Here is a 284,871-nt window from a genome sequence, read left to right as displayed (position 1 = left end):
ATTTGACATCTGTTCCAGTTGACTGCCACTGTCTTTTGGGGCCTCTTGTTTGGGAGGCATTAATATGTATCAACTTTAGTCTTTTTTTTTCTTTTTCTTTTTCTTTTTCTTTTTTTTTTTTTTTGGTTTTTCGAGACAGGGTTTCTCTGTAGCTTTAGAGCCTGTCCTGGAGCTAGCTCTTGTAGACCAGGCTGGCCTCGAACTCACAGAGATCCACCTGCCTCTGCCTCCCGAGTGCTGGGATTAAAGGCGTGTTTTTTTTTCTTTTTCAAGACAGGGTTTCTCTGCAGCTTTGGAGCCTGTCCTGGCACTCACTCTGTAGACCAGGCTGGCCCCGAACTCACAGAGATCGACCTGTCTCTGCCTCCCAAGTGCTGGTCAACCTTTGTCTTTTGGACAATTCAGGACCATGGAAAAATTAAGATACCCCCCCCCACCCACACACACACACTTTCCCAGGTTTCTCCCCTGGAAATCATTTAAACTGTTTTTAGTTTTGTGAGCCTGTGTTGACTGCTACCCTTAGACAGACATCTTTTATTTAGGTTAGATGAGGAATAAGATACTCACTAGTAATGTCGGTTACTTTCTTGTCCTAAAGCGCATGCCGTAGACTGGTAGACGGTTCTGATGTTTGTCGCCAGTCTATTTGGCTGCACAGGTCTTGTTTGATACCTGGCCTGTCAGATCAAATTATAATTTAAAGGCTTTAGCTATGTTTAGCCCCTTGGCTGTGGGTCAGTTGACAATCCAGAATTCAGAAGCAGATGTTTCCAGAGCACAGTAACTAGAGAGGAGCATTTTTTTTTCTGTGTATCTCTGGCATGAGTCTGAGCTCCGCTGACCATGATCGGTCCCGCGCGCGAGGTTTTAGTGACCTGACTCACTTGTTTCATAAACGGCTCCCCATGTTCCAGAAACTCATCACTCTGGGCACTAATGGGCATTCTTGTTGTCAGCCCCAGGAACGACGCCAAGGCCTGAATCAGTCTGGAAACCCGAACTGCGGCAGGGCCTGAGTCATGGGTCTAGGAGGCCCATTCAGCCTTTGGCCTTCCTTTAGGTTTATGGCTCCGCGCAGCTGTGCGAACTTCACTACCTGTGACTTTACAAAGCAGGCCGTCAGACAGGTGTCCCAGAACTGTCTTTCTGTTGTCATAGCAACTTAATTCTTTCCCCTTACTGTCTGCTTTTAATTTTCTGTTTTCATTTAGTCTATTGCTTGAGAAAAGGTCTTAAGATATAACTCAAGCTGGCCTGGAACCCACTGTGTAGCCCAGGATAGCCTTAAAACCTTAAACTCTCTGCCTAGGTCTTCATGTGAGCCACCATGACTGGTCTCCAAAATTAACAAGCTGGACAAGGCTAGTCTGCATAGTGAGTTCCAAACAAGCAAAGGCTACATAGCAAGATCCTGTCCCAAGAAAATAAGAAAAGGGGGGAAAAAAAGGAAATAAATAGATTTTAAAAATAAGTAAACAAATCTAATTCTCTATTTAGAGATGGGGCTTTCCCATAGTAGCTAAGAAATATATTTTTGATGGGATAAATGGTCTTTCAAGTACAGTTCATGAAGCAGTTTGGTTTATTTCAATGGATAAAATAAACCAGTCTAATTCTCACCATTTTCGTAGCTCGGTAAAATAATGTATATAGCAATTCCTATCTATAGATGTGACATAATCTTTCAATGTTTCTTTCAGTTGCTTGTTCTTGTCAGTGTTGCTCCAGATCTCTCTGGCTTTCGTTTATCACTCGGTTCTGGTCTAGATCAGATCTAGGGTGTTCACCCTAGTCAGGTGAGCAGTGACCATGGGACTCGGCGTTTCACTGCTGGCGTGTCCTCACACACGGCCCGTGGTCGTCACAATGTTCCTAGTAATCACGTGAAGACCAGCTTCAAGGACAGTGCACTTCGGCTACTTGTATTTGTATTCCTTTGTTTATAGGATGAACCTGACCGTATTGTCCAAGCTGCTTTCTAACCCTGGCCCCAAGTGTTCCTCCTGCCTCAGCCTCCCAAATAATTAGGGCTCCTAAAGTTTGAGCACAGCACCAGCTCCTTGTTATAATGGCGTTAGGTTGGAAGTAACTTAGAAGGGTAAAATGCTACAGCTGTGTCTACTTGAAAGACTGGTGGGGGAGTAACAGCCTCCTGTGCTTGCGTGTCCTGTGCCTCCTAATCTACAGACAGATACGGAGAGGTGTTGATTGTTGTTGTTGCTTCAATTCATTTATGTTGTTTCTTTGATGGGCAGGAGTGACTGAAGCATCTGGATTTCAAAGGAGTCGGGAGAACTTTGGAGGGAGCTGGTAGCTGTCATGATCCAACATCACCGGATGCTTTCCTTGTTATTCTACTCTGCCAAGGCTCCCCCAAGCCCAAACTGACTCCTGAATGTATTCCTAACCAGTGTGGATGCCTCTGAAAGTGGCTTGCTGTCGTAGAGAAGAGCTTGGGCTTTGGCGTCGAACAGACTTGGGTGTGAGTCACAGTCCTGCGTGGCTTTGTACAGAGTTCTTCTCTGATCTTTTGCTTCTTCCTCTATAAAAAGAAAATAATGGCATAGTACATCTTAAGTGATCTTTTTCAGACCCTTGAATCTGCAAAAAATATAGAGGCATGTAATTGGTTTCTCAGGTTCCTCTTCTATAAAATAGGGATAATGGCCTGCACTTCCCGAGTTGTATTAAACCTTTATATTAACTAGAGCAACAAAAATAAAGCTTGGCTGTTGCGCTGGGATCACAGCATCACTCACGGAGCTAAGAAACACATTTTCTCTGCATTTTAGAGAGCAAATACAATCGGGAGTCAGAAACTAACATTGAGATCTTGATATAAATTAGTGTATATTATATGTTTTAAATATATTCTTTTGATTTGGTTTGGCTTTGATTTTTTGAGATAGGGTTTCTCTGTGTAGCCCTGGCTGTCCCGGGACTCACTCTGTAGACCAGGCTGGCCTTGAACACACAGAGATCTGCCTGCTTCTGCCTCCTGAGTGCTGGGATTAAAGGTGTGCACCACCACTGCCGAGAGTTTTAAATATATTCTTTACTTCTGGACAAATAGAAAGCATGGCTGAAACCCAGAGCTGGGCTCCCCAAAATTGAGGCATGGGAAAGGACAGAGTTGCTCTCTTAGGATCAGGAAGTGCAAAAACCCAAGAGAAGCAGGCTGTGGAAGAGAAAATCAAACAGGAAACCAACAGAAAGCCAGGCTTCTCTCTGTGGGGTAGAATAAAGTCAAGGGCAGATATAAAGCAAAGGTTGTGGGCAGGTTCAGGAAAACTGATAGCCACTGGGGGAGACTGCGAACGTGGGAAGGACCTCCTAGGAGGCATCTTTTGCATGGATCCTTGGGCATGATGTATATCTAACAGCGCCAAACCTTTCCCAAAAGCAAGGGTTCTCTCCTCGAGTTACGTTGGAAACTGGGCAATCACTGGGGCAAGGGCACATATGGCTCCCAACTTTGTGGCCTGTGTACAGCAAATATCCAGTCATCTCTAGTTCTCTACTTCATTTGACTTCATTCTTTCTAGCGTTTATAGAATTTCTAGCATATTGAAACTATGAATGATAACTTAGCCACGATTGAGGAGATTTCAGGCCATTTGATCTCTTGTAACAGAGGAAATGGTAAGCAAATATGTACTGAAGTAAGAGAATAATTTAGGACAACTTCCTAATAATTAGGACAACTTAATAATGTAGACTTCATTTTCATGATATGCCACAGGCAAATATTTGTCACCCGGCTCCTTTGTGCTATGCCTTGACAATTTAATGATTGTTAAAAATTTTTATGGGGAAGCCAGGTGTAGCGGCACATACCTTTGTTCCCAGTGTTTGGGAAGCAGAGCCAGACAGATCTCTGGATTCGAGGCCAGCCGAGTTTTACATAGTGAGTTCCAGGACAGCTAGGGCTACATAGTAAGACCATGCCTCCAAAGGAAAAAAAATTTAATAGGTGTGGGGAGGGAGCTGGAAACATGGCTCAGTCGTTAAGAGGATTTACTGCTCTTCCAGAGAACCAGAGGACTGTCCCCAGCATCCACAGTGGATGGTTTAAAGTCACATGGAACTCCAGCTTCAGGGGAATCCAATGCCCTCTTCCGGCCTCATATGTGCACACACACACGAACACACACAAATCTTTTTTAAAAACATTTTTATATGTCTGATTCTCAAGGAATTTACCTGGGTATATAAATGCAAGTGTAACTCAGCTACACACGAAGAGCAGGGCATGGCAACACATGCCTGTATGGTGCTTAGGAGCTGGAGGCAGGGAGATGAGGGGTTCAGAGCAACGGGCAGCCGCTGCTTGTTTCGTCGCATCCTAAGTAAAAGAAACAGTGAGAAAGGAACAGGGAGAGGAGGCAGGGAAAAGCTGGTGGAGGTACTGGTTGAAGACAGGATTTGTGCAGAAGAGCGCTTGGTGAGAGCCATTGACACAGGGCCAGGAGGATCACGTTTCTAATTATACCAAGGCCTTTCAGTGCATAACAATTGCCCGTGCACGTGGGACACAGTGTGGCTATCTCAATATGTGTTTTCTTCTTACTCTTGACCAGAAATCTACAATATTGTCGGGCAGCTGACAAAGAGATTCGCCTCTAGTTCACTGAACACTGCCCTCAGTTTTTGTGTTTAAAGATCTCTGCGACATCATCTGTTTGCATGTCCCTGTTGGTGACACTAGTGATGCTGTCAGTGGCCACATCTTGACTTGAGGTTTACTGCCTAGGCTAGAAGATGAAGGCAGGGAGCTCCAAATGACAGAACGCACGTGGTGATTACTGTGGCCCCGGAGACTGTTTTGACTGGGTTTTAAATAACCCAGCCTTGAATCAGAATGCATGAAGAGCAATTTGGAGATGAGCAGGGTGGGTGTAAAAGCAGAACCAAGTGATTTTCTTTTTAGGTCCTTCTCCATTCGGGTATGCTCTCCTTACTTGACGGAGAGTTTATTACGTCCGGAAAACACCAACCAAATGGAGTCGGGCAGAGGGTGGTGGCGTACGCCTTTAACCCCAGCATTTGGGAGGCAGAGGCACGTAGATCTCAATGAGTTTGATGCCAGCCTTGTCTACAAAAAGAGTTCCAGAATAATCAGGGCAGTTGCACAGAGAAACCCTGTCTCAAAAAACAAAACAAAACAAAGAAAGAGAAAAGACGGAAAGGAAGGGAGGGAAGGAGGAAGGGAGGGATGGAGGGAGGAAGGGAGGGTGGGAGGGAGGGAGGGAGGGAGAAAGGATAAAGAAAACGCCAGATGGATAGAACCAGATGCAGATAAAATGTGTGTGTGTGTGTGTGTGTGTGTGTGTGTGTGTATGTGTGTTAAACTATCTTCCTGTTCTCTTCCTACTTCTGTAAAATAGACACCAAATCCCTAAGAGTAACGGTTTTCACAACTTCTTTGCCTATCAAAACATAGAAATCAAGATGAGCAACCTCTCTTGGCTTTCATGAGTAGACAGTGGGAACCAATGAGAAGAAGATACATTCTAAACTAGTAGACCAGTGTTTGAACGCTCCCAGCCGTGCACGCCACTGTCGGGTTACTTTGGGAAAGGCACACTTCTTAATTGCCCTTAATTGCCCCAGTGTACAGGTACAACGTTAAGCCTTGGGACTGGTGGAAACTGAAGGAGAGTAACTCTTGGAGTTAGAAATACTGATTCCCATTTCTCCCCTCCTGCTGCTGTCGGTGTTAATGTGTTACTCATATATCTTGAAGAAGAGCACTAAACTTTGATTCCGAGACGACCTTAGCCCAAAAATAGCCTCTGAGTGGGATCACCCAGAGCCTGACATACCAGCACATTCCACGCTAACATTCTACAGGGGGAACTCAAACCTACCTCTTGCGTGCAAAAATAGAAAATTATTGACTTGTGTGAATGTGTTCAGAAATAACATTTAAAGCATTTAAATGGCGTTTCAAATGAACAGTGCTTTTAAATTATTTCGGCAAGTTGCTGTAATGAATAGAAACCTGAAAAAGTCCTGGAAGGTCCCCGGCCTGCCTGTCAGTGCCCTTCCTCTGAGCATCGTTCTGGGCTTGTCTGCAAAGTAAATCACAGCGCAGGCTAAAATCTGGCAGTAGTTAATATTCGAAAGCATCTCTATTCTCTGCCCCCTAGTTTTTTTCCTTCTTCTCCTTGGTCTAATCATACCAAAGGATTCCAGAGTACATGTCAATCAGAAACAAACAAGTTCACATAGACTCTCTTTAGGGTATACACTAGAAGAAAAGGCGTGTTTCATATCCCGTTAACCTAACTTAGTCTTTTAGCAAAAAATGTTGGAAGTGGGGGCATTTAATCGTTTGCAATGGTCATGAGCATATAGTTATTTTTGCTCACAAATGATAAATTTCAAACACGTAGAACATGCTTTTAGCCTCTTTTGAGGTCCCAGGTTCTCCCATGCTGAAAGAACACATAAAGGGAAGCGCAGCCTACACTAAGCTCTCGGCGAAGTTTCTAGTGCACGGCACAGGAACACCAACGCATTTTTACCAAAATGACAAGTTCATATCTTTGAGATTACATATCTGACATTAATTACTTTGAAGTTTTGTAACTCAGTGTTACAGATTATTTTAAAAATATGTTTATTCCTTGAGAGTTTCATACAACATAGTATGATCGTTCACTTCCCCTTGCCTAGCTCCTCCTAGATCTACCCACCCCCTTTCCTACCCATCCGACTTTGAGTTTTCATCTGTTTCCCACTATGGGGTTTCAGTTTGTGTTGCTCAACCGTTCTTAGGTTTGCCCTAGAGAGCAGTTTCCCTACCAGGGGTCCCACCTCCTTATAGAAAACTGTCTCTTCTCTCCCCACAGCTATCAAATTCCAGTCACACCTCAGCTAGTGGTGGGATGTCGTGCCCACGTCCCCACCTCCAGGGTGAGATTTTTTTTTTTTTTCCGGCTCAAGCTTACACAGACTCCGTGGCGCGCTGTCGCGGTTGCCGTGAGTTCCAGCGTGCAACTGCGCTGCTGCGTCCAAAACAAAAAACAAAACAAGACAGACGCGGCTCCTTTGATGCTGTCTATCTCCCTGTTCTGACAACCTCTCCGGCTCCTCTTTCACAAAGATTCCGAAGGCTCGCGGGGAGGGGTGTGATATACATGTTTCCTTTAGGCCTGGCATCCCACTGTCTCTTACTCTCTGTACGTTGGCCAGCTGAGAGTCTCTGTGTCGACTGGCATCAACTACAAGGAAAAGCTTCTCTCGTGAGGGATGAGAGATGCCCTAACCTGGAGTCCTGAGTTGACCTCCACCACTCTTTGTTTGGTTGTGGTTTTAATCTTATTTTACATGTGTGAGTGTTTTGCCTGCATGTACGTCTATGCGGCATTTACATGTCTGATGCTTGTGGAAGCCAGAAGAGGACAGCAGATTCCCCCAGAACTGGAGTTACAGATGGTTGTGAACCAAGATGTGGGTGCTGGGAGTTGAACCTAGGTCCTCTGCAAGAGCAGCGGGTGCTCCTAACTGCTGACACATCTCTCCAGCACCTCCTCTTTGTTTTTTGTTCTTTCTTTTTTTTTTTTTTTTAAACCAGAAAGTTTGGCAAGTTGTGGAAATAAGAATACACACACATCCTAGAACCAATCAGCTGATTTTGTACTTTATTCCCATCTCATATCAACTGTGAACAACTGAGGTCATCCCCCAAATAGATAGTTAAGTTTTTTCATTATGTGTATCCATTGTACATGGTCCTGTGTTTCGTGAACAGGAAGCTTACCTAATCACTTACCCTTGTGTGTATTTGTGTGTGTTTATGTGTGTGTGTGTGTGTGTGTGTGTGCGCGCGCACACACACACACACACACACACACACGTTCTGCAGATTGAACCTAGGGGCTCATGCATTCTACACACACACTTTGCCACTGAGCTGCTCACCCGGTCTCAGGACATACCTTCACAAAGGTCTGGGAATAGGGACTACAGAGATGGCACTTAACAATGCTGACTGCTCTGGCAGAGGACCTGGGTTCAATTCCCAGAATCCATATGGTTTTGGTTTCCAGCACCCTTGTTGCATGGCTCATACTTACTGCCTGTAACTCTAGCTCTAGGGCTTCTAGCGCCCTCTTTTGGCTCCCACACACGTGACATACACTCTCACAGACACACACATACACATAATTAAAAATAAAAATTAAAAGTTCTGGGAACAGATTTTGTTTCTCGGAAGTAATACTGTCTATATGATATAAGCTTTGATATGTTTGGAAATAGACTATATTTCCAATGTTCATACCAACAGCACAATAAAGTAAGCATTGCTGTGTGTTAACTATAAAGCACACTGTAGCCTCTAACTACCCTAAAACTGGGGGCACAAACAGGAAGCATTTAGTAACAGTAATTGATTGTACCCTACATTTACTTAACTAAATGCCTTACCCATAGTCTCTATTTTGTACAAATTAAAGCCTCTCTGTGTCCTATGTCTTACAAAGGCCTTCAATTTTGTTTTTCAGAATTTCTTGGCTTATTTTAAGTGTATTTTATGTTTTAGTTAGCATATAAGACAACGAGATTCCGTAGGGAGTTGTCGCAAACACTCAGTGTGGTTGATGTGCTTTGGAACCTCTTCCCAGTCCTCTCATCTGGTCTGAGAGGTGGAGCGTGTCTGTGCCCATCGTCGTCTCCGTTCTTATCCACCCCCACCACTGCTGCAGGCTAAAAACATCATTACAGACTGGGTTATTAAAGTCGATCTGAAAGAGCAATGTGTTCTAAGCGACTGTCCCTGGATCTGCAACGGAACCCCGTGAATACCCTTCATTACTCAGGCTGGGCTGTATCACATTTCCTCCATGCTACTCCTGTGCCTGGTACAAGCTAGGCAGTGAGAGCCGGGCTTTAGGTGATCCTCGTTGGATCTAGGGATGGCGCCTCTCCTGATACAGGTAATGGCAACTTTCCTTTAGAGGATCATGCTTGTAAACAGGTCTGTTTAGCGTGGAAAAAGAATTGTTAGAAGGTCTTATAACCAATGAGTTTTGAATTGATAGTTTTTAGGTTTTTTTTTCAGTTTTCACAGGTTAATGCTTTTAGGGTGAAAAAGAAACTTCTTAAGAATTTCATCGTATTTCTCAATTGTATAAGAGGGTTGTACAATGACGTATGCTCTACCACTTCCTTTTATTTGAAATGGTTAAGAACTTGTCTCTGGGGTGAAAATGATTTTCATTACAAAAGCCTGGAAGATGAATTTATATTGTTGGTCTTTAAATATGATACCAGAGGGGGAACCTCAATATAAAATAGCAACTTTAAGCCAAATTGCTTAAAACTTTGCTGTGTGGGAGCAGTTTCTTTTAAACATCAGAGTTTACGGCGATATAGAAAATAGTAAACCAAAATGTTATGCGAATCTCCTAGCACGGCGATTCATGTCTCTCCTCCAAGTGAAGACAGCTCTGTCGTAGATTCCCAGACTCCTTGGTATCCCCATGGCTCATCCCAGTGTGACTAAGCTGTGTTAAAGGAACAGCTGAAAGCAAGCAGAGAATCTGGCTCAAAACTTAACAACATATGTAGCAGGGCTGCGCTGTGTTATGGGGGAGGCTGAAGACATGTAACCTTGTATTTGCTTGTCGCGAGTAAGTTAATCTATGACTATATCAGGTTTTTACAAGCTTTAAATTTTTTTCTCCATATTAATAAACTCTGGTTAAAAAAAAAAACCTAAGAGGTTTGTGGTACAATATTTGCTTAATTGTTACTAAAAAGCAAGGGAAGGACTAAGACAAAATCTAGAATAAGAGTTTGAGATATATAATAAACAAAACACCTCGTAATTGCTGAGTAGTACTTAGATACCTAATACTTAGCTTTTTAAAAGAGCCAGACATGTGTACAGTATTTGTTTTTGAAAATGTCAAAGGGCGGAAATTCTTGGCTTCTTCTGTAGTTCTTTTATATTTTAAGCAAATTCTGACATCTGGTACGTATTCCCAGTTTCATTGTCCTACCGACTCTGGTCAGTCTTTGAGTGTGGAAGCTCTGGGGATGTGAGGACATAGGCAGAGATGGGGACAGCTGAGAAACAGCGGCAAGGAGCAGGGGGAGGGAGAAGATCGACCAAATCAAGAAGGTATTAAAATGCCATGCAGAAATCTGTTACTTTATATGCCAATTTAAAAATTCAATTAGAAATGTCTTTTTTTTCCCTTTTTCTCTTTTTCTCTTTTTCTCTCTCTCTCTTTTTTTTTTCCGAGACAGGGTTTCTCTGTAACTTTGGAGCCTGTTCTGGACCTAGCTCTTGTAGACCATGTTGGCCTCGGACTCACAGACAGAGAGAGATCCGCCTGCCTCTGCCTCCCAAGTGCTGGGATTAAAGGTGTGCGCCACCACCGTCCAGCTTCAGTTGGAAATTTCTAAAAAGCAATCTAACCAGATAACTCAGCTCTTCCTGTGTTCCTGTCGGAAGTAGGCGGATCTCTGAGTTTAAGGCCAGCCTGGTCTGTAGAGTGAGTTCCAGGACAGCCAGGGCTACACATAGGAAAAAAGAAAAAGAAAAAAAAAGGAAGGAAGGAAGGAAGGAAGGAAGGAAGGAAGGAAGGAAGGAAGGAAGAAAATTCCTGGCATTTAAGACTGAATTTTGGAATGTAATCTTCTGACCAGACAGCAGTGTTAAACCAACCTTTAATCTGTACTAACGGAGCTAATGTTTTTCAAAACTCATATTCTAAAAATACATGAAATTATCATCAAAGAACCTACACTTTTACAAGACTACTATCTGAGTAGATGTAGTCAGGTTAAGGATTTTTTTTTTTCCTTTTTCTTACTGATTATGTTTATTAAAGAAGACAACTAGCATTGATTTTTTTTTTCCTGAAAATAAAATACAAGAAGTTATCTCTGGGTTCTGATCAGAGTTGTATTGTACTGTTTCAGTAGTCATTTTAACTTGACCAATTTTGTGTGTGTGTGTGTGTGATGTGTGCGTGATATGTGTGTCCACACACGTGTGTGCGTGTGTGCATGTGTATGTATATGTGTGTGTGGTATGTATGTGTGTCTCTGTGTGTGTGTGTGCGTGTGTGCACGTGCGTGTGAGTGCAGTGCTGGAGGAAGCTAGAAACATCGTCTTGGAGCTGGAGTTACAGGTGGTTGTGAGCTTCCTGACATGGGTTCTGGTAACCAAATTCAGGTCTTCGGTAAGAGCAGTCAGGGCTCTCAACTGTGAACCGTCCTTCTAGTTCCCTTTATAAAAGAACGTTTTTAAATTTTAAAGTTACATTTATTTGTGTGTGTGTGTGTGTGTGTGTGTGTGTACACGCAAAATTTTTTTTTTTTTTCACCACTGGGTACCAGGCATTGAATTCAGGTCACCAGCTTGGTGGTGAAAGCCTTTACCCACTGAGCCATCTTGCTAGCCCTCATTTTAACTTTTAAGCTTATCCAATTGTGGGATTTTAATTTAATTTAATTTAATTTGTTTATTTTTATAGGGTCTCCTTATGTAGCCCTGGCTGGCCTGGAACTTGCTAGGTAGATCAGATTATCCTGGAACTCACAGAGATCCACTTGCATCTGTCTCCTGAGTGCTGGGACTAAAGGCATGTGCCACCACATCTAACCTAATTTTTGTTTTGTTTTTGTTTTTGTTGTTTTGTTTGTTTTTCGAGACAGGGTTTCTCTGTAGCTTTGGAGCCTGTCCTGGAACTAGCTCTTATAGACCAGGCTGGCCTTGAACTCACAGAGGTCCACCTGTCTCTGCCTCCTGAGTGCTGAGATTAAAGGCATGAGCCAGCCCTTCTTGAGGTTGTGAAGACAGTCGTTTAAATGTGTTGTTCCTGTATTGATTCTCAAGCCAATGGAGTTTTCCTATTTTTTTTTTTTTTTTTTTTTGTCTGTGCTTTGGAATTAGCTCCCTGTGGACAGTTTTAAAAAGCTCTTGGCTTCAAGTTGTCAATTTCTGCTTTGTATTTCCTTCCCATAGACAGGTTTTCTCAGTGTCTTAGCAGTTAAATGGTGGTCAGGTTTCCATTGACTAAAATTAAAGATACTGGACCAATGGCTTAGAGGACGAAGGTGCTTCTGACAAGCTTGATAATCTCCATTTGACCCCCACATCTCACAAGGTGGAAGAAGCCAGCCCTTCGTCTCCACAGGTACACGGTGGCGCCCCGTGCACTCCCCACATGCACCACACGCACAAACTCACCAAGATAAACATACCTGTTTTTTAAAATTAATAACAGCAAAAATGAGAAATTCTGATGCGCCTTTAAAGTAATGCCATTTTCTTTGACAGGTGGAGTGTGATATAGCTCATTTACTATTAATTCAAAATGCCAATCAATAAACACGTCGGGCTTCCAGCTGTAAATGAAATTCTGTAGGTAGAAAAATACCACTGACCCGGGCTCCCGTAGGTGCTGTCCCGCAATGGAATCCCTTTGCTCAGTTTTCTCCTGTCCAATCAGGTGGAATGTTTCACAGGCACATGGTTTATACGGCTCAAAATAACTTGGGACCCGTGAGCTGACAAATGCTCTTGGCCGCGGTGGTGACAGGTTGCCCAGCTTCTAACAGCCATCTTCACCAACACTAAGGTTAACTCGGGAGTGCTCTATGGACGGCTGCTCTCTCTTTCCAAGGGCGTGAAGAATCTCCCCTTTCTCCCGTGTTTTCACCCAAAACTTCTCCTTGGATAATTGTCATCTCGGAAGAAGCGAGCCTGGGTTGGACATCGTCATCTGGGTCACCTAAAAAAAAAAGCAAGGTAATATCCAGATTTAAGTTCAGAAACTGTGTTCCGGCAGTGGGTTGCTGACAATGGGGCAATGGGGAAAGGGACATTTCAGAGAAGTAATTACTGCTCCTTAGAGCGAAACCTAGGAGAACTTTCTAATTATGTCTGATGAGATACACAGTTAAATGGAAAATAAAGCTTTCTATTCCAAAGCTTTTGGACCGGGATGAGACTCCCAGAGATGGTATCCCATTTGAGTCCCTGTTTGGGTTCTAAGGAAAAGTCCTTCAAGAGAGGAAGTGGTGGCAAATATTACTGACATTTTCTGCATACGCACCGAATATACTAATGTGGTCTACGTGGAGAATATGTGTGCAATGCCTGTTTCCCTCTTAAAGGAACGAAATCTGAAATAGTATGACTCCATGGGTGAAGACTTTCATTTAAAACTTTTTTTTTTTTATCCTGTAAAAGGATCTGCTTGCTATATTTAGTGTTGGGAGATCTGCTCTCTGGATTAATGTACACAACAGCTGCAGAAAGCCCTGCTCAAGAGACACCGCGCGCTCTCTCTCCTTTCTCTCTCTCCTCTCTTTTTACCCCCCTCTCTCCCTTCCTTCCTCCCCCTCTCTCTCTCCAGCTGCATCAGATACTTGATGGTCACTGGCAAGTGTTTGGCCTGGTACACTGTACTCTTAGCTCTTAGCGGTAATTAGAGGCATAGCTTGAATATTTTTAAAACCATCCAAGCATAGAGAAAAGGCAGATGACTCGGTGTCTCCAGTCAGAAGGGGTGCATGACGTGAAGAGATGGCATCACCTTATCCACAGATCTTCGCGTGCGCATTAGAGTCGCTCCCATCATGCCGTTTGTGAGAGACAAAACTGCTAGTCTAGATTTTTCTCTCTCCCAAATCATTAAGGTAATTTGGTCATTTTCACATTAGTAATAATTTAGTAATGAGAAAATGAATTGTAAAAGCTATGAATTAACTTTTGTCATAACTTTACAGTTTCTCCTTAAGTGACTCTCAGAGTCACTTAAAATCTAAAGTATTTTTCTAGGAAGTCAAGAATGTCTACGCATATAGATACTATCTCTGACATTCTGTTTGACAACAAGCAAAATTTTTAAAATCAAGGCCACCGCAGGAATTCTGGGGTACAGGGAGAAGTTGAGCAAGTGAGTGGACTCTGCAACAACTGGACACTAGGCAATTCTGGAATGTCGTCTGTGTCCCCACTGATACTGCGTGATTAACGAGACTTACACTTCTGTGAGGGAGGCACCAACTCCTTCACACGTCTATAATTTGCTGCAGAGGCTCTCACATGCTCCTGTTAACGCAAGCAGCCTCCATACACACCCACGGGGATGGAGAGAGGGTGCGACGGGTAAGGCACGCGCTGCCGAGTGTCTGACCTGAGGTCCCTCCGCAAGACCCGCATCACGGAAGGAGAGAACAGACCCTCGAAGGTTCTCTACTGACCTCCACACCATGCGGTGGCACACACGCACAATATGGCAACAATAGTGTTGTTAAAAGGGATCCACTCAGAAATACAGTTTATGAACGCAATAGGGGGTTATCATGCAGGTCAGTTTTGGAATTGACGGAGACAGTTTTTACAAAAGAAGTTTTGAAAAGAAACGGCCTAGAATGGTTGGGTTTTTCTTTTTTTGTTTTTTGTTTTTTAAATAAAAAACAGCTTTTTCCCCTTGATTGGAGATGAAAAATTAATGAAGCACTACAGGCATGCTTTCTTGAGTTTCTACCATTGTTTACAGAACATTTTTAAACATTTCTAGAGTGTCATACATGCCCTCCAAGGGAACAACCTGCCTGTATGTGTGTGTGTGTGTGTCACATGCATGCCCGGGACCCTCAGAGGTCAGAAGACAGCAATGGATCCCCTGGAAATGGAGCGCTAGTGGTTGAACCTCTCTGGGTCCACTGCAAGAGCAACAAATGCTGTTCTCTCTCTCTCTCTCTCTCTCTCTCTCTCTCTCTCTCTCTCTCTCTCTCTCTCTCTCTTTCGTGCGCGTGCTGTATATGCTAAGTAGATGCTGTTCCGTGGAACTACTCCAGCCTGCAAACACCTTTCCAGCCCTAGATCCCATCCATTAGCCTTTCAACAGGCCCTGGGATTTTCTGGTCATCAACTGTCTGCGCGTCTCAGCCTCAGTAGTGACTGGGCTCTGGCGTCAGTGTCTCCTACACTGATCTCTGACAGGCTCTCTCACATTGCTCCCCTCCTGTGTACAAAGCTGCTATGCTGCATAGCCAGTCTCCCTTTCTTGAGCATCAGTGAAATCTTTCTTTCCTACTCCCTGGCCTCTATCAGTTTATGAGAACAGTGAGGGAATGGCCTGCTCGCCTTTGCCGTACTTTCTCAAAGTGCTTTCACCGGCAGATTCTGGCCTTCGGGAGGGGTCTAATTAAGAGACCCTCCCTCACTAATTCTCCTTGTGTGGGCTCAGCTTTGCCTCCATCCCAACACATGCTTTTTCATCTTTAAACAAACAAAACAGACAACTTTTTAAAACCCAGGATCTTGCTGTGTAGGCCAGGCTGGTCTCAAACCCACAACCCTGCTCCCTCAGCCTTCTAGGTGCTGGGATTACACGTGTGTGCCGCTGGCTTCACCCCCAACATACTCTCTTCCTGGGTCTGTTGTCTGGATTTGTCTGTGTCTACTGTTTTTCTTCCTCCAGACCAGAAGCTCTTCAGGAGAATGAGCCATATTATTTCTGGACTTTGGCACGTTCCCGTATCTCGCCCCCACGTCTATCTCCACTAATGCCTTAAATTACCAATGCCATTCGCGTTACAGATAGACTAGAAGGAAGACAAAGGGCAGGATGATCAACGTACTATCGAGGGATAGGCATTGAAATGGTGTACAAAGTGTAGCTCACTGGCAGTCCAGTGTTTCACAAAGGTATTCCATACATAGTTCCCTAAGCAAGGGTACCTCCCAAAGGACTCGCTTCTGCTGGGGAATTCTGGGAAACTCTACCTGTAATCTCAGCACTCAGAAAGCTGAGGCAGGAGGATTGAGGGAGGCTAGTCTGAGCTACATAGAGAAATTCTGTCTTAAGGAGGGCCAGTGAGATGGTTTCTGTAGGTAAAGGTGTCTCTACTGCCAAGCCCCGTGACCTAGGTTCAGTCCCTGAGACCTCCATGGTAGAAGGAGAGTGACAGCTCCCACAGGTTGCTCTCCGATGTTCACATGTAAACAATGGCACACAAGAGTATGCAGGCATGTTTCTCTCTCCCCGTCTCTGTCTCTGTCTCTGTCTCTGTCTCTGTCTCTCTCTCTCTCTCTCTCTCTCACACACACACACACACACACACACACATTCTCTCTCTAAACGACCAAAATGTAGTGTTTTTTTTTTTTTAAAAAGCAGTACTCCAGGAGGTAGAGGCAGGAGGATCAGAATCTCAAGGTCATTCTCAACTACAAATTGGGTTTGAGAATAGCATTGTCTACAAGAGAACCTGTCAGAAAGACACAAACAAAGCCCCAAAGAGAACATTGTCTCATCGTTCCCCTAATGAAAATTCTAGGCCTAGTAATTACGTATCGGCAGAAAATAGTTAGCGTAAATGTGCACATTGCTCTATTTTTAAAGCGCTTTTGAGACAAACCTAGGAAGTAAGCAGGGGATGTTTTGTGTGTTTTGTGTGTGTGTGTGTGTGACTGCAGTTTGAAGGTAAGTAGCTTAAACTTTTCCTGTCCTAGCATTCTTCATCAATAGCTATTAAATATTAGACTGTTTTTGTGTCAACCTAGAAACTAGGTTTGGATTTTATAGGTTTGTTTTTTTTTCTGTGGTGGTTTTATGGCTGTGTCCCCCACACTGCACTGAATGTACAGCCATGTTTAAAGAGCTGTGTGTAAAAGATATTTCCTGTTTTATAGTTTTATTAAGGTTAATTGGCAAAAGTGCTTGTTGATGGTAGTAACATAGTGTTTTATTATATATATATATATTTTTACAGTGATTAAGTCAAGTTAATTAATATACCTTTACATACTTAAATTTTGGCATACACTGTTGTATTGGCTATAGTTACCATGCTGCACGGAGAATCTCCAGAACATATTTCTTCTGTCTAATTGAGATTCTGGCCTCTTGCGCAGCCTCTCCTCACCTCCAACCTCTGTGGTTGTTTTTTTTTTTTCAATTAAATATATAATGACACTTGACATGTTTAGCAAGTGCAAGGCTCTAAGTTCAGTCCCTAACACCAAAAAATAAACAATTATTAATATTTAATAACCAGAAAATTCTAGCACTTATATTTAAATTTGAGTTATTTGATATTGAGCTTTGCCAATTCTCCAGGTGATACCACAGCTTGTTTGTTTTTGTAGCACTAGAGAGCCAACCCTGGACCTCCTGCATAGGAGACAAATGCTCTGCCACTGGACTAAATCCCCAAAGCGCCAATTTAAATGTAAATGAAAGATGACTTTATAGTGTATGATCTTTCCAACAACAGGGACATTTTAGAGTCTGAAGAAGGATAGCACTGAGTTATAATGAGTCAAGAAATATGCCCCATGGGCTGGGGATAGAGCTTATAGATGCTTGCCCGGTGTGTGCTGGAGGTCCTGGGTTCAAGCCCAAGCAGAGGGAGGAAGCAAGCAGAGTAGCACAAACCTTTAATCCCAGCACTTAAGAGGCAGATGGGTCTTTATGAGTTTGAGTCCATCCTGGTCTACATAGTGAATTCTAGGTCAGCTAGGACTACATAGTGAGACCCTGTGCCAAGACAGAGAGAGGAGAGAGAGAGAGAGAGAGAGAGAGAGAGAGCACTAGAGCACTAAAGGTATTAGCATCAAGTTCCCAGGGCAGATTCTCATCAGGAAAAGTCATAGGGAAAAGAAAGCAGAAAGAAATTCCGCTAAGTTCTCTGTGTGGCCACTGACTTAGGACTATAGCCAGGTCTATCCAGACAACTAATGGGGCTGCTTCATTTCTGCCTGGTCCAGTTCACAGACATCATAATGTCTTCTCAGGAGCAACTATTCATCTTATTTTGAAAGTGACACCAAACTACATTTCAATTTACAAGAGACAAAAATGAGACTATATCGGGAGGCAGAGGCAGGCGGATCTCTGTGAGTTCGAGGCCAGCCTGGTCTACAAGAGCTAGTTCCAGGACAGGCTCCAAAGCTACAGAGAAACCCTGTCTCGAAAAACCAAAAAAAAAAAAAAAATGAGAATATAGCCAAATGTCCCAGAACACCCCAGATGAAATGTCTAAGAGAGCCCTTGGTTTCCATTCCCCGGATCTGATTCTGCTATCCACCCAGTTGCTCAGGTCATAAATACTCTGGCCTTTCTCTCATCTCTCATTCTCAACCTATGAGCAAATCGTTGGCCTCCGCTTTCAAAAGAGATCTCAAGTCCAACCGTTCCTCACCACCTCCTGCTGCTATTGCTCACTGGCCCACACCCCCACTTTCATCGCCTGTCACAACTGATTCCTATTCGTCTTCTCCCTTCATAGGGTAAAAAAATTTGAAGCCCTTTCAAGGTCTGCAAGGCCTAATATGATCTTACCTTTTACCCTTTCCTTCCTTCCTTCCTTCTTTCCTTCCTTCCTTCCTTCCTTCCTTCCCTTCCCTTCCCTTCCCTTCTCTCCTCCTCCTCCTCCTCTTCCTCTTCCTCCTCCTCTTCTTCCTCCTCCTCCTCCTCATTATTATTATTATTATTATTAGAGACAAGGTCTTACTCTATAGTTCAGGCTGCCTGGAACTCACTGTGTAGTCCAGGCTGACCTGGAACCCATGGCGCTGTGCCTGTCTCAGCCTTCCAAGTGCTGGGATCACATGTACTCTGTGGCCTTGTACTTTCCCAACCTCGTGTCTTCCATTCTTCTTTTTTGCTCCCTGGGTACATAGGGCTTCGATGCCAGAAACATATTTTCTTTCTGACGTTGACATTCCTTCCTTGGTAAAGGATATTCTCCCCAGGTGGTCAGATTACTGATGTCTCCATCTTAGGTTATCTTGGCCTTCCCAGTAACTTACCCTTCTCACCTACCCTCCCCACTTTAAAGTTGGCCACCACACCCTATATTATTTTTGTTCATAACATTGGTATCAATCACCCCCAGGAACTCAGCTCCATAAAAACAGAAGCTCTGTCCTTTATTGGCCACTGAATCCTCAATCCCTAGAATGGCATCTAGCATATAGGAGATGCTCAACTAATACTTATTAGAGGACGTGGCAGGGTTGTAGCCAGTGGCAGAACGTTTGCTCAAAGTGTATGAAGCCTTTTTTTCATTTTTGCAGTATCAGGTTAGTTTTTCTTTTGACTATATGTCTTCTTTTGTCATTTTATCTCTTCAACCTACCCTGCAATTAAAAAAAAATAATGAATAGAGCTGATGGGAAGTTCTGGTGAACGCAGCAGGTATTTGTCGACGACCTTCTGCTCTCTGTCTGTGGAGAGAATGCAGAACAGTGTAGAACAGACGATTAAAAAAAAGACAAACTCAGTATATTTCATTAAGAGCTGTGTTGGGTGATAAGAACATGAGGTTTTCAGGCATATTGGAGAGAGGGTGGTGATGTCTTGGCTGAGAGCTGCAAACTATGCAGAATTTAGTCTAAAGAGAGTAAGGGGAGGTGGGAACAATGAGCAGGCCAATCAAAAAGAAAATATACCCTGTCTCGAAAAAAACTAAAATTAAAAAAATAATAAATAAATACAATGATATCAGTTGCATCCTCACAAGCACAGGCTGTGTGTGAAGGGCTTTGCCTTCTTGACGTTGTTCTTCTTGACTCTGAGAGAGAGAGAGAGAGAGAGAGAGAGGTGGAGATAAGATATGGGAAGTGAACAGTGAACTCGAGAAATCATGTTGATGTCTCAGTCACATTCCTGCTAAGAGACAAAGCCATATTTTGAACTCAGATCTCCCTAATTCAAAAGCCAATGCTCATTTCTTTGTTGACTTCAGATCTAAGCCAATGCAAACACACAGAGCTAACGACAAAGTCACATTACAACGTCACAAATAATAGCATCCCTCAAACAGAAAGGCATCTGCTTTCTAAGCTGTGATAGTTTTCACCCTGGAACTTCAACATATTCAGAAACTCAAACAGAGCGAAAGAAGCCATTGATAACAAATGGGTAATCACAATAACTGGTTTATGAATTATTGGTGATAATCAGGATATTAAGTAAGCTTTCAAATAGCATTTTGAGCCTTATTTCACGCATCTGTTCTTCCACAGTGTTCATGCACAAATGAAAATTTTCAACTAACATATTAGTTTGGTTTTCATGGGCTGTCTTGCATATTATCATTCTGCAAAATTTAAAACTATTCTAGGGAGTGAACATATCATAATTTGCTTAACTAAATCTTACTGAAAATAGCTTCAGTTTTCATATTAGCATCCGTATCATAATGACCGTCTTCCTAGCCTAAGGTGATGGTTTCATCCAACACCCACGAATTTTAAATTCATCACCTTTGAAGGCACAACAGACTTCACTGAAGTAACTCTAGTGGAAACCATGCCAGGCTCTGGCAAGAGCCGCAAAACCATCTCACTGCATGCGACCTTTCCAGCCCTCCCTAACTGCCCTCTCAAGGTGACTGCCTACTTTGCCAGTTGAGAGGTTAGTCTGGGGATGGCACTGTGAAAGTTTGGGAGCCAGGGAAGTTCCTAGGAAGCCTTCAGTGTGATGTAAGCGAGGGACTACTGAGCCAGGCAGAAGAGACGGACGGACTGAAATAGGCTTTGTCGTGAATCTTAGGGTATTATTTCCACCCCCATCTCTCCAGGACAAGGCCAGTACCTAGTAGCAAAGAGTGGCAAGTAGTCTTCGTTCAGTCGCTACATCTGAGGGTGGGTGGAGCTAAAGGGTGGGTGGAGCTAAAGGGTGGGTGGAGCTAAAGGGTGGGATGCTGAGCGAGTCAAGGTCAATGGGAAGGTTGTAGCATCTGTTCAGGATGGGAGAGAATTAAGTGACAAGTTTGCTATCCCTCTAGGCAGTGGCTGAATCAATACATGGGTGACATCACCAGTACAAATCACACTGTACTATTTTCTTTTCTTTCTTCCTTTCCTTCCTTCCTTCTTTCTTTCTTTCTCTTTTTTATTTTATTTTTTCTAGGTTTTTAAAAATTTTATTCATGTGAATGCTTTGCCTGCATGTATGTCTGTACCCACACGTATGTTTGGTACCTCCATGTGAGTATTGGGGTTCAAACCCATGTCCTTTGAAAGAACAAGTACTCTCTTAACGGATGAGCCTCATGTATTTCATAAAGGTTTTAAAAGTATTCGTTTTCAAAAGGTGATATATTAATAATTTACAAACTAAGACTGGCACTAAGGTATGCTACGTCCCCCGCCAAGGATTACATTCTGCTGTCTCTCGTGTCTTCTCTTAACCAGTGCTAATTTAAGACACTCTTAAAAACCTAGACTTGGGGCTGGAGAGATGGCTCAGCCATTAAGAGCACACTGCTCTTGCAGAGGGCTCAGTTTTATTCTCAGTGCCCACGCTGGGAGCTGATGCCTCTGGCCTCCCTGAGCACTGGCACTTGTGGACAGACTCTACACAGACATACAAATAATTCTTTTTAATTCTAAATCTAAAACAAAAAAAAATAAATACAAATCCCCACAGCTTAGACTCGACATGAAGGCCAGATTATCCTAGCTTTCAAGAACAGACTGAGCAAAGCAGCAACACTAGATTTAAACAGCTCGTCTCTAGTCAAACAACATAAACATCGTTTCTTGTCATGAGCCGTAGATACCAAGACTACATTTTCAGCAATTAAATGGGACAATGTTGTCAACGTCTTTTATTTTTCTGTAATCCTGTTAGCCTCAAGTTAACAAAATTGGCAAGAATGAGGAAAAGGATGCAGAACAGATCTGCACATCCTCACCACAGAGACCACTGCAACTGTTAGCAAAATCAGGCTCCGACAGGTCGATGAGATAGCTCGGTGGGGAAAGGTGCTCGCAGTCAAGCCCACGTGTGCTTCCTCGGCCTACACGGTGGAAGAAAGACCCTCCATGGCACACGTAGGCCTTGCACAAACAATATATAAGCGAATAAATAAACAAATAAACTAGGCTTAGACTTTTTTTTTTCACATTTTAGGCAAGCGTTCTGCCTCTGAGTTCCATCCCCAGCCCTGACACTGTATAAAATTGCTATGGCTATCTCATAGCTCGTACAATAGAATTTAATGTAAAGAAAGTACTGAAATAGAAATCCCCAGGCATTTTTTTGTTTGTTTCTTTCTTTCTTTGTTTGTTTTGGCTTTATGAGACACGGTCTCTCTATATAGCCCTGGTTGTCCTGGAACTGACTACATAAACAAGGCTAGCCCAGAACTCATAGAAATCCACCTGCCTCTTCCTCCCAAGTGCTGGGATTAAATAAAGCATGCGCTACCACCACCCAGCAGGATTTTACTTTTAATTTCAGGGAGACTTCATTGAGTTGCATATCCTTTTACAATGAGGCAGCATTGTTAAGTCTTTCACTTTTGTGGAAGTGTCAACATTAGGTGATTTAAACATTTCTTACGTAATTAAAGTCTGTGCTATAGTAAATACAGGCTTGTTATTCCGTGGCAGTGGTCTGAATTTTTTTTTTTCTATGCCCATCACTTTGTTACAGCATGCAAGACGACAGCATAGAAGCATCTACTTCCATCTCTCAGCTTCTCAGAGAAAGCTATCTGGCTGAAACCAGACATCGCGGGGACAACGAGCGGAGTCGAGCGGAACCTTCCTCCAACCCTTTCCACTTCGGCAGTCCTTCCGGGGCTGCCGAAGGAGGAGGGCAAGAGGACCTTCCGGATCTGTCGGCCTTCCTAAGCCAAGAAGAACTGGATGAGAGTGTCAATCTGGCGAGGCTGGCCATCAACCACGACCCTCTGGAGAGAGTGGATGAAGCTCAAGCTAGGAAACGTCTGTCTTCGGACAAGACGAAGCTTTCGCCCAAACCAAGCTTCGAACCTACCTTCTGCCAGGACAGCCCTCGAGGTCCTGGCATCTCAAAGGACAGTTCCCCGGAGACAAAGAGGCCACAGTACAGTTCTGAAAGCCAGTCCAAGAAAGTCTTCCTAAACAAGGCCGCCGACTTCATCGAAGAGCTGTCCTCCCTTTTCAAGGCTCACAGCTCCAAGAGGATCAGACCGCGGGCCTGCAAAAACCACAAGAGCAAACCGGAATCTCAAAACAAAGTCCTGCAGGAAAACAGCACCGCTTTCTCAGATCTGACAGAGAGGCGGGAAAGAGCATCGGTACCCATCCCTATCCCTGCAGACAGCAGGGACAACGAGCTGAACCACGCGATAGAACAGCGGGAAGCTAAGAGGCGGGAGGCTGAGTTGGCTGCGGGTGAGGCTGCTGCTGGAGACAGCACCCCGGGGTCTTCACCTTCGTCCCTGTACTACGAAGAACCTCTGGGGCAGCCTCCCCGCTTCACACAAAAGTTACGGAGCCGAGAAGTTCCCGAAGGAAGCCGAGTCCAGTTGGATTGCATAGTGGTAGGAATTCCACCGCCCCAAGTAAGGTAAAATCAGCCAGAGAGTGGTGTTTGGCAATGCTATCCGTCTACCATTATTGTTGTTCCAGAAAACCCCATACTTCCTTTGAGACACGGAGCTAGGATGAAAGGCAGAAGCCTAAAATTAGCTCCGTAAGTAACTCAAATGGTTCTAGGGTTAAGGCTGTAGCTTGGTGTTGGTAGAGTATTTGCCCAGGATGTGCGAGGGCCTGAGTTCAACCCCTCACCCCAGCGTTGCAAGAAAATAAAATCCTTGGGCTGGTAGAGTGCCTACCTAGCTATCATGCTGGAAGCCCTGGATTCCCTCAGCACTATAGAGAACCAAATATGCAGGCACAAGCTTGAACTCCGGCACTCAGGAGGGAAAGGCGAGAGAATTAGTCATCCCAGGCAATCTTTGACTACTAGAGAGTTCAAGACCATCTGGTCTACATAAGACCCTCTCTTAATTTTTTCTTCTAAAAGCCATATATTTTTAAGATTTTTTTAAAAAAAAATATGTATATATGTGTGGATGCTGATGGAAGCCAGGTTGGAGTTCTAAGCCAATCTCAGTTATATAGTGGGTTCAGGGCCAGCTTGGAGCACTTGTGCCTTGTCTCAAAAAATTAAAAACAAACGGGGAGGCATGTAATAATATAATGGCTGATAGCTTTTGAGATAGAATAACACGGCGGGTAAGGTCAGTTTTTAAAAATTCACTCTCTGTATATAAAACACTGTTCTCCATAATTCCTGAGTCTTTCCCTAATATAGCTAATGAATATAGGGGATGTTTATCATGTGTGTGCGTGTGTGTGTGTGTGTGTGTGTGTGTGTGTGTGTGCGTGTGCATTAGCTGGTCCTTGAGTTTCTGGGAGCTCTCTGCCTTCACCTCCCATCTCTCCAATGGGACACTGGAAGAGCAGACAGATACTACCACACCTGGCTTTCACATGGGTTCTGGGGATCCCAGATTTGATTCTGATGCTTGCAAGCCAAGCACTTTACCCACTGCGCTGTCTTCCCAGCCCTAAAGACACCTTTGCGGTGTCTACCACAGTTAGTTGTTCTGGGAGACCCCCAAGCAGAAGCCTCAGGGACTACAGATGCTGTATCTAACTTGATGTCCTAATGCTATTCTATACTTTTAAGTTTTCCCTTCTATGTTTGTGGTCCCATGGAACCTGGAATCAACCTTAGCTTCCCAGGTGACATTAGCTACCTCTCTTATTACCATATGGTAATATGTGAATGGTGCAGCTAAAATACATTGTTTTGTGGAGCTTTGCTAGTGTTCAGAGTCCTTGAAGAGTTACTATACTTCCCTAATCACCTAATCACTGCTAGAATATGATATCATTACATGACCTTTGTTTTCTGTAAGTCAACGGTATTTCATCTTTTTCCTTCATAATAGTCATACTATAAAGCAATCATATTAATATGAACAATTGTATTTTATATGTGCATACTAATGGAAAGTATTCTGACCTAAAGACGTATTCATATATCAAATTTTGCTTTCAAGGGTAACCGAAAGCATATCCAATATTATCTTCACAGTGATGTAGACCGTTTACTATCAGGTTACCCAACTGACCTTCAAACAGGGTTTGGATGGTTTTGAGTCTGGAGCATCAAGCGTTGCTTCTGACCCCTGCTAGTCACTCAGGAATGTTGAGTGAATCCCTGAATAAAGAGTGGGCGGGGAAGACTTCACTTTCAGGGACCTTCTCATAGCTAATTACCGGAGAAGTCCCTTGGAGTGTGCAGGGCATTGAGAACCCTGAGGAGAAGGTGCAGAGTGAAGCTGGCTCCTGGTGTTGTTCCCTGCACTTGGCGTGAGCAGTTGATGATGGTTCTCACTATCTGGGAGGGTATAAGGCAGAGGACACCATGAAAACAAACAGACAAATGAGCAAAACCAGAAATGCAAGAGATTCACCTTACATTTAAATCAAGAGTTAGACAACTGGCCAAAGATACCAGAAAGAGTGGGAATGGTGGTGTCCGATCTTCTCCTTTAAATGTGACTGATGGCACGGCCTGGGACTCTGGTCAGTAAACTTGGGAGCTGTCATTCCAGTGGCATGACACATGCCGCTCCACGGCTTCTGGTCGGCCTAAGTGAGCTGATGAGCCATGAGAGCACAGCACACACACAGTTTTGGGTGGTCCAGTCCAACTCACTAGTTTCTGGGCACAGACTGATTATTAAAAAAAAAAAAAAGGCCAAATCAAAACAAAAAACAAACAAATAAACAAAAACGAAAAAAAAAAAGGAAAAAAAAAGAAAAAGGCCAAATCTCTCAGGGAGTCGTTCTTTCTGTTCCTCAATGGTGACAGTCTCGGCTACAAGAACCAATTCAATACACCATCCCAAAAACTCAACCAGGATTATAAAGTACCCCTTCCCAATAATCCAATAGCTACCCAAAACTGGCAGCCAGGCAAAAATTTACAGTTCTATACATTTCCAAGCCAGAGAGGTGGCTCAGTTTATTAGAATGAAAACATGAGGACTGGAGTTCAGATCTCCAGAACCCACATAAGTGCAAGGTTCCCAAGTGATAGCCAGACCAGACGGAACGGCTGAGCTCCAGGTTCAGAAGAAACCTTGCCTCGGTAAATAATGTGGAGAGCAATGGAGGGAGACATCTGATGTGGCTTCAACCTCTGCCTGACCCCGTGCATGAATAGGAACTCACACGTATGTGAACACCCATACACACATGCTCACACACAAAACATGTAAAGTCACATATGTGGCTTCTATGAAGCAATACTAATTTTACCTGGAAAGAATTTCTCTAATTGATAGAGTTCTTGTCTATACCAACAATTGTTCTGAGGTCAGGGAACCTAATAGGAATTCATAATACTTGTTTCTGAATGAACTTGTACTGAATTCCCAGACTAAAATTGTACAAAGAAAACTGCAGTTTTCCTGGCTGGCTATTAGCCGCCACAGTTTTCCTTAGAAAGCAATATGTGTTCAGTTCTTAATTTGCTCGGCATCATTGTCAGTGCCCACATACAAATGATATAAATGTGTACCTATGCCTTCCAGGAGGTTGCGATCCAATTAAAGAAGTCATCCTAATTTCTGTAGTAATAACCCGTATGTTCTCAGGCTGCGAAATAGGACAGTCGAAGGCTGTGGAGACGTAGAGGCATTCTACTGGAACTTTGAAGACCAAACAGCAGCTAGTTAGAAATGGACTCATTTGTTACTCAACAAACACCTGTTGAGTCACTCAAGTTGTTCCCCAAGAGTTCAAAGCAGGGAGCTGTTGCAGGTTAGTGACCTTGTTTTAAAACCACATCTAAACCGTTCTGAGAGGGGCAACTCATAATCTAGCACAGAAATCAGACGTGTAATCAGAACGCGGCAGCATCGTATAATAAGGGGTATACAAAGAGTAGGGCTGGGGACGCCTGAGTTTGGTCCCCAGCCCCACATAAAACCAGATGTGGTGACACAGGCCTGTAATTACACTTGGAAGGTAGAGGCAGGAGGGTCAGAAGTTCAAGGTCATCCTAGGCTACATAGCAAACTTGAGGCTAGGCTAGGCTCCGTGAGACCCTGCCTTCAAAAAAAAAAAAAAATTAGAAAAAGGAGTATAGGATGCAATCACGGCTCAGAGGAGACATTGCTATTCCCGGAGTACAGGATAAAGCAAGCACTGGACCCAGGAGTAGGAGCAGGGGTAGAAAAATCAAGTGCTTTCAAGGAATCACAAGCCCTTGTCTGGTGGAACACAGAGGGCAGAGGCTCCACAGAAGAGGTGGGTGGATGAATCCTGTCCCACCAAGGAGGACTGTGTACAGAAGCAGGCACTGTACATGGACAGGGAGGAAACCGACCTAACCAGAAAGGAGAACAGAGTCAGGTGATCTTGAAGTGTCTGGAAAGCAAAGTCCAGAACAAACTGTAAACTGTCAAAGGTTGTGTGAGCCAGGTGAAAGGGGGCGTTTCCGGAGGAAGCTTCTGGAAGGCTGGGTTAGATCAGGAAAGGGTGGAGTGCTGAGGCCTCTGGGAAAGTCGTGGATGGTGTCCCAGGCCTCAGATACTCCGGCAGGGCAGGATGCATGCCAGGAGAAGGAGAAAGGATAACAGAGACCAGTGTTTGGAGGAGGCTGTATTCCATGACTGACTAGACGGGAGGGAGGATTTCAGAAACTATTCCATTTGAAAAGGCTGGGCGATGTTGTGCTGGGGAGGCGGCGAGTGATCCTCCCCCCCCACCCCCACACACACATTTTTAAGATAACATCAGTATGGTTAGTCTTAAAGAGCGGAACAGGGAGCACCTGAAGCCTGCTGACCCATAGGGTTCTCCTTGCAACACATCATCACAGTTGAGCTAGGGATGTACTTCAGCTGGTAGAGTGCTCATCTAACGTGTGTGAGGCCCCGGGTTCAATCCAGAACCTAGCATAAACCAGGCATGGGCGATGCAGACCTGTAATCCTAGAATTTAGGGGGTAGAGACGAGAAGGATCCAATGCTCAGCATTCTGGTCAAAACAATGAGTTCCAGGGCAGCCTAAGATTTTGTCTCAAAAAAAAAAAAAAAAAAAAAAAAAACAAAAAAAAACAAAAAACCAAAAACCATGAGTCACTTCATCTTGTAAAATAGGAGTATCGTGGTCAGGAAGCAATGAGTGATCTGGGCAGCTGTCCCCGGGCTCCTCTGTGTAACTGGTATTTTACCCACATTCATGCAACTTCAGTTTAGTGAGCTGAAAACACATTTGTGCTTGTATTCTGGGTTTCCAAGTTAATTATGTTGAGATCTCTGAGTAGAAGTGAGATCCTATCTTGCTGAACTTAGCATTTCTGGACAGCCTGTTAAAGCTTCATTTTGGGACTTAGCAAATGAAATCTACAGGTATGGTAGCTACAGACGAGTCTGCAGGAATTCACAGCAAATGGCCCTGTTGACCTCTGTGTCCCAACTTCATACTCTGCTCGGGAATGTACGGCTGGGTCACTCTGGGTTTGCTCATACACAAACTGTCCTCCAGCCTCCACATGCACAGTATGGCACACACACACGCATAATGTATAAATATTAACTTTTTAAAAATTAAGCATCTAGTAAGTCTGCTGTGTAAACATTTTAGATGAATGGAACGAGAACGTCCATATTCTTCTGTTGCGTGACTTTGCTTCCTTAAGTATACACGGCTCTATGAGCTCACTTTCATTGCTGTGTAGGGTATTACCACGTGCCTAGATTGCTGTATTGCCTGAGTACATCCGATTTGCTTCAGTGCTTTTACCCATATGAGTAACGGTATACACGTTCACTCTATCCTGGTGAGTGAGTCTTACCTGTTACGTTAACGTGGGCAGGGATGGAATTGTAGGCAGTGCGCACGTAACTTCAGCTTCATAATAGTGGCACGTCGTTTTCCTGAGAAATCGTTCTGATTTATGATCTCACCAACATAATAAGGATTTTGGCTATTCTGCATGGCCGCCAATATCGGCATTACCAGTTTAACATAACAGGCATGAAGTGGGGCCTCGTGCTAGTCATTCATAGTTTATTTGGTGTATACGTGTGCCACGTGTGAATATGGAGTTTGGAGGGTAACTTGCAGGAGCCAGTTCTCTCCTTCCACCACGTGGGTTCCCGGGATAAAACTCAGGCCACCAGACACGGCAGCAAGTATTTTTACCCAGTAGCTAACTTGCGGGCCCTAGATGTTCTTATTTTTCTATTGATTTGCTTAGTCTTCTCTTTCTTTCCTTTTCTTTTTCTTTCTTTTTTTTAAAGACAGGGTTCCTCTGAGTAACAGTCCTGGTTGGCCTGGAACTCATTTTTGTAGACCAGGCTGGCCTTGAACTCACTAAGACCCAACTACCTCTGCCTCCCAGGTGCTAGGATTAAAGGCGTGCGCCACCACCGCCTGGTCAGTCCTTTCTTTTTGTAAGATTTTTAAAATAGTCTGGACATTAGTTGAACTTGGGGGAGCAGGATTGTCATCCCAACTACTTGGGAGGGTGAAGCCGAAGGATCCTGAGTTCAAGATCTGCCTGAGCTACACGGTCATTCCAGGTAAGGCTGGGCTATTTAGTTAAAGCCTGTCTCAGAAAAGAGGGCCTTAATGTCAAAAACATGGAATGTCAAAAGCATGGTGTATTTTTCCATTCTCTTAGGTATCCTTTAATCTGTTTGGTTTGATTTGGGTTTTAGATTTTTTGGGAAACAGACTTTTGCAGTTCCCTCTGGCCGGGAGCTCCCAGTCTGGCCACCTCTTGTGCTCCTCCCCCAGGGTTGGCCTTCTCCTATCTGGAGTCCTAGGATTACAGGACAGAGTGTGTTACTGCGAACGGAATCTAAGCCGCATGTAATGCACTCACTCCACGGAGCTGCCTCTCCGGCCCGTGTAGTTATCTCGGCGAAGATTTAAAATCATTTCTGTAGGTCTTACCAGACCTTAGGTTACCCTTATTCAGGAGTATTTCTTTTAATGAAACTATAAATGGTATCATTTTTTTTTTAAATGGCATACTGTGTTTGTCAAGCATAGAAATACCGTTGACTTTCACAACCTTGCTGAATTCACAAAACGTTCTCACTGGGGAAACTCCCCTTGTTCCACAACTGCTGAGTGGATGAAAGCTTGGCTACGGTTTTGTTCACATCGTCTTTCTTTCTGCCTCCATCCTGTCGTTCCTTGCTTTCCTGTTGACCAGCACGGTGACTTTATGTAGAAATCCCATTTAGAAGACAGATGTCAGTTTTGTGAGTCTTGGCATGTATATATACAAACTGAGGATAGCATTTCCTCCTTGAGATAATAGTGCCACCTCCTGAATATGCAGTAATGAGGCCTTGGAAGAGTCCCGTGGAAACCTAAAGTTCACTGACGTATTAGACAAAATGGAATTTGGATATGGAAACATCATATCCAAATCATATAAAAGATGGCCTAGGGACTAGGGTCTCTTCTGGGCATTCTGCAGACACAGAGGGGAAAGACCCAAAAACTAGGAGAGGACCCTGGCAGTCAGCACGATTAACCTGGGAATGACATTCAGAGTATCCGTGTGGGTCAGGGCTTCCCACTCTCTCTGCCTGGGCTGAGCACCAAGCACAGCCCTGAATACAGGAGCCAAAGCAGCAAGTGTGCTCTGGAGGGGCCGGGCAGTGGCCCAGATAGCTAACAATAGCCAGGAGGATTGAGGCACTTCTGGTACACAGTGTCTGCCTATCTCAAATCTCAACTGCCTCTCCCCAGCGATCACCAGAAACTATTGTCTCCTGTAATCAGACCCGAGTCCTGAGCAGGCCAGGGTTTCAAACAGCTCAGGCGAATCAAGTTAGAGGCAGCACCCCGCCCCCCTACATACACACACACACACACACACACACACACACACACTGGGGAGGAAACAGAAGAGTTCATTTTAGAAAATGTAACCTAGCAGGGTCCAGGGATGGCTCATTTGGTGACATGGTTGTGGCATAAACCTGAGGGCTTGAGTTTGGCTCCTCAGCATAACAACCTCGGCGTGGCAGTGCACTGTGGTCCCAGGGCTGGGAAGGTGAGACAAGGTGACCTTTGTCATCTGTGCACAGCACAGCGTGCAGGCTAGACAGCCAGACCACCAAATCAAACCTGTGAGCTTCAGGCCAATGGGAAACCCTATCCTGAATAAATAAATTAACATGTAGGTAATCCCAAAGTTACAGAGAAACCCTGACGTGTAGGTAGAGAGTAACTGAGGAATACACTCAGTATTTGACCTTCGTCTTCCACCTGTGCAAACATATACGCACACATACACTCTCTCCTCAGCCCCCCTCCCCCAACATAGCAGACAAAACAAAGGACTAAATGACATTTTAAAACATGTAACACAGAGGCTGGGCAGTGGTGGCGTATGCCTTTAATCCCAGCACTTGGGAGGCAGAGGCAGACTGACCTCTGTGAGTTCAAGGTCAGCCTGGTCTACAAAGTGACTTCCAGGACAACCAGGACACAGAGAAACCCTGTCTCGAAATTGATAACAACAAAGCCTGAAAAAATCCATCTGTTCACTCACTAACAACTCAAGGCACTCACTATGTATCAGGAAAAGTTTCAGGGACACAGGAGGCCTTTAAGGAAAGGACTGAAATACTGCATTCAGTGAAGGAGAAATGCTAATAAGCGATAAGTCTAAGAAATAAACAAATTGTGTAGTAATTTAGACATAAAGGCAATGGGTTGCAGGAAAGAAAGTTTCTAGAAAGAAGCAATTAAAGTTTTGGGCAAGTGAGCCCTGACCAAAGTAACTTACTCTTTAAAACATACTATTTTTCATAAAACATGAAATTCAGCTCGTAAAGTGTTTCCTTGGCTTGGGTCCCCAGCAGTAGATAAACTCAAGAGGTGGAGGCAGGAGGGTCAAGAAGCTCAATGTCACCCTCAGCTCCGTAAGGAGTTAGAGGCCAACCTGAGATATAGAAACTCTGTCTCAATAAAAAAACAAAAAATTCTGGGACCAGCTGTGGTGAGGTGGGAGAAGACGGAGAACTGAGAATAGCGAATCCAAGGTCATCCCAGGCTCGGGAATTACTTTTCTCGTCTTTATTCTCCTTTATGCTATGTAAATTTAGCTAAGTGGGAAGGGCCAGGTTCAATGTCTTCATACGAGACACCTGCTTATTTGGGCTTCTCTTCAATTACCAACTAGCTCCCACCTGGGAGAATTCGCTCAGAAGAATTCACACTTTTTTTTTTGAGACAGTATTTCTCTGATTTCTCTGTGTAGCTCTGGCTGTCCTGGAACTCGGAGCTCAGGGCTGACTGTCTCTGCCCCTTGAGCACTAGGATTAAAGATGCACACACACACACACACACACACACCCAGCTAAACTCACACATTTTAAATAACTTTTAAGCTTGGTCTATCCTCCCACAGACACGCCGCTTACTGTGAGTGGAAGCCCCATAGTCAATGGACAAGGGAGATTTAACTTGTAAATTTAGGAGTAAACAGTAAACATTAAAATCACCAAGTTATGTCACAAAATCGAGCACAAGGCTGGGAAGATGGCATAGTAAGCAGGTGCTTGCAGTGCCAACATGAGAACCCAGGTTCGTCCTCTAGAACATACATAAAAATGCCAAGCTTGGCGGGGCACCCTTGTAATCCCGGTGCTGAGACAGTGGGGAGACACGGTATCCCCAAGACTCACTGACCAGCTAGTCTGGCCTATTTGGTGAACTCCAGGCCGACGTGAAAGCCTGTCTCAAAGGAGGTGGATGACATTCCCATGGGTGATGCCCAAGGGCTTGTCCTCGGACTTTCACACATGTGCATGCATGCACACTCATATGCACTTATACGGGTTTTTGGTTTTGGTTTTTTTTTCGAGACAGGATTTCTCTGTAGTTTTGAAACCTGTCCTGGAACTCGCTCTATAGACCAGGCTCACCTAGAACTCACAGAGATCTGCCTGCCTCTGCCTCCTGAGTGCTGGCCTTACAGGTGTGCATCACCACCGCCCGGCTACACACATACAGTTTCAAAGGGAGAACATAAACTGTTTTAAGATAAACATAGCTTCTAGTCCTTGATAGCTCTTGTGGTTTTCACATCCCATTAAGGAAAGAGATGTTAAGCACATAAACCTCCAAATAAATATGTAATTATGGATCCTCTGTAGGTTCTAGGGAGGAAAAGGAACAGGCTAACAAAATAATAGAAGGTGAGATGGGGACTTTGGAAGGACTGGGGCAAGGTTAAAAGAGGACTCTGAGCAATCGCTCCTTAACAAGTGCTGTTACTGGTGAGTCAGAACGGCACACTCAAATTATACTTAGAACTTGTTAACGTGCTAAAATGGCAAGTCACAATATTTACCCAAGCCATGCTTTAGCTGCACTAGTAATCTAGTAGATGGTACTCGGTAATGATAAACAGGAGAGAGAGAGAGAGAGAGAGAGAGAGAGAGAGAGAGAGAGAGAGAGAGAGAGAGAGAGAGAGAGAGAGAGAGAGAGAGAGAGAGGACTAGTTAAATGTGGAAAGCATATTTAAGTGTCTTCCTTCCCTGGCTTGATAGCTGGCCAAATCAGCAGGCTTGGCAGGTGACTCCATTATGTAGAGGGAGGTTTGGATCTGCCCTGTTTCCCCAACCCAGTGACTCATTTCTTCTGAGTCATGAATCACGCTGGGCCACCTCCTGCCATTCTGTGAGTGCCCTAAGGATTGGCCTTCTGGAAACGCAGAGTAAGAGCGTCTCTAGGAAAGCATTCGCTGACCTAGGTAGCTCCGAGTCTCTCCCGAGTCTCAGGGTGGCTGCGGAGGTATCAGCCTTTCAGAAGGCAGCCCGAGCACTCTGGTCTCTGAGTGGATCTCAGTGTTCAAGTCGGACATAGAGGGACTGGTCTTTGACCCTGGTGGAGGCCACCCTGGTTGAGTAAGGGTGACAAATACTTCTGACAAAGGGCTCAGGCATTCGAATCCACCCCTGTTAGCTCCCTCTGGCTATTGAATTAGACATGACTCCACTCTCCTTTGGTAAGGAGGAGAAATCTTACCTAAAGGATTGGACAATCCTATATTGTTTATATAAAGGAAGGCATTTATTTATTTTAAAACAACTACTTATACTTGTTTTAGAAATAAAAAAAAAACCCTCATGCATTGCTTACAAATTCAAATGCAGACACTAGAGAGACAGCTAAGCAGCTCAGAGTACTATAACTCTCCTAGAAGACCTGGGCTAAATTCCCAGCACTCACTTAGCAGCTCACAACCCTCTGTAACTCCCGTTTCAGAGGATCCATCACCCTCTATAAGTACCAGGCACCCACATGGTACACACACACACATGCAACCAAAACACCAATGCACATAAAATTTAAACATGAAAATTGAAATACTGGTCAGGCTGTGGTGGCAAACCCCTTGATGCCAGGGCTCCAGAGGCAGAGGCAGATGGTTGTCTTTGAGTCTGAGGTCAGCTTTGTTTACAAATTGAGTTCCACGCTAACCAGGGTCATACATTGACAAATTACCTCCAACGCAGATATGCAAATATTCTAGCACAGACTGCTTTCAATTCTCCTTCCCCTTTCCTGTTTATTTCTCTCTAAGTTTCTCACAGGGGACCAATGTTTCTCAGTCTGATTGTTCTTAGTTGCCCTTTGTAATCTTAAAGATCACTGAGATCCAAAAGAAGGGGTTGTCTCCTCCCCCTCCTTCCTCCTCTTTTTCTCCTCTCCTTCTCCTCCCCCTCCCTCTCCCCTTCCTGTGCAGGAATTGAGCGTGGGTTAACAAACATGCTAAACAAGCACCCTGTCACCGAGCTATGGTCTCCAGCCTGGAAATTTTGTTTGCATGAGTTATAATTACATCTCATGTTAGAAATTAAAACTACAAGCCGGCGGTGGTGGCGCACGCCTTTAATCCCAGCACTCGGGAAGCAGAGGCAGGCGGATCTCTGAGTTCGAGCCCAGCCTGTTCTACAAGAGCTAGTTCCAGGACAGGCTCTAGAAACTACAGGGAAACCCTGTCTCGAAAAACCAAAAAAAAAAAAAAAGAAAAGAAAAGAAAAGAAAAAAAAGAAATTAAAACTACAGAATGTTTCAAATATTCATTTTAAAATAACGATAATAAATACGTCCCTCCAAATAATTTTATGAAGAATAACTATCTTCCAAATCAAAAATGTTAGGCTAGTAGAGTGGCATGACTTTAGTTTGTGTTTGTATGCTACGTATGCATAACACATATGTATGTATGTGGTGTGTGCAGGTACACACGTGTGTGAAAGCATACGTGCGGAAGCCAAAAGTTGACACTTGGTGTTTTCCTCACCCGATTCTCCACCTTATTTTCTGAGACAGAATCTCTTAGTGGACCTGGAGCTCACAGAGTTAGCTAGGCTGGCTGGCTAGTGAGCTCCAGGGACTGACCTGTCTCTCCTTCCCCAGTACCAGGATTGTGGACGCTGGTGTTGGGGATCTAAACTCAGGTCCTCGTGTTTGCACAACAGACTCTTTAACAACCAAGCCTGTTGTACACGCTTTCACGACTGTCTTTGCTATCTAGCGTAAAGGAAGACAGCTGACTCTCGGCTGAAGTCACTGAATCTCCTACTGATAGAGAGCTGGAAGCAAGGGTTTTGCAGACTTTTCAGGCAAAGGTTAGTCACAGTGGGAAACCTGAACCCTGCCAAAGAACTTTTGCACTCTATTGTGTTAAAACCCAGTGAGCCATTTTGAACTCCTCAGGGACAATATGTTCCATCTGTCTTTTGGAAAATGAATACAGATCTCCGAAAAGTAACATATTTCACATCTGGTATTAAAAAGAGCAGAAATTCACTTGTTAAATCATTGATTTCATTAAAGATTTAAAAAAAAACCCTTTAAGATAGTAAGAAAGCTAAACTCACTGTGGGAGACACAAAAGTTTTCTAATTTCTCCTGGAAGACACATTTTTTTTTAATCCATTAACAACAAATGCTGTTGTTTTACTTGAGATGACAAGCTTGCTTCCTTTCATTTGTGAGAAAATGCTCATGGATGGTGGTGGCGCAAGCCTTTAATCCCAGCACTCGGGCGGCAGAGGCAGGCAGATCTCTGTGAGTTCAAGGCCAGCCTGGTCTACAAGAGCTAGTTCTAGGACAGGCTCCAAAAGCTACAGAGAAACCCTGTCTCGAAAAACCAAAAAGAAAAAAAAAAAGAAAATGCCTGTGGAATGCCCACATCTGAGTATCCATAACCTGTCTATCAGTCATCCTTCCAAGCTAAAATACCACTCCATGCATGAAACAGTTTAACCTTCAATTCAAGCACAGCACAAGGACCTTCCGACGTGCAGCAGAAATGCCCTAGACCACATCCCACTCCACCCCTCAGGATGTTAAAAAAAACATGGGCTCAAGGTTAAGACTTAATAAAAAGTTGCTGGATACAGTGGCACACACCTTTCGTTCCAGCACCTGGGAGGCAGAGGGTAACCTGGTCTACATAGTGAGTTCTAGGCCAGCCCAGACTATATATAGTGAGACCCTGCCTCCAAAGAGGTGGTGGTGGGGAGAGGTGATAAAAAGCAATGACTTTTGTTTCTTGTCAAAGTCTGCTCTTTGTGGGTATGGTGGGCCCAGCACCACAGTCGGCTCTGACATGCTTCAATTCATGTGGCCTAAGCACTCTGAGCTCCCTTTACTTACTATGGCTTTTGCCCAATCAGTGTAAACGTGGAAACAAAGGGCGAATGATCTCACTTTTGTTCTCACCGAAAGTGAGAGACGTTGGTTCAGCGATGTGCTTACGATGGCATTGCTCAGTATGCTAGAGTAAGCTGTTTTCTGCTGGCTTCTTTGTCTGTTGGCAGCAGCATAGCATCCCTACCGTAAGCCAGCGCCCTTCCTTTTCTTTTAATGTTGCCTTGATATAGCGTCACATTGTTATATCAGAAAGTATTTAGTGTTTATTTTCTTATTCCTGGGAAATTGTTCTTCACTGCAGCCTTATGGGGTAGAAGAGTTTTCCTTTGTTTACATAGCACCCCACTGTTATCAGGGAATTGGCTCCAGAAGCACCCTGTGGATATCAATATCTATGATGCTCAAGTCCTTTATATAAAACTGTGTATTTTATTTATTGGTTGCCTATGATGAATGTGTATTGTCTTAGATCTTTTTCTCTTTGAGGTCGTGGTGTTTAGGGCTAACCTCAAGGTCTCGCGTGTGGTAGGCAGTCACCTGGCTACTGAGCTATCACCCCAGACCTTCCCACAGACTTCAGATTGCATCTAGATGACATGAGCAGGGAGGGTTACATCTTTAGGGTTGCGGGGGGGACAGAAGCTAACAGAACAGATGTGGCGTGAAAGCAGGGAAAAGAAAGGGAGCTACAGAGGGAGATGAGGTTATGGTGCACACACAAAAATAAATACATGTAATAAGAAGGTAAATACATAAGGAAGAGAAGACCTAATATAATAAATGCCATGTTAGTAGTTGTTGTATATCACTGGGAAAACCCTAACCCACAAAGTCTGTGCATCTCAAAGCAAATATGGTTCCCACCCCTGCGTTCACTGCATCCTCGGTTCCACCTTCTTGTCCTTCACAAGTCGACTCTTCATTTTCTCCTAATTCACTGTTGACCCGGCTCTCAGTGGTGGTGATTTTGTCCCTTCTTGCTTGAATGTGAAATAAATTTGTCTCGATTCAGTCTGGGAAATTTCATAACAGCCTGGTCTATTTGGCTAAGTCCTTCCCTTCATTTTCCCCTAGAGAAATCCCTCCTGAAGCCCCACTGGGTCGGCTACTTGCTTACCCTGCAGCGAGGGCTGGCTGCTCAGCTGAGGGGCAGTGACCTGGGGCGGAGGCTCATTTTCCACGTGTGTAACCTTTCACCCCACTCCTCTCCCATGTTGTCAGCAATCTCCTGTCTGCAGGGCCCAGGTTTCTGGGGTCTGGCTGTATCGACATGTCTTTCACAGACATCCCCAAGGAAGTGCTTGGTTTGCAACACTGGACTGGCCTGCTCCTATAGGTGCTGTCTATCTTCCCACGGCGCCTGAAGGCTGCTGTCTGCTCCCCTGTTCCTTCTCATTCTTTTATTTATTTATTTATTTGTTTGTTTGTTTGGTAGCTTTGTGCCTTTAAAAGCTGTTTTATCCTGTGACCTCAGCATTCAGGAGGATGGGGAACTCAAGGTCATTCTTATCCATGCATCAAATTTTGAAGCCGGCCTTGCCTACAAGAGACTGTTCCAACACTCCCGAACTGGCAAAAAAAAAAAAAAAAAAAATCCTTTTTGTTTCATTTTATGGGTAATACACGACAAATGTGCTCAATGTGCAGTGTTTAATTGAAAGCCAGTATTTCTACCTCTTTCAGGTTCGTTCGCAGCCACTCCCTGTAGTCTGGGTTAGCTCTGGAGCTCTGGGTGCTTTGCAAACCTGTCTGGGCAGCTGCAGGTCCCGTGTCTGCTGCTTAGAGACAGGCGGGGAGTCTGCCGAGGCCAACAAATACTCACAAACCATTAACTAGGAAGGTTTCCCATCATCTGGTGGCTCAAGAAGTCTATCAACACTTAATTTAATTTCCAACAGTTAATTAGTTTTCCGAGTACCTACCGTGCACCAGGGCGCTGCTGGAGGTGATGGGATCGTGGTGGTAAATCGGACTGATGAAGTCTGCTTGTGGGCTTTAAAATGTGCGGAGGGAGGACAAACAGTGGCAGTGTAAGTTTATAAAATCTCAAATGGTAGGGAATGCAGAGAGGAAGACAAATGAAGGTATGTGGTTTGGATATAAATGTCCCCCATGAACAGTCATCCAGCTCCCCATGCTGAAAGTTGGAAACTTTCAGAAGTAGGCCCAGTTGGAGGGAGTAGGTTGTTTTGGGGTGGGGGCTTAGAAGGTGACTCCTGATGCTAACTCCTGGCCTCGCTCTTTCTGCTTCCTGTCTGCCATGAAATGAAAGGCCTCTTCTGCTGCCAGAATGTTCGGCCCAAGTGCATGGGTCCAAGTAACCAAGGACTAAGCCCCCTGAAACCATGAGCCAAGATAAACCCTTCCTCCTTTATGCTGTTATCTAACATATTCTGGTCACTGCTACACAGAAGTGACAAATGCCCGGGTTAGCACCATGCAGTGAGTATAGAGGCCACACTGGGAAAGGGTCTGGGACGCTTCTCCCAGAAGGTGACATCCGTGCAGTCCTCTTACTTAGCGAGACTTATTTTTGTGAAGATCTGGGGCAGATATTAGGGATCACAAAAGTCCCATAGTGGAACTGGTTGTGGGAGTGCATATCTCTAATCCCAGCACTTGGGAGGCTGAGGTAGGACCAAAAGCCTAAAGTCAGCGTGGGCTACAGAACAAGTTTTAGGCCAACCTGGGGTACCTAGTAAGATCTTATCTCAGGGGCCTACAAGAAGATGGCTCAGCAGGTGAGGGCACCTGCCATCAAACCTGCCACCCTGAGTTTGTTTGTTTGTTTGTTTGTTTCACATACTAATCCCAGTTCATGATCTGATCTTAATCCCCCTGAACCTACCTAGTGTCAGAGAGAACTGACTCCCGCAAGTTGTCCTCTGCCACACGCATGCTGTGGCAGGTATGCGCCCCCGTGTAATAATGTTTACTAATATAATAAGACCGCCTTATCAATTAAAAAATAAACAAAAAGAATCCATGGTAGAGAAGGGCTCAGTGTGCTCACAGAATAGAAAGGCCAATGCCTGGCACTGAGGGGTGAGATGAGAGAGAGAGAGAGAGAGAGAGAGAGAGAGAGAGAGAGCAGACAGCTGTGCTGATCTCTGCAGCTGCTTCAAGTGTGTAAGGTACTGCCCTTGATGAGGCCGACCTCTCCTGGTGGAGACAGAATTGTACGAAATTAGCAAGACAAACAGAATTTCAAAGCAGAGACCCAGAGAAGATCCTATATTACCAAAACTGTCATGACATAAGATAGCTCGTTTCTTAAAAGTGTAGTTAGAAGCAGGCTGACCATAGGTATAAGTGTAGTCTCGTGTGGGAGGTGATATCTGAACCCAATGGCGATGGGTGAGTTATATTTATAGGTGCAGAAAAAACAGAGGAAGAGGGTAAGAACCTGGACAGAGGTTTGGATACCGGGGTGACCGTGACATGTTTATGCAGAAGCGGAGAACAGTTTGGTTGTGAAAAGTAGATAAACAGATGTGGTTTCTAGAGTGAGCCTTCGAATCCTGCTTCGTCAAGTGGTGGGAGGGAGGGGTTAAACATGTCTCAGAATCCCGTCTACACTGACACCTGGTGCTTCTTCTCATCCTCATTTTGGAGCTGCCACCTTCTGTTGTGTGGCTGCATCTTGGAGGACAGCGACCTGATGACGGACAGTTAGCTTGTTTCCGATCGCTTACTGTCTCAACAAGTAGCCTGCATGTTTATCATTTCGTATGACTTCAAGTCTCTCTGTACATTGATTTCAATAAGATGGTTTCAAGAATAAAATGTATCTGTAATTTTAGCATCACTTCCGGAGTCCTTTGGTAAGAATGATACTATCTTTCATTGTCACTAATATATATGAGAGGGACCAATAGATTTTTCCCAAAACTGTTATGTGAGAAATTCTATTTCTGTTTAATTTCAATGTTCATTTTTCTTATCATGCATTTTAAGTATTTTTTTTCTTTTTAAAGATACATTTTTTTTTTAAAGCTGGGCGGTGGTGGCTGAGTGCTTTAATCCCAGCACTCAGGAGGCAGAGGCAGAAGGATCTCTGTGAATTCGAGGCCAACCTGGTCTACAAGAGCTAGTTCCAGGACAGGCTCCAAAGCTACAGAGAAAGCCTGTCTCAAAAAACCAAAAAAAAAAAAAAAAAGATATGTGTATTTTAAAATTATATGTATGTGTCTGTGCACGTGAATGCAGGTACTCGTGGAGGCCAAAAGAGGGTATTGGATACCCTGGGGCTGGGGTAGTTACATACAGTTATGAGCCACTTGATGTGGATGCTGGGATCGAACTGCAGTCCACTGCAAGAGCAATATGTACTCTTAACCATTGGACCATCTTTCTACCCCCTAAATAGTCCATATCTTATTTTGTATAAACTTTTTGTCCCCCCCCCCACAACAACAACAACAAAACCATATGCTATATGTAGTAAAAGGTTCTAACTTTTAGATGGTGGTGGCACACACCCTTAACCCCAGCACTCCGGAGACAGAGGCAGATGGATCTCTGTGAGTTCGAGGCCAGCCTGGTCTACAAGAGCTAGTTCCAGAACAGGCTCCAAAACTACAGAGAAACCCTGTCTCAACCCCCCCAAAGGTTCTAAATTTAAGTATATAGAATTAAAATAAGAGATCAGTCAGGCGTGTGACCCATACTTTTAACCCAGCACTCAGGAGGCAGAGGTGGGTAGATCTCTGAGTTTGAGGCCAACCTGGTCTTGAGTTCCAGGACAGCCAGGGCTATACAGAGAAACTCTGTCTCAAACAAACAAACAAACAAACCATGCATCATTCATTGAAACACTTAACTTGGGCTATTGGCTATGGCTAGGGCTGTCCTGGGAGAAGTAGTGATAAAGGAGTTAATTTTCTTACAATGTCAGACACAACGACAGTGCATCTGACATCGCAAACACTTAGTACCTTTTTGGTGCTCTCTAGAGAAGATGAGGTAGCCTTTGGTGCATGCTCAAAAATGTGGGAATAAAAGAACATCCGCATCACGGTCCTAGCATTGTGATCGATAGCGTCTGGTTTGTCAACATCTCTCAGTTGTATAATTCTTTTTTTTTTTAAAGATTTATTTATTTATTATATGTACAATATTCTCAGTATTCTGTCTGCAGGCCAGAAGAGGGCACCAGATCTCATTACAGATGGTTGTGAGCCACCATGTGGTTGCTGGGAATTGAACTCAGGACCTTTAGAAGAGCAGGCAGTGCTCTTAACCACTGAGCCATCTCTCCAGCCCATCAGTTGTATAATTCTTTAAAAAAAATTGTGTATATGCTGAGCAGTGGTGGTGCACATCTTTAATCCCAGCACTTGGGAGGCAGAGACAGGCAGATCTCTGTGAGTTCAAGGCCAGCCTGGTCTACCAAGTGAGTTTCAGGACAGGCTTTAAAACTACAGAGAAACCCCATGTCGGAAAACCAAAACCAAAACAAAACGTGTATATCTGTGTCGTTTGCATGAAAGAGTGCAGTGCCCGTGGAGGATAGAAGGCATCAGATCCCCTGGAGCCAGGATCCCCAGGGGCTGTGAGCTCTCTGACCTGAATGCTTGGAACCAAACTCGGCTACTCTGCCAGAAACTATCTGGAGCCATCTCTGCTATTGAGTCTTTGATATTATTTAGTTTAGTTTGTTTGTTTGGTGTGGCATTTGTCCTTGTTTTGAGGCAGGGTCTTCCATAACTCAGGCTGACTCCTGACTCCAAGTCGCTAAGTAGCCTAGGATGGCCTTGAACTTGTGATTCTGCTACCTCTGCGCCCCTCCCACACACACAACCCAGGATTGGGACTACAGGTAAATTCCACCATGCCTGGCGACTTTCCTCTTCTGCTTGTGTCGGATGGCCATGTTCTCCTCCTTGCAGGTGGTATTGTGAAGGCAAAGAGCTCGAAAATTCCCCAGACATCCACATCGTGCAGGCCGGAAACCTGCACTCGCTGACCATCGCCGAAGCCTTTGAGGAGGACACAGGACGATACTCGTGCTTTGCTTCCAACATCTACGGGACAGACTCAACTTCTGCTGAGATTTACATAGAAGGTACGGCTGCATGCTTCCGAGGCCTGACACACAGTATCAAAGTATAAGTATGTGTAACTAGATACACATTTGTTGAGGGTCTAGTCTATCCATCTAGACACTGGAGATAATAGACATGAACCAAGTAGGCGAAGATCTTTAGATGGATGATATGTTGATTTGCATTATAATGGGAGAAACTGCAGACGAATGAGATAAATGATGGTATGGCACAGCATAACAAAGGAAATAGAAAATTGTGTGTGTGTGTGTGTGTGTGTGTGTGTGTGTGTTGTAAGTTTTGATTAGGTGACCTAATGTCGCTAACTAGGTGACATCTGAAGGGAGACCTGGAGGGAGTGGTGATCACAGGAAAGTCAAGGAACTCTACTCCAGGCAGAGAAATCAGCAAATGCAGCAGCCCAGAGGTGAGAGAGCCCCAGTCTAGAGATGAGCCAGTGTGTTGGGCCAGCGAGATGCCTCATACTAAATATAAAAGCCTGGAACCTGAGTTTGATCACTGGTATCCATGGTGGAAGACAGAACCAATTACCAAGTTGTCGTCTGACCTCCATGCATGCCTACAGACACACACTAATAATAGTAAGAATAATAAACAAAAACAACTTCAATAAAATGGGAAGCATTGAGCTCGTGTGGCCAGAGTAGAGCAAACAAGGATAAAGTAATAGGAAATGAAGCCTGAAGTTCAAGATGATGGGGAGGTGGAGGAAGGCAGATGAGTCGATTCTAAGTCTTCATCAGTCATTGCAAGGGCTTTACTTCAGAGTAACAAAGGAAACTCTGGAAGGTTCTGAGCAGAGACATGGTACAACCTGACTTACCCTCGCTGCTGGTTGAGGATATACACTCTGGAGAGTCAGGGATAGAAGTCTGGCGACTGCTTGAAATGTTTGGGGTGGCGTTTGCAACAGTACCAAGCATGAAAGCACGAATAATTTTTGAGGAGAAATCAGTTTTGTAGTTCTCAGCTATCTGTTAAGCTTTCGCTCCTATTTGCTTCGTCCTCTGAGTTTTATCTGGAGGATCTTTCTCTAGTACTTTTTCTTGCCTATACAATACCTTAGGTAAGCCTTGCCTCCAGTGCTTACATAGTGTGTGATCATGGACTAAACACTCATTTGCCAAGAAGACCGCAAGGTCCAAATGGTCTCATTCCTCCCTATCTCTGGCCATTTCCACAGAACCAAGCACATAGTGAACATTCGACAGACATTTAGTGAAGAATATGTTCATAGAAATGTGTCCCATGTTTTTAGCCTCAAGTCTTCGGAGTACAATAAATACCTCCAGGTTTAGCTCTACTGTATATGCCTGGAATTTCCGATCTGGAGAAATAAATCTAGTACCTGGTAGGAGAACTGAGATTGGATCGCTATTGGCTTGCTTTTTCACTCTGGCATCTGGACATCGAACACTCCCACTCCCAAGATGGAGGATGACTTGTTAATATTAGGGCAGGACGGAAGAGCACCCACCTACACTTGCAGTGTTTGGAATCCGGAATAATCCCCCCCCCCCCTTTCACCCACTCTGTGTGGGTTTATGAGCACCAGGGAATGCCTGCAAAAACTGTCCTGTTAGTCCAAAGATCTTAGCAGGTGTTCACACCCTGGAATTTAGAACTTGGCCCTGTGTGTTTGAATTATATCACACATTGGGCACACGTCCTTAATCGACTCCTTTCGATTCTTAGGGTCTACTTCCTCCTATGACAGATTAGATGTTCGCGGGAGGAGCCACTGGGTTCCTTCCTGAACCTAAGATTCCTTTTCAGAGCTTCAGATGCCTAGGAATTTGTTTACTGGATGATTATCTTTAAAATCCCGTCTTTTGTTTTCATTTCTCTAGGAGTTTCTTCCTCTGACTCAGAAGGGGACCCTAACAAAGAAGAGATGAATCGGTAATTCTATAGCCTAAACATCCTCAGGCCCCAAGAGAACCCCTAATTAATGTTGAGAACTTGAAGGAAGTGGTTCTGTGGTCGATCCTAACATCATGAAAAAAAAATATATATATATATATGTACATACACATGGGCAGATTTGGGGAAGACTCAATTTGTTTTTGCTTAAATCCTGCCCAGCAGATTAATTTGAATCTTCCTGATACTTAAAAAATGAAGTGACACTTATGAAATATTATCATGGTTTTGTCTACAGGATTAAAAACTGTAACCCAATAACTTTTTAAAATACATTTAAAAATAGTACTTATAAAGCTAGGTATGGTGCAATATACCTCTAATTGCAACACTTGGGAGTCTGAGACAGGAGGATTGCCATGAGTTTCAGACAATATAAATGTCTTGGCAAGTCACTGCTCTTTTGCTAACCAGTGGTACCGAGTAAAGTTTTATCTGTGTAGTTATTACAACCTTGATGGAGCCCCCTGTACTGCACTAGATCCAGTGGGCACGGAGGAAAAATCACAGGCTTCCTGCCTGTTCAAGATTTAAGGTCTAGTGGAGGGACAAGTGGAGGCAAGAAATGGGCAAGGGTAATGAGATTCTGTGGGATATGGCCATGGGTAGGCTGTGCAGGACTTTGAGGAATACCCCATTGGTCAAGGAAGGAGAGAGAGAGAGAGCAAGAAAGACTTCACAGAGCTGTGGGATTATCCTACCCTCCCCACAGAGGGGAAGCTCCGGAAGGGGAGAAATCACATCTTAGTCCTCAAACGTTCTGTGCATCTACCCCTGCAGTAACTCGCAGTTCGCTTTTGTAGGCATGTGAACATTATAAGTAAAGGATTTATTTCTCTTTCCCCTTTTACCCCTTTCTACTGTCATTCTCAAGACCTTTGTCCCATTCCTCCTCCTTGGGTCTGCGTGCTATCACTTCCTTTAAGGCCCTTCCTTCTGCCTCTCTTTTATAGACTTGGAAGTGCTACCAATTATTCTCAAACACATTCTGGTCTCATCATGCTCCTGGCTTAGAAAAGATTGTCTGAAGCCAGGTGATGATGGCGCATGCCTTTAATCCCAGCACTCACTCGAGAGGCAGAGGCAGGTGAATCTCTGTGAGTTCAAGGCCAGCCTGGCCTACAGAGCGAGTTTCAGGGCAGCCAAGGGCACACAGAGAAACCTGTCTCAAACAAAACAAAACAAAAACAAAAAACAAAAAATGAAAAAAAAGGCGAAGCAAACAAAAACTAAAAAAGATTATCTGTAGAAAACTAAAATCAAACATGAAACAAATAACATTTTTTAAAAAAATCTTCACGTGGCCTCCCTACAAAGCTGTCTTCAGGAGAATTTCAACCAGGCTGCCCTCTGTCCCCTCTACAGCAGGCTCTCCAAGTGGCCGGCACCTCATTCAAACAACACAGCAATTCACTTTCAGCTTTTCCTTCAAATTGTGCACCCTGTGGGATTTCCTGTTGCGAAATTCCTACTCATGGTCCACACCCAGTCCGAATGATCCCTCTCCGGATTCCATAATAAACTCCTGCTCAGCCACGCGATCATTGCACCTCTTTTGGGGGCCCCCGGGTCCTGTTACAAAGGCTGATGGGTATGAGTGTTGATCTACAGGTTTCAATAAGTAGAAGAGATCTCATGTATTCATTTGCTTTACTTGTTACTGCGAAGATTTTAGCTTCAGTTGCACATGACAGCCACCAGATTAACTGTGACTTAAGCCACACTGCTATTCATTTCTCATTTACATCCAGATCAGGATTTGTCTGGCAAACAGGCTTCTCAGTCTACCGGGTACCAGCATGGGACATCATAGGTCTCCTGTGGCCAGATTCGTGACCACTTCACCTCGTGCTAACACACGGTCCCATCTCCTTAGTAAGAAAGGAAGGCGTGAAGGACACGCCTGCCCACTCTCCTTTTGAGTCATCTCTCTTAAGCCGCACACATCACTCTCGTTCATGGCCCATTCCGGGAAGTCATCCTAGGGACACACCTAGCCACAACGAAGGTTAAGAAATTCTCTTTATATGGAGTAGCTGTGTGAGAAACTAAGTGGCGCTCCTGTCGTAGAGGGGAACATGCTGTGGAGACGATAGCTCATGGGATTTTGCTCTTTAGAGCACATGCTGCCTGTTTGGGGGGAAATCCATTCTGTGTCTTCACGACCTTCTCGGCTGTGTAGGGAATCCCACAGGCATCCATACTGAGCGTGGTAAAACAAGGACATGCTGATCTTCTGATGGGAGTTAGCCCTTTAACCCTCCTAAAAGACTGACAGGCTGTGAGTGGCTGTTTACCCATTGTAGAGATGAAGAAACAGAGAGGCAACATCCAGACCAAAGAAAGGGTAGCCTCCCGTCAGGGACCACAGGTCTCCACAGCCATAGGTGAAAGGCCTGTGGTCAAGATCTTGAGGGCCCTTTAAACCCAAAGCTTACTGTTTCCCAGTGCTCTTTGGGACGACCAGAGTCTTCCACTGAGAGGACTGCCTTTCCCTCTGCCGTAGGCTATCTCTCTTGCCAGGTTCTCTGGCTAGATCCTCAGACCTCTATCTTCCTCACAAAACTAATTTTCCTTCTGCCTCCCTCTCCAGAGTACTTCCTGGTTCAACACTCTTAAGTTAAATTGTATAAATCTGAAGAGCTTGTCAACTTTGGGATATTTCTGCTTTATGGCAGGGCAAAATCCCAAAAATAACAATTTATAAAGCCTAGACTCTTTTTTTCTTCCTTGCCCAAAATGGAAAGGGGAGGAGCTAGGGACGTAGCTCAGTTGATGGAGCACTTGCCCAGTGAGCACAAAGCCCTGAATCTGATCCCCAGTACCACATAAAACAGGCATAGTGGCTCACGCCTATAATTGGAGCCCTCAGAAGGTAAAGATAAAAGCGTCAGAAGTTCAAAGTCCCCCTCAGCTACATAGCCAGTTTGAGGCCAGCAGAAACAGAAGAAGAAGAAGAAAAAGAAGAAGGAGGAAGAGGAGGAAGAGGAAGATGAGGAAGAGAGAGAGAGAGAGAGAGAGAGAGAGAGAGAGAGAGAGAGAGAGAGAAATTTAGTGGGGCAGACATTTAATCTTAGCACTTGGGAAGCAGGAGCAAGTGGATCATTGTGGCTTCAAGGCCAGCCTGGCCTACAAAGTGAAACCCTGTCTCAAAAAAGAAAGGAAAAAAAATAAAGGAAAGGGGCAGGAAGGGAAAGAAGAAAGGAAAAAAAGAAAGGTGAAGTACAATAAAGTAGCAGCAAAATAGATCTTCAAAAATTATCTCCAGCCGGGCGGTGGTGGCGCACGCCTTTAATCCCAGCACTCGGGAGGCAGAGGCAGGCGGATCTCTGAGTTCGAGGCCAGCCTGGTCTACAAGAGCTAGTTCCAGGACAGGCTCTAGAAACTACAGGGAAACCCTGTCTCGAAAAACCAAAAAAAAATAAATAAATAAATAAATTATCTCCAGCCTCTGCTGTGTCTGTCACTGGTGAATCTCAGGTCACTGTAGATATGTCTGAATCGCCAGTCATACCCCAAAGAATCCAAGGCTAAGAATGTCATCTTCATGTGTATTGCCCAACAGAATGTGTAGAACGAAATGTTGGTGAATACTTGAAGAATACCGTCAAAGACTTGCTATAGCCAACAGCAAGCAATGCTGACATTACTGGCTTTGCTGACTTTCACAAGCAGTTATAGTTCTGTGTTATAATCTATATTTTAATGATTTCTCAGAATCCAGAAGCCAAATGAGTTGTCATCTCCTCCCACTACCTCTGCAGCCATTCCTCCAGTAGCCCAAAGCCAGCCCAGAGTGTCCACTGTCCAGCAGGTACGAATCTAGGTTGAGCGCAAGTGACCATGACCGCCTTGCATGGCAAGGTCATGCCCACTGCTGTAATTGATCATTAAGTAATCGCTTTGTCCTTCGGCTGCATAAGCTCATTGCTTCCCATGGCTTTGGGAATTTAGTCTCCTCCTTGGGAAAACAACATAGGAAAAGAGACGTTTGACAAGTTGGTATCTGGCACCCCCATTTTATAAAAAGTGCTGATCATATGTGAACCAGTGGGTGTACATCTTAACTTTATTTCATGGAAAATGAAATAATTCTACTTCCTAAGACAAAAAGGAAGTAGTTTTCTTTTTTCAAAAAAGAGTAAAGACTAATATCTTTCCAGTTAATGATAGTGTTTATTATAAAGCATTCTGTATAGAAGCATATTAAATAAAAACTTTAATGTGGTTGACAGTTGCATGGCTTGGGCAGACTGAGGGGCCACTAGCAGTGGCACCAGGATTTATCCCTACTGCATGTACTGGCTTTTGGGGATCCTATTCTCTTTGGATGGACAGCTTGCTCAGTCTAGACATTGTAGGAAGGGCCTTGGACCTTCCCCAAAGCAATGTGCCTTACCCTCTCTGAGAAGTGGATGGGGGTGGGATGGGAGGGTATGTGAAGAGAATGGGAGGAGGAGAGGGAGTGGGAACTTAGATTGGTATTTTTTTAATAAATTAAAACAAAAACAAACAAACAAAAAACTTTAATCAGAGCTAGAGAGATGGCTCAGTGGTTAAGATGGAGTGGGCAACTCGCAATTAACCCTAATTCTGGTTCCTGGGGATCCAGCTGCCCCTTCTGGCATCCATGGGCACCTGCAGGCATATGCACAAACAGAGATACATACCTACACATATAATTAAAATTAAAATTAAATCTTAAAAAAACCCACCAACTTTAGTCAAGCTTGTATCTCTACACCCTATCCTCAGATGAATCTCCTGTCAATAGTAATAATTGCTAGGAGAGACTTCCAGGCATTTCCTATTCACGTATAAAAATATTCATATACACGTGTACTTTAAACATGAAATTATTCTTTTTAAATGTACTTGCTGCATGTCAATAATAATCTAAATAAATATATTTTGATGTATTGATCTTTAGCTTAACAATAATGAGAATTACTTATCTAACTTTGAGCCCAAGTCCCTTGGGTTTTTTTTTTAAAGATTTATTTATTTATTATATATACAACATTCTGCCTCCATGTATGCCCACATGCCAGAAGAGGGCACCAGATCTCATTACAGATGGCTGTGAGCCACCATGTGGTTGCTGGGAACTGAACTCAGGACCTCTGGAAGAGCAGTCAGTGCTCTTAACCGCCAAGCCATCTCTCCAGCCCCGTCCCTTGGTTTTTAAATAACGATTTGTATAGCTCCAGAGACTTGAGCCCTCTTCAGAGTAGGGCTAGTTACCCGGACCATGGGGGTGGGAGGAGTGTAATTTTATAGCCAGCCTGACCTAGGAAGAAATACAATCGGTTCAGACTGCAAGCTCAAGTCTACGATTCGTGAATTTAGAAAACACTGGTCTTTTGATTTGAGATTAATTTTATATAACGAAGTCTATAGATTCGTTATCTCAGTCTATCCATGCAGCAACCCTGGTGACAATGAACATATTGTTGGTTCTCTTCTTACAGTGTCAGAGTCCCACCAACTATTTGCAAGGACTGGATGGAAAGCCTATCATTGCGGCTCCAGTGTTTACAAAGGTAATCAAATAAGACTTCTTTCTTTCTGCCAGGGTTTAAAACACCAGGGAATCCAGACAAAGGGCCTAAAATCCTCTGATTTTATCTCAGGATTTGTCTTTTGGAAGTGCAGTGTAGGATTTAAGGATTTCTGTGTTTTGGTCGTTTCTATGGCATCATGTCTAGCCTCAGGCTTATTTATTTTATTTTACTTTTTGAGATGGGATCTCATGTATCCCAGGCTGGCCTTGAACTTGCTATGTAATTTAAGATAACCTTGAACTCCTGATGCTCTTTCCCTCAACCTCTTGAGTGCTGGGATTACAGGTGTATACAGCTACACCCATTTTATTTGTTGCTGGGAATTGAACTCAGGTCAGAGCCTTGTGTGTACTAGGCAAGCACTCTACCAATTAAGCTAGCAACATCCCCAGCCCCTTTTCTGCTTCTTCCTCCTTCCTTCCTTCCTTCCTTCCTTCCTTCCTTCCTTCCTTCCTCCCTCCCTCCCTCCCTCCCTCCCTCCCTCCCTCCCTCCCTCCCTCTTTTCCTTCCTTCTTTGTTTCCTTTCTTTTTTTTTCTTTTTTCTTTTTCTTTTTCTTTTTTGAGACAAGGTTTCTCTATATAGCCCTAGCTGTTCTAGAACCCACTCTGCAGACCTGGTTGGCCTCGAACTCATGCAGACCCACCTGCCTCTGCCTCCCGAGTGCTGGGATCAAAGGTGTGCACCACCACCACCCGGCTGCAAACTACCCTTGTCATACCACTTCTCTCCTCCAGAACTCTCCTCTTTGTTAGGAAGGGGAAAGCCATTCCTTGTCATGTAGCTAGAAGACATCAGGCTCAGCACCGAGATCACCTGGTGAAACAGAACAAGAAATCCAAAACTGACAAAGAGCTTTTCTGCTCTAATCTGGCTGAGTCATGTCAGGCAGAGTGGGTACCATCATCAGGCGAGCAGGAGGTCTCATTATCGGTGGCCCAGGCATCACGGGCGCATGGCCTCCCATGGGTGGCCTCATTCCAGGAACAGGAGGGCCGCTCATTGGCATCCAGGGAAGGCCTCCCATGTGGGGTGCAGGCCTCATGCCAGGGCAAGGAGAGCCCAGGAGACCCGGGAGGGGGGGTAGGGAGAAGGTGGGATCATGGCCCCTGCAGGAGGAGGAGGAGGAGCAGAGAGTGGACCTGGGGATATCTTTCCTTGTCAGTCAGGCTCCAGGTCTGCTCCTCCCCCCCGTTTCCGGTATTAGTCTGCAATGCTCGCTTTGTGCTTCCTACCGCTGCCGTGTCTTCCTCACAGATCACATGTAAGAGACACCTCACAGCCCTCACAATAAAACTTAGGCATGTTGCTCCTCGGGCCATTGGCTACCCGGTTCCTCATTGTCCCAAGTCTCGGAATTCTAATGGCAGTTCTTGTCGCGAGGGAAGTGTACTCCCCGCTAACCACTCTGACCTTTATGCCATTCTAGAGGCTGTTAAACAGTCACTCTGGACTCAGGTGACAAGGTGCCAGCTACTTGTTCTTCTAGATGTATCCTGACTTTCAGGAGGATCTGGTTTTGGGGCTGGTCTTTGGTGCTCAAGGAAACAGAGCCAAATCATTTTAGAAGATTTAACATAAAGCCTGGATTAGGACAAAGAGCTCGTTCTTCTTGGTATTAGCAGCTATAGAGTCACCAACTTTTGAATCACACGGTCTTTGTATTTTGAACTTGAAAATTCAGTTAGAGATTTTCATTTACAAAGGAAAAATCCAAGGAAGGGTCAGAGAGATTAAAATTCAGCCAACCTCACCGGGTGGTGGTGGCGCACGCCTTTAATCCCAGCACTCGGGAGGCAGAGGCAGAGGCAGACGGATCTCTGTGAGTTCGAGGCCAGCCTGGTCTACAAGAGCTAGTTCCAGGACAGGCTCCAAAGCCACAGAGAAACTCTGTCTCGAAAAAAAAAAAAAAAAAATTCAGCCAACCTCACAGGACTAGTTAATGGTAGAATCTGGAGAGAAGCAAGTTTTCCTGCTTCTAAGAAGATGATTCTTCTATGTGCAGCACACACGGTTGCTCAAGACAATGAGTTCAAAGGTTAAAAAAAAAAATAAGTCACACTGGATTTTTTCATGTTATGAAGATCAAATGTAACATCTTCATGATGTTCTTCTTAGTATGAACAGCACATGTAAGCCCGAAGAGATTTTTATTCTATAAAAAAAAATAATTACTTGAGTCATGGATATTAGTTGTGGCTGATTTTCTTCTCCAAGGGTCATTGATAATGTCTGGGAACAGTTTTGGCTGCCACATGAGAGGGCTGTGCTAACAGCATTTGGAGATGTTGTTGAGCACAGTACAGCACCCAGGGTGCCAGCCCCCCTACAGCAAAGAATCATCTAACCCTAAATCTCTAGACTGCCCAAGATGGGGAGCCCTGATTTAAAGAAAAAACAGAAAATCTGGGCTTTTCTAGCGGCACTGATACTCTCGATGGATCCACAACTGTCCTGGGGGGGAGGGGGGTCTGGTCATATTGAATGAGATCATCCAAGTTGGCTTCCCCAAATCCATCACAGTCTAGAGTAATCCCTGTTTACTCGTTTCCATGTTGATTAGGCGCATTTCCTGATGTGAATAAGGTATCTCTTTATTTTTTTAGGTTTGTTTAATAGTCTGCCTCTGGTGTTTTAGCCTCTCTACTGTAAAAGACTGGAAGTAGGAAAATACCATGTTATGATTTAATGGATACAAGATTCTGAAGAGGAATTGTGGGTGGACTCTGTGTGTGTGTGTGTGTGTGTGTGTGTGTGTGTATCTCAGTGTGCCTGTGTGTGTTTATTGGTGTGCTCATGTGTGTGTACCTGTGTATGTGTGTCTGTTGTGTGTGTTACAGTTAGTAGAAATAGTTTTGTCGTCTCTTATTGACACTGCTAAGCCATCTAGCCTTAAGAGACAGCATAAAGGTGACACTGAAATATAACATTTGTCACATCCGCTTGTCACGGGTTACAGACAGTGCCAACTCTTCAAAAGTAGCTGAACTACCAAATACTCTCCAATAGTCTCCTTTCTCCCCATTCTCAGCACCTACCACCGTTCCATCTCAAATCTTAGGTGTGCTAAGATCCCCGTCTCCCAGAGTGCATGCCTTGTATGATCATCACAGGTAAAGCTCTTTATAGTTTAGGATTTTCCCAATCACCCTGAAAGCTACGTGTGATGTGCAGATAGAAGGTGAAGTCTGGCACACTGACACAGGCCTCTAGTGCTAACAACCGGCAGGCTGGGACAGAAAGAGGCTGTTCGAGACCAGCCTGGGCTGCGTAGAAAGATCCTTTCTCAAAAACTAAGTTCGAAAGGTTTTCTTTAAAAGTCTGGGTTCAGAGTATAGTTCAGAGTATAGTATAGGTGCTTACCTAGCAAGCACAATGCCCTGGGTTTAACCCTCAGCACAAGAGGAGGAGCAGAGAGAGGGAAAGAGAAAGAAAGAGTCAGATAGGACCCTTTAATAGTCTTTAATTTCCGAGATCAATCCAAGCATTCGTTTGAACTGCTTTACTGGGGTGACTCTGAACGCCTCTCTCTGATTAGATGTTCTGATTGGCAGATGAAAATGCCTTTGACAAATGAAAGTGGGAAAATGAATTGATCATTAGATTCTGTGAAGTCTATAAAAACTATCAGCCTGCTGGTGGGAACCCAGCTCAAAAGCACACTGCGAGGAGGCTGTGAGCTCTCGCCTCCATAAATGGGCTTGTCCGGGGACACGGGGCAGCAGGGTAGGCTGGGGTTCAGATTCCAGAGAGACTTATCAGCTGCAGCGTGCTTGCGTTAGTCTCCGTCAGTGAGGGCAGGATTGAGGTCACAGCCGCTGCCCGTGTCATTAGCGAATTTCTGAGTCACAGTTACCAAGGATGGTATTTCGCCACCAGGTGATGATAGCAGGTGATTTGCATGCATCCGTCCAGGTTATTCCATCTCTCTCTCTTCAGGGACTTCTGGCACCATGGCTCCTGTGACTCACTTTCTATACGGTCCAACACTGCATTTCTTTGCCAATGATGGGAAGCTGTCGTTTTTTCAAAGGCACTGATTAGAGTTTTATTTAACTCCTTTTCCCTTCTTTGATGATCTTCCTTTTGTAGAAGGTTTAAATGAAAAGGAGAATTGCCCGGCCAAATGGTGACAGAGTTAAGAGCAGACTATGGGGTTCTGAGTTTACTCAGAGAGCGGGTGCCTGTGCCTCTCGTTTGTTTGTTGTGCACTGAGTGTGCGCTTATGAATGCTAGGCCCGTGCTCTGCCTGGGAGCCACATCCATAGCCCTCCTGTTGTTTTAAACTGAGCCTCATTGTAGCCCAGACTGACCTTGAACTCTCTAAGTAGCAGTGGCTGACTTTGAACCCTTGGTCCTCCCACTTCCACCTCCTGAATGCCAGGGTTACGAGGTATTTGTGCCCACACCCGGTTTATGCAGTGCTGGGAGCCAAGCCCAGGGCTTTGTGCCGGCTAGGCAGCCTCTGTACCAACTGAGTTACCCCCTGAGCCCACTGTCTATGCTTGGTTTCTTTTAATTTTTTATAGATTTATTCACTTATGGGGGGGTTGGGGTGGGTACAATACATGCGTGACTTTAGAGGCAACTTACAGGAGTCAGTTCTGTCCCCCAACCATGTATGTTCCACGGATGGAATTTAGGTTGTTGGTCTTGGTGACAAACGCCCTTCCACGCCGAGCCATCTCCGTCTCACCATCTTTCCTGTGTTTTAAAACAGTCTGTGTACAGCGCTAGACCACCCTTCCTCCCCTGGGCATCACCAGAAACACTTCGCTCTGCTTATGAAGAGAACAGCATTCACACTTCTGGGGTGTGGAGGGAGGGAGGCGACCAAATTAGAATCTTGCTCCTGTCGCCTCCCACTCAATGGCAGCTGCCCTGGCGGGCGTTCAAGGCTGCGGCAGCCCTGGCTCTGGCTGCTTCAGCAGTAATTTGAAGAGTGTAAGGGGGCAGGGGAAGTGAGAGTTTCAAGAGCACTACATTATATAACAGCAGAGGCAGGAAACCGGGAAATAACTGGGCCAGTGGCCAGATCTGAGGACTTCAGGGTCCCTCCAAAATCACCGAATCCAGAGACTTACCTCTGCCTGGAGCACCTGTGACAACCGAGTACCAAAGGGTCTTCTGTCTGATTTTTTGTTACGTGTGTGTGTGTGTGTGTGTGTGTGTGTGTGTGTGTGTTGCTCACAACACGGACCAAGTGTGAAGGTCATAGGACAACTTGTGGGAGTCAGTTTTTTCCTTCCACCATGTAGGTCCTGGGATTGAACTCAGATCCTCAGGCTTGGTGGTGAGCCCCTTTACCTGCTGAGCCATCTATATCACTACATCTTTCTGGGCCAACTCCAGCCTAAGGCTCTGTACACAGTCACCTGCATCATGCCCAAAGATGCAGAAACATCTGGATTTTCAAATGATAAATAAAAAATGAACCTTGGAGCTATTCTTACAAATATGTATATATTTTGTTTTATGTGTATGAGTGTTTTTGTTTGCATATATGTATGGTACCCCATGCATGCCTGGTGTCCAGGGAGGCCAGAAGAGGGCGCTAGATCCCCTAGAACTGGAGTTACAGACAGTTGTGAACCACCATGTGGATGCTGGGAATCAAACCCAGGTTTTCTGCAAGAACAAGTGCTCCTAAGTGATAATGCATTTTAGCCAACAAGGGAGCTGCTGTTTCCGAAAGTATCCTTGCACTGTGTCTGCCAGCCGAGATCCTCTAAGCAAGAGCCCAGGTTTGTAACACCTGACACAGGGCAGGAACAAAGCAGGCATGGTTGAATTTACCCTGTGGCAAATGCTTCTATTTCTGGAAGCTTCGGGAAGAACAGAACAATGGACTCCATGCTGACTGGTCATGAATGAGCTCAAAGATGATCTGGATGTTGACAAATACGGCAGAGTTGTACTTTGGACAATGTTTTACCTTGGGCGGCTGTGGACTTTTGACTATAGTGACTTCAGTTCAGATCCATAATTTCTAGTAAAGATTAACTCAGCCCTCCTCAGTTGAGGACCGATTGATTTATCCTTTAGTGAAGTGAGATGAATTTAGTCAAGATTGAGCACCTTCCGTGTGTCTGTGTTTTGTTATTGTAACAAACCACCGAAGGCTGGGTCCTTTATTCAGAGGAGAGGTTTCTTTATCTTAGGTTTTGTTTGGTTGGTTGGTTTGGTTGGTTTTCAAGACAGGTTTTCTGTGTGTAATAGCCCTGGCTGTTCCGGAACTCACTTTGTAGAACAGGCTGGCCTCAAACTCACAGAGATCCACCTGCCTCTGGTTCCAAAGCGCTGGGATTAAAGGTGTGCGGCCCACCACCCAGTCCTATCTTACAGTTTTGGAGTTTCAGGGATATGTCAATGGTATGGGGCTTAGCTCTGGCGAAGATGTGGAAGAGGATGGTAACAGTTGGTAACACAATGGGGGAAGAGAGGGAGAAGGAGAATCATGCATTGAGACAGGAGACGGGATTTTAAAAGAGAAAAGAGAAGCTGGAGAGATGGCTCAGTGGTTAAGAGCACTGGCTGCCCTCCCAGACGAATGAAATTGAATTGAAATTTATGCCCTGGCAATGCTGAAGCATGCATGGGTAGCCCGTATATGGGGTGTTATGATAAAAATAAAATGGCGCCATTCCCCGAGTGGCTGCAACGGGCAGCGGGCCATGAGGAGCTGCGGTGGTAAAATGCTGCTGTTCCCCAAGTGGCCCATGAGGACCAGCCGGTCCCAGGCAGGGAGTCGCGCTGCGGGTGAGAGACAGAGACAGAGACAGATAGGCACACCTGCAAGTGGTCCTCTGCTATCCCAATGTGTGCCGCCATGACACAAGCCTCTAGACACGCAGTACATAAACATGCAATAGACTCTAAGAAAAAGAAAACACCCCATAACTTGCAGGATAATGACTGACTTTCAAAAACTTTTTCTAAGTGGCTCATAAGATAGCCCTTATCTTCCTGCTGACTGCAATGAATTTCTACCTCTTACCCTAGAAGTTAGCAGGCCTGCTCCCTACTCTGTGGCCTCGCAGGTGTCTTGGCTGACCTCTCAAATAGAGCACAGGTCTCCACTCTCCTTATCAAATGAGAAATTACAATAGCGAGATAGGGGCTTCTCTCAGCTCTGGGTAACACAGCCTCTCTAGAGGGTCCTTCTGCAAAAGGGCCCTGCAGACCCTCTGCAAATGAGCTGAGCCACAAGCCATGTGGCTTGTAGATTCTCCTCATGTCCATATACCCATTTTATAAACCTGCCATGTGTCATCCACACAATTCCTTCTGCCACAACCATTCCCATTGTTGTTGTTTGCTTGTTTGTTTGTTTTTCTAGAGACAGGGTCTCTCTGTGTAACAGACCTGGCTCTCCTGGAACTCACTCTGTAGACCAGGCTGGCCTCGAACCCACAGAGATCCGCCTGCCTCTGCCTCCTGAGTGCTGGGATTAAAGGAATGTGCTACCATGAATGTCTTTTTTTTTTTCCACCACCATTTTTTTTTTGACTTGATTTCCTAACCTGTTTACCTCAGCAGTAATGAAAACTCCACTACATATTAATTCCAGAGAGATGTTGGACTGCCAATACAGGTTTCGACAGGCTCTGAAGTTGACATTTTAGCCAGGGAGAGGACGGAGCACACAACACATGAAGCTGTCTGTCCTCCACCTTGTCGTTATAAGATGTGTGGGGGAATGAGGAATAGCTGGAATTTTCAATCCAATAGCACGTTTATGAATTCATAAACCGCTCTGTGTTAGTCAGGTCATGAATGGTTTCCGCAAACCAATTTGGCACTATATAAACAACAAAATCCTGATGTTGACTACAGTGCCCCCTGGCAGTCATAAAGCCACTTCACAGACATCTCTGAATTATTGCCAGCTGCTGTGTTCAGGCAGGCCAGAGTTTTACCTTTTGACCCTGGGACAAGAGCTTGTCACCTACAAAACTCATGCTGCAAAACTGGGCAGTTGAACCAAACCACCCCACTTTGTAGTATTTTTAAGTGGGTTTATTGTTTTTGTGTTAGGCGTTACTCATGGCTGTTGAGGAGGGGGGTGGTGTCTATGCAGCCCACATCACTAGACAAGGGTTACAAATGTGTCAGGGCAATGCACGAAATATCATAAGCTTTGTTTAGACAAGAATTATAAAAAACAAAAAACATCCAAATAATAAGAGTGAATACAAAAGAAAAAGAAAGAAAACTAACAAATGGAAACAAAAATTACTAAAAAAAATTATCTCCTTTATTCAAAATGTTTGACCTAGTACTTAATAAATTTGATTAGCACTTAAATGGAGGCAAAGGCAAGAAATAATGAAGAAGGAGTCCCGGAAGGGTTGGATGGCTCTGTCTTCTAGACTAGACTCAGCATACACTCCCTGGCTTGAAGCTGCCGGAGATGTAGATTTGCAAAGAATCCAGAGGTGGAGACAGCGTCCCTAAAATCCTGCCATGGGATGCGGTCCCCAAGCACTTAGGTGATAACATACTCCTCTCGTCCCAGATGCTACAGAATCTGTCAGCCTCTGAGGGACAGCTGGTTGTCTTTGAGTGCCGGGTAAAAGGAGCCCCGTCCCCGAAAGTCGAATGGTACCGAGAAGGAACCTTAATAGAAGACTCTCCGGACTTCAGGATCTTACAGAAGAGTAAGTGGATGCTTTTCTGAGGCTTGCCTTTCTTGACAAGTGTTTCATATAGGTTTGGTTTTGTGTTTTTTAACAACAATTAAATAGATAGTAGGAAGCTAACATAAAGGGGCTACAGAAAGGACTCAGTAGGTAAGAGCACTGGGTGTTCCTCCGGAGGACCCAGGTTCAATTCCCAGCTCCCACAGGCAAGTTTACAACTATCTGTAACTCCAGTTCCAGGGGCTCCTACACCCTCTTCTGGCCCCTGCACTGCAAGCTCGATGTTCATAGACATGCCTACGGGCAGAAACACCCATAGGCATAAAAGAACTTTTTAAAAATTTTAACTACCATAAAAATCACTTTAAGAATTATCTCCTAAGAATAAATTGTATTATTGCGTTGGTATATATTCTCCAAGATTTCTCCATGCATATTTTTAATTAAAAAAGTCACATGTATATAATTGATTTTGCTTTTTGAGATAGGATCTCAGTGTGTAGCTCTGACTTGAGTTATGAATCACAGAGATTCATCCTCCTGCCTCTGCCTCCCAAGTGTTGGGACTAAACGCATGTTCCACCACGCCCAACTATAACTGATTTTTTTTCCACTCAAAAGTTCATAGACCTCTTTCCATATTAATACAGTTTTCTTACTTTTATTTATTATTTTAAAGTTCAGTTACACGTACGTATTGTATGTGTGTCTGTATGTGTGGACACATGTCGTACAGCAACCTCTGAGGGCGAGGACAACTTGCGGGCAGAGTGTCCCACTTCTACCGTGTGTGTCCTGAGGATTGAGCGCAGGTGACTGGCCTTGGTGACAAGTGCTTTTACCCACTGAGCCATTTTGACAGCCGTAATTATAATGGTTTTCTTTCTTGCAGTAGCAAGGATTGAACCCAGGACCTTCTGCATGCCAGGCAAGAGTTCTGCCTCTAATCTAGTCTAAGCCATGGGCTGGTGGGATGGCTCTGTGGGTAAAGGTGCCAGCCTTCAAGGCTGACAACTTGGCTTTAATCCCCAGACCCGTACAATGGAGGAAGTGAACTGACTTGGGAAGACTTTGCCTCTGACTTCCACGTGCGTGGGGGCAGCAACGGTGATAATTTGGCACACTGGTTAGCTGAGAAAAGACAAACGCTTTTGTACTTCTGCGTATTGTGTAGAAGCAGATGTGCCGCAGATGCGCAGAACTTGCTGAATGCCTACAATCGGATAGATGTCTGTGGAACACCTGTACTTAGTGGTAGGCACTTGGAGGAAAACCAAACAATTGTAAGGTGATGAACTGGCCTTCCAGGGATCTTTTACATGTCCTGAGGCTCTTAAGCTTACAAGCTTATTGAAGGAAGAAAATACATTTTGGAGACCCTGGAGAGCCCAGAGCCGAAGTATTTCTCAAACATCACAAACTTTCTCCCAGGTGAAGCAAATCATGGGCCAGTGAGATAGCTCAGCAGGTAGAAGCTCCTGCCTTCAAGCCTTAAGACCTGAGTTTGATCCCGGGTTCCACAGGATGGAAGGGAAGAGCTGAGTCCTGAAAATTGTCCTCTGACCGCCACATGATTGCTGTGGCTTACACAAGATAGATAGATAGATAGATAGATAGATAGATAGATAGATAGATAGATAGATAGATGATGGATGGATGGATGGATGGATAGATAGATGATAGATGGATAGATAGATAGATAGATGATGGATGGATGGATAGATAGATAGATAAATAGATAGATAGATAGACAGACACTAGTCCTTCTGAATATCTTTGGCATTCTTCCCTTCCCGGGGGTCTGAAGCTCGTGTTCACTGAAGCATCACTTAGCAGCCTCCAGCTGTCCCTCTGTGACCTTACTGAGGTCACCTGTACTTGGGTTATTACTTAACCTTGACAGATTGTCCTTATCCCTTCACCCCCAACTAAGCCATACACCGAGACTCTACCGGAAGCTTCTGAAGGAAGCGCAGCTTCTCAGTAAAGTAGACGCTAATGACCTTTTGTTTTTTTTTTCTCCCTTTAGAACCTCGGTCCATGGCAGAGCCAGGTAAAGCTCATCTCAATGCTAACGTATTAACGTGTGATGAGTGGTTTGAGATACACATGCGTGGAAACGTAATCATTCTGAAAGTGTGAAAGCAATCAAGAAAAGGTGAAAATGAAAAGTTCTAGAAAGATCCAAATTAACTCTAGCTGTTAATGTAGAAGGGGGGGAAGAGGGGGTATGTTCAAATTTGCATATCAATTTTATATGTGATATTAGTATAGCAATTTTTCCTGTGTTCCCGGGGCTGTTTTCCTTGTGACCGCCACTCCCACTCATTTTATGCTCTCTTCAAAACGGGGCTTGGAATTTCTTTGATGCCAGTTCCAATTCCTCGGCTTTCATGTCTCTCAAACTTAATAGACGAGACGCTGGAAATATTGATTATTGAGAACACTTACCTAGCTTACTCAAAGCTGTGGGTCTGAGCCCCAGAACCAGTCAAAACCAAATAAAGAAATACTTTATGGATCAGATTCAGGAATGTGCTGAGATTAAATACAGCATGTGTGCTGCTTCTCGAGCTGGTTTTAGAGAACGCTGAAGCAGAAGCGAGAGCTGTGAAGCTTTTGCCTGTAGACAGTGCGAGCCATTTACAAACCAGAGCCCTCAGGCTGTCTCTGTGGCTCTGGGTGGGGACATGGTTGGCCATTCCATTGCAATTCCCTCCTAACAGCACAGGCATTCCGGTATGAAGCACAGAACATCTGTATTGCATGCCTACGCTAGACCATAGGGCATAGAATAAAGACCTAAGGACTAACCAGCATTGCCTGCCATGGCCTCCTGGGAAGTTTCTTCTAGAGCAGTGTTCCCAACCTTCCTGATGCTATGATCTTTTAATACAGTTCCTCATTTTGTGGTGACCCCCAACCATACAATTATTTTCATTGCTACTTCATAACTGTAATTTTGCTATTGTTCTGAATCATAACATAAATATATGTGTTTTCCGATGGTCGTAGGTGACCCCTGTGAAAGGGCCATTGGACCCCCAAAGGGGTTGCAACCCAGAGGTTGAGAACTGCTGCCCTGGAGGGTTCCAGTTGACTTAAATCGGTCAGCATGAAGTCCCTAGATGCCAAGCTTCCCCTAACATAGCTGCTTTAGTAATTTTGTTTTAATGACCCTGTTCATCTCTAGTTTCCAAAAACACCTATCTGCATTAATTTCAGGATCTAGTCATATCTGAGAATTACCTGTATCCTCATTCTCAATACTCCATGCTGTGTATCAGGCTGATCCATGGGTGTGACTGCCATTCCAAAGGGAGATGGCTCTTCCATCTCCTCTCCCCCAGAATCTCTCTCTCTCCCTCCCTCCCTCCCTCTCTCTCTCTCTCTCTCTCTCTCTCTCTCTCTCTCTCTCTCTCTCTCTCTCTCTCTCTCTCTCTCTCTCTCTCTCTGCGAATTGCTACTACTTAAACAAAGCAGCCTTTGCCTGTCCATGTTTTTGTGCTGCTGGGGATCAAACTAGGATCTCATGCACCTGCTCTCTCACCGAGATGCACCCCCCCACCCCAGCCCCTTTGCCCAATTTTAAACTGTGGATCTCACTGTGAAATTTCCCCATGAAACTAACGAGAGGCTGGGGTTCATAAAACTGTTTCATTAATTTTTCTGTTACACACACACTTCTTTTCCCTTCAACCCCCGCCCAATGTGTTTTTGTGACTTCTTACTAGTTAATTGTTAGTTAATCTGGATTGATGACATAGAAACAGAATGTGTATTATGGGTAACCACTGGTCTTGGTTCATCCTCGTTGGCAAATGCTGAAGAGAATAAGGAATCAGGAGTTTGAGGCCAGCCTGCGCTGCACCTTTGGGGGAATGTAGCTCAATCATTAGAGGGTTCCCCTAGCGTTGTATGCAACGCATTATCACCACACCCTCTTGTCAGTACCCAGCCTGTCAGCATGAGCCATTGGTTTATGTATTTGAACTCTTTCAGCCTCCTAACCGGTCACCAATACAAATACACAGCATGGAGTATTTGCACCAATAGTTATCTGGTACAGCTGTTTTCAAAGACCTAATGAAGTCAGCTCCTTACGTCAACGTTTATAGAACCGCCATTTGATATCATTTAGTCTCACAGCTCCGTCTCCACGATTAGGTTGTTAACTTTTCTGTCTTACTGGCATACAGAGGAGATCTGCACTTTAGTCATTGCTGAGGTGTTTTCGGAAGATTCCGGATGCTTCACCTGCACCGCAAGCAACAAATATGGCACCGTGTCCAGCATCGCACAGTTGGACGTGAGAGGTGAGCGCTCCCTAGCGGTTAGACTGGGAGTGGCAACTTCAAAGTCTTCGGAGTTTTTTGCTTTTGTTTTTTGAGACAGGGTTTCTCTGTGTAGCGTTGGCTGTCCTGAAACTCACTCTGTAGACCAGCCTGGTTCCAAACTCACAGAGATCTACCTGCCTCTACCTCCTGAGTACTGAGACTAAGGGTGTGTGCCACCAATGCCCAGTTCAGAGTATCTTTCTTTCTGATTCACATATGGATCATAAAGATTTAGATTACCTGCTGTGTAAGTGTGTGGTCAAAGCCTGTTGTGGAAAGGCAATAAAGTGCAAGACTGACTGAAAACAAAAATTTAAATTGGGGCTTGGAGAAATGACTCAGCAGTTAAGAAGAGCCCTGGCTAGTCTTCCCGAGGACCAAGGTCCAACATCCAACATTCATGGGGCAGCCTCACAGCCGTCTGTTAACTCCCGAACCAGGCTATCCAGCACCTTCTTCTGGCCTCCAAGGGCACTGCATATGTGTGGGGCATGCACATACATACAGGCAAAGCACTCACACCTAAAATAAAGTATCTCTGAAAAATTTTTGATTATTAAGGAAGTTGTTCCTGGGGGCTGGTGAGAAGATGGCTCAGCAGGTAAGGGTCCCTCCCACAAAGCCTGACGGACTGAATTCAGTCCCTGAGACCTATGCAGTGCAAGAGGAACACTGATTCCAGCAAGTCGTCCTTTGGCCTCCCCCCTCCTGCCTTGGCATGACTGCATGACTGTATACACACATGCACAAAAATAAACTAATAACAGTATGAAGAAAAATGTTCTTGTGACTGCAGATTATAGGTCAGCTGGTGGAGTGCTTGCCTAGCAAGCCTGAAGCCCTGGGTTCTTCTCCAGCACTGAGTAAACCAGACCATAAGGTACTTACCTGTAATCCCAGTACTGGGACTGCGAAGGCAGGAGAGGTCATTGGCAAGAGAGTGAGTTCAAGGTCAGCCTAGGATACGTGAGACCCTGTCTCCAAGAAACATTTATGGACAATGTCCATGTTCCCAGTTCTCATTCTCCTTGCAGCCACAGCCTCCTCTGTGGCCCTGATGTCTCTTCATAGTTCCCGAGAAAGCAGCTCTGTGGCTTTATATAAACCTCTCAGATTCTTAAGAGTACTTCAAGGGCCTGGAAGTTAATTATTCAGCAGGTGAAGTGCTTGATTCACGAGCTCGAGCACCTGAGTTCAGTGCCCTGAATCTACGTGCAAAAGTTAGACATGGTAGCCTACGCTTGTAATCGCTGCCCTGGGGAGAAAGAGATCTCTGGAACTCAATGGCCATGAATACCTGAAGTTGTCCTTTGGCCGCCACATGTGTACACACACACACACACACACACACACACACACACACACACGTAAAACACACAGAACGTAGCCAGGTGTGGTGGCACAGACCTTTAATCCCAGCACTCGGGAGGCAGAGGCAGAGAAATCTCTGTGAGTTCGAGGCCAGCCTGGTCTACAGATTGAGTTCCAGGACAGGCAGGGCTGTTACACACAGAAACCCTGTCTTGAAACAAAACAAAGCAAAATAAAACACAGAATGCCCAGATTCTACTGGTGGGGACTCAGGGAATCAAGCCCACCCCACACACTCGAATAAACCAAGCCTGTATTCCGCAGCGCCACACATGTGTACTCGGGTGTTCTATTCAGTTTTCCTAACATCTTCACCATCCTTGGAAAGCTCCTGGGCAAACATCTTCCTGGTGTGTGTTTCCATGGACTGATATTTTCCTACTTTGTAGGTATGCCTTAGCTCAAGGTGACACTTCCAGCTCAGTCCTGTTGGTGGCCTCCAGGTCAAGTTAATCTAATTGTCCTTCCAGGAAATGAAGATGTCAGTGATAACGGAGCTCTTCACTCCACCAACTCAACTACCACCCTGGCTGTGGCTCAGCAGCAGCCCTCCCCTCCCAACCCAGAGCCTCGTTCTGAGGAGCAGCCCCCAAAGCCCAAGCTTGAAGGCGTCCTGGTGAACCATAACGAGCCCCGCTCCAGCTCCAGGATTGGGCTACGGGTGCACTTCAACCTGCCCGAGGATGACAAAGAAGACAGCGAGACCTCCTCTGGAAGTGGGGCAGCCAACGCCAGCCACACTAGGCCCGACTCCTTCCCTGAGAGGTTCAATGGACAGGAAGCCAGGACCCCAGAGCCTTCCTCACCTGTCAAAGAGCCCCCTCCGGTCCTGGCCAAACCCAAACTGTAAGTAAAAATAGAAAGAATAACCGTGAATGCCCTTGTGCCTTCCGTGTTCGAAGGAGACTGACTGTTGATTCGTTCCCAGCAGCCCAGACCTGAATAATCACACAGAAACGATATTAATTACAACGCTGTTTGGCCAATGTCTCAGGCATATTTCTAGCTAGCTCTTACATCTTAAATTAACCCATTTCTATTAATCTGTGTATCGCCACAAGGCTGTAGCCTATGGGTAAGGTGTTGGCATGTGGTGTCTTTCTCCTTTGGCAGCTACATGGCGTCTGCGTGACTCTGCCTACTCCTGTGAGTATGACCTAAAAATTATAGAGATAGGGGTTGGCAGGATGGCTCAGTTGAATAAAGGTGCTTGCCATTCAAGCCTAAAGACCCAGGTTCAATCCCTGGGACCCATGTGGCAGAGAAGAAGCCACTCTCATGAGCATCCTCTGGCCTCCACACACACACGTGATACATACATAGGTGTGTGTACGCATGCACACCCACACAAACACACTAAAAATTAAATTTAAAAATGTTAATAGTAGAGCTGGGCTGGGGATGTAGCTCAGTTACTAGAGTGCTTGTCTAGGGTTCAGGAGGTCCAGGGTTTGGTCCCTGGCACTGCAGTAGGGGAAGTCGGGCACACCTGCAAACATTTAGCAGGTAGAGGCAAGAGGATCTAATATTCAAGGTCAACTTCAATTTCACACAGAGTTTGAGGCCAGCCTGGGCTTCTTGAGATCTTGCCTCAGACCAAAGCAAACAAAAGACAGAGTTGAAAAACATAATTCCAAGAGAGGAAACAGACACCGAGTGCCATGCAGAGCAGACGTCTTTGCGTCCCCATAAATGGGCTCTCCTACTCATCCTCGTTACTAACATTCCACCCACACTGAGTGGCTCCTAAATTCGGGAAATGCCTGTCTAATGTTAGAATTCTCCAGATAAAGCATTTCTGGACTCTTCCCAGAATAGTATACTCTTTCTTGTACCTAATAATCTTTTTTTTTTTTTTTTTCCTCAGAGAAGGGGAATTTGGGGATGGATAAACCAAACAACTCCCTTAGGCCCTGCCTTCTTTTTGTAGTGTTTTCTCATCCAGGGACTGTGTCAGGGTGGGTCATTTAAGATTGTGTGCAGCCTATTGAAATAGTGCTGAAAAACCTAAAGTAACAGAGGTTAAACACAAAAGCATTTGTTTATTTAGTCTCACACAAAGGAAAGCATAGGGGGCTGTTCCGACATTAGGACCTAGTCTCCCCTACTCTGCCTTCGCCAGCATTTGCTTCCTGGCTGGGACCCCCTCATGGCCAAGATGTCTCATGGTGTAGGCCATTGCATGGTCCTCACAGGAGCAGGAACTGCACACAAGCGGGAGTCACAGACTTGGAGACAGACACCTCTTTTAAGGCCTTCCTAGAGGTCTCACCCAAATTCTTCTGATTTTAGTCTCTTTGACAGGAATTGAGTCACCTGACACGCTAGCTACAAAGGACACTGGGAAGTGTATAGTCTTTAGTTATATACATGGCAACCATGGAAAAAAAACCAAACCAAAACACAAAGCATGTTCCTAGCCAGATACAGCAGCAGACATCTGTGATCCTAGCACATGGGAGGTAGAGGCAGGAAGATCAAGAAGTCAAGGTGTCCTCAGCTACATAGCAAGTTCAGGGCCAGGCTGGTCTGTCTCAAAAAACTGGGCCAAATGACAAAAAAATAAAAAATCAGCTCCCTCACTAAGCAAAGAATTAAGTAGACAGGGATGTCCGTCATATGAGATTTCCAATTAATAAAAATGTTTTTGCAACGAGTGACACCCTTTAAAAAGCCAGTCCTCCTCACTCTGTATTTCTTTAGTATTCCTTGCCTTTTTAAGTTTCCTCTTAATTGTATTTACATGTTTATATTAGTCTAGGTATTAAAATACGTGTATATGCACACACATACGTGCTCTCTGTGAACCCTCAAGCCTATAACCTTTCCTTACTAGCTTACAGAAGATTTTATTTAATGTGTGTGGGTATTTTGCATCCATGTATGTATGTGAACTATGTATGTGCCATGCCCACAGAGACTAGAAGAGAGTGTCAAATACCCTGGAACTGGAGTTACAGACGGTTGTGAGCCGCCATGTGGGTGCTGGTAATGGAGCCGCCAGATGAACACCCAGTGCTCTTAACTGCTGAGCCAACTCTCCAGTCCCCGTGTGTTTCTTTTTTTTTTTAATTGACACGTAATAATTGTAAAGTTATCGAGTGTTGTTTGGCATTTCGATACAGTATATACACTGCATAATTGTCAGTCAGTATAATCCAAAGGCCAGGACCTCGTTACCATTTCTCTGTTGGGATTTCTCGTGATACTTTTGACCGGCATAGACTGTACATTAAAATGCGGGCTCATTCTGATGGATGCAGGTGTTTTTGTTTGTTTCTTATTCCTTCAGATAGCCATTCATGTGGAAAATAGAGATAATATTGTTCTTTATTTATTCACTTTTTTCTTTCTTTCTTTTGTTATTGGTTTTTTTTTTAAGACAGGGTTTCTCTGTGTAGCCCTGGTTGTGCTGGAACTCACTCTGTAGACCAGGCTGGCCTTGAACTCACAGAGATCCGCCTGCCTCTGCCTCCCAAGTGCTGGGATTAAAGGCGGGCGCCACCATCCCGGCAATGTTGATCTTGAAACTGCTGCAGCAAGGAAGTCTGTCATTTTTCCAGCACTGTCTCCTTGGAGTCAAGATAATTCTTCCTTTGGAATTTGCAGCTGGACTATCAAGCGGTCCGAAGCAGTGCTTCTGAAAACCTATCCGTGCCCCCAACTTTATTGAATCAGAGGCTCCACAGATTACTTTAGTACACAGCCTGTTTGGGAAGCCACTGATCCAGAATTAGAGACATAACCTGAGTTGCTGCCCCTCCTCCTCTTCACCCCTCATGTCCAGGATAAAAACAAAAACAAAAAAGTCAACTGTCAGACAAAAGTTAGAAACCAGAAAACCCATGCTTTGGGGAAAAATGTGTCTTTTTGTTGATATTATTTTGAGACAGGTTCACATGTAGCCAAGGCTGGCTTTGAAGGCTTTTTCTGTGTAGCCCAAGATGACCTTCTGATTCTTCTACCACTGTTTCCTTCTGACTGGGATCACAGGCGTGCACAATGACACCCAGTTTTTGAGGGGGATTGAACCTAGGATTTCTGAATGTTAAGTAAGCATTTTATATCCCTAGATAAGTTCATTTTTCACACAATGGTATGCATAGGGGAGTCACCCAGCATTGCTCCCTGACCCATGGAATCAGAAACCCTGGGTAATTTGGAAGTCTGTATTTTAACCAGGTTATGAGGCTGGCTAACATTGAAGAACAACTGACCTATATTTACAAAGCACCATGTTTAGAGTCCTTCCTAGTTCAGTTAGCCCTCTCTGAGCATCGGTGCCTCAGTCAGCCGGGTTTGTTCTGCAGTCTCCAGGTGACAGAAATGATCAGCCTCCAACAGGACCGGTACAGCAGTGTGCACCTGCTCAGAATCAGTTGTCCTGATCAGCTGGGAAAACATTTAACAACTGAAGGGCGAGAGAGCCCGAATAGTTAGCGTCTGCCAACTTCTCCCACGTGACTGTAGGTCACCGAGAGAAGGCCACTGAGCGGGTCCTTGGAACTGGGTTCATCCTAGCTGTCCTTCAGAATAGGGAGAGCTATCCAAAACCGTTGCTAAAGCCACCTTCAAACTTGATACCCAGGCTTGTATTTTGACTAATACTTTAATCTCAAAAATTCAAAATCCACAGGCTATGATGCCAGCACGCTTGTCATCTCAGCACTCAGGGGACTGGGGCAGGGGGATTGAGGGCTCCAGGTTAGCTGGGGCACATAGGAGACCCTGTCTCAAAAAAACTAAAAAGTTAAGATTGTGCATTTTCCTATCATGGGAAAGCGAACACCAGTAGAAGCTGCTTAATTTATATTCTTTTGCTGAGGAAAATGTAGCAGGGATATTTCTCCTTAATTTTAATACAATTATTTATTGGTTTTGTTTGGTTGGTTGGTTTTTCGATACAGGGTTTCTCTGTAGCTTTGGAGCCTGTCCTGGAACTACTAGCTCTTGTAAACCAGGCTGGCCTCGAACTCACAGAGATCTGCCTGCCTCTGCCTCCCGAGTGCTGGGATAAAAGGCGTGCGCCACCACCGCCTGGCTTATTGTTTATATATGTGGATTTGTGTACATAAGCGTGAGCACGCATGTGCCATGGCATGCCTGTGGAAATCAGGGGAGAGCTTCTGGGAGTCTGGTTTCTCCTTCAGACACATGGATCCCAGGTATCAAACACAGGTCATCAGATCTGGCAGCATGTGCCTTTAACCACTGAGCCATCTTTCCAGCCCTATTTCTGGCTTCCTAATTGTGTAATCTTTCAATGATACACAAATGAAAAAAATCCAAGCACAGTGTTTAGGGGACAGAGGAGTGCATCTCCACACGTTTGGGGTTAGCTTGGTCTACATAAATGAGTTCCAGGCCCGCCGGGGCTATAAAGGGACAGTCTGTCCTCAAAAGAACAAAAACAAACAAAAGAGAAGTGAAAATGTTTAGTTACTTTTTTCTTTGTTTTTCAAGACAGGGTTTCTCTGTGAATCCCCAGATTTCTTGGAACTTGCTCTGTAGACCAGGTTGGCCTCCAACTTGGAGATCCGCCTGCCTCTGCCTCCCCAGTGCTGGGATAAAAGGCCTGTGCCACCACCATCCGACTAAAGATTCTGTTTTAAAAGAAAATAAGACTAATCAAAGGCCTGGGGGTGCAGCTTAGTGGTGGATGCTTAACACTTGTGAAACCCTGGGTTTGACCCCCAACACTCCAAAAAATGTAAGTTTTTTGGTTTTTGGTGTTTTTTGAAACAGGGTTTCTCTGTGTAGCTCTGACTGTCCTGGAACTCATTCTGTAGACCAGGCTGGCCTCAAACTCACAGAGCTCCACCTACCTCTGCTTAACAAGTGCTGAGATTAAAGGTGTGCACCACCACCATCCAGCTAAGGTGCAGTATTTTAAAGAAGCTTCTGGTTCAACATGGTGACTGTTGACTTCTTTTTCAAAATGTTTCTTTTTGAAAAAGTGTGTGTGTGAGAGAGAGTGATTATGTGCAGCACATGTGTACAGGTGCTCTTGGAGGCCAGAAGAGGGTGTCAGATCTCCCGGAACTGGAATTACAGGCAGGTGTGAGCCACTATGTGGGTGCTGGGATCTGAACCTGGGTCCGCTGCAAGATCACTCATGTCTCCAGAGTTCGTTCTTTCTCATGTTGTGCTTTCACGTGATAATATATGTCATGTGTGAGTGTGTGTGTGTGTGTTTGTGTATGGTGTGTGCATGTGTATGTGGATTCCTATGCCCAAAGGAAGACATTGCTACCTGCAGTCTCTCTCTGCTTATTCCCTTAAGACACAGTCTCTCACTCAGCTTGGAACTTGACTGGCAGCCAGAAAGCCCCAGTGGTCCTGCCACCTTCCTTCCCCCGTGCTAGCTACATGCTGCCACACCATCTTTTTCACATGGGTGCTAAGGATTTGAACCCATGTTTTCAAACCCAGCACAATAAGTTCTCTCATGCACTGAACTGTCTCTCCAGCCCCCTTTCTCTTTTTAAGAACAAGAAAAGTCAAAGGTGATGTTTATAAGCAAGAGAAGCCTAAAGTTTATCAGGACATTTCTTTTGTTGTTGGTGGTGGTTGTTTTTAAAACAATGGGACTTGGCAGGAAAGGAGGAGTTTAGCTGAGGCTGGCCTTGAACTCCTGACCCTCTTTCACCAAACACTCAAGTGCTAGGATTTAGGCATGCCCCACCATACACAGTGTCACAGGAGGATACTTTCAAGAGTAAAAGTTAATCTATCTCCCTCCCTCCCTCCCTCCCTCCCTCCCTCCCTCCCTCCCTCCCTCCCTCCCTCCCTCCCTCTCTCTCTCTCTCTCTCTCTCTCTCTCTCTCTCTCTCTCTCTCTCTGCTGTTTTTCGTGCAGTGACTCCACCCAGTTACAGCAGCTTCATCACCAAGTGTTACTGGAACAGCAACAGCTGCAAAATGCATCTCCTTCATCACCCAAGGAATCCACTTTCAACTTCAGCGCCTTGACCTCGGCTCCCCCGGCTCCCCCTGCAGTGACCATTTCCAGCAAGCAGGTGAAGGGTCCTGCACCACAGACGTTCAACTTGGCCCGGCCGAAGCATTTCTTCCCCTCTGCAAGCACTTCCACGGCAGCTGTGTCCCCATCCAGCTCCCCAGTCTTCACCCTGAGTAACACTCCTCAGACAATCCAGAGGACGGTCAGCAAAGAAAGCCTCTTACTGCCTCACCCCTCTACGCAAGGCAGATCTCCAGGAGGGCTCTCCATCCAAACTGAGCCCGCTCCTCCTGGTCCAGCAGAGCCGGCAGCGCCGCCGCCACCACCACCGCTCGCGTATCCTATCCCCAGCGGAAACCAGTTTCAGCCTCACTGTGTGTCCCCAACTCCTGTCTCTCCTACCGGTCGGATTCAGAACCCAGTGGCTTTCCTCAGCTCTGTCCTTCCTTCTCTCCCATCCATTCCACCTACCAACGCCATGGGGCTGCCTAAAAGCGCACCATCCGTGTAAGTGTCTTGAAGGTTTGGAGACGCCAGTTAAGAGAAACACATGCACAGGATAGCTTGGCCTGAGCCAGGACTCTCAGCGAAGAGATTCTGATATAATCTTATTAAATAGATATAAAATGGATATTGAATGCCTCGGGGCAAGGGGCATGATTTTTTTTCTTTTTCTTTTTTCTCTTTCTTTCTTTCTTTTCTTCTTCTTCTTCTTCTTCTTCTTCTTCTTCTTCTTCTTCTTCTTCTTCTTCTTCTTCTTCTTCTTCTTCTTTTTTAGACAGGGTTTCTTTGTGTAACCCTGGCTATCCTGGATCTCACTATGTAGACCGGGCTAGCCTGGAACTCAAAAATACACCTGCCCCTGGGATGCCAGGATTAAAAGTGTGTGCCACAATGCTTGGCAATTAAAAATAGGCAGTTCAGCCAGGTGGTGGTGGCACATGCCTTTAATCCCAGCATTCAGGAGGCAGAGACAGGTAGATCTCTATGAATTAGAGACCAGCCTGGTCTACAGAGCGAGTTCCAGGACAGACCTCAAAGCTATAGAGAAACCTTGTCTTGAAAAACAAAACAAAACAGGTAGTTTATTTGGTAGAGCACTTGCCTAGCTTGAATGAAGCCCTAGGTTGGGTGCCCAGCATCTGATAAACCGTGTGTGGTTTGCACACCTGTAATTCTAATGCTGAGAGTCAAAGGTGGGAGGATCAGAAGTTCAGGATCATCCTTGACCACATAGCTAGTTCAAGGCCAGCCTGGGCTACATATAATCTTGTCTCAAAATAATAAAATAAAATGCCTCTACCTACAGTGATGAGGTCAGGTGGTCATCTTACCCACTCCGCCTCTACACTGACTAGTCATTTCATAGGAGTGGGGATTTCTTTTACAGACCGCCCCAGGGTCTGATGAAGAAAACCCCAAAGGCTTCCCCGGCAATGAGTGACGACTACATCCTGGAGATTAAGAACTCAGGGATTCTAGACTTGGGGAAGAAAGTGAATTTCGGTGATCTCAGATCACACCAGCAGGTAAGAGTGTTGAATGCAAATGGTTGGGTGAAATCTGTTTTAAGGGTGTTTGATGCAGTCTTTGGGTGCTGAGGTCGGCTGTCCTTAAGAGGATGATCACAGCTTCGACGGCAGAGCACACGCTGAGCCAGCTGGGGGACTTGTTGATGGAGAAGGCAGCTCTGAACCACTTCCATTAGGTTTGCCTGTTTATGGGTATTTGCCTGAGATAGACTATTGGGTGATCCCCTGTTACCCATGGGGAACATCTTCCAAGACTCTCAATATATGCCTAGTTTCACAGACAGTATCTCTATACAGATATATTAATATATTAAAAACTAAAAAAGACATGATAAGGACTGAGGCTGTAGCTCAGTGGTAGAGTGCAGGGTTAGTCATGTGATCAGGTTGGGAAGCAGACAAGCATGGCGTTGGAACAGTAGCTGAGAGCTTTAAATCCTGACCCACAGGCAGCAGGGAGAGGGAGAGACACTGGGCCTGGATTGAGCATTTGAAACCCCAAAGCCCACCCCTAGTGCCACATTTCCTCCAACAAGGCCACACCTCCTAATCCTTCCCAGACAGTTCCATTAACTGAGGCCAAGCATTTAAATCTATGAGCCTGTGGGGGCATTCTTGGGCGAGGCACCACATCTCCCTTCAGGGGGTTACACTTAAAACAAGAAGTTATAGTTTCAAGTAGCAGCTTCTCCTGAACATTGTGTTTTTAGATTTTCAATTTTTTGTGTGTGCACAGCAGCTGTAATTCTAGAAATCTCGAAACCAGAAATCTAGAAAGGACAGGTCATTTATCACTGATTTGAGTTCTATACTGCCCATATTACACAGAAGGTGTGTGTGTGTGTGTGTGTGTGTGTGTGTGTGTTTACCACTCTAGCAGGCAGTAAACTTGGGAGAATAGAGCCTAAAAATGAGGCAGGCTAAAATCTCATGCAATAGTCAACTTTTTTTCCAGAGCATCGAACATGTGTGTGTGTGTGTGTGTGTCTGTGTGTCTGTGTGTGTCTCTGTATGTGTGTGTGTGGTTTTTTGAGACAGGCTTTCTCTGTGTAGCTCTGGCTGTTCTGAAACTCACTCTGTAGACCAGGCTGGCCTCGAACTCACAGAGAGCCACCTGCCTCTGCCCCCCAAGTGCTGAGATTAAAGGCGTGTGCCTCCACTGCTCCACAGAGCATCAGACAATTTATACTCTGAAGGTTAAACAGAATCACATGAGTAAAGTGAGCAATCACAAGGACAAACTGCACATGGCAAAGCCATATTTTTCCAGAGACATATAAACAAATAACAACAGCCAGCTGTAATAATAATCTAAAGCAAACTCACTCCTATCTGCCTGGGAGGGGCACAGAAACACATCCCAAGAACAATTCCGTGGTTTTGAAGAAACCAATGTCACAAGACTCTCATTTTCTTCAAGTCCTTTTCACAGGCTCTCAGAATTCTCTTCACACACTCTTAAACTGTGTTCAGGTGTGTGTGTGTGTGTGTGTGTGTGTGTGTGTTCTTTCCTTTGATTACAGAGCTCACAGAAGGCAGCTAATAAAGAAACTTTCCATTTTTATTCTGAAAGTGAGTAAGGCAGAAGAAAGTGAGAAGTGGCCTAAACCCAGTATGGGAAGTCGGACTTGGACGTCCATTGGTGGTGGAGCTGTAGTGCCATTTTCAGGAGTGACGGTGCAGAAAGAACCTGTGGGTGTAACGTAAACACACTGCTTGCATTTCACGTGGTTCATTAGGAACTCTGACGCTGCTTGGAACTTTACACTTGGAACTGAGTGTGGCAGAGACAGTCGACCTTGAGAGCAGGCAAAGTGCTGCCCAAACTGCCCAGAGCTCAGGGATTTAGTAACAGGCTAGGCGGCATTCTCTGCCACAGTGTCCTTGTTCCTGAAGCTCAACCTGCCCAATGTTTAATCTGTCGCGGAAGCAACTTGGCCTTTATATTCTTATTTTCATGTTCATCAGTTCATACACTGTACTACATGGTTGGTACATTGGTCAGGTGTATCTGGTTTTTTATATTTTTAAATTTTATAAACTTCACTATAAAGAGCTTGCAGATAAACTAATCACGCTAAAAATCTTATTTTAGTGCTCATCTTCAGTTCATGCATTGTATTACATGGTTGGTACACTGATCAGGTAAATCTGTGTATTTTATATTTTAATTTTATAAACTTTACTGTAAAAAAGCTTGCAGAAAGACTAACCACACACCAAAGGAAACCAGACATATGTGTAAGCAAAACATCCAGACACATAAAGTAAAAGTAATGTAATATATATAATATATATAATATATATATATATTAATTACTAACCAAGAATGAACTCCAGGAAGCTGTCTGGGACGTTGGCATGCTGTCCTGGCACGCATGCAAGGCCCACTACACACTAATAATAATAAAGTTTTTTACATAGAAATTTCAACGTCCCCTTCTGATTGGCAGGAGTATAAAATTTCGAGCTTTGAGCAGAGGCTGATGAATGAGATAGAGTTCCGATTGGAGCGCACGCCCGTGGACGAATCAGATGACGAGATCCAGCACGACGAAATCCCCACTGGCAAGTGTATCGCACCCGTCTTCGACAAAAGACTCAAGCACTTCCGGGTGATGGAAGGCTCTCCGGTCACCTTCACCTGCAAAATTGTTGGGATCCCGGTTCCAAAGGTAGGGAAGATGGCCTGCCAGGTGACCGTCAGCAGCATGGGACTATCTACAGGGTCTTGAGGAAAGTCTCACGGGGGTGGGATGTAGCTCAGCGGCAGAGGCCTTGCCTCTAATGGCTCTAACATGTGTCCTCTAGACCAGGAAAAAAATCTTGGGGAGTAAGAGAGATGGATTCTCAATTAAGAGCAATTGCTGGAATGGGCGTTGGGTTCCCAACACTGTCAACCACCTGTAACTCTAGCTCCAGGGCATCTGATGCCCTTGTCTGGCCTCTTCCTGAACCCCCACCCCCACCCGCCCACTAGAAACATATTGAAAAGAAAAGTTTCAGGCTTGGAATGTAGTATGCATGAAACCCTGGACCCAGTCCTCAAAAACATATTTAAAAAAATTTTTTTGACTGGGTGGTGGTGGCATCACATGACTTGAATCCCAAAAATCAGGAGCCAGAGAGGCAGACAGAACTCTGTGTCCAAGCCCAGTCTAGATTACAAAGCCAATTCCAGGACAACCTAGGCTACACAGAGAAACCATGACTGGAAAAGAAAAAAATCAAACCCCAAACCAAACCAAACCAATAAACAAAAACAAAAAACAACAAAACCTAGACAGGATGATTGCATGTCTATAATCTCCACACTCAGGAGAATCGTGAATTCAAGACCATCCTTGGCTATAGAGTATGTTTGAGGTCAGCCTAGGCTGCATGAAACAAAACACACACACACACAACAACAACAACAACTTATACTGTAGTGAAACATCTACGGAATAAAAATGAAAAATAATACTCAAAAATTAGCAAAGCCCAGGTGATTTTGGAAAAAAAAAAAAAAAGGATCAGGAACAGGATTATTAGGCCAAAAAGAAATCAGACTCATTAGGGTTTTTTATTTGTTTAATGTTTGGGCGGGGTCCTGACTGGCCTGGGCCTCTCTATATAGACCAGGCTGGCTTCAAAGTCACAGAGATCCAACCTGCCTCTGTCTCTGGAGGGCGGGGATTAAAGGCGTGCGCCACCACATCAGACCTTGATAGAATTTTAATAAAAGTGTAGAACAAATTTCTTAGTCGTACTGCCTTGTTTTGCATGATTGGCTCCCTTAGTCATCAAACTCACGCGATTACTATTCTTTATTGGGTTTAGTTTCTACTCAACACCCACAGGGTGCCCTTTGCTGTACAGAGAGGGATATCTTAGTGTCCTTGCTGTTAGGTTAGCAAACGCCAGCAATGCCCGGTGCTTGGTGTTGGCTGCTGAGCGATCCTCTGAGTCACCGCATTCCTTGGCAATCAAGGAAGGATTTGCACCGGTGTGGCTGCGGCAGGGGATCCGCTTTCACAAACACAAGAGCGGTACTGCCACACACAGTTTGGTAACCAAGGAAGAAGCGAAGTGGGCACCTACAACCAGTACTTTATCCCTCTGCCCCCCACCCCCGTCACCGCCCTCCTCCCGCCCACCTCTCTGCCCCACTTTGAGGAACTCATTCTGTCACGTGTGCGGTGCTGACCACCAAAATATTTGCACAGCTAATCTGTACTGATTTCAGTCTTAGAGTTTGGTTTTGGGCCAGGGCGTAAATTTAGCAACTTGATCCTAGCCTTATTCCTTTTGATCCAATAAACCATCCTAGCCTTTCAGCTTCGTGGCTGGGGTTTACATGGGATAATAGGGGATGATCCAAGTTCCTGTGTTCATTATTTTACCTGTGAAGACATACTTGGTCCATAAAACATCCATAAGCTAATTATGAGGTACAATAAAGATAGTCAAAAGCTTTACTGCCATGCTAAACTACATCATATTTCTTACTGGAGTTCTGCATAGGTACAGAAGGAGATGCATCTATTCTGTCCTTTTGAATATGTTTTATGATTTTTCTGAGTGTTTGCAGAAGATGAGTGTTTTGACCCAGGGATGGCATTCAACCTCCGTCTCGGGTTTCTGAAGCTCCGGAACGGTGAGTCCTCCCCAACAGCTCCTTCTCCCTCCAGGTTTATTGGTTCAAAGATGGGAAACAGATCTCTAAGAGAAGCGAGCACTGCAGAATGAGGCGAGAAGGAGACGGGACCTGCTCTCTGCACATCGAATCCACCAATGGTGATGATGATGGCAACTACACCATCATGGCGGCCAACCCCCAGGTGGGTGGCCGGGCTCCTGGGCATCAGAAGGATGGGATCTGGACAAGTGCTGAGGGGAGTGAATGGGGAGTGCACGGCATTGAGTTTGAAGACAGGAAACAAATCAAAAGGAAAACAAGGGGCTGGAGAATTGGCTCAATAGTTTAGAGCACTTGCTGCTCTTCCAGAAGATCCATGTTCAGTTCCCAGCACCTGCATCAGACAGCTCACAACCACCTGTAATTCCAGCTCTGTGGGCTCCGATGCCCTCTTCTGGCCTTTGAAGGCACCTACACACCTGGCAAACACAGATGCAAACACATTGATACCAATTAAATAAATAGATGGGGGCTAGAGAGGTGGATCAGCGGTTGAGTGCACTGGATGGTCTTGCAGAGGACTAAGGCTCAATTCCCAGCACCCACAGCAGCTCACACCATCCACCTGGGAGTTCTGACGGCCTCTTCTCAAGTCCAGTGGAACCAGACAACACACATGCTGCACAGATATATATTCCAGTAAACTACTCATGCACATAAATATTTTAAAAATTAAAATAAGTAAATCTCTTTTCTTCTTTATGGACAAAAGTTACAGAGCTATGATCCTTGCACTTTTCTGAATGAGAACGACTTTCAAAATTCCCATAAAGATGGGACAGAATATTTCCAATTACCATTCCAATTGATTTTTTTGTTTGTTTGTTTTTTCGAGACAGGGTTTCTCTGTGGCTTATGGAGCCTGTCCTGGAACTAGCTCTTGTAGACCAGGCTGGCCTCGAACTCACAGAGATCCGTCTGCCTCTGCCTCCCGAGTGCTGGGATTAAAGGTGTGCGCCACCACCGCCCGGCTACCATTCCAATTGAAAATATAAAGCCATAATTTCTATTTCCATCCATTTTCCCACTGAAATGTCAATTTTGATGGATCTCTATTGAGAAAACCGTAAGAATAACTGACTATGCTCTTTGCACTGTTTTGCAAATGATGTTAAATTTGGGGGTTGTTATTTTGTTTTTTGTTTTGTTTTGTTTTAAGACAGGGTTTCTCTGTGTAGCTTAGGAACCTGTCCTGGAACTCACTCTGTAGTCTAGGCTGGCCTCGAACTCACAGAGATCTGGGATTAAAGGTGTGTGCCACCACAACCTGACACAAAAATTGTAATTTTAAAAATATCTGTGCTCTTCTTATTTCTTGGGTTAAAGTGGAAACTATTATAATACTCCTAAGATCTCTCCCCCTAACATATTAACATATTAACAAGTCATGTGGGACTGGAAAGATGGGTCACTAGGTAGGTAAAGGCATTTGTCACATGAACCCAGTGACCTGAGTATGATTCTCAGAAACTATGTAAAAGCAGGAGAGAACTGACTCCACAAAGTTGAACTCTGACATTCATCAAGAATGTTACATGGCAAAAAAAAAAGTTACATGGCATATGTACCCCACAACCTGATAATAATAAATACTAGAAGTCATACATATATACATACACACACATATATATGTATATGTGTATATATACATATATGTGTGTATATATATAATTAAAGATTGTGGGTGTGTGTGTGTGATGCAGATGCCCTCAGGGACCAGAGGAAGGTGTCAGATCCCCTAGAACTGGAGTTACAGGTGATGGTGTGGATGCTGGGAACGTCATCTAAAGTGCAACAAGCTCTCTTAACTTCTGAGCCATCTCTCCAAGCCCCAGACGCCAGATTTTTTAAACGCTCACTGTGCAAGTGTGGGGACCAGAGCACCTGTGAATCCTGGATGGGTGTGATGGCCCACATGGAATTCAAGCCCCTAAAGGCAGAGATAGAGGACCCCCAGTGAAAGCTACTAGCCATATTGGTCATGTCTGCAAGCTCTGGGTTCAACTAAGAGAACCTACCTCAGTGACTAAGGTGGAGACTCCCAACCATCTAGGAAGACTTCCAACCAACATCAAGGCTTCAGCACACACAGAAAAATGCACCGAAACACACAGATACACACACACACACACACACACACACACACACACACGCACGCACGCACGCACGCACGCACGCACGCACACACACTAAAATTTGCACTGCTTTTAACTGGGAGGTGCTATCACATGCCTTTGATCCCAGCACTCAGGAAGTAGAGACAGGCAGATCTCTGGGCTCAAGTTCGGCCTGGTCTACAGAGTGATTTCCAGAATGGCCAGGGCTACACAGAGAAACCCTGTCTCGAAAAACAAAACAAAACAAAACTAAAATTGTATTGCTTTCATCTCTCTTGGGCAAAGATAATCTTTCATTGTTAGAAAAAAATGTATAATGTTTTGGTGAAGAAAACATTTATATAAATGTGTGTTTCTCCTTATTTTAATTTTGCTTGTTTTCTGTTTCTCAGGGGAGAATCAGCTGCTCTGGCCACTTGATGGTACAGAGTTTGCCCATTCGAAACAGACTCAGCCCTGCCGGTCAGTCTCACAGGTAATGCAGACCCCCCTTTTCTGGACCTCTCCCATATCCCCACTCACCACAGTGACTCACTGCCTAAATGTACGGCACACCTTGTGCCACCACTGGAGGCTCCTTTGAATACAGGCATCAAGCCTGGTCCAGAGCCGGAGCATCCAAGACAGAATTCGCACTTCGAACAGAATCCCCAAGAGATGCACGGGCACATTTACATTTGAGAAGCTCCAGGCTTTGGCATTTTCTTTTATTTTTTTATTTTTTTATTTTTTTTATTTTTTTTGTTTTTTGTTTTTTGTTTTTTCGAGACAGGGTTTCTCTGTAGCTTTGGAGCCTGTCCTGGAACTAGCTCTTGTAGACCAGGCTGGTCTCGAACTCACAGAGATCCGCCTGCCTCTGCCTCCCGAGTGCTGGGATTAAAGGCGTGCGACACCACCGCCCGGCTGGCATTTTCTTTTAAAAAAGGCAGTCTTCCATGTAGCAGAGGATGACCTTAAACTGATACTTCTGCCTTCACCTCCTAAGTGTTGGGATTATAGGCTTGCACCACTACACCCAGTCTTTGTGGTACTGGGGAAGGAACCTGGCTTCATGCATGCTAAGCAGGCACCAGCCCAATTGAGCAACATTCCCAGCCTCTTTGATATAATTGCAATGGTTCAAAACATTGTAGCTATCAGCAACACCTATGCAAGCAATGCCTGACAGACCCTTTGAAACCACGGGCTTTTCTATTGCCAGACAGAAACTTGAATATTTCCGCTGTCATCTCCATGATAACTGATTTTCTTCTCAGATTTTATGAAGGTACTAATGAGAAAGAGCCTGGCTTTCCCCTTGAGTCTTACGGTGCCACAAAGTCTTAGCAGATTGCTGCTGAGGCTGATGAGTTAAATGACTTACTAAAGGACCAAAAATAGAAACCCATGTTTCACACCAGTGTTACACTGCCCTGGGGAAGACACTTCTCCGCCCCCTCTTTATCTTTGCTATTTTGTTTTGTTTTGTTACTGTTGGTCACTCTGACTGAGCTCAGGTTCATGGTCATCTTTAATTATCAGCCACAATTTATTGCTGGGCTGAATTTTATTGCAGTCACGGCCATCTTGTTCTGGGTGATTTTGGGGGGCCTTTCTTTGGGCTCTCAGATGGAGTACTGATTTATGTGTTTATTTCATGACTTTTCAACAAGTTCCAAAGCCCACAGAGAGGGGAGCCAAGCCAATTAGTGTTGAATAACTTCAGAGAGGAAGAAGCTAAGTCTGGCTTATTTTATTTCCATTGTTTTTAATTATGTGTATGGTCGGGATGTGTGCACAGAGGATAGCAGATCCTCTCGAGCTGTAGTTACAGGTGCTTGTGAGCCACCCGGAGTGGGCGTTGGGGACTGAACTTGGGTCCTCTGGGGGCATCCAGGCCTGAGCCTATTTCCTGGATTTCAGAGTTTGGAGATAATTCTACAATATACAATGCCGCAAGGAGTTTTGGTTTGGTTTGAGTTTGGTTTGGCGTGTGTGTGTGTGTGTGTGTGTGTGTGTGTGTGTGTGTGTGTATTTATATCAATTCTAAGCTGTGATTGATTGACTATCCAGTGAAGCCTTTCTACTCTAGGGTGTGGTTCATTTGGTAGAGTACTTACCTAGCATGCTCCAGGTCCTGGGTTCCATCTCCAGTAGGTACTACATAAATTGGGTATAACGATGCTTGCCTATAATGTCAGAACTCAGGAGGTAGAGACAGGAGAACCAGTTCAAGGTCATCCTGGATTTACTTATTGAGCTCAGTCTACAGGAGACCCTGCCTCATTATAGCCTTATAGCCATTTCTAAATGCATGTGGTTATTGTTATACATTTGCAAATGCTTCTTGTAGGGGAAGGGCCAGAATGCAAGAGAGAGACAAGGAGCCTCTACAGGAGCGCTTTTTCCGACCACATTTCCTGCAGGCCCCAGGGGACATGGTGGCTCATGAGGGCCGTCTCTGCCGGCTGGACTGTAAGGTATTTCCAAACACCTGTCCTTAGCTCCAGGCCTGTCCTGAGTTTTCATCTAGTTACTTGTTTGCACTCGCTTTTGTCTGTGTTTTTTTTTTTTTTTTTTTTGTGGGTTTTCTCCCAGACAGAAGGGTCTTAGGGAAGGGAGGGAAATCGTTCTCACCATAGGCTCCTTTAGAGCATTTCATCTTTTGAATACCACACAGAAATAAGTCATTAAAATCTTAAACTATCTTAATAAAAATTATGTAAGCATAAAATTTTTTAAAGAAAAAACTGTTTTATGTGGGCCTTTTCTAAGTCAATTCTTCACTCTGAAAGGACTAACGTGTACTCTTCCGTATGATCCCTGGAATCCTTTATTGCTATGAAGCCAGAAGCTTAGATTTTTTTGCATCTTTGTTTGTAGGGAGGGGAGAACCTTTGAAAAGTCATAGGTGTGAGAAGACAGAGCCCAAACACTCTGAGCGAACAGGGGTCATTTTCTCACACTAAGCCACCTCTGTCACCTTCTGTGATTCTACCTTCTGATTTCTCAATGAGACTTCATAGGTTCAGGTCAGTGAAGGCTGGAGGTTAAGCATGCTCAGGAGAACCCCTTTCTGTGTGTGGCTCTTATCCCCATCAGCTGCTGTCTAAATAACATTCAGGTTCTATGCTCTCCTGTCTCTAAACCCCAAACACTACCGGTGTCTGGCTCCCGTCCCGAGAGATTCTGGTTTAATATTATAATTAGGCATCAAGATATTTTTATACATAGTCTATGAGCAAAATCTGAGAACTTTGATTTAATATCTGACTCTTCTCTAATTCTGGTATCTAAGCTGAAGTCAGCCGTCTTATTGATGCCACGGGCCTGTTTTATCCACTCAGCTCCACCATTATTCCTCTCTAGGATATAATCACACGGGTTAATCGTGGCTGAAGGGAGGCCAGGATTCCACACAGTTCAAACTCACAGCGCCGTTCATTTAGATCCCTCTTCCCTGGGTTTCCCTTCACTATCTATCTGGTGCCAACAAGGATAAAGCATTCACTCACCCGATAAACCTGCCTGTCATCAGCGTGCCACCTGAATCAGCTGTTCCGTTGGTTCTTAGGTGAGTGGCTTACCGCCCCCAGAGCTGACGTGGCTGCTCAATGGGCGACCCGTGCTACCAGATGCCTCCCACAAGATGCTGGTCAGAGAGACGGGGGTCCACTCTCTACTCATCGACCCGCTCACGCAACGCGACGCAGGGACCTATACGTGCGTGGCTACCAACAAAACCGGGCAGAATTCCTTTAGTTTGGAGCTCACCGTAGTAGGTAAGTCTCGCTGAGGGACCTCTAAGCAGAACTCCCTTCACGCCGACTGTCCGGATACTCAGGCGCTGTGGTAGAATTCCAGAATCCCTCGCCCCAGCAATCTGTTTCCCCTTCACCACAGCAGACCCTATTTTCCACACTGTTTTCTGGGATACATAGTGATCTAGACATGTAAGATGGTTGCTTTTCATTTTAACCACACAATCAATGGGAGCAACCACAGCGCTTGACCAAACAATCAATGGGTTATTTAATCGGCTGTCACTAAACTCTAGTCTTTTGCCCTTCAGTCTGTGATTCCTGGAACACACTAGGGTCTTCTGTTCCCTGAGTTACGAACCTTTGCGTTACACCAGTGATACTGCTAACTGAATGGTCCTTAACCAGCACTCTACTCATTCAGGACCAAGGGTTTATCAGCTCAGTTGGTTGAGTGTCCAAGAGCACACAGAGTTCACTTAGTCAGGGTATGGTGGCATATACCAGACACTCAGCACTGGGGAGGTGGGGACAGGAGGTCATCCTTCAGAGATGAAACCAGCCCGGTTACCTGAAGCCTCCTTTCAAAAATAAAAATAGGAATGAATAAAATGTAAAGACTGAAGGCTAGGGTCACCACCCGGGCACAGTGGGTTCACCAGGCAGCCCTTGGCCACCTCCTCTGGGTTTCCACGGCGCAAGAATAGGCAAGCTTTGCAGAGCGCTTGCAGACTGCCGTGTTCATTGTTCACAGCCTCTGCCTCCCTGCAGGCTCTGAGCTTCCACGGACAGAGGCGCTGGTTGGCTGTGTTGTGTTCTTACTTGCAGAGGAGATGTGCCATAGCCTGCGTGTGGTCAGAGTGCAGCTAGCAGAAGTAGTCTGGCTCCTTCCACCATGCTGGCCTGGGAATCAAACTCAGGTCTTCAGGCTTAGCGGCAATCGCCTTTACCCACTGAGCCGTGTCCTGAGACCTCGGTTTGCGTTTCTCTGATGTTTGCCTCAGTGGAAGGTGAATCCCAAATGTCGAATCCCAAAGCAAAAGAGCCTTCACCTAATAAGACGGTGTGAACAGAACACAGCCATGCCTCAGAAAGGGAAGGAAGACATCATCAGCTGCAGGGCAGTGGTCCAGTGAGGATCTTAGTGCAAGGCTTCCTCCCACTGTGGGCAGCCTGTTCCAAGTAAACCAACCCAAACTAGGCAGTCCCAGCACGAGAGAGGCAGGCGGATCTCTGAGTTTGAGGCCAGCCTGGTCTACAGAGTGAGTTCCAGGACAGCCAGGGCTACAGAGAAAGCCTGCCTTAGGACAGAAAGAGAGAGAGAGAGAGAGAGAGAGAGAGAGAGAGAGAGAGAGAGAGAGAGAGAGAGAGAGAGAGGAAAGAAGGAAGGAAGGAAGGAAGGAAGGAAGGAAGGAAGGAAGGAAGGAAGGAAGGAAACCAACAGCCAGCACTTCTGTTCCTCCTCCTCAGGCAGTGGCTGCTCTCCTGTGAACCCTTTCCTTTGCTCTTAATTTAATCTCACCAGCAAAATAGGAAACTGTAATTTTGCTGTAGGCTTTTACCTTTTTTCCATATTTCTAGAACAGTGACTTTGATAGATGAGGCTACCTTCTGGGGATGCATAATTTTGTAAAGGTTTTTACTCCAAATACATTTATGGGAGGGAACATGCAAAAGAGAAAAATGACAATGTGACCAAATCTAAAGAGTTGGTTGGGGGGCTGGAGAGATGGTTCAGTGTTAGAACACTCATTGCTGATGCAATGGACCTGGGTTTGGTCCCCAGAACCCACATGGCACCTCACAGCATCCTATAACTCCTGTTCCAGGGGATCTGAAGTCCTGCCAAGCCCTCAAGGCCCCTGAATGCACACGGTGCACAAAACTCACCCAGACCCCCATTCATGCGCATGCGTAATAAACAAAAAAAGTTTAAGATGGGTGAAAATTTAGTTTCTATAAAATAAAGTCCTCAAAAAAATCAGTTTTAGTACGTGGAATGTGTTCTCAAAAGTTATTGTTTGACTATCGAGATGACTTAGAGGATAAAGGCGTCTACTACCAAGCATTCTTTGATTTGAACCTGAGTTCAAATCCCTGGGCTCCACGTGACAGAACAGGAGAAATAACTCCTGATGAAAGCTGTCACACAAACATCCAAACAAATGCACGCAGGCACGCGCACACACACACAAACAGGAACACATATACACACATACAAACACACACAAATCAGATGAATTAATTAAATGTAACTTTGAAAAAACTTTTTTTTCTTTTCAATACAAGGTTTCTCTGTGTAGCCCTGAGTGTCCTAGAACTAGCTCTGTAGAGACCATGCTGGCCTCAAGCTTATGGATATTTGCCTACTTTTGCTTCCTGAGTGCTGGGATTTAAAAAAAAAAAAAAAACTTTTTTTAAAAAAGTGACTATTTCTGAGTGTGTATGGTGATGCATGTATTCCCAGTACAAGCAAAGTTCAAAGCCTGGTCTACAAAGCAAGTTCCAGAACACCCAATACAGTGGGACCCTGTCTCAAAATAAAATAAACTTGATGTGTCTGAGGCAGAAACCTCAAAGGACTTGCTACTATTCAAACAGAAAAGTAACTTCTCTTCTTTAGCCAAAGAGGTGAAGAAAGCACCTATGATCCTGGAGAAACTCCAAAACAGTGGTGTTCCTGAGGGCCACCCGGTGAGACTGGAGTGTCGCGTCGTAGGCATGCCCCCACCCGTGTTCTACTGGAAGAAAGACAACGAGACCATCCCTTTCAGTAGAGAGAGGATCAGGTACAGCAAGCACCCTCTCCGTGGAGACATCCGCCCTCAGAGGGGTCTGGTGGGCCATCCAGATAAGCCTGCAGCCTTTACAGCAGGCTTCTTTCATTGAATACGGCGCTACCGAGTTTCAGCCAGGCTGTTGAATGTGTTCCAAGCCTGCCTGGGCTGCAGAGTGAATTCCGAGTCAGTCTAGACGAGAGTGAGACTCGGTCTTAAAAGCGGGTGTGTGTGTGTGTGTGTGGAGCCCCTCTCTGTCAGAAGTCTATTTTCCTTCTCGCTTTGCCTTAATAAAAGTCTGCTTACCAGAGAGAGAAAGCAATACTAACTACACGTGTCCGAGGTGTGGTAGCATTCCCTCCCTCCCCAGACTCAGGAGGAATCTGGAGGTAGAATCAGGAGTCCAAAGTTATCAACTTGGCTACAGAGCAAATTAGAAGCTCTTCTCGGCTCTATGAGACACTGTCTCCAAAATGAGAAGACGTTTTTAAAAATATACACGGAGGAGCTGGAAAGATGTCTCAGCAATGAAGAGGACCCGAGTTCAATTCCCAGCATCCTCACTGGGTGAATCCCAGCTGCCTGTAACTCTAGTCCTAAAGACCCAGCACCTGGTTAAGGCCTCCACAAGCTCCTGCATATATGGAGAACACAGACTTACAGAGGCACACCTTCACATAAATGAAAACAATAAATCTTAAAAATTATACAAGGAACATATAAGATCTGGCATTTTTTTCTCATATTCTCAATCGTTTTAGGACCTGGAAAAGGTTTTGTTTTGTTTTTTTTAATAAACAAAAAGCTGCATTAGAGGCCAGGGACGATAGCGTATCCCAGCATATGCAGAGGTAGAGGCAGGAGGGTCAGGAGTTCAAGTTCTTCAATACCTGGTATCAAAGGAGCTCAAGGTCACTCTGGGCTACAGGAGACCGTCTCATAAAGGAGGGGTAGTGGAGAGATGGCTCAACAATTACGAGTAGTTGTTGCTCTTGCAGAGGACCCAGGTTTGATTCCCAGCGCCCACATGGTGGTTCATCTGCACCTCTAGTTCCAGAGAATCTGATGCCTCTTCGGGCTATCACTATATATGTGGTGTGCATTCATGCATACATACTCGAATAAATACATTTTTAAGAAGGGAAGGATTAGAGGACTGGATTTGTTAGCAAGAAGAGGCAGGAGGATCTCTAAGTTGAGGCTAGTTCGATCAATCTAATGAGTTTCAGGCCAGCCAGGAGGCTCTGTCTCAAAGAGAAGGAGGAAGGGAGGGAGGGAGGGAAGAGGATAAGAAAGTAAGGGGACAAGAGGAAGGCTTTTCTAGGCTTTGGCCAAGAAGTTAACTGTACCCTGTCCCTTCTCTAAGAGTATCCCCAAGCCTAAGATTGACCATTATGCTTCTGACCATCATCCAAGTTAAAGGTGAACATGTTCTTTCTCTTCCCCAGCATGCACCAGGACACAACGGGCTATGTCTGCCTCCTCATCCAGCCAGCCAAGAAATCTGACGCCGGCTGGTATACCCTGTCAGCCAAGAATGAAGCTGGCATTGTTTCCTGCACAGCTAGGTTGGATATATATGGTAAGGATGATGTCATTTGAGGAACATCTGTGCATGGAGGACAGTTTAAATACCATCTTTATTGTACAGTGCTCCACAAGTAAATGAGATGGATAACACTCTCTGTTGTGCTTTGACGATGGGTTCTCCCTGCCATCTGTTTTTTGTTTTGTCTTGTTTTTTGAAAATCAAGTGGTCAAACATGGCATCAAATGCCTTTACCAGCTCAACCATCTTGCTGCTCCTTCTTTTTCTGGGAATTCCAGCAGGAACTCCATTTACAAGAAAGGGATGTGTACCAGGCAGTAGTAACACACACCTTTAACCCCAGCACTCGGGAAGCAGAGTGGACCTCTGAGTTTGAGGCTACAAAGTGAGTTCCAGGATAGCCAGAGCTATGCAGAGAAACTCTATCTTGAAAAACCAAAATCAAAAGAAAAAAAATAACATGTATGAAATTCTTTGCTTAACCTTAGAAGCTCATAAATTTACTTTATCAGATTCTAATTCTGAAGTCATCTGCAGAGCGGTTCTATAATCTTACTTACCAAGAAAAGAGAAAAGACAGGATCAGAGATTATCTTTTTTTTTAAACAAGAGCACAAATCCACTTTTATTTATTTACTTTTCATTAGTTTAAATCCAGGAAGGGCACAGCATCTCACGAATTCTGTGTCCAATGGCCTTTGCAGGAAGGCTGCTTCAGAATTTGGCATGGACCATGCTGCTGTTTCCATAGCCCGAGTGACTTTCCCCCAGATCACTCTGGGTTTTGTTTGGTTTGCCTCCAGGTGTCACTATGTTGGTCTTGGCTTTATACACATAAGCGCATCTCTTGCCAAAATAGAACTCAGTTTCTTCTCAGGCATAAACACCTTCAATTTTAAGGAGAGCTGTGTGCTCCCTCTGGTTCCAGAGACCTCACTTATAGCCAGCAAAAGTGACCTTGCACCACAGCTTCCAGACATATTTGCTTTTTAGAAGTTTTGTTCCCAGCAGGCCTCAGGAATTGGCTCCCAAAGTCAGCAACAATAACGTCCCTCACCTCTACCTATCTTTTTTTTAAAAAGATTATTTTTACTTTGTGTGTGTGTGTGTGTGCGCGCGCGCGCGCGCGCGCGCGCGTACCAAATGAGTGCAGTACCTGTGGAGGTCAGAAGAGGGAGTCAGATCCCTGGAGCTGAAAATTATACACTTCCAGCTGGAAAGGAGAAAACGCAACAATTAATTGTTAATTGTGCAAGATTTTGTTGTTGTTGTTTGTTTGTTTATTTGTTCTGAGACAACCCTAGCTGGCCTACAACTCTCTATAGACCAGGCTGGCTTTGAACTCACAGCGATCCACCTGCCTTTGCCTTCTGGGTCCTAGGACTAAAGATGTGGTCTACCATGTCTGGCCTTTTGCTGGAATTTTTGCTTCCCGGCTGGTGAGAGGTTTTGTTCCTGAAGGAGGGGCTCCTTTCGCTCCTCATGTCTCCACAATTCTCCCTGTCTCTCTGTACGACCTCCATTTTAGACAGGGTCTCATACATCCCAGACTGACCTCATACTTGCTATGTAGCCAAGACTGGATGTCAACTCCTGATCCTCCTGCATCTGCCTCCCAAGTGCTGGGATTGGTAAGAGTGTGCCACCAACGGAAGCATCAGTGCTCCTCCCATGGACTTCTTTGATCGTAACATTTTATTTGGCTCATTTCCAGCTCAGTGGCACCAGCAGATCCCGCCGCCCATGTCCATCCGTCCCAGTGGCAGCCGCTACGGGTCTCTCAGCAGCAAAGGACTTGACATCTTCTCTGCCTTCTCCTCCATGGAAAGCACGATGGTGTATTCCTGCACTTCTCGGAGCGTGGTGGAGAGCGATGAACTTTAAGGATGTCTGCTGTGTGAGAGGGTGGACTGCGGAGGGGAAGGAAGACCGGTCATATGCAGTGGTTTCCAAACAGCCGCATTTGAGTGAGTTCCCATCCTGCTGGACCCGTGGCAGGAAGTGTTTTAAGTAAGTTGGCTAAGGCTTTTTGAGCCTTGGCTGAGGGAGAGTATAGGGCTGTGCGTCTTAGAGATGCAAGTAGACAATTCTCACAAACCAAAGATACCATACCACTGCCACCGCGGCCTGAGGGAGTGGGGGAGCGAGCATGCTCCCCCGCTCCGTGTGTAAGGGACATTAGGCCCAACTAGGAGCAATTAGGAGCCATAGCCAGGGCTGAGAGAAGTTAGTGACTTTAGAATAGATGCAAAAGAGAAAGCTGGGGAGCCCATCATCACCTTTCATGGATTACACCCACAGCGGTCATCTTGGTGGATTCGCTAGATGAGTTCCCACCTAACGTTAGAGGATCTTACCATACACCTCTCCGCCCAAGTGGTGAGACTCTTCACCTGCATATCGTGCCTGTGCAATCACACGAGAAGCCAAAACGTGCCTGAGATTTAAAAGCAAAAAACAAACAAAATCAACCAGAACACTCAAGATTCACAGCGCAATCTTTACATGGTCAAAACAAGGCTCCCACCAGCCTACCTCCACCATTTTAGTCAGACAGTCCCACTCCCACCCCCACCCCCAGTGCCTAGACTGGCACGGGGCACAACGGAGACCTTCAATAGACATCTGCTGGGGATGTACTCAGCTCTCTGTCTGCCGCTCTTAGGCCAACCCAAACATGGCCCCGAGAGTGTCTGTCACAGCATCTGCTCCAGGCAAGCCGGGGGATATGAACTAGGGGTGTCTGTTACCAAATCCCTGTGCTCAGATCTCTGGTGTTCTCTGTGCCAGGTCCCCCTCCGCTGGGGATTTTTAGCTGGAGATGGTAATTGCTTTAGAAAGGCTTGAGACCTTCTTTGCTTCAAGACAAGGATTTGCAGTACAAAAATAAATTCATTTGCTCCATAAATCAGCGGTGTGTCTACTCTGTGTAAGATGCTGTGCCGGGTACCGTGGGCGACAGGAAAATAGGAAATAAGGGGGCTGGAGAGTTGATTCAGCAACTAAAGGTGCTTGACGCCAAGGCTGAGAACCTGAGTTCGATTCCTGAAACCCACGTGGCGAAAGGTGAGGACTCAGTCACTCCTACACACACACGAAACACATTTAAGTACACTCAAAAAAATTCTCACTCTATTTTCAGTTTGAGTTGTCCCGTTCTATAAGGGGTAACACCCACTGGGCCGTGGTGGCACATGCCTTTAACCTGGTCTGGGAATAATGATTTCAGTCGAAGACTCAGCTGAGTGCTTAGGCCTATCTTCTCTCGTGTAGGCAGTGACAGGAAGTAGAAGGTGAGACACGCCACAGCAGACAAGTAGATGTCAGCTGGCAATCTGCAGGAATCGGTTCACTCCTTCCACCAGACCCCAGGGACCCAACCCAGGTTGTCAGGCTCGGCACCAAGTGCCCTCATCAGCTGAACCATCTTGATAGCTTCAGGGGCAACTTCAACCTTACACGGAATGTAGTAAAATGTTTCCACAGAGCCATGTGTCATGAAATCTCTGATAACCAAGAATCACTTTCTAAACCCTGAGACTGCCTCTGGAATATTGTATATGTAATATTCAATATTCATATTATATATTCATATTCATCGTGCCATCAATGCCTATTTATTCTAACTCTTGCATTCGTGCTTGGCATATATATTCAATTGTGTAATGCATATAATACCACCATTCTGTCTACTATTTAAATTTTAGCCACTTATGAATATCCTTCATCTCCGATACCAGCACACTGAGTATTTTTTAATCTGGTCCTTTATTATTATTCAGCAATGAAGATAAATATATTTTGACACTAGGTGGTGCTGTCTCGCTGAAAATAGAACAAGTCTCAACTCTCCAGTTGGCGCTACTGGGTTATGGTTTTGTTTCGTTTTGTTTTCCCCCCGCACTCACAGGCAGGTTTATTAGGTCATAGCTCAGGCCTGCATCACTGGCCGCGACATTTCCGCCTGCAGCTTCACTCCCGAGCCTGCGAAACCCGTCCCGCCTCGCTGCAGCACGATGATGTCACGCTCTGTCAGGGTATCCCCATTCACAGGGTCCACCATGTCCTTCCGAATCAGTTTCTCGACACACTCCAGAGTGACCACCGCCCCAGAGGGCCGCAGCACTGCGCATGGCGTGGCGTTGCTCAGGCCGTCTCGGGTCACTGCACACACATAGCGCTCACTGCGTGGGATGAGCCCCACGCGGTCCACAGAGTCATCCAGCCGCGTGAAGCGCACGGGCGTCAGGTCTGACATGCGTAGTGGCTTCCCAGACATAGGGCAGGTCACGATGCGGGATGGTTTTTCCAGCTTGGTGGCCTTTGCCTCGGGCGTCAGTGAGGGAACCCAGAAGCTGGGCAGTATTGTGTCCTTGTCCTTGCCTGGGAGACCCGCACAGGGCCCTGGCTGCTCATCACCTGTGTTGGGTAAGGTGGCAGCCTTGGGCATAAAGGGGTTCAGGGGCTGGCTCAGGATGGCTGTCTCCTTCTCCAGGAAGCCTCGAGCCCGGTCCTGGGCTGCAGCTCGTTGAAGCTGTCTCTGCTCTTCTCTGAGGGCTGTCCGCTGCTTCTCATAGGCCTTCATCTGCCAGGCAATTTTTTTCTTCTGGTGTAGGATGTACTCCAGGATTGCCTCCCGTTCATACAGGTAGCCATCTGGGGTGACCACAGGATCACGACAGGGCTGCAGCGAAAGACAGCAGCAGTCAAAGTCCTTCACAGAGTCCCGGTTCAGTCGAATGTTCTGGGTCCCGTAGCCTGAGGCCTCTGTGTCCTTCTTCTTCTCATGGTAGGTGTAGACCGCTCCGGCGCTGCAGTTCTTGGCATGCCTCGTCATCCTCACAGACGATTAGCCGACCCGCCGCTGTTTCAAATGTGTCCTGGGTTAGGTTTTCGATCAGGGTTTCTGAATCTCAGCAATGCTGACTTAGGGGCTGTCCTGTGCACTGGCAGCGACCCTGGCCTCTTGCCCTACTCCAAGCTGTGGTGACTCCAATCTCCAGACTGACTCTTCCCTGAGAGGCAGAATTTCCCTTTGTTGAGAATGTCTATGTGGAAAAAAAAATATCAGTGTATTAGAATTCTATTGAAATGGAGGATATCTAAGTAAACGATCTCAATTCCTGTGGATGTATTTGTAGCACACCTACAAACAAATCCACCGTCTTCCGTTTTTTATTTTTGGTTTCTCTGTGTTGCTTTGGAGCCTGTCCTGGAACTAGCTCTTGTAGACCGGGCTGGCCTTGAACTCACAGACTATATATATATATATAGTCTGGAGAGTTTGCTCAGTGGTGAAGAGCACTGGCTGTTCTTCCAGGGAGCCCACCCAGGTTCAGTTCCCAGTACTCATGACAGCTCATGACTGTGTAATGCCAGTTCCAGGGATCTGACACCTTCACACAGACATATAAAACATAAAGTAAAAAAAATTATACACACACACTTGCCAATACCCAGTCTACACTCCAGATCAATTAAGTAACTAAGCGCCTGGGTTGTGAGACAGGTGTCCATGGTTTGGGTTTGAGTTTTCATTTGCCTGTTTTAGACAGTCTTGAGTAATCCCTGAACTGATCACCCTGTCTCTGCTTCTCGCTCTCCCTTTGGCATCCACAATTTTTAAAGTTTCTCAGGTGAGTCCAATGAGCAGCTTAGAATGAGGGGAAAAAATCTTTTCTTGCCGGGCGGTGGCGGCGCACGCCTTTAATCCCAGCACTCGGGAGGCAGGGGTAGGTGGATCTCTGTGAGTTCGAGGCCAGCCTGGTCTACAAGAGCTAGTCCCAGGACAGCCTCTAAGGCTACAAAGAAACCCTGTCTCAAAAAACCAAAAAAAAAAAAAAAAATCTTTTCTTGCCGTGATTTGATCCCCAAACTCACTGCAAGCAGTCCAAGAGCTCACCAATAGAGCCCCAAAACTGACCTGATTCCTTAAGCCCCTCCTTCCTGGGAGTAGACAATGCAGACAGTGAGAGGCTCTCCCAGACAAGCTAAACTGCAAAGAAGACTCTGAGAGCAGACCAGCTGCCTGGAAGATGCTTAGACCAACGGAAGCACCTGGAAGGACCCTCTCCAACCTGGGGAGCTGCCTGCAGACTGTGCAGTGTGTGCTCCAGGTTCCCAGCTTTTGTGAGTTGTCACCCAAAATCAGGGTGTACTTAGGTGCTGCGGCTGTCTTTGAGTCACCTATTCTGACTCCTGAAAGGAACTTTGGCTTGCTGTGGCCCCCGTACCTGGGGTGACTAAATGGGCCTGTTGCATCTCAGCAGGAAAAGTCTTGTCGCACAATAAAAAAGCCTGGCAAGATGGCTCAGTGTAGCACGATTAATAACAACCCAGAGACAGATATTGGAGTTCAAGCTGAAGATCAGAAAAACAATGCAGCCAAGCCACTAGAGAGTTCTTACCTCTGCCAAGGCTCAGACAAACTAAAGTGCCATCCTATCCTCAGCGCTGCGACTGTAGATTGCAGTGTCCCCACCAAACCTCAGACTGCACCGAGTTCCTGTCCCCTCCCGCCTAATATACCTCTCTCCACCCAGCCATACCACCCCTGTCTCCACCTCCCCAGTGCTGGGATTAAGGGCGTGTGACTCCCAAGAGCTAGGGTCACCTTTGTGTGAGCTGTTTACAGATTCTGTCTCCCACAGCGGCAGAGTGGCCTTGAGTCCTGGGATTGAAGGTGTGTACTATCACTCCCTGGCCTCTAGCGGCTTAGCTCTGCTCTGCTCTTTCTTCAGGCAAGCTTTTTTTATTAGGACACAAATAAAATACCACGATAGTTCAGAGAGCAAAGGCCTTTGCTGCCAAGGCTGAATGACCTGAGTTTGATCCCTGGGGACTCGCATGAGTGAGGGCGAGAACCAATTGCAGCAAGCTCTCATGCACATACACGCTCGCAGAGTAAATGTTCGGTTTTCATTTATAAATAAACCCCAGAATGTATGGGTTTGCCTTTAATCCCAGCACTCGGGAAGCAGAGGCAGGTGGATCTCTGTGAGTTCGAGACCAGCCTGGTCTACAAGAGCTAGTTCCAGGATAGCCTCTAAACCTTCTGCATCGACAAATACAAACAAACAGACTAAAACAAATTCTTAAAACTTATTGGTGAGGGACGCGTGTACTACAGCATGCATACGGAGGGCAGAGAGCGATTTTCAGGAGTCGGCTCTCTCCTGCCGCATGCATCCCAGGGATTGGACACAGGTCATCAGCGTTGGGCAGAACCTTTTCTCTCTGAGCCAGCGCACCAGCCTCTTCGGAGAGTCCTCGAAGGTCACAGATATCTTCATTCGCAAAAGCAGTTGCTTTCTGACATCCTTCGTCTCTGATCAGTGGGATGGCTGCAGAGGTTTGTGTGTGCGCATGAGAGAAAGGCTAGAAGTGCCTCAAAGCGCTAGAGTGTAAAGCGCCGGGTACGGCGCACTACAGTACAGTATGCGCTACAGTACGGTTTGCACTACGGTACGCGCGAGCCGGCAACTAGACTGGAGATTTAAACACGCACACACAGAGACAGGCAGAGACGCGGGGACGCGAGTCACCCTTAAAAACAAGAATGCCAACTTTATTGTGCTCAAGGGAACCTTATCTAGGGATCCTTTAACTGATAGCCACGCCCCAGCTCTTGGGATTTCCAGCTGTAAAACCCACCAGAATTCACTCCCCTGTCATCAGGAACTCACGAGGGTCTCGTGCTCAGAGCAGCTGCAAACACAGGCAAACAAGTTGTTTTGACCAGTTCACTCCAGCAGGCAAAGGGTCTGAGGCAGGCAAAGAAAGTCAAGGAACCCCACACTAGAGAAACCAAAAACAGGCAAATTCCCTCAGAACTGACTGGAGTCCTCTCAGAGTCCGTGGGTAACCCGAATGGGCAGTACCTCCACTAGCGCCTGAGCTGAAAGGCTTTGTACCTTACCCTTAAGCTGACCAGTCACCTGGGCTCTGCCGGTATTTGTGGATGCCCTTTCTGCCACAAGTTGCCTTTTCTTGCTTGAAGTGGATCAGTGTTTCAGAGAGTTAATGACCAAAGCACCTTACAAACTTGACAATGCAGTGTTCATCAGTGTGCTTAAAAAGTTGCTACTATCATGGTTTATTTTTAATAAAAAATCTGTACAGTGCAAAAAAATTGCATATTAGTTAAAAATACGTTCACCTCTGATTTCTGCCTAATTATATTAGTTAGCATCCTTGATGCTTGCAGAGAACTGCAAACACACAGCCTTTTGTTAATACGAAAGTAATAGCCACTTCAGACTCTCGAGAGCAATAGCCTCAAAACTGCAAGACGTAGACAAAGAGCACACGCTTCAAATCTCTGAGGATCCGGCAGTAAATGCTGAGGGTAGACATAAAGAAACGGATGCATGCCGTTTGCCATCAGCTTGCTAAAAGATTTTAACATGAGGGAATACAGAAATCAGAATCGCTAAGCATCATTTGACAATAAACAGTTTAAGGCTGAGATGCGTGTACATTTTGTTTTATTTTTGAGACAGTCTTGCTCTGTAGCCCAGGCGGACTCAGTTCTCACTAAGTAGTACAGGCTAACCTTAAACTCTGCCTCCTCAAGCTTTAGCCTAGCCTTCCAAGTGCTGGGATCACAAGCCACCGTGCCTAGCTACATTTTTTTAAAAAGTTTTTCTTGGTGTGTGTGTGTGTGTTTGTATGTGTGTGTGGTTGTTTGCTTGGTTTCGGTTTAGAATTTTACTTTTTGGTTTCTTTTCAAGGAAGGGTTTCTATGTGTAGACCTGACTGTCCTGGAACTCGCTATATAGACCAGGCTGATCTTGAACTCACATAAATCTAGCTGCCTCTACCTCCCGAGTGCTGGTTTAACTGCTAAATAAGAAAAATACCTCAGTCTTTCCTGAGACGCAATAAAGATAAGCAAGTATTATTGGGGGGGGGTGTGCTTTCCACCACCACCGGTTGTTAATTTACTTGCCCAGTGCCCCCCAACAGCTCTCTCATCACTGATCCTGCACTGCTGAAGGGTTCAGGGGCCTGCAGTCCTGCCCAGGTCAGCACAGGCACGACCCTTCCAGGTGTGTAGGTTAGGGAAGGGATATAGCTTCCTAACTCTGGGAAGAAGCAGGTATTTGATAATATCGATGCTGTGTTGAGAAAAAGCTGCCCCATGCTGTGTCGTCATATAAGAAGTCAATGGGCTTTTTAAAAAAGAAGAAAATTATTTTCAGATGTGAACAGTGGAAAAAATGCTGTAGCTGATTGACAGGACTTCAGAAATAGTGGGATAAAGATAATCCCGGTGACTGATAATATATGTTGACTTCACAAAGGCATGTGTGTATTTTATTATAACATCTTCTAAGAGTTGTGGAGTCAATAGGTTAAGCATTTTGATCTGTAATCTGCAGTAAAGAATCAAAGTCTGGAGCCATCATTGGTTTCTTATTAATGAGCAGCAGATGAAAGGGAGCCCCCCACCCCTGCCCTTAGCCACAGTCTTCCAGCCGGGGCCCATAATAACCAGACTTTTTGGTTTTGTTTTGTTTCTGTTTTTCTTTAGGATAGACATGTTCCCTCAATGGATTTTTTTTTTCTTTTTAAGACAGAGTTTCATGTAGCTCAGGTTGGTCTCAAACTCACTATGTGGCCAAAGATGACTGGGAACTTCTGTCCCTCCTCCTCCTACCTCCTGAGGGCCGGGATTGTCACTTCATACCACACTGAGACTAGAACCCAGAGCCTGGCTAGGTAGGTCCTCTACCAACTAAGCTACATCCCCAGCTCGTACTAAGCTAAGAAAAGAATTTTGATGACAATGTCCCAATTACCTAAACAAAGTTATCTAATACACAAAGCTGTGCTGGTAGTTGGGCTTTGGAACCCATAATCAAAAGTATTTAGGGGCTGTTGCTTTTGCTGGCGTGTGAGAAGTTCCACGTGCACGGATAGCTTCAGGGTTCTGCTTTTCCTAGCACAGGTATCCCCCAAATTCATGCATGCTGTTTAACCACAGCCCCTCTAGATGAAGGGTTGGTTGGTTCATGGTTAATCAAACTTGTGAAACCAATTCAAACCAGTTCCACATGCATTGCTTGCTCTCTTCTGACTAGCCATGATGGTGATGCCACCACACCAGATGTGGTGGGCTAAAACACACCCTGTCTATACAGGGGAAGCCCTCAGCATCGCTCCCCCGCCCCAACAGGTCATGAGTGTTTCCAGAAATCTAGTAAACATGTAAGTTTAAAACACACAGCAGTTGCGTTTTTACAAAATCTATATTTTAATGTGTACACAGTTAAAAAAATACAGAGCACTCACGTTCAAGTACTCTACCAGGCCCCACCCCCCCCCCCCGAAAATAAAAATCCGACTCTACCTGATGCATGCACACACAATTTACGGAGCATAAATGCGTTTACACAAGGTAGCTGCCCTGAACATACACAAGACACCTAATATAACTTCACTTGCAAAGTTTAAGAAGGTAGCTATTTGTCCGATGACTCAGGACGAGTCTAATGTAATCCAATTCCAATCAATAAAGGAGTTTTCTTTGAGAAAGGGTCCCGTATGTATTCCTCCCCCTCCTGAATGATGCTAGGATTACAGGCGTGGTCACCAACCTCTGCCTAAGCAGTGCTGGGGCGCGAACCCACGACTTTGTGCATGCTAGGCAAGCACTCTACCAACTCAGCTAGACCCCACCCCCACCCCGTCTTAAGCTAAAAGTGGTGGGGCATTATTTTCACAGCAGCCTAAAGTTATTCACAATGTCCATTCATTATATCTACAAAACACAAGAAAGGCGGAGGAAAGAGGGCAATAAAACGAATTCATCCGCGGGTCTGAAAGGCGAAGGAAATTAACCTGAAAGGTGACTGATTTCTCTTCCTAAGATTCGCAGGCCACCCTAAAAACCCTATGGCTTAGCTGGCCATGGGGAAGGGCTCGGGCTGGAAGCCGAAGAGCCTCTGGCCATAGGGCTCAGGCTCCTGCAGCCTGGCACCCGGGAAGGAGAGATAGGGGTGTTCTCGACCCCGCTGCTCGCAGCGCAGCCCCACCCAGTCCCGTTCGGCCTCGGCCAGGATGCGCGTGAGCGCCACGATGTAGCTGAGCGCCATCTGCAGTGTCTCGTACTTGGACAGCTTCTTGTCCTGGCCCCACTGCGGCACCACCCTGCGCAATCGGTCGAACGCCGTGTTCAGCCCTTGCATGCGGCGCCGCTCGCGCGCGTTAGCCGCCAGGCGCCTGCGCGCCGCGCTCTCCAGTCGCCCGGGCACGGTGCGCTCGGCCGCAACCGCGCACGGAGGCGCGCCGCGCGCTCCCGCCGGAGAGCCATGGGGTTTGCAGGCCGACTTCATCCACGCTGCCGCTCTACTTGGCTCCCGGGAGAGAATAAGTCACAGACGGAGTGACTCACGTGCAGTCTGTACAGTGGGCAGTGTGGGATCCTGGCTTCTGTGCTGCTCGGTAGCCAGGCTGAAGTCGCTTCCCTTGCTCAGATGCCGTTGGAAGGGATGCTCAGGGAAATGTCATTTCCCCCCAACCACATGAAGTTGAAAAAGGAGGAAACTTCCTTTGCTGTTTGCTGCGGGTGGTTCTGCGGGTGGGAGAGAAGGGCCCTTCCAGTTTTCTGGAACAGCCTGAGACTGCTTTTCGGGGTGATGAAACCTTAGCAGACTGCTCGGACCCCTCCCAATAGATGTCTAGAAGTCAGAGAGCGCTGGACGAAGCGGTGAGGGAGGAGAATTTATAGCCTAGGGCTCAAGGAGGGAACAGGTGGTGGCAGGTGGGCGGGCGTCCCTCCGCTTCCGTCTCAGCACCTTCCTACCCTGGGAACTGCAGGGGGGAGGGAGGGCGACGCACAGCAAAATCCTGACATTACTGCCTTCGTCTGTTGAAGTTTCTCCAAAGCTATGTCCAACGCTAACTAACACACCATCTGGAGTGGCCTGGCCTGGCTGTCCCCAATAGAATAACAAGGTGGGGGTGGAGGGAGAGCGTGGCCCGTCTTTTCCCATACCAGCGGGCAGCTTACATATCAAAAATAAAGCCCGGGGTTTTAAATGCTTAAGTAGAAATCATTTGCGTGAAGATGTTGGTTTTGACATTGTGAGGGGTATCTGAAGTCTGGCAAGCTTTTGCTTTGTTGAGAAGTGGCAATTTTACATTGCAAAATAATCCACATTTTCACTTAATTGACTAAATCAATTCAGACAAATTGGGAAGTCCTGATAGTCTTACAGGCCTGGAATGGGACTCTGCAAATAGGTTTCAATGAAACCATTTGCAACATAGTCAACGATAACGAATGTATCTGTTTTCTAATGTACTACTTTCTAATCATGTGATTGAGCTTCCCAGGTTCCAAGACCTTGGCAGATTAATTCGGCATCTCTACTCCATTTCCTTGCTCCTTGATGTTTGTGGGGCACACACTGACACAATAAGCAATCACCTCATTACTTAGCATTTAAATGCAATAAAGTATCTTCACGTGCAAAATGAAGCCATCTAAGTAATTTGTGAGTTTCAGAAATAGTTCTTAATGAATCTCAATATTCTAGTATGTCGTCTGTCCTCAAGAACAGTAACAAACTATGAGTCCACCACTGACAATTATTAGATTTACAGAGAAACCCTGTAATTTTCCTTCTCTCATCTCGGCTTGTTCCTTGTGTTTCAAAGGAATCAAGAGGCAAAGAAACAGGCTCCAAATGGTTTCAACCCAGTAGTCCCTTCTGCATATCTCAGGAAGGGCCGCATAAGCTCTCTCTCCTTTTGAAATATGAGTATGTCAGCAATCTTCTCAGATATTTTTGTTCGATTAAATCGTCTTACAAGCTCATACAAACCAAGAGCCTTTTCACTTGGACTTATTTCCCCTCCAGCACCTCAGTTACAACCCAACACCATCGCCACCCTGACGTCAAGCCCTGCCCTCCCATCCATAAATAGTTTATTAATCCCCGGGCTGAAGCACTCACTGACAGCAAAATGAAGTCGAACAACTTGAAGACAATGGGGATGCAATTGAACATTAATGGTCTTTAGAGTGACAGATGTTGGACACAGACCTCTGCACAGAACCACTCGGCCCTGTCACTCTTGAGTCCTGACAGTTGTGTTGGGGACAGCAGTCTGCAAAATGTCAATTATGCTTTTTAAGGCTTTCACAGAAATCTGCTTTATTAGTGCTGTTGTTCCTAATATTCGTTTAGTTCACCTTTCTCCACTGAAGAGTTCCCTCTGGGATGCACTGTGGATTATCTCCCTGCAAAACAGCCCATTTGTGCCTTCTGCCCGTTATTGTCCAAAGCATTAATAAGATATGTGGTTTTGCAAATCGTGTATCCAGGATACGTAAGGTTTCGGTCCACCCACCAGAGACTCAAAAGCATATAATAAAGGGGGGGGGGGGGAAGAAACACCGGCATACAAACTACATGTGACACGAAATTGATCCCAAGTTTGCGCCATTTAGCTAAAATAAAGGGCCTTGATGGGCATCTTGTAACACCTTCCAAATGTGTCTTGGAGGGCATTGAGAGAACAGCTATCCCACACCTGAGCAGTCGTGATGGACAGTCGGCACAGAAAAGTTTCTAAGACCCCTGAGACAAGAGTGAGCCATGGGGGAATCGTTCCTTGGTTTGTCTTTGGGGCCACAGAAGGAGGAGTGGGTAGGCGGTATTTACCTTGCCCCTGAGAATAAGCTTGAACAACACCAGCTCTGCTGCTCCTCTTACTCTTTGGGGGCTGGATCTCGCCCTGATCCTTGAACTATACTGGCAGCCAGCAAGCCCCAGACAGTGCCCCTGTCTTTGCCCACAATAGCCCTGAGGCTGCATACACATGCAGTCACACCATGTGGATGCTGGGATTTGAACTCAGGTCTTCAATACTTGTGCAACACATGATCTCATGCACCGAACCATCTCCCCAGAGAGTTAAGCCATGCTGTGCTGATTTACCGTCCTTCCCAGTTCCTGAACCCTCCAGGCTCCTTCCAGACCGGACTAAATCACATGGTGTAAAACTTGCAGCACACCCTGAAAAGCCAGTTAGATTCCTTTGTCTGACTCTTCCCTGGACTCACTATCCATAACAGCTGGCTCTCTTACTTGTTTGTTTATCTGTTTGTTTTTAGAGACAGAGTTTCTGTGTAACCTCCCTGGCTGCCCTGGAACTTGCTTTGTAGATCAGGCTGCCTTGAACTCAGAGATCTGCCTGCCTCTGCCCCCTGAGTTCTGGGATTAAAGGTTTTCACTACCATGCCTGACTCTCTTTTACTATTTAAGCTATTTTTCAAAATGAAGTGTTACCCCAGCTTTTGTTGATGTTTGTATGTGTTGTTTTGATGTCTTTTGGTTGTTTTTTGTTTAGTTTTGTTTGGCTTGGTTTGGTTTCCTGAGACAAGGGTTTCTCTCAGTAGCCTTGCCTGTTCTGGAACTCACTCTGTAGACCAGGCTGACCTTGAACTCACAGAGATCCTCCTGCCTCTGCCTCCCTGCTGGCTACTCCAGATTTTAGAGGGATCTATGTCTTTGATATATTGTACTTTTTCCTCATGCTTTCCCTCCATAAAGCCTATCATAGCTCCCATGGTCTTGAGGGCATCTTTCCTAATACAATTTGTTTCCTGAAGGGAAATTTCGTGTCCCTTGCTTTCCCAAACCAAGCCACCTGCTGCCTTCATCCTCCTTATCTGACCGTTTCATCCCCAACAGCTTTCCGCCTCTAACTGCTGCCCTGAAAGTTTGCTTCTCACCTCCCTGCCCCGGCCAAAGCTTGCATCCAGCTTGACGTCCCTCATACTTGTTGCTGCTGCAGCTTCATATGTGATGTCCCCAGATGCCCGGCTGGCTCTTTCTGAGGTTCTGTTTCCTCCCTTTTGTGTCTGGGAACTCCTGCGATTCAGGAACTTCCTCTGTGTGGCTCTTAACTACTTTCTCAGCACCTAGACGTATGTCTAGGACAAAGTAGATGCTCAAGAAACATCGTTTGAAGCTGGACGTGGTGCGCCATTCTGCAGTTCCAGCACTGGGGTGGCTGAACCAGGAGGAGTCCTGAGCTTGAGGGTAGCCTGGGCTACCTAGTTGGTTGACCCTGTTTCACACACACAGTGAGAAGGCTCTACAGATAAAATACTTGCTACCAAGCTTGATGAGTTGGAGCCACATGATGGAAGGCTATCAGTCCTGAAGGCTGCCCTCTGACCTCCACACACATGCACACATAAATAAATTAAGATTAAAATAACCAAAAACAACAGTAAATAAATAAATGGAAAAGGTTGAGTGAATGAAAAGAAGCGAGGAAACAAGAGACCAGAGAGAGAGTGGTGCCTGTTCTCATAGCAACCCAATTCTTTTTCCTTCTGCTAGCAACCTCTTAGGGGGAAACTGTGTCCTCCAAAAGCCACAGGCAAAAACTTGCTGCCTTTGTTCCTGCTCCGAAAGCATGACATCCGCTGTTTTCCAGTGAGCAGGTGGCCGCCTGCCCCAAAGGATGCTCTCATTACCGTCTAGGTTGCTCCTGAGTCAGCCAGCCCACACTAAAAGCCCAGGCTTCCCTGGCCCCGGCCAGCCACTGATGTCCATTCCCAGGTTGTGGGAGGGGGTGTCTGTTCACCTTGTTAGTGTTGTTTCTTTGTCCTTATCAACAGTTTAAGCCTTGGCTGAAGTCATTCTAAATGTCTAGACGCTCTGGTGTCTGGAGTTTGAAGTTGGGCTTCTAGAAGTTCATCCTCACCATCCGGTATGGCTTTTCCCTGGCCATGCCTCAGTCCCCTCCAACAAGGAGAAGTTAAAACAACATGATACTGTATCAAAAGGCTAAGCGGAATCCATTAGGAGGTCTCTGAATCCATTAGGAGATGATCTCCTGTAGTCATTGACGATGACACACCACCCTTCTTGTTTCACACGGTGTACACTCGGGGGGGGGGGGGGGGGGGAATTTATCGACTTGCTATGTGTCGGGGGTTGTTCTAGGCACAAGAAACGGAACTGAACAATCTAGAATTGGTGTCGTTGCTTCCTTCTGGTGCTCCATGTGTATCGTAAGTTCTCTGGGGAGGGGCCTAAGTGTACACATAATGGTCTTGCTAGAGTGTTCAGTAAACCCACGCAGGGTGCTTGGTTGGCTTCAGTTCTTACTTGAAGCCCAACCTCGTCACCATAAACACCTCCAGGGTGTATATTCCACATAGCAAAGTCACTGCCGTAACTGTACCCAGTTCAAAGAGCCAGCACATTAGCCAATTCGTGTCAAGGTGAATCAAACATAACAAGACAGTTGGGGCTTCGTTTCTCTAGTTTAAAACGGAAAAAAAAAAAAAAAAAGCAAGAAAGGTAAATGAGGAAGTTAATGATGCTAGATTCTAATTTTTTTTGAACAATTTAAAAAAGATTTTACTTCTATGTTTCTATGCATTCGTGTTTGGCTGTATGTGTGCGCCGTGCGCATGACTGGGGCCTGAGGTGGCCAGATGAGGACACTGGATCCCCTGGAGCCGGAGCTGTGGAAGGTTGTGAGCCCCCAGGTGGGTGCCTGGTGCTTTGAAAAAGCAGGCGGTGCTATTAACTGCTGAGCCATCTTCCCGGTCCCCCAAATCCAAGTTTTAAAAATTACATTTATGTATTTGTATGTGTCTGGGTGTGCAGGCCATGGTGCACCTGTGGAGGTCAGGAGACAGCGCTCCGGAGTGGATTTTTCCCTTCCACCATGTAGGACCAGGGGATAAAACTCAGGTCACCAGGCTTAGTGTCAAGTGCTTTAACTCATTGAGCCAGCTTGATGAATGTTAAAGTTTAATTTTAAAAAAAAAAGTGTTGCTCACTCAAGTCCTCCATCCCTGTATATTTAAACTTGTCTGCCCTTTCAATATGGGGGGAGGGGAGGGTTGAAACTAAGCTCGTGGTATCCGAGTCTGGCCTCAAGCATGCTTCCAGCCAAGGATGACCTTGAACTCTGATCTTCCTTGCTTTCACCTCCTGCGGGTGTGTGAGTTTCTGAGGGACATTGTAAACCCCCAGTTTGACGATGTCACCTTTATGCGCGCACTCTCTCTCAGGCTACTCCAACCTTCTCTATTTCCCTGCTACTTGCTATTTCTTCTTTTACTTTTGATTGCACATAAACTCGCCCACTTGAATAAGTGCTCAAATGTGCAGCCACCACAGGTCATTCTCTAGGTCATGTGCACTACTGGGTAAGAACCAGCTATTGCCCCAGCCCTTGCTGGATTTTTAATTTTTATTTACTTATTTATTTAGTTATTTAGTTAGTTAGTTACTTAGTTTATCAAGACAGGGTTTCTATGTGTAGCCCTGGCTGTCCTAGAACTCACTCTGCAGACTAGGCTAGCCTCAAATTCATAGAGATCCTCCTGCTTCTGCCTCATGAGTGCTAGTACTAAAGTCATGTGCCACCACTGCCCGGCCTTTTGTTATTTCTAATAGAGATTTATTTAAAACTTCATGAATAATCCAGACACTATGTTAAGCACTTTCTTTTCTTTCTTCTTTTTTTGTTTTAATTTTTTTTTTTAATTTTTTTTTTTTTTTTTAATTTTTGAAACAGGGTTTCTCTGCATAGCCTTGGCTGCCCTGGAACTAGCTCTTGTAGGACCAGGTTGGCCTCGAACCTCTATCTCACAGAGATCCGCCTGCCTCTACCTTCCAAGTGCTGGGATTAGAGGCATGCACCACCACCGCCTGGCCAGGCCCTTTCAATAAATTACCCTGCTTCATTCAGCAGCTCAGGGAGGTGGGCGCCACCACTGCAACTGTTTTTTTATTTTGTATTAGTGTGTATGTGTGTGGGAGTATATGTGTGGTATACACACATGTATGTGTGCAGGTGTGTGAGCCTGTATGCACACTACGGAGGCCAGAGGAAGACACGTAAGCATCCTCCTCTGTCACATTCTCCCTTATCCTTTTGAGACAAGGTCTCAAACTGAACCTGGAACTTGTGTAGTGGCCAGGAAGCCCATAGGCTGCAGCACTAACCCCTAAGAAACAGACTCAACTTCAGCTAGTCCATGGACTACCAAGACATCACACCCCACCAGAACAATGAGAAGATGCTCTGAGGTCCTCCCTGCCCATTAGGAGAAGTAAGTTTGTGCAAATAACCATAAAATTAACCCACCCAGGGAGGGCCATTGATTTACAATTGGCATAGCTTGCCAGATGCTATCTAGTCTAAGAACCGCCTTGGCCTCTCCTGTCAATGCTGTCAGCTCTTGACTTTGCAGGACGTGTTCCCAGCAGGGAAGGCCTCTCTGCTAATGGTAGCTGCTGGAACTTGAGTCCTGGCAGGTTTCCCATATGTTGCAGGAGAGAGGCCAGCCACGTCCCTCAGTGCTGGAGTCACCCTCTTATCTAACTCTGGAGCCTGAAACCATCCCCAGGAGATTAGGGACGCTCCTACCCTCAACTCATTAACAAGGTGGCCTCCTGCTGCAGAGAGGGAATGAGGGCGGAAAAATAGAGAATGCCTGATTAAACTGGGACCCCAGAAAGCAGACTCGGGAATCACTGATGCGTGCTTAAGACGTCTCAAATAGGTCAGGGCGGTTCTACGCCTGAGACCCAGAGTTCTGTTTCTTCTCAGCCCCTTTGTACTCCAAATCTTATTATAGCCATAGACACTCAACACACAGTTTAAGACACTATGCACTGATGAGTATATCTGAACAATTATTCCTGCCAGATATTAAAATCACAGCGACTATTCCAAGATGCGACTTTTTTTTTTCTACGTGGGACAGACAACCTGAAGATGATCCAATGCTCCCCACCCCTGGCCTGCTCGGCGCAGAGTGAACTTCTAAATTCAGAGCAGGGTGTTTGCTTCTAAGAGCAGCTGTGAATCTAAATATTTGTGCTACTGCCAGTTTGCAGAGAAACAAAGTTGCAGAGGAATTGCCTCAGAGTTCAGCCCCTCCAGTTACCAGTGGCCCCTGTTTTGTCTTTGGAAAGAAAGAGGGCCTGATGTAGGCGGGAGACAGTTGTAATGATGGGAAATGGAAGGAAATTAAAATGATCGGAAGTCAGAGCACCGCGACACTCCAGTGCCACCAACTTTTGACATTTTAATTAAGATACATGCTTATGCAAATCCAGGCTGTCACTCGTTCCCCACCACAGCCCAGCGCCCACAATTGTGCCAGAGACGTTCCAGTGAGGCCGGCTGGTGACGCGATTAAAACTCTCCCAGAATTTGAGAGGAACTGGAAGGCAATCTCCAGAGATGCCCTAGTTTGGCGGCTGCCCGGCACAGCTGCGCTTTTGTCTTGCTGGCCACCAGGACGCCTTGAATTTCTCCCATCAAGCAAAATAGAGCGCGCCACTGGAGTGTTCTCAAGCTTCCGTCCTCAAGAGTGAAGTGGGCGAGGCAATAAGGTGAACACCACGCAGGCACCAGGACGTGGGTTTGCAGGGTGAGCCCGGTGAGCCCCGGCAAAGAGACAGAACGTTTCACTTTGAGCAACAAAGTTGACTGTGGGTTGATAACCTTTGAAAGTGTGTGATGGACGTGGGGCTGGGAGAGGGGAGCATGTTTGAAACAAAAATTAAAAAGTAAAACATGCACTACCAGGAGCACATCTGGCGTGGTACCAAAAGTAAACTTCAAAATTTTTCTGAGAAAAAAACATGATCTCCTGAGTAAATTGGGAGCATGGGGACCTTGGGGGAGAGTTGAAGGGGGAGGGAAGAGGCAAGGAGAGGAACAGAGAAAAATGTAGAGCTCAATAAAAAATCAATTAAAATTTTTTGTAATGATTTGTTTACTTATTTATTTTTCTTTTATATGCAGTGGTGTTTTACTTACATGCATGTCTGTGTGAGGATGTCAAGTGCCCTGGAGCTGGAGTTACAGACAGTTGTGAGCTGTCATGTGGGGGCTGAGAATTGAACCCAGGTCTTCTGGAAGAGCAGCCAGTGCTCCTAACTGCTGATAGTTTGTTCTGGAGCCAAATAAGAATGGCTATGGGGTTGGAGAGATGGCTCAGAGGTTAAGAGCACTGGCTGCTCATCCAGAGGTTCTGAGTTCAATTCCCAGCAACCACATGGTGGCTCACAACCATCTGTAATGAGATCTGGTGCCCTCTTCTGGCATGGAGACAAAATGTTGTATACATAATAAATAAATAAATCTTTTTTTTTTTTTTTTTTTTTTAAATAGAATGGCTATGGCCCAGAAACACAGATTCAGGTTATCTCAAATACCAACCTGGTTAACAACTTCATGAAGGAAGCCAAGTGGTGGCGGCAAAGAGCGGCTTTAATCCCAGCACGTGGCAAGCAGAGGCAGAAGGATCTCTGTGAGTTCAAGGTCAGCCTGTTCCACAGACAAGTATTAGGACAGCCAGGACTACACAGAGAAACCAAGTCTAAAAAACAGAAACAAATCCCCATGAAGGTTTTTTGTTCCTGTTGTTGCTTTACATGTTTTATTTTATGTGCATTAGTGTTTCTCCTGCGTGTGTGTATGAACAGCACGTGTGTGCTCTGCCTGAGGAGGACAGAAGGCATCCAAGTCTCTGTAACAGAAGGGCTGGATGGTTGTGAGCCATCATGTGGGTACCTCATGAGAGGGGCGAGCATTCCTTTTGTGGTTGTTGTTTTATTTATTTTTTTTTTTTTTGAGACAGGGTTTCTCTGCAGCTTTAGAGCCTGTCCTGGAGCTAGCTCTTCTAGACCAGGCTGGTCTCGAACTTACAGAGATCCGCCTGCCTCTGCCTCCCGAGTGCTGGGATTAAAGGCATGCGCCACCAACGCCCGGCTTCATTTTGTTTTTTGAGACAGGCTTTTTCTTTGTGTGTAGCCCTGGCTGTCCCAGCACTCACTAGGTAGACCAGGGACCTCAAACTCAGAAGTCTGCCTGCCTCTGCCTCCTAAAATGTCGGGATTAAAGTAGTGCACCACACCTTCTGGTCTTTAACAAGAGACCTGGACTTGGGGATGCAGGCCTATAGTCCTTGCAATTTGGGAGACAGAATCCAGGAGCTCTGGGTCAACTTAAGCAACATAACAAGACTATCTTTCATGACAATGAGACACATCTGGTCCTGGCAGCATCAATCTACTTCAAGAGGATGATGGGCATCGAAGAGGCTTCTCATAGAGTTTGCTGACCATTTGGGCAAGAAACTGCTCTTGCCTGGACTGCTTGATGTTATGCTGTATAAATTGGATATGCAGGACTCACAGAGAAATAACTGTTAAACTTGCCTAAAGGTGAGATGGTCCTTCAGGGTTCCTGCTTCATGAAAGAGTCTGCTAGACATTCTGCAGGACACAGGAAAAAGTGACTGACAAATTGCCATTACAAGGCAGAACAGATCTTCAAATTTCCTGCTTCATGGGAAAGTCTGCCAGATACTATGGTCCTAAAGGCTGAAGATGGATGCTCCAATGTTACAGAAGAACTTTGGGTGGCTGTCCAGGCAGTGAGATGTCTCTGTCAATTCTAGAATTTGGAAATTGCTTACAATGCACTTCCTGTTTACTTAGGTAATATATCCTTCTGGGTTCTTTGACGGAGTTGGAGAATAGTTATAGTTTTCCTTAGATATGATAAAAGATAAAGTAGATATAAATATTATAACTGTAATTCTTGCTTGATACTTGTTTTGTTATAAGTATTATTTCTGTGTTAAAGTTAAAACCTTTCTTTTTATTTAAACAGAAAAGGGGAGGTGATGTGGGATTTTCCTCTGTATGCTGTGACTACCATTGATCAATAAAGAAACTGGGTTGGCCTGATAGGGTAGAACAGAACTAGGCGGGGAGGGGGGAAAACTAAACTGAATGCTGGGAGAAAGAAGACAGAGTTAGTGAGCCACTATGGAGCCACCAGAGGGGAAAGATGCGAGCTGCCAGCTAGAATGCGAGCTTCATAGTAAAATATAAAATAATGAAAATGAGTTAAATTAAGATGTAAGAGCTAGCCAATAAGCTGGAGCTAATAGGTCAAGGAGTGATTTAATTAATATAGTTTCTATGTGATTATTTCTAATCTAAGCGGCTAGGAACAAACAAGCAGCCTCCTACAAAAACACACTCCTTTGATTCCAGTACTTGGAAGGCAGAAGTGAGTGAATCTCTGAGTTTGAAGCCAGCCTGGTCTACAAATCAAGTTCCAGGACAGCCACGGGGGCACAGAAAAATTCTGGGGAGAGAGAGAGAGAGAGAGAGAGAGAGAGAGAGAGAGAGAGAGAGAGAGAGAGGAGGGGGGAGGAAGAGAGAAAAGAATACACACATAGACACATAGACACACACACAGGAGGGGACAGAGAGGGGGAGGGAGAGAGCTGAATGAAGGGCAGAAGAACCTCACATTGGGAGACATAGTGAGTGCCCACACCATTCTTCCAGAAAAGTCAGCTAATTGACCACTTCTGTCACAGAAGACTAGCACAGCCTGCAAGACGAGTCTGTGGATAAAGGTGCCCACCACCCTGCCACCAAGTCTCCCCAGGACCCACCTGATGGAAAGAGAGAGCCAGCTCTTGTAGGTTATCCCCTAACCTCTTCCATGTGTGCATGGTTGTATGTATGTAAGCACGCGTGCACACACACACACAGGCACACAAATATATAAATAAATGTAAAGAAAGAAAAAAGCAGTTGCAAACCTTTTAACTCCAAACCCAAAGTAAGTGAAGCTCCTACTTTTCACAAACCAAGAGTTAGGTACTGCAGAGAGGGCTCAGTGGTTCAAGACTTGTTGCTCTGGCGCTCAGAGAACCTGGGTTCAATTCCGACTACCCCACATGATGACTCACAGCCATCTGTAACTCCCAGGCACATACTCATGCATATAAAATAAATCTAAAAGGAAAACCATTTAAAGAGTGCTAAGTAGCTATTCCCTCCTGAGAACCCGGCAGCCATGGTGGGATGGGATGGGAAGAATGGCTGGTAGGTCCGATGCTTTGGATGGATGTTTTTAAATATGGGGAGCCCTCCGGCATAGCCTTCGGGACAGGAGCACTAGCTGCAGGCTTCGGAGGTCATCAGTTCTTTCTCCTCCATCTTCTAAGAGTGCCCATGTCTTGTGTGACAGTAATTAATGAGTTTGCATAAAGCTGCCCCAGGCAGGCTGAGCCAGGGCTTCCTAGCTTTGTTAGGAAAATGGAACAGAATCAGTGTGGGCTAATTAATTGGTCTTCAGGTAGTAACTACATCAAAGATATCTCAGGTACCCTGGGAAGCCTGAGAGAGTCAACCAGCTCAAGATTGATGAAGGGCTGCTGAGGTCAGGCTTCGAAACACAAAACCATCTGCCGACCCTCTGGGGCTGGTACCTGCAGAAAAGCAAGTTTAGAAGAACAGGTGCTGGCTTTTAACTTAGCCTTTCTTTTATGCTGAAATCATGACTTTAGCTGGGGAGAGCCTCCAGTTGGCTGGTGAAATTTACAAACTGTCTATTGTACCTTAAAATAACCTGGCCCAGCGGTATTGCAATAACCTCGACTGGCTACTACCCAAAGTCATAGACCACGCATCCCTTGCCACAGCCATTCTGGCCTCCCCAGAGTGTTTAGCGGCATCAGGACACAGTGAGTCCTAGGCACCATTCCAGAGGGCTGAAAGCTAAGGAACACCGTTGCCCTCCAAACCATGCATGGCTGCAAAACAGCATGTGGCCCATCTCCCCTGCATAGCATGGGACTCACAAAGTCCTTAGAAGATGACACTTACATAGTTTTGGTCCCTGGCTCAGCGGGCTGAGTATTCTCAACCCTATGTGATGATGATCCATGTGTCTGGTGACAATGGTTCTAAAGCATCGTTGCCTCTTTAAGAACAAAACAAGGGGCCATCAAGATGGCTCAAAGTCCACTCTCAAGGACACACCTTTTCCAACAAGGCTGATTCTTTTACTCCTGTCCAAAACAGTTCCGCCAGCTCCGGCCCAGCATTCAAATACGCAAGCCTATGGGGAGCCCCTCTTGTTCTAACTACCCCTCACCTTATACACACTCGCAGACACTGGCCTACGCACATACAAAGAAAATGAAACAAGTTAAAGAAAGACCTTCCCTTGAGAAGAGAGATGGACTAGTGCCCTGCTCACACAGGACCATCCAGGGAGCTGCTTCCCTGGGTATGACTGTGCTCAGTACCCAGCACTTAGAGGCTGCCGCTCTCATAGAAGGAGCTCAGCTAGCGGGAGACCTCTCCACTGTCCACATGATGCTAGCTGTGGCCTTGGAGGATACCAGAGTTATGGGCTATGGAGACTTCTTTCTTTCTTTCTTTCTTTCTTTCTTTCTTTCTTTCTTTCTTTTCCTTCCTCCTCCTCCTCCTCCTCCTCTTCTTTTTCTTCTTCTTCTTCTTCTTCTTCTTCTTCTTCTTCTTCTTCTTCTTCTTCTTCTTCTTCTTCTTCTTCTTCTTCTTCTATGTGTGTTGGTGTGAGGTGACAGATCCCTTGGAACTGGAGTTACAGACAGCTGTGAGCCGCCATGTAGGTACTGGGAATTGAACCCCGTCCTCTGGAGTCACTGAGCCATCTCTCCAGCCCCCACCAAAACTCCTAAAGAAAGCCTGGCAAGTCTTCTTTGTGGCAGGTCAGGGTCCCTGCACGCAGCCCCTCAGGAGGGTCCTAAGAAGCCAGAAGTGTGCCAGAAATCCCAGGAAGTGAGCTTCGTCAGTACTGTAGGATGACCACCAAGGAAAGCTGCAACCGTGAGTGGCCCAGCCCAGGAGAGTGACCACGTGGGCTGCACACAACAAAGCCATAGAGGGGGAGTACCAAGCCCTTTTGAGCTCATATCCTGCCACTATATACACATATATGAGCTGCTGGACATGGAGCTGTGGATTTAATGTTTGCTCAGCTGTATTTTAGTCTTGCTTTGGTTCCTATCTTTGGGGGTAGTTTTTCAGAATGTCTATACAAACGGGCCCCGATGCACTATGGTTCCATATCCTCCGATATTTTCTTGACTTACAATGGTGTGGAAATGATACCACTCTGGTAGACTATGTACTTCATATTTTGGATTTGGATTCCCGGCCCCCCACCCCAAAATAGCAATGTGTGGTTTTACACTCATGTGAAGCTGGCAGCAGTTACAGATGGAAGTGCCCAGTCAGTTATAGGGTTTTTTTTAATCTCTCTTTTTTAAATAATTTATTTTTATTTTATGTGCATTGGTATTTGGCCTGTATGTATGTCTGTGCGAGGGAGTTAGATCTACTGGAACTTAAGTTACAGACAGATATGAGTTGCCATATGGATACTGGAAAGAGCAGCCAGTTCTCTTAACCACTGAGCCTTCCCTCCAGCCCCCATAGACTCTCACTAGACAATGGGCACACTACCATGCCCTGTGCTCCTAAGTGTGACATTTGACAGGTTGGGGGAGGGGTTAGCTGCTTTTCTGTTGCTGCTGTGATAGAACATCATGACCACAAGCAAGTCACAGAAGAAAGGGCTTTGGGGGCCTTATGGTTCCAAAGAGTCCTTCATGGTAGGGAGGTATTGCAGCAGGAGCAGGAAAATGGGAGACCACAGGAAGCAGAGAGCAGGCTGAAAAGCCATGCAAGGCCTTGAACTCTCAAAGCCTGTCCCCAGTGATGGACTTTCTCCAGCAAGGCCAAGGACTACCCATAACCTCTCCAGACCGTCATCTGGAGACCCCAGATTAACCCCACCAGCAGCTGGGGACCAAGTGTTCAAATGCCTGAGCATCTGGGGGTCGTTTCTCATTCAAGTCACCATAGGCGAGGTGCCCTCAGTGTGGAATCTTTTCAACTCATGGTGAATGTGCTGAGACCCATCGAGAGTTGACGAGTGTCTGTATCATTTTTCAGTTCCCACGGCCATCAGCATTGTAGGAAACCACTTGATGCTTTGCTGTTCCCACCGTCTAAAGAGTTAGCCATTTTGGTAGATATTTAGTGATATCACTTTGTAGATTTTTTTTTTCCTTGCCTGTTCTTGCAGGGCACCTGCCTGAGTTAGGTTCCATGCACCCATGCTGGGCAGCTCACCACACTGCCTGTAACTCCAGGCCTAAGGGGATGAACAGTTATGGCCTTCGGAGGCACCTGCGCTTGTGTGCACATACACCTACACAAACTCTCACGAGTACACCTAATTTTTATTATTTATCTAGCCTGTGTTTCTGTGGTCTGGTGCACAGAGCAGGCGTGGAGGTCAGAGAATAAGTGGCAATCAGTTCTGTCCTTCTGCCATGTGGGTCCTGGGGATTAACCTCAGAGGGCCAGGTTTGGTGGCAAGTGCCTTAATCTGCCGAGCTACCTCACTGGTCCTTTCGTTGATCTATTTACTTTGATTTTTGAGATGAGGCCTCATGTATCTCAAGCTGGCCTTGGACTCACGTACTCAAAGATTACCTTGAGCCTCTGTTCCTTCTGCTTCTGCCTCTCCAGAGCTGGGGCGCAGGCTTGAGCTATCGTGCCTGGTTTTTCTGAACGCCCTGCATACGCTGAGCACTGTACCAACGTCCATTATAACGTTTAAAAACCATAAACCTGTCTTGCACAGGCCTTTAATCCCAGCACTTGGGAGGCAAGGCCCACGTTGACCTCTGTGAGTTCGAGGCCAGTCTGGTCTACAGAGTGGGTTCCAGGACAGCCAGGGCTACCTAGTAAGAGCCTATCTCAAATAAAAAAAAATTAAAATAAAAATAAACCATAAACCTGAACAAAGTCATAAACCTGGGTATGTAAGACTCTTATACTAAAAGTGAAAAAAATGTTGCTACGGTGAGTGAAAAAAGACACGCGAAGGGAAGACTAACCCATGACAAAATATCACTATGATCTTCGCATCCCCCTTCCCCTCCCTGCTGATCTCTAAGCTCCATGTGATCTAAAGCAAATTCCCAGCATGATTTTCAAGAGCTTTCACACTCAAATGCAAGCCAGCTTCTACCAGGAGCCGCCATAGCCAACTGAACTCTCCTGAGCTAACTCACAGTAGACTTGCCTTTCCCTGCTGGGCCGGCTCACCAGCCCTTACTACTATTACCTACTTTAATTTTGTTTTTCTAGTTAATTTATGTATTTTCATGATATCTCACAGCACCGGTGCTGCAGAGTTACAGTAAGTGGCGCACAAGGAGAGGAAACGGGCTGGTGGAGCTGAGTAGGCGGAGACTCACGGGGGGGGGGGGGCAGCTGCTGACAAGGATGGCACTTCAGTGGTGGGCAAGCAGCTCTTTCCAGTATGGAGAGCCAGAGGAACTGGTTATTTATATTGGGGGGGGACAAACCTGGTAGCGAAAACTCCCCTCTTGTCATACCATGTGTGTACACATTCCTTCAAGGAAGATAGTAAAGAAATAAACAAACAAACGAATGAATAAATAAAGTGTTTAAAAGACAACGAGGAAATTCTTCACATTATATACATCTCTGATCATGCACGTATGCTGTAGTGTGTGCACATGCTTGTGTGTACCTGTGCCTTGTACGTGCCTTGCACGTGCACGTAGCAGCCCAAGGTCATATTTTTTTCCCTACTTGGGATTGAACTCAAGGCCTCACACAGCTAAGTCAGTGCTGTGCCCCTGAGCCCTTTCCTGAATCCTCTTTATTTTATTATTACAATTACTTTTGGAGACGGTCTTGCACACCCCACACTGCCCCCAGCTCACTATGTGACCAAGAGTGAGCTTGCATTCCCGATCCCCTGCCTTAGCTACCTGAGGGCTGGGATAACAGGGGTGCACAACATCAGTTTTGAGTGTGGTACTGGGGATGTAACATAGGGTTTCATGCATGCTAAGCAGGTCCTCTGTGGTGATATTTTGTTTGTGTTTTAACAAATGAAGCTTCACTGAAGATCAGAGTGTAGAGCTAAACCACTAGAGAACAGGAAAAAGTGGCTCACACCTTTAATCCCAGGACTCAGAAGGCAGAGGCAGAGGGATCTCTGTTAGTTTAAGGCCTCAGTAAAGCGTGTGAGAGTCTAGAAAAGACAAGCATACAGCTTCTTCAAGATTGATTTTTACTTAGTTATGTGTCTGTGTACACGTGGGGTTGTGCATCCCTGTGCAGGCAGAGGCCAGAAGAGCATGCTGGATCCCTCAGAGCTGGAGTTACAGCTATTTGTGGGACCCCCAGCCTGTTACATGAATGCTGGGATCCAAATCCCATTTCTCAGGATTGCACAGACATGCTCTTAACCACTGAGCCATCTCTCCAGCCCCCGTTCATGCCAATTTCACGCAAAGCCCCAAATTGGAAACCAGGGAGATCATCACCCACAGAAGGAAGTATAAACAGACTGTAGCACGTGACCAAACAACGCGTTCCCCTTAACAAGGATTAGCCAGAGAGCACTGTACATTGATGTATGGAGCCAATTCCTGCTGAAAAGCGTTACCATGATTAATTAATAAAGCCAAGAGAACTCTTTAATGTTGCACAAAATAAAGTTTGTTTTATTTCCCCCTTTTTAAAAAAAATGGTGAGTTGTTTTGTTTTTTTGTGGCCTCAGCAACCTAACTTGTCCTGCATACAGCTTGCATGCTTAATTAGTGATCCTTCTGTGTCTGCAATTAGCACCAGGACAATTAATAAAATAACGCCTTCAAAGCTCCATTTAGCTATCAGAAGTGCACAACCAGGCATAATTAATTCGTCATGAATAAATCATGCCTGATTAACTAATCTGTTTGTTACTAGCACATTATGGAACAGCTCCCACCTGAGCACAGCTAATTTTTCTCTGCCGGACAGAGCCGGACACTAACACAAAGCCAACCCATGAAAAAGTGCACTGTTAAGCAGCAAGTGCATTGGTACAGACGGGGAGCTTCTGAGTTGTCGCCTTTAAATGCCATCAAGCCGCTTAGGCGACTGTCCAGAGAGTGATGGAAAGGGCCGCCACATCTGGAAGCCCGGGTTCAGGGCAGGTCTCACACCAACCCATCGCCTGGAGGGATTGATTGTTACAGCTCAAAGTACTGGCCCTAGTCCACAAAGCTCCAGACACAGGTGGTCCAGAAGCGGGCTGGTGATTTTGCTTTTCTAGCAAGTTCCCATACGGGCCTGATGCTGATGGAGGACCCCTGCTCAGGGAACCCGATTTACAATTGCTGGGGCTCCCAAGTCCTTTCTATAGAGTCTAACAGGTTTGTTGTAGTTTGGGGTTTTTGAAGCAGGATCTCAGAGAGCTCACGCTGGCTTCAGATTCATTGGCTAGAGAGATAGCTGCCGCTGGCCTTGAAATTCTGATCCTCCTGCCTTCCCCTCACTAGTGCCAGCTTTACAGGTGTGTGCCGCGGTGCCTGGCAGGATGGTAGCAAATCCCCGTACTCCTACTTCTCACTTGCTACCTTGCTTGAGGCCGAGTCTCTCTGTTTGCCACTGTGCTGTATGTCTGTGTACAGTTGGTCTGTGAGTTTCTAGGTAGGTGGAGGAGATAGTGGGGATGGAAGGATAAGGGTAGAGGTAGATTCGCCCATCCTGACTAGGGTATATGGGAATGCAGCAGCTCTTCACTGCATCCATCTTTTACGTGGATTACAGGGACCCAAACTCAATCATAAGGCTCGCCAGGCAAGTCTTTTACCCATCAAGCCCCAAAGTCTACCTAATACATCCTTTCTTCTATTAATTTTCTGAGTTTTGCCCGACAGAAAAAATGGAAAAATCATTTTTATTGCATTTATTTCTTTGTTTCGTATATGCACGTATATGTGTGGGTGTGTGCACGCTACAGCACCTATGTGTATGTGAGTCAGAGGAAAACGTGCAGAGTGTGTTCTCTTTCTATTTCTGGGTCCCAGAAGTCAAATTCAGGTTGTCAACCTTGATGACAAGTGCTTCATTCACTCAGCCGTCTTGCTAGCCCCCAAATCAGTGGTTTTTTTAGCTACACTGAAATTCCTTTACATCGTCCCCCAAAATGAACTGTTCCATTTTGCTATCCTTACAGCCCACACAAATCCAAACACCCTACCAATCATAGGCCAGCCTCCCTAACAGTTCTCGGTCTCCCCGCGTTTCCATTCCTAGCGTGATCACCTCGTGAGATGTTTTCCTGCACGTTGCTCAGGAAGATACTCTGAGCCAAGCAACTGCAATCTTCAGGAGTTCAGCTGTGCCCACTTGCAAAGGCTCATCCCAGCTGGGCTAATGAACGGCTCCCTCTCCTCCCAGCAGTACTGGGGAGGTCACAGGACCCTCACCTGAGGATCTAGCCTCTCCCTCCCACCTGTGATAAATGCACTAGCACACGGCCCCAGCAAGGGGCTAGGAGATACAGGCCAGCAAAGACTGAGGCCGGGGGTTCCCATCCCCGCCACAGGACAGTTATCATCAGCGCCTGACAAAGCCTTTTCCGGGGTCACATTCCAGGATGCCACACCCACACTCTGTAAGTAACCCCTCGCTTATGCTCTGGAAGTAAGGCCACTGGTGCCCTGGGAGAATGATGGCGTTGTACCTCAGTTTATCTTTGGAAACTTAGGGAATGGGGAGGAAATGTTTATGTGGTCCACAGGGAAAGGATTTTAGCAACACTGCTTTTCCACAGAGCTATTAACTCTTCTGAATGTCTTTGAGATACTCTATTAGGTACCTGTGCCTAAATTTAAATGGCCGAACCTAGCTCCTTATCAATGGATAGCTCTTTTTTCTTTTTTCTTTTTTCTTTTTTGAGACAGGGTTTCTCTGTGTGTGGCTCTGGCTGTCCTGCTTCTGCCTCCCAAATGCTGGGATTAAAGGCGCATGGCGCCACCACCTGACTGGATCTCTCTTTGATTGGCAGTTATGATCAAAAGAAGTGGCAGCATCGCTGCCTGCTGTGGGTTCCTGAAGATGCACACAGGCAGAGGCCAGAGCCCTTCATCAGCTAAGGAGCCTGGAGATGCTATCCTGCCCTCATCAAATGGCTTCCTTGTCTGTTCTCTACGGTCGAGGGCACTGGTCATTGGGTTTGCTGAAGCCAGCTCTGGGCATTTGTTGTTGGTTTGCTTTGGTTTTATTGGTAGTGAGAAAACACTGTGTTTAGCTGGGGCCACAGCCCAGCATAAGTGTCTCTATGTTGGGAGCAGTGAGACCCCAGATCCTGAATTTCTTGTAATCCCCTGATCTGAGTGCCTACAGCTGTTCTGAGCACGAGACCTTCAAGAGTTCCTGATGGCAGGAGAGTGGTTTCTGGTGGGTTTGGCTGGGGCGTGGCTATCTCTATATAATCTGCCCCTGAACAATAAAGGGGGCATTCTTGGGGAATTCAAGGATGACCCGTGTCGTTGTCTCTCTGTCTGTATGTGTTTGTGTATTTTAACCTCCTGCCCCTTGCCCGAATCTCGCAAACTGGGTAAAAGTGCACCAAACGCAGACACGGGGGCGCAGTGCGCGGCAATCTCTAGACCGTCAGCGTGCCCTCTAGGACAATAGCAGCGCCACCCTTCAGGTCAACTCGTCCATCAGGTCGCAGGGAAATGTCCAGTTCTCCTCCTCGGCGGGAACACTGAAAGGCTTAAAGAGAACACAGAGTGGAGCCAATTAAGAGCGTTCCCCTGTGGTTAACACAGTGAAGGATTTATTGTTACAAACCCGGAACTCCTTCCAAGCCAGTTTCTAGAATTCCTTCACGTGTCCATAGTGCCTCCCACCATTCTCCTGCAGACCCAGAGGCCCATACGCAACTGATGTGCGCACGCTACCCAGTCCTTTCCTTCCTGGGCCTTTTAGTGAGCCCACCTCAGCTCTGAATTAAACAGAGGGAGTTTGTTTTCTCGTAACATATTAAAGCAATCGTATGTGCTAGGCCCACAAAAGGCATGACCTCAGATTTCTAGGAGCTCAGGAAGGCATTATACTCACGTGGGATAGAGAAAAGGGATCGTCGATCTCAGAAGTTACATAGCAAGCTAATTACACTCATCAAGCGTGCTTACTGTATTAGAAATACCTGTGTTTGGGGAAGCAGGGCTGGAGAGGGCTGGGAGTGGAGGGGCCATTGAAGGGAAGATGATTCAGGAATATTTCACATGAAGGATAATATAAAACCTACCATTTATTTATTTATTTATTGATTGATTGATTGAGACAGGGTTTTCCTGTGTAACCCTGGCTGCCCAGGAACTAACTCCATAGGCCAAACTGGTTTCAAACTCAGATATCTGACTGTCTCTGCCTCTGGGATTAAAGGCGTGCACCAACAACAACCAGTTCAGCTCTTTTTACATTTTTAAGGAGCTAGTGCACGTGAGAATAGATAAGGGCCTAAAATGAGGCCAATGAGGAATTTGAGCTGGGCATAGTATTATACAATCCCAGCCCTTAGGGGGTCTGGCAAACTGAAGGCCAGCCTGGTCTACATATTAAGACCCTGTCCCAAATAGTTAAGGGATGGGCCTATGACTCTACAGTCAAGTTTTTGCAAAGCCCTGAGTTTAAAACCCAGGCACCCAACGAGGAGGAGAGAGGGAAAGCAACCGTCCTACCTCGCATCTCTTTCTTCCCAAGCTGCTGGGACCAGTAACTGCTCAGAACAGTGTGCGCAGCTCCTGAAAAGTAAGACACCATGAGAACAGGCAAAGAATATGGAAGTGTGTGTCCCCAATTGTGTTAAGTGATAAATCACCTAGCCAGTTCGACTAAACCTTAGATGGAAAGGTCAACCAGGCTAGGCCACAGCAGAGTGTGCAGTAAGTTTAGGAAGACAGGGTTTAGGAATTGGTTTTCCCAACTTGTCTGTCAACTATGTCTTATTGTTTCTGGAGGATTAGACTCCGGGGATTTGCTTGCTTGTTTTTAGACACAGGTTCCATGGAGCTCGAGCTGGCTGGAATTCTCTATGTAGATGAGGCTGCTCTTGAACCCCTGATCCTTCTGCCTCTGCTTCCCAAGGGCTTTGATGACAGGTGTGGACTACCATACCTGGCTTTGGTCTTTCATTTGGCTCTACCAAATTTGTCAGCTCTTTCCCCTGGAGCTGGAGTTAGAGGCAGTGGGGAGCCACCTAACATGAACTCTGGGAATTGAACTCGGGTCCTCTGTGAGAGCAGCATCTGCTCTTAACAACTCAGTCACCTCTCTGGGGAACATTGTCAGCTCTTGATAGGAAATTCGAGACCTTCATATACATCTTTCTATAATTTTCAGGGAACATAGTGTCTTCCTTCTACAGCACATACGCTACCAAAGGAAGTCAGACACAGGATCAGCCTTGTAGGGCTTTGTGGACGAAAAGAGTGTTCCTTTCACCAGGGTTTTGCTGTTGTTCAGTGTGCTGAGCAAGCTTTCTATAGACCAAGTTTAGCTCCTTAGTTAGTTGTGTGATTGTACCCTAGAAGTAGGTCAGAGACTACATATAAAAACAAACAAAATATAAAGTCGTGGCCAAGCGGTGGTGGCGCACGCCTTCAATCCCAGCACTCGGGAGGCAGAGGCAGGCGGATCTCTGTGAATTCGAGGACAGCATGATCTACAGAGCAAGTTCCAGGAGTGCCAATGCTGTTATACAGAGAAACCCTGTCTCAAAAAAAATTATGATATATACATACATATATATATATGTGTGTATATATATGTGTATATATATATATATATATATATATATATATATATAGAGAGAGAGAGAGAGAGAGAGAGAGAGAGAGTGAGTCATGCCAGGCACAGTGGTGAAGGCCTGTAGTCCTACATCAGGATTCTTGGAGTTTATTTGAGGATTTATAAGCTACATAGGGAGTCTGAGATCAGGCTGGGCTACATGAATCCTGTCTTGAAAAATGGGAGGTGAGGAGAAGAAAGTAAAAAAGCCGTAACTTATTTATAACTGGCTGAAAGTCTTCAGTTAGAGGCTAGAACGGCAGGAGGTCAAAGTCATCCTCGGTTCATGCTGAGTTGGAGACCATCCCAGGTTATGTGAAACCCCATTTCAGGAAACCAAATCAGAGCAAGGCGTCTAATGTCACACGAAGGCTTTTGTTTTCCTTGCTTCCCCTGATGCTTGGATAAAATACTGTGACAGAAGCAAGTAAGAAGTCAAGAGTTTATTTTCACTCACAGGTCAAGGCCCGGCCCTTCATGGCTTCCCAGTTGAGGCGGCAGGAGCCTAAAGCAGCTGCTGCTCACCTCACAGGTCACAGGTCTCTGTCACGAGAGAGCAATGCACGCAGCTGCTGCTTAGCCACCACCAGGATCCCAGTTAGGGAATTAAGATAGGCCTGCCCATTTGCATGAACATAGTCAAGGTAATCTCTCAGAGCTGTGCCCAGAACCCCATCTCTGGGTGCTGTCGCACCAAGCGCTCACAGTGGGTAGCCATTTGTATTCCTTCCCTTCCCTGGTTAAGTCCCCTCCGATAGTAAGGAAAGAGTACCTGTTACCGGGTCTTCAGGCAAACCAATCCATGGTGCAAAGTACCGGGAGTAGAAGTCATAGTGGGGTGTCTGCCCCCCAGGCTCTCCTCTGAGAGTGAGAATGAGCCCTTTCACCTTCCCTGTCTTTTCCATTTGAGGCAGAGGCTCTGTGTTCACCCTCAGGGTCTCCAGAAAGGACCTGAGCACAAACAGAATGGGTTCAGAATAAGTATTTTCAGGCTGGGCGGTGGTGGCGCACGCCTTTAATCCCAGCACTGAGGCAGAGGCAGACGGATCTCTGTGAGTTCGAGGCCAGCCTGGTCTCGAAAAACCAAAAAAAAAAAAGTTTTTTCAGACCACCCCCTTCACAGAATAGAAAGAGGCTGAGCTGAACCCAGATGGCTCAGCAGAGGGAAGGGAGAGCCTGCCTTTGACATCTACCTATGGAAAAGAAAGTGGTTGGACCAGGCATGATGGTAGATGTCTCTAATCCCAGCACTCTGGTGGCAGAGGCAGGTGGATCTCTGTGAGTTTAAGGTCAGTCTGGTCTACAGAGTGGGTTCCAGAACAACCAGAGCTATATAGGGAGACCCTGTCTCAGAAGAAAAGAAAGGTCAGTCATGCACTGGAGACAACACAGCCTGACTGAAGCAGAGCTGGGAATCTGGGTGCTGGGATATAAATGGTTAAACACGGCATTTACCTGTCGTAAGAATCGCTGAGCCGGAGCAGGAGTTTTCGGGTATCTGGAGAGTACCGGATATCCTGGACCACAGTGTCACCTATGGCTGTCTATGGAACAGATTGAACATGCCTCAGAGGGCCAGCAAGATTGTTCGATGAGTAAATGTGCTTGCTGCCAGGCTTATAATCTGAATTCAGTCACCCAGACCCAAATGGCAGCAGAGAACACACTCCTTCAAGCTGTCTCTGATCTCCAACCTCATGCCTAGCATGAGTGGAGCCATAGCACCATACAAACCATGCAAAAGCATGAGAGGTTCATGATCAAGCTGGAAAGAGCTCAGTAGGCAAAGTGCCTGCTTTGCAATCACGAGGACCCGAGAGCAAGCCCCACAATCTGTGCTTTTGTTTTTCAGGACAGGGCTTCTCTGTGCAACAACCCTGGCTGTCCTGCAGTTTGCTCTGTAGACCAGGCTGGTGTTGAACTCACAGAGATCTGCCTGCTTCTGCCTCCTAAATTCTTGGATTAAAGAAGTGTGCCACCACCTCCCTGGGCCAGGTGTGGTGACCCGCAGTTGTTATCTCTCTGTTGGGGAGACAGGGTCAGGAGGCCCCCTGGGGCTGGCTGACTAGCTAATCGGGTTCTAATTGGTGACTTCCAAAACAAAGAAAGACCCTGCTTTAAAGGAGGTTGGGAATGGAGAGATAAATGAGAAAGACTTGCTGTTCATTCATGAGGACCCGAGTTCGGATCCCCGGCACCTACTTAGAAAGCTAGGTGTGGCCACATACACATACCTGTAAACCCTGATGAAGCGGGGAGGTGACATGGGAGACTTTCTGGGACTATTTTTTAAAATCTCTCTCTCTCTCTCTCTCTCTCTCTCTCTCTCTCTCTCTCTCTCTCTCGTGTGTGTGTGTGTGTGTGTGTCTGGGCTTATGTGTAGAGGTCAGAGGACAAGTTGCCAGTGTTAGCTCTCTCCTTTGGGTACCAGGCCCAGCCTCGGTTTGGAATAGTGATGTGGCCGCTACTGAATGGCCTCGCCTCTGAGCACTGAGATGCTCCTGTTCCACGGCTGAAGCCCTACCGCCTTGGATGCTATCTGCTCTTGTGTAGCTATTTCCTCCTCCTGGAGAAAGGAGGAAGGCTCCACAGACTCAATAACTGAAGACACCTACAAAGTCCAGAAAACCCAGAAAAAAATCACAGGACTCACAAGTCTCATCCCTATGGCAATGACAGCATCAGCAGTTGTTCCAGAGTGGAGTTTCTGATGGAGCTGCCCACAGGTTGCCCCGGGAGCTCCCGGGATGCAGCAGCTGTCCTCACCATGCTAGAAAGGGTCTTTTGCTGACTCAGCTCCTTTTGAGTCGCCCATGCTGCTGGAAGGGATCACGTCAAAGTCATCCGCTCACCAAGCTAGACTCCATGAAACTGTTTCTTTGTAGTCTGGGTGCCCTTCTAGGGTAAGCAGTCAGGTGTTCACCTCTTCCAGGAGCAGCAGGAGAGGAAAGGGCAGTCATACATACATGGGAGGTTCTCAGCAGAGTCCCAAACATGATCTCCCTTGTTCTGATACCGTCCCTTCCTTCTTCCCCTGTGCATCTGGGGTCTAGGACCTCTATAAGACAGCTGCAGGACACATCTCACTGGGTGACATTGAGAATAAAGTGAGATGGGGGTAAGACCCTGAGCACGTGGCGCCACCTACAGAGCAGGATGGGCGCTACCTTCTTCCTAATGATGGCAGTAGTGATGGCTCACATCCTATAGACTCATGAAGAGACCGGGCTATATTCCTTGTCCTCACTGGGTGGTACCCAGACTTCCTTGGCCCTTCTCCTCACTCCTACTGTCCACCAGTCAAATTGATGACAATGACAGCTACCAGCTTTTCCCAGCCGTTCTCTCCACCTTCTGTCTACAGATCTCACGGACTGGTCTTGCCTCTAGAAAATCCAAGGCTGGTACAATAGTGGCACGACTGTAACGGGTGAGATTAACCACTCTCACATCAGACTACAGGCCCGCTTGCAGGATGGAGCTCATGTCTCATCCTGTGCACCGTGTTAAGTGCCCATGGCTGGTCTTAGGGGGACCTACTACTGTGGTTTTGGTAAATGGCCATGAGTCACACCAGCTTCTGAGTACTTATGTTTATATCTATAGGTTAGTGTTGTGCTGTTCTCACCCTTTATCAGAGGAGCTTAGTTTCACAGTAAGTAGTGGTTAATGCAGAGACTAGTTCACTGGTCTAAAGCTGCTGTTCAGTGGCTTTTGAGGGTTTGGCCCTAACTGGGACATCTATTATTATCTGCTCTGAAGGTTCAGAGAGCCCAATGAGGGGGAGGTGGGAAGAGTGTCGCAGATGTGTCTGTGTGTGTGTCTGTGTGTGTCTGTGTGCCTAGACATGATATGGCCACTGTACTCATGGGCTCCTGAACTCACAGCAGCTATAGCTATCTGCACAACCTCAGACTGGCCAACATTTCATCATGGATGAGGGAGGAGCTCATGAGATCCACAGCTTCCCTGATTGACTTTTGGCAGATAACGGCAACTGAAGAAGGGGTGTCATTTTGTTAGTGGTATGACCACTAATAAACTGCCCAGATTCCAGTAAATAACACCCACTACCACCCAGTGCTCACATACAGAACTCTTTTTAAACTCATTGGGAAACACACACAGACACACAGATACACAGACTGACACAGAGACATACAGAGACATATAGACACACAGAGAGACACACACACATACACAGACACATACACAGATACACAGATACACAGACACACACAGAGACACACACACATACACAGACACACAGATAGACACACACAGACACACAGACACACATGCACAGGGACACACACAGGTGTGAAAGGTAGGGAAATGGTTGGGAAGAAGTGTTTCAGTGGGAGAGGGAGGAGGGTTAGGGGAGTAAAAAAGACTAAATTTGCTCTACACAGGTATGAACTTGTAAAGGATTTTTAGAAAAAGAAAATTGCCATCTCTCCTACTTGAACTTGGATGGGTACAGTCACCCCAGGCTGATTTTCTCCTTCCTGCTGCAGTAAACAGAAATTCAACCTTTCATTGTTCGAGGGGGCTGAGGATGCCTGATACTGTCTTCACTGCCTCCTTCAGTTCTTTCTCTCTCTCCCTCTCCCTCTCTCCCTCTCTCCCTCTCTCCCTCTCTCCCTCTCTCCCTCTCTCCCTCTCTCCCTCTCCCTCTCTCCCTCTCTCCCTCTCCCTCTCCCTCTCCCTCTCTCCCTCTTCCTCTCCCTCTCCCTTTCCCTCTCTTCTTTCTCTCTCTCCTCTCCCCAAACACTCTTTTTTACTCCTGCCCCTCTATGGAGGTCTTATTGCTCACAGTTAAATGAGTTGGGTGTGATGGCATGAACATATAATCCCAGCCAGCACTTGATAGGCAAGAGAATTGCAAGTTCAAGGCTAGCCTGGGCTACACAGTCATTACAATTCAATGGAAGTGATCAATCTTACCAAATAAACACAATACTAACATTCTAATCTGAAATCACCTAGGCTTCCACTGCAATGCCTCCAACTGGTAGGCAGCCCAGTTTGGGATCCCATTACGTTGGAACACAGTCCAAGAATGGAGTCGTGTGAGGGGAACTCTGAGTGCTTGTGTGAATACTCCAAGAAACCAAGACAAGAGTCTTGTGACCTCAGTTTCTTCAAAACACAGAATTGCCAGACAGTGGTGGTACACGCCTTTAATCCCAGCACTAGGGAGGCAGACTGGCGGACCTCTGGTTTGAGGCCAGCCTTGTCTACAGAGTGAGTTCCAGGACAGGCTCCGAAGTTACACAGAGGAACCTGATCTCAAAAACCGAACCAAAACAAAAGTTGGCTATTGCCGGAGACTTTAGTCCACCTCATTTTTAGACCCTGCTCTCCCAGGCTCACACCGCCAATTAGAGCGGTAAGCGACATCACACCAGAGCTTTCAAACACAAACGACCACACCACAGGGCTCTAACTAGAGACTTTCCACCAACCTTTATCAAGTCTTCCACCTCATGGAAGTCCTAGAAGAGGAAAAGAGACGCAGTCATTGCTCAACAGGAGAGCCGCGGCTCAACGCAGTTTGTGGATACAGTTGTGTGTGTATTAAGATGAGATGCAAACACAGTAAGAAAGAGCTGACCTGGGGGAAGGCTGGGTAGAGAGGAAAGTCCAAGACAATCCCATCCTCTGCTCTTCTGGCCTTCAGCTCCCCACTCTTAGTGGCAAAGGTGAGAGTGTTGTTTGTGTTCTCTGGACAGAGGGGGAATCAAGCAAGAATCAGGAAAATAAGCTCGATACAGGGGACTTTCCCTAACCCCAGTGCTAGGGACTGAGTCTAGCACCATACAGATTCAGGGCAAGTGACCTAACACCGAGCTATAATACCAGCCTACTTTAAATGTTTTTAAAAAGAGTTTCTATTTTGTTTTATTTTTCAAGGCAAGACCTTAACTATGGAATCCCCACGAGCCTGGAACTCCCTATGTATGCCAGGCTGGTTTTGAACTCACAAAGAGTCACCTGCTCCTACCTCTAGAGTGCTGGTGGTACATACATGGGATCCTAGCACTGGAATATGGAGACAGGAAGATCAAGAGCACAGGATCCTCCATAGTTACATAGAGAACCCATGGCAAGCCTGGGATACATAAATAACTGTCTCAGAAAAGAAATACATATGGGAGCCAGATGTGGGGGCACCAGCCTTTAATTCCAGCACTGGGAGGCAAGACCAGTGACCAGCCTGGTCTACAGAGTGAGTTCCAAGACAGCCAGGATGACCAAGCTCAGGGGAAAAAAATCAAAGCCAGAACCATCATATATACATGCATACATACAAGCATACATAAAATAAAGTCCACATTACTTATCTTGTGGAACAGCACAGCCGCAGAGGCCAGGGTGGCGTGACCACACAGAGGAACCTCACTCACTGGAGTAAACCACCTCAGTCCAAAGCAGGAACCTTCAGAGGAGGGAGAGCCGAAGAGACACAAGTTAGCCCCCAGAGGCAAGTCTTAAGCTTCCAGCATCTTCTAAGTCTCTCTCTGGTGCGGTTAACAGCAAACTGTTGTCAAAGGACAAATGCAGACTGGACAGACATCCACAGGCTCCCCGCGGCTAGGAATGGAGCAGAGACAGTAGGTTCCCCAACACCCTCTTAGTCCATTCGGGGTGCTATAGCAGAACTCGACGTGATGGGTGACTCTTTGAGGAAATGTCTGTAATAGCCCCATGCCTTGGAGGTTGAAGGTCTAGAGGCTGCCACCTACTGAGCATCCTGTCACTGCATCCACCTAGGGCAAGGCACAGACACACGAGGGCGCCAAATACCCGTGTCCCAGAAGCCCACTCCTGAGATACCAACCCGCCCTCACAGAGATGCCATTACTCCACTGCCTCCCATCAGGACCCACCGACCAATATGCTACCCCGGGGACCCATTTTTCCAATACATGACCTTAGGAAACCTTAAACTATAAACTGAGACTGAACTTCAACACACCTTCTCCTAGATGAGCTAAAACCCACACGAGCTATCTGCCGGCAGATAACATAGAAACATTTCCTTAAACATCCCTCCCGAGACTCGGCTTCCATGGCCGCCCAGGAACCTATGAAAAGTGTGCATTTACTTTGTGTGAAGTTGTCACTTGGTTGCAGTTTGCTGACGAAAGCCGTTTCGGAGAGGTTCATTTCCCTTGCGATCTGTTGATGGGCGTCCTCAGCCAGTGCCTTAATTAGGAACATCAGGTTATGGAGACTCTGGAAGCACAACTCAGACTTCCTTGCTCGACCAACTACCATTAGTTAACAGGGCGGTTTACCCTCGACTTATGAAATTCTAGTTACATGCCGAGGATTGGGAGGCGTGTTTATGCAGACAGTTTTTCAGATACCTGGGCGTCCAGCTCCTATGGAGAATCACAAATGTGCAAAAGGCGACAGGAGTGGAAATCTAGAGCGTGGGGCCAGGTTCCTCTGTGTCGGCTTGTTATCAAGGAAAAGATCTGTGCTCTTTCTCAGTTCACTTTTCCACATGCAGGGAATCAACCCCAGGGCTTCATACGTGCTGGGCAAGCAACTCTATCACTGTGCTATGGCCACAGCCATTTTTAATTAATTGACTGATTAATTACTTTTTCTTTGTAGACAAGTTCTAAGGTGCCCCGGGGGGGGGGGTCTTCAATTTGTGATTCTTCTACCTCAGCCTCTTGAGTAGCTAGGATTGGGGCTACCGCACATCCAGGCCTGGTTTGCTTTATGCTTTTCTTGAGACAGGGTCTTATTATAGGGCCCAAGCTGTCCTGCGACTCGCTACGTAGCCCAGGTTATCTCCAAACGCATAACCTCACAATCCTCTTCCTCAGTTTCCTAAGTGCAGAGATTTTAGGCATGTGTCACCACCTACCGTTTTTCTCTAAATTTACATTTTTAAAAAGAAATTACAAAGGTGGGAGTGGTCTTGGTATGTGGGCTTTTGAATACCATGGTTCCCTGGTGGAGGTCAGAGAAAAGCGTGTGGACATTGATTTTTTTTTTTCTCCCAACATGTGGGTCCTGAGGCTCGAACTCCAGTCGTCAGACTCGACACAAGCACTTTTGCCCAAGGAACAATCTCACCGGCCCCCAGCAGTTTTTATTTTTATAAAGTTAAACCCACGAGTACATACAGAAAGTTTCTCCAGTACCAACACACAACAGTACTTAAAATGAGACCCCTGCTAGTTTCTGGTAGAAAAGCCTTTTCTTCTGTGCCAGCCAGTTACTTTACTATTCTGGGGCCACAGTGTGCATGTGGAGGTCAGAAGACAACCTTTGGAATCGGCTTTCGCTTGCCACCTCTAACTCGGCTCCAGGGATTGAACTCAGGTCGTCAGCATTGTGCAGCAAGCCCCTTCACTGGCTGAGCCACGTTGCTGACCTTTCAAGCAATTAAATAAAGCTGAGGATGGTGGCACCTGCCTGTAGTCCCGCTACTCGGGAGGTGGAGACAGAAAAATTAAGTGAAAATTTTCCTGAGCTCATGTTCTGGAGAGGAAGAGAATTTCAGAAAACCATGCAAATTCTTAATATCAGGTAAACTCTGAATATTTAAAGCCTTCAAATCTCAAAGGTATTCCACGGCTACATAGAGAGAGCCTGTCATCCTTACCTATCCCAGCTCCACTGCTGCCAAAGATATAGTTCTGACTTGGAGAAGGGGGACTTACCCTCATTGCAGCAGAAGTGTGGAGCAGCCATAGTCAGGAAGCATGGGCAATAATTTTAAAATTAATAAATTTGATTAACAAATACTTAATTTTAAATTACTAAATGTATTTAGTGAGAGAGAAGCGGGAGGGGAGAGAGCAGGCATGGCTATGGGGGTCTGAGGGCAATTTTCTGGTGAAGGTCCAGAGCCAAGGCGGGGCACTCCTGCTTCTGCAGCTGCACCCTGTCTGGGTTGCTGGCCTACAAGCTTCCAGATGGTTCTCTGGTCTCCAGCTCCCCTATCACGGTCGGAATGCTGGGATTACAGGTGCGGGGAATTGAGCCCTAGTGAACTGAGTGCGCTCATCAGGCAGGGGTGGCGCCCACCTTCATCTGCCCCTGCTTTACTCTGTGCAGCCAAGGATTCTCATCTGTAAAACTGTACTGGGGAGGTGAGCGAAAGAAGAAATGACAGACAGACATACAGACAGACGCTGATTGGGCTATTCTTGCTCCAATCAGGCAGCTACCACTCCACACAGGAGCTCTGTATGTCTGTTAATGCCCAGCACTGGGAGGAGGGCTTAGCTGGTGTCCCTGCCCTGTCTATGTAGGGAACAGACTTAGTCTGTGACCAACCCAGGAGGAGGAAGCTGCAACCCCATGCTTCTAGACATTCTTTCACACACAGACCAGGGAACTGCCTTGCCATGTCCCTGAGCCTCACCCAGGGACTTCTTTGACAATTCCCAGGGTTCTGAACACTGGGATCCTTGACACGGCTATGCTCATAACAAACAATACACACCCTGGACTTCATCCACTGCCCACGGTGTTGCCCACAGTGAGGGTGGATCTTTCCTATACAAGTAAACTTATCTGAGGCCTCCCTCACGGGTGTCAAGAGATGTGTGTCCAAGGCCACTCCAGAGCTTGTCAAGTTGACCATCAACATAAATCGTCAGAGGAAGATCTCAGCTTCCTACTGCCCAGGAAACAATATAACATTTGCCCAGAAGGCCAAGGAATATTTAACTAGCCCATTAGCGATTATCCTAATCAAAAGCTGATATAGTTCTTTCTTTTGTTTGTTTGATTGTTTGTTTTCAGATAGAGTTTCTCTATGTAACAGTCCTAGCTGTTCTGGAACTAACCCTTGTAGACTAGGCTGGCCTCGAACTCACAGAGATCCTCCTACCTCTGCCTCCCAAGTGCTGAGATTAAAGGCATGTGCCTCCAATGCCTAACAAAAGCCTATAAATTTCTAATATAAATTCAACTAGTTCATTTATCTGGGAAGGCACGTGTCTGTCACAGCACACTTGTGAGGTCAGAGGTCCACTTGCTGGGGGAGATTTCTGCCTCCACATTGGGACTCCCAGGGATTGAACTCTGGTCTTTGGGCTTGGTGCCAAGGAACTACACCTGCTGGGCCACCACTCTCATGCAAAAGAGCTATTTATACGATGAAGATTCTTGGCAACCTAACTTTTCCAGGTACTAGAGATCAATTCCTTCTAGTTTCTACTGAATTTATTGCAAGTGCCTTACTTTCTTGATCCTAAACAGATTTTTAAAAATATTTTGATGATTATCTTGAGAGAGTATATATGTGTGTGTGTTTGTATCTGTTTGCCAGTACACTTGAGTGTAGAGCCTTTGGAGGTCGAGAGAGAGAGAGAGAGAGAGAGAGAGAGAGAGAGAGAGAGAGAGAGAGAGAGAGAGAGAGAGAATATATCTGCCTGCCTGCTTGTCTGTCTGTCTGTCTGTCTGGGTTTGTACACACGAGTGCAGAGCTCCTGGGATCGAAAGAGTATCACATCCCCTGGAGTTACAGTGACATAGGAAAGGGTAAAGGTAGGCATGGTGGCACACACCTGTAACTGCTCAGCATGGAGGAGTCTAAGACAGATGGAGTCTGAGGATAGTTTGGGCTACATAGGGAATTTAAGGTCAGCTAGGGTTGGAAATCAAGATTTTGCCTCAAAGGTGTCTCCCAACCTCCATGAGAGAGTCCCTAGAATCAGATACAAATGTACTTTCAGCCATATTTAGTATAAAAGCAAACTTTGATGTCTATCCAGAAGCCTTTCTACTCCTTTTTATATTTATTTGCATACCTAATTATTTTTGGTTTTGTAAGATGGGTCAGTTTCTTCATGTCGCCCCAGCTGGTCCAGGCTAACCTCACACTGCTGACACTCCTGCCTGATCCCTAGGAGCGTCAGCATTACAGGCATGAGCCCCAGTCCCTGCTGCTGCTGCCTCTTTAATGGGCTCCAGTTGCCCTACATGGAAATCTGTGCTTCTGACTGGGTCTAGGTGCAGCCATTCCTGTCATAACCTGAAGACATGACCATCACTGATACAACAAAGATCACAAGCCGAAGTGGCAAACACTCAGGACAGACTCACTTCTTTTCCAGAAGTCACGGGCTCTACACACATCTAGAGTTTCAGGCCTGGCCCTTGAGAAGGGAGTACTTACATTTTCCAGGAGGCAGACGGCGGCAGGATTGCCACGGAAAGCTGTTGCCGTGAATGCGTCTGCTATGAAAATCCGGAGCTTCATTTTCCTCCCCGGTTCTGTCTGTGAGGTTGCTGCCTTGCTGGGAGCCTGCTTCACTTCCTGTTGTTGAAAAAAAAAAGTAAGAAAAGGAAAAAAAAAGCCAAAAAGTTAATGTTTCACTGGTGCACACAAGCACACAGTTAATGGTTCCCAGATATGAAGTCAGTTATTCCAACATAATTCCCTTTCAAGACAGCAATTATCTAACTTTTTCATTCTCCCTGTTGCAGAGTCTCTCAGTGCTGGGCAGTGAGCACTCACTCAGTGTGCCTAGAGCAGTGGCTTCCGTCCCAGCTCTGAAGGCGAAAAGGCTACCGATCCAGCTCAGCTGCCAGTGTTGGCTTAGCGTGCCCAAAGCCCTGGATCAAAACCAAGTGGCCTTCAACAGGACATGGTGGCACACATCTGTGATCCTAGCACATGGAAACAGGCAGGAGGAAGAGAAAGGTTCAGAGCCATCCTCGGCTACACAGGGAGTTCCAGGTCAACCTGGGATACATGAGACCCTATCTCAAAACAATAACAGAATTCACCAACTTACATAGTCTATGAAAGTTTACTGCCCATGTCTGTTAGGTAAAACGTAAACATTGGGTTGTTTGTTGGTTTGTTTGTTTGGGGGGTGGTTGCTTTGTTTCATTCTTATTTTTAGAGACTGGGTTTCCCTGTGTTGCCCTGGCTGTCCTGGAACTCTATAGACCATGCTTGCCTTGAGCTCAGAGATCCACCTGCCTCTGCCTCCCGAATGCTGGGATTAAAGGTGTGCGCCATTACAGACTGGCAAACACTGGGTTTTCATCAGCAGGAAACAACATCAAGTCGCCCTCTTTTTTTTTTTTTTTTTAAAACAGGGCCTAACTATGCATGTTATATGGCCTGGATCTTAAGGCTGGCTTCGAATTCGGAGATGTGTTTGCTTCTGCTTCCCTAGTTCTGGGAATAAGGTCCTGTGCCTAACTTCCTTTCTCCTTTTGAATTTACTTAGCTGCTAAAAGAGCGTCTGGCACACAGCAAATATCTACTGGATGGTTTAAGTGGTAACATGCTTAGCACACATCTGCCTGCACATTAGAGCCTGGGAGACAAAGAGGAGGACTTGTCAGTATGCCATCTTCCGGGATGTGTCTCCATCAGTAGCTTCGCTGTTTTGCCTGGCATTTCAGCTTGGTTATGTGCCCTTTTGAAGATGTCATTGTAGATTGCTTTCACCCTATCAGATAGCGTAAGTCAGCATAGAAAGGAACAAAGTTTTTATAATGACACGTGGTTCCCTTCTACATAGCTGGGATGGAGCCCAGGTCTCACTCATGACTGCTAACGGCTCTGCCACTCAGTTTGTTTACCTGTTACATGGAGACAGGATCTCGTCGTGTTGTTCATGTTGGCTTTGAACTGTCTGTGCAGCCTGGGCAGGCCTTTCACTAGCAATCCTCCTGCCTCAGCTTCCTGAATAGCTGCGATTGCAGGCTTGTGTCTCCAGACCCAGCAGCAAATTTTCACAGATTTAATATGGAAGTTTGTGACCCAGACTCAGTGGCACAGGCCCGTGATGCCAGGAGTCGGAAGACTGCAACAGGGGGCTGCATTAAGACCAGAATGGGATATCTCCCCCTCGACAAAAACAAAATAATACAAAAATTATGTTTGAGTGTTTGCTGATCTTCAGCCTCACTGGTTCTGTTCTTCGGCTCTCACTGAATGGTCCCCGGGAGAAAAAATACATGAACACCAGTAACCAGGAGCTACATCTGCATGCTTATGAAGTGCCAGTTACATAGTTTCTGAAATGTTGGTGTGTGTGTGCATGGAGGTTTAAGTGCAGGCACTAAGGTATGCTAAGCATACTTTGGTTTTTTGTTTGTTTGTTTTGTTGTTGTTGTTGTTTGTTTGTTTTTCAAGTCAGGGTTTCTCTGTAGCTTTTGGAGCCTGTCCTGGAACTAGCTCTTGTAGTCCAGGCTGGCCTCGAACTCACAGAGATCCACCTGCCTCTACCTCCCGAGTGCTGGGAATATAGGCGTGTGCCACCACCGCCCAGCTAAGCATACATTTTTTTTATAACACATGCATGTCCCTCCCCCGGCCCTGAAGCCCTAATGTTTTTAAGAGATGAGAAGGATTTAAGTGATCCCTCTGCCTCAGTTTCTCCATTAGCGAGGCTACAGTGGAGTCACTGGCTTTGCTGTGCAGTTATAAAAGTTAATTCAGGGGACAGTGAGATGTCTCAACAACCGAACACTCATGCCATAGAAGCTCGGACCAGGGTTCAACTCCACAAAGGTGGGAGGAGAGACTGACTCTCTGAGTTTTAGGTCCCCAGTAAGATCTGAGGATTTACATGCTGGAACTGGGGGTGTGACCCCACAGTTTGTAGTGTTTTCCTGGCACGCAGAAAACTCTACTTCAAGCCCCAGCATCACTTAAAACACTGGTAAATGGTAAACTAGGCTTGGGGGTAGGGTGCTTAGAAACCCGAATTGGCCTGCGGATGGGTGTGTGAGCATTTGTCTCTGCTCTGCTCTGTTTTGTGAGTTCATCTGACTATGCATTCCAGGCTGTCCTTCAAGTCACAATCCTCCTGCCTCAGCACAAGTGCTGGATTTGTAGATGTGCTCCACCAAACCACCCTAGCTTGCAACTTTTGAAGTGGTTGAGAATTAAGGTAGCGAATTCTGCTTTACAAAACACTTTGTTGAGACAGGGTTTCAGGTGGCCCAGGTTAGCTGATAATCGGCCCTGTTGAAGTTCTCTTTGAACTCCAGATCCTCCTGCCTCTCCTTCCCAAGTGCTTACACACCAGGTTTAAGATTATCTTGTCACCCTGAGGAGGAAATCCTACTCCAAAGTCACCCACGGGGAGTCATTACCACAGATTTCACCAAATTCAAAGTTACGTTAAGTCACACTTTATTAAACAAGAAAAGATTTTTTTAAAAAGATTTATTTGTTTGTTACGTACACAGTATTCTGCCTGCATGTATACCTGCAGGCCAGAAGAGGGCACCAGATCTCATTACAGATGGTTGTCAGTCAGCATGTGGTTGCTGGGAACTGAACTCAGGACCTCTGGAAGACCAGCCAGTGCTCTTAACCTCTGAGCCCTCTCTCCAGGCCCAAGAGAAGACTTTGGGGTTACCATTCTCAAGACACAGAGGGACAAATGGCCAGAGATCACACCGTTCTCAGTGTTTATTTGTGTCATCGCATAATCTAATCAGACACTCACTGTTTGTAGTTCCTGGGTTTTGTCCTGATTGGTACTGAGGCACTGAGATTCCTCTGGACTGTCCCACCCAAATTGTTTCCCTTTGCTGTCTTCACAGTCATGTGACTCCATGTTCCCCACAGCCGTAGTATGGCCTCCCTGACAGTTCACAGGCTGTTCTCTTTAGTGTTCGATCTGCATTTCCACAGAGTTAATGTGTGTATTAGAAGGGTATGAGTCTTGGCATGAGGGCACATATCATCAATCTAGCACTTGAGAGGCAGAGGCAGGAAGATATCTGTTGGCTGGAGGGTAGCCTAGTCTATATAGAGAGCTTCTTCCCGACCAGGGCTGCACAGTAAGACTCTGTATTGAATATACATATATAAAATCATCTATCGGGTACCCACACCCAAATCTGAATTTCATTCCCATTCTTATCAATGGCTCTCTCACTTTGATTGGCAGTCATAATCAAAAGAAGTGGCAGCATTGCTGCCTGCTGTGGGTTGCTGAAGATGCACACAGGCAGAGGCCAGAGCCCTTCATCAGCTAAGGAGCCTGGAGACGCTGTCTTGCCTCCATCAACTGTCTTTCCTTTCTCTTCTTCATCATGGAGTCGAGGGCACTGGTCAGTGGGTTTGCTGAAGCAAGCTCTGGGCATTTGTTGTTGGTTTGTTTTGTAGTGTAGAGGAAACACCATGTTTATCCGGGGCCACAGCGCAGCGTAAGTGTCTCTAGACCGTCAGCGTGCCCTCTAGGACAATAGCAGCGCCACCCTTCAGGTCAACTCGTCCATCAGGTCGCAGGGAAATGTCCAGTTCTCCTCCTCGGCGGGAACACTGAAAGGCTTAAAGAGAACACAGAGTGGAGCCAATTAAGAGCGTTCCCCTGTGGTTAACACAGTGAAGGATTTATTGTTACAAACCCGGAACTCCTTCCAGGCCAGTTTCTAGAATTCCTTCACGTGTCCATAGTGCCTCCCACCATTCTCCTGCAGACCCAGAGGCCCACACGCAACTGATGTGCACACAGTGCCCAGCCCTTCCCTTCCTGGGCCTTGTCTGCTACTTCCTGCATGGCCCCAGTTGTGTCCCACCTAAAGCGTCCTCTAGGAACGCTCAAGGATGTGTGAAGAGATGGGGGTGGGGAAGGGTAGTTTAAGAAGGTGTAGAGAGGGGGTCCTGCCCAACCTGAGAAGGATCCCCCCTCCTTTTCAGCTCAGAAAAGTCAAATGGAGTTTGTTTCCTTGTAGTAAGTTAGAGCAACTGCAAGGCCGGGTGCCCAAGAGAGGTGCAGTCTCAGCCCTCCAGGAGAGCCATGCTTAGCAAGTCAGACAGAAGAGAAACACCTATTCTCCACATCAAGGTCACAGAGCCCGAGTCCTCCCTCCAGCAGGAGCTCATCCTTGAGGATCCCAGCCCTGCTCTGATGATGAGCTGACATAGCTCCCTTCAGCCGAGTTCCTGTTCCGTGAACCTGGGGGACTGGCCCTTCGGGTGCAGGGGCACACTCCTGGCCCCCCTGAGTTCCACAGAAGGACTCTGGCTCCAAAAGCCAAGAGCTGGAGCTATGACTCCATGGTACCCCATTTGTCGAGCACCTGAAGGACCCGAGTTCAACACCCAAGCATCCAAAGAGAAGGAGAGGAGGGGTAGGGAGAGCTAAGCCTACCTCGCATGTCTTTCTTCCCCAGCTCCTCAGACCAGTAGGGGCCAAGAATAGTGTGGGCAGACCCTGGAAAGAAGCGGCAAATATGAGCACAGGAGCGACTTTTCTCTAAATGAATCAACAGTCACAGCCATTCATTCAGTTTGACTGAACCTTAGATCATCCGGTCCCATGTCAAGGGGGCCCAGCAGAGCGTGGAGTGAGGGAACGGGGAGAGGATGTATGAGTAAATGCTTCCACGGCGCCTGCCAAATCTCTACTCTCTCTGAAGCTGCATTCAACTGTAGGGTCATTCTCTATTTGCTTTCTCTTTTTAAGACAGTCTCATGTAGCCCAGGCTATCCAAAATAGCTGAGGTTAGTCTTGAACTTCTTTTCTCCCTGCCCTAACCTCCCAAGTGCCACCGTGTTATTTTTCCCCATGTGATTTCATCTAGTGTCTGATCAGAAATTACATATGAAAATGAAGAAGCAAAATGTAAATAAAGTCCTGCAGGGTTCTGTGACTGACACCTGTAATCTCCGCTTTTGCAGGGAGAGACAGAAGGGTCATGAGTTCCAGGTCATCCTCAGCTAGTTAGAGAGGCCAAGCCAGGCCTAGATTCCCTTTCTCGGGGAGAAAAGAAAACGTCAAAGTAACTAAAAATCTTGAGGGGCAAAGTGTAGTGGGGGAAAATCCCCCCGAAAAGTATATTAAGAACTATGAGATGTCCTTGAGTAAACAGCCATACCAGTTTCCTTGTCCCAAGATCCCCAGTCCACTCCACCCCAGGAGCTCATTCCTCCTGGGCCTAGGACCTTCATATTCTAGAAAACTTTACACACACAAAATGCACTGGGTGTCTGTTCCAGTTGTTTGTGCATGCCACCCGGGACCCTCTGCCCTGGGGAGAGGCTCACTGGACCACACAGACGCTAAGGGCACGTTCCTGACTCTTCAGCTCTGCTTACATGCTGACCTTCGAGTTGCTATGTTTTGTTACTCACCGAGGTCTAAATGAAGGGTCCAGAACATCCTGACTCTTGGCATCTGGAGCCTCTGCCCAGCCCCTCTCGGCCCTGAACCTGCTTCCCCTAGAGCAATGCCCTCTATCAGCCACCCCCACCTGAAGGGTACTATGTAGCCCTCCCTTGTCCCAGTGAAGCCAGGAAGCATAGGGAATAACTTAGCAACCTAGGACTCCACTTGGCCTGGGCTATGCACACACCTCTCTGGAACAATGTACCTAGCAAGCTGTTAACAGATTAGAACCCTCTTGCCCCTCAAAGCTGCAACTGTATACCTGTTATAAACAATGGGAATACCCTCAATAAACTCCCCAGAGTGCCCCTGTTTCTATCCAAATACATCCTAGAACACAATCTGAGTTCTATACCATAGACAATGGGCCAATCCGCCCATGTTTTGGGTACTTGTGCAATAAGTCAAACTGTCCTCAACATGAGCTTTTTTTAAAATAATAATTATTATTATTTAATTTTATGTGCCTGGTGTTTTGTCATTGGTGTCGTGTCCCCTAGAATTGGACTTACAGACAGTTGTGAGCTGCCATGTGAGAGCTGGGAATTGAACCCGGGTCCTCTGGAAGAGCAGTCAGTGCTCTTAACTGCTGAGCCACCTCTCCATCCCTCTCAACATAAACTTTTAAGAAGAATCCCCTAATTACCCTCTTATGCATATGCATTATTATGTGTGTCTATGATTAAAATTAGATGCATTATTGCAAGCAATATGCCCAGGGAGGAAGGGCCTACATAACCTGTACTCGCCAATCAAAAGAGACTCTCCCAAATTATGTTCTTAGTAAGCAAACACCTCTTCTCTTGAATCCCATGAAAGAAGATGCCAGGGACTAGAGAGATGGCTCAGCAGTTCAGAGCACTGGGTGATGTCATAGAGGATGAGCTCAGTTCCCAGCACCCTTGCAGAACAGCTCACAATCAGAGAACACTCCAAGTGTCACATCCCCCTCTGCTGGCCTCTGGGGAAACAGAACATTCAAGACCACAGGCAAACAGACAGACACAGACACACACAGACACAGACACACACACAAACACACACACACACACACACACACGTACGTGCGTACTCCAAACAATAGTTGGACCCCTCAGTAGGAGTTTGCTCGCATACCTCACTATCAGTCTTGACAATGTGTCCTCTCTGATCTCTTGTCTTGCTCTGAGCAAAACTTTTTCACTATTGTGCAGCCTCTCTGAGCTTTTATTTCAATTTTTGAATAAGATGACTCTGGCCACATGGAACATCCCGGAAGAGTACCTGTTACCGGGTCTTCAGCCACACCAACCCATGGTGCAAAGTACCGGGAGTAGAAGTCATAGTGGGGTGTCTGCCCCCCAGGCTCTCCTCTGAGAGTGAGAATGAGCCCTTTCACCTTCCCTGTCTTTTCCATTCGAGGCAGAGGCTCTGTGTTCACCCTCAGGGTCTCCAGAAAGGACCTGAGCACAAACAGAATGGGTTCAGAATAAGTATTTTCAGACCACCCCCTTCACAGAATGGGAAGGAGGCTGAGCTGTGCCCAGATGGCTCAGTAGCATTCTGGAGGCAGAGGCAGGTGGATCTATTTGATTTTAAGGCCAGCCTGGTCTACAGAGTGATTTTCAGGACAGCCAGAGCTACATTAAGGAGAGCAAAAATATAATAGAAAAGAAAAGAAGAGGTAAATCATGCTTTGGTGATCGCGCAGCCCGGTGGAAGCAGAGCTGGACACCTGGATGCTGGCATGTGAATGGTTAAACACAGCATTTACCTGTCGTAAGAATCGCTGAGCCGGACCATAAGGTTTTTGGTGTCTGGAGAGTACCGGATATCCTGGACTAGGGTGTCTCCTATGGCTGCCTGTGAAGTGGATCACAACTCCTCAGGGACCAACTCTTACTAAGTTGTCAGATGTTTGTCTAGATGCCAGAAACTGGGTCTGTCCCCAGCCAGAAGCTGGGTCTGTCCCCAGCACCGCATTAACTAAGCATGTTCTCATAAAACCAGGGTTCAGAGGCAGAAATGTCAAGAGTTCAGAGTCAGCCTCAGCCAGTCAGCAAATATGAAGTCAGCCTGGGATTCTGAGGTTCCGTCTCAAAAGCAATAAAACCATATAGCTAGGCACACGCCTTTGACACCAGCACATGGGAGACAGAGGTAGGAGCTAGGAAGCTCAAGGAATTCCAGGACTCAGGACTGGCCTTGCGGTTAGAATTTGCTTTATCCTCAGCAAGCACACTGCCTTCATCGGGCTGGAAGTCAACCCTTCTTGGTCCAAAGGGGCTGAGGACGCCTGTTATGCTCCTCACCGCCTCCTTCAGGTCTTCTCTGTCTTCCCCACACACTCCATCTTACTCCTGCCCCTCAGTGGAGGTCATATTGCTCATAGTTAAATGAGTCAGCTGTGGTTGTATGACATACAATCCTAGTACCTGAGAGGCAAGAGAATTGCAAGTTCAAGGCTAGCCTGAGCTACCCAGTGAGGAAAGAACGATTACAACTCAATGAATGTTAGACACAATACTAACATCTGACCTGAAACCACCGCGGCTTCTACCACAGTGCATACACAGGTAGAGGCTATTTTATGGGGTCATGTCACACCAGAGATTTCAAACACAAACGACCACACCACAGGGCTCTAACTGGAGACTTTCCACCAACCTTTATCAAGTCTTCCACCTCATGGAAGTCCTAGAAGAGGAAAAGAGACGCAGTCATTGCTCAACAGGAGAGCCGCGGCTCAATGCAGTTTGTGGATACAGTTGTGTGTGTATTAAGATGAGATGCAAACGCAGTAAGAAAGAGCTGACCTGGGGGAAGGCTGGGTAGAGAGGAAAGTCCAAGACAATCCCATCCTCTGCTCTTCTGGCCTTCAGCTCCCCGCTCATAGTGGCAAAGGTGAGAGTGTTGTTTGTGTTCTCTGGACAGAGGGGGAATCAAGCAAGAATCAGGAAAATAAAAGTGATTGTGTTTTCTGGGTGGTTGTGGTTGTAGTGGTGGTGGTGGTGGTGGTGGTGGTGGTGTGTGTGTGTGTGTGTGTGTGTAGACTGAACCCAGAGGGTCAAACATGAAAGTATCTCCCCCTAAGGTATCTCCCCATTTCTTGTTGGTTTTTTATTGTTGTTTTCTTTTTTATTTTTGAGATGGTATCTTGCTAGGTTGTTTGGGCTGGCCTTGAGTCCCCTCTGGTGGCTTAGGAAGTCTGTGAAATTTTAATCATCTCTTCTCAGCCTCTTGATGAACTGAGATTTCAGGCCTATTTCATCCCCCTAAGCTTGCCTTCATTATTATCCTCTACTACAAACAAATTCATTTTATCATAATGACCAGGATTTGATGGTTTGAACGGAAAATGCCCCCGACACTTGGTCCTCAGCTCGTGGTACTGTTTTGAGGGAAGACAGTCTGAGAATTGGTCCACAGGTGAAGGGTCTTGGAAGGGGGTTTCCAACAGGGACCCTAAGACATATTGTTGGGCAGTAAGGAGTTAATTAAAAGCATTATTAACACTATGGGCTGGCAACAAGATGGCAGAGGCCCTGAACAGAGCTAAGGATCCAGCCCAGGAGACAGACAGCATGAGGGGTTCTGAAGAGAGGAAATCAGTGCCCACATGGCAGAAGTGAGGGATCTCATGTCTTTCTGAGTATGGGGGTGACCCCCCAGCACAAGCCTAGGCTTTTCGAGCCCCAAGAAGGAGGCAGGGATGGGATGTGGCTGTGTGGCCGCCAGGACCGGTTTTGATACAAAATTACTCCCCTGGATAAGAGTTCCTGACACCAGGAAGTCTGTTACTTATGGAGTCACAGTGTCTCAGTAAGGTGCTGGCCAGTGTCTATGAGGGGAAAGGACTTCTGCAGGGTCTTGTGGCCTGAGCAATGGTTGGATTCTAACACTACATCTTTGCAAAGGCCACAGCCTTCGAGGGCTGTAACTTGACGAGCATCTGGCCCAAGATTATTGCTTCCTCTCTGATGGCTCTAATCTCAGGGTTACTAGTGCAAGCTCTTAAAAATCATGGACCAAGCCACCACAGCCACCACGATGGCCCTCAACTCCTCAATCAACCCCTCAAATGTGAGCCAAACCGAACCTCTCCTCCCTTAAGTGGCTTCTGTCACGTATTCTATCACAGCAATGGGGACATAGTGAGTACCCTGGATTCTGTGGCGGAGAGGCCTTGGCTAACGCATGACTTCATCTCCTGCCAGGCACACACAGGCTCCTCCAAACCTACGGACAGATGCCACACAGCAGGAGCTTGGCTTGGGCTGCTGCCTCTACGGATGTGTCTCCTCCTGATCTAGCCCAGTGCATGGGTTTCATCTTCTTCAGCTCAAGGTCCCTGTCTGGTGTCCACCTTCTCGAACTGTGAGTCACAGCCTCATATGAGGCCATGTAACTGAATGTGGACACTGCAAAGAGTGTGTCAATAGTGCATAGCTTCTGAAACAACCAGAAATTAATTCAGAACCTTCTGTGTAGCGAGCAGAAAGGGTTCTGGCTGTGCTCACCCCTCTACAAAGGTTTAGCTGCTAGCCATGCTAATGGTTTGGGAAGAAGATAGTGGGGCATCTTTAACCTGACTGTGTAAATGGTCTGTGGTAGTGAAAACCTGTAATATCAATACTTGGGAGTGAAGACAGAAAGAGCAGACTTCAAGGCTATTTAGGGTGTATAAGAAATTACAGGAGACCCTATCTCAAAAAAAAAAAACAAAAACAAAAACAAAAAGAAGAAAAAGAAAAGAAAAATATGACTTTAAGATCAGTGGGCACTCTGTGAAGAATAGCAAGCCTTTGTTTTCTAGATAGAACATTATATACCATGTCCATTCTGATCATACAACTCCCTCAGCCTCATGCAAGTAAAATATACTTTAGGAAGAAATTCACACTACTAAGCCATGGTGGTACATGCTATAATACTAATTAATTATCATTCTTGGATGGCAGAAACAGTAGAATCCAGAATTTCAAAGTCACCATCATCTACACAGGAAGTTTAATGCCAGCCTGAGCTAAATGAGACCCTACCACAAAACAAACAAACAACAATGGATAAACAAGCAAAGTCCACATTACTTATCTTGTGGAACAGCACAGCTGCAGAGGCCAGGGTGGCGTGACCACACAGCGGGAACTCACTCTCTGGAGTAAACCACCTCAGTCCAAAGTGGGAACCTTCAGAGGAGCAAATGAAAAAGAAAAGCAAGATCAGACCCACACAGTCAGGTTAAAGATGTCTTGGTATCGTCTTCCCTAAATCATTAGCATGGCTAGTAGGTAAATCTTCATAGAGGGGTGAGCACGGGGTAGACAGGAATTCTGCTCCCTGCTGGGAAAGGTCCCCAAGATTTGAGTTTGATCCCCAGGACTCACATGGTTGAACCAGAGAACCAAGTCCTACAAACTGTCCTTCAACCTCACACAAATGCTTTGGCACACGCATAGGCTTGGGTGTGTGCATACGCACGCACGCACACACACACACATACATATGTAAAACAAAACATTTAAATGTATATTTACTTTGTGTGAAGTTGTCAGTCGGTTGCAGTTTTCGAATAAATGCGGTTTCAGAGAGGTTCATTTCTCGTGCAATGAGTTGATGAGAATCATCATCCAATGTCTTAAATAGAAAAAAAAAGTTATTGAGAACCTGGAAACACAGATCTGACTTAACATAGCAGATTATTTGCATCAAAAGTCATGTGCTTGGCATAGTGGTGCACACCTTTAATCCCAGCACTTGGGAAGCAGCAGCAGGCAGATCTCTGTGAGTTCCTGGACAGTTAATGTTACATAGTGAGATCACGATGATAGATAGTAAAATAAATATAGGTGGAGAGATAAATGATAGACAGACAAATTATTGATAGATAGTAGATAAATGAATGATAGATATCAACAAAAAAATAGAGAGGCCAAGCGGTGGTGGCACACACTATGCTCCAAAGATGCTCACAACCATCTCTAAGCCCATTTGCAGGGGATCCAGGGCCCTCTCCTGGCCCCTGCCAACATCAGGAATGGACAAGGCACACACACATACTTGCAGGACAACATTCATACACATGAAGTACAAATAAATCCCTACTACATGAATTTAATAAGATCTTGTGCTGGGTCAGGGCAGAAGGTCAGGTTTGGGTGAGGCAGATGGAAAATGAGAGTCTTGCATAGGGGATGGAAGTGTCTTAGGCGAGTCACAGCTCCGCCTCTGCTCTCCTAAAATCTGGGAGTAAAGTACATCTATGGGCAGACTCCATGAGGTTCACTCGTAGCATGCACACTCAGGAACACAAACACGCACACTCATACACACACACTCACACTGATTTCATTTCATTACAATATCTATTTTTCCATTTTACACAACAAGCCTTTTTTTGCAGACAGTAATATGATCTGAGGGTCTGACTCAGTGGTAGAACACAATTTGGCATGTATAACATCCCCCACTTCAAATAACCAGACACCCCCCAAGTACCCAGTCCCCCACCACCCCCCCACCCTAAATAACAAGACCCAGGTTTTTGGTCTGGTTTGTTTGAGACAGGTCATGTAGCCTCAGCTGGCCGAGCTACATAGCTAGGATGACCATGAACTTCTGATCCTACTTCCTCTCTCTCCCAAGTTCTGGGACCACTGTTGTGACCACCATGCCCAGCAGCAGCCCTCTGGCTTCAGCGTTCATTTCCCTCAGCATTCTCCAGGCAGTCAAATCCCCAATACCAAAACCAAAGTGATGTTTGCTGTTCAGAGTGCCAATGTCTGACGGTGTAAGACAGTAAGGTGCTAGCTAATATCTTATGTTATGGAACTGGGACACACACACACACACAGAGGGAGGGAGGGAGAGGGAGAGGGATAGGGAGAGGGAGAGGGAGAGGGAGAGGGAGAGAGAGAGAGAGAGAGAGAGAGAGAGAGAGAGAGAGAGAGAGAGAGAATAAAGTTTCATACTCCCATCTTGTGGCAATATAGCAGCATGGCATCCTTCTTTTATGTGACAGTTTGTTTTCTGAATCTTTGTCCCTCTGCCGTATTAGACTTCAGTGAACCCAGGGCAAATGGTACAGCAAGTGCTAAAACCACCAGGAAGACGCTGGGACCCCTTCCCCTGTCCCTGAACCTCTGGAAGAGGCACTGTCTCCACCTTCATGTGCTCCTGACTGTTCATATGGAGGTTGGGGATGTAGCTCAGTGGTAGAGCACAGCTGTGGATACGGCTCAGTAGTAAAGCAGCTGCCTAGCATGACTAAGGCCCAGCACTCCTGGTTATCCCCAGACCTGATGAATTCAAAGTAAATTAAACTTTTTAAAAAAAAAAATAGGGAGGCAGAGGCAGCACACTGTGAGTTCAAGGCCAGCCAGTTCTACAGAGAGAGTTCTAGGATAGTCAAGGCCACACAGAAAAACCCTGTCTCAAAAAAAAAACCAAAGTAAATAAATAAATAATTACAACAGTCCTCCTTGTTGTCAATAGAAATAACTTCCAATGTTTAAGAGAAAAATAATGTAAATATACAAATACTATATTTGGCCTTAGCATGGTTCCTGAAGCATAACAGACAGACAGTAAAACTTATTTAGAGTAAACATATTGAATACACAGTAAACTTTCGTTTATAAATAATTTTAATTTTTACTTATTTCATTTGGTTTTACTGAGTCAGGGTCCTACTGTTGAATCCAGCCTCTCTTGGAACTTGCTCTATAGACCATTGCCTTGACAGCAGGCACCTTTGCTCTCTGAGCCTCTCACTGGCCCCAAGGCATATGTGTGGGGGTCAAAGGACAGTTTGCAGAGTCAGCTCTCTCCTCTCACCATTTGAGTCTCGGGACTGAACTCAGGCCCTCAGACTTAGCAGCAAGCACCCTTACCTGCTGGGTCAGTCATCTTGCAGGACACTGAAGAGAGTGTCTACATTCCTGAGGTACAGAGAAGGCGGCAGGCGGGAGTGATAATGAGCCCTGCAAGTCAAGCACTCAGGAGGCTGAGACACGTAGAGTCTAAGGGTAGCCTGGACTACATAGGGTGTTCCAAGCCAGTCAGAGTAACATAGTGGACCCTGTCTCTACTGGCCCTGCTGAAAAGCCCCAGGATGTCCACATAGAAGTGCCAAATGACATTTCAGCCCCTTCTACCCACAGATATCCTATAATTTTGTGCTCAGTTTTTGGTGCTAATTAAACAAAAACCCAATTCTGAAGGGGAGCTCCAACCATTCTTTTATAAAATAATTGTTTGATTATTTGTTACTTTTTATGTTTATAAGAGTCTTCTCTGTATACCCCAGGCTGGCCTCTCACTCATGACCCTCCTACCTTATCCTTTGGAACAACAGAATTGTAGCATAGACTCCCATTTCCTGCTGCTGCTGCTGCTGCTGCCTCTTAAATGGGCTCCAGTTGCCCTACGTGGGAATCTATGCTTCTGACTGGGTCTAGGTGCAGCCGTTCCTGTTATAACCTGAAGACATGACCATCACTGGTACAACAAAGATCACAAGCCGAAGTGGCAAATACTCAGGATGGCCTCACTTCTTTTCCAGAAGTCACGGGCTCTACACACATCTAGAGTTTCAGGCCTGGCCCTTGAGAAGGGAGTACTTACATTTTCCAGGAGGCAGACGGCAGCAGGATTACCACGGAAAGCTGTTGCTGTGAACGCGTCTGCTATGAAAATCGGAAGCTTCATTTTCCTCCCCAGTTCTGTCTGTGAGGTTGCTGCCTTGCTGGGAGCCTGCTTCACTTCCTGTTGTTAAGAGAAAAAAAAGTTAATGTTTTACTCCATACACAGTTAATAATTCCCAGATAAAAAGTCAAATAGTTACTCCAACATACCTGCACCTAAAGATGTGTGATTCTCTTATTTTTAAAGTCTCTGCATTAAATTTGTTTTAAAATATTAGCTAAGAGAAGCAGAGCGGTGGTGGCGCACGCCTTTAATCCCAGCACTCGGCAGGCAGAGGAAGGTGGATCTCTGTGAGTTCAAGGCCAGCCTGGTCTAGTTCCAGGACAGGCCCCAAAGCTACAGAGAAACCCTGTCTCTGTACCAGTTAAATGAATGATTTTTCACACCACACACAGAACTCTGCAACATAATCACCCTCTATCCTAGAGTAGCCGAGACTAGCTATGACAGCATTTTTCATGAAGTTCATGAGCTGTCTGAGAGGCACAGGTGCTGCTTGCTGTCTTCCCATGCTGACAAGCTCTTCTCCCAAGGCCCAGCATGGCAGCAGTCACCGGTGATTACTCATGTAAGGTGGGAGGATTGAGAGCAAAATCAGCAGGTGCATCTCTGAAATCGAGGCCAGCATCATCTACAGAATGAGTTCCAGGACAGCCAGGATTACACAGAGAAGGCAGATTTCGAAAAGCAAACTATCTGTCGGTCTGTCTGTCTATCTAATACACACATACATATATATGATATATATATATGTATATATATTCTGAAAGTTGTTTGTTTGTGTGTGTGTGTGTGTGTGTGTGTGTGTGTGTTGTTGAGGATTAAACATTAAATCCAGGGACTCACTCATGCTAAGCACAAGGTTTACAACCCCTGAAGTTCTCGATTTTTTGAAGAGTTTGGCAGAGAGAGGTTTCCTCATAACTCTGCACACACTGGCCCCAGACACCTGCCTTTGCCTCATAGTATAGATACATCACCATACCCCGCTGTGTGGTTTTAAGTTAAATTCATTACTGAAACTAGAATTCTACCCTTAAGTGTGCTTTTTAAGTTTCTAGAAATGCTGTATTGCTTCCCAAAACACCACCAACAACAAAAGTCTTTTTCAAGGACTAGGTCTCAAAGACTCCGACAACCTGTGTCATTCACTTATTCAACAAGATGCCCCTAGCTCTCCACACACGACATCCCTAACTTCACCTTCTCGTCCTCAAAAAATGTGGGTTTTGTTTTGGCTTCAGGGATGCACAGGGCCCCTGTCAGTTCTGGACAATTTTATTCCCTTTGCCACTCAATCTTAAAGATCGCCCTACCACTAGATGGCGACAAGTCTCAGAGAAGGATGGCTAGAAAGATTATGTATGGGAGGGATGTCCTGCTCTCACATGAATGGGAACAGGGCTAAGAGAACAGAGAATGCCATCCTTTCCCTTTTCCCCCGAGATGGACATGTTGATGCTAGAAATGCAGCAGGCTGGTCTTTGGACCATGACAAGCAAGGAGATAGAAAGCTAAGAGACTAGATGAAGGGAAGTGTGCGTTCTCAGGCTGTAGTTAACCCGCTAGATAACCCTTAAGTGCTCCTACCTCTAAACTTCCTGCCTAATACATAGCAAATGTCCCAAAGATTCAAGCCATTATTACTAGAGTAGCAGCCAAAATAATGACTCTCCAAAGTTGTCCACATCATAACTTCCAAAACCCATAAGTGTGTTTTGTAACTAGCAAAAGGTTTAAGTTTAATCAACTAATTATTCTGAATTATCAAACCCTAGGAAAGAAAAGATTGGGTTATTTTTGTTTTTATTTTGGTTTTGGTTTTGGTTGTTTTTCGAGACAGGTTTCTCTGTGGAGTTTTGGAGCCTGTCCTGGAACTAGCTCTTGTAAACCAGGCCAGCCTCGAACTCACAGAGACCTGCCTGTCTCTGCCTTCTGAGTGCTGGGATTAAAGGCAATTTGTTTTTATAAAGTACTGGGGATTAAACCCAGGGCCTTAGGCAGACTAGGCAAGCACTCTCCCACTGAGCACTCCATCCAACGGGGATCTTTAATGGTGGATCTTGAATGTGTGTGTAAATGTGAAGGAGACTTTTGGTTGTCAGTTTGACTACATCTGGAATTAACTAATACCCAAGTGATTGGGCACACCTGTGAGGGATTTTTTTTTTAAATTAAATCATTTGAAGTGGGAAGACACACCTTTACTCCAGTTCTTTTGAGGTGCAAAGATCCCATTTAATCTGGGCCACACCTTCTGGTGGCAGCCTATATAAAGAACATGGGAGAAGGAAGCTTGCTGGTTTTGCCTGCTTGCTCTTGCTAGCAAGTTCAGTCCTTCACTGGCAGTAGAGCCTGCTTTTTCAGAATTCTGGCATATACTGAAGACCAGCTGAGACATCCAGCCTCATGGAGTCAACAACTTTTGGATTCTTGGAACTTCCACTGATAGACAGCCATTGTTAGATTAGCTAACCTAACAGCAAAACCAGCTGAGGAGACTCGCCATATGGTTCAAGGCCAACTTGATCTATATAACGAGTCTGGGGTAGCCTGAACTACAAAAAGATGCCCTCTCTCAAAAACAAATAAAATTGAAAAAGGGGGAGGGAAGGAGGGGTCAGAGGAAGAGGAGTAGGAAGAAGATTAGATTGTTCCAGATCCACCACTGATCTGAAACAATCTAATAGCCTCTGAAATAGGGTATGTTCAAGTGAATTACTGATGCAGGATTTCCCTCTGTATGCTGTGATTACCATTGGTTAATAAAGGAACTGCTTTAGGCCTATAGCAGAGCTATAGGAGAACAGAGCTAGGTGGGGAAAACTAAACTGAATGCCGGGGAAAAAAGGGCAGAGTCAGGAGAAGCCATGTAGCCCCACTGGAGACAGAGTCCAGAACTTTATCCAGTAAGCCACAGCCTCATGGCGATACACAGATTAATAGAAATGGGTTAAATTCATATGTAAGAGTTAGCCAATAAGAAGCTAGAGCTAATGGACCAAGCAGTGATTTAATTAATACAGTTTCTGTGTGGTTATTTTGGTTCTGAGCGGCCGGGATGAATAAGCGGCCTTCCTCCTACAAATTACAGCTTGGCTTCTGCTATTCTCCTGGCAGATCCCCAATAGCAAAGCTTTTTCTATTAACCTAATTCGGTTCACATAGTAAAAACAGCTTTTTCTCCAGAATTGTTTGTCAAAAACAGTCAACCAACTGTTTAACAACATTATGTCTGCCTGAGTTGGAGGGAAGTTACTGAGGCAAACAGTTGACTTTAAGCAAATATTTGCAAGAAACAGCACGAGCATGAGCTGTTGAGGAGTTTTTTGTTATTTTATTTTAATGTGCATGCATGTGCGCATCAATGCAAGGCAAAAAGAGGACACTGGATCCCCTAGAGCTGTAGTTACAGGGGTCTGTGAGCTGCCTGACGTGGGTGCTGGGACCTGAGCCCAAGGGCTCTGCAAAAATAGCAAATGCAGCTGGGCTTAGTGGTACACATCTTTGATTATAGCAGTGAGGAGGCAGAGACAGGTGGATCTCTGTGAGTTCGAGACCAGCCTGGTCTAAGTAGATAGTTCCTGGACAGCCAGGGATACATAATGATACCTTGTCTCCAAACAAAATAATAATAACAAAAATAAGCAAAAAAGCAGAACAAGCCAAAAATAACAAAACAGCACGTACTCTTACTGCTGAAAGCTCTGACTGACATGGGCTAGGAATGCAGTTCAGTGATAGAGGAATGGATTAGTATATGAGAGGCCTTGGGTTCAATTCTTACCACTGAAAGAAGAAAGAGCAAGGAGAAAAGCTCTGGTGTGTTCCTGGGGTTCTAGAAAGCAATGCACAGGTATAGGGCTCTGAATCTATCCTAAGACCTGAGAACATCCGTGAACACTTGAGAAGGCCTCAAACTGTTACCATAGACACCGGAAGCCTTTGTGTAAGCATAAAGTAACAAGAGTGGCAGTTATTTCTCCTCATTGTAACAAAGTAACGGAGCAGACAAGCTTACGTCTCTTGGAAGGTTTATTTTGTTTCCTTTTCACAGGGTTCAGGTACTATGTGGGTTAAGGGTGGAGAAGAGCAGATCTGGGGGTGGCAGCCAGGAAGCTGAGAGAGCATGCAATGAGGGGGGGTCTTATTGCATCCTCCTACCCACCCCTGTAAAGGATAACACTACTCACATGTGTTGGGTTGGGACCTCCAGCTCTCCTGCATGATCTGAGAAGCCCTACCTCTCCCTCTCCAAACCCTGCCCTTGCAGAGAATCTCCAACAAAGAAAAGGAGCCAAAAAAAAAAAAAAAAAAAAAAAGGTTAAGAATTCTTGCCAGCTGTGGTAGCTCCTCCACTGAAGTTGTCAGCAGCCCAAGTCTTGGCCTAAAGCATTCAGTTTTTGACCATACTTTGGCACAAACCCAGCTGTTGGCAGACACGTCATTACCCCTCACCTACAGGCTATAAGTCCTCCCTGCTTTAGTCCCTGCAAGTGACTTCTCCAGCCTCTGTCAGGAACAAATCATGGCTGTCCACTCTCCATACCTATTCAATATAGCCCTTGAGGTCTTAGCTAGAGCAATCAGACAACTGAAAGAGATCAAGGAGATACACATTGGAAGGGAAGGAGTCAAAGTATCTTTATTTGTAGATGGTATTATTTCACACATAAAAGACCCCCCCCCCCCAAAAAAAAAAACCTCCACCAGGAAACTTCTACAGCTGGTAAACAGGTTCAAGAAAAGTAGCAGAATACACCAGGTGATAGAGGTGCAATGCCTTTGACCCCAGCACTCAGGAGGCAGAGGTGGGGAAGCAGATCTCTGAGTTCCAAGCCAGCCTGGTCTACAAAGTGAGTTCCAGGACAGCTGGAGCTACACAGAGAAACCCTGTCCCAAAAAAGCCAAACCAAACCAAACCAACCAACCAACTAAAGTATCAGGATACAAATTAACTGAATAATCAGTAGCTTTCCTATATGTACATGACAAGCAAGGTAAGAAAGAAGTCAGGGAACAATACCTTTCACAATTGCCTGGTAGGGGGGCGGTAACTAACCAAACAAGGGAAGAATTCATACTATAAAAACTTAAAGACATTGAGGAAGATATCAGAAGATGGAAAGATCTCCCATACTCGTGGATCAGTAGGATTAATATAGTGAACATGGCCATCCTACCAAAAGTAATCTATAGCTTAAACACAATTCCATAAAAATTCCACACAATTCACAGAAATTTAAAGAACAATTTGCAGTATCACGAAGAAACACAAAACCTCAGATAGTCAAAACTGAATAATAAAAACTGCTAGTGATTTCATTACCCCCATGTCAAGCTGTGCTACAGAGCTATAGGAATATAAAAACAGCATGGTATTGGCATAAGAACAGACATGTTGATCAACAGACTTGAACTGAAGACCCAGACATAAGTCCACACACCTATGGACACCTGACTTTTGACAAAGAAGCCAGGAATTACGCACGGGGAAAAAAAAGACATCCAGTCAAACTGGATGTCTGCATGTAGAAGAATGCAAATAGATCCATATTGACCACCCTGCACAAAACTCAACTCCAAACGGATCAAGGACCTCAACATAAGGCCAAATACCTTGAATCTGATGGGAGAGAAAGAGAATAGTGTTGAACTCTTGGCAGAGGAAAAGACTTTCTGTACAGAACACCAATAGCACAAGCACTAAGATCAATAATTAATAAATGAGACCTCATAAAACTGAAAAGCATCTGTAAGTGGAAAAGAACAGCATCAGTCATTAAAAGTGGCAGCCTACAGAATGGGAAGAGATCTTTACCAACTATACATTCATTTAATATCTAAAATATGTGAAGAACTTTTTTTTTAAAAAAAAAAAGGACATCAAATGAACAAATAACCAAATTAAAAATGGGGCACAAAACTAAACAGTTCTCAAAAGAGGAAGCACAAGTGCTTGAGAAACACTCGAGGAATGTTCAACATCATTAGTCATCAGGGAAATGCAAATTAAAGCTACTTTGAGATTTCGGAATGTATCCAAGTCAGGATGGCCAAGAGCAGTAAGACAAATGACAAGTCCTACTGGTGAGGACTTGAGGCAAAAGACTCATCCGTTTCTGGCGGGAGCGCAAACTTGTACAGCTACTATGGGAATCAGTGTGATGGTTCCTCGGGAAGCTGAGAATAGATCTACCTCAAGATCATGCTCTACCACTCCCGGGCATCTCCCCAAAGGACTCCACATCCTACTACAGAGACCCTCGCTCATCCACGTTCATTGCTGCTCTAGTCACAATAGCCAGAAATTGGTTTTTTTTTTTTTTTTTTTTTTTTTTTTTTGGTTTTTCGAGACAGGGTTTCTCTGCAGCTTTAGAGGCTGTCCTGGAGCTAGCTCTTGTAGACCAGGCTGGTCTCGAACTCACAGAGATCTGCCTCCCGAGTGCTGGGATTAAAGGCGTGCGCCACCACCGCCCAGCTAATAGCCAGAAATTGGAAACTGCACAGATGTCCATCAGCTGATAATGAAAATGCGGTACATTTACACAGTGGAATATTATTCGGGTATTTTTTTAAAAAATCATGAAATTTGCAGTAAATGGGTGGAACTAGCAAAAATCTCACCCTAAGTGAGGTATCCCAGACCCCAAAAGACAAATATTGTATATATAGTCTCTCTTTTTAAAAAATATTTATTTATTTATTATGTATACAATAATCTGTTTGTGTGTATGCCTGCAGGCCAGAAGAGGGCACCAGACCCTATTACAGATGGTTGTGAGCCACCATGTGGTTGCTGGGAATTGAACTCAGGACTTTTGGAAGAGCAGGCAATGCTCTTAACCTCTGAGCCATCTCTCCAGCCCCTATATATATTCTCTTATATGTGGGCATTAGCTTTTGGTTTTTTTTTTGTTGTTGTTGTTTTTTGTTTTTTTTTTTTTTTTTTGGTGGAGGGGGTGTTTCAAGACAGAGTTTCTCTGTGTAGCCTTGGCTGTCCTGGAACTCACTTTTTAGACCAAGTTGGCCTCCTACCTCTGCCTCCTGAGTGCTGGGATTAAACACATGCGTCACCAGCTGCTTTTAAGCTTCTGATTGGCATACTACAATCTGTATAATCACAGAGGTTAGGTATAGAGTAAAGAACTAGGGGAAAGGGTACAGTCTCCCAAGGAAGGGGAATAGAATAGTCATGAAAGACAGGGAGAGACTGGAACAGAGTATTAAATGGAGAGAAGCAGGGAACAATTAACATTAAGGGAGAAGCAGGGAACAATTAACATTAAGGGCCATTGTTTAAAGGGTCACATGGAAACCTACTACAGTAGAAGCTTCTTAAAATATATACAGATAGGAAAGAAATCTAAATGGTTTTGCCAAATACAGGGGAGACAAAAGATGCCAGGTCTCCTGGAACCGGAGTTATTGTGGTTATGGGAGTCAGGTGTGGGTCTTCTGGAGGTGCAGCCAATGCTCTTAACCACCAAGCTTTCTTTTGTGTATGTGTTGGGGGATGTGTGTGCTTGCCATGAAATGTGTGTAGAAGTCAGAGGACAACTTGTGAGAGTTGGTTCTCTCTGTCTACCTGTAGGTCCCAGGGATCAAACTCAGCTTAGCTTGGTGGCTGGTACCTTACCCAATGAGCCATCTCTCTAGCCCTCGACACATTATTTAAGACATAGTACTAAAAAGTCTCTCCTGGGGCTAGAGAGATGTTTGCTCTTTTAAAGAGGACCCAGATTCGATTCCCAGCACCCATATGGCGGCTCACAACAGTCTGTAACTCCAGTTTCAGGGAATCTGACACCCTATCTGGTTTCCTTGGGCACCAGGCACACAAATGATGCATGAGCATACATGCAGGCAAAACACCCATACATATGAAATAACATCAGATGAAAAAATTAAGTCTCTATTGATTTCACTATCAAGTAGGTTTACATAAATGAAACCAAATTTATTAACAATGCCATAAACAAACTCAGGCCTCCCATTCCCTAATTAGGAAAGTTAAAGTTTGCCACTGATTTACCAAAGTAAAAGAAAAGCGTTACATTTTGTTCAATGGTTCTTCAATTCCTTGGTAAGTTGGGGAGATGGCTCAGTGGCTCGGAGGCTTGCTACACAAGGGTGGGGACCTGAGCTCCCAACCCTAGCACCTATGCATGTGTTTACTAGGTCTCGGTTATGCATGTGCGCACGCACACACACACACACACACCAATACACATATACTAACTTTTTCGGATTCTGGTAAAAATGAATTAAGGTCTCTACCACTAAGTGTAACTATCATTACTGTTTTTACATGAAAAAAACATAGGTACATATACATGAAACCTGTATTTATGTCTACCCCTAAAAGCTTTAAAACAGGGCTAGAGAGATGGCTTAGCAGTGACAAGTGCTCCCTGCCCTCGAAGAGGACCAGGGTTTGGTTCCCAGGACCCACAACTCCAGCTCCATGGGATCCAATGCCTCTGGCCTCCGAGGGCACCTGCAAGCACATAGCGCACATAGACTCATGCACACATGCACACATTCATACACCTAAATCTTGAAGAAAAAGAGAAGAAGCTTAGAAGTTAGGGGTGGTGATACACACTTGCCAATAAATAGCTTGTGGGGACTGAGCCTGTAGAATGGAGACTGCCAGAGGAGTCTGGGCTGAGTAACAAGTCTCCAAAAGTGGCACACATACAAAACTAGAAAATCGGGTTGAGAGAAATGGTCTATGCTGAATTTTCTGTACAGTGGCCCACTTACCTATTCTAAAAGCCACTGTGGTGATTCACCTTTTCTGCCACCACGCCCCCTTTGGCTCCCACAGTAATCACTGGAGCAGAATAAATGTTCAGCACTTGGAACTATTGTCAAAACTTAGTTGGGGGAGGGAGTTGAAAATATAGCTCATCAGGCAGAGTACTTGCCTTGCAAGCATAAAGACCTGAGTCTGAGCCCATGTAAAAGAGACCGGACATGGGGCAGAGACAGGAGACTCTCTGGGGGCTCTCTGGCCAGCTAGCCTACCTGGGCAAACCTAGGCCAGTGAGACTCTGTCTCATTAAGAGGTGTGTGGGGCAGCTGAGAGGGCTCAGCAGGTATAGGCACTTGCTGCTAAACCTAACACCCTACCACTTGGTAGGAGAGAACTGACCCCTGACCTTCACACCTGCAGTGCACACACACACACACACACACACATACACACAAAATGTTAAAAAGAAAAGATGCTAGTGGCCTCCGTGTACATACAAGCACAGGCACTCTCAAATACAGAGGATGAAGGAGTTAGGTGCCTTCTGCCATAAGGTTACCATTTGTTTACTTATAATCATACTAGATAAGGTTTTTTGGTTTCCACAATTCCCAGTGAAGTAATTTAAACAATCTCAAGAATGAAATCTTTGTCCAAAAGCCTTGACCCGAGAAACAATGATGGCCATCTGAAGGAGGTGGTCACTTTTCTAAAGACACCAGATAATTAGGACATAAATGGAAGCAGTAGCCTTCACAAAGCCGTTTCAGGGTTGCTGGTACAAGGCCATTAAACACCGATTAGACGCAACGCCACCACATTTCTGTAGCTTGTTTTGTTCTTGATTTGTTTTCATACAGACAAAATGGTTATGATAATCCCACATTAATGATACTCTGCAGTATCATTAGGGATATATGAACATTGACTGAAAGCTAGTTTTTAGCTAATGTGCTCTGTCTGCCCTAAGAGAATGCAATCTCTCCATTTCTCTTTCACTTTCAGGCAGGCCTTGCATGGAATTTTCCTCTCTTCATTCTGCCAGATTAATACGTGGTCACGTGTGCCTCACATTGTTTTCCTCTGGGAGGCTAGGAACTTCATTTCCTCCTCCTGCTTCATCCTTTCTCTCATTTTAAACTGTAACCAAAATCCATTTCGGGGGTCTCTCTGGTCTCAGTGCTACTGGAGAGCCCAGAAAGGAAGGAGAGGGAAAGAGAGGGGTGGCAGAGAGATGGGGGGAGGGGAGAGAATGGGGGAAAAAGAGAGGGGAGATCAAGAAAGCAGCTGGGAGCCCTGAGTTGTAACCGTCTCCATGGAAACAATTCCTTAGCGACCAGCCTGGAAACAGTTCTGTAGGCATCATTGGGGCAGCATGGTCCAATTGCACCAACCCTCACTAACAGGGGTCAGATGGGTGGGGGAGGAACAGGATTCTTTTCTTAACCAGTAAACTAAGATGCTAATAAAAATTACACCCCATAATACATCTTTAGACTAAAAGATTCCTACTTTCTGTAACAAACAGGCAAAAGGCCTTCTAAATTTTCATAGTGTTTGTAAAGAGTGCTCATCGTAAAGAAATTATGGGAAAAAATACCTCCAAAAGAAACATCACCATTGGGTGGAAAAGTCAGACACCGGAATCAGGAGACTGATCTGAGGATTGTCGCCCATAACCACACAAGTGTGTGCAAAGAACACCAAATTCATTTGGGCTGCAAGTACATTGACTTTCAGGTGAAGAAAGGGGATTACAGGATTCCACCTACCCAATCAGGCTGGAAGAATAAAGAAGCCATGTATTTAAACCCATGGAAGGAAGGCCCAGGGGAGAATTCATCCGAAGTGTGGAGCTGGGAGTTTTGCTAATAACCAATTACGTTTTAAAGGGAGACCATGCTTTAGGTCCTAACTTCAATCCCCAGCTATTAAAAGAAAGGGGAGACTTTAGGGGGCTTATAGTAACAATAGGATAACCAAGCTTCTGCAAGTCTCCAACCAATAAACTTCCTTGTAACCACAAAAAAAGGGTTTAGACCTAAATCACTCGGCTCTATCCCTTTTGGCAACTATTTTCCATGTTCTGAGATTAGGAACAGCATCTGTGAAGTGAGTACCACCTTTTAGGGCTGTACAGTTGTGTGGAGGGTAGAAGGGTCAGGAGTTCAAGGATATCGTTGACTACCCAAGAACAAAGACAATGAATTGCTTACCATGCCTAGCTCCAGTAAAGCTCTTAATAGACCCCAGTTATTACGGATTCTGTAACATATTTTGGTTTTCCTGTAATTATAAACACACTGCCCCCCACCCCTTTTCCTCTCAGGAATATTTTGGGTTAAGCCAGTAGGGCACTAGAGACATTTAAGTAACTCTGAAGCCGAATGGAAGCTGTGAAATGAGTTTCGGAACAGTCTCCGCACTCCGGTGAGCCTCTGCTGACGCAGCGATCCAAACCAGACCAAATCAGACCGAGTTAGAAAAAGCAGACCAGGTCTAATGAATAAAAACGCTCCTGAATGATTTCCCAGCTCCCCAGAGATGAGATGGGAAAGGAAGACCGGAAAACCACATGTCTGTTTTCTGGGTGCAGTTTAACTACCCTATGGGAGTGGTCTTGAGCATCTCTGGGGGAGGGGGTCATCACTTGGTGGGCTGAGATGCAGCAGGGTTTGGAGAGAGAAGGGAGAGGGGGCTTGGGATGGAGCTTCCACCCGAACATTCCAGACTCTTTGGAATATATGAATGCCAGGGTTGGGGTGAAGCTTCCACCCAAACATTTTCCATACCATAAACTAAATAATTGGCCTCCTGACTCCAGTCTAAACACACACACACACACACACACACACACACACACACACACACATCTCATGGTAAATAGAATCCATCCTACACTGCTTATGTCCCCATCGCACCGAGCCCCACTCCACTCCTAATGGGTTTCCCAGTGTCTTTAGCACCAAGAAATCTTTGAAGAGCACACTGAACGGTGACTGCAAGGTACCTACCCCCTTCACATTTACAACCTTAACCGGTCCTGCATGACCGGTGACTAAGCTCATCCTCTTTGCCCGTTAACTTGCTTTGTTCTAAGTCTCTTACCCCCACGATTGCTCTCTACCTTCCCACAGATTTTTTTTTGATGTGCCATTTGTGTTAAAACTTAAAAGGTCATAAATGTGTCATGAGTAACCTTGGTAGCAGCATGGAACCCCCAAAGTGTTTCGTACGCGTCTCCTGTACGCATAATTTTCAGGAACACCAAACTTTATATAGAAAACGAAGACAACTGCCACGAGCCACTGAGCTGTCACTGGGCTTAATGACGAGAAAAATTAAACATGGCAGGTAGGAAGGCAATCAAGAAGTCAAGGCTGGTTGGGCTAGGCTGGAGAGCAAAACCCCGGGCTAGGACCGAAATCCTGCTAGGTGTCTTTATATCTTTGCAGGAGAAACATCCCTTCTTTTTTCTGGTTGCGTAACGCAAACATGGTGGAAGAGAAAAGCCTTTCCCTGGTTTTTGGGGTGCAGAACCACGTGGCTCCCTCCACGCAGGGCAAGGGCGGGCCTTTACGCGGTGCATCCTCAGGGGAACAAAAAAGCGCTTTAGCAAACCGCGACGCCACGGTTCCTCAGAACCCACTCACGTCCTCCGGGGGGGAGGAACAAAGGCGAGCTCTGAGGATCTGACAGCGCACCGGGAAACCAGAGAGCCGCGGCGTCGCCGCAGCAGCCGGGCAGGCCCCTAGTGCGCAGGCGCGCCTCGCCCCGCCCCCACCGAGACCGGCTTGTCAGTCGAGTCTCGCGAGAGCGGCGCGGCCCGCCCGGGCGCTCTGCCCCGCCTCCTCCTCCTCGCTCGCTCCCTCCCATCCCCCCTCGCCAGTGTCTGCGCTGCGCAGCTCCATACGCGGTCGTCGCCGCCGGGGACGGTTGGGAGGGAGAGACCGTTGTCAGGAGCGCCACCCGCGGACGTAGCGGCCGTCCCTGCCCGCCCGTCGGAGCCGGCGTTACTAGAGCCCCACAGGGTATCTGAAGTAGAAGGGGGTAGGTTGGGCCGGCAGGTGCCGCGAACGGAGCCGGGAGAAGGCTGAGGAGCCCGGGAGCCGGTGAGGGAGCGTGGCGTCGGCTGGCCTCCGGGACTGTCTCCCTTCGGGAGGAAGGGCCAGCGCCGCGCTCTTCAGCCGCTCGCCCGCTCTCCCCCGCCGCTCGGCTGCCGCCATCTTGGGGCCGATAGCTGCCGGGTCGCCTTCCCGCCTTTCTCCGCTCGGGCTACTTTGTCGTCCCCAGCTCGCGGAAAGTGTTGGGAAGGCCGGGGGTCCTGTGTGGGCGGGGGGCGACGGGGGAGGGGGGACTAGCTCTCCGGTAGGAATGAGGGTGGGGGAGCTCGGCGAGCAGGGACGGCGGGGCGGCGGGTCGCGCTCCCGGTGGAAATGGCGCCCGGCGCGGCCCGGCCTCCCACAGCGGCCTCCGTCCTCCGTGGCCTCGAAGGGACTACCTGGGCTGGCGGGGCGGCTAGTGACTGCTGACGCAGATCCCCAGGATGAGACAGGTAGAGCCGGTGGAAGGTGAAGCCAATGGCGGCGAGGGCGCTCCACTGGCAGATGCAGGACAAAGGCGGACACGGTGGTCCTTTGTGATCCCGCCGCTCGGTGGCCGAGGCCTTTTCTCCCGGCCTGGCCGAGGGCCGGAGGCGGGGCGTCCCTCTAGTTCTCTGGTCTCTAGGGCGAGTAGGTAAACGGAAAGTCTCCGGGAGGAGAGAAAGGACGCTTAGCCGGCCTTTGTAGTCCCGATTTGGAGCTGCGGAAAGAGTACGTACACATCGCCAAAGGATTTTTTTTTCCCACATTAGATGTTTACCAAGACCTTAATTTTGTAAGAGAAGGAGTGATTTAGGATGAAATGGGTGTGTTTCAAATACAAAGTCCGGGTGAACTACGGGACTGCTTTTAGGCCAGAGTGGCTGGTTCAGCAACGTTTTCTGTAGTTAGTTCTCCAGGAGTTGTGTTTTGTGTCGACTTGTAATTAAAGCCGGAAATCAGCTATATTTGTTTTCATTTGATGGCTAGGCATGTTTAAAACAAAGTGTCGAACTGTGATGTTTTGAACCAAAGGAATGGTCTAGCGTGTTTTGGGTCCTTAAATCAGAACTGTGTCGGTGATTTCCATTGAAGATGGGTTATAAAAAGGAAAAAGAATATCCTGAACCTGAAAGTTAGCTTGCAGTAGTGCCCATGCCACCTAGAACAGGCAGATCCTTAATGGCCTTTGAAAAATCAAAGGACTCAGATCCAGTTTGGAAAGAACTAAGTGATATGCCCACATTTTCTTAATTGGATTGCATTGTAAACAGCTTTTTGTTGTTTTTTGAGAGAGGCTCTTGATAGTAGCTTGCAACTGGGTATGTCCAGGAGGCTGCCCGCTGAGTCTCTGCCTCTGCCTACTAGATGGTTTTGTTTTGAGGTAGAGTCCCTTAGACTGCTTCGAGGATCTTGATGTGTCTGCCTCCTAACTGCTGGGATGGCAGCTATGAGCCACCACACTGTTTATAACGTCCATTAACTTCTGTTTAAAGTGGTATTCTATGGACTTCAGTGCATTACTAGTTGTCAGACTACCACAGCTCAGTTTAAAAAACACTTTTACCATTTCAAAAAGATGTACGTACTAACAGTCATTCCATATGCTGACCTGTTCTATTTCAGTCACAGATCATGTTTATTTTTTATAGATTTTTATGTTCTTGGTATAAACTGGAATAGTATGTAGTCTTTTGTGACTGAAATTTTTGCTTTCTTTAGGAAGTTGTATTTAAAGTCTCAAAAAGTTGGCTTCTTTTTAACTGCTAGTATTTTCAATTGGTACTAACACTTGGAGGTTTTCTGATAGTGTTTCCCTGCTTACCCAGGCCAGTCTGGGATTCCTGGGCTCAAACCACCCTTCTGCTTTAGCATCCACTGTAGGTGGACCATAGGCAAGGTGCTACATCTGTGATGCTCTTGGATTTGGGGGTGGTGTAACTCAGGTTGGTCTCCCTGTCTCAAGGTCTAGAATAGAATTAGGGGCCTGAGAACGCTGGGATCCCTAAAGCAGATAGTAGTTAGCAAAGAAAGGTTGGAGTGGAGTATTCTAAGTAGTGAACAGTTGCATAACCTCTGAAAGCTTTATTAAGGTCTCAAAACAAATTGGCCATAATGTTTTCGTAGGATTCTAGACTTGAGTTTAAAGGTATGTTAGAGTAAGGCTGTTTCCTCGCTGTCTTTGACTTGGAGTGGAATGTCACCCTGGGAGATAGTTTGGTCCAAATCTTTTTTTTTTTTGTTTTTTTGTTTTGTTTTTTTTGTTTTTTCGAGACAGGGTTTCTCTGTAGTTTCTAGAGCCTGTCCTGGAACTAGCTCTTGTAGACCAGGCTGGCCTCGAACTCAGAGATCCGCCTGCCTCTGCCTCCTGAGTGCTGGGATTAAAGGCGTGCGCCACCACCGCCCGGCGTTTGGTCCAAATCTTGTTGGCTTTTCCAGTAAATTTTGTTAACTGAAGTCAAGAACTGATGAGTAAAAATTTTGCTATAACCTCCACGTTACACTGAAGTATGAGTGTATACTAGCACATACACAGATTAAATAAAAGCAGTTGTTTATGGTTTTCAGATGTAGTTGGTTTTATGGAGCATCTTGTTGGTTTTACAGCAGTGGTTCTCAGTGGGTTCACTGATACCATTGGAAAATACAGGTGTTTATAATTCATAACAAACAAAATTACAGTTATGAAGTAGCAGCAAAAATAATTTTATAGTTTATGAGAAACTATCAAAGGGTTGAAGCATTAGAAAGGTTGAGAACCACTTCTTTACAGGGTCCATAAATTCTAATTGTCAAAGGTGAATTTTTAGCTGAAGCAGATTAGAACTACATAATATAAATATTCTTGTAAAACACAGCAGTGGGTGCCAATACCTCACTTGCCTACTGCTGTTTTTTCAAGATAGGGTTTCTATGTGTAGTCCTGGCTGTCCTCTGCCAGCCTCTGCCTCCTGAGTGCTGGGATCAAAGGCACACACGACCATCACCACTGCCGCCCAGCAGTTAATGCTGTATTTTATAGTGAATACCAGGCTCAGAAATGGAATGTTTTAAGTAGCCATCGAATGGCAGATTAGTGAGCCATTCAACCTCATGATGCCCCCCCCCCCTTTTTTTGAGATAGTCTCACTATGTGAACTTGGCTGACTTTGAATTCAGAGCCTGCTAATGTCTCCCAGATGCTGGGATCAAAGACATGTGTCACCATGTAGGGCCTCATGCTTTCTTTTAAATCAAGTGCACTGAAGAATTACTTATGATGTCAATTTTTAAATTGTGTTTTCACCATTTTAGTTCTGTCAAGAGTGGCACCTTCCACGGGCTTTGCTTTAAAGATGGGCCTGTATTTTCTTTCAGCGAGGTTTGAGGTTCAGTCACTAGTACACACAAAACGCAAATGCTGATGATATACACATTAATAACCACTGGAATAGAAGTTAAACATTGTCTTACTTTAATACATGTATTATTGGGGGAAAGGTGTTTAGAATGTAATCCAAGGGTTGACACATGACAGACATTTACTCTATCATTGAACTATATCCTTGGGTTCATTGATGCACCCTGGTTTTTGTGACAGTTTTTCTGTGTAGCCCTGGTTGTCCTGTAGATCAGGCTGACCTTGAACTCACATACCCACCACCTCTGCCTCCAAAGTGCTGAGTTAAAGGCATGCTTGTGCCACTATGCCAAGTTCTAAAATACCTTTTTGTTTTTGTTTTTGTTTTTTTTCCCTCCAAGACAGGGTCTCACAATGTAGCCCTGGCTGTCCTGGAACTCACTATGTAGACCAAGCTGAGTTCAAATTCAGAGATCTGCCTACCTTTTCCACCCCCCAACCACCACCCATCCCATATCCCCGCCCCCACCCCCCCACAACTCACTCTTTCCTTCCTTCAAAAATAAAGAGTATGGCCTTGAATTCCTGAACATCTTGCTTCAGCCTCCCAGGGCTAGGGTTGTAGGAGTAAGTGCTGCCATGTGATTTTAAGAAAATTAGAATTGTTAACTCTGTAGATGCTGCCTCTAACAGATGATGTGGAATTAACCATTAGTGAATGGTGTTGATATACCGTCAAGCCTAAAGGAATCAAGTGAAAAAAGTTTTTTTGTTGACGGGAGGTGGTGGTGAGGGAAAGATTGGAGTATTCAGGTGAGTGGATTCCTACAGCTGTGTAGTGAAATGAGCAAGGACTGGTAAGTTCTCCACAGCTGCGGAACTTCTGCATTAGCCTCTAAAAATATTCTGGAATTTTAAAAGGAAAGTGGCTGCCTCTAGGGAAGAATGTGTGTTGGGGGGGGGGGATTGAGGGGGCTTCATGCTGTGCTTTTTAAGTGCCCTGTGTCACTGTGTTAAATCTGCTTGGCTAAAAAAAGTTAAGAGGCTGAGCATAATCGGAGTGGTGGCACTCCGTTCCAGCTGGGCTGAGAGGCAGGCAGGCAGGCATCAGTGATTCAAAACCAGGCTGGTTCTTGGTCACCCTGTCTTAATCAAAAACAAAAAAAGATGTTACTGTTGAAAGGTACCCATCTGGGTGCTTGTTGAAGCAGTTTCCTTATAGTCCCAGCTGGTCTCAAACTCAATCCTTCTGCCTTAGCTCCCGAGTACTGAGATCTTGGGCGTGTACTATCTATCATATTCCACATAGCATTTGGGTTTCAGTAGCGTTTTACTTGTTTTCTTTTGTTTTTGAGACAGGGTCTTGTAGTGCCCTCCCATTACTGGTGTAGTCAAAGATGACCTTGAGGTCCACCTAGGTACTGTGTTTTTTTATGCTCAAACCTCAATATGAATAGATGGCTATATTATATACACCTTTTATGTGATTATTCTTAAGCATTTTGCAGTTGGGCTGGTGACTCAGGTAATCTTAGCACTCCTAGCTATTGGTACACTGACACCCTGTCTGCAAAACAAAACAAAAAAATCCGGTAGCTTTGGGTCAAAAGTTTTTTTTTTTTTTTTTTTTTTTTTTAAGAAGTGAGTGGCCTGTGGAAAAGGTGTGCCACAACAGATCTTACTCTGGTGGTTCAGGGTTGTTTGGTAGGGGAGGGGTGAGTTTCACTACCTTTCCCTGCCCCACCCCAAAGTAGAGTTTTTATAATAGAGCACTGTGTTGCTGGTTGTTGTAGGAATTGCATGCATGCATTCCTCGCTGTGACACTTGAGAGGTGTTCAGATCTTGGTAAGAGGGTGTTGTGATTGACTGCTTTATGTGCTTGTTTATTTTCATAGCACTTAAATCAAGCGATATTGAGATGGATTGGGCTATGAGACATAATGGCCCAAGTGACGCTAGCGATGGGACAGTGCGGCTTCGAGGACTGCCATTTGGTTGCAGCAAAGAGGAAATAGTTCAGTTCTTTCAAGGTACCTCTAGCACTAGTCAAAGTTTAGTAGTATTTTAACTGTATGTGTTTTTTATTAGATGGTTTTTAATTTATAAAACCCGTTTTATTTTGGAACTAAATTTTGTGGTAATCTGGGTTATATAATAAAATGGGAACTGTGCTCCAGTTAATATTCCATAGAGAATGTATAGGCTATGTAAACATTGATTAATGTACAGTATAGTTAACTGAGAATAACTATGGTGACATGGGCTATGAGTTATCATTGGGAGCACAGTTAAATATGTAGTTTTTCATGTAGTGGGCTTTTAGAAGTATAATTTTAAGACACTGGTCACAGAAAATATTTAATCCAATGATACTTGAAAAATATTCCATTTGTATTATGGGGTGATGGGAAACTACGCGTTTTGTTTTGTTTTGACTTGTTTTAAATATTTGATTCAGATGGGAATGTTTCAGCCTTTAACACTGTTCCCCTTGATGGGGTATTTGTCCTTGGGTTAAAGGGTTGGAAATCGTGCCAAATGGGATAACATTGACGATGGACTACCAGGGGAGAAGCACAGGGGAGGCCTTCGTGCAGTTTGCTTCAAAGGAGATAGCAGAAAATGCTCTGGGGAAACACAAGGAAAGAATAGGGCACAGGTGGGGATGGAGAGTTTGGGATGGTGTTAAATTTTTATTTTTGGGGGTTGTGGGTCACTATTGCTTAAATGGGGGGGTAACCATAACATTTTCTGGGGGTAGTTTTAAAGAATTGATAATTACCTAAATTTAACATGGAAACTACAGATTTGGGTGGGGAATTAATGCTAATAGTTTAAATTAAAATTAGATTATCTGTTTCCATTTCTTTGTAGGGTGTTGTTAAATTTGTTTTTGTATAATCACCTGTTTTTCTTACATATCTATCTTGTACTAAAGGAAACAAACTAAAAATATATTCATAATTCAGTGTTTTCAAATGACTCATTTGTCTATGTAAAACTTAAATATTTAATTATTTAAGTTTGTAGGTGTAAAAATGTTACCTTATGGCTTATTTAGGCAATTTAAATTGGGTTATGTACCTAGATATAGACAAACTGCATTTTGCCCAGTATCTAATTACTCTCTAATACATCCATGCTGAAACATGTACTTTAACCCTTTTAAAATAGGTACATTGAGATCTTCAGGAGTAGCAGGAGTGAAATCAAGGGATTTTATGATCCACCAAGAAGATTGCTGGGACAGCGACCGGGACCATATGATAGACCAATAGGAGGACGAGGGGGTTATTATGGAGCTGGGCGTGGAAGTATGTATGACAGACTGCGACGAGGAGGTGATGGATGTGATGGTGGTATGTGTAGCTAATGAGCAAAGGTTCTGTTGTCGTTTTCTTGATGTTCCTGACACTTGGTCAAGAAATACAGAAATGGCAGTAATTTCAGTACCTACGAGGTTTTAAAACCTGTTCATGAAATTATGTGTGGAACTTGATTGATGCACATATTAACACCTAGAAAATGTAATGTAGAAACGAAAGTAAAGATAACTGGCATGTTTCTTGGCATAAAGGTGAAATTTGGTTTTCATGTTATGTTTGAATTTATCCTGTGGTTATTTACATTTCCATCAAGGGTTAACTACTTTTCTCATGTGCTTAAGCTGCAAACATCAATGAAGAAGCTAAAACTGTTGACTACAAAATGACTTTGTAAATTAGCTTACAAAATAAATTACTCAGGATGGTATTTTTTTCCTTTTATTTGCACAGGCTATGGAGGTTTTGATGACTATGGTGGCTATAATAATTATGGCTATGGAAATGATGGCTTTGATGACAGAATGAGAGATGGAAGAGGTAAACTAAGAATACTGTCATGCTGAAGTAAATTTTATTGTTTCCTTAGTAAGCTTCCAGTAGTAATTAGACAACTCTTTGAAGTAATTAGGCAACTTTGGTAAGCTAATGGAGACTTGTGTTGTTGCACTGGCTTATTGATTTGTATGTATATACTTACCTGAACCCACGATGGTTTATAATCTAGGCATGGGAGGACATGGCTACGGTGGAGCTGGTGATGCAAGTTCAGGTTTCCATGGTGGTCATTTTGTACACATGAGAGGGCTGCCTTTTCGTGCGACCGAAAATGATATTGCTAATGTAAGTGTGGTTCATAGTGGGTATTTTTTACTTATTATTCTTGGTGGGGAGGTCTCATTGTAGCCCAAACTGGATTAGAATATAGAAATCCTAATTTGGCTTTGAGCATGTTAGAATTACAGACAGACACCATGCCTTATCTATTTTGTTAAGATTCAAGCTAGGATTGTCACTTAGTGATAGATTATTTACTTAATATGTACGTAGGTGTTTGTGTCCCTTATATACTGACCTATGTGAGGTTTTAAGCAGGTTTAAAAAATGTATTAAAAAAAAAACTCAGTTAAGAATAGTCAGTCAAGGGCTGGAGAGATGGCTCAGAGGTTAAGAGCATTGCCTGCTCTTCCAGAGGTTTGGTACCCTCTTCTGGCCTGCAGGCATACACACAAACAGAATATTGCACACGAATGAATGAATGAATGGTCAGTCAATCAGATAGGAATTCGCCTTTAGCAATAGGGTCTGGAACAACCCCAAATTTCAAGATAACTCCTAACACCTTGCACATGAGCCAGTTTCAAATTTTTTGTTTAAAAAATTGCCTTACTTTAAAAGCTCCCTGAGTTTGAGGCCAGCCTGGTCTATAAGAGCCAGTTCTAGGACAGTCACCAAAGCTACACAGAGAAACCCTGTCTTGAAAAAGAAAAAAATAAAAATAAAATATAGTCCTTCTCTATGTGAGCCAAGTTGACCACCTCTGTAGTAAAGGATGACACTCTACCTCCACAATGCTGGAGCCCGATAGACTCTCAATAGTTTATTTTAGTGGATTAGGGAAAAAATTATGTGCCTAATTTTAATAATTGAAATTTAAAATTGAATAACTTTTATTTAGTTCTTCTCACCACTCAATCCAATACGAGTTCATATCGACATTGGAGCTGATGGCAGAGCAACAGGAGAGGCAGATGTAGAGTTTGTGACACATGAAGATGCCGTGGCTGCCATGTCTAAAGATAAAAACAACATGCGTAAGTGGTGTCTTTGGCATGCTTCTGTTTTATAGATGTGTGCAGTTTATGAAATAATTACTTGTTAAAATGCTTGTTGTAGATCTTAGGGCTTAAAATTAATTTGATATAGTAATAATGTTTAGACTTTAATGGATGCCTAAAATAGTCCTTTGTGTGGAACAGCCTGCTTTTTAAATATAATTGACCTTTAATTAATATTTGCTCCAATATTCCCTTCTCTACTCTTCTTACCTTTTTTTCCACTCCTCTTTTTTAAAGAACATCGATACATTGAACTCTTCTTAAATTCCACCCCTGGAGGTGGCTCTGGAATGGGAGGTTCTGGAATGGGAGGCTATGGCAGAGATGGAATGGGTATGTATACTTTTGTATTTGAGACGGGTTCATCCTGCTCTGTAGCCCCTGCTAGCCTGAAACTCAAAATCCTCCTGCCTTGGTGTTTTGGTGCTTTGGCATATCCTTCCCAAACCTGGGTTTATAAACTTTTTTAGAATAAGCAGTGTTGGCTACTTTGGAAACCATCTTTTGGTTTGTTTGTTTTAAATGTGCAGATAATCAAGGAGGATATGGCTCTGTTGGGAGAATGGGAATGGGGAACAACTACAGTGGAGGATATGGCACTCCTGATGGCTTGGGAGGTTATGGTAAGTCAGGTTTTGTATTGGCAATGTCTTTCACTTAAAATATAAATATGGTGATGTGCATGGACATCTCCTGACGGGTGGTTCTTAAATGTCTTCTTAAGGTCGTGGTGGTGGAGGCGGTGGAGGTTACTATGGGCAAGGTGGAATGAGTGGAGGTGGATGGCGTGGGATGTACTGAAAACACCACCACCAACGTACAAGTCCTAACAACAACATCTGTCTACTAGACTTTCTTACGGATTTAATTTCTTTTGTATTTCAAGAACTTTATAATGACTGAAGGAATGTGTTTTCAAGATATTATTTGGTAAAGCAACAGATTGTGATGGAAAAATCTGTTTTCTGTAGGTTTTATTTGTTGCATACTTTGACTTAATAAATTTTTATATTGAAACCACTGATGTTGCTACTTTTTATATATAGGTACTCTTAAAGATGTGTTGCCTTCATAAGATTTGGGATGATGTATTTTACTGTTAGCTCTACAAAAAGTAGCATAGTGCAGTGTGAGTGGACAAGACTGCAAGTCTTAGCACACATCTGGGATGGATAGAGCTTGGTAGTTAGCTAGCTTTCTTTCCTGGACACCCTGTAAATAAAAAGCCTAAAGATGCATTCAGGTGGCTTCAGGAATATAAGTTCAGTTAATTCTGCATTCTCTTTTCAATCTCATTTATGAAGCATAGCTCTGAATAATTTTGTAAGAGAGGTATCTGGATTCTAAATAGTCACAATTATGTGTTATGAATTATGAACCCAGGGACATGTGAGTAGTAGTTGAAATTATAGCCCTAGATTTTAAAATCCTCATAGCACTTGCCCAAGATACCAAAAATGTTTCCAAAATTTGAGTTTGTTGGAGTAGCTAAGAATTCTTATTGATGGCAGAACTCGATGTAAATACACGGGTATTTACTATAATAGATGTATTCTTGTGTTTTCAGTTTCTCACCCAAGAAAACAGGGTTTTTAAATTGTGTAAATGACTGTATTTAGGAAAATGTAAAACAATGCTACAGCTGGGTTTTGCATCTGATACTGGTTTTGAGTATTTAAGCTTTGTTTAGCAAGGGAAGGGTGCTTTCTAATCTTAACACTTTGATCAATGTGGCTTTTCCCTAAATTGGCTAATGGATCAGATTGAAACCTGTCAATGTGAACTCAGTTATTGAACTTGTTACTTGTTTTTTTGCTAGAAATATTATTCATTTAATAAATGTCAACATGGGAGATAAAGGTATGTTGTCTGTTCTAGAATGCTTTGTGTCAGTTATTGGTTGTAATGCACATTGGTAGAAAGTGTGGTGGCACATGCTTTTAATCCCAGCACTTGGCAGGTAGAGGCAAGTATTTGGATAGCATGTAATTTGGATGCCAAATTGAGATTTCTGATAAAGTGACTGTAAAGGAGCATCACAGCTTGTTACTTTGGAGCCTATAGTTCTGAAACAGTGAGTTTCTGTCTTTGGGACTGAGGAGTTCACCTAGAGCCTACGCACTAATGACCTTGTCTGTATGCCTGGCAGAGAGCTCAGAAGCCCTTCAAGGGTTACCTTCTTCAGTCTCAAAGGAGGAGGTGGCCAGAGAGATGATTCGGTGGTTAAGAGTACTTTCTGCTCATCCAGAGGACCTGAGGTTGGTTCCCAGCACCCACATCAGGCAGATCACAACTCACTGTAGCTCCAGTGAATCCAATACTTTTTTCTGGCCTCCACCACCTGCACACATGTGGCATACACTCATGCAGACACAAACAAATCTTTAAAGCAATAAAAATTGTTAATTTCTCAAAACTTTGTTTTATAAAATTCACATTTATTTTAAGAACATTACAGATTAGAATTACAATTCCTTGGCACCATGATTGCATCTTTGTGGTAGTACTGGCTAGGGTAAGCAAGGAAATGACGAGTTTTTGCAAAATAAAAACTGTGAATGCTTTGTGATGAATGGGGTATCCTAAATTTAGATTTGTTTTTTTTTTGTTAGTAGTGCTGTGGATTGAGAACCCAGGGCTTTAATACACACAGTAAGCAAACATTTTTTTCACTGAGCTATATTCTCATCCCAGACATTGGGGATCAAGTTAATGCTGCCCCAGAAAAGGTCCATGTTTATAACAAAAAGCACAAAATAAAAGTATTTGAAAATTTTTCATTTATGCTCACTTTCAACAGTCATAAAAATCTTAGTCTATTCCCACCAATACAAAATGGTTCAGAAGTTGGGCAGTGATAGTGCACACCTTTAATCCCAGCACTAGGGAGGCAGAGGCAGGTGGATCTCTGAGTTCAGGGCCAGCCTGGTCTATAGAGCAAGTTCCAGGACAGGCTCCAAAGCTAGAGAAACCCTGTCTCAAAATACAAACAAAACAACAGCAACAAAAATGGTTCAAGAATATAATTCTTTTTTCTAATATTTGAGCCAGGTTTTCACTGTTGTATGTATAAATATATACATAGCATAGGCTAATCTGGAGTTAGAGGAATGGACCAGACTGGCCATGAACTTGTAGCATTCTTTCTTGCCTTACCATCTTAATTCTGTTTCAAGGCCACTCTGTCAGTACTTAACAAATGACATCTTGGGGGCTGGGTTAGATCAGTTGGTAGTACCTGGCCTCTACAAAGCCAGGGGTTCCATCCTCAGCACCACATAGTTGTAATCTCGGGAGATGGGATATGTGGAGGTCAGAGAATCAGTTCAAGGTCATCCTCTGCTACACACCGAGTTAGAAGCCAACTTGGGTTACATGAATCCCTGTTTCCAAAAAATGGGACATCTCAAAATCTGACAGATCTAATTTAAGTTAACCTCAGAAGCTGGTGAAAATACTGGTTTTGTAATTTTGGCAAATTATAAAACTTACTGAAATACAACAATGAAAAGATCTCAAAGAATAAGAAATCAGAAAAGTGCCCAGTCACTAAACTGTCTTTAGGAATGTAAAATCTCTATAAAGTTTATAGATTTAAAAGTGCAAAACTGGAAATTAATATATTAAGATCCTGAATGGTCATGGTTTAAGTAACTTAATGTTTTGTTTTTCTGCTTGAAAAAATAAAAAAACCACTATTTGCCTAAGATCATAGCATAAAGGTACTTGATACATCGGGTGAAATTCTACTGTGGGTAGATGTAAACACTGCAATATGTTTCCTAAAAGAACTGGAGGATGGGGAAACTAATTCTGTTATAGCATAGGTAAGTTTTAAATGCTCTTATTTTTAATACTTAGAATCTTTTAAAAGCCTGTGTTTTCTTTCCTATCATCCCTCAGGAAGGATGTTTTCATCTTTGGGGGCCAACCCTTTATAAAAAGTAGTTCCTGTGACAAGGTTATATTTATGATGGTTATATGTAACATCCCTTAAAGAATCGAAGGGAAAGCTGATACTTCAATCCTCTATATGAAAGGTGTAGGCAAGTGAAAAGAAAGGTATGAGATAAAATTACTGACCATTGTAGAAGAGAGGGAAAGAACACACAAATACAATTAAATTAGAATCTTACCAGACAATGAAGACTGTACAGCCTGGTATGGAGGCACACACCTATGATCCCAGCACTTCGTAGCTGAGGCAAGGAAGTCCATGGTCAAAAATGGACAACTTTGTTTCAATCTTATTTCAAAAAAGGATGTTCAATTGGCAGCTATCAAAGTGAGTGCATTTCCAGTCTTCCTCTGAGAATTGTGAAGCTTTAAAGTGCATTAAAGAGAATTACAGGCACCATCAAGTGCCAGCTCGACAGTTCAGAAACAAATTGTGGCCTCATTCTCAAGAAGGCCTCTAGAAGATAAGGCAAAAGTGCATCTTTAGCTCTGCGGTCTGGCCTTTACTTAAGGGTTACATGACTGTTCCAAGTAGTGATAAAACATGCTATCTTAAAATCTGAGTAAGTGCAGAAACGGAATCCTAACTATACAACTTAGAATTCTGTGTGTTAGCTGGAGGAGAGGTACGGTGCTGACTGGACACTTGGTCCTCACTCACTGCAGGTGCTTCTGTGCAGGAGGTCTGAGTTTCTGGGTCATGGCACGTTAGAGGAGCATCTCTGAATGAGTATTGCATGGCAGGAATCACAGACTCGGACTGGCTTTGGTGAAGAAGGCAAAGGCAGCTCGTTGTCAGAGCAGGCATTGCAGAAAATTTCCCCACAGTTTCTACAGTGGTGCTATTAAATGGAAAAATTAGGAAGGGGGGGGGGGAAGTGGTTAGAAGCCATTTTTGTTGCCAAAATGTGTGGGCTCACTTTCTCGCCTCTTACCTTTCTTTTGGAAAGTGAAAATTCCTTCTCACAAAGCTTGCAGTGTGTTGCCTCTTTGTCTTTCAGCCAGACCAGTCCCTAACAAGTAAAGATGAATGTTAGTGTTCTAATGAGCTTAAAAGTAACACACATTCTAGCCTTATCAAAGTGATACATCAGAAGCCTATTCTAGAAGGCTAAATTGAGGGTCATCAAGGATATGTTATCTACTAAAGTAGTATTACAATGTCATTTTTTTATCAAGATGATGCATCCTTTAGCAGGGACCTTTTTTTGTTGTTGTTTTTTCGAGACAGGGTTTCCTTGTAGTTTCTAGAGCCTGTCCTGGAACTAGCTCTTGTAGACCAGGCTGGCCTCGAACTCAGAGATCCGCCTGCCTCTGCCTCCGGAGTGCTGGGATTAAAGGCATGCGCCACCACCGCCCGGCTTAGCAGGGACCTTTTAAAACATTTCACTAAGTGTGGATGTGGTAGTCTCCAGCTCATGCCCAGGAGGCAGAAGAAGGCAGATCTGAGTTCAAGGCCAGCCTAGTCACTGAGGGCTGTTACACAAAGAAACCTTGCCTAGAAAAGAAAAAAAAAATGGAGGCTAGAATAGCACAACTACATTCCCTACCTCTGCCCCTAGGATCTGTATGTTTCCTTCTCAAGGCCTCCTCAACACACCAGGCTCCAAACAACTTAGGTTTACCAATGTTTAAGAGCTTCCAGCTGTACTGAAAGCCTTTTTACTCACCTGTAATGCTTTGTTGGCTTCTTTTATGTCATCTATTTTAAGTTTGGATCTAAAAACAAGTCCAAATTTTAGTGTGCATGTAAATACAAAACAATAGTTCATTGCAAAGGTATTGATTTTTTTAATTGCATATAATTTTAGATCTAACAATCTCTGGCTAAGGGAATATTATATATTTTTCTCTTTCCTTTTTTCTAAGACAGTGTTTCTGGGTAGCCCTGGCTGGCCTCAAACTCACAGAGATCCGTCTGCCTCTGCCTCCCGAGTGCTGGAATTAAAGGCTTGTGCCACCATCACCCAGCTACAACTAGATTTTTCAAAAGCTTGACTGTATAAGAGAAAGTGTCTCTGGATATGCATGTACAAAGCCCTGGGTTAGATCCCAGTGCCATATGAACTAGCACTTCGGAAGTTACACAGCAGAAGCTTAAGGTCATGTTTTGGCTACATGAGTTCTAGGACAGCCTGGGATACTTGAAACCTCGTCTTGAAAAATAAACACTTGGGGGGCTGGAGAGATGGTTCAGTGGTTAAGAGCATTCATTGCCTGCTCTTCCAAAAGGTCCTGAGTTCAATTCCCAGCAACCACATGGTGGCTCACAACCATCTGTAATGAGGTCTGGCTCCCTCTTCTGGCCTTCAGGCATACACACAGACAAAATATTGTATACATAATAAACAAATATTTAAAAAAAAAAGAAAAAAAGAAAAACACTTGCATGAATGTGTTACTTTGTTTTGAAACAGGATCTAAATTTGGTAGTTGGGCTTGGCCCAATTTTTTGGCAATCCTGTCTCAGCTTCCTTTTATGCCTTTTGAGACATGTAGCAGACTGGTCTCCGGTCTGGATTACAGAGAAGAGCTACTACACTGACTGAGTAAGCCCTTTTAATGGAGTATCATCTGCATAGTACTCCATAATCGGTCCGCTCAGTGCTGGATCCAGAAGAGTGACGCCTACTAGTTGTTACTAAGTATCTGCCACATCACACTAAATGGTTACATGGTATGCAATTTTTACCTGCTGTTGAAATTTAAGCATGTTTTAATTGTCTCAGAGAAACTGTTTATTACATTTGAAGTGGCTGGTCATAGTGGCGTACAATCCAACTATTTGGGTGACCGAATCACTTTAATCCAGGAATTCAACACTAGCCTAGACAATAAAGCAGTAGTCTTTCTCAGAACAAGAAAGGGAAAGGGGAACACAATCCTAAAATAAAAATTGAAATGATGGTATTCTCAAATATCCCCCTCTTCCATTTATCTCTTTAAAAAATTATGTATGTGAAATGTTGCTTGCATGTATGTTTATCATGTGCATGCCTGGTAACCAAAGGTCAGAAACAGGCATCGGATCCCCTGGAGACAGGATGGCTCTCTAACTGGAGTTAGAGATGGTTGTGAGCTACTGTGTGGGTGCTGAGAACTTAACCTGGGTCCTCTGCAAGAGCAGCAAGTACGCTTAACCACTGCAACTCTCCAGCCCTATTTCTTTGTTTTTTTAAAGGCATAATCTCAAGGTATAATCTCAAATCTATGTTGCTGAGGATGACCTTGAATTCCTGATCTTCCTGCTTCTACCTCCCAAGTGCTGAGATTACAGCCACTTTCCTGGCTTCCTATAGAATCTCAATAACATTTTACTACAAGATCACATTGAGTCATCGCAAGATTTGACGCCAGAAGGCATGAAAAACTATAAATCACAAAACTGGCTGTGTCTCAAAATAGTCTGATAGCGCTGGACATTGTTAAAATTCAAACTTATGTTCTGACAAAATTAAGCTTCTGGATTCTTTATCACTGAAGAAATTAAACAATAGTTTTGGCCTTCACCTGATGAAACCCTTCAAAACCAAGGTCTGCTAAAATGCCCAGAACTACTAGATCTCTCTAAAGAAGCTAGTCTTTGGTGTCCCAGTACTCAAGCCCCCTCTGCAGGGCTGATTCGGTCACCCATCTCTTCCACGAATCTGTAGGCATGTAGCTGAAGGAAGAGAGGAATTACTCGCAAAGTTTGCTGCCAAGTTCTTGCAGAGCCTGTTCTTGTTCGTGATATATTTTTTTCAACTGCTGATTTTCATCCTGGAGGTTAAGAAACTCCTTCAATAAAAAACAAAAATACAACTTTAGAAAAACCAAGAAACTATACATTGCATACATATCATTAAGAAAGTATAAATGTCTCTGAGCTTTGTCCTCGGGAGACTGAGGCATGACCGTGTCCTGACCCCACTTCCATTTACCAAGTGTTGGGATTACAGGAATGCTTTGATAGGAATTCTCAGGTATCACCCTCCACCCCCAATTTTTCCCTTTTTAAAAGATTTGTGTGCGAATTTTTTGCCTGCATGTATGTATGTGTTCATGTGCACGCCTGATACCAGAGGTCAGAAGAGGGCATCAGATCCCCTGTAAGTGGAGTTTCGAGATGGTTGTAAGCCACCATGTTAATACTGGGATTATAGCTCTAACTGGCCTGGGAGTCATGTGGTTAGGCTAAGCCTCAGCCTCCTGATTCTCCTGCTTCAGTCCCCTCAGTGCACACAACACTCAGTAAAAGCAGAGAGTATCTGAAGCCATTATTACCCACACAACCTCCTTTCATGTTCCTAAAATGACTAAGTATATCCTGTTACCTCATATACAAGTAAATTGTGTAAAGTATCTTGTTTTAGAAGATGTGTTTGTAAAACAGCCCTAGTTGTTGTACGTAGAACTGCCTACCACCTCCTTTGAGTCAGGGTCTTTCATTGACCTGGATGGAGCTCATGAATTAGGCTAGACTGGCCCGCCAGTGTGAGTCCCAGGGATGTCCCCAGAGCTGAGACTACAAGTCCTGCAAGCACTTTGCTGACAGCCATCCTCTCAGCCCCACATTGTTTACAAAAGCTCACAGGCGAGAAACAATGGCCATGAGTTCAAGGCTAGCTTTTGCTACAGAACAGTTCACAGATAGTCTGGGCTATATAGATAGATGGCATAGTATGAAACCCCATCAACATTGGTCCGTTTTTCTTTTTTCCTCTTTCTTGGTTTTTTTTTTTTTTTTTTTTTTTTTTTTCGAGACAGGGTTTCCCTGTAGTTTCTAGCCTGTCCTGGAACTAGCTCTTGTAGACCAGACTGGCCTTGAACTCAGAGATCCACCTGCCTCTGCCTCCCTAGTGCTGGGATTAAATGTGTGCACCACTACCACCCGGCTGATATAAAAGTTTTACTACTATTTACTTTTTTAAGACTAATGATTTGTTGGGTCTCATTTCTAAGATGAGATAGGACATCTTTCTCCTTTTGAAGATCTTCTTGCAAAGTCTGCCTCCATTCCTTCTCAATCTTCAAATCTGTTTCCAGCTGCACCCTTGAATGGCAAACAGAAAGAAGCCCAGTGTTCAGTTGGGTCAATTTTGAGGTAGGGTTTCTTGTAGCCAAGTCTAGCTTTTAAATCCTAATGCTCCTGCTTCTATCTCCTAAGTGCCAGGGTTATAAGTTGTTCTCCTATACCTGACTCTTATGTAGCCAAAAATGTCCTTTAATTTCTGATCCTTCTGCCTTAACCTATATAACCAATGTGGGCTGTGTAGCAAGTCCCTGTTTCAAAAAAAAGTTTTCGGGGCTGGAGAGATGGCTCAGAGGTTAAGAGCATTGCCTGCTCTTCCAAAGGTCCTGAGTTCAATTCCCAGCAACCACATGGTGGCTCACAACCATCTGTAATGAGGTCTGGTGCCCTCTTCTGGCCAGCAGGCATACACACAGACAGAATATTGTATACATAATAAATAAATAAATAAATTAAAAATAAAAAGTTTTCAGATAGTCTGTCAGGTTCTATTTTAAAAATAAAATTAGGGGGCTGGAGACATAGCTCAGCAGTTAAAAGCACTTGTTGTTCTTCCAGAGGACCCAGGTTCAACTCCCAGCACATGGCAACTCACAACTGTAACTCAAAAATCTGACACCATCACACAGACATACCTGCAGGCAAAACACCGGTTATTAAATAAAATTAGGCCAGGCATGGTGGCACACACCTTTCACGCTAACACTTGGGAGGCAGAGGCAATCACAGCTGAGTTAAGGAGAGTAAGAGCTATATTTTTTTGAGATCCTGTCTCAGTGGGTAAAGTCTTGCTGCCAAGCCTGACAACCTGACTTTGATCCCACAGTCCCACATGGTGAGAAGAAAACCAACCCCACAAGTTGGCCTCTGACCTCCACCTACATAGTCTGCTACATGCATACTAGCAGAAAAAATAAGTAAATTTAATTTTAAATTTCAATAAAATTAAAACCATATATTGCCCATATATTTATATGTGCAAAGAAAAGTCTTGTCCTTATTTTGTGGTGCTGAGGATTGAACGTAGGGCTTTATGCAAACCAAAGAGCATATATTGGACCAATGAGTTATATTGAAGCCTAGAACAGTTTAACATTTTAAAGCCACTTGGAAGAGTTTCAGCCCTTATTCTACAAGCATCACTAATATTCCTCCCCAGGAACCATGGGCTAGTTTTGTTATTAAAAGAAAGTGTGCTGGAGAGATGCTTAGCAGTTAAGAGACACACAGCCGTGTAATTAAAAATGAAAAGAAAATTTAAATCTTAGAAAATAGGAGCTGAGGATGTAGCTCAGCGGAGAGAGTACCTGTGTGGCACAAACAAACCCTAGGTTTTGATCCCCAGCATCACATACGCAGGTATATTGGTACCACCTATAATCCCAGTGTCCAGAGGGGAAAGCAGGAAGAAGAGAGGGTCAAAGTCACTCTTGCTTATATAAGAAATGTAGGCCAGCATAGTAGCATTTCATTTGCATTTTAATAAAGCTTGCCTGAAGGTCAGAAAAGTAAAACGGCCACACTGGCCAGGAAACCAGGCATCAGTGACACCACGTTTAATCACAGTAGCCACATTAGTTTGCTATAGAAACCAGGCAGTGATGGTGCACACCCTTAATTCCAGAACTAGAGAGGATTATAAAACAGGAGGAGACAGCTCTCAGTCTCAGTCTCATTCTGAGATTCCTGGAGGCAGGATCGCCATTTCAGACTGAAGTAGAAGTGTAAGAGCCAGTGGCTGGCTGATTTGCTATTCTGACCTTCAGGTTGAACCCCAATTTCTGTCTCAGAGTTTTTATTAATTGTGATACAGGCCAGCCTGGCATACATAAGACATGATCTCCAAAAGTACATAGAAAAATAATAGGAGTAACAATTATATTTTCAGTATGCGTATGTGTGGCTTTGGAGCTTGAACCCAGGGCCTCATCAACACTAGCACAGTACTCTCCCACTGAACTACGTCCCTATCCCAACTTTTTTCTTTTTCTAAAAAATATTTGTTTAGTGTAAGGAGCAGGGATGTGTGCAGAACTGCCACGAGGGTCCTGGAGATGGAGCTGAGGCTTGGCAGTGACGGCTGCCTGTACCTACTGAGCCATCACAGATGTCCCCACACACCACCTTTAAGTGGCCGTACTGGCTGGCAGAAACCATATTAGTACAAGAATTTGATTCCAAGACCAAACACTCACAGCTGCTGCTCCTTCTGCGTGATCTGTCTCTGCAGACTGTCGGATTTGCTCAGACACTCGTGGGCACATCGCTCATCCTCATCTTCCGCTTCCATTTGTGCCTTCTCTGCTTGCTGCAATCTGGTGTAATTCAAATCAACTTTGGGTAAAACTGAGGCTAGAAGTAGGGTGTAAAAGGGTGAAGAAGACAAATAAAAGAAAAATGGGGAAATAGAAACATTTCTAAATGAAAACAAAGTTTGGGGGAGAACTCACAAACTCAAACATGAAAGAGCCACACAATGTCTAGAAATTGTTTTGTGATTTTTTTTCAATACAAGATATGCTATGCCCAGAAAACTATCTTGAAATTTGCTTTATTTCTTGTCCATAATTAATGCAAAGCAATACAATTTTTACCGTTGGAGGATAATGATTAAATCTCAAATATGGCTAGGTATGTTATTGCCTTTTACAAAACCATGGGCAGTACACAGGTCTGTAGTAAGTGCAGAACACACCTGCTTATGTGATGCTGAGCTGTGTGTGCTGGGCTAAGAGCTGAAATAGCAACCATTCTTCTCAGTGATGACCTTCCTAGCAGAGCTCTATATAGTTGCTCGGTTATGCAAAGCTGAATATGTATGTGCGTATGCATATATATTTTTATTAAGATTCAAAAAGGTTTAATGGTTGTTGGCATCATTCCCTATGGACTTTTTTAGGTTTTTATTTTATGTTTATGAATGTTTTTGCTTGCATGTATGTGTCTGTTCACCACCTACATGCCTGGTGCCCACTGAGGTCAGAAGAGGGTGTCAGGTCTCCTGGAACTGGAGTTACAGACAGTTGTGAGCTACATCGTATAGGTGTTGGGCATTGAACCCAGGTCCTCTTAACTGCTGTGGCATCTCTCCAGCACCCTAATTTTTATTCTTTATTTTGAATACTAAAGATTAGCTTAAAATGTTGAGATCATTTTTTTCCCCATTTTTATTTGTTAAGTCACTGTTTCTCCCTAGGCTTAGCTCCACTCCTTGCTCCCTTAGCCATCAAGATTTGTGAGGTTTATATGAAAATATTTCCCAGGATTCAGTGGGCATTAACTGTTCACAAGAAGTCACAGAGGAATCCTGTGCCTTCATATCTGCCTCAAGACACTTAAGTAAGGCAACACACATTGCAAGTATGAAAGCCTCCCAGGAAAGGAGAGGAAGGAAGTCCCCTCTAGGTTTACACTAGATTAAAGGGTTAAGGCGGCAGGGGTGGACTCAGCTTTCTCCTCTACAGGTACAGGAAGTAAAGTAAGTGAGGTAGGCCTTGCAACTGTGCTATCACAAAAGAGTGCTGGGGGTGGGGGGGTGACACTAGAAAACCCGAGGTGCTGAAGCCCAGGGCAATGTCCAGCCTGGCTTGGAAACTGCTTTGAAATCTTAACTTTACAAATCAGTAAGGAGCCATTAGGCAGAGTGTGCAAATGGAACAGGGTGTGTGTGTGTGTGTGTGTGTGTGTGTGTGTGTGTGTGATTATCTGTGCCAACACAGCCTGAAACCAAAGGTTTCTAGTTTTCATCAAAAGGTAGCTAAAAAGATAAAACCATTTGAAAATCTTGCCCTCCAAGCAGTTGAGGCTCAAATCTGCCCTCGTGCACAAGGCTGAGGAGTGCATCTGGGGAGCCCAGGGAAACTGCTGTGTCTCACAGCCACCGTGAAGGGCTCCTGCAGCCCCATACAACATGAGATAGCATAAATTCTTTTCCATTAGCATAGGATAACGGATGGGCTCTGCACTTTGAGTGCGGTTCAGAAGGAGATGTCTTTGACCAATTTGTAGTGGTCCTGGGGGTCACCGCCAGCACTTTTCACCAATGACACCGCAATCGTCCTGGTCTGAGTTAACAAATCATCGTCACTTCATAATGGAATGGACAGAAACCAAAGACAAGAAACAGTAATAAAGATGTCCAAAATGTAAAAGTGGGGATAAAGAAAACAACAAAAAGAAAGAAGAAAAAAGAAGAAAGAGGATGTCAATAAAAGAATATTTGTGTCAGTAAGCATCAATAGTTATGTTTGTCCTAAGGAGACTCAAAGAAAGCGATGGTGAGACATGTTGACTCAACATGACAGGGCAACGGGCACATTTTCCAACAGTAAAATGAAATGCCAGGATAAAGAGCTCCATTGACATAAAATCCTGTCGTGGGTTAGGCTGAGGGTCCTAGCTCAGAAAGCAACTACACTGTCAGCCCACGCTGTTTTCACATAGATGGCCAGTGGTGAAGAATGGGACGGTCCCACCAAAGCCTGTCCATTTCTTTTCCAGGTCTTTGTGTTCAGTTTTATGTCACAGATATTGTGCCTTTAGAAGATCTCCAAGAGAGCAGCTTTGAATGAATCATCACCCTAATAAGGCAACTTGATTCCATGCAACAACCAAAAAAAGGACAAAATCTGGCTCAGTTTAGATAGACACAGGCCCCAGGCAAGGTCTCCTGACAGCTTTCTATGGCAGGTGGTCAGAGGGGAAGAAAGGAAGGGACAGAGGGAACTTATGAGTATCGTACCTTTGTTCCAGCTGCCTCATGGCCGAAGTGATTTTATTGGTCTTTTCTTCTAGCCGGGCAATTATTTCATTTTTTTCTTTCAAGCTGTCTTCAGAGCCCTATTTATAAAAGTACAACAGCTATGGTGGTTTTGATTTTGAAACTCAAACATTAGGCCAAGTGTAGTGGTATATGCCTGGAATCCTAGCACTCAGGAGGTAGGCAGGAGTATGGGTTCAATGCCAGCCTTACTACTATGGGGCCACTGAGGCCAGCCTGGGCAGCCAGTCCTTCTCAAAAATAACCCAATGGTAAGAATAAGATTCAGGATGCAGCAGAGAAGGGCTCAGTGAGAAGACAGACTTACCTGAAGCTCCAACAGAGTTTCCCCTCTGGAGCCCACATGGTAGGGGAGCCTACTCCTGAAATTGTCCCTAAGTTCCATATATGCCCCCAAGGCATACACAGAGCGCGTGTATACTCACACACACACACACACACACACTAATGGCAATGTTTTTTTTTAAATACAACAACAAAAACCCAACTGGATCATACCTTCATATTATTGAAAGGTAACAACAGGAGGCCAGGAGGTGGTGGCATACGCCTTTAATTCCACCACTCCAGATGCAGAGGTGGATCTTTGTGAATTTGAGGCCAGCCTGGTCTACAAAATGAGTTCCAGGACAGCTAGAGCTGCACAGAGAAACTCTGTCTTGAAAAAGAAAACAAACATTTGAGAGGTATGAACGATCACTTAGTGGGTAAAGGTGTTGCCAATGTGGACAACCAGAGTCGGATCCCTAGAATTCACATGATGAAAGAGAACCTGCTCCACAGGGTGTCCCCTGAGCTCTCCATGTGCACGCTGGTGTGCACACAAAATAAATGCAATAAGATGGCTGAGGGCCAGGCATGGTGGCATAAGCCACGAATCCTGCCACTCCAGAGGCAAAGACAGGCAGTTCTTTGAGTTCAATGAGTTCCCGACTAGCTAGGGCTACACAGTGAGAGTCTGTCTCACACAAAACCAAAATATTGGAATCAGAGGCTGGAGAGACAGGTCTGCTTTAAAAGCACTTGTTGCTTTGGCAGAGGGCCTTGGTGGGGTTCCCAGCAACCACATGGTGGCTCACGGCCATCTGCAACTCAAGTTCCAGAAGATTCTATGCCTCCTTTGGTCCTCCAAGGGCACATGGCATGCATGTGATATACATTCATACATTCAAGCAAACCACTTAAAAATCAATCAATATTCTTAAAAAATATTGAAATTTAAAAGTAAGTTGGGGAGGGTGAGGAAGACAGATTTGGGACTGGAGCTCTAACTCAAAGGTGGTGTGATGTATCTGTATCATGATGAAGCCCAGGGCTGGATCTCGGCACCCAAAAACTAAATCGACAAAGAATTAGGGCTTTTTTTTTGGTGAATTTGTAGATGGATCGTATACAAGGCAGTGATTGCCTGCAGTAACAATTGAAAGTAAATTACTAAGTATCATACTGGGAAAAAAAACCAAAAAACAAAAACAGGGCCAGTGAGACGGCTCAGAAGGTAAAGGCTCTCGGTACCAAGCCTGAGGATCTGAGGATTTGATCTCCAAACCCTCATGGTGAAAGGAGAGAACTGGCTCCCACACGTATCCTCTGACTCTCACATTTGCACTTTGGTATGCATGTCTGTGCTGTCATCGAGGTGAGACCCTGTGCTGTGGTTCAGAGGAGAACATGACCTCCCACAGGTCCAGTTCCCGATTGGTGGGACTACTTTAGGAGGCTGTGGAATAATCTTTGTTTGTTTTCAAGACAGGGTTTCTCTATGTAGCCCTGTCTATTCCAGAACTCACTCTGTAGACCAGGCTGGTCTTGAATTCGCAGAGATCCATCTGCTTCTGCCTCCTGTGTGCTGGGATTAAAGGCGTGCACCACCAACACCAGGCCTTTAGAGGTTGGGCCTCACTGGAAGAAGTGAGTCACTGGGATGGGCCTTGAGGAGCACAGCCTGGCTACCTACCCTTCCTGTCCTGACTGTGAGTAGCTTCAGTAGCTAGGGCTGCAAGCCACTTCCACCACTGCCATCCCCACATAACTGACTCTCCCTCAAACTGTGAGCCGAAATAAATCCTTCTTTAAATTATCATAATCAGGCAGGCACCCTGTCCCATCAATGAGAAGACAAATAGATACCATCTCTAAAGAAAAAAGATCCAGGCATAGTGGCACACCTTTAATTCCAGCACCTGGGAGGCAGAGGCAGGTGGATCTCTGAGTTCGAGGCCAGCCTGATCTACACAATGAATTCCAGGGTAGTCAGGGTTACACAGAGAAGCCATGTCTTTGAAAAAGAAAGAATGAAATCGGGGTGGAGATGACTCAGTGGCACAGCATTTGTCCAGCATGCAGGAAGCTCGGGGCTTGATCCCTAGCAATGCCAAGAATGAAAGAACATTCTGTACCTGCAGCTTTTGGTACATCTCAATGTTGATTGCTTTGACTTCTTCCAGCTGTTGCCGAAGGCCTATGAGAGTGTCTTGTTTCTCATGAATGTCTTTCTCCAACAACTTCATAGCCAGCTCAATCTCATGTTTCATGCCAACTTGTACTGATAGCTCATTCTCCACATCCTGCAATTTCACAATGTCTTCATGAACAGGTTATTTCAGGTCATCGAAATCGGACATGAAACCATTAGCAATACAAGGAACAGTGTTCCATCCTAAACCTGCCTGGTGTGGGGGCTCACATGTGCAGTCCTAGTACTGAAGAGAATGCGACAGGAGGATTGCTTGAGTTCAAGGCTGGCCTGGGCTACACAGGGAGATTCTATTTCAAAAACAAGGTCTGGGCTTGCTGGTGCACACCTTTGATTCCAGCACTCCTCAGGAGGCAGAGGCAGGGGGATCTCGGAGTTTGAAGACAGGCTGGTCTACATAGAGTTCCAGGCCAGCCGGAACTACACAGTGAGATCATGTCTCTCCTAGTTTGCTTTCCGTTGCTGCGATAAAGCATGAAACAAAAGCAGCTTGGAAGAGAAAGAGTTTATTTGGCTTAGAGTTTACGGTCCATTACAAGCAAAGACAGGAACCTGGAGGCAGAGACCACAGAGGAGTGGTTCTCAATCTGTGGGTCGCAGCCCCCAACAGACCAATGGAAAACACAGATATTTAAACTACAATTCATAACAGTAGCAAAATTACTGTTATGAAGTAGCAGCAAAAATAATGTTATGGTTGGGGGTCACCACAACTTGACTGTGTTAGCAAGGTTGAGACCCACTGCCATAGAGGCGTGCTGCTTACTGACTTGCACCCCATGGTTTGCTCAGACTTTCTTATTTATACGGTCCAGGTTACCTGTCTGCAATGGCACTGCCCACACTGGGCTGAACCCGCACACATCAATCATTAATAAGAAAATGCCAACAGACTTGTTTACATGTCAGTCCAATGGAGGTGTTTCCTCAATGGAGGCCCTCTTCCCAGTGACTCTAGCCTGTGTTGAGCTAAGACAAACTACCCAGCACTCTGCTATGAAAGAACTGTCTGGAACGGTAAAGATGTGTTCCTCTCATTGGTTTAGTAAAAGGCTAAAAGGCCAATAGCAAGGCAGGTAGAGAATAGGAGGGAGGAAGAAGGCAGAGTTGACAGCCGGATGTAGAGGAAGAAGGTGAACATGCCATGCTGAAAAAAGGTACTGCCGCATGGTAGAGCACTGATAAAAAATACAGGCTAGTTTAAGTTGTAAGAGCTAGTTACTAACAAGCCTAAGCTACTGGGTGATCATTTATAATTAATAATAAGTCTCTGTGTGGTTATTTAGGAGCTGGTTGGTGGGACAAAAGTCCACCTACAGCACACTATCTCAAAAAAATTTTTTGATTAAGAAGTTTGCTAAGGTTAAAGAGTGTACTGACAGGCAGGCAGTAATTCTCTTCCAGCCAAGGCAGTGACTGTAGAGATCTGCATTATGACTTATTAAGCTACGTGTGTGCATTTTTTTAAATATTCATTTATTTATTATGTACACAATATTCTGTCTGTGTGTATGCCTGCAGGCCAGAAGAGGGCGCCAGACCCCATTACAGATGGTTGTGAGCCACCATGTGGTTGCTGGGAATTGAACTCAGGACCTTTGGAAGAGCAGGCAATGCTCTTAACCTCTGAGCCATCTCTCCAGCCCCACGTGTGTGCATTTTTATGTATGTTCCACTGTCTGAAAGCTAAAGTTTTAAATATGACCTTGCTAATATTTACACATTTCACTGTGTCCTCTTACGTACTGTTTCTGGGATGGTGGTCTGCATTCACAATTCAACACAGACTAGGAAGTTTTCAAAAGATGAAGAGATGTGTTTTTTGGAGGGGGGGGTAGTGGGGTAGGGTGTTTGAGACAGGGTTTCTCTGTAGCTTTGGAGCCTGTCCTGGAACTAGCTCTTGTAGACCAGGCTGGCCTCAAACTCACAGAGATCCACCTTCTCTGCCTCCAGAGTGCTGGGATTAAAGGTGTGCGCCACCTCTGCCCAGCAAGAGATGTTTTTAAAACTTAAAGAAATTTAAGAACATTGGGCCTGCAACACGGCGCCATGAGCATCACATGAGCTTTATGACACAACTTAGGATCACGTGAGGGAGTTTCTGTGGAGGGATGTCTTGATAACTGGGGTAGGAGGTCCCACCCCACTGTGGGCAGTGCGGTTCCTGCAGCTGTATGAGGCTAGCCAAGCATGAACCTGGGGGAGAGGCAAGCTTCAAGTTCCTCCCTTCGGGTCCTGCCCTGACTTCCCCCAATGAAGGGCTGTGACCCACCCTTCCCTCCCCTGCGTGGATTCAGTGCTCTATCACGGCAAGGGGACTAGAAGAGTGGACAAAGGTGTCTGCTGCCAAGCCTGGTGACCTGAGTTCAGTCCCTGTGATAAGAGGAGAGAACTGACCCTGGAAAGTTATCCCTCTGTGCGGAGGCACATGCCCATGACGAGTGTGCGCACACACAAAAATGCAAAAAAAGAGTCAGTGTATTAAGGGTGTCAGGTTCCACTCCACGTCCAGGAAGCTAAGGCGGCAACATGGATGGTGCGCTTAAGAGTAAACTATCCCCGGGACGCCGTACCTGCCGCAGCTGGGACTCGTCTCGAAGCTGCCTTCTGGCATCGTTATACATTTCGTCGAGACCTTGCCGGGAATGCTTGTACGTTTGAAGCTCGGTTTCCACATCCACTTTGGTGACCTAGGAAGAAGAGGCCACACCGTCACCCAGCGCTCTGTCAGCGCACACAGCTGGCCCACGTGACTCCGGACCCCAGCCAGCTCTGCAGCTGCTACTCACCTCCAGGTGCTGCCGCGTTCTCATTAAGATCAACTCGTTCTCACTCCGCAACTGATGGTTTTCTTCCTGGAGCTTAATGATGTTGTTCTTCGCTATGGCTAACTGCAAATTGTAAAACAGAAACAAAAAGCCACTCTGCACGTCTTTCCGTAGACTTGCTTAGGTCTGTGGCTACTAACAGGAGGAAACAAAATCCTAAAACCAGCAGGGGATCTGGTGATCTGGTGCCCTCTTCTGGTCTACATGGGCACCTGGCATGCACATGGCACACAGACATACATGTAGGCAAAACAACCATACGCAAACACTTTTTTTTTCTTTCTTGTAGACCAGGTTGGCCTTGAACTCACAGAGATCCGCCTGCCTCTGCCTCCCAAGTGCTGGGATTAAAGGCATGTGCCACCACCGCCCGGCTAATTTTTTTTTTTCAAGACAGGGTTTCTCTAGTTTAGGAGCCTGTCCTGGAACTAGCTCTTGTACACCGGGCTGGTCTCAAACTCACAGAAATCCACCTGCCTCTGCCTCCCAAGTGCTGGGATTACAGGCGTGCGCCACCACCACCAGGCTGCCCAGCTTATTTTTAAAGGTATATTCTTTTGTTGCATTTTTTTTTCTTTTTTCTTTTTTTGGTTTTTCGAGACAGGGTTTCTCTGCAGCTTTTTTGGAGCCTGTCCTGGAACTAGCTCTTGTAGACCAGGCTGGCCTCGAACTCACAGAGATCCGCCTGCCTCTGCCTCCGGAGTGCTGGGATTAAAGGCGTGCGCCACCACCGCCCGGCTTTTTGTTGCATTTTTTAAGACAGGAACTCACTATATCGCCCTGGGTGGACTCGAATTCCCCAAGAATGCCCCCTTATTATATAGAGATAGCCACGCCCCAGCCAAACCCACCAGAAACCACTCTCCTGCCATCAGGAACTCCTGAAGGTCTCGTGCTCAGAGCAGCTGTAGGCACTCAGATCAGGGGATTACAAGAAATTAAGGATATGGGGTCTCACTGCTCCCAACAACCGGGTTCAATTCCCAGCACCCATGTGACAGCTCACAGCTATCTGTAACTCTAGTTCCAGGGGATCCGACACCCTCACACAGACATACATGCAGGCAAAACACCAGTGCACATAAAATATAAGTAATCATTAAAAAAAGCACACTGTAAAGACTTGTGTATATGGGAAAAGGTGCTGTTTGAAAATGTGATAAATGTTCATGGTGACTCAACAGGACACAGGTGTCCCCACTGTGACGGAAGTCACACTTCATGAATTTAGGAATCTGTATGGCTTTTGTCTCTGGGGCTGACTTCTAGTTACTGCCTGTAACAAGCAAAAGCACCGCCGGGCAGTGGTGGCTCAAGCCTTTAATCCCAGCATTCGGGAGGTAGAGGCAGGTGGATCTCTGTGAGTTCGAGACCAGCTGGGTCTTCAAGAGCTAGTTCCATAGTTACTGAGAAACCCTGTCTTGAAAAACCAAAAAACAAACAAAACAAAACAAAACAAACAGTACCTCAGAGTCACGCAATTAGGAACTTAAGGTCTATGTGGGTTCTCAAGAACTGAACTTACAACCTTCAACTGCAAATGTCCCACCATGGAAAGTGTGTGTGTGTGTGTGTGTGTGTGTGTGCGTGTGCGCATTGGGGGATGACAGCATTCACACTTAAGACAGAAAAATTTGATCACAGACAGTATGGACTCAAAGACAATCATCCACTGCTGGGGACAGTACCTCTTCGATCAGCTTCGTGTTTGATTTCTCTAGCGAGTCAACTCTCGAATGGAGGCTGCTGACTGTGCTGCTGCAATTGGCAAAGAGAACGAACACATTCAGAATCACGCAAGCTCATGCCAGCCAGGTCAGTACACTTCCTCAGACTCATGTTTACTGACATGTACCAATGGCCCAGAGCAGATTTCTAGAGGGGGACAAGTTCGTTGACCTGGCTAACTTGATCTAAAGCAGCAATAACAGCCGCAAAGGAATCGGCATTTCTATATAAATTCCTCTGGGTGCCTGTTAGATGCCAGCACTGAGTCCAGGGCGCTGTGCAGGTGAGGCAACGGCTCTACCGTGGAGATACATCAGCAGCCTTAGGGGCTCTTTGCTTTAGTTTTGGCTTTGGGATTTTTGTTGTTATTGCTGCTGTTTTATTTTGTAAAACAGGGTCTGTGTAGCCCAGGCTGGCCTCAAACTGACTTACAAGCAGAACCTTGAACTCCTGACCTTCCTACCGCTCCTTCCCCAGTGCTGGGGTTATTACAGGTGTACTACTAATGTCTGCTGTGCATCTAGCCAGGCCGGCGCGATCCTCTCAAAAGCGCTGAGGAGGCAAGCACGCGAAGATGCTCCATACAAAGGATGGGGATTAAGCTGGAAACAAAGGCGGCCCGGAAGTGAGGGTCTCTGACGGGTCTGGTGCTCTAACACTTACTTGAGTTGTCTATTCAGTTCCTCAACGTAATTCTTTTGGTCTAAGATGGCAGCGATTTGAACATTCCTGTGGTGGGAGGAAAGGGTAGTTTAAAATGTATCTAAAGCATCTGGAAGTGGTTCTAAAACTCGCAGTGATGAAATGCGGATGGCTTTGAAGACAGCAGAGAATCAGGCCCTGCGAGCTCTGCTGACTGAGTTACTTGCTAATGTATCATTAATACATCTGAAACAGACCCAACTAGATAATAAGCCGTCACAAAATATAGTTACTAAGGTGTCTCTCATCAAGGACTGATTATGAGCAAGACTCCTACTGTGGACCAACGTTGACCCGTCTAAAGGATTTTCCTTGTCTACCCTGTAGTGCTTTTAAAGGAAGTAGAAATACAAGGCAGGGCTCCAGGGAGGGAGGAGCAGAAACCACACCATGGACAGACAGCACAAGTTCATTTGCAAATAGCTATGCAAAGCTACAACCACTGAGTTACCCCAAGTGGGAGTGGGGGGAGTGCAAGTCTTTAATCTTGGGAGGCAGAAGCAGGAGGATCTCTGTGAGTTAGAGGCCAGCCTGGTCTATGGAGCGAGTTCCAGGACAGCCAAAGCTACACACAGAGAAACCCTGTTTTGAAAAACACAAAGAGTTGGGCAGTGGTTGCGTGCACCTTTAATCCCAGCACTTGGGAGGCAGAGACAGGCGGATCTAGGACAGGTTCCAATGCTACAGAGAAACCCTGTCTGGAAAAAAACAAAACAAAACAAACAAAACCAACCAAAAAACCCCCCAAAAAACAAAAAACAAACAAAACCTAAAACTGGGAAATAAAGAGGAAAATAGGAAAATATACCTTTCTTTGTTTCCGATCTCTTCTTCATTCTTTAAATACATTGAGAAATCAATCACTCCAACCTGAAATTAATAAACAGATCTTTATTTAAAGAGAAGAAATCCTCCTCCGCACGTCTGGTGTGAGGCAGTCTTGTCGATCTCCACTGGCCTGAGAGATGGTAGGTCAGGAGAGCATGCTGTGGGCATGGCTAGGAGGACCTTCCAGTGATGTTTCCTTCCTGATAGTGCTGACCTCAAGTAATGGTTTATCCCTTTTCCAAATCTGAAACCTGAAGACTACAGGAAGATTTAGGACTATGGCAGGTGTGGTTGGCTGGGGGAAGCCACTGCTTGGACAGGTGCCTGAAGGATCCATCCTGGCCTTGGGCCTTGCCTGTTACTCTCAGCTCTCTGGCACCCTTTCTGCCACAATGCTCCCTCCACGCCACAGGCCCATAGCAAAGAGCAAGCCAGTTCGAGGCCTCTGAAAATAAACCCTTTCTCTCCTTTGTGCTGATCCGAACGACAAGTGTCCCTCACAGGCTCCTGTATTTTAACACTTAGTGCCCAGCTGGCGTCACTGTTTGGGGAGATTATGGCTTTGGGTGATACAGCCTGGCTGAAAGAAACGTGACCATGTGTAAGCTTTCGGGGTTTACGGACACACCCCGTTTCCCATTTTCTCCCTCTGCCTGATCAGTTGGCTTCCCGTTCCTGTGGTCATGCCACTCCTTTTCCTCTATTAAGGACGCTAGCCCTCTGCAGCCCTAAGCCAGAACAAACTCTTTTTCTGTAAGTCGCTCTGGGCATGGTATTTCATCACAACCACAGACAAGTAACTAATACTTAAACTGTTTCTTTTTTCTTTTCTTTTCTTTTTTTTTGTTGTTGTTTTGTTTTTCAAGACAGGCCTTCTCTGTGTGTAGCCCTGGCTATCCTGTAACTCATTCTGTAGACCAGGCTGGCTCAAACTCACTGAGATCCATCTGACTCTGCCTCCCAAATGCTGGGATTAAAGGTGTGTGCCACTACTGCCCAGCTTTTTTTTTTTTTTAATTATTTATCATTTATGTATTTTCTTTTTAAGATATGAGTGCTGTCTGCATGTGGGCCTGCGTACCAGAAGAAAGTATCAGATCCCATCGTAGATGGTCGTGAGCCACCATGTGGTTGCTGGGAATTGAACTCAGGACCTCTCAATGAGCAGCCAGCACTCTTAATCACTAAGCAATCTCTCCAGGCCACTTACGCTGTTTCTATCAGGTGTTTAGCTAACATAACATGCAACTGAATCTTGCTCGGTGAGTGTTTAGCAGCACTGTGTGCCACTTCGAGGAGCCGCTCGGGTCCAGGAAGAACACGTGCAATGAGAACACTGGCTTGTATTATTTGCGTTCACTCACCTGGGAGTCAAGGTCCTCGCCCTTCACACACAGATTGGCATCAATCACGTTCAGACCGACGAGCAGCCCAACAATCACAGCTCCTTCCTCCTCCATCATTAGCGCGTGGTACTCGTAGAACTCACTGGGGACATCAGAACGGGGACCGTCATCACCAGCCAACGGCTTAACGGAACACCTCCCCTCCCCCACCTTCCATCTTGTAGACACGGAAATAACCTAAGTTCCTCTAAAGTGCACTCTGAACACTTAGCTTGTAAAGAGGCTCCATGTCGCCATAGGAAATTAAAGAACTGAAGGAGACAGAGAAGAAAGAACGACACTGAGGGAAGAACTAGGAAAAGCAAAAGAAAGGGGTGACGCTGGGCTTGAACGCTTACGCCTCGAATCCCAGTACTCGGGAGGCTAAGACGGGGAGTGCTATGAGTTCAAGGCTAGCCTGAATCACAAAGTGAGTTCAGGTCAGCCTGGGCAGAAAGTTAGAACGTGGCCTTTTTAGTTTCTCAAGACAGGGTTTCTCTGTGTAACCACCAGAGCTGTCCTGAAACTTGCTCATGTAGACCAGGCTGGCCTCAAACCCATGGAGACCCGCCTGCCTCTGCCTCCCGAGAGCTAGGATTAAAGGAGTGCACCACCATCGCCCGGCCTAGACCATGCTTTTTAAAAAATTATTATTGTATATGTTTTGAGTGTTTTGCCTGCATGCATCTATGTGTGCCGCATGCATAAAGTGCCCCCAGAGGCTATAAGACGGCATCAGAGCCCCTGGAACTGGAATCATAGACAGTGTGAGCTGCCATTACGGATGCTGGGACCTGAACCCAGGTTTTCTAGAAGAGCAGCCAGTGCTCTTAACAGCTGAGCCATCTCTCCTGCTTGCGGACGCTTGTCTCAGAGAGCGTCGGGAGAGAACAGGGAACCCCTGAGGCCTGGAACACTGTTTCTCGGGACTCAGTAACTGCTACTAACCTGATGGCGACACTTACAACCAGAGCTGAAATTTCAGCCCCCATTCATTAAGACCTTTGGAGCAGCTGGCTGTGGCGGCACGCACCTTCAATCCCAGCACCTGGTCAGCAGAGGCAGGTGCGTCTCCATGAGGTAAAGGACAGCCCCTAGCCAGCCAGGGCTACACAGTGATACCCTGTCACAACAAACCGATTTATTTTGTGTTTGAGCATTTTGCTTGCGTGTATGTGTGTGTACCGTGTTTATGCCTGGTGCCTTCGAAGGCCAGAAGAAAGCACTGCATCCCCCAGAATTAGATGGCTGTGAGCCGCTGTGTGTGTCCTGGAAACAGAACCCTTGTTCTCTGCAAGAGCAACAATTGCTCTTAGACACTTAGCCATTTATCTAGTCCTCTAAGTATTCTTATCGGGTAGATAATTATCCACTAAGGACACAAGGACAGCTACAGTCTAAGAAGTGTCCACGCCAGACCTGTCCCCAGGCATGGTGGTCACCTGTATCCTAGTACGAGGAAGATAGAGGCAGGAGGATCAAGAACTCATCCTTGAATATACAGCATGTTCACGATCAGTCTGTGCTATCTGAGATCCTGCTGAGAGAGAGAGAGAGAGAGAGAGAGAGAGAGAGAGAGAGAGAGAGAGAGAGAGGGAGAGACAGAGGGAGAGAGAGGGAGAGAGAGGGGATGATTTCGTAGTGCTCTTTCTCGATTCTCTTTCCTTTCGCTCTCGCTTCTATCTCTCTCTCTCTCTCTATCCTGCACTCCTCTTACTGCTGAGAAACCCCAGAGTTTCAACTATGGCCACTGTCACTTAACAAATAGAAAACCTGAGACGAGAAACCAGAGTCACAGGAAAACTAAACACAGGATGATTTTCCTAAAATACCAGAGAGGCAGGCCGCGGGAACCAGAATAAGGGTTGTCCTGGGTCCACTCCCTTTGAAGACCTATTGCCTTGCTCTGAAAGCTGTCTTCAACATCTGATCTTCAATTAAATCATGCTCAGGAGATAGCTGAAGCATTCGTTTGGACACTGAAGATCCAATGTACAATTAAACCCCCAAACCCCAATGTAAATATGTATCCAGAAAATTACAATTCAGAGGAAGGGAATCAACTTGGAAACATGCCTAGGTTAGCCCAGGTTGGGGGATAAAAAGCAAGTGGTATCTGTCCTAGGCTAGCTCCTCACTGGTGCTAATGGCTGTGGTATCCTCTGCTTTCTCATGTTGCTCTTATTTTATGGTATTTCATGGCCCTTTCTTCACCTCTTTTTGGATGACAAGCTATAAATGAAATAAACAAACACGGCTCAATGACACTGACCTCAGTAGCTCCCGCTGGATGATTAAGCAACGCAGGTAATCGGCCATTTTCTTTTGCATGAGGGCTAATCGGAGCCATGCCCTAGCTCGACCCAAGGGGGTCCTGGAAAGAAGAACCGACCAGTTAGAAAACAGTCTTAGGGCTAAAATCACGGCCACATGCTCCTTATCTGCGGAAGTACACATGACAAAGAAAAAGGCATTTTATCATGTTTTTTTTTTTAAATCTAAATCTTTAGAATTAGATGCTGGAGAGAGAGAGAGAGTGTGTGTGTGCGCGCGCACGCGCGCAAGGCAGACCAAGAGAGCACATGTGGGAAGCAAAGACTGGCTTTGGGGTGACTTTCCTCTATTGCTTCTCCACTCTATTTTATTTCTGAACATGGTTTCTCATGGAAACTAAATTGTGCTGTCCAGTGGGGTTTCTGGGCTTTGCTTGTCTGCCTCCTCACTTGGCAGCACCTAGTTTTTACATGGGTTCTGAAGATATAAACTCCGGTGTTCATGCCCGTGTAGCTCAGCGCTTTACCCACCGAGCGATCTCCTTGGTCCTCATGCCACCTTTCAATCATATTTTATGTGTATGGGTGTTTTGTACACAGTGCCTAGAGAGGCAGAGGGCACTGGATCCCCTGGAACCTGGTGGCGATTTAAACAGTCGTGAGCCACCATGTGAGTGCAGAGAAATGAAACCCACGTCCTCTCAAAGAGCCGGGCCCTCTCTCTAGCCCCATATGCTAGTTTTTTTGAGCAAGCAATTGTACCTTTGAGAGGTCAGCAAAACCTGCTCTGGTAAGGTGAGGTTTTTGTTTTTTTTGAGATTTTATTTTTATTTATGTATGTAGGTGTTTGCCTGAATGTGTACCATGTGGGTGCAGAACCTGCCCACGGAGGCCAGAAGTAGGTGTAAGAACCCGAGACTAGAAGTACGCTTGTGAGCCACCATGTGGGTGCTAGGGTCGAACACAGGTTCCTTGGAAGAGTAGCTGCTGCTCTAACCATTGAGCAACCTCTCCAACCTCAAGTTATTAAGTACCACTGTATGCTTTGGAAGAAAGAACCGTCTAGAACATTACCTCTCTAAGAGGTGAATGGGCCTTCATATCTACAATATGACACCATGGCACATGTGCTGTTGAGTGTCCATGCGCACACACACAGGCACATACAGACATAAATGTGGGAGGGAAACGACTAAGTCGTTTATTCATAAGGATTAAAGGCGGTGAGACGGCTCAGTGGGTAAAGGGTGCTTGCCAAACAATCCTGAGGTCCAGCCTCAGATCCCAGTGCCAGGAGAAGCCTAACCCTGAAAGTTGTCCTCTGACCACCATGGCACCCACACGCCCTCACTCCCACACACCACACATATGTACTCATGTGTGAGCACACACACACACACACACACACACAAATAACAATATTTAAAAGTTAAAAGAATGGCAGAGCCAGACATGGTGGCACATGCTTTAATCCCAGCACTCTATGGCTTTTTTTTTTTTTTTTTTTTTGGATAGGAACTCACTATGTGGCCCTGGCTGGCCTGGAAATCTCTATGTAGACTAGGCTGGCCCTGAACATACAGAGATCTACCTACCTTGGCCTCCCAACTGTCTTCTCAGTGGCTATTCTTAATCTTTGAAGAAGGGATTTAGGGAAACTTAACAAAGGAAACAGTACGTGCTGAGTTGCAGACTGGGCGGGGCTTTGGGAGACTGAGGATGAGAGGCCGACACAGGACGTCTCGGGATGAGCAACTATACTTACTTAAGGCCAGGCAAATCCCGGACACTCGCTCCGATTTCCTCTGCTTCTGGATACAGCTTCTCCACCAGTTCCAGAGGGCCCCAAATAGTTTTGTTATAACTCAAAAATGATTTTCTCACTGGAAAAAATATAAAGTACAATTTCAACCTCGTGAAATGGGATAACATCATCTTCAGTGTTTAGTTAGAGATCTGGAGAGACAGTTCAGCGGCTAACAGTGCCTGTTCTTAGGCACGAGGACTGAACAAATCCCAGCACCCATGTGACGAGCTGGGTATGGCTGTGTGTGTGCGCGCGCCTGTAACCCCAGCGTTGGAGGGTGGAGATGGCATTCCTGAGGGTTTGCTGGCTAACCTGCCCAAGTGAACCTCTGAGCTTCCAGTTCAGTGAGAGAGCCTGTCTCAAGACAGAAAGACACTGTCCCTCTTTGGCATGCATACGCACACCTATAATCTAGATCTATGAGAGACTGAGACACGGAGGTCAGAAGTTCAAGGTTTGCCTGGGTAACTCAGTGACATCCTGTCTCAATATAAAGGAAAGAAGGCTGGAGACATACCTCTGCGGTAGGGCATTTGCTTAGTACACACAAGGTCGGAGGTTAACACCTAGCACCATCAGAAATAAGTTAATGCATACACACATATGTACATACACATATACATCGTGGCTGTTCTTCCATATCAGGAACATCCAAGTAAGTAACTAAATGACGGCCTGAGTCTTTCTTTACCAATACCAAAATAAAAAGATCGGATGTCCCAAGCAGGACGACCTTCATAAGTCTATTAAGTAAATCAAGCACAGGTATGGGGGGCTCACACCTAGAATCCTAGCACTTGGGAGGCTGCGGCAGAGGAGTCAAGTTTAAGCCTCCATGGACTACAGAGAAAGTTCAAGATCAGTTGGGAAACTCTGCAGTATCTTGTCTCAAAATTTATGAGAAACGTTCCGAGTTCTGAAGGTACAGGAGAGGCCAGCCTAGAATGCACGAAGCCCTGGGTTTGGTCTCCAGCACTGAAAGCAAAGGAGAGCGTGGTAAAGGTGCCTTCCTTCTAAATACATGCAGCTGTGTCTTCTAGTCTGACACCAGGTGGCACGAAAACATTTGGGCTGGGGATACAATCCGACTGGTAGACTGCTTGCCCACCATGCAGGAAGCCTTGGGTTTGAGCCTAGCGCTACTGAAAACTTGGATGCCTATGCCTATAAACAGGGAGGTGGGAAGTACAAGCAGAAGGATCAAGAGTTCAAGGCCAGCCTGGTCTACAAAGCAAGTTCTGTCTCTGTGTTTAGGACAGTCAAAGTCACAGTAGAGACTCAGCCTCAAAAAACCAAAACAAGCAAACAAAAAAATAGTTCAAGGTCACCAGGTATAATTGCAGATGCCTTTAATCCCAGCACTAGGGAGGCAGAGACAAGGGGATTTCTGTGAGTTTGAGGCCAGCCTGGTCTACAAAGCGACTTCAAGGACAGCCAGGGATACATAGAGACCCTGTCTCAACACACACACCCTGCCCCCCAAAAGCTCAAGGTCACCGTCAGTTACACAGCACGTATGCTACAGGAGAGACTGAGTCTCAGGCTGCTACTGAGGACAGGGTTTGGTTCTCAACCGTCTTATCTGGTGGTTCCAGGGGAATCTGATGCCCTCTTCTGGTGTCCTTGAGTACTGCATGCTCATTAAAATAAAACAACCAGACCTTCTGGACATACAATGTGGCTATCATCCGCATCCGCATCCCCTAAGCAAGGACGGCCACCAAGAGCAACTTTACTGTAGGGAGAAAAATTCCAAGGCTAAAATGGTTTTGCAATGATGCATAAAGATAAACCTGTGACCACAGCGATATATAACTATTCACTGAGGTTATAAAATAAAGGATAGTACTTCCTGGAAATAATTTAAAATTCAGCTATTTTGGCCATGATTATTAAATTCCACTTCAGCAATTTAGGGGAGAAAAAAAGAATTTTTATCACTGCAAAAAAAAAAAAAAAAAAAAAAAAAAAAAAAGAGAGAGAGAGAGAGAGGCAGGCTGGAGAGATGGCTCCTGGGTAAAGGCATCGCCCTGCGAGCTTGACCCTGAATTCAATCCCCAGGTCAAGCAGTAGGAGGAAAGAACTGAATTGGCTCCTGCAAGTTGTCCTCTGGCCCCCAAGCACACCCTGGAACGTAACTGATGCCTCCCTGATGCAATAACAGCACCTCGGAGGTGGGCCGAGAAGATGGCTGGGTAAGAGAATGAACTGTTCTTTCAGAGGACCCGAGTCGGCTCCCACCACCACCTGCAACTCCAGCTCCAAGGGATCTAACGCGTTAGACCTCTGGCGTCCGCATTCATGAATATGTACCCCCAGCCCCCGCACATTCATTCATTAATTTTAAAAAGTTTAAAAATCCTTTGTAAAAACTATCTGTGGGCTGGACAGTTCAGAGCTCCTGCTGCTCTTAACTGCTCCAGAGGTATAGAATTAGGTTCCCAGCGTTGAGGTGAGAAGGCCCCAACCGTCTCTAACCCTCTTCTGGCATCCTTGGGTAACCTCACACACACGGCATACAGACATATACAGCAGGTTCTGCTGCCATGAACACCCCAGCCAACACAGGCAGCCTCCAACTTCCGCTGTAGCTCAAGATGGTCTTAACTACCTGATCTTCCTGCCTCCATCCTCCACGTGCTGGGATTACAGGTAGGTACTACTAAGCCTGGCTTAATTGTTACTTTAAGTCAAAGGATCGTTATTACCCAGTATATATTTAAAAGCTGACTATTAAACAGCAGGTCTGTCAGCTTATTTGGTGTCTGTACAGGTGCACATGGAGGCCAGAGGTTAACCTTGGCTGGCATCCCCAAGAGCCATTCACCTTGGGTTTTGAGGCAGTCTCCCCTTCTGGGCCCATCCCCCACTAAGTTAGCTGAGCTCCAGGGATCCTCCTGCCTCTGCCTCCCCAGTTCAGGGATTACAAGCGTGCTACCACATCTAGCTTGTTATGTGGTTACTAGGAATCAAACTGAGTCCTCAAACTTAACTGACTGAGCCGCCTCCCCTAGCCCGCTATCCTGTGTTTCATCCCACATGGAGTTGTGAGGTGCCCTTGATAAAGCTCTCTGTCCTCTGCTCAGAGAAGGCTCCTGTTGGGGGACCAGCCTCAATAAAAATACCACTGTTGCCGGGCGGTGGTGGCGCACGCCTTTAATCCCAGCACTCGGGAGGCAGAGGCAGGCGGATCTCTGTGAGTTCGAGACCAGCCTGGTCTACAAGAGCTAGTTCCAGGATAGGCTCCAAAGCTACAGAGAAACCCTGTCTCGAAAAACCAAAAAAAAAAAAAAAAAAAAAAAAAACCCTGTTTCAGCCCCTGGGAAGCTTGGGGTACACACCAAGGACCAGGACAGTCTGGGCTATTTGCCATGTCCTTGTCTCAGAACAAAACTACCATCCCAGCATGGTGGAACACATCTTTAACCCCAGCCCTGGGAAGGCAGGGACAAGTGGACTTCTGGGAGTTGAAAGCCAGCTTGGTCTATACAGTGAGCTCCAGGCTAGCCAAGGCTACATACACAGAGACCCTTAAAGCCCACACATTTCCCATGTAACGACCTTCCATACGAGCCGCGTAACAGAGGTTCATCCCTTTGGAGGTCATTGTTTCTATGGCAACCTGGTCCAGAGGACACTTTCCCAGACGTCCTTATGCACTGAAGACCTTTCTAGCTCAACAATCTACTTTGACTGGTTTCTTCAACAGGGTTCAGACTACTAATGCGTTCATGCCAGCACCACCACTCAGTTTCCGTTCCAATGGAAATCTAAGGCTGGTGAGATGGCTTGGCGGGTAGAGGCGCCTGCCCTTTGACCTTTATGTTCGTGTGCACGTGCACGTGTGTGTGTATATATGTGTGTGTGTAAATAAATGTAATCATTATTTAAAAATTACCCAATAAAAACTAGTTCAAGGGTTAACATTTAAAAAACATGTCATCAGGCCAAGCATGGTGGTACACACCTTTAATCCTAGAGCTTGGGAGACAGAGGCAGACAGATCTTTGTTGAGTTCAAGACCAGCCTGGTCTATATAGTGAGTTCCAGGCCAGCCAGGGTTATACAGGAATCTAGCATGTTTTTCACTAATTATTTTAAAAACATTTTCTTTCTGAAGATCATCTATTAGGAAATCAACACATTCAATTTTTTTTAATTATTATTATTGTGGGTATGGGTGTGGCATGGCCACAAGAACGTCACATGGTTCTTTATCTTTTTCATCCTAACCTGGGCTCCAAAGAGCAAACCCAGGCCTTCCGGCTCATGTGGCAAAGCCTTTACTCACAAGGCCATCCCACTAGCCCTGCAGTTTCTTAAAATGCAAAGTAACAGTAGCTACAGCCTCAAAGCCACGTCTCAAGGATATTCAGGGCGCAGAGAGAGGGGCTGTAAGGAGAAGTGACTTTCGAAGTCTCGGGATACCTTTAAGGCCATGTTTCAGACAGTGCTCCATAACCACGAAGAACTGCTGCAGAGGGGGGTAGTCCGAGTCCAGGGTGCGGCCAAAGCTCAGGGCAGACTCAATGAGCCCTTTGATGCTCAACTTAGCCATGTTTAACAAGTTGGCTCTCTCCACAGCTGTGGGGTCTTTTGTAGCTGAAAAGCACAAGGAAAGTCCAACGTCATTCCCTGGACAGGACAATGACAAGCACACAAATCTGCCCCGGCCCATGGAAACCAACACTGTTTGCTTTTCTGTGGTTGCCAATTGGATATCGCCTCAGACCAAGGTGCCATGGCGTGGCCATCTCCTCAGACCAAGGTGCCATGGCGTGGCCATCTCCTCAGACCAAGGTGCCATGGCGTGGCCATCTCCTCAGACCAAGGTGCCATGGCGTGGCCTCCTTATCTCTCTCGCACAAGTCATGGCAAAATGCCAAGTCCGCTGCGGCCAAGGCTCGGGATTTATCCCCAAGGCTCCACACAGGAAATGAGCTTTCTTTTCTGGGCTGGGAAGATGGCTCAGAGGGGGAGGTATTTGTGTGCAGGCCTGACCACCTGCATTCCATCCAGAACCCTCAAGGTGGCAGTACACCCTCAAGGTGGAAGGGAAAAACACCTCTGGGGAGTTGTCCTCTGACCACCACTTATAGACTCACACATGCAAGCGTGTGTACACGCACACACACACGCACATAGACCATCACCAACCAGCCCTGGCATAGCTGTGTCTACTTACACATATACTTAAAATTTTTTTTTGTTGTTGTTTGTTCTTTGAGACAGGGTTTCTCTATGTAGACCAGGCTGTCCTGGAACTCACTCAGTAGACCAGGCTAGCCTGGAACTCATATAGATCCGCCTGCCTCTGCCTCCTGAGTGCTGGGATTGATTAAAGGCGTGCGCCACCACCACCTGGCTTTAAAAGTCTTATAAATGGTAGACAGTGGGTATGGTCTAATGATTTCCAAAAATAAGAGGCTGAAGGGAAGGGCTATTAAGAGCATTGGTTGTTCCTCCAAAGGACCAAAATTTGGTTCCCAGCATCCATTGGGATGGTTTACCTATAGCTCCAGCACTAGGAGGCGCTACAGCCTATCCTGGTCAGACATGTGTGTGCACATACATACACAAACACACATCTTTATTTCAAAAAGTTCAAAATACACTAGTAACAAAATAAAAGGTAAAGTTATCAGATTCCAGAATCTCCCAAAATACACATCACAGGGGGGACAAAACAAAATAAATAAACCTCTGACAAATTTAAGGTTAAAGAAGAAACAGCTCAATCCCAGGTGGAAGGCCGTGCCTTTAACCTTAGCAACTGGGAGGTTAAATTCCAGACCAGGCAGGGTTCGTTAATGTCTCAAAAAAACAAAAGACAAGCTGGGTAGTGGTGGCGCACGCCTTTAATTCCAGCACTCAGGAGGCAGAGGCAGGCGGATCTCTGTGAGTTTGAGGCCAGCCTGGTCTACAAGAGCTAGTTCCAGGACAGGCTCCAAAGCTACAGAGAAACCCTGTTTCAAAAAACAAACAAACAAACAAAAACAAAAAAAGACAAACAAAAGACACAACTTCCAAAAAGAAAAGAAAGACAAAAAGAAATAAAAGAAAAATTCTAGTACTGGCTAGAAAGAGGGCTCAGGTTAAAACCATCCACTGCTCTTCCAGAGGACCCAGGAATTCCAGCACCTACGACAACTGCTTAACTCCAGTTCCCAGGGGATTCAACACCTCTGGAGGCCCCTACACTCAGGCACACACCATTAAAAGTGTTTTTAAAAATCAGCTGTTTACCCAACACTTCAAACACTGCCGAGTGGCAGAAATATTTTCGGCAAAGATGATAAAACTGAGAAGTGAAAAGCAAAGCGCTTCACTTGGCTAACATTTTATAATTCCCACACAGCTCTGGGCGCAGGGGTGCGCTGTTAATCCCAACATCTGTGAGGCAGAGGTGTGCGCGCGCGCGCGCGCGCGCGTGTGTGTGTGTGTGTGTGTGTGTGTGTGTGAGAGAGAGAGAGAGAGAGAGAGAGAGAGAGAGAGAGAGGTCTGAGTTTGAGGCCAGCCTGTGCTACATAGTGAGACATGTTTAAAAACAAACACCTTCAAATAAATGACAAATCAGGCGGTTCAGGCGTTCATTAGATCGGTTTGCGCTATTTAGTGGCGCACTGTCTTAAAACTAAACAGCTAGGCGGGAGGCTCATTCCAGAACTAGGGAGCCAGAGACAGGAGGATCTCTGTTCTTCCTGCTCTGCATAGCGAGCTCCTGGACAGCCAGGACTATAGTCATAGGGAGAACCTGTCTCAAAACAAAAGTCCATTTTTCTGGTACTGGGGGGAAAAAACAAACCAACCAAAAAGCAGAGTCCCCAGTGTTCTGGTCCTTTATTATGATTTGGATTTCAGCTCCCCAGGCTGAATCCTGACTCCGAATCCTCCGCAATCTAAAACTGGCAGGCTGGATAGTGAAGGATCTTCACGCACCATCTCCTCCACTCAGAGGTGGTGTGATTCCCTCTCCCCACTCCCACCCTCGCGGTGAAACCACCTGACGTTTCATAATCGGCAGCATTCTCTTTTTAGAGTGTTCATCACAACCTGTAACCTGCAGCGGACGAGCCTAGGAGGGCGGCTGTGCAGCAGAGGCCGCAGGTGGAGCTGGCAGTCGCGCTCCGCGGCCGTCCCTAGAGCCGACTAGGCTCCCTCGGCGTCCCTAGCCTGCACCAGAGGCCCCGCGGGCGCGCTTCCGGGGCTTGGCACCGCACCGATCCCCTCCCAGCCCTCCGTCCACCACCCGCGAGACTGGGAAGCCGTCTCGGTCTCCGGACGCCGCGGTCCCCGCCCGTCCATTGGCCCCAGCAGCCAGGCCCCAGAGCGGGCGGGGCGCAGGGATGCGGGCGGGTGTGCATTACCATGGCAACCCCGGGAGCCCCCTTGCCCCCCGATGATTGCGCGGCCCCGGGGGTGGATGGTGACCCCGGCTGCTGCCCTTACCCATGGCGACGGTGCGTATGGGACACGGGCTCTCCGGGCGGGTCAGCAGCTCCCCGCAGGCGCGCCCGGCCACCGCGTCTGACTCGGCTCGGTGCTGTCACAGCGCCCCTGGCGGCGGGAGGACGCCCCGGCCGCGCAAAACCGGTCCCCGCGGATCATCCTCACCTGAGCGACCATGGCGCGACCCGGTAAGCGTTGCAGGGACCTGGAGGCGGGGCTCTGGGACTGCAGCACAGCGTCAAGGGTGTCTGTAAAAGGGGCCTCAAGTCACCTGCAAACGTTTTATTCACGCAGGTTGGATGGGCTTAATGGAACGCACCGGGCGGCTCCCTTTGATCTTGACAAACCCGGAGCAGGCAGCCAGATTTTAGGAAACCTCATACAATTAACAGAGCCGGTGCTGTTTGCAACCCAAGCATTTAGGAGATAGGAGTTGGAAGGATCCATAGTTGAAGATCAGGCTCAGGGACATAACGGGTTTGAAACTAGCCTAAGTCTCAAAAACAAGACAATTTTAAAAAGCAGGAACTCCACTGAAATCCGGGTGCGGTGGCGCGCACTGATAATCCCAGCACTCGCACAGAGGTGGAAGCCAGAAGATTGCTGGGAACTCGGGGTTACTCTGAGCTACATAGTAAGTGCCAGCTCATCCAAGACTACAGTCCCAAATGACAAAATGTAATACTTTGTAGGAGGGTGGGGTGGATCTGTAAATAACAACTCTTAGGTGGAAGCAAGATGACGTGGAGTGCTTTATTGCTAAAATTCCTTTCCTGGAAAAGGTGTAAACAAAGTCTACCCAACCCTCCTATAATCCCAAGGACAAACGGAGGTACATTCGACCAAAGCGATTCACCCTGAAGAAACAATGCGCGATGGGGAGACGTGTGGGTGATCTTGAAACTGTATGGATGATCACACACACACACACACACACACACACACACACACACACACACACACACACACACACCGCCCACATGGACAGGACACCACAGCCAGAGATAAACAGAAACCCTGTTGAGGTAAAAACAAAAACCTATCCGTGAAATCCACAGCTAGGTAGAAAATTTGTTTTACTTTCTTCAGCTGTTTCTTACTTCCCCATACCTAGTAATAAAAAGACATTCCATCCCTTGCCTATAGCGATGGGCAGGTCTTACAGAAGCAAAGGCAGCTGTTAATACCTCACAGCCCACTACCCTACTCTCCCCTGCAGGCGCTAGGGTCTCCAGGCTTTCCAGAGCAAAGGTCAGCAGATCTTCCGGATGCCTGGCTCCAGATGACATTTAATTGTTGCCAGGAAACTGGAAGTTCTGACTCAGGTCTGCGCCCTGAGGACTGGGTAGCCATCAGGTTAGGGCTGGCTACTATGTCTTCACGCTGGGATTAAAGGTGTTTGTGCCACAACTGACCAGCCAGGGTTACCTTAAATTTACTTGAGTAAAGTCAAACTTTTTCTCTAAAATTTCTCAAAATTTCCACCACTGGGTCTAGAGATGTGGCTCAGGATTTGTGCTGGATCTGATCACACTACAACGAAACCAGGAACTAAACTTGACATTTCTACCAGCTGCGAGCAACTTTGGCTGTTCTTTCTTGGGATGCGTGGAAGTGAAAATTTTCTCATTATTTTATTACTGCCTTGTAGGTATGTGGCCGAATATTGGGCTTATTCTGTATTTATGTTACTGTGGGGAACACCTTTCCTCATGGTGGGGCCTTATTTATGGTTCGAGATTTGCTTTTTTTTTTAAGACTTATTATGTATACAGTGTTCTGCCTACACACCAGAAGAGGGCACCAGACCTCATTATAGATGGTTTTGAGCCACTAGAGTCCTCTGAAGAAGTCAGTGCTCTTTGTTTGTCGAGACAGGGTTTCTCTGTGTTGCTTTGGAGCCTGTCCTGAAACTAGCTCTGTAGGCCAGGCTGGCCTTGAACTCACAGAGATCCACCTGTCTTTGCCCCCCCCCCCCAGTACTGGGATTAAAGGTGTGTACCACCACCGCCCGGCAGAGCAGCCAATCCTCTTAACCTCTGAGCTATCTCTCCAGCCCACTTTTGAGATTTGTAAAGTTCAAGTCTTGTTCAAGTCTCTTATCTTTTCCTTACTATCTTAGCTTTACTACTCTGTAGGAGTCTTACTCTTGCTTGCTTTTCCGTGTTCTCATTGTCCTCTGGTTTGTCCCTCTCTCTCCTACCATGTGCACTCCAGGAATCTAACTTAGTTCATCTGGCTTGCCTTTACCCCTGAACCATCTCCACGACCCTGGTTTAGGTGGCATGTATGTCTGTGCATCACACGTGTCTGGCCTGGGTAGGCCAGAAGAGGTCATCAGATCCGTTTAGACTGCAGTGCACCCACACGGCAGTTCACTGGCTGTCACTCCGGTCTCAGTGGATCCAGTGACCTCCTCTATCTGCCATCCCGACACCAGGTACACATGCAGCAAGAACACCCATGCGCATAAAAACCAATTTTTAGAAGTTGGAATACAAACTGACTTGTTTGTTTTTCCCTTCTATAAATGGTGAGTGAAAAGGCTCAGGAGTCTAAGTCCTTCCAGAAAAAGCAGGTAAGGTTAAGTACGTTGTCTAGGACCGGGAGAGCATCAGGCATGGCAGCACATGCCTGTGATCCCTGCATCAGACGTTTCTGCAAGGTTTGGGGCCAGGTTGGTCTTCATGGTAAGTTCGAGCCTAGCCGTGGCCACATAACAAGATCCTTTCTCAACAGGTAAATAAATAATACAAAATATACTGCAGCCATCAAGTAGAACCTGGAGGACACAAAGGGTCACTAGAGATTGGGGATATAGCTCAATTGGTAGCGTGCTTGTCTCAGATGCATGAAACCCCCAGTTCAATCCCCAGCACTGTATGAACTGTGGGTAGTGTATATATAGTGTATATATAGTGTATATCTGTAATCACAGCTTTCAGGAAGAGGAAACAGGTTAGGCTCATCCTTAGTCTGAGGCTAGACTCTGACTCCATGGGGCGGGGGGAATCTTAGCAGCCTCTTCTAGAAACCTGCCATTAAAGTGAGGGAAGAAGGGGAAACATCAGAGGACAAAACTTGACCCGTTACGAAACCAGGCCTGTTTTATCTGACAGTCACCCAAACCGTCAGCTCTGCGAGTGTAGCCCCGCTCCAGCTGAGGATGGAGACACAGGAGAGCTGTTAAGTCTGTGAAGGACAGGACCCCTGCGTGTGGGAAGGGAAGGGCAGTGGCTGGCAGGCACTGCTCTACGAACCCACCTGGATTTAGCATCATGGCCTACTCCACAGCATCTTACATGCCAGGCCCAGCCTCAAACCTGTGATCCTCCTGCCTCAGCCCTCCTGAGTGACGAGATTAAAACTGGTGGTTTTCAGGACTGGCTAGACAGTAACTAGGCCAGGCTATGTGGGTTAAGTCTCGGGAGGAGCAGCAGTTGTCGATGACAGCTGGGCCAGGAGTCAAGTGAAGCTAGTAAGCCAGGGGAGATTTTCCCTCGTTTCCAAGTAGGTCCTGGAAATGGGGCTGCTGAAAGGCATTTTATCTTAATGGGCCCTTGCTCCGACACACACAGCATTGTTGAGGTATAGAAGACCTCATATGGGCTTAATTCCAACCCCAAAGCTCAAAGCACAGAAACATCTATGCAGAAAACATATAACTCTTTCACATAACTAAGTGACAAGAATTGGGACTAGAGGTGGCTCTGTGGTTAAGGGCACCTGTTGCTCTTACAGAGAACCTAGGTCTCATTCCCAGCACCATGTTGGGAGGCTCACAACTGTAATTCCAGCTCCAAGGCATTGTCATCCTCTTCTGCTCTCAGAAGGCACCTGTACACACACATACACATGTATACACACACACACACACACACACACACATACATTTTAAAAATCTTTCTGTTTGGCTCCTCCCAGGAACCGAAATAATTTCCAGCTTCCTACTCTCATAATAGCCTAAGGATATTTAAACAATGATAGTTAACTCTTCAATCTGCTGCCAATTCTCTTCTTGCTCGGTGGTGGTGGCAGCGCACACCATTAATCCCAGCACTCAGAAGACAGAAGCAGGTGGATCTCTGAGTTCAAGGCCAGTCTGGTCTACAGAGCGAGTTGCAGGATAGGCTTCAAAGCTACAGAGAAATCCTGTCCCAGAAAACCAAAAACCAAAACAAACAGATACATGAAACAAAAAACCTTTCTTCTTTATGTGGCTTTGGTCAGAGAGCTTTATCTCAGCAAGAGAAAAGTAATCGATACAGTGTGAGCAACATATCACCGTGGGAAAAACGCTAGACACCAGAGCTTAATCAATCCTCAGGGGCAGAGGCTGTGGCTCACTTGGTGGAATGCACACGCACAAAGCCCTGCACACCAGGCACCTTAGCGCCCTGTTCCCGGCACCATAGAAGCAGGAGGACCAGAAGTTCAAGGTCAATGGGATCTGGGTGGCCCCATTTCCACAAACACAGAAATCATTAAACAAAGAGGGACTCAGTAAAGTTTATCAGTGCAAAACGATTTATTAAATTGTACTTTAAATAATAAAAAAGGTAGAAGCACCAACAATTTAACAAATTTAAACTTCCACTAAGTGAGGTAGAAGCTTTGCCCTCCAGGAGAACATACATGTAAGTGTATTTTCTGAAACATCTCTACAGAGATGGAGAAACTGAGTAACGCCCCCAAAGAGGCAAACCGAGATGAAAATGGGGTGTAAATTGGCATCAATTCAGAAAAAAAAATCCTTCTCAAGAAGAATTTGTTTTCTATCAAGTCCTCCTGATGTTGAAAGGCTGCATTCCAAAAATTAACAAAGGGGACAAGAGGAGACGATGATTAGGGAGCAGAGCAATGAGAACCGGAAGCCACCACTCATGGGTGCTGACACCGGAATGCAAAGCAAGGAAAACCGAACCCAAAATTCAAAGTCACCATACCAGTACCCTAACCCAGAGCGAGCGGCTTTAGCTGATGAGAACGAGCCAGTGCACAGAATCTGTTAACTTCTCTGATTCTGGAATTAGACCTGGAATTCTATTTTCTTTTTTGAGATCTCAACCTTGGGTTATAATCGAAACTTAGGGGTTAAAGTGCAGACCCAATGCCCATCCATCTTTAGAGGTGGAAAAACCTTTTTTCCACTTTTCTTGGTCATATACAGATACACTTGAAGGACATACAAATTTAGACTTTCTAGTTTAGGGTACATTGGTACTCTTAAAGTAAAATTTTATGTGGTGACAGAATTTCATGTTTAACAAGATTATACAAAAAAAAAAAAAGAAAGAAAGAAAGAAAGAAAAGAAAAAAAATCTGGAACTTTGAAAAGAATACAGTCACTTCACTTTGTACCTTTTACCCAAGTGTAGCATTCCCGGCAAACCTAAGCTGGACCATCAGGTCACACGCTAGTGCCTATGACGCTGGAGGCAGGCGTGTGGTGCGTGTAGTGCTCATTCTCTCTGGAAATCACCCAGAATGTGGCAGAGACTCTCATGCTCCCTCGAGGGAAGGTCCACGATGTAGGCTAAATTAAGGAAGACACTCGGTGACGATTTCCCTGTGCACTGTGGCTGCGTGGTGCACAGCTACAACCTCGGCACTCGAGCCCGCATCACTGTTTGCTCTACAGGAAGTTGGACCACAACCTGGGATCCACGAGACCCTACGGGGAGGGACAGGAGGAGAGAGAATAGTCTGCTCGAAAAGTACAGAAAGCCAGGCGTGGTGGCCCATGCCTGAATCCCACCAGTCAGGAGGTGGCAGCCAAAGGGTCAGAACTTCAAGGTCACCTTCAATTACAGTCAATTCCTGGCCAACCTGCCTGCAATGGAACTGGGAGCCAGGTGTGCTGAATACCTTCAATCGAGTGGTTTTCAATCTCCTAACGCTGCGGCCCTTTAACACAGTTCCTCATGTTGTGCTGACCCCAACCATAAAGTTATTCATTGCTACTTTGTAGCTGTGATTTTGCTACTGTTATGAACAGCAATGTGAATAACTGATATGCGGGAGATCTGATATTCTACCCCTGTGAAAGGGTCACCCAACTACCTGCCCCAAAGGAGTCATGACTCACAGGTTGAGAACTACCTCTTTAATTCCAACACCGGAGAGGCAGAGGCAGGATATGAGTCCACGGCGAGCCAGGGTTTCAGAGAAAGACCATCTCAAATAAGTAAACAAACAAACAAACAAATAAATGAAATAACAGAAATCCAGGCATTATGGAACATGCCTATAACCCATCAAACAGGAGGCTGACACATAGGCCAGTCTTCCTTTTTTTTTTTTCTTTAGGCAGGGTCTAAAGAGTAAGCTCTGGCTGTCCTGGAATTCACTATGTAGGCTGGCCTTAAATTCACAGAGATCCATCTGCCTCTGCCTCCCGAGTGCTGGGATTAAAAATGGGTACAGCTCTACACTACACCCAGTCTGACTGTTCCAGTTACAGTATGTTTTACCTTGTATCAACAAGAAAAATATACCCGTGGCTACAGACCAGAAGGGACAGCCCATTTCTGCACACACTGCTTCTAGGTGGCAGATCAGGCCCTGCCCTCTCCCTTGCTCACTCCACAGACCGCCCTGGTCCGTCGTTGTGACTTCCTAGGAAACGGCCCCTTTCCTTAGCACAGGACCAACAGCAGCAAGGCCTGCATGGCCCTGTGAATGAACAAGGATATTAGCTGCTCTGCGTTCAGATGGTGAAAGAGCCTCTCCAAGGGAGGGAAGCGCTGCAGCGAGGACACGCTGCCCAGGAGGACCAGCTTGTGTTTGGCTCTGGTTAGGGCCACGTTGAGCCGTCGCCAATCTTTCAGGAGCTCACCAAGCTGGAAAGAAGAAAATTTCTAATTATTCAAGTTGTGTTATATGTTTGAATTTGTTGTAATCAAGGACAGGGTTTACCCTGAATGATTTTAGCATTTGTTGTTGTTGTTCTTTTGCTCTTCCAGAGAGGATCTTTTGCCACACAATCACACTGGCCTCAAACTTGCTATACATTCAAGAGAGGCCCTGAACTCCTAATCCTCTGCCTCCACCTCCCAAGTACTAGGATTACAGGCTGTGTGGCTCTGTTACGAGTTCTTATGTGTTTTGCGGCAGACTCTTGCTATGTCGCCAAGGCTAAGCTCCAATCAAGACCTTCCTGATGCAGCCTCTATTATAAGCATGACCCAAAATACTAAGTGGAAAATCATTCTAGAATGGCATGTACATACTCTAGACAGTCACAAGAAACAAGAAATCCGACTGTCTGCAAGGTAAGAACCGAGTGATGAGGGACGGAGTAAGGAAGCAGACATTTTGCTGGGTGTGTTTCCAAAACCACATGGACCTATCGTACAGTTAAGAAAACAGTATCGTGGCTAGGGCAACGGCTCAGCGGTTAAGACCACTGGCTTCATTTTAGGGTTAGCAAGAGACTTCACTCTAGAGGGGGTCCCAGGTATCCATGGAGATGGCCCCAGCTAGTTCCTTGGGCAGCTGAGGAGAGGGAGCCTGAAATGACCCTTTCCTATAGCCATACTGATGAATATCTCGCATATCACCATAGAAGCTTCATCTGGCGATGGATGGAGATAGAGACAGAGCCCCACACTGGAGCACAGGACTGAGCTCCCAAGGCCCAAATGAGGAGCTGAAGAAGGGAGAATATGAGCAAGGAAGTCAGGACGGCGAGGAGTGCACCCACCCACTGAGACTGCGGGGCTGGTCTAAGGGGAGCTCACCAAGGCCAGCTAGACCTGGACTGAAAAAACATGGGATCAAACCGGACTCTCTGAATGTGGCGGACAATGAAGGCTGACTGAGAAGCCAAGAACAATGGCACTGGGTTTTGATCCTACCTCATGTACTGGCTTTTGGGGAGCCTAGTCTGTTTAGATGCACACCTTCCTGGACCTAGATGGAGTGGATTAGACCTTGGACTTCCCGCAGGGCAGGGAACCCTGACTGCTCCTTGGACTCGAAAGGGAGGGGGAGGGGAGTTAGGAGAGGGGGAGGGAAATGGGAGGTGGGGAGGGGGTAGAAATTTTTAATAATAAAAATAATAATTAAAAAAAAAGACCACTGGCTTCTAGAGGACCTGGCTCCATTCTCTGCACCCACACAGTGGCTCACACTGTGACTCTAGTCCCAGGGGATCCAATGCCCTCTTCTGGCTTTCGTAGGCACCATGCACACACTAGGTGCACATATAGGTAAAATACTCATAAATGCGAGGCACGCCTTTAATCTCAGCACTCTGGAGATGAAGCAGAACCAGACAGATCTCTGAGTTCAAGGCCAGCCTGGTCTACAGAGCTACACAGAGAAACCCTATCTGAAAAATAAAGAGTTAAATGCTTTTATCCACGGAGCCACCTATCTCCCAAAGCCTCCCAATCGCATAGACCTTGTTTTTAAACCACAATTTAAAGAGAGAAAGAGGGGAGGCTGGAGAGAGATGGCTCAGTGCATTAGGGCACTGGAATTCCCAGCACACACAACGTAGCTCACAACCATCCATAGCTTCAGTTCCAGGGGACCTGACATCATCTTCTGGCCCCCAGTGGCACCATGCACACACACTGGTACACAAACATAAATATAAAATAAATGTTATTTGAGAAAGAGCTAGAAAGCAGCTCTCATAGTGAGAGCTATGGCATGGCCTCCGTATGGCATGGCGGTGTCAGCGCGATGCTGTGAGGCAGGAGGGAGGCAGAGAGGGAGGCAGAGAGGGCGCAGATGAATTAGCAAACAGTCAACTCACAGTTCCGTCCTTATTACTCCTAACGAAGGACACCAGTATGAGACTCTTGTCCCTTCCTTGGTATTTGTCGACTGTGTTAACTTCGACCGCCTCGACAGAAGAGCGCGCCAGCAAGTCATTGATGATCCTTAGCTGCTGCCTGTACGGTGCAATGATGCCAATATTGGAAGGGCTGCAGCCAGCCTACGAGGAAGACAAACACGATTTAAACAAAACATCCTGATTTCTAAGCTCCTTAAGCTTTACTGAATTTATTGCTAAATATTTACATTTTTGCCTCAACTTTATAAAACATTTTAAACTTCCATCTTTTGAACACGGATGTGACTTGTATATTGGTTGGGTGGCTGTGTGTGAGGGGGCTGCCTGTGGACACGGAGGACAGAGGTTAGTGTCGGGTATCTTCCTTGATCTCCATCTTACGAAGTGAGGCAGGGTTTCTCACTTACATCCAAGCTCACCAATTTGGCAAGTCTAGATAACCTGATGTTACAGGACAGGCACGACTGACGTTTACCTGGGTGCTGGGATCTGAACTCAGGTCCTCAAGCTGGCAGAGCAAAGCGCTTTTATTTTCTCTCCTAGCCCTTAAATCTTCTGCTATCCCGTTCACAGTCAAGTTTCTTTCTTTCTTTTTGTTTTTCAAGACAGGGTTTCTCTAGCTTTGGAGCCTGTCCTGGACCTAGATCTTGTAGACCAGGCTGGCCTCGAACTCACAGAGATCCACCTGCCTCTGCCTCCCAAGTGCTGGGATTAAAGGCCTGTGCCACCACCGCCAGGCTCACGTCCAAGTTTCTAATGACCTACACTCAAGACACTACACAGTGAAACTAAACAGAAACTTCAGTTGCCACCATAAAAAGGATTAATTTCACTGGGCCTGATGGTGTGCGCCCTTAATCCCAGCACTCCGGAGAAAGAGGCATATGGATCTCTGACTTCGAGGCCAGCCTGGACTAGAGTGAATTCCAGAACAGCCAGAGCTATGTACAGAGAAACCCTGCCACAAAATACAACAAAAAAAATTCTTAAGTTTTCTAAACAACAGTCTCTTTATATTTTATTTGTTTGTTTGTTTGTTTTTAAGGGTTGGGCTTTGGATCCCTGGAGCTGGAGTTAGAGGTGGTTGTGAAGCGTCCAACAGGGACGATGGGAACTGAATTCCAGTTCTTTCTAAGAGCATCAGCCCTTAACCACTGAGCCATCTCTCCTGCCCTGATCCCCCCCCCATCTTAATAAACAAGTATAACACCAGACCTTGTTTCTTAGAGTCTAGCAATATTTAATAAAATAGTCAATCTTGAACTGCTCCGTACGGACATTGACTAGCCTTGAAAACTACGCGTTACCTTAATAAAAACTGAGGTTAGAAAGGCGGTGAGCCTGGCTTCTGTGACGTTGCTCACGCCACCATTTTCAGTTTGCTCTGGAGCTGGGACCTAAGCAGAGAAATTTGAGACAATGATACAACTGGTCAGGTTTAAGCTGCAAGGACCCAGGGGGCTACAACCACCTGACTGCTGGGGTTGAGGATAAACAATCCACAGACACACACACGTGCACTCATGGACAGCTTATCTTCAGAAGAGCACAGGAAACCAACTCATAATGGCTCGCGACAGCTCAGGCTGGCTCCCACTCTCTTCAATACTGTTTGTTTCACAGGCACCAAAGGCAGGAAAGACAGGAACTGGCAAGAGCCCCTCCCAACTACTGTGGCTCTGCACAGGTGCTCTGACATTGACGCCATCTTGCTGCCTTTTATTAAAATAATACAGCAGAAAAGCGTCCCAGGCTCCACCAGGCCTGAGAGAATGCTCCAAGAAGTGGTATCTCCTCACGTCATCCTCATATAGTCTCAGCATACATGTGTGTAACACACACACACACGTACATGCTTGACTGAAAATGAACTGTCTGTGAGTACATGTGTGTACTATATATGTGGGGTTTCTTTGTTTGTCTCAGGTAAACCAGGCCGGTTTCAAACTACACTGCCCAGAACGGTCTGGAATTTTTGATCCTCCTAACTCCACACACCAAGCGCTGGGATTACAGGTGTGTCACCAGGCTGGCAGCCTTTCCTTCTAAAGTGTGCAGTGTAACATGTTCTCAGTGGGAATGCTGGCCTACTATACAGGAAAAGTCTGGGTTCAATCCTGAGCACGAGAGAAAATTCCTAGCATTCAAGAAGTTGGGGCAGGAGGATTAGTCCAAGTTTGAGGCCAGACTGGGCCGCAGAACAAAATACTATCTCAGAGAGAAGCTGTGGGCAGTGGAGGCACAGGCCTTTGGTCACAGCACTTGGAAGGCAGAGGCAGTCAGATCTCTGAGTTCAAGGCTAGCCTGGTCTATAGAATGAGTTCTAGGACAGCCTGGGCTACAGAGAGAAATCCTGTCTTGAACACAAAATGACACTAACTCTGACAAGTACCAACCTGTAGAATGAGCACCCTCCTAAGAGTATGGGAAACAGCAGGTGTGGTGGTATACACCTTTATTCCCCTACTCGTGAGGCAGAGGCAGATGGATGGATCTCTGAAAGCTTTATTAAAAATAAAAAGACAGGAATGACAGACAAGATCGTGATGCTGTGTCGAGATGTGAAAGTATGTATGTACTAAATTTGGTTTTAAATAATCAGCTTAAACAGGTAGTGGAAACCGAGAAACTTAAATATTTTTTTTTCTTTTTTCTTTTTTTGGTTTTTCGAGACAGGGTTTCCCTGTAGTTTCTAGAGCCTGTCCTGGAACTAGCTCTTGTAGACCAGGCTGGCCTCGAACTCACAGAGATCTGCCTGCCTCTGCCTCCCGAGTGCTGGGATTAAAGGCGTGCGCCGGAGAAACTTAAATATTAGGACAAACATAAAAACTACTGAGACAATTCTTCGTTCTTATTTTACCTTATCTGTATTAAGAAAACAAACAGGATTGCTTGGCTCAAACACTCCAGCCAGCCAGGGGTTATCAGAATAATCGGCATAAAACTCCAGGCTCAGCTTGACATCCTTGAAGTTGGGCAGGGTTAAAACAGCGTTGGCCACTCGGTCCGATCCACACTCCAGCTTCCCTTCGTACGTGAGCTTATTGCTTAAGGACATAATCTTACTGGAAGAAGAGCAAAACACAGCCTCAGATTGGATGGAGCTGAAAACAACCACGCCGAGCGCTCGGGGCTGTGGTGGCCGCACACACCTGTTCATTCTGTACTGCACCGTCAGCTGCACGACAGCGCTCTTGTTCTGCTCCAGCCTCTTGAACAAGCTCTCACTCATGCCCAGGGCTCTGCCAACAAACCACAGTCAGGCCCATAAGCACATCACACCGTCCCTTCAAGAGAACCCGATTAATTCTTTAACTTTACCTACTGCTGTGTATATGCATGTGTGCTTTGCACCCCAATGAAGGGTTCCTATGGAGGTCGGAGGCTCTCTCCTTCCACCTTTACTGAGACCCCAGGGATCGAGCTTGGCTCCTCAGGCCTGTGAAGATGCTTTTCCTACTGAGCCACCTCACTGGTTCCCAAAAATCCCGCTTAACACTAAAACTTGCTTTTTTATATTCAGATGGGGGTCAAGTATCCCAGGTGGGCCCCAAAACGTGGCGGCAGCAGAGGATCACCTTGAATTTCAAACCCGCCTGCCTCTATCTCTCTAGTGCTGGAATTACAGCGTGCACCACGCCAGATTTATGCACTGCTGGGGATGGATCCCAAGGCTTCGTGCATGGCAAACAGTCTGAGAACTGAGCTACACCCCCAGCTCCCACAGTTAAAACGTCAATACTGAGTGGTGACACAGGTCAGCCATCTCAACTCTCAGCCTGTGTAAGGGTGTACGTCTTTAGTCCCAGCACCTGGGAGGCAGATGCAGGTAGATTTCGGAGTCTAAGGCCAGTCTTGTCTACATAGTGAGTTCTAAGCCAGTGAGATCCTATCTCAAAAATAAAATAACACCAAAATGAAATGTCAGCTGTCCCCACTGTTGTTAAACACACTGGAAGAGGGAGCCTCGATGGAAGAATTGTCTCCATCAAACTGGCATACAGGAATGTCTGGTGGCATTTTCATGACTGCTAACTGATGTGGTAGCAGGAGGGCTCAGCCCACTGTACCATCACTGAATGGGGTGAGGGTGGAGGAGGGGCGCTGGGCTGCATAAACAAGGCAGCTGAATGTGAGCCTAGGAACAAGCCAGTCAAGAGTGTTCCTTGACAGTCTCTGCTTCAGTTCCTGACTTGACTTCCCTGAAGGAAGGACTGTAATCTGTAAATCAAATAAAATCTGCCCTCCCCCAAGAGGGCTTTGATCAGTGTGTGACACAGCAGTCGGAAGCCAAGAGCACCTACCTACCTTGCTTCCCGGTTTAGAACCAGGGGAGGAAGCTGCTGATGGTCTCCCACCAACACAAATCTCCGAGAGAAGAAAAGGGGACCCAGGCAAACGGGCTGACTAATTTGAGAGGCTTCATCCACAATACAGAAATCAAAGGTTTTCCGTGAGAATATCGGATGGTTTATTCCCATACAGGTCGTTGCAACTGTCAGCTAAACATAAGCAGAGGAACAAGCCTGTTAGTAAGTCAAAGAAGGTACTTGGGTTCTCCCATTTTTTAAATTAAAAGATCAAAAACCATCCCCCTCCAACAGCAAGAATCCCTTAATATTATTTCATTCCGAAACATTTATAGCTTGTTTTTCGAGACAGACTCTTGTGATGTACTCCAGGATCTCCCCCCCCACACACGTAGCACGGATTGGCCTTAAACTGCTGGGATTGAGGGGACCTCTGGCGTGAGCCTCCAGAGTAGCTGAGATAGCAAACCCACACCATTATACCTGGTGCGTTACTCTTTTATTCTGCAAGAGGACAAGAAGGCAACTTACAGTGGAAGATCAGGAAACCCTGTGTGCAAAAGAAGGACTAGCACCTAACATGTGCATAAAGAGTCCCCAAACACAACAGCAAGCCAGGCATGGAGGTGCAGGCCTATAATCCCAGCACTTGGGAGGCTGATGTAGGAGGATCAGGAGTTCAAGGGCAGGCTTGACTTCAAGGTGAGCCTGGTCTAGGAGACCATCTCAAATAAAAAGGGAGGGAGGGAGGCAAAAAAAACCTTTGTGGAGACAGGTGGATCCGAGTCTAGTAGACTACTTGGCAACCTCCAGACAAAGAAATCTTGTCTCAACAACAACAAAAAGGAGGACAGCACCTGAGAAACAGCAGAGTTTCTCCTGGGATGTCTACGTGCCTGAGCACACACACAAGGGAATCAGACTTACGTGACTGTTATAGAGCTCTTCAAGAAGGGCTAAGGACTTAATGGACCTTGATCTGCAAATCTCCTCCTCGGTAAATTTCTGGATATCGGGATGGACCTTATGAGACTGACCCAAACGCAAAAAGCCGATTTTAAACTTGGCTAACTTCAGGAGAATGTTGTCAACAGCTGAGTGCGTATAGCTGGTCAACAGAACGCTGAAGCCGCAGGCCGAGAGGATCCTCACCTAGAGACGAGAGACAGGAAAACGTCGCTTTGAAGCCAGGTAACTTAGTTTTCAGACAGACACAAAGTTAGTGAGACCAGAATCCGAGACAGATTAAATAACTTTCCTAAAGAATTATAAAACCAAAATGACCTATAAAAATTATACAGCACTAATTTTATATTACATCTTATTTATTTATTTCTGTGCAGGCATGCATGCCATGGCACACAAGTGAAGGCCAGAGGGCACCCCGCAGGAGTCATTTCTCTCCCTCTGCCAGATGGACCTCGGAACTGAATTCAGGTCCCCAGGCTCAGTAGCAGCATTTCTGTTTGCTGAGCCATCTTGTCAGCCCAAGGCATTTTTTATTATGCTATTAACCATGTCAATCTTACAGTGATCCTCTATGTAGCCAAAGACCCCAGAGTGGTGTGGGTATAGGCCTGTACCACCATGCCAAGTTAATTTATAATTTTTTTGTTTTGATGAGGGAGGGTCCATGTACCCTTGACTGGCCTAGAACTCTCTACGTGAACTAGGCTGGAGCCTCCAAGTGATGGAACTAAAGGTGTGAGCCATCACATTTGGCAGTATCCAGTGGTCATGTTATGAAGCATCACCTACTCGGAAGGAAGGATCCAATCTAAATGGTTAGTTTCAGAGCTTACAAGAGCACATATTGTAGTTGTCTTTCCTGTCCCTGGCATCCCCACGATGAGCGTGTAGTCTTTTGAAAGAAGTACTTTCTTCATTGCTTGCCTCTGAGGCTTATTCAAACCTGTATTTCAATTTAACAGAACAAAAACAATATTTAATTTCAATGAACTCCCTCTCCCCCAGACAGAGTCGCTCTTTGTGTAGCTCTGGCATGCTCCACCACCACCCAGTTAACTTTTGTTTTGATACAGGCTCTTGCTATGTAGATTGTGTGAAACAGGCTGGCTCTGAAATGTATTCTTTTTTCTTTTTTTTTTCTAGACAGGGTTTCTCCCTGTCCTGGAACTCACTCTGTAGACCAGGCTGGCCTTGAACTCACAGAGATCCACCTGCCTCTGCCTTCCAAGTGCTGGGATTAAAGGCATGTGCCACTATGCTGGGCTCTGAAATGTATTCTTTCCTTGGCCTCTAAAGTGCTGGGATTAGTTGTATACTACCAAGCCTGGCTCATAAATTCACCTTTTATAAGAAAAAGAAAACCGAACATGGTTTTTTTGTTGTTTGTTTTTACGACAGGGTTTCTTTTTGTAGCCTTTGCTGTCCAGGAACTAGCTTTATAGACTAGGCTGGCCTCAAATTTAAGAGATTCTCCTGCCTCTGCCTGCATGCACCAACACTGCCAGGCTCAGTGATTTGCTTTTTAAGTAACACAAGGTCTATTTTGTGGTTATAGTTGGCCAGGAACTCAGCTGTTTCTACTTGCTAGGTACTGAGATTATAGATGTGGGCCACCACGCCTTGCTTTGTTATCGTGTGTGTGTATCAAGTATGCAAATGTATATGCATGCATTTTCAAATGTGTGCAAGTGCATTGGTGTGCATGCATGCAGAGGCCCAAGGTTGATATTGGGAGTCTTCTTCAGTCATGTTCTACCTTATTTATTGAGGCAGGTTAGGCAGGATCTCTCAGTTAAACCCCAAACTCACCATTATGGGCCAGGATGGCTACCCAGCTTGCTCCAGGAATAACCTGGTCTGGCCGGCTGTCATGCTCAGCCAACATTTATGTGGGGGATGGGGACCTGAACTCCAGTTCTCACACTGCGTGGCAAGCACTTTATCACGCGGTGTCATCAAAGAGTCTCTATTCACCTTTGTAAAACTCACTGTGTGTATGATGTGCATGAAGGAACAAACGTGCTAGCGCATGTGTGGGGGTCAGGTGACAATTTTCAGGTGTTGATACTTTTCTTCCACTACTTTTGTTTGGTGTTTTGAGACAGGGTTTCTCTGTGTAGTTTTGGCTGTCCTGGAACTTGCTTTGTAGATCAGGCTGGCCTCGAACTCACAAAGACCCGCCTGCCTCTCCCCGCCAAGTGCCACCACCGTCTGGCTTCCTTTCACCACTCTGAGGCAGGGTTTTCCTTACTTCTGCCATGCAGCACTCAAGGTGAGCTGGCTAGCCAGAGAACTTCATGGCAAGCTTCCTGCTTCCACCCTCCCGTCTCGCCCTAGGAGAGCTGGAGTTCAGATGAAAGCCACTGCATCTTCAGCTTCCAAACGGGCGTCAGGGATCAAGCGCAGCTCATCAGGCTTGCGCGTCTAATCAACTGCTAGGCAACCGGACACTTAGCATACTTTAAGTTATAAAGAGAACCAAGAAAATGAAGTCACAGTGCTGGCTACAGCATACCCTTGAGAATGTTGGCCACGGTGTCCTTCGCATCGTGTGGAAGAACGGAGCTGAGGTAGGGTATAAACTGAGGCTCCTTGAAATCAATGATTAATTCTCGAAGTCTCTTGCTGCAGAGGAAAGCAAAAGTACTTTTATTAGTATGTTTGGAAAAGCGGAAAGGGACTCAGGCTCCTCCATCATTACCAACCTGGTATCGGTGTTTTCCATCAACTTAGAGAGGTTTCCTAACGGGGTATCTATGTCACAATTCTTTTCCTCCCGGTCCAATCTGAACAAGGTGGTATCTGGGAGTGTCGACAAGTTCCTGAAGCGAAACAAGTACACACAGATGTGTTCATTTCACACAGGCTGTGTAAGGCACATACTGCACCGGCTGAAAGTGTGTAAGGGCCGAGTGTGGTGTGGGGTGTATGCCTGCAATCCCAGCACTCGGGAGGCGGAGGCAGGAGCAGCAGGGTTCAAGATCATGTCAGCTACACACACACACACACACACACACACACACACAATCCAGGTCAACCTGGACCACACAAGCAAGCCCACACACACCCATAAATACACACAAAACAAGCGTCAATTTTTACACACAGACCATGTACACCAAGGCCTCTCTGATCACTTCCTTCCCTACAGCTGACGTCTCAGGACCGCCCACACATCTCTCAGGCCCCCCGAGTCGCACTGAACCCCACCAGCTGCCTTTCTGCAGCGCGCTCAGTCTCACAGACACCCCTCCTGCTGCCGGCTAACATGGGATGGAAGAATTAGCTTTCCTAAAAGGCTGAGCGGGGCATGGAGATCACGGAGACTATTCCCGTGTGTGCGTGTGTGTGACGTGTGGGGCGGACATGCCACAGCCTGCGTTTGCGGGGTACCTCTCTCCCTTCTACCTTTTTTTTTCCTTTTTGGTTTTTGTGAGACAGGGTTTCTCTGTGAAACAGTCCTGGGGCTGTCCTGGAACTCGCTTTGTAGACCAGGCTGGCCTTGAACTCAGAGATCCACCTGCCTCTGCCTCCCGAGTGATGGGATTAAGGGTGTGTGCCACCACCGCCCAGCCCCTTCTGCCTTTCTGTGGGATCCTGGAATAAGGTCAGACTGGTGCAGCAAGTATCCCCTCAACCGTCTCGCCAGCCCCCATTGTCTTAATCAATGATGTCAATGGACTAATAACCGGTGAGCAGAGCTGGGAATAGAGAAGACAGAGTTTTTAACATATAATCCCAGTACTCTGGAGACTAAGATAGAATGATTGACAGTTATTGGGGCAGCATGGGCTACATAGTGAATTCTAGGCTAACCTAGACTACATACCAAGAACATATCTCCAAAGAAAAAGGAAAAAATATATTGATAGCTGACCCTGGCTAGGGAGGGAAGGGAAATGGGGACTAGTGCTAAAGTCTCTCTGGGGTTATGGAAATGTGGTGATGGCTGTATTTCATCCAGCCAATTAATTTTCACTGCACGGGAGATGGAATCTAAGGCCTGGTGTGTGCTGGCGAGCACTCTGTCGCTGGATTACACCTACACTATGTCATAACCAGACGGATGCATGACCTCTAGTTCCACACTGACAGAGCTGCTGCCCAAAGCAGCATGCTGTTACCTGTCTAGCAAGCAGGTAACTGCTCCCTCGTCGATCTGCTTCACATAGCCTTTAGACAGAGCGAACAGTTTTCTCTCCTCTCCACTTAGGATAATCCTGTCGCCGGCCATCAGATTGGTGGCGGGCATGGCACCACGTTTCCTCTGGAAGTTATACAGGTACTGCCCGTCACAGACTCTCTTCACGGGCTCAGCCCGGACCAGGCTTCCGAGGCAGTTGCCACCCTCCTCCCTACAGAAGAATGAGGGACATGTGCACTGACATTGTATATATGCTGTTTTTTTTTATTGTTGTGTGCGCACACAGGGGCTAAGCTGCTCCTGTGAAGGTCGGGGACAGCTCCCAGGAGGCAGTTCTTCCCTTCCACGGTGTGGACAGCAGGGACTAAAACGGGGTCATCAAGCTCAGCTGTTAGCCAGCACCTTTGCTTCCTCCACAGTCTTACTGGCCTATGGCCCCTGGAAATCAATGCTAACATGTTTGTCCTTCAAAAAAAAATTTTTTTTTTCTAGAATCCACTATAAAGAACAAAAAAGTTAATAACCTCCTATTGGTTCTTTTTAACATGATTTTGTGCCATCCATGACAAGGTCATGACTAGATGAACTGTGTGTATGAGTATGATCAGGTGTACGTCTGTGCAGATGCATGTACTCATGGTTATCAGGAGGCCAGTGATCGCCCTGGGTGCGATCCGGGAACTGTCCATCTTGATTTCTCATATACCCTCTCACTGGCCTGGAGCTAGACAATGAGGCCATGCTGGCCGGCCAGTGAACCTCCGGGGTCTGCCTGTCCCAGCCTCCCCTGCACTGGGATTAGTTCTGATTTGCATGCAGGGGATTAAAACTCAGGTCTTCATGCCTGCAATACAAGACTTTACCAACTGAGTCCTCATGGAACCGTGACCTGGACACACCACACAACGTTTATTGACATGAATTCCAAATGCTTCAGTATGCCACCCACCACTGCTACGGATCCAGCAGACACTTACATTTTGGAAGCAGGCATTAACCAAATGCTTTGGTGACTCTTCCTATGGTCTTTAGATTGTGACTCCAAGGTTAACATGAGACACCACAGACTGAAATACTTCAAGTGTGTTGGCTTCAGGTGCCGTGTTTCTTCTTGGATTTTGGACAGCATGCTCTCTGGGACGGAAGTGTCATCGACCTGTTCTTCAACTGCTCTAAATACAAAGTCCCGATCAGAGCTGAGCACACATTTCCCTGGCAGGCTAAGAGAAGAGGTTTTCCTAAACTGTGCACACACCCTGCCCCCCCCCCCCCCCACACACACAATGACTGTCCTAACTCCTTCTAGTTTTCCTTAAAAAATTCTATGAGCCATGTGGTTTTTTTTTTTAAAACAAGATGAAGATGAAATGTATTGGAAAACTCAATACTGCCTTACCCTCCCTCCACTCACAAAACCCTGATAACTCAGTGTGATGTGCCTGGTGTCCACGCTCACTGAAAATAAATTTTGGATTTTTGTACAGTATCTTTAAGCTCAGCTCTGCAACATTAGGAGATTTACCCAAAGAAACAAAGATCTATTAGGGGCTCCAATTTTTTGCTTAATAATTAAAAATATTTTATATAACGTCAAACACATTATATGAAGCACACACTATTCTGAGAACAAAACATTACATTTCTAAGAAATAGGCTTATACCACAGGCTAACATTTCTTTCTTTTAACAAACAAATGGGGTCCTACTACAGTCCTGAGGAACTCATAGACATGCCTGTCTCTGCCTCCAGCACCCTGGGATAAAAGGTATCCGCTACCTTGCTTTTTTTCTTAATTTATGTGCATGAACTTGCCACAGGTGTGCAGGTTTTTCTGGAGACTGAACGAAGGAACTGGATTCCCAAGAGCTGCAGTTACAGGCAAAGGTAGGCTGGGTATTTTTGAGTCAGGGTCTCAGCATGTGGCCCTATGTGACCTGCAACTCTCTCCAAAGACTTTGCTGGCCTCATATGCTCAGCAACCACTTCTGCCTCCAAGTGCTGGGATCACCAGAGCCCATGCACAAATAAATAAAAAACAAATAAAGATGAATGAAAATTGAACGCTTAAAAGCCAAACACCTATACTATTCATTAAAGCAATGTATATATCTATAACCCCAGCACTTGAGAGATGGAGGAAAGAAGACCACAGTTCAGGGTTGCCAGGCGTGGTCTACATAGTGAGTTCTAGTACCGACCCTCCAAAAGTCTAAGGTCATCTTCAGCTATATAGCAAGCTTGAGACCAGCCTGGGATATGTAAGCCTGTCTTAAAACATACACAAACACGCACGCACACACACCAGCATGTTTACCTGCTATAAAGAGCACAGTTGCCCATCTGTGAACAATATTTACAAGTTTTCTCTTCCTCGATTATTTGTGGTAAGGGAGAAAGCCGTGCCTCCTCCCTGGAAGCAGCTCGGCTCACACGGTGCAGCAGAGAGAACGCCAGCTGGTTCCTGAGCTTCAGCAGTTCTGGGGACAGGTAAAGGCAGCTTTTCAGAACGGAGCAGGGTTCCTACCAGTAAAAGCTTCCGGTTTAAAAACAAAATAAAAATACAGAGCAACACGGGCACCTGACTCTGGATCAGTTAACGACAGTCACATAAAGAGTAACATGGGCACCTGACTCTGGATCAGTTAACGACAGTCACATAAAGAGTAACATGGAGCCGGGCGGTGGTGGCGCACGCCTTTAATCCCAGCACTCGGGAGGCAGAGGCAGGCGGATCTCTGTGAGTTCGAGACCAGCCTGGTCTACAAGAGCTAGCTCCAGGACAGGCTCTAAAGCTGCAGAGAAACCCTGTCTCGAAAAACCAAAAAAAAAAAAAAAAAAAAAAAAAAAAAAAAAAAAAAAAAAAAGAGTAACATGGGCACCTGACTCTGGATCAGTTAACCACAGTCACATAAAGAGCAACATGGACACCGGCCTCTGTATAGAAGTTGACCAGCCACGTAATGTTCTGGGCATGCACTTCGAGCTTTGTCCATGAAGATTTCTGAAACAACCTCCTCTCATACCAAGTACTCTGAGCGAAGGGCTCGCCAGCAGGCCCAAGCAGTGCAGACAGGTTTGCCTTTCCCCTTCCCTCGCCCTCGCTAATTATATTACATTCCTAAAGCTAGCTCCCAAGGTCTGCTCTCTTATCTGGCCACTGGCTCATTGCTGAGATCAAACACCAAGGTCCAGCAATCAACATTCATTACTTGGCTACACTGATTACCTGTTCACTTACCAACTTAGCAGCTCACCCTAGCCCAGATTTCCCCTTTCCCTTCTCTCCCAAAGCAACACCTCCAGCCTGCTGTCTGCCTTTGCCCAATCCGAGGACTCACCCCCACCACCGTACCCTTCCAGGGTATGCTCAGAATTTGGTGTCTGGCTGTGTTCTGAGCCAACTCTGAACCAGCCCCCCCCCCCCCCACACACACACACATACAGTGAGGCTGGGTTTATTTTGTTTTTAATTTTTGTTTTGAGATAGGGTCTCAATGTAAAGACCCGGCTAGCCCAGAAGTTGATATGTAGACCAAGCTAGCCTTAAACTCATAAAGACCTGCCTGCCCTATCTGCTGGAGTACTGGGATTAAAGATTAAGGGTATGTACTGCACAATGCTCATCTTAAAATTCTTAAAAACAAACAACAGCAATCACAGGCCACTGAGATGGCTAAACAGGTAAGGGAGCCTGCTGTGCAAATCTGCAGAAGGGAGTTCAATCCCTGCAGCCCACATAAAGGTAGAAAGAGAGAGGGCTGGAGAGATGGATCAGAGGTTAAGAGCATTGTCTGCTCTTCCAAAGGTCCTGAGTTCAATTCCCAGCAACCACATGGTGGCTCACAACCATCTGTAAAGGGGTCTCGTGCCCTCTTCTGGCCTGCAGGCATACACACAGAATATTGTTTACATAATAAAATAAATAAATATTTTTTAAAAAAAGGTAGAGAGAACAGACTTCCACAAAGTTGTCCTTCAACCTCTATCCCTACACTCCTGCCATGGATAATAAATAGAAATAAATGGTGAATTTATAAAATAGATAACTACGAGTTACATCCCGCAGCATAGTCTAGCAAGTAGCAGAAAAGGGACGCAGCAGAGCCAGAGAGGTAAAGCCGGAATGGAACAGTCTGACCTCTTCTGTCCAGGTGGTTGGCGGGCACAGGGTACATCTGCCCGGTCTTGAGGTAGAGAAGCCAGCCAGCCTCGGGGTCCTCTCGTCTTTCCTGGCTTAGCAGTGTGTACAGGACCACCTGTGTGAGACAGACTGTCAAGACAGACAAACTGTGACTTGCTCTCTCCCTACGTCGTATGGACAAAATACACAGCTCGTGCTTTGCAGTTTCACGCTGACAGTGGACCGGGAGGTGGGGGCACAGCCCAGCAGCAGAGTGCCTGCCCAGAAATCAGGGAAACGGGAGGGAGCAAAAGATTTCTCACATCAGTAGTAAAAGTCTTAAAAAAAAAAAAAATTAATCAGACTATGTTTTCCATTTCCAGGTTAACGGCCACATCGTTTCCTGACTTAAACAAATGACGGCAAGTCAACAAAGCTATCAGAGTGACTTCTCCAAAGCAGGAACTCATTACCTGCCTGAGGAGTAACGTGAACTGTGTCCTGCAGAGGAAGCCACTAAATCCAGCACAAGCAGTCTTTGGCCCATAGTGGTGGCGCACGCCTTCAGTCCCAGCACTTGGGAGTCAGAGGCAGGCGGATCTCTGAGTTCTAGGATGGCCTGGTCTACACGGTGAGCCAGAACTAGAGAACGCGTCTCAAAAAACCAACGGGGAGGAAAAATAAATTGGCAAGGGCTGGAGAAGGTGACTGAGCAGTTTAGAGTACAGACTGCAATCAGGTGGTGGTGATACACACCTTTATCCCAGCACTTGGGAGGGGGGCAGAGGATAGATCTCGCTGAGTTCAAGGTCAGCCTGGTCTCCAGGACAGCCAAGGCTGTTACCCTGTCTCTCTACAAAAAAAAGAAAAGAAAAAAAAAAGAAAAAAGAAAGAAAGAGAGAGAGAGAGAGAGAAAGAGAGAAAGAAAGAAAGAAAGAAAGAAAGAAAGAAAGAAAGAAAGAAAGAAAGAAAGAAAAAAGATTTCCAGAGGACCTAGGTTCAAATTTCAATTACCCACATGACTGACCGCTCACAACATTTTAACTCCAGTTCCAGGGGATTTAATGCCCTTTTCTGGTGTCCACAGGAACTAGGCACACACAGGGTGCACAGGTATATGCAAAACAGCCATACACATCAAATAAAAGTAAATAAATCATATAAAGTATTGTAGGAATGCCAGGCTAGGGACTGAAGAGATGGCTCAGCAGTTGAGAGCCTATAGCGCTCTTGGTCTGAGTTGGGCTCTCAACTGCCTGTAACTGCCTATAACTCCAGCTCCAGGGGATCCGACACCCTCTCTTAGCCTCAGAGGGTACCTACGCTCATAGGCATATATCTATACACATAAACACATAATTTAATATTAAAAACTTACAAACTGCAGATATAAGTCAATAGAGAGCTATGTAGCACACACAAGGTCTTGAGTGAGATCCCTACACTAAAAAGAAGCCTGAGGCAGGGGGACTGCCTGCATACCAAATGCACACACCTGACTCTCTCCTTCTCTGAGCTCCAGCTGTCAGGCTCGACACATGTGCTTCCCCCACTGCGCCATTTTGCCAACCCCAAACAACTCTTATTTCATCTCAGTTATATAAAAACCAACATAATCGAAGCTGGAGAGATGGCTCAGCGGTTCAGAGCACTGGCTGCTTTTCAGAGGACCCAGGTTCAATTCTCAGCATTCACACAGCAGCTCACAACTGTGTGTAACTCCAGTTCCAGGGAATCTGGCTCCCTCACAGACCCACATGTAAGTAAAACACCAATGCACATAAAGTAAAACAAATTTTAAAAAATTAAAAAATAACTGGGTGAAGCCGGGCGGTGGTGGCACACGCCTTCAATCCCAGCACTCGGGAGGCAGAGGCAGGCGGATCTCTGTGAGTTCGAGACCAGCCTGGTCTACAAGAGCTAGTTCCAGGACAGGCCCCAAAGGTACAGAGAAACCCTGTCTCAAAAAACCAAAACTAAAACCAAAACCAAAAGAATTCAAGCCAGGCATGGCAATGCATGCTTTTAACCACATTTCGGAGGTAAAAGCAAAAGGACCTCCATCAGTAACAGCCTGGTATACATGGTGAGCTCCAGGACAGCTAAAACTAGACTCTGTATCAAAAAAGATCATATGGAAGTTGAAAATAAGAGTTGCTGAACTGGCAATGAAAGAAATGGCACTCAGGTAATGTTTTAAGTAAACATTACAAGACATGGTTCCATGGTCAGTGAGGCGCATGAAACCCTTCGTTAAAACCTGCTTTGAATAAGCCAGTGTACATGGCAGAATCCCCAAATGTATGTCTGCGTACTAAGCATGTGGCTGAGGAGGCCAGACAATGCTGTTGGATCCCCGGAACTTCAGTTACAGGGTGGTTGTGAGCCATGTGGGAGCTGGGAAGCAAACCTGGCTGGTCTGCAAAAGCAGCCAGCACTCTTAACTGCAGAGCGGTCTCCCCGGCTCCAGTGTCAGCTCATACTAATTGGCTCAAGAAAATTTTCTAAGGCTGTAAATACTGATAAAAGAAGCTAAATACTATGAATTTCAATTACAAATTAAAAAGTGCAACAGGAAACAAAAACACTACCTGAACCGAATGAATACGGAAAACAGACTGCATGGCTTAAAGACCCTAACCCCTACAAATGTTTAAGATTTATACCTGACTTCGGTGCTCAATAGAATTTGACTCTTTCCCAGTTTTAAGCTCCAGTGGCATTATCTTATATTTTGCTTTACAATCTCGATGTATTTTGACACCAACTGTAACGTCTATTTTGCCCTTCAATCCAAACCTAGGGGACCAGATGCTTTCTTCAATATCCAGTGACTCTGTTACTTCAATGTTACAAGATGAACTTCTGTTGTTACCGTCACTTGGCCTAAAAAGAAACACAGCATGCTTAATTAGAGCACAGCTCGCTCCACACCTGCGGCAATGACTGCCACACAAGCGTCTTTTCTGGTTGCTGGGGTTTTGTTGTTGTTTTCTGAACTGCACTATAGACATCACAAGACAGAAAAGCTGCCCCGTTCTTTGGCAAGTGATTGACTGATCTGAATCCTGCAACATAAGCCCTGTGGCTGTAACAACTGCAGGTGGTGTAAATCATTTTAAGGCCTTATATGGTGGTGTCTGCTATTAATCCCAGTACTCCAGAACATAGGCAGGTCTGATGGTTCAAGGCCAACTTGGTCTACAGGGTGAGTTCCAGGCCAGCCAAGACTATACAGGGAGACCATGTTGCAAAAGAAAAAATTGTTCAGCCGGGCGGTGGTGGCGCACTCCTTTAATCCCAGCACTGGGGAGGCAGAGGCAGGCGGATCTCTGAGTTCGAGGCCAGCCTGGTCTACAAGAGCTAGTTCCAGGACAGGCTCTAGAACTACAGGGAAACCCTGTCTCGAAAAACCAAAAAAAAAGTTAGAAAAAATTGTTCATAAAAGGTGAAACAAGCTCGGACCAGGCGGCCTCAGCGGTGAGCAACGCAGCAATGGCCAAGATTAAGGCTCGGGACCTGCGCGGCAAGAAGAAGGAGGAGCTGCTAAAACAACTGGACGACTTGAAGGTGGAACTGTCCCAGCTTCGCGTCGCCAAGGTGACAGGTGGCGCCGCGTCCAAGCTCTCCAAGATACGAGTTGTCCGCAAATCCATCGCCCGTGTTCTCACCGTCATTAACCAGACTCAGAAGGAAAACCTCAGGAAATTCTACAAGGGCAAGAAGTACAAGCCTCTGGACCTGCGACCCAAGAAAACTAGAGCCATGCGCCGCTGGCTCACCAAGCACGAGGAGAAGCTGAAGACAAAGAAGCAGCAGCGGAAGGAGAGGCTGTACCCGCTGCGCAAGTATGCGGTCAAGGCCTAATGGAAGGGCAATAAAGTGCAAGACTGGCAAAAAAAAAAAAAAAAAAGGTGAAACAAATTAAAGCTATTTTAACAGTGAAAGTTCTTAAATGATACTGACTCACATTAAAATGAAAATACAATTCTCAGCCAGGCAATGGTAGTGCATGTCTTTAATCCCAGCACTTGGGGAGACAGAGGCAGGCAGATCTCTGTGAGTTCAAGGTCAGCCTGGCCTACAGAGCTAGTAGACAGAGGGAAAGGCTCCAAAGCTACACAGACAAACCCTGTCTCGAAAAAAATACCAAAAAAAAAAAAAAAAAAAGAGGAAAATTCTCTACTCATTAGATTTTTTTGGTCCTGGAAAGATACTGTAGATAATAATTTTTGAAAAACAACAATAAAATGATAAATTACAGAAGTTTAACCGCTGACACACTTCTTTAATCTCAGCACTCAGGAAGCAAAGACAGTTGGATCTCTCTGAGTTCAAGTCCAGCATGGTCTAAAAAGCACGTTTCAGGACAGCCAGGACTGTTTTACAGAGAAACCCTGTCTCGAGAAACTAAAACAAACAAACAAATAAATAAACAGAAATTTGAGTAAACAAGCATAAAGGAATACTATCTAAAAAAAAAATCTGAATACCAAAGAAAATCCACTTCTTACAGAGAGAGCTGCATCTGAGGAAATTCAGCAGGGGGGCCCTTACGCATGAAGTCCTCAGCCCACTTAGAAAAGGAGGGGAGATACTCCTCAACTTCACATTTTATTTCATCTTGACTCAGATTTAAGCGATACCTGCAAAAAATGGGGGGGAGAGGGGATTGAGTAAGAAAACATAAATATAAAAGAAATATAAATAATCAACCTGGTCTACAGATGGAGTTCCAGGACAGAGAGACTTACAGAGAAACCCTATCTCAAAAAACAAACTATATCTATATCTATATACACATACACATATGTATATATATAATGTATGTGTGTGTGTGTGTGTATATATATATATATATATATATATATGAAAATAATGTTGAGACAGGCTAATGAATGGATACTTCCAAATGTGGTACAAATATAACAGAGTACAACTGAGCCTTAAAATATTCATAGGTTCAGAACATTCTCTGCATATTAAAATTTCTGGGGTTGACCCCAGCTTTTTTTTTTTTTAAGGTGTTAACTGTGGTGGGTTTGGTAGCCCACATAATATCAAGTGCTATACAGCCTAGTGGTATATAGCAAGATGATGCTAAGGCAGGCAAACAGAGGAAGAAATTGAGCCAGGGGCATGGCTCAGCAGCTGAAGGAGCTTAAAACTTTTAAAAAAGAAAAATAGCTAAAAAGTGTTTGTTTGGTTGGTTTTTGTTTTCCAGAAGACCTGACTGGCCGGGAACTATCAGATAGTCTCCTGATTCAGCTTCCTGACAGACAAGCATGAACTAGGTCTGGCTAAGAAGGTCATTTGTTATGTATTACCTCAGTTGAAAAAGAAAATACAATTAATTAAATACATGACCTGACATCTAATTTCATGTTATCTGTTCCAGGTTCATCCGTGTCAGTTCTAATTGGAATGGTTGGTCCCAACTACATTTTTGAAATAAAAACAAAAACAAAAAAATTATTAAAGATGCTGTTCTTAAAACCAAGCATCCAGCCAGGCAGTGGTGGCACACACCTTTAATCCCAGCAGCCAGACTAGTTAGCCATAGAGGCTGGGCGGTGGTGGTTTGAATGTAATTGGCCCCCATAATCCCTGGGAGTGGCACTATTAGGAGTTGTGGCTTTATTGGAGTGGGTGTGGCCTTGTCGGAGGAACTGACACTGGGGAGGGCAGGGGGGCAGGCTTTGAGGTCTCCTATGCTCAGGATACTGCCCAGTGTCTCAGTCCATTTCCTGTTGTCTACAAGATGTAGGATCTCAGCTACTGCTTCAGCACCATGTCTGTCTGCAAGCTGCCATGCTCCCTGACATGATGATAATGGACTGAACCTCTGGGACTGTAAGCCAGTCACCCAATTAAATGTTTTCCTTATAAGAGTTACTGTGGTCATGGTGTCCCTCCACAGCAACAGAAACCTTAAGACAAACCTAGAGACCAGCCTAAGCTACACAGCCAGATCTTGTCTCAAAGACGGGGAGTGGGGTGGGAGTAGGGACTAGGGAGATGACTCAGTCAGTAAAGTGTTTGTCCTAAAACCCGAGGGCCTGAACTTGGATCTCTGGAGCACACTGACCACTCAACCTAGCCAAATCCTCCAGCTCCCCATTCAGGGAGAGACCTTGTCTCAAAATATAAAGAGGAAGCTGAGCATAGTGTGTAGAACTATATATACACACTTTTACCAGCACGGGGAGGCAGCATCCTTACAGGCAAGAAAAGGTGTTGGCTCCCTTGGAGCTGCAGTGAGACAGATAAGGCCACTGGGAACCAAACCCAGCAAGTGCTCGTGACTGAGCCATCTCTCCAACCCTTGTGGTTCCTCACTCTTAAGCAGCTCACTCTTTTTGGTTTGGTTTTTCGAAACAGGGTCTCTGTGTAACAACTCTGGCTGTCCTGGAACTCGCTCTGAAGACCAGGCTGGCCTCAACCTCACAGAGATCCGCCTGCCTCTGCCTCCCGAGTGCTGGGATTAAAGGTATGCACCACCACTGCCCTGACAGTTCACCTTTTGTTGGTGTTATTGAGATAGCCTTGGCTGATTTAGAAGTCAATATGTAGTCCAGGCTGGCCTGAAAAATTTTAGAGATCTACCTGCCTCTGCCTCCCAAACGGGCCAATCTTTGGGTAGGGAGTCACCAAAGTCTGCAAAAATATCACCCTTTTCAGACTTATTCAAATCATTAAACTGGCAAAGCTGGATGCGAACATCCTCTACCTGGTTCCAAACCCACCCAGTGGTCATTACATCGGTTTCTGAGCATGGCTGAGGAATCTGTGTAGCACAGACTCCATCCTTAAACACATTCGTAGGGTATTTCAGTAATGTTACCCAAGAGTCCCTGTGGCCCAGACACCACAGGATACCGTGAACAGAATGGGTGAACTTCAGCTATGCTCTTACCGATGGGTCTCCTTCCAGAAACCTGAATTCTAGGCAAGAAGTTAGTTACAGGACGAGATTGCATCTGCAGTTTTCGGTTACTTACATTTCCTTTAAATGCCTTATTTCTTGGACAGTTTGAAAAGCAAGCTCCTGCAGCTTTTCTGGGGCAAAGCTCTTACTTATGGCTTTTTGAAAGACTTCGTGAAGAATTGTACCAATCAGCATTTGGCGAGTGGCTGGATCAGAGACCTATCAAGACAGGTGATATGCACATCTCATGCCACAACACAGTAACACGCTGATTATACACTACGAAGCCAACATGAACTACGTAAGAGAAATGTCAATACATTAGCAGCCACCACCCCACTCTTCTATCTCTTTCTCATCGTGCTTCTGGAACACTTAGGGCTTCACCATTTTCCTCAAGTCCCTTACCCCATCTTGAGGCTGCTTGTACAGCATGTAGCTGACCTCCACGCCGGCCTAGCTCAAACAACATGGCTTTCTCTCTCCCTCCTAGGCAGCTGCTGATGTTTACAGCTTGCCTCCCGTGGAATTTTTCTTTAAAATCTAAGAAAACTGTCCTTGAACTTAAGAAGAAGGGGGGGGGTGGGTTGGACATAGTCATGCATCCTCAGAGATAAGCATTGCTATGGAATCCTCAAGAAAATTCAGTTCAAAAGACCAGACACCTGACCCGAATCACAACACTGCAATGACTAAGGGTATGCGAGACTGGGCGAACACACACTGCTCTCAGCCCACCTGCCCTCAGGAAAGCGCAGCAGGTGAGCCTAGCGAGCACGAAGGGTTCCTTAGGGGCTAAGGACACAGCCCCGCAGCAGAGCAAGGCCTTGGCTCCCGCCCCCAGCCCAGCAGAGGAAAGCAGTCACTCACCCTGAACATCTCGCTCAGGACAGCTCTTCTCAGACACCGAATACTACTGGCGACACTTGTGCCAGAGATCAGCATGTCTGGATACAGAATAAAATACCCCAAGTCATCGTCTATTATCCAGGTTTCAGACACGCGGTCTCCCTCTAAATGAATGATGTCCCCGGGCTCTACTGGTACCGAACACCTGAAAAAAAGAGGCAAGGGTGAAGCGGAAATGTGTAATTTAGGTTCCCACAGTTAAACAGATCCAGAAATGTTGAGTATTTTATCTCAAGAATAAACAGTTATAATCTCTGGGTCTTAAGTTTCATTTTAGTGGGGGGCAAGGGGACTAGGAGACAGTACGGTTAATAACACTCCCTGCTCCCGAAGAGGACCCTAGTTCAGTTCCCAGCATCCCTACTGCAGTTCCCAACTATCTAAATCTCCAAGTCCAGGGAACCCAAAATCCTCTTCTGGCCTCCACGGGCATCAGGCACACACATGATGTGTGAACATACATACATGCAGGCAAACCAGTGACACACATAACAATTTTTAATTAAAAATTTTTTAAATTTAATTTTAAAATTTATTTTTTAATTTTTAATTAAACATTTTTTAACTAAATCAAACTGTCCACTTAGAGCGCAAAAGAACTAAAATGCTAGAGTGAGCCAGGCAGTGGTGGCACACGCCTTTAATCTCAGCACTCAGGAGGCAGAGGCAGGTGGATCTTTGTGAGTTCGAGGCCAGCCTGGTCTACAGAGTGAGGTCCAGGACAGGCTCCAAAGCTACAGAGAAACCCTGTCTCGAAACAAAACAAAACAAAACAAAGCAAAAAGATGCTGGAGTGGAGTGAGGTCCACACTTTTAATAAGCCAGAAAAATCTTCATTTCTTCTTTTTTTTTTTTTTTTTTTTTTTTTTTTGGGTTTTTTCGAGACAGGGTTTCTCTGCAGCTTTTTTTTAGAGCCTGTCCTGGAACTAGCTCTTGTAGACCAGGCTGGCCTCGAACTCACAGAGATCTGCCTGCCTCTGCCTCCCGAGTGCTGGGATTAAAGACGTGCGCCACCACCGCCCGGCAAATCTTCATTTCTTAAATTTTTTTATTATCATTTTATTTAGGTGCCTGATTGATTGCATGTGTACCAAATGTGTACAGTGCCCAAGGAGGCCAGGAGAGTCTTAAATCCCTGGAGTTACAGGCAGTCGTGAGCTGCCATGTGGGTGCTGGGAACTGAACCTGGGTCCCCTAGAAGAGCAGCCAGTGCTCTTAACCACCGACCTCCTCTCTCTGTCATTTTCTAGCATATTTATTTCATGCGCATGTGTTGGGCGGGGAAGTCCATCAGTCCTCTTCCTCCACTATGTGGGCCCCAGGCATGAAACTCTGGCTGTCAGTTTTGGTGGCAGGCACCCTTACTCTTGAACTATCTCTACCTCCTTTGAAATGATTCATGCACACAAGATACTTGATGGTTTTTCAGATGACACCCTGGCATTGGGACTGGAGGTGAGCAGGTGGAAGCAAACTTTAACCCCTTCAACTCCGGCCTAAGCTACATGAGACCCTGGATCCGAAAGCAAGCCAAAACAAACCACCACCAGACCACCAAATCGGTGCTCAAGGTCAAGGGTCAATCACCAGCCATTCCTCAGGATGCATAGCTCTTGGTGCTCTCTGTCCTGTGACGCAGTGATGACCAGGTGCTTTTCCTCATCGCCTCTTTCAGTCTGGATGGTCTCGACAGCCAGCACCAGGTAGCGGTTATCCTCTCCTCGGCTCAGAACCGTCTTGGGAAAGGAAGCTTCCACCTTCTTCTGAAGTCTAAAGAATAAACATAAAAACCATCCTATCAGAGACGACTGACTGGACTATCTGGAGGTCAATTTTCCAGTTTTTTAGATTTTTTTTTTTCCCCTGAAAACCTTAAACTGAACAAAGACATGTGGAGAATTCTTGTAAAGACTGGGGCTAAGGCTCGGTTGGTAGAGTGCTTGCCAGTCACGGACAAGGCCCCGAGTTCAATCTGATCCCCAGCACTGCATAAGGTAGGCATCTGAGTGTGGTGGCTGTAATCCCAGCACTTGGGAGACAGGCAGGAGAACCAGGTCATTCTTAGATATATAAGGAGTTTGGGCTAGCCTGGATTATAAGAAGCATTTCAAAACAAAAAGCGACTCCTCTCTTTTTAAAACATACATAAATAATACGAGAAGCTGCATATGATAGCTCAAATCTGTAAACCCAGGGTTTGGGAGGCTGAGGCAAGGGAACTACCACACACTTAAGTGTTATAAAAGATCAAACCAAAGACTGAGACACCCAAGGTGCTGTAAGTTAAGGAAGCAGTCTACCTCTAGAGGGTCAATCCCAAAGCGAAGGAGCTCCCAATAGTACAAGGATGTGCTTTTATACATTTCTGGCTTTGTCCCCTTTATATGGTTACATATATTGTGATTGGTGTTTTAAACTAGTAGGCTGTGGGGGTTATCTGCAGGACAGATATGGCCGGTCTTCACAAGCAGGAGAATACCCACATGCTTGACCAACTCTCACAGCTACCTGAACCGGATATTCATCAGCCCACATGGCTGTCTGTTTCTTGTTTTTCTTTCTCTTGGGCCTCTGTGGCCAATTCCTGCCTCCTACCACACAAAGTTAGCCTGGTCTACAAAATGAGACCCTGTGTAAAACAAGAGCAACAAAACAAACACTTAGGAAGTGGGAAAAGAGGATCAGGAAGTCAAGGCCATCCTGGGCTGGGCTGCCCATCTCAGTTCAAGGCTAGCCTGGGCTACCCTAAAACCTGGAACCTGGAAAATAGTGGAGCAGGTTTCTACCACTGTTGAAAGTCTTACAAAGTACAACTGAACTGAAAGGAGAGATTTGAACCTTTCCAAACAACTGTTATACTGACCAGGACATAGTTCCGCGTCACAGCACCTGCTGGCCAGGCTGCGGCCTCATCCCCATTGCTGCCTGAAAGATGGGGTGGGTAGAGGGGAGAGCTGCATGGGAGGTTCATGCAATTCTTGCCAGGAGCTGCCAATCATGCTAATCTTTACGGCATTAGAGGGCCTGGATCTAATGCATACCGGGTGTTGGTTCTGCCAGCACCACTAAAGAAACCTAGTCCAACATGCTACAGACGCAGGAAGAGATCCTAGCCTCCCTCTCCTGTAAAGAAAGCAAACTACTCCCCCTTGGCTTTCCAGGAAAAGGTCTCTCTGTTCAAGCAAAGGCTGGCCTCAACTCTAGGTCTCAAACACTCCAGGGTCCCTTGAGTAGCCGGAGTCACTAACAGCAGCTTCTGAGCCACACCGTCACCTCCCACTAGAATGTCAGCGGATCTCATTTTAGTAACTCAGGAGTTTCTTACATGTGTTAGAACGACCAGACCAGCTTCACAATACTGAAACCGTACACACTCAGCTTCAATGCGATACCCCTTCTCTTCTTACAACTTTCTGGTCGCGTTTCCAAAACCCTAACTTGTCACCTGCGCTCTCCAGTTAAAACATCAGATGCTATCAGGCATGCGCGCAAACACCTTTGATCTCAGCACTCGGGAGACGGACCCCAGAGGATCTCTGTGCATTCAAGGACTAGCCTGGTCTACAAAGAGTTCCAGGGCGGCCAGGGCAACGCACCGCTTCAAAAAAAAAAAAAAGCAAAACAAAAAAACAAATAAATGCTTTCCTCCTTCCCCCTACCGGTCGCTTCAGCTGGCTGCACGATCCATTGTTCTGTAAATGTATCACTCAACACCCTGACTTAGCCTCACACCAAGAGTTTCCTGAGGCAGCCGGTGACACCTATAGGAGCTCTAAAAAAGGCTGGAAATAAATGGCCCAATGGTTAAGAACGTGTATTGTTCTTGCAGAGGACTTGGGGACTTAAGTACCCGCGTCAGACAGCTCACTGCAGTTTATAATGCCAGTTCTAGGCGATGCCTCTAAACCAGGCACCTACACACGTAAATTAATAATAACAGATAGTAACAACAAATAGATAGGACTGGGCCTGAAGCCCGGAGTTCCCTCCCGCGGTCCCACGTAAAAGGAAAGAACTCCCAGAGGTGCTCCTCCGACCGCCACAAGCAAATAAATAAAATAAAAAAGGAAAGAAAATGCAATGTATTAATGCCACTGGTGAGCTGTCGCGTGGGAAACAGCGAGCTCAAGGCCAGCCCCCGGCTACAGAAGACCAGATCCGAATTAACCGGCGCAGAGCCTGCAGCTAAAGCCAGGGAAGACTGCGCCGGTCCGCCCGCCCGCCCGCCCACTCACAGCTCAGTCCGCGCGTCCTCCGCTCCGCCGTCCTCCTCCAGCAGCAGCAAGTCCAGCTCGTCCAGCGGCTCCATCCCTGCCGAGCCCACCGGGAGAAGTAGCTGCGGAGGGCTACCCCGGCGTCTGGAACTCGCAGCGCCAGAGACGCGCCAGTGCGCTACGCATGCGCAGAAGAGGCCCCCGCGCGCTAGGGGCTCCCGCGCTTTCCGCTCCGGGAAGCACCGCGCAGGACCGGAGACGCTTTCCCGCCTTCCCGCCTGCGGGATGAGTGGGCCTGCCGGGTCCCCACGCCCACGCTCGCCACACGCTCCGTTTTTTAGATCTGAGTTGCAGTGATCACCGTGCCCAGTTTAAGAAGTCATTTGGAACTGTCACATCAATCCCCTGCCTCGGTCTTTTGAGTGCAGCGATCACCAGGCCCCCTCCTCGTTTCCGAGAAGGCGAGATGGTTCAGGTGGTAAAGAGGACTGTGACTAGGGCTGCCGACCTCAGTTTTCTGGAACCCACATGGTGGTGGGGGAACCAACCCCTGCAGGTTGTCCTCTGGAATTCCACGTGTGATCGAGAGTGAGAACACACACACATGCACCCTTGCAGAGATGAGATGGCTCTGTAGTTTAAAAAGTATCTCAAAGCTCTGGTTGAGCTTTCTGTACACATGGCTGCTTCCCACTCGCTATAATCCCAGTTCCAGAGGACTCCTCCTCTGTTCCGAAGGCACACTCATGCACATAGTACACAGACATACTCACAGGGGCACGCACACAAAATAAATCTTTTAAAAAGGTAAGTCGAAAAGTTTCCTTTAAAAGAAACCATTTCGGTCGGGCGCTGGTGGCGCACGCCTTTAATCCGAGCACTCAGGAGGCAGAGGCAGGTGGATCTCTGTGAGTTCGAGACCAGCCTGGTCTACAGAGCTAGTTCCAGGACAGGCTCCAAAGCCACAGAGAAACCCTGTCTCGAAAACCCAAAAAAATAATAATAAAAGAAATAAATAAAAGAAACCATTTCATAAATTTAGCATTCTTCCATTCTGATTTCTGAGCATGTGTGCAAGGGTGGGGAAACCAGGGGTTCGAACCTCAAGGAAGAACCTATTGCTCATCACTTTATGAGACAAGCCTGTGTCTAAACCTGGCTATTGTGTGGGAGCTAGGAACCTGAAAGTAGGTTACATGGCTGTTTGTCACTGAACCATCTCCGCAGCCCTCTCATTCTGATATTTTATATCATTTTTCCTTCGATAATGCAAGTATTTAAAGTTGGGCAGAGGTGACGTACACCTTTAACCCCCGCATTCGGGAGGCAGAGGCAGGTGGATCTCTGCGTTCGAGGCCAGCCTGGTCTACATAATGAGTTTCAGAACAGTCAGGGCAACACAGAAAAACCCTGTGTTTGGGTGGAAGCTCCACCTCAGGCCCCACCTCTCTCCAGAGCCCCGGTTCAGAAAGCTAAGACCAGTCCCCAGCCCTGCCACATGACTTCTCTCCGGCCTCCCCCAAGAGTCACCAGGGAGTTGCTTTGCTCTGTTTATTAAACCCGGTTTTATTAATTCGGCTAGATTTGGCTTATTGCATTGGCAGAGATATCCAAAACTGGGAATCAAAAAATACTATCATCCTGTCTCAAAAAAAAAAAAAAAATTAAGCCTGGGCAGTGGTGGCTCATGCCTTTAATCCCAGCACTCAGGAGGCAGAAGCAGGAGGGTCTCTGAGTTCGAGGCCAGCTTGGTCTACAAAGTGAGTCCCAGGACAGCCAGGGCTACTACACAGAAAACCCTGTCGGAAAAAAACATAAATAATAAATTTTTAAAATGCAAACATTTTACAAACATAATAATAATAATTCTGCAAACATTTAAAAAGAAAGAAATTGCCTGATGTAGTGGCACATATCTATAACCCCAACACAGGAGAGGCTGACGCAGAAATATTGTGAGTTTCAGGCCAGCTTGGGTTACATAAAGAAACTGCTTCAAAAACAGATACGGGGCTGGAGAGATGGTTCAGTAGTTAAGAGCACGGGTTGCTCTTCCAGGACTCCAGCTCAATTCTCAACACCCATATGACAGTTCTAAGAATCTGTAACTCCAGTTCCAGGGGATCCAATGTCTTATTTCAGGCCTCCTTGGGTGTACCAGGCGTCTGTAGGGCACAGGCATACATGCTGACAAAACATACATATAAAATAATATTAAATAAGTAAGAAAAATAAAACCAACTAAATACACTGGCTGGGTACCCAGTTCAGTGGTAGTGTTTACCTAGCATGTGCAAAGGCTTCAGGTTGATCTCAGGCTCCATAGATGATAAATAAACAAAAGAAGCAATCAAAATTGGGATAAAAAATTACTTTTAATATCTTATGGATTCTATAACAGACAGAATACAATTTCTTATTTTAAAAAATATTTTCAGTTCTCTTTTATTGATAATATAACTGAGATATTTATTTTATAGGTTTAAATTACCTTAAGATTGAGTGGAATAGTTAGCTACAGTGTGGTCCAGAAATGAAAATATACAAAAGAGCTTTATAAACAGATGTATCCCCACTCCGGATACACTTAAAAGTCACAAAGTACATTTTATTTTTAAAGTAAAGATTATAAAAATGAAACTAATTCATCTAATTTTTACTAAGCTATGACAAGAAATCTTTACATGAAAAAATACAGAAATAACATTAGCAGCTTAGAATTAATGTCTTAAAAATCACAGCAATTCTACAAATCTCTACCTCTAAAGACGGGCAGTCTATCGCTTCTACGCCATGGTCATGCTTACAACAAAAGAGGAAAAGTGCTCTAAACACAATGATCAGAATTCTGATATTCTAAACAACTTTCTTTAAAATGTTACGATCAAAGCATGTTTTATATTTACACTTAGGAGTATAACACACTAAGCTTACTTTACATGGAAGAACTTGTGTCTTGACATAATATCTTGGAAACATTACTTCAGCTATATTCATGGTCCACTTAAATCTTCTAGTACACACCAAGTGATTTAAGACAAACATCTACAATGCTACTCTCCTTTTAGGAGCAGAGATATTTAATTATCATCATTCCTGCCTTTGGGAGATACAGTGGCTTTTAAAACTCACAGAAATCAAAGTACCCGGTATTAGCATTGGAACAAAGCCTGATGAAGTCTCTCTTTTTTAGAACAATACTAACTTTATTGAGAAATGAAGAGCGAGCTGAGGATGTAGCTCAGTGGGAGGTCCACCACTTGCCTGGCAGTAAGGGCCTAGAGTCATCCCCAAAGAGAGGAAAATACAAATAAAGAAAAATGTTTCAAAACGATGGAGGGAAAAGGGGTCCTTCTCTCAACTGGAGCAGAATTATGAGAAGAAACATAACAAAAACACTACTTTGTTGCTGGCTATGTTTCATAGAACTTAAATATTCAATTCTCATTCCACTACAATAAAACTAAGCCTGCTGGTTTAATAACACTACACAATGTCAGAATGCTGGAGATGTGGTTCAGAGGTAGAGCACTCATCTAGCAAGACAGGCGAGAGACCCTGAGGTTACTCCCCAGCACAAGGAAAGGAAGGACAGAGTGGGTGTGGGGGATAAAAACAAGCAGTGTTAGAGGGCTGGGGCTGTAGGCCATTGGTCGTGTGCCATTAGCATGCATGAGTTTGACCCCTGCACCTCAATAAAAAAGAAAAGGGGAGCCAGGCAGTGGTGGCGCATGCCTTTAATCCCAGCACTCTGGGAGGCAGATGCAGGCGAATCTTTGTGAGTTCGAGGCCAGCCTGGTCTATAAGAGCTAGTTCCAGGACAGGCTCCAAAGCTACAGAGAAACCCTGTCTCGGGGTGGGGTGGGGGGGAGGAAGGGAGAGAGAGACAGAGACAGAGACAGACAGAGAGAGAGAAAGAGACAGAGAGAGGCAGAGAAAGACACAGAGAGACAGAGAGAGGGATGTAGCTCAATGGTGTGGTGCTTGCCTCACATGTGCAAGGCCCTGGGTTCGATTCCAGTCCCTCCCCACATCAATAACCATGATCACAATTAAAAGTTGGGGATAGTGTGGCAAGACCAATGACAGTCTCTTGAACTCCAGTATGAACCTACCTCTCCTTCCAAACAGATCTTTAAAATAACCACAGGTCACCACCGTCAGCACGAGATGGTTTTTTCAGCATTCTAAGGTATAATGTCTGGCATTAAAAAGTACGTTGGAGCAGGCATGGTGGCACACCTGAAATCTCATACTTGGGAGGCAGAGGCAAGAGGATTTCCGTGAGATTGAGGCCAGCCTGGTCTCCACAGTGAGTTCCAAGCCAGCCAAGAGTTACATGTCTAGAGCCCATCAAAAAGAAAACAAAAAATTCTGCTAAATACTTTTGATCCATGATTTAAAAACATGCAGAAATCAAGTATCAAAGTCCCAGTGGCTCCTGTGACAAGGCAAACATCCCCTTCAAGTAACATTTCTCTCACAGTTAAGGTAACATTTATATATATATTCGCCTAAGGATTTATGGAGGAAAACCATAATTTTTTCTTTCAGTTAAGGTGGAAAAATTGTTTCATAATTTCATACGTTGTGAAAGCCACAGCTTGAGAGGGAATGCAGCGGATGTAGTTCAGAGATAAGCCACGATACAGTCCTTTCCTGATCCCATGGTGTCCGTACACATACTTCATGGTCTCCCGCATGGTACTGAAAGACAGTGGGAAAATGATGTAGCAACCATTCATGAGGCAACAAGACAACCTCAAAACCAGAAGAGCTTTGTTTATTGTTGGTTGGTTGGTTTGTTGGTTGGTTGGCTGGCAGGTTTCTTCAGACAGAATCTTGTTTTATACCCTGGGTTGGCTTTGAACTGTAATCTTTTGCATCCCAAATGCTGGGAAAAGAGAACTATGCCACCAGGCCCAGCCCATAGCAACACTTTTTTCTTCTTTGTTTTTTTTTTTTGAGACAGGGTTTTTCTGTACAACAGCTCTGGCTGTCTTGGAACTCACTCTGTAGACCAGGCTGGCCTTGAGAGATCCACCTGCCTCTGCCTCCCAAGTGCTGGGATTAAAGGCGTGTATGTGCCAGGTGCTGTGGGATAATGCTCTTGTACACGGTAAAGATCTGCCACTCGTATTGGTTAAATAAAATGCTGATTGGCTAGTAGCCAGGCAGGAAGTATAGGTGGGACATCCAGACTAGGAGATTTCTGGGAAGAGGAAAGGCAGAGAGGCAGTCACCAGACAGAGGCAGAGGCCTCAAACTCACAGAGATCCTCCTGCCTCTGCCTCTGCCTCCCAAGTACTGGGATTAAAGTCATGCAGAGAAATTTAAATTACACACATAGCTCACTTACTACTATGTATAATGAAGCTTCTAAAATAGGTTTTAGAGTTGGCACAGAACAGACACCAGGATCCCAGCCCTGGGAATCTGAGAGCTTCACGGGCTGAGGTCAGTCTGGGCTCCATGTTCATGCTACAGTTTGAGACCTTGTCTCAGAACAAACCAAGAACAAAATTGCTTTGTTTTGACTTTGTGTTTGGGGGAACTGAACCCAGAGCCTTTCATGTGGTAGGCAAGTGCTCTACCAGTACATTACAGCTCAGCACAGGAGGGGAAGGAGACGTGACTGACACTTTATGAAGTTACCATTGTGTACTGTGGGGATAAAGGAGGAGGAATGACTGCTGGAGAGACAAGGGTCCTCTCCTCCTCCTGACTTTCAACATCACTCTTCCTAAGCAGAGGGTGGTCCATGCCTGTCACTGCAGCCCACAGCAGGCTAAGGCAGGAGGACGGTGCAAGGTCACGGCCAGACTTGCACTGTATAGTGCCATTCTGTCTCAAATACCAAGAAGCCGGGTCAGAGGCTCACACTCTCACCGCAGGCACCTAAAACTACAGAAAGGAGATCACAGGTTCAGGATCAGCCACGTTGCATACGAAGTTGGAAGCCAATCAGGGCCACTTGAGATTCTATCTTTAAAAAGTAGAAATTAAGGGGTTAGAGATGGCTCAGTGGTCAAGAGAGCTGACTGCTCTTACAGAAGACCTGTGTTCAATTCCGAGCACCCACATGGTCTATAACTACACTGTCTATAATTCCAGTTTCAGAAAGCCCAACACCCATGGCAAAACAAAATATCAATGAACATAAAATAGAAATAATTTTTTAAAAAAGTAGAAATTAAGCCAGGTGGTAGTGGAGCACTCCTTTAACGCCAGCACTAGGGAGGCAGAAGCAGGCAGGTGTCTCTGAGGAGTTTAGAGGCCAGCCTGGTCTATAGAGCTAGTTTCAGTATGGCCAAGGCTACACAAAGAAACCCTGTGTTGAAACAAACAAACAAACAAAAAAGACAGAAATGTTTAAAAGGAAACATTACATTTCTAAAGATTAGGAACACTTACAGGCACTTTTCAAACTCCGGTAGGACTGTCCCTAACTGCATTCTCCGACGAGTCACATCAAATGGGTAGCTAAAGAAACAAGAATTAAAGACTTAAAATTATCTCTCATTTCCTACTTGACAACCGTTGAAACCAAAATCCCACATCCACTGGCCACTCCTCTTGTGGGATGTTTGTTTATTCTATATGAAAATGTGTCTATGGTTTGCTTCACCTGCCTAAGGCACCTGGTTAATTTAATAAAAAGCTGGATGGCCAATAGCTAGGCAGGGGAGAATAGATGGGGCCTCTGGGCAGAGAGAGGAACTCAGGGCTAGAACAGGGCACTGCAGGAGATATCAACCAGACATGGAGGGATTTGGATGTACAGAACGGAGGTGAGGTAAAGAGCTACATGACAGAACACAGATTAATAGAAACAGGTTAATTAAAGTTACAAGAGCTAGTTGGGAACAAGCCTAAACTAAAGGCCAAGATTTCACAATTAGTAATGTCTCTGTGTCATTATTTGGGGGCTGGCAGTTCAAAGAAAGTCTTACAAGAAAGACTGGCTACAAAGTCCAGCACAGGCGGGTAGAGGCAGGAGGATCTGAAGTTCAAGCCATCCTCATAACAAGTTTGAGACCAGTTCTGATTACAGAAGACCCTGTCTCAGGTGAGGGGGACATGGAAAGAAAGAGAAGACAGGTTAAGTTATGAGTCAATTGTGAGGAAAGGGAAGTGACAGACCCCAAAAGAGGTCAGGAATGTAGAGAGACGGCCATGAATCCACAGAGGAGCTGTGGTCCACAGAAAGTTTCCACAGCCAAACAGACACCTTCTGTCCTTTATCTTCCACGTACAACATCAGCTTATATCTGAATCCACAATCTGCTGTCCCAGGGCAATTCTTGGTCGTGAGCATCCTGTCCAGCTGACTCTGGCTTTGCTTCTCCCACCCAGGACTCTTGCTGAGTCTGGTGACAGCACTCTCTTCCTGCTACCTTCCTGGTGCTCAGGACCTGGACTTCACCATCACAAAGGCTCTCTTACTTTCTTTCCCTGATGAGTCCCCTGTTGCTAAGTTTCCAGCGCTTTTATCTTGTTCTACTTAATCTCTCTTGGTCTACAGAAATATCCAAGTTAGATATAGTAATGTATTTATTATAATGTTCCCTCTATATGCAGGCAGGTTTAACTCCAGTTAAACACTGTACTGTTTCAATTAAAAACAGCTGGGGTGCCGGGTAGTGGTGGCACACGCCTGTAATCCCAGCACTCAGGAGGCAGAGGTAGGCTGATCTCTTTGAGTTTGAGGCCAGCCTAGTCTACAGAATGAGTCCAGAACAGCCAGGGGTGTTACACAGAGAAATTCTATCTTGAAAAAAAATTTCCTTTACAAAGATCATTCACTAGATTAGGAAACACAAATAATAATAATAATAATAATAATAATAACAATAATAATAATGAGGAGAAAGAGGAAGAAGAAAAACAAAAAGAAGAAAGGAAGAAGAATGCTTGCTCCTGCACAGAAAACCTGAGTTCAGTTCCCAGCACCCATGTCAGATGGCTCACAGCCATCTGTAATGCCAGCTCCAGACCTGACAGCCTCTTCTGACCTCTGAGGGAACTGTACACAAATCCACACATATACATAGTTAAACATAAAACAAAATCTAAACAAAAGGGGAACTTGCTGAGTCAGTAATTTTATTTTCCTTCAGTGAACCTTACTATGCTTCATATATTATCTGGAACAAAGTAAGTTTTTGGTGGGGGTGCACGTCTTTAATCCCAGTACTCAGTAGGCAGAGGTAGGCAGATCTCCATGAGTTCAAGGCCAGCATGATCTACAGAGTTAGTTCCAAGACAGCCATAACTACATAGAGAGACCTATCTCAGAAAAAAAAAGTTTTAATGCAAAGGGCTTTACACACACACATGCACACTATAAATAGCTCAAACTCCAGAAACTTCTTGTGGGCAAATTGATGAGAACAAATGAACATCATATTTAAAGGATTCTCCTGAATTTTTTCAAATGAATCCACAGGGAACTGAGAGGATCCAGATTCACATAATCAACTATTGGCATGCAATGACCTATAATATACTTATAATGAAAGCATATCTGAAAAGTACTTAAATTAATACTTATGAACATTAAGTCCTATTTGATTGTGGAGAGAGAACACAATGACTTGGCAACTGAAGCCGAGACCCTTACGATATCGTCTGTGCGATTGCTCCAGCAACACCACCACAAAGTAAGTTGATGTGCGTTTTCAGAACTAAGACATTGGGGTTGTCAGACGAAGGCCGGCCAAGCAGGGTGGGGGCATAGGAAAGCCCGACGCTCTTCAAGGTCCCAAAGGTGAAAAAGGAAACACCTGCAAAGCAAAGTATGGACTCACCACGACGTGAACTGAGAGACAGCTTCCTTACACCAACCAATTCAGCTGAAGGGACAAAGTATGCATTTCCTAGTCTATGATAATTGCCTTAAGATAAGATATTTAATTAATATCTATAAATACTAATTCAAAGATATTACCACATATAACAAGAGCATTGGTTTTTCCCTACACACTAATGTACTATGCATTGAAGGGGCAGTAGTGAACATAATTTCATATCATATAGGAGTAGAATGAAGCAGTATTCCAAAGTTTAAACCAAGTGAAACTTAAACTCATAATTCATAACTCATGGAAGTTCTAGACAGAGTTTTACCATGTAATCCTGGCTGTCCTGGAACTTACTATGTAGACCAGGCTAGACTTGGTCTCTTATGAGCTAAGATTAAAGGCATGCACCACTACACCTGGTTCATAATTCATAATTATATATACACATGCATACAATAAATAGATATAATAAAAATTTTAACTATAAAGACATTGAAGCCAGGCTCAGTGGAAACCACCTGTGAGCCCAGCAGTTGGGAGTCCCAGCAAGAGGATCAGGATTTCAAGGTCATTCTCAGCTACACAGTAAATTCAAGACTAGACTAGGGTACAGGAGACCCTGTCTCAAAAATAAATATGCATGCACACGAAACAAAAGCATAGCAAAAGCAACAAGAAAGTACAGTATGTCTCCAACACATTTGAACCTTGAAAACACACATCAAAGAAATCAGTCGCAATATGATTCCTTTATTGAAAAGCAAACCTATAGAGATAGAAAGCCTAACAGCTGTTTAGACTTGGGAGTCCCAACTACGGGTGAAAGACGATGTCAAATTATGATGATGGCTACAGATCTAAAATCAGCTAGTAACCAATGAATTGGACCCTTACATGGGCAAATTGTATAGTGTTCTAGTCATAACTCAATAAAGTTATTATTGAAAAACAACTGAATTGTGATTCATTGAAAGACACGTTGGGGCTGGAAAAGGGCTGAGCCATTAAGAGCACTTGCTGCTCTTGCAAAGGACCCAGCACCCACATGGTGCCTTACAGCTGTCTGTAACCCTCTTCTGGCCTCCTAGGCCAATAGGCACATATGCAGTGTACATACACACGCACAGGAAAACACTCATACACACAAAATAAATTTTCAAAAAGGCAGTGCTGTAGCCAGCAGAGCAGTTATAACCCTAGCACTTGGCTTCAAGGTCCTCAGCTGCACAACAAAGCCAGCTTGAGCTACAAGACTTACCTAAAAACCAAAAAAGAAACAAGAGAAAGAGGTTCATGTATATTACGTGGACTGGCCCCAGACTCCCAGGCTCAGTTTCTGCCTTAACTCTCAGGCAGATTGACTGCAGGTGTTCACCACTATGGAAACGTAGCAGAGGACGATCTTGGCATTCTGGCCCTCCTCCCACCACCTCCCCAGTGCCACAATTAAAGAAATGTGCCACCACACATTTTTAAAGTTTTATATATACGAGTGTTGTGTATGTGCACTACTTGCAAGTCTGATGCCTGCAGAGTCAGAAGTGGATGTCAGATATCTGAACTGGAGTAACATGATCGTGAGCCATCGTGAAGGTACCCACCAAACCCCAGTCTTCTGCAAGAACAGCCATTTGCTACTCACTGAGTCGTCTCTCTAGCCTCGAATCTCAAGTCTTAGTGTTCATTACTAAGGCTTTAACTAAATATGATTAATAAAAGACATAAAATTGCATTTCTACTCAGAGTATTTAAATAGTAAATTTTATATACAATGGGCTGAATGACCATATACGAAACATAACTCTATTTTCATCATTAATTAATAACAATTTTCAGATAGTATCTTCCTTATGTTGTCACTTTAAAAACCCTGATGACATAAACACAAACAGGATGCTGCCAAAATTTCATTTAGCTCTGTTTTGCTTTGTTTTAATTTTGAGATGGAGTCTCACTATGTAGCCCTGGCTGGCCTGGAGCTCACTATGTAGATCACTCTGGTTTCCAACTCACAGAGATCTGCCTGCCTCTGCCCCTGCCTCTGAGTGCTGGGAGTTTAAGATGTGCACCACCTGTCTTAGCCCAATTTGAATCATACCTGCATATGGAGCCATTCCTAATATAGTAGGCATCAGACCTCTGTAGAATCCAAGGAAACCACCTTCCTTTGAATGAAAAAAATGAGAAGATTATATCGTGTTCACTATGATAAACATCCTAATAAAAGCATATGATACAATAGAAACAACCCTAGGACTCACCTGATCACAAGTATGAACTTCTCAGGATTATGGCTGCTGTGATCACTTACAATGTCCTCCCTCCCTCCTCCACTCTCTTTTTCCTATGGTACTGGAGATCAATCCAGGACTTGTGGAAGGTAAGGAAGTGCTCCAACACTAATCTTACACCCCGATCTAGCATCATTAATTCCAAATAAAGGAAAAGGTAGAAACCTTCAATACTTTCCTAAATATAAGAAGACATGCAGTCAATTCAGAAAGTGGGATGAAATACCTTGGCATAAATTGTCTTGAATGCATGAATGATCCCTGAATAGGTGTGCTCTCCTTTCACCTGGAAGGCTAGACGCACCCTAACGACATCAAGAGGGTAAGTACAGATGACCGCTGTCATGCCTGAAAAAAACAGAATCATACATGTCAAAAGTGTACATGGGCTGGAGAGATGCTCAGAGGTTAAGAGCATTGCCTACTCTTCCAGAGGTCCTGAGTTCAATTCCCAGCAACCACATGGTGGCTCACAACCATCTGTAATGGGGTCTGGTGCCCTCTTCTGGCCTACAGGCATACACACATACAGAATATTGTATACATAATAAATAAATAAATATTTTAAAAAAACAACATTTAAAGAAAAAGTGTACACACACACACACACACACACACACACACATTTTCCCTATAGTAACATTCTCAGCATTATGGAAATGGTGAAACCTAATCAGAGAAAGGTGATATCAAAGACTAAAGGATTAAATCAGGTAATAGTAGTAGTTAAAAAATAAACAAAGGTGAGTTAGGGGTTTTTGGTTAGTTGGTTTTTAGAGAGAGGATCTTACTCTGTAGCCTTAGCTGGCCTAGAACTCAGAGATCTGCCTGTCTCTGCCCATGAGTACTAGGTGTGAGGGTGTGTGCTATCCATCCCGCCTGAAAAGAGAGGCAGTTTTCCAAACATCATCTCAAGCACCTCTCATAGTAAAATCCCATTGTCAGCACCAAAGTGGTTCAGAAAAACAACATGGGTTTCATTTTACTGGATGTGGGATTAGTAGTAAAAACGAATATAAGCCAGGCAGTGGTGACATGTGCCTTCAATCCCAGCACTCTGGAAGCAAAGGCAGGTGAATCTCTGAGTTTGAGACCAGCCTGGTCTACATAATGAGTTCCCAGGACAGCTAACCGAGAAACCCTGTCTCAAAAAAACAAAAACAAAACCAAACCAAAGAATCCCCCCCATACACACACACAAAGAAAAGATTGTAAAACTGGTGGGGTGGGGTCAGCACAGCAGAAGCCCTCACCAGTACAGGGCCTGCTATGTATCTGGCAGACATCGCTCTCTCTTTGGTTTTGAGACAGGGTTTCTTTGTAGCTTTGGAGCCTGTCCTGAAAGTCACTCTGGTAGATCAGGCTGGCCTTGAACTCAGAAATCCATGCCTGTCCCCTCTTTCTGAGTGCTAGGACTAAAGGTGTGCACCACCACCACCTGGCTGTAGCGGACTTTCTTTTGGGTCACCAAACAGCTCACAAATCAGGACACAGAGATTTATTATTGGTTTATGGATACTCGCCTTATCTTATGCTTGTCCCATTAGCTCTTATAACTTAATTTAAACTGTTTCTTTTCATCTATGATTTGCCTCGAGGCTTTTAACCTTTCTTACAACCCCTGCAGCATTGGGAGGCATCCCATAGTGATACCAGAATCTTCGGGGAGAGAAGTTCCTAAGGTTTCACAAAGCGGAATCTATTCTACTTGTTGGTACCCAGTTTACAGGATTAACTTCAGAGCACAATCACTACTTTGTTTTTAGAATTTAGATCACTGCCGAGGACCATGCCAGAGGAGCAGTGAGTTGCTGCTCCCCAGAAGGTGTCAGCCCACCAGAAGGGAATCCTCTGATGGGCCAGTTTCAATAGAAAAGGCCATGGGACTGTAGACCCTGCATTGTCCTCTGCTTCTGCTGTGCCTTTACATGTTGGCTGTGATTTTTTTCTCTGGGGAAATCGCCGCCGCCTGTAATGTAGTGTTTATCTCTTGGAAACATCCCGTTCTATCGGGCATTTTTACCTGTGGATTGTGAAGATGACCCCTCCCTAAGTGGTGCTGTTCAATATGATAATAATAATGATAGCTTATACAGAGTTTTGATAAATAAAAATAAATACAAGGATAGGTTTCACAGCCTGGGCCTGTGAGTCTCACCCAAGGAGCTGCATGGATGCAGCTCAAGTTAAAGACTAACAACTGAGTCCCGGTAGCCCAAGTTTAAATTCTTTTAACATTAATGTCGGGAGATGTGCTCACAGGTTTCGGAGTGCATCACAGCTGAAACAAACCTTTGAAAATAACAGAGTTAGACTAAATTGTTTCTGTTAAATAACTTTGAGGTGAAAAAACTCAAAAGACAATCTAAAGTTTTAGAAAGGCACATAGTTGAATGTTGGGAGTAGTGAACCCCCAGATCCTGAATTTCTTGTAAACAACTTGTTTTCCCCTGTTCTGAGTGCCTGCAGCTGCTCTGAGCACGAGACCCTCAGGAGTTCCTGATGGCAGGGGAGTGATTTCTGGTGGGTTTGGCTGGGGCATGGCTATCTGTCAAGGATCCCTATATAAGCGGCTCTGGTACACAATAAAGGGGGCATTCTTGGAGCATGCCTGTTTCAAGGATGACCCGTGTCTCTGTCTGTGAGTCTTTGTGTGTTTCAATCTCCAGCCCTTGCCCAGTTCGCGAACTGTATTGGTGGCGCATGGAGCACAGACAGGCGTGGTGTGCTACAGTTGAATGCAGAACTCTTCAAAAGTCAGGGAACAGGAAACAAAGCAGAACAATTATTACTCTCCTTGCTAGGATTGGCTGATGACCAAAGGTGATGTCTAATTCCTTATACCCATTCTCGTCCTCGATCTCCTGACGAAAAAACTATTAATGAATGGATATACACCCTAAAGATTTAAGTAGAGTTGAATGATTATTTTTTCATATATAAAGGTTTAGGTTTGTGATTTAAGATTCCTTACAAGATTACCTTTCAAGATAAGTAATAAAGTAATTGGCCCTTTCTTTGTAACTGCAAAATGCAGCCTGCCAGTAAAAGACCTGACCAAAAAAAAAAAAAAAAAATACCTTGCTTGCCACATGGTTACTCTATAACAAGTTGCTTGGGTTTGAATGCATGTGGGTTCTTGGGATGATTTGTTTTTTCACCTGTAATACATAAATGTTTGATCATGTGAGGGAGATGAGAAACATGTGTTTACCCAAAATCATTTACTTGAAAAACAGAATGTAACTGTTTTGGACTCTTGTAATGCCTAGAAGATTCTGTGGGGGTATAAAAGCTGTAAAAACCACATGAGATAGGAGAGAGAATAAAAGGGAGAAAATAAGAAGAGGAATAAAGAAGGAAACCATCAAGAATTTGTGAGTGTCTTTTCCCTAATCCTGCTCAGATAGAAAAGTTTAGCTTTGCTGACTCTGTGAATTCCTGTCAAGGTTCTGTGCTGCTGGAGGCTGTCCCCAGACAGCAGTAGATCACTTTGTTATTAACTAAATAGAATAAAAAAATATGAGGGGCTGGAGAGCTGGCTCAGTGGTTAAGAGCACCAGCTGCTCGTACAGAGGTCCTGAGTTCAATTCCCAGCAACCACATGGTGGCTCACAGCCATCCATAATGAGATCTGGTGCCCTCTTCTGGCAACATAAGGCAGAACACTGTATACATAATAAATCTTTGAAAAAAATATGAATAGCTAGCTGTGTATTGTGGCTGACACAAGCAACCCACCATTCCTACAGCTGAGACAAGAGTTACCACAGATCCCAGGGCCATCATGAGCTACCTAGTAAATTCTAAGCAGCCTAGGTTACAAAGTAACGACAATCCCAGCACTGAGGAAGCAGAGCCAGGCAGATCTCTGAATTTGATGCCAGCCTGGTTTACAGAACAAATTCCAGGACAGCCAGAGTTGTAGAGAAACTCTATCTAAAAAAACAAACAAACAAAAGGCTGGTCATAGAGCATGCTAGCACTGAGAGGTGGAGGCAGGGAATCAGGAACTAGGTCATCTCCATTTTCAGATGCACAATGAATTTGAGGCCAGCCTAGGCTACAAGCCTGGCATGGTGGCTTTTAGTCCCAGCACTCAAGGAAGCAGAGGAAGGGTGGATCCTCTTTGAGTTTGCGGCCAGCCTGGTCTACATATGAAATTCGAGGTCAGTCAAAGAGGAAATCAAAAGGGGGCATGGAGATGGCTCAGAAGGACAAAGAGCCTGCAGCAGCACAAGCTGCCATCTGAGTTAGAGCCCAGGAGTATGGTAGGAGAACCGACTTCCAAAGTAGTCTGGACCTTCACATGTGTACACATGAGTGCACGCACCCATGAACCACACACACCCAGATGTTAAATAATAAAAAAATTAAAGGACCAGTGAGATAGTTCATCGGGGTAAAGGCATTTATCAACAAGCCTGCTAACTTGAGCCCAATCTCCAGGAAAATGAAACAAAGCAATTCCTACACGCTCTCCTCTGATCCACAAAACACACACACCCCCCCCCCCACATACACATATAATTTAAAAATTTTGTAAGGCAGGAGAAATACCTTTTTACTTTGTGTTTATTTTTTGCCTTTTGTTTTGGTTTGGTTTGGTTTGTTTGTTTTACTTCTCAAGTCAGGGTTTCTCTGTGTAGGCCCTGGCTGTCCTGGAACACACTCTGCAGACCAGGTTGGCCTCGAACCTCAGAGATCTGCCTGCCTCTGCCTCCTAAATGCTGGAATGTAACGGTGTGTATACCACCACTGCCAGTTTATTTTTGCTTTTTTTTGACAGTATCTTGCTATATAATCCAGGCTGGCCACCAAGTTTCAATGATCCTCATGTCTCAGCCTTCAGAATGGTAGGAATTTAGGCACGCACCACTGTGTTGTCAAAAACCTCTTGTCTGGGGAACCTCAATAGTAAACTCTCAATGGTTTTGTTTGTTTGTTTTTGTTTTTGTATTTTTTTAATACAGGTCCCTCTATTATATAGCTCTGGCTGTTCTGGAACTCTGAAATGTAGACACAAGCTGGCCTCAAAATTAGAGATCTGCCTGCCTCTGACTCCCAAATTATGGGATTAAACGGTGTGTGCCCCCACACCTGACATCTCAGTTCCCCCATGAACATACGAGTTCAGTGCACTATGGGACACCTTCATCTTCCAGGGAGGAAATGAGCCTCAGCCAAGCTGAAATGTGCTTTGGTTGTTATGGGCAGGGAAAACTCTTCTTTTCCTCTTGAGTCAAAAAATTGAAAACTAAACATGCTATGCAAACCATGTAAGGGCTTCCCTCTCTACATGCTCAAGCATAAGAAAACTGACAACTGTATTGTGCTATTATTTTTCTCTCTCTCAATTGGTATTCAGAGACAGGTCCCACTCAGTAGCCTAGGTTGGCCACTAGCTCTTGGCAATCCACCTGCCTCTAGCCCGAATCACAGTGCTGGAATCACAGGCATGAGCCCAACACACCGTGCATTACTTTCTCATTCTCTCTATCCCTCTTCTTTCCTTTTTGAGACAGGGTCACGCTCTGGAGCCTCAGTTACCTCAGATTCTCTGTGCAGCCCCAGCAGGCAGGGGACTCAGGTCCTCCTGCCTATACTTTCACAGTACTGACAATGACAGCATTAGTCTACTGGGAAGAGCTTGAGGAACTCAGCATTATCTTCTCAACCTAGTCAGCATACTCACTGCGTGCACAAACCAAAAAGATTTGAGGGTACACGCGTCTGGTCCCAGCACACAGGAAGCTGAGGCAGAACTATGAGTGTCCGGGGGGCACTGGGGTGGTGAGATGACTCGGTGGGGTAAAGGTACTATCTGCCAAGTCCGACAACCTGAGACAGGAAAAGACAGTCGACTCCATTCTCACAACACTGGGATGTCTTTATTCCCAAGTCCCTCACCGGATGCCATACAGATGGAGCCACACGTTCTTCAATTTCCAGCAACAAAAGTGTGAGCTAAATAAATCTCTTGTGTTTCTAAGTACCCAGCCTCCAGTATTCTGCCACAGTAACAAAGAAGAGCACTATAATGCATTAGAGATATAGAAACTAAGCACAAAGTGAATGACATTCCTTAGATGTTGTAAGGAGTCCAGTTCGATAGTGTGTCGGGATAGAAGATGACTGCTTTTGAGATCTTAAGTTGTAGGAAAACCACACAGACTTGTGGATAGCTGGGAGCAAGAAGAGCTGACAGCTGAGACTCTGCTGGGCACTGTAGACCACATCTTTAACTCCACACTAGATGAGGAGGGTCCATCTCTCTCTAACACCCCAGGGCCACAAGAGCCATCATTATTCAAATAAAGCAAACTGTGCGGTGTGGTGCCTTCTGAACTGTATTTTCACACAGAAAACAGAGCTCTCCGGACTGGAATCACAGCTCAAGGGATGAGTATTTGCCTGGAATGTTTGCAGCCTTGGTAGAGAGCAGAGATCTCTGTCTGAGGCCAGGGGCCACTTTAATCCCAACACTAAGGCGAACTCACAAGTACCTCTGCCTCCCAGTACTGGGATTAAAGGTGTGCGCCACCACTGCCTGGCACCTTTTGTTTTTTTAAGACATGGTCTCATGTTGCCCAGGCTGGGCTCAAAATTACTGTTTAATCAAGGATGCCTCTGAACTTCTGATCCTCCTGTCTCTACCTCCCATTGTGGGATGACAGCAAAACACAACCTTGCCTGGTTTAAGTGATGCTGGGAATTAAACCCAGGGGAGCCTGCATGCTAGGCAAGCATTCTACAAACTGAGGTCCATCTCTAGCCCCACAATCTTTTATCTGTTCCCTAGAAGTAGCATACACAAGGAGAGGACACTATGAGAACACAGCTGTGGATTCTACTTTAACAAATCAGTAAGTCACAGTGGTCCTGAGTGACTCACCCATGGCCAAAGGCGGATGAGTAACTGTGGTCAGCCTGGATCCCAGGAAGCGTGCTGTCTGCTCAGCCACTCAGAACCGCAGGCAAGAAAGACCATGACTTCACATCTAGGTTCTAGCAATTCCCTTCTTTTTCTGTCACCTTTATCTTGCCATCCTTAGTTCATGGGAACTGACAGAGGCAAGAAGACCTTCCTCAAGCACATGACCTTGACTCTCAGCCTGTGGCTTTTCATTTGTTCAGTACGTATGGAATTGTAATTGCAGGATGGGGGGAATGGGCTCCGCCAAGGTTTAAAATAAGATGCGCTGAAACAACCATTTCAAAAATCCACTTTTTACTTTGAAAAGTATAAAATTCATATTGTTACATTGAAATGACTAAAGGTAAAACAGATAATAGATTACTAAATATAAATTAACCAGAATATTAATTCATATTTAAATAATAGGAACAAAATATAAACTGTAATTAATTAAACAGGGAAAACAGAACCATCAGACAGCCACAGACTAAGTAGTCTTGCATTACCTAAACAATAAATGTTTTTTTGCTTTTTCAAGACAGGGCTTCTCTGTGTTTCTGGGTAGTCCTGGCTGTCCTAGAACTCACTCTGTAGACCAGGCTGGCCTCAGACTCAGAGATCCACCTGCCTTTGCCTCCCGAATGCTGGAATTAAAGGAGTGCACCACCACTGCTTAGCTAAAATAAATATTTTTTTAAATAAAGATTAATTTTTCTTATTTTAATGTGTGTTGTCTGCTGTCTGCCTGTATGTGGTATGTGCAAGAGAGTGCAGATGCCCATGGAGGTCAGAGGCCATCAGATCCTCATGGGAGCTGGGTCACCACAGAAACTGTGACATACTTGAAGTGAAGGCTAGGAACCAACCTAACTCTGGTCCTCTGCGAGAGCAGAAATGGGGCTGGAGAGATGGTGTGGTACTTAACAGTACTTATTACTCTTCAGAAGACCTCAGTTCAGTTTCCCAGCACACATGTTGGGCAGCCCATACAGCCAATAACTCCAGCTCCAAAGGATCCAACATCCTCTTCTGGCTTCCATGGGCAGGTGTACACACACACACACACACACACACACATACACACATACACATAAATAAAAATAAATATTTAAGGGGCTGGGGAGATGATTCAATGGTTAAGAGCACTGGCAGCTCTTCCAGAGGACCTAGGTTTAATTCCCAGCACCCACATGGCAACTCACAACTGTCTGTAACTCCAGTTCAGGGGGATCTAACACCCTCATATAGACATACATACAGGCAAAAACCCAATGCTCATGAAATAGAAATAAATAAAATTAAAAAAATAAATATTTAAATACAGGCCAGCCAGAATTACATAGTGAGACTGTATGTTCAAAAAAAGGAATGAATATATTTGAATAAATCTATTTTTTAAAAGAGCAGCAAGTACTCTTAATTGCTTATCTCTCTAACCACCAAAATTAAGCACTTTAATACAAAGAAAACTTACTTACCAAATATAAATTAAACCTATTCATCTTACCTGCCATGGATCCAGCCATTAATCTGTGTACATGACCAGAAACTCCCAGCTTTGTAGTAATGAACTAGAAACCAAAAACACTGAATTAAATGAGATTCTATTTTATGTGTTAAAGTTAGAAGAGCTAGAGAGATGGCTCAGAGGTCAAGAGCATTGCTCTCGCAGACAACTTGGATTCTCTTCCCACTACCCACAAGGTGGCTCATAACTGACCATAACTGCAGTCCCGGGGCATACAGCACCCTCTTCTGGTTACCACAGGCACCAGACAGAGACATTTACAGTACACACACACACACGCGAAGGCAAAACATTTGGACACATGAAATAAAAATAAATCTTTTTTAATTTTCTGAAAATAAGTTTTAGTTGGGTGGTGGTGGCACACCCTTTTAATCCCAGCCACTCAGGAAGCAGAGACAGGCAGAACTTCTGTAAGTTGTTTTGTTTATTTTGTGTGTGTGCGTGCGTTGCGTGCGTGCGTGCGTGCGTGCGTGCGTGTGTGTGTGTGTGTGTGTATGATTGTGCATATTCACGGACTTTAGGGGACAACTGGAAGGAGTCAGCTATCCACCTGGGATTGAATTTAGGTTGCTAGGCAAAAGCTACCCCTACCCTCTGAGCCACTGCACTCATCCTATATATACCTTTTGAGAGACGCTTTTGAGCTGGGCATGGAGGTATACGCTTACAATTCCAGCACTTGGGAGGTAGAGGAGGGAAGACCAGGAGTTCAGAGCCAGCGCTGGCTACCAGTAAATCCAGGCCCCTCTCAAAACAAATGGGAAATGAGAAGATGTTCAGCTGGGAAGTGAACTGCACACAAGCGTAAAGGCCTGCACTTGCTTCTCCGCACCCAGGCTTCACCACCACCGGCAGCAGGCACAAGGTTCCTGGTCACAGTCCCCAGCACCAGACAAAATTCCAATGCAGAGCACAGGTGAAGACCATGGAATCCCCTGGATGTGGGCCGGCAGAAGCAAATGACCATCAAACCCAGGCTCTATTTTACATGAAGATACTGTTTCAAAACAATGAAGATGTAAGGGCCTACAAGATGGCTTACTAGTAAAGGCACTGGCCACCAGCCTGATAACCTGAGTCCAAACCATGGGACCCACATGATGGAAGGGACTTCCATGTGTGTTCTTTGAACTTGCATGTGTGGCACACACACACACAGAGACACACACACACACACAAATGAACACAAATATCTCATATTAAACATAATATTTAAGAAATGAAAGAGAAAAAATCCAACTACCGTTTGTAATGCTCAAATGCCATGAACTGGATTGCACCATAGGGAAAGAATTCGAATCATCATTTGCACCGTTTCCTTTATACAGTCCAAGGTATCCTTCTTTTTGGGGAACGCACGCATGTGTAGAAAGTACCCCTATTTATGGAAAGAGTTTAGAAGAAAAACCACTATTAAAGTCTTGAAACTATAACTTCGAGCCAGGCATGTGGCTCACATCTGTAAGCTGTCTGAACTGTTTTTGTTTTGTTCTCCTTTTTCTGTTGTATGTATGTGTTTGCCATTGTGCATGTGCTTGGAGAATGTGTGCACACTGGTGTGTTCAATGTCACAGTGCATGTTGGTGGAGACCAGAGGACAACAAAGTCAATAGGCTTATATGGCAAGCATCTGAACCCCACTGAGCCCTCTTGCTGACCCTCATTTTTGTTTTTTTGATGTTGTTGTTGTTGTTGTTGTTGTGTGTGGTGTCTGTGTGTGTGTTGTTTTATGACGGGGTCCTACTATATAGCTCCAGCTGGCCCGCAGTTCAGAGATCTGCCTGCCTCTGCCTTCTGAATCCAGGATTAAAGATGCGTGCTGGATCCTGTTTCGTTCTTTTTCCTAACTGTAACCTCAAAGTAAGCATACTCAAGGCCAACCTAAAGAATAGTAGTCTCAATGCTCTCTCCTCCAATAAACATATCTAAATTCAAATTTTCATAGAAAACACTGACAGACATTACTAAAACATCACTCATAATGAAATTGTATTTGAGGAATTATATAATTTCATGAGCGTTTTGCTTGTTTTCTTAGAAAGGTTCTCCTATAACCCAGGCTGATCTCAAATACACTTCACAGCCAGGAATGACCTTGAGTCCTGATCCTCCTGCCTCCACCTCTCAAAGTGCTGGGATTATTAGTGTGTACCATCAGGCCTGACCACAAGTGGTAATTTATTTATTTTTTAACAGTTTATTATTTTTTTATTTCTAAGAGACTGATGATGAAGCTTTTTAAAAATGTGCATTGGTGTTGCCTGTGTATATGTCTGTGTGAAGGTGTCAGAACCCCTGGAAACTCGAGTTACAAATAGTTGTGAGCTGCCATGTGGGTGCTGGGAATGATCAAGCCTCTGGATGATCAGCCAATGCTCTTAACTGTTGAATTATCTCTCCAGCTCCAATTTCTTTATTTATTTCATGTATACAAACTGTTTTGTCTACATGTCTGTATACATTACATGAGTGACAGTTGCCATAAAGCTCACAAGAGGGTACTGGATCCCCTGGAACTGGAGCCATAGATGACCATTAGCACCATTGTGTGGGTGCTGAGAACTGAACCCAGTTTCTCTACAAGACAAAAAAAGTGCTTCCAACCTTTGAGCCATCTCTCCAGACCACAAGAGAAATGGTAATTTCTATATCACAGTTAAACGGCATCATTTATTTAAGTCATATGAATAAGCGTTACTAACATAAAATATAAGGTTTACCACTGAGATGGACGTAGTGGCATACACCTTTAATTCCAGTACTGGAAAGACAGAAGCAAGTGGATCTCTGTGAGTTCAAGGCCAGCATGATCTACATAGTGAGTTTCAGGACAGGGCTATGTAAAAAGGACCCTGCAATAAAAATAGATAGATAGATAAACATAGATAGACCAACAAAAAACAACCCTTACCACTGCAAGTACAGCTATAAATCTTAAAATATTATATTCAAAGTCATGGCAAATTATATTGAATGAGCCAGAACCACCTAACAAGATTAGCAACAGTAAAAATATATCTGAGGTTCAAATGTTGCACTGAGAATTATCTACCTGAAACGATGAGAGAAGACTCCTCAGGCTGGCCTAAGCACAAGTTTATTTCCATAAGGAAATAACAACAAGGAAGTAACGAGAACAGGCATCTCTGGATACTCAGTACTGTGCAGAGCTGAGTGGCAGAGCACTTGTTTAACTTGCGTGAGGCAACAGGTTCATAATCATACAAACACAAACTTTAAAAGTCAGCCAGGAGAGTGGGCACAAGCGCCTTTTAGTCCCAGCACTCAGGAGGTAGAGGCAGGTGGATCTCTGAGTTCAAGGCTGGCCTGGTCTACAGAGTTTGCAGTCCGGACAGCCAGGGCCAACAGTAAAACCCTGTTTTAAAAAACCAAAACCAAAAAAAAAAAAAAAAAAGTCTTGCACTGCTTAATGCAGGGTCTGTTAGCCTCGGGAATACCGACAACAAAGGGCTTTGCTCTGCTCCACCTGTGGGTATCTTTAGATTCCAGCAACATGAATCACTAATCCATTATCAGTGTCCACTGGGGGCATTGCCAAGATGGCCAGTGGACAGCTGAAACTTCACATAATATCAAACCCAGAAACACTATGTTTTCCTGTACAAACATGCTTATGATAAACTTTAATCCTCAGATAAGGCACAGTAAGCTGTGCATGGTGGTTTGCTCCAGTGACATCCACACTGAGAGGACTGAGACAGAAGGACTGACATGAAACAGGCCAATCCTGCTACAGAGTGAATTCTAGGCTAGCCTAGGCTTCAGTGAGATCTTATTTAAAAAAAAAAATAATTAAGTAAAATCGATAAAAGGAAACCAGTTATGGGGACCCAAGCCTATACTCTAGTATTTGTTGTGGCTGAGACAGGAGACCAGGTCAGCTTGGACTACATAGCTACAGACAGAGCTGCATCTTTTTAGACACGGTCTAAAAAGAGGGGTAGCGAGTAGTCCCTTCAAAGCTTATCCCAGACATCACTCTCTTACTCCTCTCTCTACAAGAAAACAGGTAGATAATGCTTCACTCCTTTCCATCTTTAGCATCTCTTCTACCTAGTTTTTTACGTCAACTTGACATAAGCTAGAGTCATGTGAGAGGACAGAACCTCAACTGAGAAAAGGCCTCCATAAAAAAAGGGCTGTAGGCCAAGGCTATAGGGCATTTTCTTAATCAGTGATTGATGGAGGAGGGCCATCCCTGGGCAAGATGGGCCTTGGTTCTATAAGAAAGTAAACTGTAGCCAGGTGGTGGTGGCACATGCCTTTAATCCCAGCACTGGGGAGGCAGAGGTAAGGTGGATCTCTTGTGAGTTCCAGGTCAGCCTGGTCTACAGAAGTAAGTTCCAGAACAGACTCCAAAGCTACACAGAGAAACCCTGGTCTTGGGCTGGAGAGATGGCTCAGAGTTAAGATCACTGACTGCTCTTTCAGAATTCCTGAGACAATTCCCAGCAACCACATGTGGCTTACAACCATCTGTAACAGATCTGGGGCCCTCCCTCTGGTCTTCAGACCAAAAAAAAAAAAAAAAAAAAAAAAAAACAAACAACAAAAACCATTGTATACATAATAAATAAATTTTTTTTAAAAAAAAGAAACCCTGTCTTGAAAAAAACAATAATAATAATAAATAAATAAATAAATAACTAAGTATAAAGGAAGTAGACTGAGCAAGCTATAAGGAGCAAGCCAGTAAGCAAGCACTCCTCCCGTGGCCTCTGCATCAGCTCCTGCCTCCAGTTCCCTGCCCTGTTTGAGTTCCTGACTTCCTTCCAATGAAGAACTGGTGATATAGAGGAGTAAGCAATAAACCCTTTCCTCCCAACTTGTTTTTGTCATGGTGCTTCATCCCAGCACTAGAAACCCACACTAGGACAGCATCTGTAACTCACCTAAATGTTGTAATGGTGGTTGTGAGCTTGTAATAAAACCTTTACTCGATCCAAAGGAGCAACTGTGGTTTTGGCACAGCACCCAGCAATACCTAAAAGAAAATGGAAAGGTCAAAAGAATCTGGATACCATCTCTTCCTAAAGGGAAATCATCCACGGGTCTAGTGAGTACCCCAAGTATGGTTCAGTTTGGGTCCCCATAATGAGACTGCTTGGTAATAGGGTTATGCAGATGAATGACCCCCAATCCCTGCCAACCTAAAAGCAAGTTTTAAGAGTCACACAGCAATGCAATACCATGTCTGATGAGCAGAGGGCAAGACACCCAACCAGGAAGTTCTACTTGAAACTGATTTCTTGGCCGGGCGTGGTGCCGCACGCTTTTAACCACCCCAGCACTCGGGAGGCAGAGGCAGGCAGATCTCTGTGAGTTCGAGGCCAGCCTGGTCTACAAAACAAGTTCCAGGACAAACCAGAGTTACACAGAGAAATTCTGTCTTAGGAAAAAAAAAGAAAAAGAAGGAAGGAAAGAAAGAAAGAAAACAAAGAAAAAAAAGGAATTTAGGAGCTTGAGAGGATAATTCAGCAATTAAGAGCCACTGCTTGCAGCCCGGGCGGTGGTGGCGCACGCCTTATCCCAGCACTCGGGAGGCAGAGGCAGGTGGATCTCTGAGTTCGAGGCCAGCCTGGTCTACAAGAGCTAGTTCCAGGACAGGCTCTAGAAACTACAGGGAAACCCTGTCTCGAAAAAACCAAAAAAAAAAAAAAAAAAAAAAAAAAAGAGAGCACTGCTTGCTCTTCCAGAGGACCTGAGTTCAATTACTGGCAACCTACAGGGTAGCTCAAAGTACCAGGATGCCCTCTTCTTGGCATCCACTAGCAACCCCCTACATATGGTGTGAACACAGACATATAGGAAGCCAGGCAGTGGCACATGCCTTTAATTCCAGCATTCGGGAGGCAGAGGCAGGATGAATCTCTGTGAGTTTGAGGCCAGCCTGGTCTACAAGAGCTAGTTCCAGGACAGGCTCCAAAGACTACAGAGAAACCCTGTCTCGAAAAACAAAAAACAAACAAAAGACATACATATAGGCTAAACAACACCCATACACATAAAATAAAATAAAGGAAAAACTGTTTAACTTAAGCAAATACAAAATATTATGAAGACTTTTCTACCAAGAGTCAGGCATGGGGTTCACACCTATAATACCAACACTGGAAGGCAGACGCAGAATATCTGCCTCAGGTCATATCAACTTTGAAGCCAGCCTAGACTGCATGAAAACCTGTTTCAAAACACTGTCACCACTACCTACTGCACAAACATAAGGACCTGAGTCTAGGCCTGAGTCCAGATCGCGTGTACCCATCTAAAACCTGGGCATGGTGGCATCTGACTGTAACCCCAGCGTTGGCAGGCTGGAGCAGTCAGATCTCTGGAGCCCACTGATCAACCACCCTAAGCAATCAGTGAGCTCCAGGGAAAGACTGCTTCAAAAACCTAAGGTGGATGGCCAGTCACTGGAGTTGGAATATTCTTTGGCGCTGCCAACCAGTTCCCAAATAAAGACAAAGAGATTATTATTATTATGAATGCTTAGCCTTAACTTAGGCTTCTCTCTCTCTCTCTCTTCTCTCTCTCTCTCTCTCTCTCTCTCACACACACACACACACACACCACACACACACACAGATAAATGTATTTTTAAATAAATAAAAAGAATCTTTCCCCCTTCCCAAAGTGCTAGTAATGGTGGCACAATGGCCTATAACGCAGGACCTAGGCCAAGGCAGCAAACTAGGAGAATCAGGAGTTTAAAAGCCAGCCTCAGTCACCATTCCTTTCTTCCCGTGGATCTGGTACACAAGAGCCGCCAAGTATAAACCTCCTTGGTAGTCTATGCAGCCTGCTGGATGTCCGGGTTCCCCTTAGAGACCTTTGGGACAGGTTTCTGATGTGGTGTTTAGATCTCTGATCTCAATGCTGACCCCAACCTAGGACCTAGAATATAGACAGGGGTGCCTTTGGGAAGCCTTAGGACAGGTGGCCCAGGGTTCATGTAGGCAGTTTGAATGAGACGGCTCCCAGAGTCTCATATGCTTGAATACTTGGTCCTAAGTTGGTGGAACTGTTTGGGAAGGCTCAGGAAGCATGGACTTATTGAAGGATGTGGGTCACTGGGGGTACAGGCTTTGAGGGTTCAAAAGACTCCCACCATTGCAGTGTGTCTTTCTATGCCTCCTGCTTAAAGATCAGAATGTAAGCTCTCAGCTGTGGCTAAAGTTACGCCTTTTTTTTTGAGATGGGGTCTCACTGTGGTATTCCTGGCTGTTCTGGATTTGCTCTGTAGCCCGGTGTGCCTTGAATTCACAGATATCAACCTGGCCCACCTTCCTAAAGCACTGGGATTAAAGGAGTGTGCCACCAGGCCCGGTCAACAGATATTTCTTTTGTCCTCTGATACACACACACACACACACACACACACACAGAAGGCCAAGGAAGTGGGGCACCTAACTGGAACTCAGGTGTTCCAGTATGAATAAAGAGATGTCATTGTTTTGTTTTGTTTTCTGTTTTGGAGATAGGCTGGGCCTCCAACTTACATAGATCCACCTGCCTCTGCCTCCTGAATGCCAGAAATAAGAGATGCTTTTCAATCTGCAGAAGAAAATAATTACATTCTCAAATCACTGCAAGCTATGGACACAATCTTTCCACAAGTCCTCATGATGTGGGTTTTTTTTAATTGCCATTCGTAAATAATTAGGTGATGACCACTCAAACAATCAGTGGTCTTTGGGAAAGGGGAGGTAAAGATAGTAACATCTGCACACAGAGAGAGGAAATCTGAGACCCGGAAACCTTCTGGTCTTGCGCCACAGAGTACTTCTTTCAAGCAATTGCATGCATTTTGTTCTACCAGTTCCGGGAACCAGTTTGGGTGGCAGGCAGCTTTGCACAATACCCCTAGTCATTTTTGTTTTGTTTTTGAGACATGGTATCACTAGGCATTCCTAGCTGTGCCCTGGAACTTGCTATGTAGACCAGCAAACCTCCAACTCAAGATCTGCCTGTCTCTGCCTCCCTGATGTCAGACTCAAGGCACGTGCCACCACGTCCACCTCATGCCCTAGTCTATTTTTAAAAAAGCTGGCCTCCAGAGATTGACAGTGGTGGCACACGCCTGTCATTCCAGCACTTGGGAGGTAGAGGCAGGAGAATCAGGAGTTCAATTCCGGCTTCAAATACATAAGGAGGGCTGGGAGAGGGGCTACATGAAAAGTTTCATATTCTCAACCTCAACCCCTCCTTTCTCCTCTCTCTCTCTCCATCTCATCTCTCTCTCCTCTCCTCTCTCTCTCTCTCTCTGCTCTCTCTCTCCTCACACACAACACACACACACACAAACCACGTGTGAAGGGAGCACGAGCGCAAGCGGGCTTCCACCCTCCTCCCCAATATTTGTTTTCCTTTTAAGCAAACGGCAAACCCAGCCTACACTGTCAATCAGATTATTTGTAACAGAAAGAGGCGCCTGCCCATCATGTCCCACCTAAGGGATCCTTTCTGTTGTCAACCATAGGGAACAGGTGCTTGGTTCAGTCCGTCCACTTCCCTGGGGCCGGTGGAGGGATCAGACGATTCGGCAGCCGCTGAGGATCACTGCCCTGGCTGCCCGAGCTGTCACCACCAGCGGCCTCCGGCTCTGACCCGCCGTGGCCCGACTTCTCCAACCCATCCCCCGGTCCCGGCGGCGGACACCTACCTCCGGCCAGGAAGGAACGCAGCCAGTAGAAGTCTCGGCGCGAAGCCGCGCCACCGCTCCCCGCCGCCTGAGGCACCGCGGGTGCAGGGTCGGCCGCCGCCAGGGCCGCCGCCGCCGCCATCGGGACCTGCGCCACGTCCCGATCCTCCGCTGCCAACTTACAAAACCCTGGGCAGCACCATGGCTGGAGCCGGCTCTGACAGAGCCCGGCCGCCGGGGCGGGCGGGGCCAGATGATGCCCCATGGCGCGGCGGCGCGGAATGATGACGCACGAACAGCTGGGTCCCGGCCAAGGGGGGTCGGGGATTAGGGCGGAAGTGGGGCGTTGCCCAAGGGGGGTTTTGGGCACTCAGGGTCCTGGTGCCCTAGCGGAAGGTTCGCGGAAAGCTGGCCTTTCAAAGCTCACCACCTCTGTAGCCAGACGAGGTTGTTCAGGCCTGCGTTCTCAACAATCCCAAGCCTTGATGCAGAGAATGAAAAAATCAGTGTCAGTTTGAGCTGCATGTGAAGACCCTATCCCGCTCATTCAATCCCAGCACCCAGGATTCAGAATCAGGAGGATCACCTCCCTCCAGATCAAGGCCAGCCTAAGGCCATCGGAAATTGGAGTTCCAGACTATGCAGTGAGGCTGAGAGAGACTCTGTCTCAAAAGAAAAAAGCTGGGCCAGCAAGATGGCTCAGACGGGGTGGGAGACACTGCCGCTAGGTTAGACGACCTGAGTTATCTCCAGGACCTGTTTAGTTTATGGAAACAATTGATTCCCACAAGATGTTCTCTGACTTCCAATGTTGAGGGACGGAGAGATGGATCAGTGGTTAAGAACACACCCTATGGACTACCTGGGTTCTTTCCAAGAATCTCTGAACTTACTTCTATCTCCTACCACATCAGCCCTGCATTGGCAGAGCTCCTCATTCAAGTACTCCCAGTAAAGTTCCACCCCACCCATAACACTGCTGAAAATATAGATAGATAGATGGTGTGTATTATGTATATAAACATATATGTATGTACACACACACATATACTACATGGTGCCCCAGGCATTAACAACAAGCAGCTCAACCTTATTGGGCTTTCTGATCCACTCGCATCTTCCACCATCCTATCTCACACACAAACAACAAAGTCCTTAGGAACATGCTGGTTCTGTTCTCCTTTAACTCACTGTATTTATAAACGCTCCACCCTTCTTTTTCTTTTTTTCCCCACCTTCTCCCTTCCTTCCTCTGTCCCTGCATTCCTAAGGCCCGGCTATGTAGACTTGGCTTATTTGAGAGTCTAGCAGGGTGGTACAGCTATTCCTACACTCTTCATCAAAATCAAAGACTTGTCCTCTATTTAGGGGAAGATCATCCTCTTTGACCAATATGCAGCTTTAGAAGGATGTTCCATGGAGATGGGAAGAGGGAAGGAGACACCCACGTAGCCAACCAGATAATTTGGTGATCAGTGGGGGCACAGATGCAGTCAAGAACAACCCTTCAATCCATGAACTAAACTAAATACTAAGTGTGGCCTAGGCTAGTCTTGATCTGAGATACTTTTGTCTCATTCCTACCCCCCTCTCCCATGTGCTAAGAGTAACAGCATTTCACCACCACTCCTGGGATGTTCTCTGTCTGTGTCTCTCTCTCTGTTTCTCTCTCTGTCTCTGTCTCTCTGTCTGTCACTGTGTGTGTTGTGTGTGAGAGAGAGAGAGGCAGAGAGATACACACTGGGGGATCCATTGACCCATGAGCCTAGCAATGCTAGGCAGACGTCTTAACCCATCAGAATTTTCTAGCTGGCATCTAGGTTATTCACATTTAAAACCCTGATCTTCTTTCTTAAGTATACCATCCTCTCAGCTTCACTCTTACACAGTGAGGAGCTTTGTATTCTGTCCATAAACTAGAAAAACCACAACCCAGTTAGTTTTTCCCTGCTTTCTTATACCCGTTACTGTCCATATTGACATAAGAGCTAATGCATTTTTAAAAGTTATATGTGCATTTATGTTTGTGGTTGGGGGAGCACACATGTGGTGGTCACAAAACAGCTTATGAAGTCAGTTGCTTTTCTCCTTCCACTATGTGGTTCCACGGGGATTAAGAACGGGTCTTCAGGCTTAGTCGAAGTGCCTTTACCTCATTGTGCCATCTTACGAATTTTAAAGACCTAAAATAGCTTAGCATGGTGGCTCTTTTGTGATGACAGCACTAGGGAGACTGAAGCAAGAACAATGTCAAGAACGTGAAGCCATCCTATTCTACCTGGTTCCTTCAAGGGGTAGTCTGAGCTATGATGTAGGAGTGTTTCTATCTATCTGTTGTTCATTGGGTTAATTAATAAAGAAACTGCTGGGCCCTGATAGATCAGAACATAGGTGGGGTGGAGTAGACAGAACAGAATGCTGGGAATAAGGGAGGTGAGGCAACCACCATGAAGCAGTTGCCGGACTCTCCTCTCCGAGATGGATGCAGGCTAGAATTTCTCCCAGTATGCCACCACCTCGTGGTGGCGACACAGATTACTAAATATGGGTTAATCAAGATGTGAGAGTTGCCGGGGCCATGGTGGCACACAGCCTTTAATCCCAGCACTCGGGAGGCAGAGGCAGCGGATCTCTGTGAGTTCGAGGCCAGCCCTGGTCTACAAGAGCTGTTCCAGGACAGGCCTCCTAAAAAAAAAAGCTGCATAGAAACCCTGTCCTCGAAAACCAAAAAAAAACAAAGAAAGAAAAAGAAAAGAAGAAAAAGATGTGAGAGTTAGCCAGTAAGAGGCTAGAGCTAATGGGCCAAGCAGTGTTTAAAGAATACAATTTGTATGTTGTTATTTCTGGTGTAAGCTAGCCATGCGGGAGCCAGGCAGGGACCAAACAACGGCCTGCTCGTCTCTTCACTACAGGGCTACAGAGTAAACCCTTTAGAAGAACTATAAGATATGGCTGGAGGGATGGCTCAGAGGTTAAGAGCACTGGCTGCTCTTCCAGAGGTCCTGAGTTCAATTACCAGCCTCACAGACGGTGACTTCCAACCATCTATAATGAGATCTGTTGCTGTCTTCTGGCCGGTAGGCATACACAGAGGCAGAATGTTGTATACATAATAAGTAAATAAATCTTTAAAAATAAAAAAGTGTAAGATTAAAGGCTTGGGGATGTAGCTATAATTACCTAGAATGCAGCAAGTTCTAGTATGATCCTCAGCATCAAAGCAACTGGCAAGCAATCACCACTACCTCTCCAGAGAGCAACCTTCTATCCTACACGGACTGGTGAATATCCCTGTACCACAATTAGGACACCATTTCTTTGGCTTCTTTGCTGGTACAGTTGTGTGCTGCCACACCCAGCAGATGCTAGATACACAGAAAGAGCATCATCTTTCCAGAACCTGTAGAAAAACCGTTCGTGGGGCTAAAAGAGAGAAAATGACCCCTGTCTATCAAAGAATTTGCTTTTTTTTCATGGTGATGAATGTAAAACTAATAGGAAAACATGTTGCACAAAAGATAAAAAAGTGAAGCGGGCTGCTGGGTGCACACCTTTAATCCCAGCACTCGGAGGCAGAGACATGGCAGATGCTCTGTGAGTTCAAGGCAACCTGGTTCTACACAGTGAATTCCAGGACAGGCTCCAAAGCTCGTGCACATAAATAAATAAATAAATAAATAAATAAATAAATAAATGGAATGCAGCTGGTTATGTTGGCTCATTCTGACGCTCCAAAAGTAGAGACAGATGAATTCCTGTGTCTTTAAAGCCAGCCTGATCTATATAAAGAGTTCCATGCTAAATGGGCATGGTGGTGTACGCCTTGAATCCCAGCACATCGGAGGCAGAGGCATGTGAGCTCTGGAGTTCAGGCCAGCCTGGTCCTACAAAGCAAGTTCCAGACCAGTCAGGGCTACATAGTGAGACCCGTCACAACAAAAACAAACCAAATGAGAATGCAGGAAAGAACATGTTTCAGGGAAGACCGTGATTAACTGTCTGTGGCTAATCAGGGGCAAGGACAAAACACATGCACTCACACAGAAGGAATCATAGCCTGTTCAATAAACAAAAGAGGCCTGGAGAGACGGCTCAGCGATTAAGAGCAATTCCGAGGTCTTAAATTCAATTCTCGCAACCACATAGTGGCTCACCAACCATCTGAAATGAGATCTGGTGCCCTCTTCTGGCTGCAGGCATACATGCAGGGCAGAACACTATAATGAAAAAATTAAAAAAAAGAAAAAAAAAGATTGAGTTTGGCTGGTTTAAGATTCTCAGGTTGCCTACCTGTGACTCCCCAGTATTTGTGTGGCAAATTGCCAGCCACCTTCTTTTCTTTTGATATAGGGTCTCATGAGCCCAGGCTAGCCATAAACTTGCTGCAAGGGTGCCACATGCTAACTTTTTCTTTAACTTTAACTTCTGATTCTCCTGTCTCTGCCTCCCAAATGTTTGGGTTACAGGCATTTGCCACCGCATTCCGGTTTTCAGCTGTGAGCAAGTCCAGGCCTTCACAAATGCCAGGCAAGCACTCTACCAACTGAGCAATATCTCCAGCACAGCAACCTAGCCGTAAAGGTTATGTCAGGGACAGTTTCCGATCTTGGCTAGCGAGCTGACACTTAATATCATGGATAATGAGAAGCTGGAAAAATGAATCAGAGAACACACTGGGGAAGGCAGACACTGACAGACCTAGTACCCTGGGAACTGTTAAGGTTTCCAGTGGTCCACCCTATGGGCTGAGCGGGTCAGGTATCATAGAGCAGACTTTCATCCCAGTGTTCTGCAGGCAGAGTCGGGCAGATCCGTGTGCGTTAGACCCTGGTTTACATAATGAGTTCTAGGGCCAGCAAGGGTTAATACAGTGAGACCCTGACTTTCTGTTTGTTTGTTTGTTTTTGTTTTTCTTTGTAGCTTTGAAGCCTGTCCTGGAACTAGCTCTTGTAGACCAGGCTGGCCTTGAACTCACAGAGATTCGCCTGCCTCTGCCTCCAGAGTGCTGGATTAAAGGGGTGTGTGTGTGTGTGTGTGTGTGGTGTGTGTGTGTGTGTGTGTGTTGAGGATGGTGCTGTTGGGAATAGGAAACCAAGTAATCAGAAAGGAAACAGACATGCCAGGCCTCTTCCGAGCTGAGGCAGGAGGATCAGGAGTTGGTTGATTGGCTGGTTTGGGGTTTTTGTTTTGGTTTGCTTGATAAAGGTTCTCATTGTGTAACTCAGGTTATCCTGGAATTCACCGTGTAGACCGGACTGGCCTCCAACGCGCAGGGATCTGCCTGCCTCTGCCTCCTGAGTGCTGGGAATTAAAGGTCAAACAAGATTTTTAAAGGGGCTGAAGACATTGAAGACATAGCTCAGCAATTAGAAGAGCACTTGCTGCTCTTGTAGAGGGTCAGGGTTCAGTTTTCAGCACCCATTGGATGGTTCACAACCATCTATAATCCCAGTTCCAGGGAACTTGATTTGCTCATCCTGACTTCTTTGGACACCAAACACTCATGCAGTATGCAGACATACAGAAAGGCAAAACACCCAGACACATAAAGTTAATAAATCTGATTTTTTTTTTGAGTCAAGGTCTCACTTTGTAATCCCTGGCAGGCCTGGAACTCTCCACGTGGACGCAGATTGGCCTCAAATCCACAGAGACTGACCTATCTCTGCTTCCTAAGGGCTGTGATATGTGGCCATATCTGTTTTGTGAAGTGCTAGAAATGGGGTCCCAGGCCTCCTTTGGGAATGCTTATCTCCAGCTACAATACCTGATTAAAGGCATGCGCCACCAGATCTGAATTTTATTTTATTTTATTTTGTTTGTTTATCTATTAAGAGAAATATCGTTTAATGGTGAAGCTTTAGCACACTCCAGCACCAGTACAAGCATGAAGTCGAAGCAAGCAGGTATGGCTGGGTGACTTCACATTGAGCCTGAGGAAGGAAACAGTCTAACAGAAGAGGCCCATGGTCTCTGACAGGGCAAAGCCCAGAATGGCATAAAGGAGCTGCTGCCTGAGAGAGGGGGTTCCTGGCATAGACAACAATCAAGGGACTAAGCTCTGTTCCAAGGGCCAGCCCCTGACCCGGTCACAGCAACTGGAGCAGCCCAGCATCAATAAAACTTGGCTGCTGAATCAATGAGCAGCACTGGTCTGGAATTTCTGTCTGGCCATCTGGAGAGGGGAGCTGCTGCAGGAAGGCTGTTTAGATTGAGCCTCTCATCTACTCAGGAGGGAGGGAGTGGAGAACCTGCCTGACTCCATTTTGAAGGCAGGATCCCTGGTTTTTTGTTTTGTTTTTGTTTTTGTTTTTTGAGACAGGGTTTCTCTGTAGCTTTGGAGCCTATCCTGGAACTCATTCTGTTTGGGAACAGAAAACCAAGTTAGTCAGAAAGGAAATAGACATGCAGGCCCTCTTCAGAGGCCGAGGCAGGAGGGATCGGGAGTTGTTGGTTGGTTAGTTGGGCTTTGTTTTTGTTTGATACAGGCTCTCATTGTGTTACTCAGGTTGGCCTAGAATTCACCATGTAGACCAGGCTGACCTCGAACTCACAGAGCTCCATCTGCCTCCCAGAGTGCTGGGATTAAACGCAGGCATCACTACCACCCAGCCATTAGGTTTGTTTTTGAAAATAACCCTTACCCTTCCTGACCCCCTCTGACACCTCATGGTGACCACATGATTTTTTTTTATATTTTCTTATTGCCTCATTGTTTCTCTTCTGGGGGCTACTCATGATTTTCCCCCTTTTTTATTCATTTTTATTCTATGTGCACTGGCGTGCATGCATGTCTGTGTGAGGTGTCAGATATGGGAGCTGCCATGTGGGTGCTGGGAATTGAACTCAGGTTCTCTAGGAGAGACATCCCAGTTTTCTCAACCACTGAGCCATCTCTCTAACCCCATGATTTTACTACTTAAAAAGGGGCCCAAGAGATGGATTCAGGCCTGCTCTCTTAACCCAAACTTAGGAGGCAGTCGCTGGCCATCTCTTGGGTGCATCCCAATAAAAAAATAAAAGCGCGTGCTTTCGAATTTGGTTCAAACTGTGGAAGTGGTTTTCTTCTAGCCGATGGGATTAACAGCAGACACAGACCTGATTAGACCCCTGTTCCAGAGTGGATCAGACCTGGAGGAAAGAACCCCGCCTTGGTGGTCTTCGTCTTTTCAATCTCTCCAGCTTTACACCTTTGGTCTCTTGGGCGATTTTTCTTTTCTCTTTCTTATTTATTGTTTTTTTTCGAGACAGGGGTTCCCTGGAACTCCTGTCTGTCCTGGAACTCCCTCTGTAGACCAGGCTGGCCTGGAACTCCCACACCTGATCCCCAACTGCCTCTGCCTCCTGAGTGCTGGGATAAAGGATGTGCACCACCACAGCCTGGGGAAAAATTTTTTTTAATATTTATTTATTATGTATACAATATTCTGTCTACGTGCATGCCTGAAGAGGGCACCAGGCCTCATTACAGATGGTTGTGAGCCATCATATGGTTGCTGGGAACTGAACTCAGGACATTGGAAGAGCAGGCAATGCTCTTACCCCACTGAGCCATCTCTTCAGCCCCTGGGGAAAATTTTAATAAAATAAAAATAAATATTTGTCCTGCCTGCAGGATGTGCTGGTGTAAAGTGGTGCAGAAATTGTTGGAGTGTCCAAACAATGGCTGGCCCAGCTGGAGGCGTGTACCCTGAGAGGAGGCTCACTCCTGAGGGCCAGGACACAGGGAAGGGATGGCTCAGAGACCTAGGACAGAACCAAACACAGCTGGCAAAAATTAAACAACAACAAATAAAGTCAATGAAGTGATTCCTAATGCTATTCTGCTATTCTCATATTCAGTGCCTAGCCTCAACTATCATCAGAGAGGCTTCACCCAGCAACTGATGAGAGCAGGTGCAGAGACCCACAGCCAAACAATAGGCAGAGCTCAGGAATACTGCAGAGGGATGGGAGGAAGAATTATAGAAGCCAGAGAGGTCAAGGTCCATAAAAAAATCCCACAGACCAACTAACCTGGGCTCATAGGGCCTCCACAGAGACTGAGGCCAACAACCAGGGAGTCTGTGGCGGGACTGTACAATACCATCAGCCTTAATGCTATGGATGAGGAAGCTTGGACTTCATGAGAGACTCCAGCAGTGGAGCCAGGGGCTGTCTCTGACTCTGTTGCCTGACACTTGGGACCCTTTCCTCTTGCCAGATTGATTGTCCAGTCTTAAAGGGAGAGGAGTGTGCCTGGTCTCACTGCAGGCTTGATATACCATGACTGGGGACCACCCTTTCCTGGGGAGAAAAGAGGGAGGAGTAGGTTTGGGGAAGAAGGGAGATTGGGGAGAGAGGATTGGGAGAGATGGGGGGAACGTAGGTCAGGAAGTAAAAAACAAACAAATACTTAGTAAAATACTTGTGAGAATATCTAAAGGAAGGAAGGAAGGAAGGAGAAGGAAGGAAGGAAGGAAGGAAGGAAGGAAAAAATAAAGAAGGAAGAAAAGCAAGGACGCTGGATTAATGCATAGGAGTTTGGGAGACACAAATTTATGCCTGGATGGCAAAAAGCATCCTTGAATAAAGACAATGTTTCAATAATTGAAACCATAAACATGACAAACGACTAACTTAAAAGGTCTGGCTTTAGGTTTTTGGGTTCTGGCTATTTGTTTTCGTGTGTTTGTTTGAGATGGGGTCCTCATTTGATAATGTAGACCAGGCTTGTTCGGAAACTCATCAGAGATCCCGCCTGCTCTCCTCCGAGTACTTGGGATTGAAGGTATGAGGTACCGACCCCAGCCTTTTCTTGGGATTTTGTGGCTAGCGGTTTGTGGCCAGCTTGATAGCAGAGTTAGAATCATCACAAGAAGAAGAGAACCAACCGCAGTTGAGTCATATGTGAAACCAAACTGTGCCTGGCCATGCCTGTGAAGTATTTTCTTTTTTTTTCTTTTTTTTTTAAGATTTATTTATTATGTATACAACTTCTGCCTCGATGGTATGCCTGCACGCCAGAGGAGGGGCGCCAGATCTCAGTACAGATTGTTGTGAGCCACCATGTGATGCTGGGAATTGAACTCAGGACCTCTGGAAGAGCAGACAGTGCTCTTAACCTCTGAGCCATCCTCCAGCCCCTGAAGTATTTTCTTAAGTGATGATTGAAGTGGAAGGGCCCAGCCTACTATGGGTGGTACCATGCCCTGGGCAGGTTGGTCCTGAGTTGTATAAGAAGCAGGCTGAGAAAGAACATGAGGAGAGGTCAGTAAGCAGCACTCTTCCACAGTCTCCATATCAGCTCTAGCCTCAGGGAGTTGCCTGCCTGACTTCCCTGGAACTACAAGCTATAAGATGAAATAAACCCTTTCCACCCCAAGAGCTGCTCTGTAGACCAGGCTGACCGCAAAACTCACAAGATCCACCTGCCTCTGCCTCCTGAGTGCTGAGATTTAAAGGCTTGCCCGCGCTACGAAACTGCCCTCTTCTGCCACGGCCACCACTACCCTGCCTAAGGCAGGTTTTCAATTGAAATTTATTGTTTGTTTGTCTTGTTTTAGTGGTGTCTAGAACTGAACTCCAGGGACTGAAGGAGATGGCTCAGAATTTAAGAGTTCTCTTGTTGCTTGTTATTAGAAGACCCAGGTTCAGTACCCAGCGTCCACATGTAGCTTACAATCATCGTTATCATCTTCTGAATTCCATGAGTAGCCAGGCATATACATGGGTACAGATACATACACACATTCAAAAACATTCATATTCAAAACATGCATACACATAAATCAGAAAAAAAATGTGGTCTCTTCCTTTGCAGTCTTGGCTAACCTGGAATTTGTAATGTCAACCATGACGCCCAGAGTTCTGCCTGCCACTGCCTCCCAAGCGCTGGGATTATGGTGTGCGCCACCACTGCCCAGTGAAATTTATATTCCAACAAATTAGAAAAGATATTAATTCCTGTCTTAAACAAGGTAGGAACAATTAATTATATTAATCTTGTTTTTTTTTTTTTAATTTTATTTTATCTCTATATAGGGGGGTCTGTGTCTGTGCAAGTGGATGCCTTCAGAGCCATGGATGCCTTCAAGCCAGAGAGGTGTTGATCCTCTGGAGGCCGGAGTTGGGTGGTTGTGAGCTGCTTCACTTGGGTTCTAGAAAACTAACTCAGTTTTCTGCAAGAACCTATATACTTTCTGAGTTATGTCTTCAACCCCTAATTTGTGTTTGTGGGGTTTGTTTGTTGTTTGTTGTTTCAAGACTGGATCTCAATTGGTCTAGGAACTTGCTAAGTAGACCAGACTTGCCACTGCTTCTATTTCCTGAATGCTGAGATTAAAGGCTATACACCACCACATCTGGCCCTAGTTTGGTTTTTTGAGATAGGGTTTCATTAGGGGAGGAAGGCTTCAAACCTGCTGTGTGCTAATGAGGACCTGATTGCCTGAGTCCTTTTGCCTCCCTGAGTACTGGGATTGTAGGTGTGGGGCTCCATGCTGCATATTGTTAAATGATTTAATAAGCATCGTCATGAGCCTTCCTTGTCTTCAAGTCTTCTGTTACAACAGCCAAGACATGGCAATGAGGAAGATAGGGCTGACTTTGTATTTCAGTGGGAACAGAGTTGCCCAGTATGCACAAAGCCCTGGGTACCAGAAGAATGGGGAAAATGCAAGGTAAACTTCCTGCAAAGCTGTCCATACAAGGGCAAGTGAGGGCAAATATATGAGTATAGTCTGCCGCCAGCTGTTTATAATGTATGAGAAGTGAGCCTGAGTTTGGAGAGGTGGAAACCGAAGAGAAGCATTTTATGAGTGAGGTGGGAAGACTACAAAGGCTACTTACAGATTTAAGATGAGACACTAAGCGGTGGGAGCGGGAGGGATGGGGAATACGGAGAGGGGGAAACTCACGCATTTAATCCCAGCTCATAGGAGCAGAGGCAGGCAGATCTCTGTGAGGTCAAAGCCAGCCTGGTCTACAGAGTTAGTTCCATGACAGCCAGGGCTTCTTAGAGAGAGCTTGTCTCAAAAAACAAACAAATGGGGCTGGAGAGATGGCTCAGAGGTTAAGAGCACCGGCTGCTCTTCCAGAGGTCCTGAGTTCAATTCCCAGCAACCACATGGTGGCTCACAGCCCATCTGTAATGAGATCTGGCGCCCTCCTCTGGCATGCGGGCATACATCGAGGCAAAAATGTTGCATACATAATAAATAAACAAATCTTTAAAACAAACAAAACAAAAAAATGAATGAAAAGAAAAAAGTGAGTATCTCATTGCGGTGGAATAGGCCCGTGACATCACCCTTGGGAAATGGAGCTCAGAAACTCAAGACCATCTTCAGCTTTATAACAGCTTTAGTCTAGCATGGGTTCCATAACACCCGGCCTTGATTTTTTTTTAAAAAGAGACTGGGACGATGGTTTACAGTTGCTAAGCAACTGTGAGGGCCGGAGTTCGAATCCTTAGAAGCCATGGACAACAGCTGGCTGCAGTAGGGCACAGCTGCGAGATCCCTGTGCTCTTACTTCAAGAGGGGAGGGTTCAAAGCCGGGCGGTGGTGGCGCACACCTTAATCCCAGCACCGGAGGCAGAGGCAGGAGGATCTCTGTGAGTTCGAGACCAGCCTTGGTCTACAAGGAGCTACAGGACAGGCTCCAAAGCCACAGAGAAACCCTGTCTCGAAAAAAACCAAAAAAAAAAAAAAAAAAAGATGGGAGGTCAAGACGGAGAAGTCTTTTGAAGCTTGAGGTATGGATATGCTGGCATATTCAGAGGCAAACGATAAAGGGACCGACCCTGTGTCAAGGAGGTAGAAAGCAAAGGAGCTGCAGGGGATCTTTTGGCCTTGTGCACATGCCTATACATGCACACAGATAACACGTAAATAAAAATGAAAAAAAACCTTAAATAAATATGACCTGCTTAGGGACTGTGGCCATGTCTGAAACAAAAGGCATGATAGTCATGTGCGCTTGGGCTTTTGATTTTCTTTTATGATTATGAATGATTTGCTGGCGTGTATGATGTCTGCAGAGGCCAAAGAAGTAAATGGATCCCCTCAAGTGGAGTTATTGGTGTTGTGAGCTTCCTGTGTGTGTTTCCTGTCCGCTGCATGGGTCCCTCCCAGGTATAATAATAGGAGTGGGTGTACTTTAGGATACTCATCATCGAACAGACCCTTCTTTCCAAGCACGAGGTGTCACTCACGTGACCTTGCCTTTGTGCGGGTGGTGTGAGCCTAAGCTCATATGACTTGCCTGACCCCCAGAATAATCTCAAAATCTAATTGTCTGGTGACCTGAAAAAAAGAAGGCTGTTTCAGAGACTTCGTTCCTGGGTTCGGCTTCAATCAGCGTTAGCTCCACTCTCCCAGGCTCACGCCGCCACCAGAAGGGTAACAAGTGACACCAGGACTCAGGAACCCCAAGTCGGCTACAAGGTAAAGGGAGTGGGGACCCTCACCAGAGGGAGCTGGGTGAGTATATGGGGCCTGAACAGGGAAGGATTTGCTTACTTCGAGCTATGCGCATAACTTTTGAAGGATGGAAGAACTTGAGTATTGAAATCAACAACTGCCATTGTTCACAAATTGTTGGGATTATAAACCCTGGTTTCCAGAAGAAGGGACTTTAGAACTTTAAGTTGGGACAGAGTCCAACAGATATTGAAAAGGCATCTAAACAAGGGGGAAAAGATCCTTGTTCAATTTTGGGTTCCTTGAAATCCTTAAGGAAGATGGGGAGACTTCTTCTCCCTGTGTGAGCTGGAGGATTTCGGAGAGCCTATGAAAATGCTAAGTTTTCTAGCTGTATAAAAATTATACACGGTCCCTCTGAGCCTGATGCTGACTTCATAGGGAGGCTTAAAGATGTTCAATAGAAAACCAAGTAAAAGGGGAACAAATTCAAAAGTTATTCTTATCAAAACATTTGGGTTTTAATAATACTAATATAGGGTTAATCATGCCTCAGACACAGGAACTTTCTAAAGTTCTGTAGACATTTAGTGACCTCAAAATGTAGAACAAACCTAATTTTGGCTGACCTGCCTACTTAGAGAATTTTTTGCTGGACACATCTTGGCAGGTGGGCTGAATGTAACTCCTTATTTTCAAAACCTTATAGACTTAATAATGGTGGGAAGGACACGTCTTAAACAACTTATTGGTAAAGGGTCCATAGAAATTATTGTACTATTAAAATAAAATGCAGTTTGATTATTTGTTTCTGCACTGATAATATTTGACAAGTTGTATAGCGTGTTGCTCGGGGATCTATAGATAATCCTTATTAAGAATATTTCTTTATTTAAAATGTTTTAAAAATGTCCCATGGGTATTTTCTAAAATTACATCTAAAAATCCTATAGAATGTTGCTTTTATAGATGGCTCTGCAAAGGACAAGGAATATATGTTTTATATATACATATTCTCAGTGCTCCATGAAAAGGAAAAAAAGGATTGTAGCTGAAAGACCAGGATAAATCCAGACCCCCTAGCAAGGAAGAGTAGAGCCAAAAATCTAGGATAGCCAGTTCAGTGACTTTGTTCCAGGAACTGGCTGACCACAAAGTTCGATTATAATCTTGAGAACAATCTTGAGAAACGGGGAGTTACCCTCTTGTGATTATCACTGATATTTTCAGAATCTTCCAATGACGCCCTCCCTACCCTCTTTGGGTTGTGGTTTTCTTCTCTTAAATACCCCTTCTCCCAGCTACTCGGGGTCGAACTCCTCTACCCCTGTGTAAAATATGAGTCTCGGGCCCCAGCACGCTGGTCCTTGTCAATAAACCTCTTGTGATTACAGCAAGGACGGTCTCTTGTGAGTTCTTGGGAGGGGTCTGTTATCACCGAGACTTGGGTGAGAGTCTCCCAACTCTGGGGGTCTTTCAGTAGCTATCCATGCTGTGCAACTCAACAGTCTGAACTTGCTGTCATCAATCAACTTTTGTTAGACATTTCTCAATCACTAACTATTGTGGCTGACTCTGCTGTTTTGTTTATCTAACAGTTTACCGGTGCACTAAGAAAGAATCAGAGTCTTAAAGAAATCATGGCTGGTTTTGGAACTCCAGTTTGCCCACCCTCATCCAAATGGGTGGGGGAACCCTGAGGGAAGACTGAGCTGCAACATTAACCGACTTCATGTGTAAATCAGCACGTGAAGGCTAGAGATGCACAGAGACTGGAAACTGAGCTAACTTAAAGAAAACTAGTGTTACAGAAGGGTTGTAAGTGTGCAAAGGGTTGTGAGTGTGCAAAGGGTTGTGAATGTGGAAAGGGTAGGAAATCAATGGCAGGAAACATTTGGATTGAGGGCCTTGAGGAAGGAGTCTAGAAAACAGAAAGCTAGAATGGATGAGACCCGGTTTAGTATCCTCCTTCGGCTAAGTTTCCCTTGCCTTAAGAATAAAAGGAAAACTCTTCTTGCACAATAAATCAGGGGAGGACCCACTGTCAGCAAGTACATGAATTTGATCCTGGCTGTAGTATAGTACCCTTAACTAACAATCATTTTTTTTTTTTTTTTTTTTGGTTTTTCGAGACAACGGGTTTCCCTGTAGTTTCTAGAGCCTGTCCTGGAACTAGCTCTTGTAGACCAGGCTGGCCTCGAACTCAGAGATCCGCCTGCCTCTGCCTCCCGAGTGCTGGGATTAAAGGCGTGCGCCACCACCGCCCGGCCTAACAATCATTTTAAAGAGTGTTATAGAACTCTATGGATTTTCAAATTTCATTGGCAGGTTACTACGGAAGGATAGGAAATCGTTACCAAGCATGAAAACTATGGGGTTTTCTCATATATGACTGAATTTGTGATTACAAATTTCGTTCAGTTTCCTCCCATTCCATAGGCAGAAACTTTTTTTTGTTCTTTGTGTCTCTCCCCCCCCCACTAGGGACAGGGTTTCTCTGTATAGTCTTGGCTGTCCTGGAACTCACTCTGCAGACCAGGCTGGCCTCAAACTCACAGAGATCCAAATTGCCTTTGCTTTCCGACTACCGGGTTTAAAAAGCATACACCACCACCACCACTCATTTTATCAATGACTTATCTAATGGTATAGGAAATTCGTGGTCCAGATATTCATTAAGCTATTAATAATTATTTTTCTCAGCAAGTGGAACTGGCCATTTTGATTCATTTATTATAGTTAATTCTTAAACTCTTATATGTTATTTCAGGTCCAGGGTGGTGGTGGTGCATGCCTTTAATCCCAAGCACTCGGGAGGCAGAGGCAAGCGGATCTCTGTGAGTTCGAGGCCAGCCTGGGTCTACAAAAGTTAGTTCCAGGACAGGCACCAAAGCTACAGAGAACCCTGTCTCGAAAAAAAAAAAAAAGTGAGTACCAGTGAGAGCCAGGAGTGTTATGCAGAGAAAACTCTGCTCTCAGACCAAACCACAACCAAACCAAACAACAACTATAAATATATAGATATATTTATATAGATGTGATACATATCCATAGTATAAATATAAAAATCATATATAATTTATGCTTATTTTTCATACAGTGGTGTTTTGCCAGGATGTAATGTCAGAATGAGAATGTCAGAAGCCTAGGAACTCGAGTTACAGACAGTTACCAGCCGCCATGTGAGTTTCTGGGGATTGAACCAGGATCCTATTGAAGAGCAGTCGTGCCCTTATTCATCCAACCATCTCCCAGCAACTCAGAAACTTTTCTTCACAGAACTCTCCTAAACTACCTTTAAGTAGAACATGGTGATTTAAACAACTTGAGACTTAGCCTGGTTGGCTAAGGGTCAATTGGGCAAGGAAGTATGTCTGTCCTTCCAGATGAAGCCACTGAGGCCTTATGGATTCCTCTCTGACTTCTCTGGCTCCTGGCCACCAGGGAGGAGAGCCAACCAAAGGCGTGGAGACAGTGGGCATCACCAGGAGATGTTAACTTTCCCGCTGAAGGATGAACATCGGCCAATACAAGGCTGCCCCTGGAGCCCAGCTAAGGGCCAAAGAAGACACCCCACCCACCACCCCTGCTCCATGGTGACCTGTGTGTCTGTGCTGAGTGCCTCTGTGCACATCTATCCAGCTCCGGCTTTGGCCTTTTGTTTGTTGTTTGTTCTGATTTTCGAGACAGGGTCTCTCTGTGTAACAGTCCTGGCTGTCCTAGAACTCGCTCTGTAGATCAGGCTGGCCTCGAACTTGCAGGGATCCACCCACCTCTGCCTCACCAGTGTGAGGATTAAAGGCCTGTGCACTGTTGTGCCACCACCACCATTCAAGACAGGGTTTCTTTGTGTAGCTTTGGTCCCTGTCGTGGAACTCCCTCTGTAGACTAGGCTGGCCTTGAACTCAGAGATCCTCCCTCTTGCCTCTGCTTCTGAGTGCTGGAATTAAAGGTGTGCGCCACAACTGCACGGCGGGAGTTTAAAGTTTTAATGTTCAGCAGTTACAGCAATAATATTTCATACCTTTCACAGGGCGTACAATGGGTTTCTTACGAGGACTCGGCTTGGTGAGGAAGAGGCTACAGCACTTAGAATGAAGGAGTCCTTCTGACGGCAGAGGATAGCAGTCACGAACTCACTGTGTTTATAATTTGCATACTACTTATAAGATACCTGTGCATCAAACGACGGTTAGCTTTTGCCAACCCTTTAATTCCAGCACTCCGGAGGCAGAAGGCAGGCGGATCTCTTGAGTTTGAGGCCACCTGGTCTACAGGGAGATTCAGGATAGGGGATAGACAAAGAAACCCTGTCTCAAAAAACAAAAACAGAACCATAACAAAACACAAACTACTCTGGACGTACTGCATTTAAAAATAGAAAAGGAAAGACTTCAGACACTGCCCATGAATGAGGCGATGTGAATGGGCTTTTGAGAAAAACTTCAAGTAAATAAGACGGTAGTTTGTAACCTCCATTTCCGCAAACCATGGGTTGGTCCTGGAATGTGCTGTCATGCCCCTCCCTGGTGTAGTCCATAGGAGTGGCTTTATACTTTAGATTACCTATCAGTTTACCCATTATAGTCAGAAGGCTGTTTCTAAACAGGAGTTGTCCTCCTGACTGTACCCACTGTAAATTCTTGAATTCTTGTGACCTTCCCTTTGTGAAAGTACAACCACTGTAAACTCTCCTGTGACCTTGCTCTTTGTGACTGCAGATATCCTAAATTCACGTGACCTTGCCCTTGTGACTACATTTAGCCTACACTCGTGTGACCTTGTCTAGCTCTCAGAATACCCTCAAAATGCTGCGTGGTGGTGGCACGATGCCTTTAATCCCATCACTCGGGAGGCAGAGAGGCAGGCGGATCTCTGTGACTTCGAGGCCAGCCTGGTCTACAAGAGCTAGCTCTAGGACAGGCTCCAAAGCTACAGAGAAATCCTGTCTTGAAACACCCCCCCCCCCCCAAATAAAAACCCTCAAAATACAAATTGTCTGATGCCCTGGATAAAGATGGCTATGACATGAGAGTTTAGTTACTTTCATTTTTAGGCTCCAGTCTCCTAGGTTCACAACACCAACTAGAGGTAGCAACAATAGACCAGGTTGGCCTTGAACTTGCAGAGATCCAAGCGCCTCTGCCTCCCAAGTGTTGGTACTAAAGGTTGTGTGCCATCACCCCTGGCCCCAGGACTTAGAAAAATAAAGAATGTAGATTTAAATGGGTGTGAGATGGCAGGTGTTTTCTTGGGTACTCCTCTCCTCTCTCCTTGAGAAGGTGTACTGTAGCCCAGGCTGGCCTTCAAGCTCCTTATGTAGCCAGGGTAACCATGAACTTCATATGCTCACAATCTCCTACTCTCTGGAGTTCTGGGATGACAGGCCACCAAGGCCTGCAGGGTGATTTATTTTATTTGTTGAGATAGAGTCACATATAGGCTAGACTGACCTTTAATTTTCTTCATACCCAAGCTTTTTTTTTTTAAAACTTTATTTAAATTTATTTCATGCGCATTGGTATAATGTCAGATTCTCTTGAATTGGAGCTACAGACAGCTGCAAGCTGCCATGTGGGTGCTGGGAATTGAACCCGGGTCCTCTGGAGGAGCAGCCAGTGCTCTTAACCACTGAGCCATCTCACCAGCCCCTCATACCCAAGCTTTAAACCCCCAGGCTTCCTTTTTGGCTTCATGACTGTTGGGATTACAAACCTTGATATCATGTTAGAACTTTATGGTACAGGGGATGGACCCACGGCTGTGTGCGTGCTAAGCAAATATGTAGCCAACTGAGCTATATCCCTCATATTCTATGTAAAGGTGTCTCAGAGCCTGTGGAGAGTGCTACCCTGACACACATGGGACACTGGTTTCTATCTTAGGAGGTGGGAGATGATTGCATTCAACAATAGCTATTATTATACAGTCCGGCAATAATAAAATTGTGTGTGTGTGTATACAAGTACATATATTTTATTGTTAGTAGTGTTTTTGTTTCTGTTTTTTGTTTGTTGTTTTTTGTTTTCCAGATAGGATTTATCTGTATACCTCTGGCTGTCCTGGAACTTGCTCTATATTGCCTCTGTCTCCCTAATGCTGAAATTATAGGCGTTTGCCATTGTCACCTGGCTTAAAATGGTATATATTTAATTATTTCTACT

At 45.5% G+C, this 284,871-nt stretch overlaps 10 protein-coding genes, 2 long non-coding RNA genes and 2 pseudogenes across 29 annotated transcripts; 4 read left to right on the top strand and 10 right to left on the bottom strand.

Moving 5' to 3' along the window:
- Window positions 1-12,368: 12,368 nt before the first annotated feature.
- LOC119822938 lies at window positions 12,369-33,715 on the bottom strand. Its single transcript, XR_005286875.1, has 3 exons — window positions 33,581-33,715; window positions 22,782-22,964; window positions 12,369-12,761 (listed from the first exon to the last, which is right to left on the bottom strand). It is a non-coding gene; the product is annotated as an uncharacterized LOC119822938 (long non-coding RNA).
- Window positions 22,438-90,507, top strand: Mypn (myopalladin). 2 transcript variants are annotated; one of them, XM_038342608.1, is made up of 19 exons: window positions 22,438-23,336; window positions 42,391-42,566; window positions 44,418-44,469; window positions 48,208-48,304; window positions 49,962-50,033; window positions 58,571-58,712; window positions 60,724-60,747; window positions 62,894-63,010; window positions 64,873-65,248; window positions 71,261-71,869; window positions 72,753-72,891; window positions 75,348-75,569; window positions 77,568-77,717; window positions 80,085-80,167; window positions 82,025-82,151; window positions 83,246-83,453; window positions 86,056-86,221; window positions 87,658-87,791; window positions 89,473-90,507. In XM_038342608.1, the coding sequence occupies exons 1-19, from the start codon at window positions 22,438-22,440 to the stop codon at window positions 89,640-89,642; spliced, it is 3,963 nt and encodes a 1,320-aa protein (XP_038198536.1). In that variant the 3' UTR covers window positions 89,643-90,507. The 2 variants fall into 2 exon arrangements, with proteins under 2 accessions (XP_038198536.1, XP_038198537.1); XM_038342609.1 differs by lacking the exon at window positions 60,724-60,747.
- Window positions 53,559-55,249, bottom strand: LOC119822937. The gene is made up of 3 exons (XR_005286874.1): window positions 55,137-55,249; window positions 54,646-54,756; window positions 53,559-54,068 (listed from the first exon to the last, which is right to left on the bottom strand). It is a non-coding gene; the product is annotated as an uncharacterized LOC119822937 (long non-coding RNA).
- LOC119822604 lies at window positions 88,407-89,452 on the bottom strand (annotated as a pseudogene).
- A 1,182-nt stretch (window positions 90,508-91,689) lies between the features above and the next one.
- On the bottom strand, window positions 91,690-92,595 carry LOC119824047 (nitric oxide synthase-interacting protein-like). 2 transcript variants are annotated; one of them, XM_038344257.1, is made up of 2 exons: window positions 92,060-92,595; window positions 91,690-91,984 (listed from the first exon to the last, which is right to left on the bottom strand). In XM_038344257.1, exons 1-2 carry the CDS (start codon window positions 92,593-92,595, stop codon window positions 91,690-91,692), a joined length of 831 nt encoding a protein of 276 aa, XP_038200185.1. The 2 variants fall into 2 exon arrangements, with proteins under 2 accessions (XP_038200185.1, XP_038200184.1); XM_038344256.1 differs by having other exon boundaries at window positions 91,690-92,595.
- Window positions 92,596-98,662: 6,067 nt separating this feature from the next.
- On the bottom strand, window positions 98,663-99,097 carry Atoh7 (atonal bHLH transcription factor 7). The gene has a single exon (XM_038341185.1). The coding sequence runs from the start codon at window positions 99,095-99,097 to the stop codon at window positions 98,663-98,665; it is 435 nt and encodes a 144-aa protein (XP_038197113.1).
- An 18,297-nt stretch (window positions 99,098-117,394) lies between these two features.
- Window positions 117,395-160,561, bottom strand: LOC119822245 (phenazine biosynthesis-like domain-containing protein 2). Of its 2 annotated transcripts, XR_005286757.1 has the most exons (11): window positions 160,383-160,561; window positions 147,040-147,180; window positions 143,952-144,051; window positions 143,505-143,603; window positions 141,231-141,340; window positions 141,082-141,111; window positions 140,189-140,277; window positions 139,699-139,877; window positions 137,419-137,481; window positions 136,366-136,594; window positions 117,395-118,659 (listed from the first exon to the last, which is right to left on the bottom strand). XR_005286757.1 is itself a non-coding variant. In XM_038341245.2 (10 exons), the coding sequence occupies exons 2-10, from the start codon at window positions 147,121-147,123 to the stop codon at window positions 136,482-136,484; spliced, it is 867 nt and encodes a 288-aa protein (XP_038197173.1). In that variant the 5' UTR covers window positions 147,124-147,180; window positions 160,383-160,561; the 3' UTR covers window positions 135,430-136,481. The 2 variants fall into 2 exon arrangements, 1 of the variants encoding a protein (XP_038197173.1); XM_038341245.2 differs by lacking the exon at window positions 117,395-118,659 and having other exon boundaries at window positions 135,430-136,594.
- LOC119822244 (phenazine biosynthesis-like domain-containing protein 1) lies at window positions 118,996-132,933 on the bottom strand. Of its 4 annotated transcripts, none has more exons than XM_038341243.1 (10): window positions 132,804-132,933; window positions 132,462-132,602; window positions 128,416-128,515; window positions 127,647-127,745; window positions 126,921-127,030; window positions 126,772-126,801; window positions 122,759-122,847; window positions 122,076-122,254; window positions 120,196-120,258; window positions 118,996-119,224 (listed from the first exon to the last, which is right to left on the bottom strand). In XM_038341243.1, the coding sequence occupies exons 2-10, from the start codon at window positions 132,543-132,545 to the stop codon at window positions 119,112-119,114; spliced, it is 867 nt and encodes a 288-aa protein (XP_038197171.1). In that variant the 5' UTR covers window positions 132,546-132,602; window positions 132,804-132,933; the 3' UTR covers window positions 118,996-119,111. The 4 variants fall into 4 exon arrangements, 2 of the variants coding, with proteins under 2 accessions (XP_038197171.1, XP_038197172.1); XM_038341244.1 differs by having other exon boundaries at window positions 132,751-132,824; XR_005286756.2 differs by lacking the exon at window positions 132,804-132,933 and adding an exon at window positions 121,761-121,846 and having other exon boundaries at window positions 119,095-119,224.
- Window positions 159,752-169,485, top strand: Hnrnph3 (heterogeneous nuclear ribonucleoprotein H3). Of its 7 annotated transcripts, none has more exons than XM_038341240.2 (10): window positions 159,752-159,931; window positions 165,200-165,334; window positions 165,825-165,963; window positions 166,479-166,663; window positions 167,081-167,167; window positions 167,355-167,470; window positions 168,306-168,441; window positions 168,703-168,798; window positions 168,996-169,088; window positions 169,190-169,485. In XM_038341240.2, the coding sequence occupies exons 2-10, from the start codon at window positions 165,223-165,225 to the stop codon at window positions 169,264-169,266; spliced, it is 1,041 nt and encodes a 346-aa protein (XP_038197168.1). In that variant the 5' UTR covers window positions 159,752-159,931; window positions 165,200-165,222; the 3' UTR covers window positions 169,267-169,485. The 7 variants fall into 7 exon arrangements, with proteins under 7 accessions (XP_038197168.1, XP_038197170.1, XP_038197166.1 ...); XM_038341242.2 differs by having other exon boundaries at window positions 159,755-159,912; XM_038341238.2 differs by lacking the exon at window positions 159,752-159,931 and adding an exon at window positions 160,257-160,695.
- Window positions 169,486-170,882: 1,397 nt separating this feature from the next.
- Rufy2 (RUN and FYVE domain containing 2) lies at window positions 170,883-203,766 on the bottom strand. 6 transcript variants are annotated; one of them, XM_038341232.1, is made up of 18 exons: window positions 203,690-203,766; window positions 200,669-200,842; window positions 196,199-196,316; window positions 194,433-194,534; window positions 192,140-192,263; window positions 190,756-190,817; window positions 189,909-189,974; window positions 189,206-189,275; window positions 187,479-187,580; window positions 187,263-187,379; window positions 184,613-184,780; window positions 182,175-182,272; window positions 179,629-179,748; window positions 177,325-177,454; window positions 176,105-176,199; window positions 174,093-174,141; window positions 173,358-173,435; window positions 170,883-173,264 (listed from the first exon to the last, which is right to left on the bottom strand). In XM_038341232.1, the coding sequence occupies exons 1-18, from the start codon at window positions 203,691-203,693 to the stop codon at window positions 173,121-173,123; spliced, it is 1,821 nt and encodes a 606-aa protein (XP_038197160.1). In that variant the 5' UTR covers window positions 203,694-203,766; the 3' UTR covers window positions 170,883-173,120. The 6 variants fall into 6 exon arrangements, 3 of the variants coding, with proteins under 3 accessions (XP_038197160.1, XP_038197161.1, XP_038197162.1); XM_038341233.2 differs by lacking the exon at window positions 203,690-203,766 and adding an exon at window positions 203,294-203,420; XR_005286752.1 differs by lacking the exons at window positions 170,883-173,264; window positions 177,325-177,454.
- Window positions 203,767-209,039: 5,273 nt separating this feature from the next.
- On the bottom strand, window positions 209,040-238,223 carry Dna2 (DNA replication helicase/nuclease 2). The gene is made up of 21 exons (XM_038343078.1): window positions 238,115-238,223; window positions 235,467-235,649; window positions 233,841-234,024; window positions 233,044-233,189; window positions 230,557-230,688; window positions 228,709-228,928; window positions 226,061-226,178; window positions 224,237-224,399; window positions 222,899-223,093; window positions 221,902-222,132; window positions 220,483-220,599; window positions 220,293-220,402; window positions 218,611-218,720; window positions 217,736-217,960; window positions 216,807-217,000; window positions 215,651-215,740; window positions 215,359-215,563; window positions 213,806-213,895; window positions 212,457-212,639; window positions 210,385-210,531; window positions 209,040-209,220 (listed from the first exon to the last, which is right to left on the bottom strand). Exons 1-21 carry the CDS (start codon window positions 238,186-238,188, stop codon window positions 209,152-209,154), a joined length of 3,186 nt encoding a protein of 1,061 aa, XP_038199006.1. The 5' UTR covers window positions 238,189-238,223; the 3' UTR covers window positions 209,040-209,151.
- Window positions 229,507-229,939, top strand: LOC119823216 (60S ribosomal protein L35-like). Its single transcript, XM_038343077.2, has one exon. It carries the CDS (start codon window positions 229,538-229,540, stop codon window positions 229,907-229,909), a length of 372 nt encoding a protein of 123 aa, XP_038199005.1. The 5' UTR covers window positions 229,507-229,537; the 3' UTR covers window positions 229,910-229,939.
- A 3,785-nt stretch (window positions 238,224-242,008) lies between the features above and the next one.
- Window positions 242,009-266,559, bottom strand: Slc25a16 (solute carrier family 25 member 16). The gene is given in 10 exon segments (XM_038343458.1): window positions 242,009-242,800; window positions 244,508-244,576; window positions 246,717-246,879; window positions 248,996-249,062; window positions 249,415-249,536; window positions 257,615-257,694; window positions 258,882-258,937; window positions 258,940-259,022; window positions 262,557-262,643; window positions 266,325-266,559. Coding segments are annotated over 10 exon segments (1,005 nt in total). The 5' UTR covers window positions 266,446-266,559; the 3' UTR covers window positions 242,009-242,643.
- On the top strand, window positions 264,382-264,504 carry LOC119824099 (annotated as a pseudogene).
- Window positions 266,560-284,871: the final 18,312 nt, after the last annotated feature.

The sequence above is a fragment of the Arvicola amphibius genome, chromosome 9 (assembly GCF_903992535.2).
Source record: "Arvicola amphibius chromosome 9, mArvAmp1.2, whole genome shotgun sequence".
Classification (NCBI taxonomy): domain Eukaryota; kingdom Metazoa; phylum Chordata; class Mammalia; order Rodentia; family Cricetidae; genus Arvicola; species Arvicola amphibius.
Note: the sequence above shows the minus strand (reverse complement) of the source record. Positions and strands in the feature narration are given on the sequence as shown.

Bases quoted from the DNA above. Each gene is read 5' to 3' on its own strand.
- LOC119823216 (XM_038343077.2), top strand. From the start codon at position 229,538: ATGGCCAAGATTAAGGCTCGGGACCTGCGCGGCAAGAAGAAGGAGGAG.
- LOC119822244 (XM_038341243.1), bottom strand. From the start codon at position 132,545: ATGAAGCTCCGGATTTTCATAGCAGACGCATTCACGGCAACAGCTTTC. The intron at 128,516-132,461 runs GTAAGTACTCCC...TTCCTAATTAAG, and splicing joins CCGTCTGCCTCCTGGAAAAT to GCACTGGCTGAGGACGCCCA. The intron at 127,031-127,646 runs GTAATGTGGACT...CCCTCTGTCCAG, and splicing joins TGTGCTGTTCCACAAGATAA to AGAACACAAACAACACTCTC.
- Rufy2 (XM_038341232.1), bottom strand. The intron at 192,264-194,432 runs GTCAGTGTCATT...TGATGTCCCCAG, and splicing joins ATCCAGCGGGAGCTACTGAG to TGAGTTCTACGAGTACCACG. The intron at 184,781-187,262 runs GTACGGCGTCCC...GTGAAATTGCAG, and splicing joins ACGAGTCCCAGCTGCGGCAG to GATGTGGAGAATGAGCTATC.
- Hnrnph3 (XM_038341235.2), top strand. From the start codon at position 165,178: ATGTGCTTGTTTATTTTCATAGCACTTAAATCAAGCGATATTGAGATG. The intron at 166,664-167,080 runs GTATGTGTAGCT...TTATTTGCACAG, and splicing joins AGGTGATGGATGTGATGGTG to GCTATGGAGGTTTTGATGAC. The intron at 168,799-168,995 runs GTATGTATACTT...TTAAATGTGCAG, and splicing joins CTATGGCAGAGATGGAATGG to ATAATCAAGGAGGATATGGC.
- Atoh7 (XM_038341185.1), bottom strand. From the start codon at position 99,097: ATGAAGTCGGCCTGCAAACCCCATGGCTCTCCGGCGGGAGCGCGCGGC.
- Dna2 (XM_038343078.1), bottom strand. From the start codon at position 238,188: ATGGAGCCGCTGGACGAGCTGGACTTGCTGCTGCTGGAGGAGGACGGC. The intron at 233,190-233,840 runs GTGAGTGACTGC...CTGTCTTGATAG, and splicing joins TCCTGAGCGAGATGTTCAGG to GTCTCTGATCCAGCCACTCG. The intron at 224,400-226,060 runs GTCAGACTGTTC...ACCTGTCCCCAG, and splicing joins CAACCACCTGGACAGAAGAG to AACTGCTGAAGCTCAGGAAC.
- LOC119824047 (XM_038344256.1), bottom strand. From the start codon at position 92,595: ATGACGAGGCATGCCAAGAACTGCAGCGCCGGAGCGGTCTACACCTAC.
- Mypn (XM_038342608.1), top strand. From the start codon at position 22,438: ATGCAAGACGACAGCATAGAAGCATCTACTTCCATCTCTCAGCTTCTC. The intron at 50,034-58,570 runs GTAATCAAATAA...CTCTCGTCCCAG, and splicing joins CGGCTCCAGTGTTTACAAAG to ATGCTACAGAATCTGTCAGC. The intron at 58,713-60,723 runs GTAAGTGGATGC...TTCTCCCTTTAG, and splicing joins CTTCAGGATCTTACAGAAGA to AACCTCGGTCCATGGCAGAG.
- LOC119822245 (XM_038341245.2), bottom strand. From the start codon at position 147,123: ATGAAGCTTCCGATTTTCATAGCAGACGCGTTCACAGCAACAGCTTTC. The intron at 143,604-143,951 runs GTAAATATACAT...GCTCCTCTGAAG, and splicing joins GACTGACAACTTCACACAAA to GTTCCCACTTTGGACTGAGG. The intron at 140,278-141,081 runs GTTGGTGGAAAG...TCCACTTCACAG, and splicing joins AGGTGGAAGACTTGATAAAG to GCAGCCATAGGAGACACCCT.